At 37.6% G+C, this 288,358-nt stretch overlaps 4 protein-coding genes across 10 annotated transcripts; 2 read left to right on the top strand and 2 right to left on the bottom strand.

Moving 5' to 3' along the window:
- Positions 1-28,730: 28,730 nt before the first annotated feature.
- pdgfd (platelet derived growth factor d) lies at positions 28,731-66,106 on the top strand. Of its 3 annotated transcripts, none has more exons than XM_065280403.2 (7): positions 28,731-29,362; positions 47,223-47,427; positions 51,143-51,320; positions 57,102-57,155; positions 57,657-57,852; positions 57,929-58,143; positions 65,034-66,106. In XM_065280403.2, exons 1-7 carry the CDS (start codon positions 29,143-29,145, stop codon positions 65,160-65,162), a joined length of 1,197 nt encoding a protein of 398 aa, XP_065136475.1. In that variant the 5' UTR covers positions 28,731-29,142; the 3' UTR covers positions 65,163-66,106. The 3 variants fall into 3 exon arrangements, with proteins under 3 accessions (XP_065136475.1, XP_065136476.1, XP_065136474.1); XM_065280404.2 differs by having other exon boundaries at positions 28,734-29,362; positions 47,241-47,427; positions 65,034-66,105; XM_065280402.2 differs by having other exon boundaries at positions 28,734-29,362; positions 47,217-47,427; positions 65,034-66,105.
- A 15,020-nt stretch (positions 66,107-81,126) lies between these two features.
- dync2h1 (dynein cytoplasmic 2 heavy chain 1) lies at positions 81,127-201,322 on the bottom strand. The gene is made up of 90 exons (XM_065280400.2): positions 201,106-201,322; positions 200,360-200,548; positions 200,107-200,277; positions 199,860-199,998; positions 197,719-197,837; positions 197,432-197,576; positions 197,061-197,293; positions 196,858-196,989; positions 196,259-196,372; positions 192,785-192,896; positions 192,548-192,672; positions 192,282-192,457; positions 192,007-192,202; positions 191,750-191,845; positions 189,076-189,243; positions 188,769-188,867; positions 188,550-188,689; positions 187,351-187,579; positions 183,342-183,469; positions 183,149-183,264; positions 182,792-182,919; positions 179,771-179,920; positions 177,535-177,740; positions 177,294-177,449; positions 177,082-177,196; positions 176,673-176,843; positions 175,191-175,573; positions 174,989-175,121; positions 174,772-174,889; positions 172,464-172,576; positions 172,217-172,330; positions 171,992-172,136; positions 168,662-168,867; positions 168,398-168,580; positions 167,694-167,876; positions 167,387-167,610; positions 165,327-165,436; positions 165,030-165,229; positions 164,674-164,938; positions 164,379-164,586; positions 164,152-164,281; positions 163,924-164,079; positions 162,796-163,055; positions 162,436-162,682; positions 159,174-159,325; positions 158,833-158,977; positions 158,305-158,407; positions 156,533-156,694; positions 156,342-156,463; positions 155,998-156,246; positions 155,811-155,919; positions 155,045-155,158; positions 145,438-145,580; positions 144,821-145,045; positions 144,526-144,663; positions 140,744-140,857; positions 140,421-140,581; positions 139,999-140,122; positions 139,793-139,914; positions 139,621-139,707; positions 137,360-137,486; positions 136,988-137,129; positions 135,675-135,784; positions 135,551-135,571; positions 135,203-135,301; positions 132,568-132,691; positions 131,490-131,653; positions 126,995-127,114; positions 126,666-126,800; positions 126,425-126,568; positions 126,208-126,297; positions 120,425-120,490; positions 120,153-120,203; positions 119,981-120,058; positions 119,712-119,843; positions 119,536-119,608; positions 112,439-112,599; positions 112,226-112,351; positions 111,552-111,662; positions 106,654-106,809; positions 105,992-106,067; positions 104,949-105,160; positions 104,559-104,663; positions 100,371-100,487; positions 100,050-100,259; positions 97,637-97,726; positions 85,068-85,177; positions 81,894-81,975; positions 81,626-81,742; positions 81,127-81,543 (listed from the first exon to the last, which is right to left on the bottom strand). The coding sequence occupies exons 2-90, from the start codon at positions 200,540-200,542 to the stop codon at positions 81,385-81,387; spliced, it is 12,903 nt and encodes a 4,300-aa protein (XP_065136472.1). The 5' UTR covers positions 200,543-200,548; positions 201,106-201,322; the 3' UTR covers positions 81,127-81,384.
- A 65,576-nt stretch (positions 201,323-266,898) lies between these two features.
- On the top strand, positions 266,899-272,546 carry fzd4 (frizzled class receptor 4). The gene is made up of 2 exons (XM_065280393.1): positions 266,899-267,386; positions 270,204-272,546. The coding sequence occupies exons 1-2, from the start codon at positions 267,141-267,143 to the stop codon at positions 271,536-271,538; spliced, it is 1,581 nt and encodes a 526-aa protein (XP_065136465.1). The 5' UTR covers positions 266,899-267,140; the 3' UTR covers positions 271,539-272,546.
- Positions 272,547-274,888: 2,342 nt separating this feature from the next.
- Positions 274,889-285,165, bottom strand: LOC135770689 (T-lymphocyte activation antigen CD80). Of its 5 annotated transcripts, none has more exons than XM_065280399.2 (8): positions 284,799-285,165; positions 282,874-282,944; positions 281,046-281,083; positions 280,170-280,484; positions 279,637-279,924; positions 279,391-279,531; positions 276,132-276,159; positions 274,889-276,009 (listed from the first exon to the last, which is right to left on the bottom strand). In XM_065280399.2, exons 2-8 carry the CDS (start codon positions 282,894-282,896, stop codon positions 275,994-275,996), a joined length of 849 nt encoding a protein of 282 aa, XP_065136471.1. In that variant the 5' UTR covers positions 282,897-282,944; positions 284,799-285,165; the 3' UTR covers positions 274,889-275,993. The 5 variants fall into 5 exon arrangements, with proteins under 5 accessions (XP_065136471.1, XP_065136466.1, XP_065136467.1 ...); XM_065280394.2 differs by having other exon boundaries at positions 274,889-276,031; positions 284,799-285,163; XM_065280395.2 differs by having other exon boundaries at positions 274,889-276,031; positions 282,874-282,946; positions 284,810-285,163.
- Between the last annotated feature and the right edge of the window lie 3,193 nt (positions 285,166-288,358).

The following is a 288,358-nucleotide window of genomic DNA, read 5'->3' as shown; positions in this document are numbered from 1 at the left end:
CATCAACTTCAAGATGCTATCCTATCAATATGGGCCAACATTTCTAAAGAAAGCTTTCAGCACCTTGTTGAATCAATGCCATATGATAAAATCAGTTTAAAGGCAAAGGGGGGTCAAACACGTTGTTAGTATGGTGTTCCTAATAATCCTTTAATTGCACGATTAAATGACATGAGGATGAGTAAACAATAATGAAGTTTTTTGTTTTTTGGTGAGCTATTTCTTTAAGGATTATTCACACTGACCAACAAATGGCACCAGACACAGACAAACACCAGACCTGTTCATTATAAACCCAAAAAATCAATGCAGGTGTTATCTGATCAATGTGAATTAACCTTTAAAAGTGCAATACTGATGAGTCCACATACAGATGTGTACAGTATGAGTATACTTGACGTACCTATATATAAGGTGAAAATGTATATAACCATTAAAAAGAATTATAAGTGTAATTGCAGTTGTTTACAGAAACAGAACAGATTTATATGCATTATGAGCTATTATAAATTGGTTACTATGGTGATGATGGTGAGGAGAAAGTTTAGTCCTTTATCGCAAACTTACTGTCACGACTTTGCTCCGTAACAGCGCTAACATCCCCAACCACGCAGTCACGAATCAAGCAAACCTTTAAACAAAGTTTTATTTTCAACATATAATCAAGACTTCAAATAGCTCATGTTTTGATCACTGTCGCTGTCCAAACGGCCTTAGAAGTGACAGATTCACACTCCCTGTCATCATTGACTCGACCTCGGCTAACTACACAGGCAGCTACCTTCTCAGGCCGTATCCTAACCAAGCCGAAACCTTGTTGTAGGGAGATTTTAAACACAGCAAGTCTGTATAAATAAAACAACACACACTCTAACAATAGAGTTTATTAACTCAAGCACACACAAATATTGATGGTAATTTGCATTTTAATGAGATTTTAATCATTTATTTTCAGTATTGAGGGGAAAAAAGATCTGTCTGAATTTGACGTCAACCCACAGCTATAAATGAATGATCTGAGGCTGGAGCCAAAATATCCGTGTGTGCATTGTGTTTACTGAAGAAACTGAAGCTGATGAGACCAGACCCGAATCATGGTACATGTGTAGGTGAAGTTAATGTCAATGACAACATGTGCAGAAGTGTGCTGTGTGTGCCTGCAGTACATGAAGTCTTGTGTTCCTCAAGAGCCAAACAGTCGGGTAAGGTCAGGCTCTTTATGGTTGGTTATGCAGGGTTTCTATTGTGCATGTTTTGTTTGTTTGCAACAAGGTCATTGCGATTAAATGCGAATAATTCAAAAAGTGAGAAAAGCATGAAGTTTGCAAGCTATGCACACAGAATATATGAAGAGTTTGTTTTCAGAATGCAATAAATCCATTTTGACTAATTTGGGTAAAAACGTGTTTATTAAGAGACAAGATGAAAACAAATATTTTGTGTTACATTTGTGGATCTTAAGGTTATAATGACATAATGCATAATTCGATTTGTAAAGATTTATTATAGAAACAGATTATTTTTTCAGCATAATGCGATAAATCAAAATGGTTTTTTTTCTCAAAATGCTATAAATCTATTGAATCAATATATAAATGTGCATTCATCTTTGCCATGTTATATTCATTTAGTTGACTAGTTGTATACACTGATTAAAAAAATAAGCATTAATGGCATTAATCAAAACACTTACTTTGTCATATTAAGAACACTGTCATTGCTGCTGTCATCCTTGGAACGTCGTTGCTGAACCTTTTTGACAGCGATCAGCTGTAAAATGTTTTGGTCCTGCTCGATTTTCGTTGACTTTGAGTAAAATAATGTAAAGTTTTTCATAAGATCACCTGGGGCCTCATTTATAAAATGCTGCGTAAAAACCATCCTACATTTGATCTTACGATCATTTATCAAAAATGCGTACGTGTGATTCATAAACCGAACGTACGCGCAAAAAACGCGCGTACCCCTTTCAAATCTATAAATCGCAAATGAACTTGAACTTGTGCGCAGCCGAGCAGTTTCAGATCTCCGCCTTTAAACGATGCCTAATTAATGTCACAGACATATAAAAAAGCACTTCTCAATGTTTAAATCAAATTTCGAGCAGCAAGATTGGCTTATATTTCCAAAAAACTGAAGCAATCAGACAAGCAAAAGTGCGTACGTCTGCTCAGACCCTGACGTGGCTCTAAGCACTTTTCCACGTCAAAGACAACTTTTATAAATATGCACTTTGCCGTGGATTTTTGCGTACGCAAACTTTACGATCAAATCTGTGCGTACGCACGCTTTATAAATGAGGCCCCTGGGGTCAATGTGTTAGCATGACAGAAGCTTGATGTTGTCGGGAGAACAAGCAACAGCCGGCATTTTTCCTTCTCCCGAGTGCCTCTCACGTAAATTATTTGATGTTGATGGCTTACGTTTCTTCCCCACCACAGGTTTATCAATGCCATCAAAGTATTATCAGGAAGTACAAAGATGAAACTTGGATTCTGTGTGTATTCAAAGCAACGCCATTATTGTTTACAGTGCGTGGAATGGTGCGCTGTGATTGGTTGAGCGGATTTATTGCATTCTGCAGAGACGGATGACTGCCATTTGTCGCGTTTTTGAAAAACAGGTAGAGAAGATGACAAAATAACACAGCGGATATTGGATTTTGCATAAATTTACTTTTAATACTGACCAGATACAATACTGATTTCGATGGTAACTATTTTTTTAAAGGCATTTATCGCGTTTTGGAACCAAACTCTTCAAATACTTAGGGTTTGGCAGTAAACAAACACAGTGAAGGTTTATCATTTTATAAATCAGAACATCCTCAAATGCTCTAAATGAAAGAGTCTCTAATATTCACTCAAAAAAATGAACTTGGTTGGAGTCAGTTTTACTAATTTATTGTTCACTTTACTTAACAAACACAAGTAACTGCATATAATTACTTTAACTTAGTATTTTCAACAAAAGACTGTGTCTTGTCAGCTTTACTTCAAAATTATTTGTTCAGCCAATATAACATTGTTGCGTAAAAGTAACAGATTAAATACAGACTTGCATCTCATTGGCTGATGATGTTGCAGTGTATTATGGGAAAATAGTTGTTCTGGCACCCTCTTGCAGAAGTGTAGCACCATTAGATAGGTACATGAGTAATAAGTGGCCAAGTATCAATGAGTAGTCAATGAACTTGTTCTGATATATTTTAGTAGTCCTTTGGTCAGATGTTTTTAGACCAGAAACAGCAAGACAATTAATACAGGTTAAAAACTATACATACAAAATACAACAGATAGCTAGTGCAACAGAATAAGATGTCTCAAGTTTGCCTTACAGAGCTTCAAGAGGCAACAAAACATTAGCATATCTACAAATCGAAACAGAAACCCTAAAGATTATATCATGATTATATTTGTATGAATATCAGATAAGTGATTGTAAACGTGTGTTATTATCTATGTGATACACACGATCCAGCAGGAAGATGATGATCATGAGAGCACTTCAGTTGCGTGTATCACTTCAGTTCACACACATACACACTGTAGAAGTGCCAATGGCCTTTTAGCAGATGTGTTACTGCATGAGAGAGAGAGAGAGAGAGAGAGAGAGAGAGAGAGAGAGAGAGACCACTTCATTCAACAAAATGACAATAACAACATGAGATGGTAAATAATAAACATAGCTGAGGAGATTTGATGGAGTTCAGTTGTGTTTCATTTAAAGGGATAGTTCACCCTAAAAGAAAATTCTGTCATAATTTACTCACCCTCATGTTGTTTTTAAGGGTATAGTTTAGCCAAAAATAAAATGTTCTGGCTGCTCCAAACTTTATAAATGGTTGTAAATGGTGCTTCTGATTTTAAAGCCCAAAAAATGCCATCCACCCTTCACCTATTTTAAGCACACAAGCTAAACTGTTCACTTTAAATGCTTATATCTTCTGTATGCGAATGTTGATTCATACCAAAATGCTTTTTTGCATAGTTGTGTTTGACACATTAAAATGTCTCGTGTTACGTATGTAACTGTTGTTCCCTGAGAAGGGAACGAGACGCTGCGTCTCCCTTGCCATACTTCCTGCGTCCCTGTAACACCGTCTTTGACAATATTTCAGATAGCGATATACTTCCTGGCTCCCGCGTCACCCTGTCTTTGTCGTTAAGCCTCACCATTGGTTGAATTTGATACACACATTCAGACGCACTTACCCCTTGGAGGCGTCCCCAAAGTGTCACCGCAGTGACGCAGCGCGAGTTCCCTCACAGAGGAACTGTAACAATGTATCTTAAAAGGTAACAGATGTAACCTTGCTCTCACTTGAAATGTGTCCCCACATTTAGTTCTTGAATTTTCAAGGACCTGGAAAGTCCTTGAAAGGTCCTTGAATTTGAAGTTAACTAAGGTGTGGGAACCCTGAAATTTTTTATTCTTTTTTTGTGATTAATTTAAAAGCTGTGTATAATTTAAATTGTTTGATGTAAGCTTTAGGTACTGTGATTATTGGGGATAGGTTTGTGACAAGCCCAGGGCTTCTATCTATTCCTTTTTGAATGCAGTGAGCTTTTTGTTAATTTGATATATTTTGTGTGTGTGTTGTAATTTCCTTTTTCTCAGTTCGAAATAAAATGAAAAAGTAATACACACCGCTTAAGGTGATTAATAAAGTCTTTCTGAGGGCAGTCGGTGTGATTTAGTAATAAAATATCCATATTTAAAGTGCACCTATTTTGTTGCTAAAAACCTTTATTTCGTGTATTTGGTATAATACAATGTGTTCGCATGGTTAATGGTTCAAAAAACACTTTTTTTTCCACATACCGTATATTTTGGTAGCTCCAGATATCCTTGCCTTCCTCAAATTCTCTAATTTGTTACAAAACTCATCGATTTGAAAAGTACCTGATTGGCCAGCTAATCTGTACGTTGTGATTGCCGGAAATGTGACGCTCCTTACCATGTTTGAAAGATTCGCTCACAATGTAATGCAAACAGGAGTTAATATCGTCTTTACTAACTTAATCTTAGCCGAATCTTATCCAGAAAATGAAGATGAGCAAGCTGATCGATCAACCGTGTGTTTGTTGTAGTAAAAAAAAAGAGATTTACGTTAGAAGCGATAACTTGCATCATAGATTACTTTGGGGTTTGTACCTTTTGAATATCATTAACATGTACTAATACACACTCACACACCAAAGGAAATGTAAAAACGTGAATTGGATAATTTGTGCCCTTTAAATCTTGTCATGGTAAAGGATTTCTTTTATAGGGTTGTCTTAAAGGAACACGCCCAGATTTTGTGAATTTAGCTTATTCACCGTATCCCCCAGAGTTAGATAAGTCCATACATACCTTCCTCATCTCCGTGCGTGCTGTAACTCGGTCTGACGCTGCCCCCGCTAGCTTAGCTTAGCACAAAGACTGGAAGTGAATGGCTCCAGCTAGCATACTGCTCCCAATAAGTGTCAAAATAACGCCAACATTTTCCTATTTATGTGTTGTGGTTTGTATAGTAACACCGTGTACACGCAGCAGAGATGAGAAAGGTATGTATGGACTTATCTAACTCTGGGGGATACGTTGAATAAGCTAAATACCCAAAATGTGGGCGTGTTCCTCTAAGGAAGCATTTCTATTTCTACACTTTTCTCTGCATTACTTGTGGCTTCAAATCATGTGATTATAGAAAGGTCTAATGTTACTTTCCTTACAGATTTTTGATCAGTGGATGATAAAAAAAATTCTCACTGTAGGACCCATGTCATAATCAAAGGTTATGCTGATTAATTTACGAAAGTTATGTTTTTTTAAACTCATCCCGTTTCTTGGGAAAGTAACAACACCCACTCCTCAACAATTCACGTGATCTGAGATGTTCATAGCAATTAACCAAGCAGAACAAGTCGAGCACTGAGTTTATTATTTAGTGTCAGGGGTTAATATTAACAGGATTCGCATGAATAGTGATGTTTGCCTTAGAAAGCAGCAATAATTACACAATGAAACACAAAGCAACAGATTTCCCCATGAAGTGTCAGTTTGAATCGTCTGCAGGGGGATTATAATGATGAAATGAAATTATCCTCATGAAAATGAAACTCGCTGCTCCGTAATCCAAGTTTGAGCTCATTAGCTCATCTGTTTCTCACTGCATGAAACAACAACAACTAAAATCTGCTCATGTAAACCAACAGAGAGAGAGAAAGAGATAATGGAGGATTTGTGGGTATAATTTGTATTCATTGTGTGAAAGTAAGAATATAATCCAGCTCCATCACCCATTTCTTCAACAACACAATGTAACTAAGTTAAGCAGGTTTGTTATATTTCAGACCGGCACAGGTGTATATATCTGAATCTAACACTGACACACTAATGCATTCGGTCGCAGGAGCGAGAGACTGATACAGGAGTGCTAAAGATGAGAACACGGACAACAGGAGAAGTGACATGGATGGAAATCCATCTTTTTTAAAGTGTAATGTAGGATAAAAGCATTTGACTGGCTCTTTAAAGTGCTTTTCCACGTCCAGTGACAGTAACGCTTAGATTTTGATGGATGGCCTCGTTCAGGGTTCAGATTTTGTGAATAAAACCTACTGTATAAGCGGGCTGAAGCTGCGTGTCTTTTCTCTTTTATTCTTCTTGTTCCCAGATCAGTTTTATCCGATGGTTCAGAAGGACCTGTGACCTAAAACTGACCTAAGATTTGTGCATTGTGATGTGGTTTTGTAGATCTGAACTATAATGGGTTATTTCAACCAATTGTTGGGTTAAATGTAAACATTTTCTTGTTAATTGAACCCAACAGCTGGGTTTGTTCCTTTTTGACCCAACGGGAGTTTAAAATAACCCAACATTTTATATTGAACTCTTACCGCTATAATGCATTAAAAATCAGCTAAGTGCATTAAAAATGCTTGTAGATTTCCACGAACATAGAAAAACCATCTACCTTTTTTATCCGAAACAGCCCGATGGCCCCAAATTATATTCAACATTAGCCTTAATGTTCCTGTCTAATGGAAAACTGTCAAAGAGCTACAAACAAAGATCTAAAGATAGACAGACAGACAGACAGACAGACAGGAGAAATGTTTTGCTTTCATACCTCACCATAAAACCGTTTTTAATGTTTCATAGCCCAACATAATCCGGCTGTGAGTTACCCACTTTTTGCCAAAATAGCTTAGGGAGATCTATGATACTTCATAATTTAAGTAAAGTCAACAGTTTTTCATTTATTTATTTTATATTATTTATTTTTGGGCTATCATTTGATGTCAAATTGTCCCTGACAGCCAAATTTAGCCTTGTTTTAGCTTTGACATCTGGGCTATGTTTGGACGGCTATTCAACGAGCAAAAAATTGCTTGTTGAATTCGTTAGAGGAGTAAAATAGACTCAAATATGTGACCCTGTCATAACCCTGGACCACAAAACCATAAAAATTGAGATTTCTACATCATCTGAAAGCAGAATAAATTACCTTTCCATTGTTGTGTATGGTTTGTTAGAATGTTTTGGCTCATAAGTACCAGTGCTACTTATGGTTTTGTGATCCAGGGTCACTATAGGATAATTTTGGATAACACATCTAAAAATTTTGTTTTGATAGAAATTGCTGAGATCTAGTTTAAAACTCTAAATGAGTCACATGTGAGGTTACTGTGAGTTTTTTCTCATGAACAGAGACTCTGGATGAGCAAGAGTCTACATTTGCTCTCTATTTCATGTATGAATAGAATAGAATAGAATAGACATAGAATTAGAATTAGACATAGACATAGAATAGAATTAGACATAGACATAGAATAGAATTAGACATAGATAATATTATAGAATAGAATAGACATATAATTAGAATAGAATAGACATAGAATAAACATATAATAGACATAGAATAGAATTAGACATAGACATATAATATAATAGACATAGAATAAAATATAATTAGACATAGACATATATTATACATAGACTGTAAAAAAGATGGACGATGCCCGTTCGCGCTCTTCCATTGGTGGAAAGTGAAGCCGCCAGTGTCCTGATACAGCGCTGACATCTTGGGTCTTGAGTCTGCGCAGTAGCGAAATCAAGGCCCCGCCTTCGCTCTCGCAGAATGAGCATATCACAGTTGTCAATCATGATGTGACACCACTGTTTTTATAGCATTAAATAACTAACTAAAAACAAACACTTAAATTTACATCAGCGTGATAAAAACTGCAGTAAATGACAGATACCAGCTTCGGAAAAAAGATAATTGAAGTGTAATGGGTCTCAAGTCCCATTGAATAACATGGGGGAGCCGGGGTTTATGACCTATACTTGGACCAGCCACTGAGGGGCGATCAAGATGTTTTGGATTCACTTTTCAGGGCTTGTGAGGCATGCTTGATATTATGATAGAAAATAATAGACATAAAATAGAATAGACATAGAATAGAATTAGACATAGAATATAATAGACATAGAATAAAATACAATTGGACATAGACATATAATATAATAGAAAATATACATATTATAGAATAGACATAGACATAGAATAAACATAGAATAAGAATAGAATAGACAAATAAATAGAATATAATTAGACATAGAATAACATTAGACATAGACATAGAATGTAATAGACATTGAATAAAATAGAATTAGACATAGACATATAATATAATAGAAAAAATAAACATAAAATAGAATAGACATGGAATAGAATTAGATACAGACATAAAATAGAATTAGACATAGAATTAGACATAGACATAGAGTAGAATATAATATAATATAATATAATTAGAATACACATAGAATAGAAAATAATAAAATAGGTCTTAAAGGGACACTCCACTTTTTTGCACCCATGGTACGTCAACAAAGTCTTTGATTATAATGCCGTAATGAGAGTATAGTTCCTAGCCATATATGCCAAGAAAATCACAACTTTTAATTTTCTGTCGGTCTTAGTACACAATGTAACTACAGAAGAGTCAAGTTTTAAATAAGAAAAATATTGAAACTCTTTGGTAATTTTTGAGCGCGATGCTAATGGTCTAATCAGATTTAATTGATTATTCTAAAAGTGGTATCACCAGCCTGGAGATCGGCTGAATGGATTACAAAACGGTAAAAAAGGTGGTACATAGAGCCCACTGGTCTAAGAGTAGACTAGCTCGTATTAACCCTTGTGACAGGTGTCATTCATCAGCTACTTTAATCTGTATGTTCTGGTCCTGCCCTGTCTTCTTTTTGGCAGCAAATTTTTAATTTACTGTCAACCTTTACCTCTTTTGATATACCACTCTGCGCATTTACTGGTTTGTTTGGGAGAAAATAAGAAAATAAGGTACCCCCTTTGATAACCTTTGCCAACCCCTTCGTGAACATGTTTAAACTCTTCAGCTTGACCCTGCTCTCTGGGATTGATTCTCTGTCCCCACACTTACTTTTCTATTTGTTGTTAGACTACTATGTGTACCTGATTAACCTCCTGCAGAATTGTATTCTCTGTCTGTAGATTGCACTTCTCCCACTTTTTTCCCCATTTTTACCACTAGGTTTATTTATTTATTTTTATTATTATTATCGTTATTTATCAATTTCATTTAACTTTCCTTTCTTGGAGAAACTTACGTGTATTTGTGTACCAGCTCGAACTGATTTTGCCATGTGGTTGATGTCCTCAGGGAAACATATTGTGTTTACCCAAGTACAACATTTTTCTAAATAAAACCTAAACCCACCCGAAACCCCAACCCTAACCATAACCAAACCCTAAAATCAGAGGGACATGATAAGTGAAAAACAATGGTCTAGAAACAGCTAATCCTGGTTGTAAGCTTAAACTTAAAACAAACTGTAAACTTATTTCTGAAATCTGATGTGCCTGTTGTTTTTCCTGTTCTTGTTTTGGGGTAATTTTTGTAAGGTACTCTAAATCGAGAAATAAAACATAAAAAATAGAACAGAACAGAACAGAATAGAATAGACAGACATAGACAAGAATGGAATGGAATAGAATAGAATAGACAAAAAATATAGGATATGATAGGATAGAATAGACATAAAATAGAAATAGAATAGACATAGACATAGAATATAATAAAATAGAATAGAATAACCATAGAATAGAATAACCATAGGAATAGACATAATAGAATGAACATAGATAAGACATAGGATAGGATAGGATAGACATAGAATACAATAAAATGGAATAGAATAACCATAGAATACAATAAAATGGAATAGAATAACCATAGAATAGAATAGAATAGAATAGAATAGAATAGAATAGAATAGAATAGAATAGAATAGAATAGAATAGACAGACATAGACAAGAATGGAATGGAATGGAATAGAATAGACAGATATAGACAATAATGGAATAGAATAGAATAGAATAGAATAGAATAGACATAGGAATAGAAATAATAAAATTAACATAGAATAGACATAAAATATAGGATAGGATAGAACAGACATAAAATAGAAATAGAATAGACATGGACATAGAATATAATAAAATAGAATAACCATAGAATAGAATGGACATAGACATAGAATAAATGTATACATAAGGATAGACATAATATAATTAACATAGAATAAACACAGAATATGATAGGATAGAATAGAATAGACATAGATTAGACATAGAATAGGAATAGCATAAACATAGAATAGACATAGAATAAAATAGAATAACTATAGAATAGACATAGAATAGACATAGAATAGAATAGACATAGAATAGACATAGAATAGGAATAGCATAAACATAGAATAGACATAGAATAAAATAGAATAACTATAGAATAGACATAGAATAGACATGGAATAGAATAGACATAGAATAGACATAGGAATAGACATAATAGAACGAACATAGAAAAGGATAGGATAGGATAGACATAGAATAGAATAAAATGGAATAGAATAACCATAGAATATACATAAAATAGAATAGAATATAATAGAATGGACATACACATAGAATAGATGTATACATAAGGATATACATAATATAATTAACATAGAATAGACACAGAATATGATAGGATAGGATAGGATAGGATAGAATAGACATAGATAAGACTTAGAATAGGAATAGCATAAACATAGAATAGACATAGAATAAAATAGAATAACCATAGAATAGACATAGAATAGAATAGACATAGAATAGAATGGACATAGAATAGACATAGTAATGGACATAATAGAATAAACATAGATAAGACATAGGATAGGATAGGATAGGATAGGATAGGATAGGATAGACATAGAATATAATAAAATAGAATAACCATAGAATAACCATAGAATAGAATAGAATAGACAGATATAGACAATAATGGAATGGAATAGAATAGAATAGAATAGAATAGAATAGAATAGAATAGAATAGAATAGAATAGAATGGGATGGGATGGAATGGAATAGAATAGACAGATATAGACAATAATGGAATGGAATGGAATAGAATAGAATAGAATAGAATAGAATAGAAATAATAAAATTAACATAGAATAGACATAAAATATAGCATAGGATAGGATAGAATAGACATAAAATAGAAATAGAATAGACATAGACATAGAATATAATAAAATAGAATATAATAAAATAGAATAGAATAACCATAGAATAGAATGGACATAGACATAGAATAGATGTATACATAAGGATAGACATAATATAATTAACATAGAATAGACACAGAATATGATAGGATAGGATAGAATAGAATAGACATAGATTAGACATAGAATAGGAATAGCGTAAACATAGAATAGACATAGAATAAAATAGAATAACCATTGAATAGACATAGAATAGAAAAGAATAGAATGGACATAGACATAGAATAGACATAGTAATAGACATAATAGAATGAACATAGATAAGACATAGGATAGGATAGGATAGGATAGGATAGGATAGGATAAGATAGGGATAGACATAGACATAGACTATAATAAAATAGAATAGAATAACCATAGAATAGAATGGAATAGAATAGAATAGACAGACATAGACCAGAATGTAATGGAATGGAATGGAATAGAATAGACAGATATAGACAATAATGGAATAGAATAGAATGGAATGGAATGGAATGGAATGGAATGGAATAGAAATCATTGATTTTCATTGGGGATACAAATCAAAATGTATATATTGTATGTACTGTATAAAAAGAGAGAAAGGATTTCACTGAAACACATCATTTTATGTCTTTGTGCTTTATCTAATTAAACATTACACAACATAAAACCATCTCAGCCTGAAGGAATTATAAATGTAATCACTGTATTATAGGATTCACCAAATACTGACACACACTCACACTGTAATGTGTAACACTCAGAGACCGGCGCTGATTCTCTTAAACGCTCTTTAATGTTTTAGACTGAATGATTGTGTCTCCTGTAATTATGGTCAAACGTTTTATTACCGAACACATTAATGTCTCACACACACACTCACTCACTCACTTCTTTTGTCCTCTGAAACAGAGGATTGTGGGTAATTATGAAATAACAGACTTCAGGCGTATTCATTTGCAAAAATTAAAACATATAAATTACAGACCGTTTATAAAATGTCAGGCTGTTTATAAACAGGTGGAAGGAGGATTGTTGTTTTTAATATTGGATAACATTTGTTTGTATTAAGCATCAGCACTGATTATGTAATGATTCAAAACGTTTGACCTTAGGGATTGTCCTTCTCCTTGAATCAATAATCAGGCCTTAGTTTAAATAAATGGTCTGTGTGGACTCCAGTTTTCAATATATTTATCTACTATGTGCACTTTGTTAAAAATCAGCAACAATATGGACATACTGTGAGGTGAATCTGCCTGTTTGTCCCACCAAGGGCAGACGGAGGAGTTGTTAATATTTTTGCAATTCACTTTGGTGCTGCGGTTGACCCTTAAATACTATTAGTCACTTTTTATATAACACACATACAGCAACGCTCACAACAATAAGCCGACAGTACATGAAGGTTAATCTGTCATAAGTGCTCATAAAGCTAATAAAATACAGTAGGTGACTGTAACATACACAAGAGTCACAGAGACACTTTACTGCATCGTACATACACTGCTGTCTTTGATGTTTTCATTTCTTGGTACTTTACTGTTTAAAGCTGCATTGAAATAATTTGTAGTTAAATAAATCATTATATAAATAAAGGTGAATTATAACATAATTATTTATTCACATTCAAATCCTCTGCATCATCTGAAAAAGTGATAAGGTTTTGTTTCAGTTTAAAAGTGAAATGATCTCAGTCAGATCAGTGTGTAGGGAACATTGAACACTACATAGGGATCCTGTGAATTAGAAGACAACTTTGGTTTCTCTCTCATTTCCTTCGTCCAAGGAGAAAGACAGAAAGAGAGAAAGAAAGAGAGAGAGAGAGAGAGAATGAGGGAGGAGGGGCCGGTGGAGACTTTCTGCAGTAGGACGCTCTCTGAATAAAGAGCAGATCTACACACAAACACACACACACACACACAGATATGTGTTGTATTGTAGCGCTGTGTGTGTGTTAGTGTAAGTGCAGCGTATAGAGCGTCTCTCTCTCTCTTATCTATCACTTTATTCAGTACGAGTGAAGCACACAAATGTAGCTTTAATTAACTGGAGTAGATAAGAGAGATTTGAGAACACATGCATTGTTTTTCAGATTGTGTGATAAAGATCTTTCCATCACTGATTCCTCCGCAGGAAGGAAGATGAGTTTAAAATCCTCACATAAACACAGAGAAGATATAACAGATGTCTGTGGTCTCTGATGCTCCCGGGGCTTTTGAGGAAAGTATTTGTGACGTCGGTTGTCACAGGATTCCCTCTACTCTGTCGTCTTATGCCTTCTGTTATCTTACTGCATTGCATATTCATTGGTACCTAACTTCCTCTAAGATCTGATTCAGCTATGTTCAAAGTCAGTGTAAAATAAAGCAATGATTTTACCACGGTAAGAAATTCTCATAGGCACAATCTCATAGGACTGCCAAAAAAAAACCCAGCCAGGGTAAAATTACTGTCATGCTCTGCCTCACATGGATGCTTTATTTCTTTTAATAAATGACAGCAATGTGATTATAACACTAATGTTTGATAAATGTCACCCTAGACCACAACACCAGTCATAGGAGTTTCATCTGATGAATAAATTGATGTATGGTTTGGTAGGATAGGACAATATTTGGCCGAGATACAACTATTTAATAATCTGGAATCTGAGGGTGCAAACAAATCTCTAAATATCGCATTTAAAAATGTCCAAAATAAGTATTTATGATAAATAAATTTTTTATATATTTAAGATAAGAAATTTACAAAATATCTTCATAGAACATGACCTTTACTTCATATCATATAATGATTTCTGACATAAAAGAAAAATTGATAATTTTGGCCCATACAATATATTTTTGGCTATTGCTACAAATATATCTGTGCTACTTATGACTGTTTTTTTGTCCTGGATCACAAATAGTTTAAATGATAATAATAATAATAGTTATAACAACTAAAACAATTATTATTATAATTATTATATATATATATTAATGTTTATCTGCATTTTGCAATGTTTTTAAATATGGCCAATCCATCCGTCTGTAAGTATACACATCTGGTCAATTTTATTATGTTAATGTGCTATAGACGCTTTCAGCAGTAACAACATAAACAATCGGCATTCGTGGTCTACACTTAACTTCCGGTAAACTCCGCTAAGAATAAATAACAACAAAGTACTTTAAACATAGTTTATTTATATAACAAGCAAAATAAACAACGTGTATATTACCTAGGAAACCAAAACATTTCTTATTTTCGACGAGGTATTTGTATAAGAGTTCAGTCGGACCATCAAAAACTGAAACCGGAAGTAATGTTCAGACCAGACGCGTATCGTGCACCCCACATGCATCCGATGAAACCGTCTGTATAATAAACAATATACCACACTGACATATCAAATGGGAGTTTCCATTTGCTGCCAATATTTGACCCTGTCTGTGAAAAACAGGCTTAGTCTTAAAGAGCACCTATTTCATTTCTAAAAAACAATGTTATATTGTGTATATTGGTATAATACAATGTGTTTGCGTGGTTTATGGTTAAAAACACATTATTTTCCACATACCGTACATTTTTGTAGCTCCAGATTTCACTCTCTTCCTGAAACACGTGGATTAGAAAAACTCTGTGTCCCTAATTGGCCAGCTAATCTTTACGTTGTGATTGGTCTGAATACCTCTGAGGTCAGCAGGAAATGTGAAGCTCCTTACCATGTTTGAAAGATTTGCTCACAATGCAATGCTAATAGGAGCAGTGTTGGGAGTAACGCATTACAAAATATAATATATTACAGTAATATATTAGTTTTTGCTGTAATGCAGTAATATAACGCATTACTAATAAAATTTTGGTAATATTTTACTCGTTACAGTCTTAGTAACGAGCGCGTTACAACAATGCATTTCAAAAATAGACGTGTTATTTAATTTTTTTTATTTTTGACCAATGCGCGCAACCAGCATCCACACAGAAAAAGCTGCGGGTAAAATAGTAATGGCTGCGTTCCAAACAGCATACTTCCATACTATATAGTAAGCAAAAAGCACTACTTCTCGTACTCTTTGCCTACTATATAGTATGGAAGTAGGCGGTTTGGGGCGCAGCGTATGTCTAACATCAATAATGCCTAGTCATTCTACTGTTATTTTGATGAAAGTAACTCAAAAGTAACGCAAAAGTAGTGTAACTCATTACAGTTCAGAGTCAGTAATATTGTAATGTAACTAATTACTTTCAAATGACAGTAATTTGTAATATATAATATATTACACTTTTGAAGTAACTTGCCCAACACTGAATAGGAGTTAACTATAGGCTGTGAGTCCGAACCGGGAGGAATTATGATAATGTCGGTCTTTACTACATCACCAATCCAAGGAAGTAAACTGTTGCCTACGATCCGTGTGTTTGTTGTAGTCCAAGAAAAAAGATTTACGTTGGAGACGATAACTCGCGTCTTCCTCTACTTTGGGGTTTGTGCCTTTTGCATATCGTTAACGTGTACTAACACACACTTACACACCAAAGGAAATGTAAAAACGTGAATCGGACAATAGGTGCTCTTTAATGGTGCCATTTTTTTCTATGTTTTCAAAGCTGTGATTGTGTTTATGGTGCACAATATAAGATGTATAACATAACAATGTACTTATCTCTATAGCGCTGTTTTCACTGTCCTAAAAACGGGCTGATGTCTTTTTTGTTCTATGAAGTCCCTCCTTCAGAAACAGTGTTGGGGGTAACGCATTAGGCAAGGCAAGGTTATTTGTATAGCACATTTCATACACCGAGGTCATTCACAATGGTTTACATAGAAATGAGAGAACAATATATAAGGGGGAAAAATTGTAAAAATAAGGAACACACAATAAAATAACAAAAGAAAATAAATGTTTTTAATAAAAACAATTAATAATGTGTTACGACTTACGAGTAAAGTGCATTTACTGAAGTAACAAATAAAGTAACGCATTACTTTATAAATGTACACATTAATATTTAAGTTACTTTTTTAAAAAGTAATGTGAGTTACTTTTCATTTGAATTCATTCGATAAAAAAATAACGTAGTGAATTAAACTGAATGTAGTCACGTAGAATTACACAATCTATGCGTGCGCACCTAAACGAAAACAGTTTGAGACAGAAACAGAGATGGCAAGCGAGAGCTTGACATTTTTGTGATGAAATATGCAATTTCTGAATGCCGAACTACTCAGTCATAAAAAAAACACCTGCAAGGCCTGAAAGAGATCAAGCCTCAGCCAACTAAGAAAAAGTAATGCAAAAGTAATTTAAAATTAATGTAAGCATTACTTTCCATGAAAAGTAACTAAGTAACGCAATTAGTTACTTTTTTGGGGAGTAACTTAATATTGTAACGCATTACTTTTAAAAGTAACTTTCCCCAACACTGTTTTAGAAATCCGTAATGAGTTCTTATTGTGTAGCTGGTCCAGTGTGTTGTGATTCGACAGCAGCTTAGCGCACATTGTCCCGAAAGGTCACACCAGATTGTGGAAAGCTAAAGGCTAAACGAACGGGATTTGACTCCGAGATGAAAATAACAGCGTCTCGATAGCATGGTGACAAAAACACTGTACTAACACAACTCTTCCTCTTCTCCGTTGAAGCGTAACAAGGCAATGCCCTTTTCTGACATATTCCTGTAGGCGGAGGTTAATCAAAAATTCAAAATATTGTCGTCATATTCCTAGGAAGTAGAGGACTGTAGTCCAAACCAGCCGTTCTCTGTAATCCTTAATATATCGCCTGGCATTGAACTTTGAGCTTTATCATTTTACCAGTATTATTTATGCTCTAATAGCAACATTAAACATTAACTAAAGTTTGAAAAATGTGATCACGAAAAACGACACCTTTAAAATCAGATTCTGGGATAACACACATTTTGATTTCACATTGATTTTATTCGTTAGATATCCCAACGATATTTTCACAGAATGTTCTAGGATGATTTTATGTAGAAAACAGTAAATCACAATTAAATGACTTTAGATAGGTTTACACAGGTACTCATGACAAAACCCATAATCCATAAATAAAAGTAAGCCCTAGAGAGATAATAATGTGTTACATAATGAAGCGTTAAGAGACACAAATAGATTTATTAATGGCATTATAGAGGTGTTGGATAAAACCAGTGAAGTAAATGAATGGAGAGATTAGTGAAGGAACGTTTTTGTGTTTATACACACTGACTGAAGTTCAGCCAACAGTCTGAGTTTTGCCTGCCAAATTAAAATGAACCACCATAATACACTTCTGCTGTAAGTGCTTTACTGTAAATCAAATCTGTGTTTGTTTTTTGTTTGGCTAAATTGTACTGAACCTAACACATTCCTCATTTTATGATGGCAATACAGTATCTTTAAGAAGCTTTTAAAATATCCGCTCATTTCTGTGATCTGGTTTTGGATTTCATCGGGAAAACGTCAGAGTTCCTGACATCATTACGTTCTTTTAACTTCTGCAGTAGATGAAAATGCCAAACGCTGCAGCCGCTTGAATGATCACTTGACATTCTGCTCTTTCTTCAAAACACTGCCGAGCTGTCTCGCTGTCTACTACCTACAGATTCAACCTACATGGGAACCCAACAAGTTACTGAATTCAAATGCTTTATATAGTCAACACAAAACAGATCGATTGATTCATTAAAATGGATAAAACTGTAAACACACAACATGGATAAAGTAGTCAATTTTATTACTTGTTTACAGATGCTTTTTATTACTCATAATTAATTTACTTTATTATTAACTCATAACCTTTTTTTTTTTAAAGTGGCACACCACAAATTTTTGAAAATTTTCTTCTAAAAATAAATATACAGATATATCAAATGAAAGAACAGACCCTCTGCTTTCAAACAAACAAGCAAACAAAATGGGAGGAAACAACATTTCATCTATTATCTATTTCTCTACTTATAAACTCTTAAATATAGGTATTTTACTTCAAAAATATTATTTTTTTTAATCAAAAAGCTGAAATGAATGTATTTTTGTGAAAGAATCAGATTCAAAACATACACGGAGTGTAAAATCAGTCCTTCCAGAAAAACTTGGAAACGGTTTTTTGTGATTGTTGTGGGCAAAAATCCTTGATTTTGTGGCACGTTTTCCTAAAAATGAGATGAAATATGCAAGATATTTATGCAATTTTATGTGCTAAAATTGCGGGACCATACAAAAATTGCGGGAACTTGCAAAAACTGTTTGCAGCTTTTTAAAATCCTTGATCTTGCAGCACGTTTTCTTAATAAATGAGATGAAATATGCAAGATATTTATGCAATTTTATGCGATAAAATTGCAGGAACTTACAAAAATTGCAGAAACTTGCAAAAACTGCGGGAACTTGCAAAAACTGTTTGCAGCTTTTGCAGCTTTTTAATGATGTTAACGTCACATAATCCCGTCACTTCATAACGTTCCCATGGCAACAGTGAACATGGCTGCACTTGTGTGAAGTAAATGCAACATTTTTCAACTTTCTGCTGAGATTTATGTGATTTTGCGCATAGAAATCTGCAATTTATGCTGGAAAAGTGCGGCGTATTTGAAAAAATGCGTCCCCCGCATAAATATGCGGACTTTGGCTGATAATGCGTTGAATCATGCGATCGCATAATCGTTTTACAGATAACCATTAGTCTGGATTTCCCCATGCTGCTTTTTACCGGCGCACAGCGGGTTTTTCCCTCCACAGACGCACATCGGCAAACTAGGGAATGAACTTGCGCTTCCTGGGCGGTTCAGCGCAAAAAAGGAGGCGTGTTCCGGCGCAAACCATCCCTGATGCTATTTTGCAGTTTCAAAAAACAATTGCGCCACTGACCAGAAAAAAAAAGTTTAAAGTCAGTGGCGCGCTGCGTTGTTCATTATGCTATTTTAAGGGCGCATGCTTGACCATAATTTACTGTATAGCGTGCACAACGCGCACACACTTTGCTTATCTAATCTACACAGATGCAACAGTTATTTTTTGCAAATCATAAATTGTTACACTAAAAAATATTAACACATGAGATAAGGGAAATCATTGTGGTGAGCATTGTGGTGATAGTTTTTATTCATTGTGTGGCTGCGTTAAAAAATTCTCATGCAAATAACGATTAAAATATTTTCATAAGTTTGTTGTGTGGCTGGATTACATTTATTTTATGTAAATAATAATTAAAATGTTTTCATAAGAAAAATGTATGTGAACTTGTAAGTGTACTTTGGGGTTGGACTGCTTGCGTTTCTTGGCTTTCAGCGGTGAGGGTGGACGCAGCGATGTCCTCTGCTGGCGTCAGGTCCTGTGTAGAGGCAGATCCACCTCCCGTTACACGGCGTGGCCGATTTATGCTGGCAAGCTTGGGATTCCCCCGTCTCCTGACATCATTGTAGCGCTTGCGGCGCAACATCCTGGGGATGCCAGCTGATGAGACAATTGTGGCTATTTCCTCTCACGTCTGTTTAACCTACGCTGATTTGGGCGGGTTTCTCCCATCCCCATACAAAACAACTTCTCTGTCTTTGACTGCTCTTACAAGAACATCGGTCTCCGGCTGTGAACCGCTCCTGGTGTGCGCCTGGTAAATCCGTCATAATAATAGCAACCCGCCATGGAACTTGCGCCCTTGCGTTTAAAGGGAATGTTGCATAGCGTTCTGATTGGTTTATTTGACGTTACGCCCAAACCACACCTATGAATAATGAACCTACTTCAGACCAACCCCTTATTGATTTGCGCCTGTCGCAAGAGTTATTTCTCCCGCCGGGAAAATAGCAACAGCGCCCAAGATCCGCCCACAAAGTCACTTGCGTTTTGCGCTTCACACTTGCGTTTCAGATCGTTAAAATAGGGCCCTATATGTGATTTTTGCTATGGTAATGCAGGGATTATGAAATCAAGCAAGCCCTGCATATTTTGCCCAAAGAAATCTGCAATTTATGCTGCGAAAGTGTGGCGTATGTGAAAAAATGCGGCCCCCGCATAACTTTGGCTGAATCATGCGATCGCATATTAACGTTTTTCTGGAGGGACTGTAAAATTAATAAATATTTTTGGTTCAGTTTTTTATAAATTGGGTAATCATCTAGTGGATAATCACAGTATTACAGAAAACCATAAAAACTCATCAGGAAGACGTTTGTTTAATGCAAATGTTTTCTCTGAATTGACAAGATAACTCGTCAATGGGGAGGAAAGAGTTAATAAATGTGTCCCGAAACCACAAAATCAGTCATTAGTCACACGGGGATATTTGTGCAATAGCAAAAATACATAGTATGGATCAAAATGATCGATTTTTATGCCAAAAGTAAAGATCATCTTCCATGAAGATATTTTGTAATTTTCAATGTGTTTATCAATAGTAATATGCGTTGCTCAGGACTTCATTTGGACAAGGTGATTTTCTCAATATTTAGATTTTTTACAACCTCAGATTCTAGATTGTTAAATTGTTTTATCTCTGTCCTATCCTAACAAACCATTCATCACCGGAAAGCTTAGTTATTCAGCTTTCAGGTGATGTTTAAATCTCAATTTCAATAAATGTACCCTTATGGTCCAGGGTCACACATTTTGTATTCACTAAACTTTGCAATGCATTCTAGAAAGGTTTCCTGGTACACTATCAAAATATGTACGCTAGCCATGACAGGGGCGGTACCCTTTCAAAAAATACATCTTTGTACATAGGGAGTTCATATTGGTATCTGAAAGGTACATATTGGTACCAAATGTATACATGTAATAGGAAATTAGCCATGCACGTTTTTTGTAGTAATCATGGTTTTCTTTTTGGTATATTGATTACCGTTGGCATTGGGTTAATTTTCATAAGGGTATATCTTATTTACCTAATGGTACATATTAAGACCTTTTAAAGGGTACACATAAAAAAAAAAATTCATAACAGTGTAGCATCGTGTAGCACCTGTGATCCCCTAAACTGCTCTTTAGGTTGGCAGCTCACTAGGTTTGGGATGAAAGCTTGAGCTTGTGTGTAATGGATAAAGCGAGAGGGTTCGCACACACACACACACACACACAAACACACCCAAACACACGCACACACGCATTTCTAGAGGAGCAGCAGACGCTCAAGGTCATTGCGGCAGCATGCACACTTGAAGCCTCTTTATCCAACATCCGGTCCAAAATTTATCATTCAATTTTCAGCCAACTGCGTTCTGTCCGATCATAAAGATTTGGTTAATTATGATTCATAAATGATGGACTGATGAATTATTAAATGACAGACGGACAAAGACCACGTGTGTGTGTGTGTGTTTAAGGTACCTAGTCAGCATTTTTCTTGCCATCTGGCAGGAACACCGGTGATATCTGATTAAATAAAGCTAATGTGATAACTACACACACACACACACACACACACACATGCACACACACACACACGCACACAGCTTTAGGTCTGCTGAGAACATAGTTTTTTTTCATGTAAATCTAATTGTGTTTGGTTAGTGTTATGGGAAATACACTCGCTGACATGTATTTATCGCCCATCAGGACGTCATAAAACATAAACATCCATTCAGTGGTCTCAATCGATACCAGACACACACACACACACACACACACACACACACATAAGTGTGTCTGAGTGACTTAGGATGAGGTTCAAGTTCTCACCTTCATGCCATTTGTCAGATTTATCTAGCAAGAGATGCGACTCCATAAACGCAGAACAGCATTACGCCCATACTGCTGAAGTAAAAGACTGATATTTATCCCGCTGTTGTGTGTGTGTGTGTGTGTGTGTGTGTGTGTGTGTGTGTGTGTGTGTGTGTGTGTGTGTGTGTGTGTGTGTGTGTGTGTGTGTGTGTGTGTGTGTGTGTGTGTGTGTGTGTGTGTGTGTGTGTGCGAGTGTGTGTGTGTTGTTGCGGGTGGGCTTGGTTATCAAACCTCACATTAAGATGACATCGTACTCTGCCTGATCATATATCACAGAGAGAGAATGCTCTTGATATATCATTGATGGTAAGAGAGAGAGTCTTGGGTCTAAAAATAGCAATGCATCAGTGTTCCTCCCACCCTCAAAAACACACACACTCATCTGGGGTCTGTGTGCCTCTACACTACAATTTCCCCCAATCTCCACATTTATATCAACACAATATTTCACCGTGACACTGATGATGGCAACAAAGTTAAAAAATTCACAGAGAAAAACATTTAAGCCAGTAAACTTGTGTAACTTTGCAACTACAATACATGTCAACTTATTCTAAAGAGCACCAATGATCCGATTCACGATTTAACATTTCCCTTGGTGTGTGTAAACAATACGCAACAGGTACAAATCCCAAAGTAAATGATGACGCGAGTAATGTCCGTTTGATCATCTGCATTTTCTGGATCAGATTGGGTTCGTATTGATAAGGTATTAAAGACGAAATTAACTCCTGTCAGCAGGGTCCGGAGTGGGACTCATTTTCAGCCCTGGAGTTTGATGCCTTAGACCGGCCCACTTTAGTTCATGACAGACTATATTAAAGTAATATAATTAAATTGCTCGGTAGTATATACTGTAAGTCTGCAATAGTGCAAGGTATATTAAAGGTATAGCAGAAGATTTTCCCGAAAGAACCGGAACAAAAAATGCAATTGCGCAACACTCTACCTGCTCCCGAGAGGGAACGCCTATTATGTGTGCACGAGAGAGCATGCACGAGCCTAGTTCTTCTCATGCACGCTCTGTTTTTACAAGTTGCTGTCGGAATGGCTCATATGTTTAACTTATCTGTGCGGTTCGTGACTTAATAACTTGCCAAACTTTACCTGTCAAGTAGAAACTTCGCGTGGGAAGCCCAACCTGTGCTTTTAGCGCACACCAGTGTGTGAAATATTCTCCCCAAAACACTCTGGTCTTGTTTCTTTCTGCAAAGGCATTTCCCTTTTGTCATACAATTCGTAGACACTTTTTCTCTTGTTACCCTCAGACATTTTGAAAAAACATGGTGAGAATGCAAGCATCAATGAATGGGTGAAACCGTAGACCACCACACATACAGTGTACACCTGAAAGTGCCCATGTGCAGAAAGCAAATCTAGGGACAAGCACGAACAACGGACTTACGTTAACATATCACCAGAATGATTGACAATTAGGATGACCAATAGTCTTGATGATCCACCCGGAAAAAAAAATCCTCCGCCATACCAATTTAATATTATTAAATTCAACTTATTCAAAAACTACTGAAAGAGAACAAATGTGTTTGTTTTCCCCAATATTTATATTTTCATTAAAAATGCTGGGTCTTGTGATTACCTGTTGGGTTGAAAAAGTTTGGAAACCACTGATATACAATACACAAGTAAGATGTATCAAGGGAAAGCAGGTGGAAAAATAAAATCTTTATCTTAATTTTTTTAGTAATTCGTAATTTTAAATTATTTAGTAATTTCTATGACTTACATGTATACAATTTGTAGATAAATTTCTGTATAAAGTCGCGCTCAAGTTTATTTTAAAGGAACAGTATGTAGGATTGTGGCCAAAGCTGGTATTGCAATCACAAACCTTGTGGCTAAAACTGGTAATGCAATCACACAACTAGTGGCCAATACGCAAAATGACAACATAAACATCAGTTGAGGGCTGCAACTCCACTTTTTAAATGACAATATCCTTGCCAGCCCACTGTTGTCAGTGATAAAAATATTTGAAATGAAATAATTTCTTAATGTCTAGTGACATATCAGGGCCATTTTATGATTCATTGATATACATTTCTTACATACTGTTCCTTTAAATCTAGACGTGCAGTAAGTGCACTCAAAAAAAACGTGTCTGAAATGAAACTCGTGTTCACATGCATTGCCGCTTGAAAAGTTGAAAATGTTAAACTTCTGCCGCGAGCAAGTGACGCGGCACCGACAGATCCACAGTTCACTTCAACAACGTAAGACGTCACCCATTAAAAGTGAATGGGAAGCGTAAACGTTTACGCCCCGTGTGAATGTACCATAAAGTGCTCGCCTGTGAACACGAGTTTCGTTTCAGACGCATTTTTTTTTTTTTTTTTTAAATGCACTTGCCACGCGTCTAGATTTAAAATAAACTTGAAGTGCGACTTGATTCGAATAGCATCTAAAAGGAAAATTATCTACAAATTGTATTTTTTATCTTAGTCATAAAAATTATTAAATTATTTCAAATGACTAATTACTAAAAAATTAAGATAAAGATTGTATACGCCAATCAGATCGTCATATGCAAATAACCTAGGCAGAGCCAGCCAATTACATTTATGGAAGACCGGAGCATGTGTTGCGGCCACTGTGATTGGTTGTTGGCCACGCTTCAGACAAACTTCCCATCAAGTGTTAACTCTTCTGTCCCGTGTAGACGCGGTGTGTCCATGCCGATGTTAATGAATGCGTTCAATGTTAGCATTAGCCTAACCCCATTCATTCCTTAGGATCCAAACAGGGATAAAATAAATTAAATAAAACCTGGTGATTTTTTAAGCAGATAAAAAATGAGAACTATATTGTATGGCAGAAGAGCACTTAGCACGCAGCACCTCGAGTGCAGTAATATTGATGGAAGTTAGAGCGAAAGGGGGAGGAGTCAGAAGTGATAATATTACTGCGCCCGAGGTCAAAGTGCTACAAACTAAGTGCTCTTCCACCATACAATATAGTTCTCATTTTTTATCCGCTTAAAAAATCGCCGTCTTTAATTTTGTGTCACTATACTTACTCGTGTAACAACTCATGTAACAGTCTTTAAATAGGAAAAAACATGGAAGTGTTTGGTGGCTTCTAAATGCATCCCTGTTTGGATCCTAAGGAATGAATGGGGCTTGGCTAAATGCTTACACATTAACAATGCGCTGTACAAAGATTAAGCGCACGCATTGAAAAAAGATAGGTTTGTATTAATTTGTCTACGTTGAGGTAAGAACATAGTAAAATATTGAAAAACGGTGGTGTTTTCCTTTAAAACCATAAGTAAACAGGCTTTCCTCACAAAAGATCTGCATTTATTAAAAATAATGAATAAAATATTTAAAATCAATATTTAATGTTTACTTATGAGGTAAATAGTCGTATAAGCAGGATAATGTAACCAGCAATAACAACCTGCTGCATATCTCTGGTGTACCTGTTTGAAAGGATACTGCCCCAGTCAATGAATATTGTTTTGAATATTATAGTGTGGCTAATATTATTTTACATGTTTGAATCAATATCGGTTTCAATTTTTGTAACGCGTAGTATTGTTCTGCTTTTGTATGATTGTCTTTATTTGAATAGTCCATTTATGTAAAAGCCACTTCTAAAAGATTAATGTAAGAAAAAATAAATGTAAATTCAGAGGTGAGGAAAGATATTACATTTTGATGAAGGATTATGAAAACACTAATGCTTCATGCACAATAAGAACAGGAACATTAGGAGGGTAAACACGGTCAATTTTGATGTCCCGTCATCTAAAGTGAGCTTGATTTAATTTTCTGCAACAACGAGAAATCTTTAAAGGAATCAAATTGAATTTGGTCAGCCCATGAGTCAAACTCATTATATGATGGTTAGTGTGGTCCAGTTTGCCCCTGCTGGTGGATGTTGTAACTGCACCTATAGAGGCCTGTCTCTATTCATGACTCTTATAAGATTTTAAAGCAAAAATTATTTCATAGTAAATGCTTTACCAGTGATTTTAGATCACTTACTGTATAAAATCAAGAAATATTAAGAGTGTAAACCCTGTGTCTTTTAAACATCGCTCTCTGTGATGATGGAGACTGTTTGTCTGAACAATGGCAGATCTGTTGAGTGTCCATCACTTTTATAGTTTCAGTTGATACCAGAGTGATGCAAAGAGACACACTTTACCTTTAAATGTCTTGCTGGAGGGTATGACAGTGTCGGCTCAGTGTTGGATCAGTGTGGGCTCATGACTCGATCCTCTTAGGGACTGAGACAGAAACATTCGCCTTGAGGTTGAGAACGACAGGTGCATGAATTGATCCTGTACAGCCCCACACAACATTTTTACATGTCTGCGAATCTCAGATAAACATGTCTATTATTAATAGTTTTTATTTAATTAAATAACATTTCTTATTTCTTTATATTGAGGTGATGTAGGAGTTGGACACATTTCTGTGGGCACCACTGCTGCTCTCTCTCTCTCTCTCTCTGTCTTTCTGTGAACAATTACACTTCACAGTTGTTCAATGCCACACTGAATGTCTTTGTCATCACTCGTCTCCGATTATGACGCTGCCCTCAAAAAATCCTGTGGAATGTAATGGAATTCTCCAGGAATCAATTTGGAATATCTGAGTGTTAACCCTTTCATGCCAAACCAGGAAAGTGGAAGAAAAACTTTTAAACCTAGAGCTCAAAACCTAACAAAACCTAAATAAATCATTCCTGTGGGTTTGTATTTGCTAAAGCCCCCTAACCACTGACAAAATAATTACTCTTTTGTAAATGGACAGAAAATGTTTGACCCATCTTACACTCAAGGTTTGTCAAATATTTTAAGATCAAATCTGTGCTAAATTGTATTAAATAGACTAAAAGTTTTGTAGTACAATGATATGGTTTGTACAGGAGCTCACTTGGCTCATGAGTTCGACCCCCTGATAAAATCTTCAGCCAAATGTGTAAATGTAAATGATGATTGCTTTATTAAACACCATTAATAACCACATACAGAGTTAACACACACAACTCTCATGTCTTATCCGGTAGCGTAAGCATGCAATCATGTTCTTGGTGCAAATGGGAAATATAAACAGGCCATCTTCTGTACAAACACATTAAGATAAACAACGTGTGCGTGTGCGTGTGTGTGTGTGTGTGTGTGTGTGTGTGTGTGTGTGTGTGTGTGTGTGTGTGTGTGTGTGTGTGTGTGTTGCTCTGAAGATAAACAGCAGGATTTGCTTTGGGATTTTTGTGCCAACACTTTGAACATTGGGTCTCATTACGCACAACATCACACACACATACAGTATACATACACACAACGTTCTTGAGGAGATTGAAAATCAGGCACATTTTGGATCAGGTCAGATTTGTGATTTAGACCTGATCACTGGAGTCTGTGAATGAGATTTAAACTAAATTCTGGGTTTTCCCCACATGTCAAGTGTAAGGTTTATGTGCATGTGAGAACTTATGCATAGCCTAGAGAAGTCAATCTTTGGCTTTGTTTGACAGCACAGATAAATGCTGGGACACACCCCAAAACGGTACATTTTGCTTGCACCTATAAATGGTTTTAGCAGAAACAACATAAACAAACGGCTTTTCCACATAAAATCAATAACAACAGAATCCTTTTAGAGAAGTTTATTTTTACTATAAAATAAATAAATAAATAAATAAATGATAATCTAAGTAACGTGTATCAACTATTACACTGAGCTAATGTTACTGTGCAAAATTAATGTCTACAATGTTAGCTACAGGTCCTTGAATTCTTGCCTGGCTGCCAAACCTCTCCACACAGTTGAGATTCATGCCCATCGTCTCCACTCGTCTTTAGCAAACCAAAACATTTTATTTTTTGACAAGGTATTTGTTTCAGAGATTGGTTTAGCCACTAGCCAGACCGATAAATAAATACAGACCAGAAGGTTACTTCGGTTCAGGCGTGTTAACGTGACAACGCGCATGCGTCCGATGAAATCGAGCGGTGTTTGATTTTGTAAATAAATTATTTTAATAAAAATAATAATAATTGTATGATTACCTAAGTTTATACACTGTAAAAAACAAGTTACACTTAGAAAAAGAAGTTGAAGTTGTTAAATTTAATTGTTAATTTAAATTAACATAAAATATGTGCTGATATGATCTCATCTATCAGGGAGAGAACACGGACACTTTCTGGATCTTTTGGATTTTGTTGTTTTGTAAAATGTAAATTAATTATACATTTTATTCCTTACAGCACTCATATTTTTATAAATGACTTTTGATGTTGAAATAACATTTAATTATTAACTGATTTTCAATATAATATTAACGAAGCTCGGAGCGGAAGTGACCTTATCTGGTCATTGATTTCCGCTCAGGTGCGATTGTTCGTCTGTGAGTTTTATTAAACTACATTTATCGCGACTAAACGTTTCAACAAGTAGTTTCATGGCCTGCAAAGTGTTTTCATCGTGCCCTTCCTGATCCTCCAAACTTTCCTTGAGGCGCAACAAACAGGAAAGAGTGGCACCAAGCGCGCGCACAAACTCTCCCCGCGGCTGTTTCCTCGCCCCGAGCGGCTCTCTGAAGGACTTCAACTCTGCTGTCATTTCTCACAATCTGATCTTTCAGTAGGAGTCTGATGCGTGAGCGCGTCAGGGACGCGTCCTCCCAACAGTTTCCCACCAGGATTCCTTTAACGCGTCCTCGGGCTTCCGTCAGTGTTAAAGAAATGGAAACTATTCTGTGGGAATTTTAAGCTCAAGGATAAACGGACAGAAGCAGATAAACTCGCGCTGTTTGGATTCCTCGGGTGGGTTTATATGAAGCTCTTCTTTGGGTTACGGAGTTTGCACTGCTGTGGAAACTCAGTGTCCATGTGGGGCGTCTGGAGCGCTGAGCAGCGGTCCGTTCGGGTTCAGATCATGTGGCTGCTCGTTTGTTCGATGATCGCGGCGGCGTGCGCGGAACATTACGGCTCGCAGGCCCAGGTGATGATGATGTCCTCCAAAGCGCTGAGAGCTTCAAACACGAGGAGTAATGGTGAGTGGACTCGAAAAGTAATGGACACTTCGGCCAGGCTAACTACTTTAAAACTGTCTGCGTGTCATTGCATAACAATATCTGATTTGCTCTGCTCGTGTTTTCTGGAGCTTTAAGCTTTCCTGGTCTTTTGCATGAACTTTAAATCAACTTTGTAATTGTTAGTGGATGTATAAAGTCAAGTTCACACAGGTGTCCTGCAGAATGACAACAGGTGTAGTTTAGCAGCACAACATTAGAAAGACAAAAAGTTTCACAGTACTTTATGTGGTTTGTTTTGAAACTTGAGAAACTGCTTTTTTTAAATGTTATGCTTGAGAAGTGTGCTTGTGATAATTTTTTTAACTAAACGCCATTTGCTTTGATATTGTCATTTTAAAGGGATAGTTCACCCAAAAATAAAAATTTCTGTCGTCATTTTCTCATCCTCATGTTGTTTTAGACCTGTATGAATTAATTTTTTCAGATGAACACGAAAGAAGATATTTTTATAAATTATGGTAAGCACACAATTGATGGTACCCATTGCATTCCATCATATTTGTTTTTTCCTAAGTCAATGGTTTCAATCAGTTGTGTGTTTCCATCATTTATTAAAATATCTTTCTTTTTTTCTGATGAACACAAAATAATTCATACAGGTTTAGAACAACATATGGATGAAAAATAATGATAAATAAAATTTTACTTTTTGGTTGAACTTTCTCTTTAATGCATTGAAACTTGGATGTCTTTCAGGCTTTTTGGGGTCACTGTAACATGGTTGTTACTGGAAGGTAGTTTTGTAAAAGTGATTTGTGTTCATGCTTTAAACTCTTCAGTCGTGTTAAGACAGGTCTACACTAATGATGTCTGATCTTCTCCTTACTGATCTTACAAAGCTGTTTAAACTACACCGCTATCAATTGTTAAAGTGCCCAGACACACTACAAAAAAATCAATTTCTTTCTTAGTATTTTTGTCTTGTTTTCAGTAAAAGCATCTAAAAAATCTTAAATCAAGATGTATTTTCTTGATGAGCAAAATCACATTGGAAAATAAGTCTAGTTTTTATGCTGTGTTCCTACCAGCCGCGGTAGAGGCGTCAAGCGCGAATTATTTCAATGTTAAAGTCGCAATGAAATTGAAATGAAAAACTATATATATTTTTTTAATATTGTGGTATTATTAACAAATGACTTATCTGTGAGCTTCATTATTTTAAAAAAATTCGTGTGTTCTCATAATCTTTAATCAAAAATGCAAATCTCCTCCCCTCCTCAAAACGATATCTCTTCACTTCCGGTCAAAAGTATGGCAGGTGGGCGGGGTCCGGTAGAAGATCGCAGCGATTAGCAATTAGCAACACGACCCAACTTTAAACGATCCAATCAGATCTCGATGGACAAATTCAAATCCAGCCCTGCCTTATTTCATCACAAAAGCCGTTTCATTCGGATGTACGTCACCACGGGGAAAATAAGGCAACCGCTACTTCCGTTTCATGGCGACTTTAAATCAATGTGAAGACGGGTTGTTGAGCATCTGGAGGTCTTGTGACATGAATGAGGCATTTAGTGTGGCGCAGTAGATGCGATTCCACCTCATTCGCGAGTTGCAGTGGCAAACGCGCAAGTTGAAAAAATGTCAACTTTGGCGGCAGTACGCGCCGCGTTAACCAATCAGGAGCTTTCTCTAGTAGTGACATGATTACAGAAAGCGAGCGGAGTCTCAAAAGCCCCTTCCATGACGCAAATGTCCACTTGAATGTCTCGACGACTAGAATTTAACACGCGGCTGGCACGCAAGAATGAACACAGTTAGACAAAAATGTCTAAAAAAGTGAAATGTGTGCTTAAAACAAGCATAATAGCATTTAGTGTAACATAACATCTACAGATGATAGCGAGGGAAAGCCTTATGAGATGCTCTCAGGTCTGGTTGTTTGTTGAATGGTGCACTAAAAAAAAGATGCCACTGGGGCGATACCCTTTAAAAAAGTACACCTTCATATGAATAGGTTGCATAATAGTACTTCAAATGGGGATATTGGTAGGGGAGAGCGGGGCACAACCTTACACTTTTTGGTTTCGGCTCAGTCATTAAAAAATTATTTGAGTTTGATGAATTATATTTTTACATAAGCGACACACACATCTCTGCTACAAATGAACATTTAAAGTTTGTTTCTAGTACTTACCATTCTTGGACAATTACACCAAACGTGACAGAAGTGCAAACGTACAACTTACCCCATAGGTGGGGTTAATTGTAACAGGCAGGGGGTTAGTTGTAACACTTGATAAAAATTAAGTTTGAAGGCAAATATTTAAGGGCTGTCAATAGATTAAAATATTTAATCTAGATTAATCGCATGATTTCATGAGTTAACTTGCAATTAATCGCAAAATAATCTCACATTTTTATCTGTTCTAAATTTACCTTAATTTAACAATTTTCAGTTTTTTTATATTCTAATCAATATTCACGTCACGCATTTACGTTAGGTTATTGTGGTTTAAAAGTGTATATTTGTTATTTTTCTTGTCAAAAATGAAAATCGTTTCGCTAGATAAGACCCTTATGCCTCGTTTGGGATCGTTTAGAGTCCTTTGAAACTCCGTTGAAAAAAACTATTACGTGTTGAGTTAAGTGTTAAGTGTTGGTGTCCATTAAGTCCATTAAAATGAAAAAAAAATCTTCAAAAAACATAATTTCTTCAACATTTTGGATGGCATGGTGGTGAGTAAATTATCTGGATTTTTCTTTTAAGAAAATGGAATATTCCTTTAATAACTCTTTAAACATTAATCAGGTCCCGAACTTTATTTCTCTTAATAACCATTTTACACATCAAGCAAGTCTTGCAATTTATTTTTACATTTCTGCATGCTTTAAAAGCGAAACCAAAATATGTGGATGGAGACCCATCTTTGCATTAGATCATTTATGACGGTTCACCTCTCAGAAAACATACAAATAAATCATTTTAGATGTTTAATGACTATTTAGTGCATTGGATTTGCTAGACGAGAGCTTAAAGGAGTAGTCCACTTTATAGATGGGGCCCATTGACTTGCCATAGTTTTTTTTCCTACTATAAAACGTCAATGGACCCCATCTTTAAAGTGGACTACTCCTTTAATGTTCTTATTTTCTGACTCATTTAGACAGCACGGGTCACAGTAAGGCTGCGTCCTAATATATCCAACTATAGGCTGGACCAAGGGCATTGCGTTAATCACGTTAATAAAATGAGTGCCATTAAAATGAATTTGTGTTAACGCATTAATTTTGACAGCCTTAAAATATTTCAATACTATTTTGTCTATATACTTGAAGTGGATATTGTTTATATATCTGTCTAGAATAGACAGGTATCCACACTGAATTCATTCATCCAGCCCTTTTCTAACAATTGTTCAATTATAAATGGATACAAATGTCTAAATATGTGAGAAAAAGCAGCACAATTATGACAAAACATTTTTTATGTGACACAGTCTGTAATAATCATACTACAGTTTCAAAATCAAATTCTGAGATAATGAGCATCAAAGTCTGATTTTAGCCGTTCATTTCATTATGATTTCAATCTTTGACGTGACCTTATTCAATAAATATTAAAGATATGAACAAAAATTAATTTGACACACGATTTTTGATAAGTCAGGCACATTTATTTTGTTGGGAGCCAGCAATCATTCGTGTGTAGCCTATTTAAAACAACGGCAAGAATTACGTTAATGTTAGCAGTTTTGATATCGTAAGTGGAGAGGGGTTAGTTAAAACACAGCGTTACATTAACCCCGCTGGGTCAAAATATTTTCAAGCCCATCAAAAAAGTTGCTAATAGACGCAGACATATTTCAAAACGATGCTATGTTTTAGTCAACAAGACACTGATTAAGATGACATAACTTTGGTTTTGGTATCTTACACACCCAACCCAGAAACCGAAAAATAAAAACATATGATAAAAAATTTTACTTACATGCCACCAAAAACATGATATATTTCCATAAATTTGCAGGAGACCGTCTTTTGGCACTGGAAAAAATACTGGAAAAACAACGTATACGGTCCGTGTTACAATTAACCCCACGTTAGTCTGTGCCTCCGTAATGTAAGGGTACCGTTCCACTGACAGCTTTTGTCTCTTTATTTCTGACAGTGTACAGATATTCTGATGATATTTAACCAGTGATAGACCTGTTGAAAAGATAACTAGTATCATGGTCATTTTAGTTTTATGGGTTTTTTGTGGTTCTCTTTGAGTGTTTGACAATCATTTATATAAAGCAGAAATATCCAATGTGAGCTCTTCATTAAGTTTAGCTTCACTCTGTATGATGTCAACTAGGGATGCACCGATACTACTTGCATTTCAGTACTTGCCGATACCGATACCGAGTACTTAATAACAAAACATGATTTAAATTTACAGGTAACAGCTTTAGTCATATAATTTAACAAAAAAACAAAGGACTAGTTTTCCAGTTTGTTGTAAACTCTGCCTCTTTGGACAACACAAGAGGCATTAACCCCTTACACGCCGCTCAAACATAGACATTTCTCAGACCGTGGTATCGATTCCAGGTATCGGGAGACTTTTAACGAGTACGAGTACTTTAGAAAATGTGGTATCAAGGCCGATACCAGTATCGGTATCGGTGCATCCCTAATGTCAACTACCTGTTGTTTACAGATATGTGTGTGTGTGTGTGTGTGTGTGTGTGTGATCGGTGAAGCTGCTTCTGTTGACAGCCTTAATCATTGTAATGTTGACAGCTCTGTGTGTGTGTGTGTGTGCTGTGAAAGTGTTTGAATAGTTATTTTAGTCGAGTGAATCATAGGGTTGTCCCGACCCCACACCCCTTCATCAGTGCTGAGGAATTTGAAGTGGGAATCCCCACCACACACACACACACACACACACACACACACACACACACACACACACACACACACACACACACACACACACACACACACACATCACATAGTTTATTGCACATAGTGACATTAATGATTGTAACTGTTGCATTGGAAGCGCTTGTTTGTTTGTGTGTGTGTGCACAGGTTGAATAAAGCTGACACTATGTTAAGGCTGTATCGTTTATATTTTTTGTCAGTGTTTGTAACAGATGTGACCAATTCTATGAATTTTACATGCAGACAGGAAATTTGTCTTTACTCAGCATTTTCCCCTTATCACACGCACACACATCTGTCTGCTGACACACATTCCTTCATTGTTTCTTACAGATCAGGTTCCAGTTTTGTGTGCGTATGATAAGGCGAAAATGCTGAGTAAAGATACATCTTTGTTTCAAAGCACTCTTAAACACAATAATACCTCAAATAAATTAACTTTACCGTGCACTCCTAACAATAAAGGTTCAGAAAGGCCCTTAAAGTTATAGTTTGGCCAAAAATGAACGATTACCACATGATTTACTCACCCTGAAGCCATCCAAGCAGGATGCGATTAGCTGGGAGGGATGGGGGGGATTATCCCACCTCTGGTCTTTATATCCCTGCCTCTGATGAATTCTTTTTTATCCCCGGTGGACAAAATGTATCCCTCCGTAATTAATGGTCATCAAACGGCCATTTAAGGTGCCAAAACATAAAGACAGGCCAAAAATAAAAACGCAAAACAGTAAAATCATAAAGTATTTCTGTCAGCGCTTCCACTCCTGTGCCAATAGATGACAGTGCGTCTATGTCATGTCTTCATCCTTTTTAATCCATGCCCGGGTTTTTCCAATTGTCACCAACCACCAATAGTTCATTTCAGCGTGAAAATAGACAAATAATAAATGGATTCAAAGAAGCATGTCATCGTATTTTAGTAGCATCACAAATCCAGGAAATATTACTATTGAAAATGAGACAGCAGGTTGTAGCCGATGGTGTAGTGGACCGTGCTCCGAGCCTCCGACATATGGTGCGGACCCACTTCCGGCGACCCAATTTCGAATCCCGGCTTGAGGTCCTTTGGCGATCCCATACCCCTCTCTCCACCCTGTACTTTCCTGTTGTCTCTTAATTACTGTCTATCAAATAAAGGCAAAAATGGGCCAAAAAAATAACTTAAAAAAAAAGAGAATGAGACAGCAGAAACTACCGTCGTTAAAATCGAGGGGAACTCGCAAGATGACACAGGAAAGCAAAAAGAGATAAAAATCTGTCATCAAACAGACTGTTATGGTGTTCCTGGTTCTCAACCTGTGGATGTTTTTCATCGCTAAAAGGGAGTTTGGAAACTTATAGCAGAGCACAGATGACAACAGGTTTGCTTGAGACAGTGCAAGCTAGCACGAAGGTAAAGCTAATCTTTACATTATAGCGATGACGCTGGTAGTGACGATTCTCTCAGACCAATCAGTGATCTACAGTGTTTTCGCGTCACGTTTGGTATCAGCTCGGAGCGCTTGGAACCCCAACCGAGGTGGTACTAAAAAAAGTATCTGGTACTACGTACTGCACCCAATGGAAAAGCTCCCAAAAGTAAGCTGAGCCGACCCAAACTAAACAAAACCAAACCAAACCGTGTGGTACTATGCAATGGAAAAGCACCGTAAGTAGGCATATATAGCCCATTTATTTTTTTATTGAGAGTACATTGTGCATTGCACTTTTTTTCTAAGGATATGTGTATCTTGGATGGCTTCAGAGTGAGTAAATTTTTATTTTTAGCCGAACTCTCGCTTTAAAGAACTTTAAACATCTACCAAAGCTTTCTTATTTAGAACCTAAAGGTTTATTGTAGTGGAAAGGCTCTATATAGGCCCTGTCCCAAATGGCGCACATCATGTGGACTTTCAATCTCGTGGCCTTCAATTGCACATACTCGCCAAGTCTATGAGTCTGTAGGGTGTCCCATCTTTTTACACTCTAAAGTGTGTTCATCAGCGCCCCCTTTGCACCCTTGATGCGGTCTTTGTCAAAGCCTGCACTGCTGTAGGCTCCATGCACTTAACCAACCCAGAAGTCCTTGCGAAAGAGCAATCAGACGACAGATGGGATGATGGAAAGCTTCTCTTTCTATGTTTGGCGTTACGCTCGAGTCGGTCCCAAAATACGACTCTGCACCCTCAAGGGTCCCTAAGATCTGCACTACAATGAAGGGTTTTTATGGAACCTTTCAGCCAGAAAGGGTTCATCTATGGCATCGTGAAGCACCTTCATATTTAAGTGCATACTGTAGGTCAGTAAAGAAATGGTTAATTTAAGAACCTTTGATATAAGAAGGTTCTTTGGAGAACCAAAAACGGCTCTTCTGTGTCATCGCTGTGAAAAAACATTTTAAAACATTTTAAGACACTTTAGTTTAAAGCGTGTATAGTACAACATCTCATTTCTTGCCAATGAAGCAGTGCAGGGTATTTTCACGAACAGCTTGTGCTTAGGGGTGTAGGCTTATTCGCTTTTAGGGTAGGCTTAAATTTCAGGCCCATATGCAAGTAAATCTGGTCGTCAGACTGATGTTTGGGTTATGAAGGAAACTCTGGTTCATTGACGTCATGTTTTACTTGAAAAGCGTTTGGGCTTGTCCTGTGTGTCTTTGTTTTTAAGGTTATGAAGAACTGAAGTCAGGGTGGTCATTTCTCAGAATGAATATGTCTCCAGGTGGGTGTGTCTCTGTGTCAGGTTATTTTTAACAAGATTACTGGTGATTTGGGTCTGATTGTAGCAGCACATTTCATGAATCTGCCTTCGGCTTTAGTCTGTTAACATTGGCGTATTGAACCGGAGCTAGACACAAACACATGGCAGACTGAAGTAGAGTTGGACAGAATTACTTGTCAAAATATCATCTGCAGTGTGTCATCACATAAGCGTTAGAGTCAATCAAGATCTCCCACTGAGAGAGAAGAGTGAGCGAGCAGTACTCTCCGCAGTACCCTTATGTACCATTAAGGCACAAATATGCATACATTTGGTACTACCAATATGTTCCTCTGAAGTACTCTATCAACTCTTTAGGTGCAAAGTTGTTCTTTTTGAAAGGGTACCGCCCCAGTGACTAGGGGACCAACTAGGGAATATTTTTCAAAAAAAAAAAAAAAAATTGTAGGGCTGTGCACATAAATTGTTAGATTCTGCTTGCAATGCTTCTCAATAGGGCTGCATAATGTAGCCTGGTCCAACCAGACATTACTAAACTACAACTCAAACTGACGCACGACCTCAACGTCATCGTTCTTAGCCACTCCCTCTGTTCGCTGATTGGACCTACAGATTTTTGCAGGAGAAAACAAAACTCTACACAGCAGTCCCAGACATAGTACTGAAGCGAAATGAAAATTAAGGGGAGGCACATAGGAGGCCGGAGCCAGGCTATGCATAATGATTAATCGCGACTAATCGTTTGCAGAATAAAAGTTTTTGTTTACATCATATATGTGGGAATGCTGTGTATAATAATAATAATAATAATAATAATAATAATGACAATAATAATAATAATAATAATAATAATAATAATAATAATAATAATAATAATAATAATAATAATAAATACACACACACATGTATCATTTTAAGAAAAAAATAATAATTTAATTAAAACATTTAATTATAGATTCAATGTTTATATATAATATAAATTATATATAAATATAAAAAATTTATATATACAAGCAAGTACTTGTTAAATATCCACATGCTTTTGTATTTATTCATACATAATTATTATACACAAATAAAGTTTTGCAGCATTTCTTTTCCAAGTATTGAATGGCTTTGCAATGTATCGCGTTACACTGTTACGGTATAATTTATGTAGGCGCCACAGCTCCCCCTTGTGTTTTTTAGAGAGATGTGCAATCATTGCGGTGATCTGAAATCATCATGATAAGGTCAAACAATTTAATCATTGTGACAACCCTAGGATTGCAAATGAAGTACCATTTACACTAGGGATGCTTAATGATTAATCGCGATTAATCGATAGCAGAATAAAAGTTTTTGTTTACATCATATATATGAGTGAACTTTATATAATAACTTTGTATAAATAAATGCACACACATGCATATGTATATATTTAAGAAATGTTTACATGTGTATATACATTTGTATATTTATTTATAATTTATATTATATATAAATATAAATACCTAATATATATATATAAATATATTTTTTTCTTATAATTATACATGCATGTGTGCATATTTATATATACATAATTATTATACACAGTTCACACACATATGATGTAAACAAAAACTTTTATTCTGCTATCGATTAATCGCGGTCCCTAATTTACACATTCGCATCTCCACCGGTTGCCTATAAGCATATTTATATCGCTATTCTTCAAACCTTTTTGTAGAACATGAAAGAGCTGTGCATTTTTTTCTTTAAAAAAATCTGATTCTTAATTGATATCAGACGGGCATTATTAATATGAATCGTGATTAATTGTCCCAGCCAATTTTTCTGATAATGCAACATACATACAATGCTGTGAAGTCTTAAAACAGTACTTTTTTAATAATATAATGAATTTGTTCATATCAAAAATAAACTTTGATGAATCACCTAGTTGCTATAAGTTCAAGAACACAGGGAACGGTACAATATCAGCACATTAAAGTCTGCTGACTGATAGAAAATCTTGTTTATTAGTGTGAATAATCAAGTGCGTGTCAGACTGTGTGCTATTTTCTAGTTGTCCAGGAATAGATTCTGCTCCAGGATCCGACCGAGTAACGGTTTCTGTACGATCTCTCACTCACGCATAGAGCAACACGCTGGGTGTGAAAACCACACAGACACACATCATCTCCTCCAGGAGAAAATCTGAGCGTTTCATGGTTACTTCATGTTCGAATTCAAACCATCTGACAGCAGGGTCACATTTCTTCATAGGGTGCATCTCACACACACCCTGATGTGTCATAAATTTGACCTCTGTCAATACAAACACACTTGTATTTGCAGGGACTTCACATAGACACAATGGTTTTTATACTGTACACACTGTATATCCTATCCCCTAAACGTAACCCCTTAGAAAAAAATTTTGCCGTTTTTTTTTTAAAAAAAACCCAATTTAGTATGTTTTTAGTCAGAGGCGTCATGCACCCAATTTTTAAGGGGGCACAGTGTGCACAGCCTTCATAGTGTAATCATAATGTCAATTAAACTATTTTATACGCTATATTTTATAGACTACACACAGACAAAAAGTACAGCGTTTATGAATGATTTTATTGCTATTTTACACATTTATTAAAAACTCATGCGCTCAACAGTCACGTCTGTGATTGACAGAAATGATCAACACTGCAAAAACTGTAAATATAAAGAAACATCTGATGCAATGTTTTTTGTTGTTTTATTTATTTAATTGCATTGTAACCATATCATTTTTAAAAACAAGCCTATTATCATTTTGGTAACACTAACACTTTACAATAAGGTTGTATTAGTAAACACTGGTAAATGCATTAACTAACATGAACAAACGGTAAGCAATATAGTTTCTCAACATGTTTTAATTCTTGTATGTTAATACAGTTAGTTCATGGTGCATTAATTAATGTTAACATTTATGCATAAAATGCTCAATTTTATAAAGTTTTTAAGCCGACATTAACATGAACGCAGATTAATAAATGCTGTTGAAGTATTGATCATTACTAGTTCATTTTAGCGAATGCATTAACTAATTGTTAACACATACAACCTTATTATTTAGGGATCTTTTATACACCCAGCGCAATAAGCGACGCGAGTGTCTTTTGCTAGTTTCAACACGGCTCAATGATCATTTTCACGTTTAGCGCCCACGTTGTTTAAATAGCAAATTTGCGCTCAATTTTGCGCCCATGGGTGTTCTGGTCTGAAAACTAGGTGTGTTCAGGCGCATATTTTAGCGAATGCATTAACTAATTGTTAACACATACAACCTTATTATTTGGGAATCTTTTATACACCCAGCGCAATAAGCGACGCGAGTGTCTTTTGCTAGTTTCAACACGGCGCAATGATCATTTTCACATTTAGCGCCACGTTGTTTAAATAGCAAATTTGCGCACAATTTTGCACCCATGGGCGTTCTGGTCTGAACATGAGGTGTGTTAAGGTGCATCGTTGGCGCGTTGCTATTTCGAGGCAACTAAAATAGACTACGCCATTAACTAACTAAAACCTGGTCTAAAGTCAATGGCACAATATTGTTTTTGTTATTTAATGAGCGCGTTCGTATAATATGCACCTATAAACGAGACAACAACGCGCATTGCTTATCACATGCATGAATGCGCAGCAGCACATAAACATTTTAAAATATGAAAAATCTAAGCATTCAAAAGTTCAATTCTTATTATTAGATATAAATTCCTTTTTGAGATTACACAGATCATGTAGGATATCCATTTATAGATCCATTTATATGGCATGAGCGCAACTGGCTTTTAAAGGGAATAAGAGCTGAGACACTCATTGGTTTATTGCATGTTACACCCATTACGAGAATAGGAACAACCCCTGTCGTTAAATTAGCAAAAGTAGATTCAGGCACTCCCGTTTAGACTGTGAGCCGTGCGCTTTAGATTGTTAAAATAGGGCCCAAAGTGTTACCAACATATTTATATAAAACATTTAAATTAGGAATGCATTTTTGCATCATATTTGACCTCAGACTCTGAGCACATAGTGATTCTGTGGCCCCTGTAGTGGTAAATTTAAAAATAAACATAAAAAATTGACTTTGAACTTTAATGTTTGTGCACAGTTAATCCACGACCGTGCACAATGATGGCGCCATTGCTTCCAGAATGATGCACGTGATTAAAACTCAGAAAAGTGATCATACTTTGCCCATGAAACAAATTAACAGATGAAAAAATGCTTAAATGATTTCGAGATTGCATGCAAAATCCACTTGGTTTAAAAATCTAAGGGGGCACGTGCCGCCTCAGTTTCAAACCCCATGACGCCTCTGTTTTTAGTCTCACTTTAGTCTTAAATCAGGGGTGCCCAACCCTGTTCCTGGAGGGCTACCGTCCTGCAGATTTTAGCTCCAACCCCAATCAAACACAGCTGAAGCAGCTAATCAAGGTGTTCAGGGTTGCTTGATAATTACAGACAGGTGTGTTGGAGCTGGGTTGGAACTGAAGTCTGCAGGACGGTAGCCCTCCAGGAGCGGGGTTGGGCACCCCTGTTTTAAATGTATGTTGGTTCTTGAATGTTCTGATGGTCAGATGGGATTCAGGTTCTGCAGAGTGGACAGCAGCCAACAGACCTCATATGGAAAACTTGCATGATGTTTTAGAAAACACTGGAAAGTAAGAACAGGAGCAGTTGTAAGAGGATTAAGTTTTGGGGTAAAGTTATGCTGTAACAATTATTATTGTGTGTATTAGCTGTGTATTTGGCAACGAACACACACACACAGTGAGTGTTTTATCCTGGGATTACTGTATCATTTATTATGACCCTCTTAAAAGTCTCCTTATCTTATACTGTATAATGATCTTGCAGTATAAACACAGTCTCTCTCTCTCTCTCTCACATTGGGAAAATTAAGTGAGTTGCCCACATTTTAAGACATTATAAGTACTGCAAATACAAGTACTTCGCTTTACTTTATTTCCCAACTTTGTTAAATTGCTTTGTTTTAAGGAAAATGAAAGGAAAATAAAAACATATTTATACTACCAACCTTTGAAGCAGACTGTAGGGGGTCGCACACTGTACATGCAGCTCAGCTCAGTGGCACGCCGTTCTAAAAAAATCAAACACATTGTTTTCTATGAGTATATGCACACCGGCGCCGACATGTGGTGCCTGTCCGCAGCACCCAGCTACGACTCAGGAAGTTGCTTAAATCCCTGTCGCGCCACTCACATAGTTTAACAATAAGTAACCAGTGTTGTTTTTGTCATCGATGACGATAAAGAAATGATTTCGTTAACACACCTATTTTTTATGACGCTAACGTGACGATGACTAGCTAAAAATGTCTCTAAGGTGACGAAAACGTGACGAGACGCTTTCGAGTTTTGGTTGATGAGACGAGACGGAGCGAAAATGATTATAAGTCAGCAATGCTGCCTCTTCCTATCCTTGTTTTGGGTCAACACAGTCTCACTCACGCCCACCACCCGGCTGCCGCCATGCGCTACCTGCGGCTGTGGGGAGTTCGAAGGACCGTGGCGGTGACGCCAATAAACGGAAACGACAAGATGATTTATGGACATACTTTCAGTATAATCCATCAGACAGAAAAACAGAATGCATATTGGGAGACGACTGTAAATGTGGCAACTAACTAGGTTGGAAGAATACCACCAACCTCAAGCGGCACCTGAAGGCTCATCACGTTAATATTTTTTAAAGGTAACTAACAAGTCACGCTGTTAACATATCATATACATTCAATTTTACTCGACATTCGGCTTGTGACACATTTCATGGTAAGCTTAAGGTTTTACATGTATCTACGTGTCAAACCTAAGCCCATTTCCATACTTTTTGTGAAATAACAACGCAAGACACGTGTTTCTCAACTTTGTAAGCGAGGTCTCAGCGCAACACACAAGCTCAACATGAGGGTATATCAGGCTCAACTTTTTTGTTATGACATGCGCAGAAGTCACAACGACTAAAACAACGGCAAGCCCCCAGGGACAACCTTAATGCACATTTTAATAGTATTAAATACACCACACTTTTTAACCTAAATTAATTTGTTAAAGACTACTTTTTACTAAAATTGACTTAAACTTGACTAAAACCTTTTTGCGTTTTCATCGACTAAAACTTGACTAAAACCTTTTTGCGTTTTCTAAAAAAAACTAAAAAGCATTTTCGTCTATAAGACTAAGACTAAACCTAAAAGGGCTGCCAAAATATAACACTGTAAGTTTATTTGTCACAAATCATTTACGATTAACATTGGCTGCTAACGTATATTTTACATTTTGAAGTAGATGCTATCTGACTAAGCTTGTGCTATTTAGTCTGCACTTCCGGTGTACGATACCTCCAAGTTGTTCTTGATGCGACTCGGTGCACCAATGCACAGTGCTGAGCTGCGCGTCCGGTGTGCAACCCCCCCCCCCCCCCTTTTTGTGTTGTAAGTGAATGCTGCACCTCACGTGGCCAGTGAAAACATAATAAATAATAAAGCATAATAAACACGTCAACGTGAGCTTCATCCGCATCGCTTTTGCATCCGTGAAAGCAAAGCACAATGAACGCATCAATTCGAGTTTCATCCGTGCTTTTAACGCGTCACTTGCGCATCCATAAAAAGCAAAGCACAATAAATTCGAGCTTCATCTGCACTTTCAACATTGTTTAAACAAGTGAACCAATTATACTCGTCAACTCTCCCATTTTTCCCGGGATTCTCTCGTATTTTACCATTCTATCCTGCCATCATCACGAAAAAATAATTTCCCATATTTTTAGTCCTTATTATAAAAAATCCCACCCTCCGTATTTGATGTTTGCAAAATTCACCTCCGGTACACCGGGTGGCAGTATATCTGTATCATCTTACTTTAACGCACTTGCCAGTGAACCAAGATAAAGAAAAGCTTCCCAAGGATGGCGAGCCACGCACAAAGCTACAACCGCCATGCGCATTAGCACGAATGTCCGCCCAGATACACAAACTCGCACATTTGGATGCGCATTCTTATGCGTATAATGCAATGCAATGTCTGTGACCTATGTGTATAACCGATGCAGATGCAAGTGCGCCATACAAACAATGATACAACATACACTGAATAAAAATTATTTTTAAGAAAAACAATTCTTAGTATTTTTTTCTTGTTTTCAGTAAAAATATCTAAAAAAAATTAAATTAAGATGCTTTTTCTTGATGAGCAAAACGACCCAAGAAAATGCGTCTAGTTTATAGACAAAAAATAACAAATTTAAGTGATTTTTTTTTAATTAAACAAGCCAAAAAATCTGCCAATTGGGTAAGCTAATTTTTCTTGAATTTTTCTTGAATTTATTATATATTATATATTTTTGCTTGTTTTATGCACAAAATCACTTAAATTTGATATTTTTGGTCTAAAAACTAGACTTATTTTCTTGGCTCTTGCTCATCAAGAAAAAGCATCTTAATTTAAGAATTTTTTTTATATTTTTACTGGAAACAAGACGAAAATACTAATACATTTTTTTTTCTTGAAAATTTCTTAATTGGGATTCTTACAAATATCTGTTTTAGTACAAATGTCTAAAAATTCTTAAATCCAAATGCATTTTCTTGATGAGCAAAATGACCCAAGAAAATGCGTCTAGTTTATAGACAAAAAATAACAAATTTAAGTGATTTTTTTTTAATTAAACAAGCCAAAAAATCTGCCAATTGGGTAAGCTAATTTTTCTTGAATTTTTCTTGAATTTTTCTTGAATTTATTATATATTATATATTTTTGCTTGTTTTATGCACAAAATCACTTAAATTTGATATTTTTGGTCTAAAAACTAGACTTATTTTCTTGGCTCTTGCTCATCAAGAAAAAGCATCTTAATTTAAGAATTTTTTTATATTTTTACTGGAAACAAGACGAAAATACTAATACATTTTTTTTTTCTTGAAAATTTCTTAATTGGGATTCTTACAAATATCTGTTTTAGTACAAATGTCTAAAAATTCTTAAATCCAAATGCATTTTCTTGATGAGCAAAATGACCCAAGAAAATGCGTCTAGTTTATAGACAAAAAATAACAAATTTAAGTGATTTTTTTTTAATTAAACAAGCCAAAAAATCTGCCAATTGGGTAAGCTAATTTTTCTTGAATTTTTCTTGAATTTTTCTTGAATTTATTATATATTATATATTTTTGCTTGTTTTATGCACAAAATCACTTAAATTTGATATTTTTGGTCTAAAAACTAGACTTATTTTCTTGGCTCTTGCTCATCAAGAAAAAGCATCTTAATTTAAGAATTTTTTTATATTTTTACTGGAAACAAGACGAAAATACTAATACATTTTTTTTTTCTTGAAAATTTCTTAATTGGGATTCTTACAAATATCTGTTTTAGTACAAATGTCTAAAAATTCTTAAATCCAAATGCATTTTCTTGATGAGCAAAATGACCCAAGAAAATGCGTCTAGTTTATAGACAAAAAATAACAAATTTAAGTGATTTTTTTTTTTTTAATTAAACAAGCCAAAAAATCTGCCAATTGGGTAAGCTAATTTTTCTTGAATTTTTCTTGAATTTTTCTTGAATTTTTCTTGAATTTATTATATATTATATATTTTTGCTTGTTTTATGCACAAAATCACTTAAATTTGATATTTTTGGTCTAAAAACTAGACTTATTTTCTTGGCTCTTGCTCATCAAGAAAAAGCATCTAATTTAAGAATTTTTTTATATTTTTACTGGAAACAAGACGAAAATACTAATACATTTTTTTTTTCTTGAAAATTTCTTAATTGGGATTCTTACAAATATCTGTTTTAGTACAAATGTCTAAAAATTCTTAAATCCAAATGCATTTTCTTGATGAGCAAAATGACCTAAGAAAATTAACGAGCCCCTAAGGTGACATTGGAGTAAAAAATCTAAAGTTTAGTTTCATGTGCTCACGCGAAACCTTCATGTTCAGTTTTTTTTTCGTATGTTTAGTTTTGTGTGCTCACGTGAAACTTTTGCAGTGTACCCATCCATTTTCTTGCGTAGTACTGAAAACGGGGGTTATATCATGTGCTCCTGTATAGCTCCGTGGTAAAGCTTTACATTGTGTTTGAAGAAATGTATACCTTAGTAAGTCGCTTTGGATGAAAGCATCGGCCAAATGCATAAGTATAAACTTAAATCACTTATAAGCTTGCACTTCAATAGGATGTTTTCTCAGCTCTAATAAGAGCTGTCAGGGCTGTTTTGCACTTCACAATAACAGCTGACAGCTTTATCACAACTTTAGCATGACGCATAAACTTAAGACGCCTTTCAGAACTGAAAGACGGTTTAAGGAATGTGTGTATAAGCAAATTGGTGTTAAAGACATTAAGGTGTGTGTTTTGTGTGAGGTTGGGGACGTGAAGCCGATATAGCACAAACTGCTAGACTGTCTTGTGAGTATCACGCGTATAGAAGTGAAACGAGAGGTGTGTGTGTTAAGTTCATTTTAAAGCTCATTGGTCAGCAGGTTGTCATGGTGATGGATGATGGCGCTGCTCCTGCCGTACAGCCGTAATTACAAGTGTTTGCTGCGTGCACAGATCAGTAACCGGTGTGTATTAGTGTGATGTACAAAAACACACTGTAGTGGTCACTATAAGCTTTTGCAAATAAACACATCATTATAGATGCAACCTTTGACATCATCTTTAGCAGGGCCAATCAGATCAGACCAATCAGATCAGACCACTTAGTATACGGTCAATTCTTAACTATTTTCTTAAACGTTTCATTTAAAGGCTCGTAAGCTGTCGCATTGCCTCTTTCTTTGTTCTGGTGTTGCGTAACATTTTGTTGAATTAAAGCATGCATGTTTGTTTGTGTAGACCTGTGGCTTTTCTACTTTACCTGTCTCGTGCTTACATTTTAGTTTTGTGTTTCTGTGATCCATTTCAGTGAACTTCAGATATTAACATCAAATTTTAAAAAAGCAGTGAACTGAATTTCTTTCCCATAGTAAAAGATCACTCTAAATGTAATGGACGTAAATAGTTTATTCATCTTAAGAGAGAAATTCTGGAAGTAAATTAGATTATCAGTTTATTTACCTGAACTGAATCAATGCTATGTTCTGATGTGAAGTGAACTGAAACGGATCTGATTTGTGTGCTGTATGTGTTTATAACTGTTGGCTTGCTTGTCTCCGAGAATAAACGCACTAACCTATCCAAGTTGTGACCAGTAACAGACAGCAATCACCTCACAGACTTATACCGGAAGGAAGAGGTCATCATGGTCAAGGGTGGAGGTTACGTACAGAGCCCACGGTTCCCTAACTCTTACCCCCGCAACCTATTGTTGTCATGGAAACTGCTCTCACCCCCCCACACCCGCATTCTACTGGAGTTTGATGCTCAGTTTGGATTAGAAGAGGCGGAAAATGGAGTCTGCAGGTGAGGGCAAGGCTTTAAATAAATGTACATATGGACGGATGGATGCATTGATGGATGGATGTGTGTGTGAATGCATGGATAGATGGATTTATGGATGGATACATGGATAGATGGATATGTGAATGAATGCATGGATGGATGGATGGATGGATGGATGGATGGATATGTGAATGAATGCATGGATGGATGGATACATGGATAGATTGATACATGGATGAATGCATGGATGGATGGATGGATGGATGGATGGATGGATATGTGAATGAATGCATGGATGGATGGATGCATGGATGAATGGATAGATGGATATGTGAATGAATGCATGGATGGATGACTGGATACATGGATATGTGGATGAATGCATGGATAAATGAATGCAGGGATGAATGCATGTATAGATAAAAACATGGATCAATGCATGGATTGATGGATACGTGAATGAATGCATGGATAGATGGATGCCTGGGTAAACGCATGGATAGATCAATTTGTGGATGAATACATGGATAGATAGAAACATGGATCAATGTATGGATAGATGATGGATATGTGAATGAATGCACAGATAGATGGATGCCTGGGTAAATACATGGATAGATGGATTTGTGGATGAATACATGGATAGATTGATACATGGATGAATGCATGGATGGATGGATGGATGAATGGATAGATGGATATGTGAATGAATGCATGGATGGATGGATGCATGGATGAATGGATAGATGGATATGTGAATGAATGCATGGATGGATGAATGGATAAATGGATATGTGGATGAATGCATGGATAAATGAATGCAGGGATGAATGCATGTATAGATAAAAACATGGATCAATGCATGGACTGATGGATACGTGAATGAATGCATGGATAGATGGATGCCTGGGTAAACGCATGGATAGATGGATGCCTGGGTAAACGCATGGATAGATCAATTTGTGGATGAATACATGGATAGATAGAACAATGGATCAATGTATGGATAGATGATGGATATGTGAATGAATGCACAGATAGATGGATGCCTGGGTAAATACATGGATAGATGGATTTGTGGATGAATACATGGATAGATTGATACATGGATGAATGCATGGGTAAATGGATGCAGGGATCAATGCATAAATAGATGATGGAAACATGGTCAATGCATGGATTGATGGATGCGTGGATAGATGGATACATGGATGAATGCATGGACAGATGGATACATGAATGAATGCATGGATAGATGGATACATGGGTGAATGCATGAATAAATGGAAACATGGATCTATGCATGGATGGATGCATGGATGGATGGCTGGATGCATGGATAGATGGATGAATGCATGAATAAATGGAAACATGGATCTATGCATGGATGCATGGATGGATGCATGGATGCATGGATGGATGGATGGATGGATGGATGCATGGATGGATGGATGGATGGATGCATGGATAGATAGATGGATGCATGGATAGATGGATGGATAGATGGATGGATGCATGGATAGATGGATGGATGCATGGATACATGGATAGATGGATGCATGGATGCATGGATGGATAGATGGATGGATGCATGGATACATGGATACATGGATAGATGGATAGATGGATAGATGGATGCATGGATGCATGGATGGATGGATGGATGGATGGATGCATGGATAGATAGATGGATGCATGGATAGATGGATGGATGCATGGATAGATGGATGGATGCATGGATAGATGGATGGATGCATGGATAGATAGATGGATGCATGGATAGATGGATGCATGGATGAATGCATGAATAAATGGAAACATGGATCTATGCATGGATGGATGCGTGGATGCATGGATGGATGGATGCATGGATGGATGGATGCATGGATGGATGGATAGAAGGATGCATGGATAGATAGATAGATGGATGCATGGATAGATGGATGGATGCATGGATAGATGGATGGATGCATGGATAGATGGATGGATGCATGGATAGATGGATGGATGCATGGATAGATGGATGGATGCATGGATAGATGGATGGATGCATGGATAGATGGATGGATGCATGGATGGATGCATGGATGCATGGATAGATGGATGGATGCATGGATGGATGCATGGATGGATGCATGGATAGATGGATGGATGCATGGATAGATGGATGGATGCATGGATAGATGGATGGATGCATGGATAGATGGATGGATGGATGGATAGATGGATGCATGGATGAATGCATGAATAAATGGAAACATGGATCTATGCATGGATGGATGCATGGGTGGATGGATGCATGGATGCATGGATGGATGGATGGATGGATGGATGGATGGATGCATGGATGGATGGATGCATGGATGCATGGATGCATGGATGGATGGATGGATGGATGGATAGATAGATAGATGGATGCATGGATAGATGGATGGATGCATGCATGCATGCATGCATGGATAGATGCATGCATGCATGGATAGATGGATGGATGCATGGATAGATGGATGGATGGATGGATGCATGGATAGATGGATGGATGCATGGATAGATGGATGGATGCATGGATAGATGGATGGATGCATGGATAGATGGATGGATGCATGGATAGATGGATGGATGCATGGATAGATGGATGGATGCATGGATAGATGGATGGATGCATGGATAGATGGATGGATGCATGGATAGATGGATGGATGCATGGATAGATGGATAAATAGATGATGGAAACATGGATAAATGCATGGATAAATGGATGCAGGGATCTATGCGTAAATAGATGATGAAAACATGGATGAATGCATGAATAAATGGATGAGTGGAAGAATGCATGGATATATGGATGCCTGGGTAAATGCATGGGTAAATGGATACATGGATGAATGCATGAAGAGATGGAAACAATGATCAATGCATGGATAAATGGATGCATGGATAGAAGGATTCATAAATAGATAGATACATGGATGAATGCATAAATAGAAGGATGCATAGATGGATACATAGATGAATGCATGGACAGATGGATGTGTGGATGAATGCATGGATTAATAGATGGGTGGATAGATGAGTACATGGATGGATTAATGCATAGATGGGAAGATACATGGATGAATGCATGGATAGATGGATACATGAATGGATGCATGGATGAAAGCACGGACAGATGGATACATGGATGATTGCATGGATGGATGATTAAATAAAGATTAAGATCTGATAAGTTTCATGTGGGCTTGATTGAATGTTATGATTGTTTAATTGTCCTGCTTGGATGAATGATTTTCTGGCAGGTGTCATGATGACAGTCAGCGTTCTGAAGTTCTGCATCTCTAGATCAAAAATAAAAAGCTGCAGTCTTACAGTATTTCATAAATATTTAATGAGCAGTGAGCCAATTCAAGTGTCTGACTACAGTGTCTGTGTGTGCATCTCTCAGGTTTCAGTTATGTCCTTGAGTTCATTGGGGTTTTATTGTGAATCTGATACTTTATACAGACCCATGAGACCTTACAACTGAAAATAAAACAGGAGGAGAGAAAAGATGATTGGTGAAATTAAAGTAAGGAGAGAAAAAAGTAACGAGAGAGGTCATTTGATTCAGTGATATCTGTCTCTTTTGTGCGGGTATGATGTGATGTGATTGTTTGATCTTTTGTTGATTAGTAAAATGTTTAAATATGTCTATCTCACCTGTCCATGATATAAAATGACGCGTGTGTTTGTTTTACAGGTATGATTTTGTGGAAGTGGAGGATATATCTGAGACCAGCACCATCATTTGGGGTCGCTGGTGTGGTCAGAGAGCTCCGTCACGGATCACATCTAAAACAAACCTCATCAAAATCACCTTCAAATCAGACGATTACTTTGTAGCCAAACCTGGATTTAAAATCTGCTATTCACTGCTGGTGAGTGTCAATGTTCAACATCAGTTTTTGTTATTCATGTGCACGGCACAACTGCAGTAGGTTGATCTTTGTACTGAATTTTAGTGGTCAGGGGTTTAAATCACTAACCGTGATGTTGGATTATAGTGTACATTTAAGATGGTGTGCTCTGATTGGCTGTTATGTGGGTGTGATGTGGCCGTCTCTGATTGGTGCTGTAGATGTACAGGTGGCGGTTTTCTCACCTGAAATGCCCTTTTACCCTGGATGAACTCATTTACATGAGAGAGAGATTTGTTTTGGATTTATTCTGTACACGGTTCATCACTGTCAGAGAGAGAAGATAAAGGATACACGATGGATAATAAAATGTAGCTCGAAATGAGAATAAGCGGCGTGTTTCATTATTATTTCTGTTCAAACAAAAGGTGTTAAACTCAAGCGACACCCAGTATGTCTTTTCGTGTTGATTTGTTAATGACGCAAACACAGATTTTCAAAGCTTCATCACATCTTCCTGCAATATTTCTTATTTAGTTTATCTTTAGGGACTTGCAAACTATGGTTTTGTTTTGTTCAGAGTTATTATTTATAATTAAGAGAGTTAGGCTTTCATGTTTTTGTATTGTGTGTTTTTGTGATAATGACACTTGCGTTCAGGGGGATTATAATTTTTACTTTAACTCGCATAATGTGATGCATGTCTAAGAGTTTTGGTTGGATTTCAGATTATTTGTTACGATTTTATTGCATAAAAGTTTTTGTCCCCCATTAGGCTGGATTTGTAAGTTATGCTTTAAGTTATCAGATGTTTGATAATTCCCACTTCTGAAGTCGTGATTATGAACTTGTTGAGGTGCTTTGTTGTCAAAAAGAATGGAGGACGCCAGGTTTATACTTCCGCGTGTCTTGGTCAATTAAAACACAAAAACGTACATTATGCTTGAAATGATTATTTATAGACGTAAATTTGTACTGCTTAACTCTTTCCCCGCTTTTGCGTTATCTCGTCAATTAAGAATAAAAAACACTTATCTACAAAAGTTTTTACGGCAATCCATATTTCCGCTATTATCCAGGTGGGGCTCTTACCCAACTCATATAACACTAAGGTATCCACTGATCCAAAAACAGTAAAAACTCCATGTACGTTTTTATCATTACTCTGAATCTGATTATTAGATTTTGTGAAATCTAATCTAATATTTTGTATTTTTGAACAAACCTATCCATATTTGAGAGGTGATAAATAAATAAACAAACAAAGAAACAAAATCTTCTTTTTATTTATTTATTTTAAAGCAGATGGTCTTTTCTTTCATTTGATATATCAGTGCTGAAAATTAACTTTTTTATTTGGTAGCACTGGTGCTCCCAACTTTAAAGAGTTTGGAGCACCAGCAAAAAATTTAGGCGCATCCATCCAAAAATTAAAAAGCACCCCAACTACAATGTAAATATTAATAGATTTATTTTATTAAAAATACAACACCACCGGGCTTTACACATCCTACGGCCAGCATTTAAAATTTGGTCTTGTATTTTATACCTAAATTAATACCCAAATGCTGTTGAAATAGTATAGCAGAAATAATAAATTAACAATTACAGATAACATGATTAAGATTACAATAGAAAATCTATCAAACACGTAAAACACTGATTAATTGTGACATTACAAAAGTGACCTTAATATAGAAGATACAGTCTTGTTCAAAATAATAGCAGTACAATGTGACTAACCAGAATAATCAAGGTTTTTAGTATATTTTTTTATTGCTACGTGGCTAACTAGTTACCAGTAGGTTCAGTAGATTCTCAGAAAACAAATGAGACCCAGCATTCATGATATGCATGCTCTTAAGGCTGTGCAATTGGGCAATTAGTTGAATTAGTTGAAAGGGGTGTGTTCAAAAAAATAGCAGTGTGGCATTCAATCACTGAGGTCATCAATTTTGTGAAGAAACAGGTGTGAATCAGGTGGCCCCTATTTAAGGATGAAGCCAACACTTGTTGAACATGCATTTGAAAGCTGAGGAAAATGGGTCGTTCAAGACATTGTTCAGAAGAACAGCGTACTTTGATTGAAAAGTTGATTGGAGAGGGGAAAACCTATAAAGAGGTGCAAAAAATGATAGGCTGTTCAGCTAAAATGACCTCCAATGCCTTAAAATGGAGAGCAAAACCAGAGAGACGTGGAAGAAAACGGAAGACAACCATCAAAATGGATAGAAGAATAACCAGAATGGCAAAGGCTCAGCCAATGATCACCTCCAGGATGATCAAAGACAGTCTGGAGTTACCTGTAAGTACTGTGACAGTTAGAAGACGTCTGTGTGAAGCTAATCTATTTTCAAGAATCCCCCGCAAAGTCCCTCTGTTAAAAAAAAGGCATGTGCAGAAGAGGTTACAATTTGCCAAAGAACACATCAACTGGCCTAAAGAGAAATGGAGGAACATTTTGTGGACTGATGAGAGTAAAATTGTTCTTTTTGGGTCCAAGGGCCACAGGCAGTTTGTGAGACGACCCCCAAACTCTGAATTCAAGCCACAGTACACAGTGAAGCATGGAGCATGATATGGACATGTTTCTCCTACTATGATGTTGGGCCTATTTATCGCATACCAGGGATCATGGATCAGTTTGCATATGTTAAAATACTTGAAGAGGTCATGTTGCCCTATGCTGAAGAGGACATGCCCTTGAAATGGTTGTTTCAACAAGACAATGACCCAAAACACACTAGTAAACGGGCAAAGTCTTGGTTCCAAACCAAGAAAATTAATGTTATGGAGTGGCCAGCCCAATCTCCAGACCTTAATCCAATTGAGAACTTGTGGGGTGATATCAAAAATGCTGTTTCTGAAGCAAAACCAAGAAATGTGAATGAATTGTGGAATGTTGTTAAAGAATCATGGAGTGGAATAACAGCTGAGAGGTGCCACAAGTTGGTTGACTCCATGCCACACAGATGTCAAGCAGTTTTAAAAAACTGTGGTCATACAACTAAAAATGAGTTTAGTGATTCACAGGATTGCTAAATCCCAGAAAAAAAAATGTTTGTACAAAATAGTTTTGAGTTTGTACAGTCAAAGGTAGACACTGCTATTTTTTTGAACACACCCCTTTCAACTAATTGCCCAATTGCACAGCCTTAAGAGCGTGCATATCATGAATGCTGGGTCTCGTTTGTTTTCTGAGAATCTACTGAACCTACTGGTAACTTGTTTTCCACGTAGCAATAAAAAATATACTAAAAACCTTGATTATTCTGGTTAGTCACATTGTACTGCTATTATTTTGAACAAGACTATATATATATATACAGTTAAACCCTGCGGCTGCTGGAGGTTTATATGAGGTTGTTTGTCCGACTGGTATCCGTCATTGCGTGCTTCCCTGAATCTCTGGTATTCCTGTCATTTCCACAATTCTGTTCCTCTCCAGACGTGAGGTTTCCCTGTTCATAACCTCTGATGGGAAAACATCATCATAACAAACCGCCCGCCACCTTTGACCCCTTCCTATTGTTTGCATTTCCACGAGAGCAGATTTATGGAATGAGAGTCATTTAGCAGAGACCGCACAGGGAAGTTTGAGTCAAACCTGAAAACAGTTAAAATGTGAGAACTTTATTATTAATAAATACACTATATATCAAATCTTATGCTGGTGATAAGACAATATATTGCAGATGCCGATATATCAGCCGGTATTTTGATTTTTTTTTTTACAGTGAGGTCAGGTGTCAGATCAACATTTAATTATGTCTTATAAATATGTTTTAAATACTTAAAAAATGTATATTTATAAATGTTATGCATAACAAATTTTTTATTTAGTTTCACCAATTTTCTGTTTGTCTCTTATTTACTGGGATAACATTTGTGTTATATCGGCCATACAGCTTTCGTAATATCTGCACCGCCATAAAAAAAACCCATATCGTTGACTATCTTATACATATTTTTTGCATGCATCAGATTTCACTGATTGGTGGACGTTTCCTTAACTTTATTCAGAGATAAAGATGTCATTCCTAGATGTGTCATGATGTTAACTTTCAGTGTTTTCGAATATACTGCTGAGATGAAATGTTATGGTTGAGATATGGCTGTAGCCCCGCCTCTTATTCTGTGTCATCATGAGTGATTGCTTTAGCTCCACCCCTCAGCCAGTGACATTATGGTTGTTTCTCAATATTCGATCTTGCGTCCTTGTGTTCTCGCTTTGCCATCATTAATCATCGAAGTTCAATTCCAATCTTGAAGAACGCAAGTACAGAGGACGCAAGAAAGTACCCAGATGTGTTCTTGATATCGAGGATGCATTGAGTGCAGACTTGTGCGCTGAAATCACTTTACACCCCAGAAGTCATTGCAGCAAAACAATGGCGGAGGAAGGAAGTGCTACGTACAACTGTTTTTAACGGCTTCTTAACAACAATAACACAAATATGCTTGTGGGTGATTCTCGCGAAATTAGACTTATGAGGTGTCATGAAACATTTTGATAAAAAAGTAAATGCAAAGTAAGAGTATCAAAAAAGAAGCATACAGTTACAAACATCTCTTCATGTACTATTTTGCACATCTTTTTAAATGACATCATACAAAACAATTTTGTAGATTTTTTCGACATTTAAGGGGAACATTTTCATTACCGCAACGTGTCCATGAATGGATTTTGGTTCTTTGACATTGAAATATTTATACTTAAAAAATCTAAAAAAAATAAAAAGCTTCAGTGCATGTTATACTATAAACATTTACAGAAAAGAAACATGTGGTGTTTGGTGATCATTGGTGAATGTAGAGACAATAAAAAGGAATATAAATGTGTCCAAGACCAATTTTCTCATCCTCCGCAACAATTTTCAATCATTATTTAAGTCCTCAAGGAACTAACATTTAAAAAAAAAATTCTAGGTGTAGAAATAGTACCTAGACAACTTTTTAGTTCTCATTACCGAAACATGAGTTTGTAAATGCATATATTTAATGTAGTATCATGTTGCGGTAATGATCATTTTTGATAATGATAATCTAAAAAAGTAAATAATTCTACAGGAAATATTTTTAAAATCCTCTTTAAAAATGGTTATATATTAAGTTCAGACCTTAATCTTATATGTGCAAAAAATTGGCTTCAAGGGCTTTTTAAAAATTATGATGCTGGACACCTTCTAAATCTGGATTTCGTGAGAATCACTCTTGTACATATGTATATAAATTTAGATAAATAAATCTATTGGTTGTTGACAAGTCTATTTATTCCTCCAGTGCATGTGTTTGTATACATTTTAACTATTAAATAAATACTTTAAAAAATGCTAATTTGATATTTAAATGTATGTTTTATTGGGATAGAACAACTAATCTTAATTGAGTTTCTTATTTTAGATTATATTATTATTTCTTGACAAGGCATCTGAAATATTTACGAATTTGCCATTACAAAATTGCATTATAAAAAAATATATATTATAATAATAATGCAAATAATGGTATGTTGAATCTGGAGAGGTCAGGTGACCAACAGGAAGATCGCACAGATCTCAATTCTCACAAGTGTGTCTGTTTTCTCGCGACCTGAGTTCGTATTTCCAGGGTCGCCTGGCAAGTCCATTTTTTGTGGTGTTGAAATTGAGAAACAGCCAATGAGTGATGGCTGTAATTTAACGGTTTGTTTGCTGTTTTTTAGCTAATGGCTTTCCCGAAATTCTTTAAGGAACTGAATGCAGAGTTATTAAACACGAAAATAAAGATGTGAAACATTATTTGTCCTTTTTGTTTTTTTAGGGAAGCTTACCTCTCGCATCCATGACTAACTGGGAAGCAGTTACAGTGGTTTCAGTGAGTATTGCTCGCTCTCTCTCTCTCTCTCTCTCTCTCTCTCTCTCTCTCGCTCTCTCTCGCTCTCTCTCGCTCTCTCTCGCTCTCTCTCGCTCTCTCTCGCTCTCTCTCGCTCTCTCACAAAGATGAGAAAAAAAAATATATATTTATATATATTTATATTTTTATATTTTTATATTTATATATTTATATAAAATATATATATATATATATATATTTTTTTTATATTTTTTTTTTGTGTATTTATGTATATTATTTTATATTCTTTTAATTTGTGTTTCTTGTTCAGATTAATGGAGTGTTCTGATTTAAAGTAAATATCTGTGTGATGCAGTTACTAGAGAAAATAATTCCGACTCGTTTGTAAAATCAAAAATGCAGTGTACATAGTGCACTTAGAAATCAATAGCAAGTGCACCAGAGGGTTTAAAGATAGAAACGGCCATCTGATGGAGGTTGTGACTGTTGGACACTTTCATAATAAGACCCGTGCTCCCCCAGGACCTGAGTGAGACCTCCGGGACGGAAGCCCCGCTGTCTGCAGCCGCTCTCGATAATGACATCTCCAGTGTCAATACGGTGGAAGAGCTGATGAGACATCTGAACCCGTTTACCTGGCAGGAAGACCTGGAACAACTCTACACACAAACACAGCACTACAGACCCCGATCCTTTCACATGGACCGCAAACACAAACGTAAGTTCAGTTTGTAATTGAGACCGTCTCTCTATAAGCTGCATTTGGGTTTAACTCCTCTTCATCTCCGTCTCAGTCGATCTGGATCGTCTCTACGATGATGTAAAACAGTACAGCTGCACTCCCAGAAATTTCTCCGTCAGTCTCCGCGAGGAGCTGAAAACGACCAACGCTGTGTTTTTCCCACGATGCCTCCTGGTGCAGCGCTGCGGGGGAAACTGCGCATGCGGCACGGACGGCTGGAACTCCTGCACCTGCAGCGCTGGAAAAACTGTCAGGAAATTACACGAGGTATCCCACAATGCACTGCGGTACACCATTTACCATCTAACTATAATGTCTGCTGAAATACAGTAGTCTTGAATAGAGACACAAGTAAGACTTCATCAGGATTGATTGTGTGTGTGTGTGTGGTTTTGTTTTTCCTGTGGTGTATAACAGCATGACTGTGTGTTTTCCTTTTCTCCTTATCAGCTCCAAACACATACATACACAAACATTTTAAAGGAAAAAATATCTAAATGCATAATTTAGGAATGAATCATTTCCCCACTTGAGGACACCCAAACCGTTTGAAACTACACTTTCAAAAATAAAGCTCCCCAATTGTTTGTTTCAGTGGTTACAATAAATGCATCCCCAGATCATTTTTGTTATAGAAAGGATTTTGAGGTAAAATGTTCTGTAGACTAAAAAAAAGATAAGAGATTCTTTGGACAAACGAAGATGACATTAAGTGACATTGCTTAAAAAAGCACTCTTTAAAACCTTGGAGGTTTTGTCAGATTTAAAGGGCACCTGTTATGCAAAATTTAAAGGTGGATTGTGTAACTTTTCGGAGGATCTCTTAACAGAAATGCAATATAATATGTAAGGAATAATTGACGACGGGCCATTGAATTTTAAGAAATAATGCACACCCAAGGTGCACTGTGGCATGATGCGAAGCGGAGTGTCGTTACACGGTGGGTGTGCATTATTGTCAAATAACCACGGTTAACACAAACATTGCTCTGGTGCCTATTTTTAAGACATTTGACAAGTTAGGTGTTCGGTTATCAGAAATTAATGCAGAATACAGCATTCAACGGACCCGTGGTATAAACATAATTATATTATCAGTGGGGTATAAAGACCTTACATAATGAACTACATTGTTTTTATTACCTTAAAATGAGACTAAATATAATACTAAATATGATGCTAGAACGTCTGTATCTCAAAACTGCTTTACAGGGGGTATGGCTTATCTAAATGAGATGTAAATGAGCCCTATTGTCTCCCCCAGCTGTAAAGAAGAGTCCCTTTCATCTCGATTTTCTCGGTTTGAGTATTTCTGAGTTCCTATATTCAAATGGCCACAACTTCTCCAAATCTTATCAGATTTTCATGTGTTACACATCGTTGGAAAGCTTAGAAACTGCACTTTCAGAATCTATGAATAATTTAAAAATGGCCCAGACTTGTGTCACTACTTTCCATGACTGGTCACATATACACTGCAAGTCCCCTTAAATGGAAGTCGTTATCATGTTTCTAAAGTAGCCCTAAATGAAAAAAACTGCTCTATAGATCGTGTTTCATCACTACGTTGTGTGAGCTATTGGTTGCAGTTCGCAATCTCACCACTAGATGCCGGTAAAATTTACACACACCACCTTTAAGGTCAAAAAGTTTTTAAAAATTACTTCAATTGGTAACAACTAGTGTCTATTTACGCACAGTGCAAATAGCGTCCATTGTTGACAAACGCTATTTAGACTAGCTCTTCCCACCAAAGTCTGGTTGGAGCACTAAAGTTTAAAAAATAAAATCTGAAATCAACAGCCTCTATGGTGCAAGATGTGGAGTATATGGCTCGTAGATCTAGCTTTTAACGGTTTGAATCCACATTTTGGTGACCTTGCTGTTCTACATTTTCACATCACATTGAAAAGGCATTTATTTTCAATAAAAATTAAAGTTTAAAAAGTGGAAGTGTTTATTAACTCTTTCCCCACTATTGACAAGTTAACTCGTCATCGCCAGGGAAGTGTTTTCTCTTAATGAACGAGTTTTTCTGGCAATCCGTAATACCGCTAGTATCCACCAGATGTCTTACTCCACTTATACTAGCAGGAAGCAACCGCTTACCTCAAACAGTTCAGACGCAGTGTGTGTTTTGATGATCGCTCTGAATCAGGGGCCGGATTCATGAAAACATTCTTAAGACAAAAAATAAGAAAGTTCTTAAGATAAATTATAAGAAGTGCGTAAGAATGTTCCTAAGTGCAATTCTCAAACATTTCTTAAGAAGTTCTCAATTTTTTTCTTAAGAATAACTTAAATTTGTGTCTTAAGAATAAAATGACAAGCTTTAAATGAATTATACCCTGCTAATGAGGTAACAATAAATTGCGATCATTAACGCGATACAAACGAGTGATGCATTAAGACTACAGGATGTTATTCGCTGTTGTAACAGAGGTCAGCTAGTATTAAGGCGGTGCAGTGCGTAAATATAAATCCATAATGTCCCAATCGGTCCGTCATGCGGGCCGAGCGCTCTGAGTGTGCGTGCTTTACTCTCCGTGCCCAAGGCTTTCGTCTCCCGCGACCCGCGCTCACGCGTCAAGAGACGGACGCGGAGGGTCAAGCGTGCCCGCAGTTTCGGAGCCCTCGACTCACATGACGGAGCGATTACCGGTCCACCTCCCGCTTAGAGCGACTTTAAGCTGTTAAGTAATTTCATAATGAATGTAGGCTATTACGGAGGAAGTTACATGTTTGCTAATATTATCACTAATACTTATTTGTGTTGTATGACATATTACAGAGTAAGCTATTAAACTTCATTTGAGTGTTGAATTCCTCTTTAAACTAATCTATGTGAAGTAAACTGATAAAATTGCCATTTCAGACTACAAAATACAACATGTCACATTTTAAACAATCACATTAACTTATAAAACATCTTACATTTTGAGATTTAAGACTACTGTAAGGTTATCCTAACTTTAAGATGTTATTTAAGACAGTTTATTTTTCGAGAATTGGAATTCTTCTTAAGTTTTTTTCTTAAGAACATACTTAAGGAAAAAAATAAGAACTTTCTTAAGAAGCTTTTTTGAGAATACAAAATATTGTTAACTTTTTTCTTAAGCTTGAATTTAAGATAAAAATGGCAGTTAAGAAGATTTTTCTTCTTAAGAATGTTTTGTGAATCCGGCCCCTGATCTCTATCAGAAGTCTCTTACAAAAACTCATTTATTTCTCAAAACTTGGTATTTTTGAAGAAACCGACCCATATTTGAGAGGTTGATAAAAGAGAACAAATGAAGGTAGGATGAAAAAATGTTTTGTTTGAAAACAGTGGGTCTGTTATTTCATTTGATATTGTATGTTTATATATTTAAAGACGAACATTTTCTGTAAATCATTAAACTTTTGTGAAAATCTAAAAAATGCTGGCACTGGCTGGCAACTTAAAACAAAAAAAACCTGGCGAGTTAAGAATAAAAGTATTTTTTGGGGGTAGGGATAGGGGTCTGTCTAGGGTGAGTTTTTATTTTCTCAATAATACATTCATTTTATAAATGTAATTATTTAAACAGTATGTTAATTATTGGATCCTGTTAATCTACAAAAATATTGAGTTGCAAATAGTATCTGGCATATCAAATTACTATTTACACTTTTCAAATTTGAAATTTTATTTATTATTAAAAAATTATATAAATATTTTATAAAATATTAATAATTTTCACCTACGGTAAATGGCATACTGATAAGAAAATGCTAATATCACTTAGTGTAACTACAAATGTTTTTTACTTGGTGTAAATAGCATCTACAGCTATTTGCATTTAATGTCAAAAATTTTAGCTTTGTCAACTTAAATTTTTTCACTAAAGTGTTTTTTTTTTAAGGTTAATCCAGGATTTACTTTTTACAGTGCAGTTTGCTGTTAATTGTGTAATGATAATTCGATCAGTAGGAAATCCTTATCGATCTAAAATCACTGTTAGTTTGTGTGGTTTATAACATGCAATTAAAAAAACGAACACTCGTCAAACATAATCATTATAAATATTCTTTATTATTATGAAAATACATGAAAAGATTTGAAGAAAAGCAATAAAATTATGCTTTTTATATATGTACGCCTAAATATTTCCTGGAGCTAATGGTACTTCTTACTGTATGCAGTGCATATTGAGTTAATAAATAAAGGTTTAAAAGCATTTTAATGTTGAATCCTGACAGATGTCTGCACATGATCTCAGGTGTAGATCAGTTTGTTATTACTTGCATATTAACTCTACTAACAGAAGACACACAGAACGTAGTAAAGTTTCAACCTGTAGGTAATCTTTAATAAATCAATCACGCACATTGTAAAACTACACAAAGCACATGTGATTTATGTTTGGGATTTGTACAGTCAGTAACAAGCAATACTGTGTGTCGTAGTTTGTTTCTCTGGCGGTGCATGACTCAAAGTGATTGACAGCTGTCATATAGCTGTCAGGAAATGTTCATTGTCCCGCCATCATCGATCATGAAGAATAACAGACTGTAACTCACGACAACATCTGGCAAATGTGATCGGCTCCAGCTGACAGAGTTTGAGTAATGTGATACAAACAAACAAACACACAAAGCGTGTGAATCAATCACATGACCAGAGCAGTGATATACGAGCTGTTATATTAAAGATAAAAGCAATCTAGAGGTGAGGATCAGGGGCAGATATTGATCAAGAAACAAATCAATAAAGAACAATAAAAACTGTGAGCAATAAAACGCCTTTTTATTTCAGTTCAGCTTCAGGGTGTTAACATCGCTCTTAAAGAAACATTCGGGCTTGGACGCACAGGTTAAACTCTTATGTAATGTGGATTAGCAAAGAAACGCCATCGGTCTCAGTTATGGGAAAACAACAGGCGTAGTGTTTTACAGGAATTACAAATGTAAGAGACACAATGCAGAAGTCACAAAATACCATCATTAGGTTTGCAGAAGATTTTTGTGATATTTTCTAAATGTCGATAAAAACCTATTGTGAAATGACTGCGTTTCTATTAACCAATGTTAAGAGACCTAAACAATTTTCTTTGCCGCTGCACTAACCATTATATTTAATCGAAGGAGATGTAGGCATGTTATCAAAGCATTAAAGTCACAATTAAACAGAAGAAGCATTCGTAGCAGTAGAGATTTGATTGGATTGTTGAAAGTCGGGTCATGTTGCTATTTGCTAATCGCTGCAATCATTTTCCAGGCCCCGCCCACCATGACCGAAAGTAAAGAGAGATCGTTTCGAGGAGGGAAGGAAATTTGGGTTTTTTATTAAAGATTATGCACTGCAAAAAATGATTTTCAAGAAAACATTTTCTTAGTATTTTGTCTTGTTTTCAGTAAAAATATCTAAAAATTCTTCAAGAAAAAACGTCTAGTTTTTAGACCAAAAATATCAAATTCAAGTGGTTTTGTGCAGAAAACAAACAAAAAAAATCTGCAATTTTTTCTCGATTTTTTTTCTTGTTTTTAGTGTTTAAGAAATATGTTCAAGATTTTTCAAAACCGTTTTACATTTTTAATTTCATCATGACTAATGGCAAGGAAAGCTACTGTATGAGATGTTTGTAGGAGGTTACATTGTGAGATTTTTGCAGTATGATCACTGGCAAAAAATGACTTTTTTGCATACATCTTCATTTAAGAATTTTTAGGTATGTAAAAACAAGACAAAAATACTAAGATAAGTTTTAAACAAAAAATAAAAAATGTAAGTGAATTTGTGCTTAAAACAGGCCAACCACATCTGCCATTGGGGTAAAAAATTGAACTTTTTTCTTAAATTATTTTTTCTTAATTCAAGAACTATATATATATATATATATATATATATATATATATATATATATATATATATATATATATATATATATATATATATATATATATATATATATATATATATATATATATATATATATATATATAATATTTGGGTTGGTTTAAGCACAAATTCATTTAAATTGTACTTTGTTTTGGTCTTAACTCAAAGCTTCTTTTCTAAGGTAATTTAATTTTGCTCATTAAAAAAGTCTTGATTTATGATGTTTTCAGTACAAATATAAAAAAAATTGTGACCTATAAATGCAGGTTTCATTGCAGTTTTGTCAAATATTGCTTATTCAAATTTCCTGAAAAACCATCTCATGCGTATAAGCTTTTTCCGATATGAGATTTTTTGCAATTTTAATTTGCACAATTTAAAGGATGAGTCCATTTTCGTAAAAAAACAAATCCAGATAATTTACTCACCTCCTTGTCATCCAAAATGTTGGTGTCTTTCTTTGTTCAGTCGAGAAGAAATTGTTTTGTTTGAGGAAAACATTCCAGGATTTTTCTCATTTTAATGAACTTTAATAGAGCCCAACACTTAACAGTTTTAATGCGGTTTAAAATTGCAGTTTCAAAGGACTCTAAACGATCTTAAATGAGGCATAAGGGTCTTATTAAGCGAAACTATTGTCATTTTTGGCAAGAAAAAAAATGCACTTTTAAACCACAACTTCTCATCTATCTCTGGTCCTGTGACGCGCCAGCGCAACCTCGCGTAATACGTCATCACATCAAGAGCTCACGGATGACGTATGCGAAACTACGCATCAGTGTTTACAAGTGTGGAGAAAGAGGAGCGTTCCGACGTTGTTGTATGTGGAATGATACTAATTAATGTCTTTGTGTCAGTTTATTGTTTAAAATGGTCCGCAAATGTGCGTTTCATATATGTAACACGTGACCTTTCCACCGCATCACAGGACCGGAGATAGATGAGAAGTTGTGGTTTAAAAGTGCATATTTTTTATTTTTCTTGTCAACAATGACAATTGTTTTGCTAGATAAGACCATTATGCCTCGTTTGAGATCGATTAGAGTCCTTTGAAACTGCAATTTGACACTGCATTAAAACTGTTAAGTGTTGGGGTCCATTAAAGTCCATTAAAATGAGAAAAATCCTGGAATGTTTTTCTCAAAAAACATAATTTCTTCTCGACTGAACAAAGAAAGACATCAACATTTTGGATGACATGGTGGTGAGTAAATCTTTTACAATACATGTATGCATTTGTCAGACGCTTTTATTTAAAGTGACCTTTTATTCACTGTGTTTTTTCTCTGTGTGTCAGGTGCTGAAGTTCTCCCCAGGTCCAAATTTCTACAGAAAGCGAACTCGTGCCCGCTGGGTTCTGGAGGAGATTTACCTGGATCATCATGAGAGATGTGACTGTGTGTGTCAGTCAAGACCACCACGATGAACATCACACACGTTCAAACCATCACACACGCTCTTCAGATGTGTAACTTTCTCTGTTTCTGTTATTTGTATTGATCAGATGTTATTGTGTCAGATGAAGTCATCAATTGTATTTTGAATATTAATGAGCTGTTCGCTGTTTAAAACCAGTCTGAACCTTTAGCCAGTCTATTCCAAGTGTTATTTATTTAAAACAAAATGTCTTTGTCTTTTTATATCTGTGATCATCTGTTGTATGTCATTTCATATTTTTCATATTCTTGTGATCAGAAATGATATTAAGGTTACTGAAACATCACCAGCAGCATCAAAAGAAAATGAATCATTTTAAATTGATTTGAATAAAGCGTCTTTTAAAATGTTTTGGATTGTATTTCATGTAATCTTATTTTGTAATGTATGCATATGTTTATATGATCTTGAATCCTGATATGACCCCTAAAATATGCATAGGAAGGATTTTGTAGAATCATAACAGTTCATGTAATAGTATTGCGTATTTATTCAGATGTGTGAATGGGTAACCGTATCTCTTTCTCTCTCTTCAGTGCAGTTAAATGTTCACGGTGTGTGTGATGTAGTGAATGGATGATACGCTTCAGTAGCCGTGTGGCCTCCGACTCTTCTTTATATCCCTGTAAATCTGTGAGGGTTCTTCTGTTCTGGGTGTAATTTAGCGGCCCGTGGCCCCTGAGGGTCCATTCATTCTGCTGTAAGTCGTCTGTGAACAGAGTCCCTGAGAGCGATGTTGACAGTATGAATGTAGCCTTTAATTGTGAGGTCTTTAAGACGCTTTTATTAAACCTTCGGACAAGTGAAATTAAAGCAATGATTCTTTTTGATCTCACAGAAGAATTCACAGTGTGAGTCTCACTGAATAAATGCAGTAAATCTCTGATATCTGTAGTGATAAACTCAAACATGTATATCGCATCATAAAACAGCAAAAAAAAAAAAGTAGAAAAGAGATGGTGCTTCTATATCTTTTTAGCATTTTTATTCTATTGAAGGGCAATGTACTGTAAATTGTTTGCTTTAAAAAATAAATTTCTCTTTAAAAAGTTATCTTTCTTTCAAAAAAAAAAAGGAAAATGAACACATTTTTTAGAAAAAGTTTTTAAGAAATAAAATATTTTTGGAAGAGTAAAAAACTGAAGAAATAGGCAAAAAAAATTTCTTCCATTTTTATTCTCTTTAAAAAAATCGCTTTCCAATTTAAAAAAAGAAAAGGAACAGAGAACAAATTTGTTTTTTTAAGCTAATTTTTTTTTGAAAACTATTTTGTTCTCTGCTTTCTTTCAAAAATATTTTTTGTTCTTTAAATAAAAACTTGTTCTTTTAAAAAAAAATTGTTCTCTTTGAAAAAAATGTTTTCTCTTTCAAAAAAAAAAAGTTTGTTCTTTAAAACATGTTTTTGTTCGCTTTCAAAAAAATTATTTAAAAAAATGTGGAAAGTGAATAAAAAAAAATAACAAAAATAGCTTTTTTTGAAAGAGAAACTTTTTGAAAAAATAGTTCTCTTTAAAAAAAAAAATAGTTTGCTCTCTCAACAATTTCTTTTATTATTTAAAAGAAAAAAATTGAAAGCGACCTATATTTTTAAAGAGAACAACTTTTTTGAAAGATAAAAAATGTGTTTCCAAAAAATTTTTTTCTTTCAAAAAATTGTTCTCTTTAAAAAAAAACATTTGTTCTCTTTGACCATTTTTTCTCTTTTAAAAAAATCTTTGCTTTCAAAAAATTTTGTTCTCTTTCAAAACATGTTTTTGTTCTCTTTGGAAAAAAAATTGGAAAGCGAACAATTTATTAAGACAAGACATTTTTTCAAAGAAAACAAAATCTTTTGAAAGAGAACAAAAGTGTATGCTCTTTCAAAAAAAAATTTATCTTTCAAAAAAAATTAAATGTGTTCTCTTTAAAACAAAATGTAGTTTTCTATCAAAAAAATGTTTTTCTCTTTCAAAATTTTTTTTTTTCATATTTTTTGTTCCCTTTCGAAAAATGTTTTCTCTTTCAAAAAATTTTTTTTTCAAAAAACATTTGGCTTTCAAAACATTTGATAGCTTTCAAAAAATGTGTTCTCTTTAAAAAAAGTTTTCTTTAAAAAATGTTGCTTTCAAAAAACCTAATTTGTTCTCTTTTTTTTTAGAAAAAAAATGAAAGAAAAAAATTGCTTAAGACAAAGTCCTAAAGTTTTTTACTCTTCCAAAAAAATATTTTTTCTAAAAAACTTTCAAAAAAATTTGTTCTTTCCAAAATTCAAATTTGTTAAAAAAATTGTTCGCTTTAAAAAAAAACAAATTTGTTCTCTGCTGTCTTTAAAAATATTTTAAAAAATGGGAAGCGAACTATCACCAATACACGTGAAACTTTCAGAAAGTTTCAGGTGCGCACGTGATAATTTCACGTGAGCACGCGAAACTAAACTTTATTTAATTTTTGCTCCATGTCCCCTTAGGGGCTCTGTATTGTTCGCTTTCAAAACATAATTAGTTATAATAATAATTCGTTACATTTATATAGCGCTTTTCTGCAGCACTCAAAGTGCTTTACATATGAACGGGGGAATCTCCTCAACCACCACCAATGTGCAGCATCCACCTGGATGATGTGACGGCAGCCATATTGCACCAGAACGCCCACCACACACCAGCTTATTAGTGGAGAGGAGACAGAGTTATATAGCCAATAAGTATGAGGGGAGGATTAGTAGGCCAATGGGCAAGTTTGGCCAGGATGCCGGGGCACACCCCTGCTCTTTTTCAAATGACATCCGGGGATTTTTAACGACAACAGAGAGTCAGGACCTCGGTTTAACGTCTCATTCGAAGGACAGTGCTTTTTGACAGTATAGTGTCCCCAACTCCCCATCACTATACTGGGATGTTAGGACCCACACATACCACCGGGTGAGCACCCCCTGCTGGTCTCACTAACACCTCTACCAGCAGCAACCTGGTTTTTCCCAGGTGGTCTCCCATCCAAGTACTGACCAGGCTCAGCCATGCTTAGCTTCAGTGGGCAAGCTGTCTTGGGCTACAGGGTGATATGGCTGCTATGTTTTTTCTCTTTCAAAAAAACATTGTTCTCTTTAAAAAAAAGTCCCCTTAAAAAATGTATAGGGTGATATGGCTGCTAAGTTTTTTTACTCTTCCAAAAAAATATTTTTTCTAAAAAAAACTTTTTCATAAAAAGGTGTTATTTTTTTCAAAAAAAATTCACATTTGTTTGTTCAAAAAAATTGTGTGCTTTAAAAAATTATCTTTTAAAAAATTGTTCACTTTAAAAAAAAAAAAACTAATTTGTTCTCTGCTCTCTTTAAAAAATATTTTTCGTTCTTTCAAAAAAATTTGTTCTTTTAAAATTAATTGTTCTCTTTTAAAAAAAAAATATCTTTAAGAGAACAAATTTTTGAAAGAGAAAAAATGTGTGTGCTCTTTCAAAAAAATGATTCGCTTTCAAAATAAAACATTTGTTCAATTTTTTTAAATAACAAAATTAATTATTTTAAAAGAGAAAAACTTTTAGAAAAAAATTGTCCTCTTTAAAAAATAGTAAACTTTAAAAAAAAAAATTCAAAATTTGAAAAGCGAACTAATTTTTGAGAAAAAAAAATGAAAGGGAAAAATGTGTGTTCAATTAAAAAGATTGTTTTAAAATGAAAAATTATCTTTTAAAATAAATTGTTAGCTTTCAAAACAAATTGTACTCTTTCAAAATATATGCTTAAATATGTGATTATTTAACGCAGGTTACATATGCTTGATATTACGGAGCTTCCAGAGGACATGGTTGTGGACAATATTTGGGATAAGAAAAAAAAATTAACCAGCTTTTGCAAACCTTTTGTGTTCTTTATCAAAACTTTTGCATTCCCTGAGAACTCTGCGTTCCATTGCAAAACTTTTTGGTTCACTCGCAAAACGTTTTTGCGTTCGATCGCAAAATATTGCGTTCTCTTGCAAAACCTGTTGAACAGGTCATGTTTTAAGTTCAGACAAACATTTCTGTTTTATCTCCCATCAGCAATGGTTCAGACAACTTAATTCATTCACAATGGAGCGGTTTATAGAGTTTTAAATTTAACTTGGACTTAAATACAAAGAAAGCCGAAAATAATTATTTAATAACAATACTTATATATATATACATGAACTGCCTCAGGTGACGCTGTGAGCACTGCGTGTTCTCGCGAAAACATATTGTTGCGTTGTTGTTAAGTTTAGTTGTATGTAGATGAACCAGTTAGAAATTGATTCACATGAGTCATTTGAGATCCATGTAGCAATAAACAATATCCAATGACAAAATTTGCAACTGGAAAAACTTTTTAACTATAAACGAAAATAAAAAATAAAATCAAAAACTATCTTCTCAAAAACTGCCAGCTGAGTGTTTTTAAAGAGCAGTAGACAGATATAGAAATGAAAGAAAGGTGACCTTTGACCTCTTAAGGGAAAGCAGAGTGGGTAGAGATGTCACATCTTGACTGCACATCACCTTGAGTGACACATTAAAGATTAATCTTAAAGACTGCAGCCTTTACACTTCAGAAACACAATCCTGTGTGTAACCTTACATCTGTGAGAGTTTGTGTCTGTGTGCCATGAGTTTTTCACAGGTTTACATCATTGTGAGATTTCATCAGCGTTGCATCAACAGGGAAAATAAGCAGAGATAAAATAAAAGATGGTGAGCAAAATCAGCAGAGACCTAGCAAACGCACACACAATCTCAGCCTGACAATCTGATTATCTAATGAAACCCATTTAGTTCTTGAACAGCATTTAAACTTGACTTTAGTTATATGACAAATGAAACTAATATTCAGCAAGGCTTGAGTTTATCTGTCTGCAACTGATGGTGAAGTATCAGCCTGATCTCAGGAGAATTCAAACGAGTTGCTTATTCGTACGGTATGAATTTGCACAAAGTGAATCATACTATCAACTATAACCCCGACGTCACAGTGTGCAAAGCAACTCGTACAAAAGTGTATGAATGTGTTCGTAAGAATTAATACGAATTAGCCACCTCGTACAATAGACAGGTGTTTGGAGGGGCAAGGGTTAAAAAACAAAAGGCTTTAAGCAGTCATTTCACAGGCAGTGCACACACACACAAAGTTAATTTAACAAAACTTTCAATCTGTCTCTGTCTCACTGTGGATTTCTACATTTCATGTCTCATTTATCAGCTTCTCTCCATCTGTGAAAGTTACATAAAAATACCAGAGAGAAACTTCACCTTAAAGAAACAGCGTACCTACACATGACATGAATACTGATCCAAACCCTTCAAGATAGCTCCTACGAAATATTATAATATATAACGTAACAATGACAGACACACAAAATCTCATTTAGGTTATTAAACACACGAATTTCCTAAAACAATTCATTTCTCTGGACACAGTTTCCTGTTTTGACGTCTGTGTGAGGACAACAGACAGACAGACTGACTATAGGGTTGCCAACTTTGTCACTATGAAATACAGGATGAAAGGTGGTCTGCTGGGGGTTTGTGTAAATATATACAGCGTATTGCTTTAAGAAATTTGTCAAAACGAACGGTAATCTTCTAATTAAATATAAATTTTTAACTCTCATGCCTTGAACATATGGTAGGTTTATTAATAGTTTGTTCGTTTACAGCAGGTACTTTTAATACTGTGCTTCTCTAAAATGCCATCAACTGGTCCAATCGATCTATTCCCTTTAATAGCCTATCTGTCTAAAACACTTGTGATTCCTGCACTAAGGGTTAAAACATTATCCTCTTCATGTTAACATAGATCCTGTAAGCTGTACTTTTGCACACAACATTAAATACTTAATAATAATAATAATTAATTATTAATTAATTTAAATACATCTATGCTCTTTCAAAAAAAGTTTGCTTTAAAAAAAATTCTCTTTGAAAAAAAATTTTCTCTTTCAAAAATGGTTTGTACTCTTTCGTACGGAGCCCGCGAGGGGACATGGTGGTGGATAATATTTGGGATGAGAGGGAATTTTTTTTTTATAGCTTTTGCGTTCCCCCGAGAAGCTTTTTGCGTTCTCTCGCAAAACTTTTGCGTTCCCCCGAGAAACTTTGCGTTCTCTCGCAAAACTTTTGCGTTCCACCGAGAAACCTTTTGCGTTCCCCCGAGAAACTTTTTGCGTTCCCCCGAGAAACTTTTTGCGTTATCTCGAGAAACCTTTTGCGTTCCCCCGAGAAACTTTTTGCGTTCCCCCGAGAAACTTTTTGCGTTCGCTCGCAAAAAGAGCCTATGTTTTTGCAAGAAACTACGGCGCTTACAGCGTCACCTGAGGCAGTTCATTGATGCCAGCTGTTTAAATATGATATATAACTACTGTTATTAAAGAATTATACGATATTTCTTTGTATTTAAGTCCAAGTTCAAAATAAACAGTGGCATGTAAGTGGCTATAGTCTTGCATAGTCTTAGTTCACTCCAAAATGGTCTAGTATTGTCACTTAACTTATGCTGCTTGGCTCCTCAGCATTAGGATCATTATAGAAATTATATTAATATTTAATATTTCACATTAAGAGGTGGATATAGGCTACCCCATGCCATCTAATAAGGGTACTCCGTATAGCTGCGTGTTCCCAGCACTACACCATATGGCATCATTGATGTCCGCTGTTATAACTACTGTTATTAAATAATGATATTGTATTTCTTTGTATTTAAGTCCAAGTTCAAAATAACACTCTTTAAACCACTCCATTGTGAAACAGGTCATGTTTTTAGTTCAGATAAACACTTTATCTCCCGTCAGCAATGGTTCAGACAGCTCAATGCATTCACAATGTAGCGGTTTATAGAGTGTTATTTTGAACTTGGACTTAAATACAAAGAAATACCGTATAATTCTTTAATAACATTAGTTATATATCATATCTACAAACAGCTGGCATCAATGATGCCATTACCTTGTGAACTGTCTCAGGTGACGCTGTGAAGCGCTGTGGGTCCTCACGGAAACATAGGCTCTTTTTGCGAGCGAACGCAAAAAGTTTCTCGGGGGAACGCAAAAAGTTTCTCAGGGGAACGCAAAAGGTTTCTCGGGGAACGCAAAAGTTTTGCGAGATAACGCAAAGTTTCTCGGGGGAACGCAAAAGTTTTGCGAGAGAACGCAAAAAGCTTCTCGGGGGAACGCAAAAGCTATAAAAAAAAATTCCCTCTCATACCAAATATTATCCACCACCATGTCCCCTCGCGGTCTCCGTACTTTCGAAACATGTTTTTTCTTTAAAAAAAAATTGGAAACAATTTAAAAAAAGAAAAGAAAAAAAATGTTTGAAAAAATTATTCTTAAAAAAATAGTTCTCTTTAAAAAAAAATTTTTTAAATTTGAAAGCAAAATGTTTTTTTAAACATAACTAAATCTTGATCACTTTCAAAAAAGTTATCTTTTAATATTTTTGTTCCCTTTCAAAAAAGGTTTATTCTCTTTAAAAAAAAATAGTTTTCTTTAAAAAAAGCGTAGTTCTTTAAAAAATCGATTTTTGAAATTATTTTAAAGAGAACTAATTTCTTTTCAAAGAAAACTATTTTATGAAAGGGAACAAAAAATCTACTTTTTTTTTAAAATAAAACATTTTTTAAAGAGAAGTTCTCTTTCAAAACATATATATTTTTAAATGTATTTTTTTCAAACAAAATAACATTTTTGTTTTTTGAATTTTTTTTTCCCTTTCGAAAAAAAGGTTTGTTCACTCTTGTGACTCCTGCACTAAGGATTTCTACATTTCATGTCTCATCAGCAAGGGGTTAAAAGGGGTTAAAACATTATCCCCTTCAGGTTAACATAAATCCTGTAAGCTTTACTTTTGCACACAACATTAAATACTTAAAGAAATTATTAAAATACATTTATGCTCTTTGAAAAAAAATGTGCTTTCAAAAAAATGTTTCTCTTTGAAAAAAAAATTTCTCTTTCAAAACATGTTTTGTTTTCTTTTTAAAAAAATATTTAAAAAAAAAATTGGAAAATGAACTTTTTTTTAAAAAAAGAAAACATTTTAAAAAAAAGTTCTTAAAATAAATTTAAATTGGAAAGGGAAAAAAGTTATCTTTGAACATTTTTGTTCCCATTCAAAAAAAATTACTCTTTTAAAAAAATAGTTTTCTTTAAAAATGTGTAGTGCTTTAAAAAAAAATTCTTTCAATTGTTTGAAAAAAAATTGAAAGAGAACGAATTTCTTTTCAAAGAAAATTATTTTTTGAAAGGGAACAAAAAATCAAAGAGAACATTTTTTAAAGAACAATTTGTTTTTTAAAGAGAACATTTTTTGAAAGAGACAAATTTGTTATTATATAATTTTTTAAAAATGTATTCTTTCAAACAAAATGTAGTTTTCTTTCAAATTTTTTTTTCTCTTTCAACATTTTTTTGTTCTTTGAAATTTTTTCCCCTTTCGAAAAAAAAAGGTTTGTTCTCTTTTGTGACTCCTGCACTAAGGATTTCTCCATTTCATGTCATATCAACAAGGGGTTAAAACATTATCCCCTTCCCATCTATGTTAACATAGATCCTGTAAGCTGTACTTTTGCACACAACATTAAATACTTTAACAAATAACTAAAATACATTTACAGGCTGTGAATCAGAAGTGAGGGATTGTCCGAGCAAAATCAAAAATGCATTAACACATTTCAGATTGAGGCGTACATGCACACAGCTAAATAACCGATATATAAAAAAGAAAACCTGTACCTGCAATGTGACCGAATCTTTCAAATATGGTAAAGAGCGTCACATTTACGGCTGACATCAGAGGTATTCAGGGAAATCTGGGGCAAAATTTTTTACAATATGTGGAAAATATATATTTTTTAATCTTTAAGCACGCGAACACATTGTATTATACCAAATACATAAAATAACGTTTTTTCCGTTGTGTGCTTTTTAACATATACTGATTGTGGTTGAGGGGGTCTGTGATTGGATGACAGGTGTTGGTGATCATTTTCAAGTGTTGTGATCAGGACTGCTGCTGCTGGTTTAAATTCATGCTGCACCACAAGAACGAAACGCTGATGACATCAAAGTACCGTGATTTTGATGTCACCTGCCTCTCGGTTCTTGTGGCGCCACATGGTGTCGAACAAGCCTGCTGTATCAGTTACTGGTTAGATTAGCGTAGTAAAAACGGAATGCGGGAGGTCCTGTACGGGACAAATCAATTAAGATCAAAATACGGGATGTCCTGGCTAACACGGGACAGTTGGCAACCCTAAGACTGACAGAGAGAGAGACAGACAAGACACTGACCTTTGATGCATAGACATATAAAAATCCTCTTCATTTTAAAAGTCAGGAAGTGTGTTTGTTAAAAGCTTCTAACAAAAGAGCAATAGATCAGATGACACAGCTTAAAAAGAGATAAGACTAAAATTACTAAACTGAAAATACACAAACCTCTAAAAAACACAACAAATGAATAAACACACGACTGAAATCCATGAAAAACTCTTAAACAAGTGCAATGGTAGTATATCAGATGACAACACTGTGACATTGTTAACTACTGACAACATTTATGACTATAATGATGACATTACCATGGTAAAGGTGAAAGAAATGATCATGAGAACACATGAGTGAACATCAGTGAATCCCAGGACATTTCTTTCACTTCCTCTGTGAGGAAAAGGTGGATTAGAGAAGGGCTGGTTTACATACACAACGCCCAACATTTACAGATCTCTTACGCACACAGTGCTCAGTAGAGACGTGTGTCAGTACAGAGGTCAAGGGTCACGCTTCAGTACCTGCTGCTGTACAAATAAAAGGTCATTAACCAGACCAAAGAAAACTTTCCTAAACTCTGACAGGTGATGATGATTTTTACTCTGGATTATTCGCATACTGCATACTTTTAAAGCAAGAGTATGTGAAATAGTAGACTGTATAGTGCACTTGTTAGGAAATGTAGTAGATGATCTGAGGCATTACATGTATGCATACTGCAGAATTAGTATTATAGTGTATTATTTTAACATGCCTTGTGTGTCTGATCTGCGCCTCTTGAATCTGAGAACTCAAAATAATAATACTAATAATAACAGAGATAGAGACAAAAAATAATTTACTTTGTGAGCTTTGCTTGGATAATGTGATAAAAGTTCTAGGAAAGATATAAAGAAAATGAGAGAAAACCTTTAATGGTTTCAGACAATTTTTTTCACCCTGTGGTTCCCATGGTAACAGCAAGAGTCTGCAGCGAATGAGGAGAGACAGCGAGGTGATGCAGAAATGCTAATAGAAACCCCTATTACATCACACACCACAATACTTACAACAAACATTAATCCACATCATACAGCGAGGGCACAAGAGACTTATGATCTCTCTGCTTACACTGACAAAGGATGGCATTCGTACTGCAGGTGTTTGGAATGGAATAAAAAGACGTTCTGCTGACATACAGAACAACATCTCAGAAAACTTTTCTTAGATCAATGATTTACAAACCAACGTTTGCTTTCGCACCTTCTGTGTGTTGTTTTCACAGCAGTGTGTAGAGTGAAAGAAGGATGGGAGAGCAGTATTTAAAGTGAGACAATGGTAAGGATGGTGAGACAGAAGTGTGTAGAGTGACAGTGGCGAAGAGACAGCAGTGTGTAAACTGAGAAAGAAGAGAAGGGTGAGACTGGAGTGTGTAGAGCAGTTCTATTCAAATCTTACCCTGGAGGGCCAGAGCACTGCATAGTTTAGCTCCAACCCTGATCAAACACAAGCTAATCAAACAGCAAGCTAATCAAGGTCTTCATGATCACTAGACAATCACAGGTGGTTAAGTTTGATTAGGGTTGGAGCTAAACTCTGTAGTGCTCCGGCCCTCCAGGGTAAGATTTGAATAGCCCTGGTGTAGAGTGAGACAACAGTGTGTAGAATGAGACAGTAGAGAAGGGTGAGACTGCAATGCATAGAGTGAGACACTAGGGAAGGGTGAGACAGTATAGAAGAGTGAGACTGAAGTGTTTAGAGTGAGACAGCAGTGTGTAGACTGAGACAGTAGAGAAGAGTGAGACAATAGAGAAAAGTGAGACTGGAGTGTGTAGAGTGAGAGAAGAGTGTATCGAATGAGACAGTAGAGAATTGTGAGACTGGAGTGTGTAGAGTGAGACAGTAGAGAAGGATGAGACAACAGTGTGTAGAGTGAGACAGTAGAGAATGGTGAGACTGGAGTGTGTAGGGTGAGACAACAGTGTGTATACTGAGACAGTAGAGAAGAATGAGACAATAGAGAAAAGTGAGACTGGAGTGTGTAGAGTGAGACAAAAGTGTGTAGAATGAGACAATTGAGAAGTAGAAAAGAGTGAGACTGGAGTGTGTAGAGTGAGACAACAGTGTGTATACTGAGACAGTAGAGAAGAATGAGACAATAGAGAAAAGTGAGACTGGAGTGTGTAGAGTGAGACAAAAGTGTGTAGAATGAGACAGTTGAGAAGTAGAAAAGGGTGAGACTGGAGTGTGTAGAGTGAGACAACAGTGTGTAGACTGAGACAGTAAAGAAGAGTGAGACAATAGAAAAGAGTGAGACTGGAGTATGTAGAGTGAGACAACAATGTGTAGAATGAGACAGAAGAGAAGGGTGAATGGAGTGTGTAGAGTGTAGAGCCCTGCACGGGCTTAAATCTCCAGCCCTAACCCGGCCCTGACCCGACGTGTTCAAGCCCTACCCGACCCCAGCCCGACAATGCCTGCAATTTTTTCAGCCCGAACCCGACCTGACCCGAGACCAATATCAATTACTTTTAAGCTCTCTCTCTCTGACGCGCGCGCTCTTTGATGCGCGCTCTCTCTCTCTCTCGGACGCGTTCTCAAACATAATAAGAGGTGAAGTATAGCTTTAGCCTGCTTATTGCTTTAATGTAGAGAGTTATAATAGTTCATTGTTCACAGTTCATATTTATGATCTTATAGTCCATTTGAAAATTTTTGTACGAACTGACTGTATTCTTCAGAAAGCACTAAATAACTTCCCTTCCCTTACCTGTCGCTGTTCAGTGTGCAATTAATAAATAAAAATTAGTATGACGTTAATTTTTAAAAGTGTGCGAGGTCCGTGCACGTCCTCCGCTAACACGGAAATGGCAAAAAGCGCAATTGGCTAAACGAGCATTAAATATTAATATGACGTTGATTTTTTGTTTTATTCATTTATAGTCACAAAACTTATCAACAAAACATCAATTAAAATTAAGAGACAAATTATATGAAACGAAATTTATTTTAAAGTAGCAAGAAAAACTTAAATTAAACTCGGAAATAATGTCTGACCCATTACAATTCTACCTTCAAATTGACCTTTACGCCCTATATGGCGTTTAAAATTACGGTCTCTCTTTCGTATTAAGCTAACTAAATTTAAACAAAACATAAACAACATTACAACAATATTCAAACCCAAATACTCAAACATAAATATAAAACAGACATTCTCTATAAGGATACATAAAACAATCTGATGTAGCGTTTATAATAGCTGGTTGGTAGATGTTTACTATTTTTGGCAAAACCTCCGTTGCAAACCTCCATTTACCTGAATAATGAAAATGATGCGCTGTCACATTAACATGAGCTGTTCATTTACATAAGACTCCATCTACGTTCATTTACACTGCAGTGCAACGTCTGAGTTCTCAAACTAAAACAATGTCTGCAGCTTTTGCGAACGAATCCGTTTATGAGGGATGAAAGCGGTGGTGTGTAAATGAAAGGCATAAACGTAGCAAAAGTAACGTTTTAAAGGACAAACGCATTAATGTAAACATAGCCTCAGATGCGCGCTGTCTCTGCTACACACGCAAACACACACACACAATGAGGAGAGACGCTAAAATAAGCCCGAGCCCGACCCGAGCCCGGTCTGTAAAAAAAAAAAACGGCCCGAGCCCGGCCCAAATGGGCTTAGCCTGTAGGGCCCCGTCGGGCCCCGACGGGCTTGCAGGGCTCTAGTAGAGTGAGACACTAGAGAAGAGTAAGACTAGAGTGTGTAAAGTGAGACAGTAGTGAAGGGTGTTGTAGACAGCAGTTATGATGGTAAGACAGCAGTTATAATGGTGAGACAGCAGAGATGATTGTGAGACAGCAGAGATGATGGAAAGAAGCAGAGATGATGGTGAGACAGCAGAGATGATGGTGAGACAGCAGTTATGATGGTGAGACAGCAGTTTTAATGGTGAGACAGCAGTTATGATGGTGAGACAGCAGTTATGATGGTGAGACAGCAGTTATAATGGTGAGACAGCAGTTATGATGGTGAGACAGCAGTTATAATGGTGAGACAGCAGTTATAATGGTGACACAGCAGATATAATGGTGAGACGACAGAGATGATGGTGAGACAGCAGTTATAATGGTGAGACAGCAGAGATGATGGTGAGAGAGCAGAGATAATGGTGAGACAGCAGTTATGATGGTGAGAAGACAGAGATGATGGTGAGACAGCAGTTATAATGGTGAGACAGCAGAGATAATGGTGAGACAGCAGTTATGATGGTGAGACAGCAGTTATAATGGTGACACAGCAGAGATAATGGTGAGACAGCAGTTATGATGGTGAGACAGCAGAGATAATGGTGAGACAGCAGTTATGATGGTGAGATAGCAGTTATAATGGTGACACAGCAGAGATAATGGTGAGACAGCAGTTATGATGGTGAGACAGCAGAGATAATGGTGAGACAGCAGTTATGATGGTGAGACAGCAGAGATAATGGTGAGACAGCAGTTATGATGGTGAGATAGCAGTTATAATGGTGACACAGCAGATATAATGGTGAGACAACAGAGATGATGGTATGACAGCAGTTATAACGGTGAGACAGCAGTTATGATGGTGAGACAGCAGTTATAATGGTGAGACAGCAGTTATGATGGTGAGACAGCAGTTATAATGGTGAGACAGCAGTTATAATGGTGAGACAGCAGTTATAATGGTGAGACAGCAGTTATGATGGTGAGACAGCAGTTATAATGGTGAGACAGCAGTTATAATGGTGAGACAGCAGTTATAATGGTGAGACAGCAGTTATAATGGTGAGACAACAGAGATGATGGTATGACAGCAGTTATAACGGTGAGACAGCAGATATAATGGTGAGACGACAGAGATGATGGTGAGATAGCAGTTATAATGGTGAGACAGCAGTTATAATGGTGACACAGCAGATATAATGGTGAGACAACAGAGATGATGGTATGACAGCAGTTATAACGGTGAGACAGCAGAGATAATGGTGAGACAGCAGTTATAATGGTGAGACAGCAGTTATGATGGTGAGACAGCAGTTATAATGGTGAGACAGCAGATATAATGGTGAGACAACAGAGATGATGGTATGACAGCAGTTATAACGGTGAGACAGCAGAGATAATGGTGAGACAGCAGTTATAATGGTGACACAGCAGATATAATGGTGAGACAGCAGTTATAACGGTGAGACAGCAGATATAATGGTGAGACAGCAGAGATAATGGTGAGACAGCAGTTATGATGGTGAGACAGCAGTTATAATGGTGACACAGCAGATATAATGGTGAGACAACAGAGATGATGGTATGACAGCAGTTATAACGGTGAGACAGCAGTTATAATGGTGAGACAGCAGTTATGATGGTGAGACAGCAGTTATAATGGTGAGACAGCAGTTATAATGGTGAGACAGTAGTATTTAGAGTGAGACAGCGGGGAATGAGATAAAATGTTTAGACAGCAACCGGCCTGCAAAGCAGCGTGAAACCAAACAAAAAATTCATCACAATTATAAATAATTCAGGCATCAATTAAAGCAGAAGAGCAGAGAGCACAAACACACTTCTGTTTATTCTCCTCTACAGACTCCACGAGTCTCTGCAGAACATTCCTCAAAATAAACGGCTATACTTCAGCTAAACTCAGTCTACAGTATGCAGTCTATATAATGTGCACTGTATATTCTGTATACATTAATGCCGCAGTGACTCATTACACACAAGCCTATCAAAGATCACACAAACACAATACACTTAACATTCTGTAGCTATTGTCATGAATGAATGTCAGGGAAGAAAATAAAGTGCTAAAATCAGACAATTTTAGGAATCATTTTGATTTAAAATGCAAAACCAGCAAATTTATTTCTAAGATGAACACACAGCTAGTGATTGGGATTTGTTTGAGGCTTTATGAAAGAAGCTGTGTGTGTGTGTGTTTGTGTGTGTGTGTAGATGGGTCTGTAAGTGAAGATGTCCTTGTAAATTTGCCTTTTTCAGGAGTGAAGCCAACCCCTGATACACACACAGTCAGTGAGTGATGTCATACATTGTGTGTTTATGTTTTGGCTGCATTAGATTTAATGATAACAGTTTCCTCTCGCACACACAAGTTGTTTCATTATTGCAGAACACAACTCGTAAACGCTTATCGCAGAGCTACACAACGTCCTCACAAGTTGTTTTTGGGTGCTATATTTCATTAAACCAGTAAGGACATTTTGCACTCGCAATTATAAGAAAACCTGTACACACAAGTGCACACACGCTGTGTCTTAGTGCTATTTTTAAATGTCTTGTAAAAATCAATATGCAGAGTGACGCACAACACCAGTGTGTGTGTGTTTGTGTTGCACATAAAGAACAGTGAAGTGTATGAGATCCGAGGTGTGATGATACCTCAATCAGACTTCAGATCTGTCAATCAGATCGCAAACTTATGAAGTCTGACCAAAGACATGAAATGATTCATTAAAGAGAATCTGATATGAGATGATGTCATTGTTGAGTTTTGTGTTTTCATCAATAATGGACACACGCCTTTTAAATCATTTGATCAAAGCTGAAGTGTCATCTCTGTGTCACTATCATCATCACATTCTTCAATACTGCTTTTATAATCAATATTAATTGTTAAATCTCTTCTTTTAATGTTTCAAGCAGACAGAAAGGGAGATAATAACAGAATAAGCAATTGTTATTTTATTTGATTATATAAATATGTGCAATAAAACTACAGCCTGACAGAAGTTTAATTATGACAAACGCAACAACCACACAAAATTACAAAAACAATATTGTGTAGCATTGATATAAAGTGTATAGCAGATGTTTGGTAAGTTTATTGTGATGTGTCCCAGACAGCAGACAACTCCAGGCCGGTTCTGCACCGGAGCTACTGACTCTGGCGCGGATCCGGCCCAGAGTCATCGGCTGCTTGGGGCCCTACTGTAGTTTAAGGAAGAGCGCCGCTCCGCTCTGAATCCATGTGTCATGAGCTCCAGCGCACGGCAGCTGTACGCTTGTAACCACACGCGGTCGCTCTGAACTGCTGTAGACGGGCAGAGAAATACACTCGTCTGGAGAATAACTGCCCAAAGCAGTCTGCAAAAACACACACAGCTTTAGTATAAGATCATGAGAGAGAGAGAGAGATAAATAGAGAGAGAAAGATAGAGAGAGATACCCGTGGGATCCAAGCCATAAAACACGGAGGGACAGCAGACACACTGGGAGAGTCATGCTGACTTTCAGCAAGACGATGTCCATCAAAACTACAACCTTCCAACTGAAGACCACCGACCTACAGAGAGAGAGAGAGAGAGAGAGAGAGAGAGAGAGAGAGAGATTTTGAATGTAAAACATCATTTGTCATGGCAATAAAGCTAAATTTTATTGAACCTGAGAGGTTGGTTAACAAGAAATGTTACTGTAAAGTTTATCACAGTTTGTACCTTGACTTGAAGTTTAGCTTCAGTGATTTGACCCCTCCATGATGTCACAAATTTCAGACTGTCCATAGAGCAACTCATCAACCTGAAACACAGAGAAATAAATAACAGATCCATAACACAGCGTTTCTCAAACTATTTCACCGTGCGGACCCCCTTGTGTACGGTGCATCCCTTTCCGGCCCCCCAAAAGAAAATGTATGACATAAACACTTAACATTTTACTTTATCAAAACATATTAACTTAAACAACGTGTTTGTTATTAGCCTTATTTTTCTGAGATTTAATTACACATTATTTATGATAAATTAATGTATTTTATTAAATGTCATAAAACTGCTGCTCACTGGCACAATCTTGCGGCCCCCATTCCGAGAACCACTGCCATAACACAAGGGGCCCTATTTTAACGATCTAAGCGCATTGTCTAAACATTGTGTCCGATTCCACTTTTGCTAATTAAACCACAGGAACATGATTTTTGCGCCAAGCGCATGGTCTAAAAGGGTTGTTCCTATTCTCGTAATGAGTAATGGGTGTGTTTTGGGTGTAACGTGCAATAAACCAATGAGAGTCTCAGCTCTCATCCCCTTTAAAAGCAAGGCCGATTTTCTATTTAGATGGCGAAATTTGTCAACTGATAAACTAAGCGGAGGAAGAAGACCACCAGTTCAAGATTGATGTTAAAAAAAAAAAATATTGTATTGAAATTGTTATTTTTCTATTAAAAGTAATTTTCTTTTAATCATGGAAGTAAAATTAGCAGGCTTTTAATTGCTGTAAATGTATAGATAGCCTACAATCATCAGTGTTCATCTCAAAAAATAATTTACAAATAAGCCAGAAAAGGGTGAGGGTTTTGAAAAAAAAATACTTAAAAAAGGTTCTCGTCTCATATCTATAAAATTAATCCGTGGGGTAGCATTTAAAAAAAAATAATTTCAAAAATAGATGCAATATTTGCATTTGTTTAAAGCAAAACAAAGCAGCTCTTTATGCCTACTAATGTCTCGTAATCGATCCTCATTTGTGTCCAAGAGACTCAATAATAATCTTTTACATTTGAATCCTTTAATTTTTCATATTTAAAAATGTTTGTGTACTGCTGCACATCTATGTGTGTGATAAGCAAAAGCACATTGTCGTCACGTTTATAGGCGCATACTAACGCGCTCATTTAATAATAATGCGCTCATTTAACATTATTGCACCATTGACATTACACTTTAGACCAGGGGTTTTCAAACTTTTTGTGTGTGTGGACCACTATTTGTAATCAAGAATTTTTGTGGACCACCTTATAATACATCATATATACTCATAATAAAATATGTCTTGAATTTATCTGCACCTCTAAATAGGTTTACTAGCACTAAAACTATAACTGGTCATCACATCAGTACAACAGATTCTTAAAAAAATATATTTTTCTTACAAAATGTATTATTTTATATTTAATTTTGCCTTCACACGGACCACCTGCAGTGCCCTCACGGACCACTAGTGGTCCGCGGACCACAGTTTGGGAATGGCCGCTTTAGACCAGGTTTTAGTTGGTCAATGGTGTAGTCTATTTTAGTTGTCTCAAAATAGCAGCGCGCCAATAGTGCGTCTAAACACAGTTTTCAGACCAGAACGCCTATGTGCGCAAATTTTGGTCGCAAATGCATTTGCTATTTAACCACCGTGGCGCTTAATGTTAAAATTATAATTGCGGCTGGTTGTGTAACTAGCAAAAGACACTTGCATTGCGCCAGGAGTATGATAGAGCCCAAGGTTTCAGAAACTGGAACCCCTGGTGGTTCGTGAGGGAATTGCAGGGAGTTAATGAATTAATAAAAGCAAATAAGTACAATTATAAAATGTAAATAAATAATTAAAAAATTATCTCTTACACAAAGCATACATTTTATTTGTTTAATCTAAATGTTATGTGACCATTACACAACACTATATCAAACTGACAAGCTTATGCAAAGTGGACAGATGCATGTTGTGTACCAATAAAAAAGTAAAAGTAAAACTACTAGATAAAGGTCCAATAACAGTATATAATAACAATAAATATGTAAAATAATATTAAATAAAATTTAAAACTAATGAAAAATATAAAGTTATTGAAGTTCAACATGCAAATGTGCTATTAACTCTTTCCCCGCCATTGACGAGATATCTCATCAATCAAGAGAAAACGCTTCACCGCCCAATGACGAGTTTTTCGGTCTTTCCGCAATACCGCTATTATCCACCAGGTGGCGCCCTTCCGCAACTTTTTAAACCCGGAAGTATTGCCCTATGGCAAGCGGCTGCATGTCCGTGTCTGTTTTAAAGATCGCTCTAAATGGGATCTCTATGAAAAGTCCGTCACAAAAATGGAATTATCTCTGCTTTTTGCTCAAAATATGATGTTTTTGCAGAAACCTACCCATATTCAAAAGCTGATTACAAAAGAACCACTGAAGGTAGGATGAAACGTTTTTTTTTTTTTTGTTTGAAAGCAGAGGGTCTGTTCTTTCATTTGGTATATTGTGTGTTTATATATTTATAAGAACATTTTCTGGAAGACATTAAACTTTGGTGAAAATCATGAAAAACGCTGGCGCTGGCTGGCAACTTTTTTTAAAAACGCTGGCGGTGAAAGAGTTAAAGCGAATGTCTTATTTTCTCCGTTGTGACGTTTAACCGAGTGAAACGGCATCTGAAATGAAAAACGTAGGGCAGGACTTGAATTCATCCTTTGAAAATTTATTGGATCGTTGGACGTTGGGTCATGTTGCTATTTGCTAATCGCTGTGCCATTTTCCCAGACCCCGCCCACATGCCATACCAGTTGACTGGAAAAAAGAAAGATCGTTTCGAGGAGATTTCCTTGTTTTTTGATGAAAGATTTGTAGGGCACATTATTTTTTTTTTTAAATAATGAAGCTCACCGACAAGTCATAGTAAAAAATACCACAATATTCCAAAACAAATTAAAATTTTTCATTTTAATCTCACTACGACTTGATTGAAATATTAACTTAAAATGTCAGGTGGTACTTCAAATAAATCATTTGAGGGGTTAGGCTGACGAAAAAGTTTAAAACCCTTGGCATAACGGATATAAAACCATGTTGCTTGTGTTGAGCAGACATGTGAAACTTCACCTGTGATCAGATGTGTGTGCAGGAAGTTACCTTGCTGTTTCCTGTCTCAGGGCGTTTAGGAAAGTGTCAGGGTGAAAGAGTTCAGACAGATCCAGCATTTCTGACAGAAGTGCTCCTCTCTCGGCCCTCTCGACCCAACTCTACACACATAGAGAGAGAGAGAGAGAGAGAGAGAGAGAGAGAGAGAGAGAGAGAGAGAGAGAGATGATGAGATCTGATGACAGAAGTGATTTTAGTGTAACAATGGATCCCTGTCCACATCTGCTTCTGCCCTTCATTCTTCATAGCGTGAGATTCTTGCCATCAATCTCAAGAGCACAGATCTTAATCCTGCCGCACCATCTTCACCTTATTAATTATTTACCACAGCTGTTAGCAGAGAGATTCATGAACTGGATTGAGTGTGTTAGATAAGACTGACGTGAAATGTGCAGTGTTGTGAGTCCTCAGGATTGAGAGCAGGCGTCCCGGAGGAAACTTGTGTGCGCTTACACGTCTATCAGTAACACACAAAAGCCAGGATATTCTCGGACCAATCATGAAATTCCAAAAACATAAACGTTCTCACCAATAGGGTGACGGTTTTAAATATAATCTTATATAAAGTGTTGCTTTATGAACTGAAACAAAACACAACAATCAGATGTGAAGAAGTCAAACACTGTGGTCTGGTATTCGGTTCAGGAAATGACCCACAAAAATCCACAGCGCTTTTCCTGTTGTGAAGGAGAGTGAGTTTGTTAAGTGTTTATCTCAGACCGATGAGACTTTAGGAATCCTCGGAGTAATCCACAGGGATACATGAGGTTATATTTCACACATTGTACAGGTCAATGTAGACAGCTGCTGTTATTGAAATTGGACTCATTGGAGCAGGTGCTTTCATAATAGCACTGACTGATATGATTTAATTATCCGTTACAGGAGCTGAAATTCAGCAGATCTGAGGTCAGTGAGTTTTGGCACAATGACACATCAGGCTGTTCGCCTTCTGTAACCCTAACCTCGTTTTATATTTTTATTTATTACTCTGTACTGGGGTGGCACGGTTCACAAAGCCCACGGTTCGGTTCGTATCACGGTGTTCGGTTCTGTACGGTTCTTGTTGTTGTTTTTTCTTTTAAAGGAACAGTATGTAGGATTGTGGCCAAAACTGGTATTGCAATCACAAAACTTGTGGCTAAAACTGGTACTGCAATCACACAACTGGTGGCCAATGCACAAAATGACAACATAAACATCAGTTGAGGGCTGCAACTCCACTTTTTAAATGACAATATCCTGTCTGGACCACTGTTGTCAGTGATATAAGTATTTGAAATAAAAATGATTTCTTAATGTCTAGTAACATATCAGGGTCATTTTATGATTAATTGATATAAATTTCTTACATACTGGTCCTTTAATCGTTTACACTTCAGAAATTTACTTCAGCATATGATATATAGCTTACTTATCCATAATTTAGGATACAATATTAACAAAATTGTTATATCATGTAATCATGCACAAACTGAATTTGACTTGACTTCAAGCACAATATTATATATTATATATATATATTAGTAGAATCTATCTAAAAATGATTATATTAAGATGCCTTTTCTTGATGAGCAAAATGACCTTAGTAAATAAGTCTAGTTTTAATACAAATAATATACAATTTAAGTGAAATTGTCCTTAAAACAAGCAAAATTATCTGCCAATGGGGTGAGAAAAAAAATTGTGAAATAAGATTTCTTTTTTCTTAAACACTTAATTCAAGTACAAGTCACCCCATTGGCAGATATTTTTTCTTGTTTTAAAGAAATTCACTTAAATTGTATATTTTTTGTCTAAAAACTAGACTTATTTTCTTAGGTCATTTTGCTCATTGAGAAAATACATCTTGATTTAAGAATCTTAAGATATTTCTACTGAAAACAAGACAAAAATACTAAGTAAGAAAGTCATTTTTTGCAGTGCACATTGTCTGCGTTTCAATTACCCTTTAAATTGTGCAAATTGACATTGACAATTATGCAAAAACTTCCATATATCGCAAAAAAAAAGATTTATGCTCGCATGAGGAAGTTTTTCAGGCAATTCGGAAAGAGTGTATTTTGCAAAACTGCAATGAAAACAGTTCATTCGCATTTTTCAGATGCAAGTAAGTCACATAATTAAAGAATAATTGACGATGGGCCAGTGAATTATTCGAAAATAATGGTAATGTGGCACAAAGCGAAGCTCTGGTGCTTATTTTTAATACGTTTGACAGGCTAGGCGTGCGGTTTACAGAAAAATAATCAACACCCATGGAAAATTTCTCAGCCAATCAGAATAAAGCATTTAACAGGCCGTGGTATAAATAAAGATAATGCAGTACGTACTAAAACCTCCCAGAAACATCTCTTTTGATTTAAAATAATTTACTATTACATCCAAGAACTAACTCAAGTTGAATATTTACGATTTGCGATCGAAACGGCTCCGACAAGAAATCTTGTTGTGTGGGGGAAGCCCCAAGGACGAATGCACACACATGTTGTAGATTGCCACGTGAAACAAAATGATACACAATCAGAAAGCGTGCAGATGAAAGATAAAACTATAACAACACTGCAAAAAATGATTTTCAAGAAAAGAATCTTGCCTTGTTTTCAGCAAAAATATCAAAAAATTCTTAAATTACGATGCTTTTTCTTAATGAGCAAAACGACCCAGGAAAATAAGTCTGGGAAGATTTTTTTGCTTCTTTTATGCACAAAATCACTTAAATTTTATTTTCTTGGATCATTTTGCTCATCAAGAAAAAGCATCTTAATTTAAGAATTTTTTGATATTTTTAATGAAAACAAGACAAAAATACTAAGAATTTGTTTTCTTGAAAATATTTTTTTGCAGTGAACCACATGGCGCAGCATGCACAGTCCAAAGTGAGATGGACATCAGAGATGTAAAAAAGTGCAGTGCATTGTATCAATGACATTTCTTTATGCGTTTATTAAGTTTGGATGCGAGAAACATCTCAAGATCTTCACAAGATTTCCTGTATTCTCATGCTGAGACTCACGTTGTTTGTAAAGTTAATCTGATGGTGCGTGGTATGCTGTCATGACCACATAGCGGCGGTCTACACACTATAGCAGTGGTTTTCGGGGACGTTTAATTCATTTAATACATTTATTTATTATACATTTTGTGTAATTAAACCTAAAAAATAAGGCTACTAACCAAAAGCACTACTTTTTTGCACTGATGTATCGGCCGCCGATATTTATCGGCCGATTTTTGATGAATTTGAAACCATCGGCATATCGGCAATAGCACGAGAAAGGCCGATACCGATTGTTTATTAATGAACTGCATAAAGAAATCTATTATATGTAAAAAACGAGTTAATGTTGTTAATAAAATAAATGCTGAATAGCAAAAACCACCTTTGAAGGTTGTCATGTTGTCTTATTATATTTGTTTTAGCTTAATTTGTGCATCTCTTATTATGTTGGTCAGTTGAATGTTAATTAGATCAAATCCATGTTCAGTAAAAATAATTTGATGCAGAAATAAACTAGCTAATAGACCACCTGTATAGGATTGTATAAAAGTGTTTAATATCGGTATCGGCCAGAAGTGTCTGTTTACATCGGTATCGGTCCAAAAAAATCCTATCGTGCATCCCTACTTTTTTGTATAATTTAATGTTTTTTTTTATTAAAATGTTGAGTTTTAGAACAGTTTTTTGTCACAAATTTTCTTTGGGGGGCCGCGAAGGAATGCACCGTACACAAGAGGGGCCACACGCTGAAAAAGTTTGGGAACCACTGCACTGTAGGATCAAACGTGTTAAATCGTAAATTTTTTATTGTGTTTGTTGTCTCTCACAATTTGGAAATCTGATAAGATTTTAAAATATTATTATTTGGTGTGTACCCGGCTTTAGTATTTTTGTCTTCTCGTCTAGTTTAGTATAATTCTAGTTTTAAGATGAAAAGACAAAACATTTAAAGGGACAGTAAGTAGGATTTACCCCCATCTAGTGGTGAAATTGTATTTTGCATTCAAACGAACAGTGCTCTCGAGCGCCTCGCTTTTTCAAATGCGTGTTGCAACTACGCTATGAAATCACTGATCTCCTTGTCCGTTTCAGCTGGTTCACGTGGTCTGAAGAAAACGCGTTGTGGAAAGGCGTTGGTAGGCTGGTACTTTTTGTCCCTCTCTGCTATTATAGTTTATCAATATGGCGGAACGACATGGACTTACCCGTTCAATGTAAATAAAGAGAAGAAATTCTAAGCTTACAAAGAAAAGTAATTTCATTGGCAGATGTCATTTGACACAGATGAGGACATATTTATGAATAAAGACATTGATTTTGATTAATAAAACACTTAAATCCTACTTCAGTCCTTGAATTTGTGCATAAAACAAGCAAAAAAAATCTGCCAATGGGGTAAGAAAAAATATCTTGAACTTTTTACTTAAACACTTAATTCAAGAAAAATTCAAGAAATTTTTTCTTACCCCATTGGCAGATTTTTTCACTTAAATTTGATATTTTTGGTCTAAAAACTAGACTTATTTCCTTAGGTCATTTTGCTTATTAAGAAAATGCATCTTGTTTAAAAAAATTATATATGTACTGAAAACAAGAAGAGCACTGCTTCATCTAAATGTTCAAACATCAGTGCCTCATTCCTTTACTCATTTACTGTAGTATTTATATACACCATCTGCAATCCATTAAGATCTACTCTAAGCCCAAAGAAAGGCCAAAAATCATCTTCTTCATCATCATCATCTTCAACAGCTGCAGAATGACATTCTTCATGAGCGGTGTGTCTCTCTGCATGACTAAATACAGTCAAACTAACTCACATCAGTAACACAGTAAGATTATACACAAACATGCACTCGCACGCATGCATGCACATACACACACAAACACACACGACAGGTGTTTCACAATCTTTAGATTTGGCTTCTGTCCCCGGCTCTGATTGGTCAAATGAAAGTAGTTAACCCCACGGGTCAATCTCGTCAAAACACGTCCAGCTCTAATATTTCATCCCAAAAACCAAAACAATGAAATCATTTACATTCCACTAAATCTAAGAAAAATTAGGCCTATTTTTAGGAGCATTACAAGTTTTGCTAAATGATTTTTTAATGACAGCTGAACACATTTTCTCATTACTGTAATGTGTCTGGATGTTTTACTTTTGAGTCTCAGCTTCTAATTATTCTCAATGGTGATTCTGATAAGACTTAATTATTTTATTATACTTTTTAGGCTAAATATAATTAATTTTTTGATACGACGAACATGTTTGGTAGATTTGCTCCTGCACTGCAAAAAATGACTTTCTTACTTATTATTTTTGTCTTGTTTTCAGTAGAAATATCTAAAAATTCTTAAATCAAGATGCATTTTCTTGATGAGCAAATGACCTAAGAAAATAAGTCTAGTTTTTAGATCAAAATGTATCAAATTTAAGTGAATTTGTGCTTAAAACAAGCAAAAAAAATCTGCCAATGGGGTAAGCAAAAAATCTTGAAAATTTTTCTTAAACACTAAATTAAAGAAAAAATTGCTTACCCCTTTGGCAGATTTTTTTGTTTGTTTTATGCACAAAATCACTTAAATTTGATATTTTTGGTCTAAAAACTAGATGTATTTTCTTGGGTTGTTTTGCTCATCAAGAAAAAGCATCTTAATTTAAGAATCTTTTGATATTTTTACTTAAAAAATGAAAATCATTTTTTGCAATGTATGTTTATGTTTCAAAGCTGCTTTGCGTTGTATCAACTTCAAATACACAACACAGACATTACTGAGACACAAACACAGCTGCGTAATAAACAACAAACATTAAGACGTTCAGTGTTTACAATTCGTGAGAATTTAGTGTCTGGTCAAACCTCAACATCTAAACAAACTTTGCAATGAGCGCATCTGCAAAAATCGCATCGCAGAACATAAGAGGACCTTCTTTAAAAGGAAAACTTTAGAGTTTTACACTATATAAAAATTATTTAAACGGCTAAGAGAAATCACAGATTGAATAATAATTTACCTTGTTAAAGACATGGTGGTAACAATGGCAAAAGCCTCTAAACGCCATTTAAATGCTCTCGGCAAATATTCATCAAATACTTTCTCTTCCAACCTCTTAATCCTGGTCTGAGATCATTCAGAAATACCACTTTGTTGGGAGAATCCATCAAGAGTCTAATAAAAAATTCACATTTTCTAGAAAACATGACCGACTAAGGGACGGTTTACATTTCTCATGTTTTGCACGTTTTCGGCACGGTTTTAGACGTGAAATGTGAACCATCCCTTAAGAGGGTTTTGCATCTGAGCTCTTCAATTAAAGGTTTTAATAACATGGTCTGGTGGCTTGACAAGACTAAACCATCACACAACTTAACTATTTTCCTTAAGTTGCCATCCCAGAGCTCTCGGAGAAATTGAAGGCAAAAGTTAGTTCCTCTCAAACAGAGCTTATCTGATGAAGTCACACACGGTACCATACTGCAATGCGCACAGCAGGAAAAGCAATATACCGCAACATTAGTTTCTATCAAATACCGTGCAGCCCTTCATAATCTACACACAAACACATACGGTCTTAATGTTACATGCAGAAAATCATGTAAAAATTAAAGTGGACAATACTGTGTGTGTGTTTGTGTTTAGCTGTGATCAGTTGTCCCTTAGGTGAAGTCGGTCATGAATTATTCATGAGACTCTTATCTGATGTCTTTAATATTCACACTGCGTAACTCTTCCTTTTGGCATTCAAGGTCAGCGTGCGTGCGCGTGTGTGTGTGTGTGTGTGTGTGTGTGTGTGTGTGTGTGTGTGTGTTCACATTTTGCCTGTATCAGCAGATATCATACACATGTATTGGTGTGTTTACAGAAACATCACATAAATGGGCTTTAACATTGCTATTTAATCGTTCTAGTAATTTATCATCACACATGAGACATGATATTATCTATAACCATAACCCAGGCCTGTTCATTAAAATGATATTATGTTTACTCTAGTGCAGGGGTCTCCAACCTATTTGTGAGCAAGGGCTACCACAATAGATAAAACAATCTGAAGGGCTACTTTTTTATATCGTCTACTTGTTAATCGTATTTTATTTGACTTGTTTTATCATTGTTTAAAATGTTAACATAGATAAGAGAAGCCAAGATAATATAAAAGATATGTAATAAATAAATATTACACATTAAGACTAATAGAATGTGCTTTGGCGGGCACCTCACAGACTATGTGCACGCAACCTACGGGCACCATGTTGGAGACCACAGCTGTAATGTATATACATGACTTTCTTACTTAGTATTTTTGTCTTGTATTAAGCACAAATATCTAAAAATTCTCAAGTCGAGATGCATTTTCTTCATGAGCAAAATTACCTAAAAAAATAAGTCTAGTTTTAAGAAACAAATATCAAATTTAAGTAAATTTGAAAAAAAATCTGCCACTGGGGTAAGCAAAAAATCTAGAACTTTTTTCTTAAACACTTAATTCAAGAAAAATTTGCTTACGCCATTGGCATATAATTTTGCTTCTTTTATCCACAAATTCACTTAAGTTTGATACATTTTGTCTAAAAACTAGACTTATTTTCTAAGGTCATTTTGCTTATCAATAAAAACATCTTGATTTAAGATTTTTTTTATATTTGTACTGAAAACAAAAATACTAAAAAAGAAAGTCTTTTTTATTACACTGCAAAAAATGATTTTCAAGAAAAAAAGTAGTATTTTTGTCTTGTTTTCAGTAGAAATATCTAAAAATTCTTAAATTAAGATGTATTTTCTCGATGAGCAAAATGACCTAAGAAAATAAGTCTAGTTTATAGACCAAAAATATACAATTTAAGTAAATTTAAACTTAAAACAAGCAAAAATATCTGCCAATGGGGTGGGAAAAAAATCTAAAAATAAGATTTATTTTTTCTTAAACACTTAAAGGACAAGTTCGGTATTTTAGACTTAAATCCCTGTTTTCAGATTGTTTATGGTGAAATAGAATGGTTTTGACTGAAATGTCGACATTTGCGGCTGTCCTGAGAATTTTCGCGTGTTTGTGTTTCAGCTCAGACCTCTACAATGGGTGTATAGGTGCACTGGAACAATCCTTCCTAAAATGCATTAAACTTTTATTTACAAAGACGTGAAACTCACCGAGTGGTCAGGGGTGTTCACTGGTATGCTCACACAAAAATCGCTGCAAAAGATGCTTTCCAACAGCTGTTTTAGCATTCGTTGTTAACTTGTGGACCTATTTTTCCAAACGCCTCACACCCGTACATTCTTCCGCTTAGAGCTTGAATAATAGACACTCCAGCCCAGGTGGTGGCGCTAATCCACCATTGCCAATTGCAAGAATAGAAACAAAGTTCCCGGCGCGGAGTAATACCGTACCTCACAGGACATCTAATACAAGTCAATGGAGTTGGTAAAAACTACGATAAAACCTGTTGGAATGCGTCTTTTGCAGCGATTTTTGTGTGAGCATACCAGTGAACACCCCTGACCACTCGGTGAGTTTCACGTTTTTGTAAATGAAAGTTTAATGCATTTTAGGAAGGATTGTTCCAGTGCACCATTAAACCCATTTTAGAGGTCTGAGCTGAAACACAAACACGCGAAAATTCTCAGGGCAGCCGCAAATGTCGAAATTTCAGTCAAAACCATTCTATTTCACAATAAACAATCTGAAAACAGGGCTTTAAGTCTAAAATACCAAACTTGTCCTTTAATTTAAGCAAAAATTTCTCACCCCATTGCCAGATAATTTTGCTTGTTTTAAGCACAAATTCACTTAAATTGTATATTTTTTTGGTCTATAAACTAGACTTATTTTATAAGGTCATTTTGCTAATCGAGAAAAAACATCGTAATTTAAGAATTTTTAGATATTTCTACTAAAAACAAGACAAAAATAATAAGTAAGAAATCGTTTTTTGCAGTGTAAATTCAAGAAAAATTCAAGAAAGATTTGCAGGGGTGTGATTCTTCCGGATAAATCCGGAATTCCGGCTTTTCCGACCTGAAAATGAGGCTTTCGTGAATCATGCAAATCCAATTTTTTTTGTGTGTGTGGGGGGTGCAAGGCATCGTTATAAATGACCGCATATCACTCCGCAAATAGTCTATTTATTTGTCACGATGGAACTTCATTCAAAGCAGAGCTCACTAAAGAGCTTGCAGTCGGATCTCCGGCGTGTGGTGTTCGCTGCGAATAAAAAAAATAATGCGTTCGCCTACAAATAATATGAGACACATCTTTCACTCTCAACCAAACTAACAAACTAGCCAATAAGAAGTAGAATAGGGAGGGGTATTTGAGGTGTGGCTGAGATCCAGCTGCAGATGCCGCGCGGTCGCGGCGCGGAGAAGTCATAACAAGTTAACTTTATCAGCAGGATGAAAAGTGAAGCCTAGGTAAGACGACCTAATTGATAAAGGACTTAAATCAGTGGCGCTGGGCATGGGAAGGAATAGGCAGAGACAAACAGCATTTTAGTGGTAAGAAATTAAGAGAGCCAGCCAGGTGTTTGCTGCTTTGACAAAACTGTCCGTTTCAAATCAGACCGCTATATGCCAGTAATGTAAATATCAGATTTCTCATCGAGGTGAAATGCGGTCTCGCGATATCAATATAAAGTTGCGTTTGTGTCAAAAAGTTTGCTTGCATTATATTATACTGTTATCACATACGTTAACGCACACATCCACGCAAATCAGATCCAACGTCATCCTGACGAACACACGCATACATTTGCTTCTCTTAATGGTTTGTGAATCGGGCAGTAATGCTTGGGATTACAGAATAATATAATGATAAACACACACATTCATGGATCTGGTTTGTGAAACGGTTAGCTCTTGACTGTTAGATGCTTTACCAAAAGATCTATGCAAAATAAGACAAATGCACTTGACTGTCTTTCCAGAAAGTCACAGCATCATTTGAATTAAGTAACTTTAATGTAACAGTATCCACTTTAAATTCAGCGATCAAATGTTGTAATCAATAATTAATCTGTATTAAATTCCCCCACTAATTATTCTATAAACATTAAACATGTTTTGACCAATGGCGAATCTCATTTATCAAGTTGTGTATGTGGTTTGTGTGCCTTATTATTATTATTATTACAATATGTAACCAAAGATTTTACTAAAAGGGCACAAATTTGTTTACAAGAACAAAAAAATCCTCATAGATTTAGTCACTTATTTTTACTCTCAAAATGCACCACATTGATGTATTTACCTTTAAATGCACAAGATGATTTTGTTCAGTCTGATGCAGTGGCAAGACTACATAATGGTCAGGGTGGCACTTGCCCAAGCATATTGATGATTGGCCACTCAGATCGATACATTTTGAGCCCAAATTATATTTCAACTGTATTTCATTTTATGCGTGCATGCGTGCGTATGTATGTCGCCACGTCATGGTAGGTGTGTCGTATATTTTCCTGCTTTTTTGTCCTTTGCCAATCACACCTATGGATTTGCTTTTATGCACAATATCACTTAAATTTGATATTTTTGGTCTAAAACCTGGACTTATTTTCTTCAGTCATTTTGCTCATCAAGTAAATGCATCTTCATTTAATCATTTTTGGATATTTTTTTCTTGAAAATCATTTTTTGCAGAGTCAAAGCGGTCTCGTCTACATCACTAATCCCAGGAAGTACACTGCAAAAAATGATTTTCAAGAAAAAAATTCTTAGTATTTTTGTCTTGTTTTCTTTAAAAATATCTTACAATTCTTAAAATAAGATGCTTTTTCTTGATGAGCAAAAAATTTTTAGACCAAAAATGTAAGTGATTTTGTGCATTACACAAGTAAAAAAATTTGCCAATGGGGGAGATTCTTGAAAATAATTTTTTGCAGTGTAAACTGTTGCCTACAATTCTTGTGTTTGTTGTAGTCCTAAAAAAGAGATATACCGTAAAACTTCAAATAATAGCCCGGGCTTTTATTTTCCCAAACCTATTGTCACACCAGGCGTCTATAAGAGACAGGCGTCTATAAGAGACAGGCTTTTAATTTAATTGTTCCAGCATGAGGTTACCACATATTACGTTTTATTTATAATTTAAATGTGTTTAACAAATTAGTTTGTGTAAGAATAACAGTCTTAAATTATTGGCAGCATAAATAAAGCAAACGAGGATATGCTTTTTTATTGGTTGTTGCATGAAATCTTACCCAGATACAACAGTGCTATTTTCTGATTGGCTATTGTGTAGCCTCTTTCTTTTTTTTGGATTGGCTCGCTCGACTAGAACTCCAGGGGAGGGCTTGATAGAGAGAGAGAGCAGTGCGGCCAGATACATTTTGGGCGCTGCAGCATTTTAAATATGATAAATAGTGTTTCCGCGTGAGAAATACAATGTGTGGCGGGAGTGCATGCATGACAAAAGACTGAAAGCCCGGCTATTATCAGCGGCCTCAAAACACTACCGGCCCACAGAGAAAAGTCCCGACTCTCCCGAGTCACTTCGCTACTGTCATCATCACCTCAATCCTGACGACGAACCTTGTTGTGTTGTCATAGTGATGAGTAACGGAACGACTGCGTCTGTTACGTGACATCTACAGGTAATCAAAACTTTAGCGTGTGCAATCTGCACCATAGAACTGTCTTAAACAGACGATCCGACGGGTTTTAGAAGATTAAATACAACCCGAAACTAAAAAACAGACCAGGCCTTTATTTGAGACAGGCGTTTATTTACCCAAACCTGTCGTCACACCAGGCGTCTAAAAGAGACAGGTGTCTATTTGGGACTCCGCTATTATTTGAAGTTTTACGGTACGTTGGAGACGATAACTCGTGTCAACGTTTACTTTGGGGTTTGTACCTTTTGCATATCGTTAACATGTACCAATACACACTTACACAACAAAGAATATGTAAAATTGTGAATTGGACGATAGTTGCTCTTTAAGAGAAAAGTTCAAGATTTTTTTTCTTACCCCATCGGCAGATTTTGTTTCCTTTTTTATGTATATATTTTTGTCTAAAACCTAGACTTATTTTCTCATTTTGCTCATCAAGTAAATGCATTTTAATATAAGAATTTTTAGATATTTACTGAAAACAAGACCAAGCAAAAAGGCATATTTGTTTTGCAGTGTGTATACCACACATAAAAGCCAGAGTTATCAATAACCTCTCTGAACTTCACTATGGGGCAACTGCAATTCACTAAAAAGACAAATAACCTGCTGTAAACAGACACAAACCAGAGGAACAACCTCGTATTATCACGCTGAGTTAGCAACATTCCAATGGGTTAATGGTAAAAAAAACATTACATTCTAAACATGAATGACCTGCGGCGTCTGTGATCACAGGACGGCACGACACGACTTTATTACAGCAGAGAAATATCAGACTGATTTACAAGACCAGGTGCTTCCTGAACAAACACAACTCCTGTAATCCACATCAAACTCATCCCATACACACACATACACAACTAAACAAACTCTGTGATGAGGTCAAACACATTCCAGCACATCATTGAAACACGAGTGTCTGCATGTTTGTATGTGTTTACCTGAATGGCAAGTGCTCGGGACACGACAGATCGCAAATACTGCATCGGCTCTTCGGGGCCTTCCCATTTATTCTGCCAACTTAATGGACACTGAGCGAGAGAAAAAGAGAAAGACAGAGAATTAACTAGCATGTTTGCAATTTTATCGAACTTTTTCTTGACTTTCTGGTGCCTATTTCGGAAGTCGTATTTGTCGACCACATACAGTACGTCATCAAGGTTCTCACATTTTAGTTAAAAACATAATCAATCTTTGAAGTTTCATTCTTACCTTAAAATGCTTAAAATGTAATGGTTGCTTTTCTGAAATAATAAACCTCAATGACGTACCGTGAGGAAAGAAGTATTTGAACACCCTGCTATTTTGCAAGTTCTCCCACTTAGAAATCATGGAGGGGTCTGAAATTGTCATCGTAGGTGCATGTCGCTGAGAAACACAGAGTTTGAGCTCCCTCCAGAGATTCTCTATTGGGTTTAGGTCTGGAGACTGGCTAGGCCACGCCAGAACCTTGATATGCTTCTTACAGAGCCACTCCTTGGTTATCCTGGCTGTTTGCTTCGGGTCATTGTCATGTTGGAAGACCCAGCCTCGACCCATCTTCAATGCTTTAACTGAGGAAAGGAGGTTGTTCCCCAAAATCTTGCAATACATGGCCCCGGTCATCCTCTCCTTAATACATTGCAGCCGCCCTGTCCCATGTGCAGAAAAACACCCCACTCCACAGTAGGGATGTTGTTATTGGGATGGTACTCATTATTCTTCTTCCTCCAAATACGTTTAGTGGAATTATGACCAAAAGTTCTATTTTGGTCTCATCTGACCACATGACTTTCTCCCATGACTCCTCTGGATCATCCAAATGGTCATTGGCAAACTTAAGACGGGCCTGGACATGTGCTGGTTTAAGCAGGGGAACCTTCCGTGCCATGCATGATTTCAAACCATGACGTCTTAGTGTATTACCAACAGTAACCTTGGAAACAGTGGTCCAAGCTCTTTCCATGTCATTGAGCTCCTCCCGTGTAGTTTTGGGCTGATTTCTCACCTTTCTTAGAATCACTGAGACCCCACGAGGTGAGATCTTGCATGGAGCCCCAGTCCGAGGGAGATTGACAGTCATGTTTAGCTTCTTCCATTTTCTAATGATTGCTCCAACAGTGGATCTTGTTTCACCAAGCTGCTTGGCAATTTCCCCGTAGCCCTTTCCAGCCTTGTAGAGGGGTAAAATTTTGTCTCTGTTGTCTTTGGTTAGCTCTTTGGTCTTGGCCATGATAGTAGTTGAATTCTTACTGATTGTATGGAGTTGACAGGTGTCTTTATGCAGCTAATGACCTCAAATAGGTGCATCTATTTTAGGATAATAAATGGAGTGGAGGTGGACATTTCAAAGGCGGTCTAACAGGTCTTTGAGGGTCAGCATTCTAGCTGATAGACATGTGTTCAAATACTTATTCACAGCTGTATTATACAAATAAATAGTAAAAAAATTATACATTGTGATTTCTGGATTTTTTTTTGATTATGTCTCTTACAGTGGACATCCACATACGATGACAATTTCAGACCCCTCCATGATTTCTAAGTGGGAGAACTTGCAAAATAACAGGGTGTTCAAATACTTATTTTCCTCACTGTATGTGTTAGAACAAATACGACATTCGGAAAACGCACACGAAAGTCATGCCAGGAGCATCCCGCGAAAATGGCACGTATGGTCACTCTATTTTACCCTATTTAAGTGTAGTTTTGCCACAGTAGCTGTGTTTGAATTAAAAACCTACAGAAAACATTAGCGCTATTATCTAAATGTCGTCAAAAAACGATTGCGAAAGGACTGCGTTCCCATTAAACGATGTTAAATGTAATTTTGTTGTCTCGCGATATGTAAATCCAGAAACCGTGGTGACGTGTGTACGACTTCATACGGTGCCACTCAGACCAACATGCAGACATCAAAATACCACATGAGCGACTCGAAAGCAGTCGACTCCTGAATCGCTCTCGCTGTATTTTGATGTCATGCACTTGCTGGATATCATAAAGTCGAACACACCTCTTCTGTCTTGTCCTCCAACCAACCACACCACTCTTTATTTAAATTATAATCATGTAACCTTCACGCACGTCAGGTTAATGCGGAAAAAAGTTTTGCGTTATATTCCTTTTTTGGATTGCCTGAAAAACCACATCACCCAAAACCTTTTTCTCATATATAGGAGTTCATGCAAAATCTGCATGTTTCCATTGGGCGCATTTCAATTCGCTATTTTAATTTGTGCAATTTAAAGGATAATTAAAACTCAGTTACTGTGACCAAACTAAAGATTATTCGATGTCCTTACTTACAATCTAATAGAAATACGTTTGGTGCACCTTTACTACTGTTTTTTTAACACAAACACACACTTTTACCTCCTGATTCAACAGTGCAGTGGCCAGTTTGTGTACATCGGCCGTCAGGAGTGAAGTGCCTCTGATGACCTTACTGAGCGAGGCCAGCGATTGGTGAATGTTCTGGACCAATCGTACGGCGTTAAACTGCTCCAGCTGGATGAACGAGAGAACGGGAGAGCCGACACCCTCGCTGGGCGCAGCCACCTTCTGATGGATCATTGAGGAACCCTGAGACAAAATGAGAAGCACAGCCAATAAGAAGGTGTTTAAAACTGGCCTGGCCAATCACAGTTAAACAAAAAAGTATGATTGCAATAAAATGATTGTACGGTACGTTACCTGGTTAAGTCGCTTCCACAGGTTGAGCACAGGTGAGAGAGCGTTAGACCACAGCTCTCTGTCGAATTTGGACCCGGCGGCTACCGGCCTGCTCAGAATCCTCAGCTGAGAGATCACCTGCGCACACACACACACACACACACACACACACACACACACACCTGAGCCAATGCTGTAGATCCAACACACATTTTCTGACTGTGGTAAACTGCAGCAGAGGTACTGGTGACACCCATGTCTGATAAATTGGTCTCATTACAGGAGCAGAACTCACACACACACACACACACACACACACACACACACACACACACACACACATGCACACACACAAACGCACACAGCCTTTTACAGTTGTGTGTGTGCTTGGGTGGCAAACATCAGTCCAAACCTGACAGTGACAAATAAGAGTGCAGTGTAGAAGTCTGCGCACACACAGAGTGAGTGTGTCGTTGTGTTTGTTTGTGTATGTGTGCGTGTGTGTGACAGTAAGCTGAATGGGGTTGATTGTCTGTTTGATACACTAAACAGCAGGACATTCATACTCTGACATTTATATCTGAACAAATACGGTTTGTGCTGCAGGCGTGAGTGATCCTCAATCATGCTGCTTGTTAAGGAGCGATGTGATGTTACAGCGATGTGATCTTAACCACATCTGGAGAGCAGCAGGTTCCACCCAAAACATCACAGCATTGCAATTAATACCCATCAAGTGTGTGTATCAATGTAACAGTATGTACTTGGGGGGGAAACATACTGTGCTGCTGACAAAAATCGCAAACACTCTCACACACACGCACACAAACCCACATTTAGGGCGCACTCACAATATCCAAACCAAACCATACCCCAATGGGATTGTCCCACCTCCCTACTCTCCCAAGACGCACACACCAAGCGTGCCGCACAAGCCCTGAAACGTGAAGCCAAAACATCTTGATCGCCCCCGAGTGACTGGTCCCAGTACAGGTCATAAACCCCGCCTCCCCATGTTATACAATGGGACTTGAGACCAACTAAACAATTTATTTACACTTCAATTATCTTTTTCCCAATTCTGGTTTTTGTCATTAATTGTAGTTTTTATCACGCTGATGTAAATTCAAGTGATAAATTCAAACTTTAAAATAAGTTTGTTTTTAGTTAGTTATTTAATGCTATAAAAACGATGGTGTCACGTCATGATTGACAGCTGTGATATGCGCATTCTGCTAAAGCGAGGGCGGGGCCGTGATTTCGCGGCTTTACTTCCTGTTCACTACTGCGCAGGACTGGTCCCGAAATCGCTAATGCGCAGACTCAAGATCCAAGATGTCAGCGCCGTATCGGGACACTGACGGCTTCACTTTTCACCAATGGAAGGGAGCGAACGGACGTTTTTTACAGTCTATGGCACACACTCACACTGTACTTTTATTGATCCGAGCTTTCATCATTAAGATGTGATTGTTTTGAAGAAAGCAGGAAGTAAAGCGTTCTCTTAACACTGGAGCCCATCGTAATGTTAAGTCTGTGTTTTTTATTCGGAGTCGTTTGGTGCACAACGACACACAGCCCTTTCGCATGCCATAGTATTGCTTAGATCAGGGGTGTCAAACATACGGCCCGCGGGCCGCATACGGCCCACAAAGGTGTCCAATCCGGCCCGCATGATGATTTATACTGTTTTATTAAATATGAAATACATATTTTAAAAACCCTTTCAGGCGGGCATCTAGTTAGTTTTTAATATGAGAGACTTGCGGAAAGCAGCAAAACGCGGAACATAGACTAAACACGGTGCCCAAGCAAACAACATCAAAATAGCCTCATTCTAAGTATTAACGTTATAATACTTGTCTAATCGATTTAATCTTCCCGATCAGATCTTAATTAATATAAACACTAAATTTGCTGTTGTTGGCACACTTTTTAGACAAAAACACCAATGCCTTGATAAAATAAAGCAATACAGTCTCCTGAAAATGGTAAAAAATAGCAAAAAAATTGAGAGACCAATAAATAAAACGACAACAAAAGATGCACCGTTTAAGTGAATGGGCAGGACTGGCGTATCATATGCACGCCAAAGTGGAATTTGGCGTATGTATTGCACGAGTTTTACACTTCGTGCTATTTATACGCATCTTCGGAAAGGGAGGCTCCTAAAGGCAGTTCGACATTGCAAACATGGATTCAAAGCTCCATCAAGCCAGCAGGTAAATCAAATTGAATATTTAGCAGATTGTCACACTTTATTCTTGTTATTATATTTCCCATTATAATCACATGCTAGTAATATAACACATCATATTAATAATATTTAATAAAACCATAATAATAGTATCACCCCCCTTGGTGCCCTTTTTGGTTTGGGCCACTGCCCAATCTAGCATTTTCATTTTCTAAATGACTGTTCTCATTACAAATATATTCCAAAGAAAAGTGAATGGTTTAAGGAATAATGCAAAATAAGTTAAATTAAGGCTTTTCAACCTAAGGCCAGTGCATTTTGTACAGATGTAAATTTGTGTGTATAATATGTACAGTATGAGTTAGGGCTGCACGATTTGGGTAATTTTTCCAATTGCGGTTATTGATGCTAATATTGCGATGTGCGATTGCGATTATATTGAATGGTATCATGAGTCAACTTGATGGGTTTAAAGGAAAATCCACACACAGTTTAGCTAAAATGTGTATTTCTAAAACTAGAAATGTTTTCGTATTGCCACGTGATGTAGCAACTGCTCAGTGTCAGTAATCCTAAATCCAAAATACCGCCATACAACAGACATAGAGGTTTTTTTTTAGCTACCAGATCACTGTCAACCTCCTCTGCATCCATCTTCGCTCTGGTATAAGTGACGACGCACACCACACACGTGCACTGCCTTTTTTCTTCGTTTTTCTTTCTTTTTTTAAACAGCAAGGAAAATCATCAAACTGTTATCAGAAAGTTTGTGTTAACAAGTCCACACATTTATTTATTTAATATAATTGCAACATTTTGCTGTCATATAATCGCACAGGCTGACATTGCGATTGCGATTGCGATGCGATTAATTGTGCAGCACTAGTATGAGTGTGACCTTATGAAATGTAGTTTTCACAGAGCTGTGTGTTTCTCTAGTTTTCTTGCTGAACAAACTAATTAATTGGTTTGTTTAGTTAATATTAACACAATTATCAGCACACTAAGGTTTAAAAAAATTATCCGGCCCTCACATCATGCCGTTATTTACAATCCGGCCCTCAGCCTAAAATGAGTTTGACACCCCTGGCTTAGATGGTCTGTCATGTGTGCAGCACCTAGCAGTAGCGACGGGATCTCATTGATTTCAATAAAAGCTTGCCGACATCCGGCACGCGAGCAACAGTGACCGTTGGCGACTAGATGGGCCGTGTTTTCGCACGACAAAATTAAGAAATGTTTAACTTCATGCAAATTATGAGCAACTTTCGGGATTGACTACCAATGAGAACGAAGCAGTGGAGTTCACGTCATCCGCCTCTCATCAGTTATTGGCAGTGCCGCTGCTAGCCATTTTGGTGCCTAAGCATAATTCCTTTATGATGCCCCCCACCTGGACCCCAAGAAAAAAAAAGTTTGTTTTTGCCAGCTTAACTTTTTACTAAATATATAACTCAATACAAATAACACAATAGCAGCATCGCAGTAGCCTATAAAACTTAAAGGGGAAAGAGAATGGAAAACCATTTTTACCTTGTCTTTGTTGAATAATGGTAGTCTACCAACATTCACGAACATACAAAAAGTGCTAGACATGCTAAACATCTCAGTCTCATAGAAATTCCTCTTTTAGAAATGTCAGCCAGAAAACGGCCCAATCTGAAAAACTGATGCTTATGACATCACAGGCATCTCACTGCCCCTCCACTTTAAAATAATTACAACCAGATTTAGAAACGCCTCTGTTGAAAGAGACGAGCGACACACACCAACAAAGTCGCTTATAATGGCAATATACCTTTTTACACACACACTCTCGCACACAAAAACACACTCTCAATCTCTATCACACACACACACTCCCGCACACATTTTTGATGTAGAGGAATGTCCTGCTCAGCACAATGACTCAAAACACCCTGACCCTTAATGACCTCTGTACAACAAAACACACACACACACACACACACACACACACACACACACACACACACACACACACACACACACACCTGTGAGCTGATTATTCTCTGTGCAGATCTCTCTATGTTTGCAGGAAGGCCAAAGAAACTGGGTTTGTCATCCTCAGGAAGACCATCCACCAGCACACGATAATCCTACACACACACAAAACAGGACAACAAAAGAAAACTTAAAACACCATTTCTATTCCAGACACGTCCTAACACTCATACTTCAACACACTTACAGTCAGCCTTATATCTCTATACTGTAGCTTTCGTAACATCTTCGTAGTGCCGGGGATTGTGGCTAATATTAGTTAGTAAAACAGTACTGACTCAACACTTCTAATATATACTGAAAACAGCACACTAGACACATTTAAGGAATATTGAACAGTCTCAGGATGGATCAGGATTGGGTTGGAGCTGGTAACGCACCGCTATACTGCAGGAGTTGGGCAGATGTATTTGTGCAGGGAAGGTGTGGGTTTTCTTCATGCGCGAGTGAGTTTGCGTTAGGAGTTGTGTGTTGAAGAACTGCTGCAGGTACGATCGGAGAACTCGCAGGTCACACGTGTTATCAATGCGCCCGCCGTAGATCGCGTTTTCCAGGAGACCGTGAGCGTATTCCCACTGACACACCTTTCCACCTGAAACACAAATAAAACATTTAGAGACTTTGAACACACTTAAACATGCACACACACTGATTTTCTGACACTAAGGGGGTGTGCACACCAAAGCTTTCATGCCCGCGGCCGGCGTATGTTTTCAATTGTTTCTAATGGAAGTGCTGCGCTATTTCAAAAAAGCCATTGCTTGGCGATTTTTCCATGTTCAGCACTGAGTGCCGAGATTTGAAAAATATTCAACTTTGGGTGAAAAGCTCAGCTCGTCAGTTCTCACATGGCCGTCCAATCACAGTGGATGAGGAGCAGGACAAATATCACAACAACCAACCGGCACATCTTACAACGACTGATTAATAAAGCAGAACCAAAGCGATCAGCTGAAGAAAGCTGCCAGTCGGCGTCTGCCAGGCATTTTTAGCCGTGAAAAAAAGCTGTGGTGTGTCCCGCCCCTAAGGGAGCATGCACACCAAAGCTTTTACGCCAGCGGCCGGCGTATGTTTTCAATTGTTTCCAATGAAAGCTCTGCGTTTTTCAAAAAAGCCAGCAGCTGGTGTTTTTTTATCTAGGCTGAAAGCAGTAGAAAACACAAAGAGCAGAGAGTTGAAAAATATTCAACTTTGAGTGAAAAGATCAGCTCGTCAATGTCAGTTCTCACACAACCGTCCAATCATAGTGGAAGAGGGGCGGGATAAACATCACAACAACCAACTGGCGCATCGTTTAATGACTGATAAACAAAGCAGAAGTATCACAGCAACCAAGCTTAAAAAAGTTGGCAGTCGGCATCAACCTGTCGTTTTGAGCCACGTTTAAAAGCTTTGGTGTGCACACCCCCTAAAGCTTGCATACCTTCAAAAAGTCTGTCGATAATCTCAAAGCCGGCCCTTAGGTCTGACAGAGAAAACTCATAGAATTTGGTCCAGCCCTGTGAAACACAAACACACATTCGTCATCATCTGTTAAACTAAAATAGATTTAGCTGGTGAAATAATAAAACCTGGTTAAAAACACTTAAATCATGATTTAATATTTAAATATTTAGTCAAATGGATCATTTTATCTAAGCTATTAAAGAGAAAAGTACTTTAATCTAATCACCCTACTAAAAACACCATACCAGCTAAAGATGGTTACCTGGTTTAAACTGGTCTCCCAGTCTGGTTTAGAAGGCTAATTTTAGAGTGGTTTTGGAAGACCAGCTGACCCACCAGCTTAAACCAGCTACTTCCATTATGAACCAGCTAAGATCATCCATCTTCATTCAGAGAAAGGTCACACCGTGACATATCAGTTTTCTACTGGTCACATGTCTCCAAATGATACAAATTCGTGGGACAGAGTTTGTGAACTTTGGTACGCAGCAAAATATCTTGCATTTGCATGCATATAAATGGAAGTCAATGGAATAAAATGTGTGTTTGAGACTTCACGTGAACCTCACTCCATAGTTGCGTGACCTTTTGTTACGGTCTGTAGTCGTGATCTGCAGCAGTGTGTTTGATGTACTGTACCTGTGGTATGTAGTTGCGTCTCTCCTGACACACGGCGTGGAACCAGGCCAGACAGAAGAGAGACTGAGCACGTGCCAGCTGACCACCTTTACTGATCTGCTCAGGGCTCCACGATTCATACGTCCTCTTCAGATTCTTCTTGAGCCCTGGAGGAGCCTGAACACACACACATACACTTTATCTGTGATGGGACGTACTGTCGGTCTGTCTGAAGAGGGTTTATCTATAGAGGAGCTTCCCTGCAGCTCACAACACTGAGGTCATTAGCACATACTGATAAACCGTACAGCCTAAATGCACTTTAAATTACTTTGGATTTAAAGAAATATTCCACTTTCATAAAAAGTGCTATTTTACTCATCACCATGTCATTCAAGATGTTTATGTCTTTCTTTGTTCAGTCGAGAAAAAAATAAGTTTTTTGAAGAAAACAATCCAGGATTTTTCAACAGTTGCCAGCCAGCGCCAGCATTTTTCATGATTTTCACAAAAGTTGATTGCTTTGCTGAAAATGTTCTTCTTTAAATATATAAACATACAATATATATTAACTGAAATTACAGACCAATTAAAAAAAAAACATGATTTTATCCTACCTTCATTAGTTCTCTTTTTTATCACCTCTCAAATATGGGTAGGTTTCTTCAAAAACACAAAATTTTGAGCAAAATGCTGAGATAATTACATTTTTGTGAAGAACTTTTGATAGAGATCAGATTCAGAGCGAACCTTAAAACATACACGGACATACAGCTGTTTGCCCTAGGGCGATACTTCCAGGTTTTATAACATAAACGCCACCTGGTGGATAATAGCGGTATTACGGATTGCCGGAAATACTCGTCATTGGCAGGGAAGCGTTTTCTCTTTTTGGCGGGGAAAGAGTTAAAAGTGCAGTTTCAATGCAGCTTTAAAGTCGCCATGAAACGGAAGTAGCGATTGCCTTATTTTCCCCGTGGTGACGTATATCCGAATGAAACGGCTTTTGAGATGAAATAAGGCAGGGCTGGATTTGAATTTGTCCATCGAGATCTGATTGGATCGTTTGAAGTTGGGTCGTGTTGCTAATTGCTAATCACTGCGATCTTCTCCCGGACCCCGCCCACCTGCCATACTTTTGACCGGAAGTGAAGAGAGATCGTTTTGAGGAGGGGAGGAGATTTGCATTTTTGATTAAAGATTATGAGCACACACGAATTTTTAAAAAATAATGAAGCTCACAGATAAGTCATTTGTTAAAGGAACAGTATGTAAGAAATTTATATCAATTAATCATTAAATGGCCCTGAAATGTCACTAGACATTAAGAAATCATTTTCATTTCAAATACTTCTATCACTCACAACAGCGGTCCGGCCAGGATATTGTCATTTAAAAAGTGGAGTTGCAGCCCTCAACTGATGTTTATGTTGTCGTTTGGTATATTGGCCACCAGCTGTGTGATTGCAGTACCAGTTTTAGCCACACGTTTTGTGATTGCAATACCAGTTTTGGCCACAATCCTACATACTGTTCCTTTAATAATACCACACTATTAAAAATACATATATAGTTTTTCATTTCAATTTCATTGCGACTTTAAAAGAGGCATAAACTGAGGCATAAGGGTCTTATCTAGCAAAAAAAATTAATTTTCGCAAAAAAAAGAAGTACTTTTTAACCACAACTTCTTGTCTTGCACTAGCTGTGTGATGCGCCAGCGTGACCTTACATATTACGTTATCACGTTGAAAGGCATGACGTATGCGAAACTACCGCTCTATTGTTTACAAGTGTGGAGAAAGAGGAGCGTTCAGAGGTTGTTGTATGTGGAATGATACTAATTAATGTCTTTGTGTCAGTTTATTGTTTAAAATGGTTCGCAAGTGTGCGTTTCACATATGTAACGCGTGACCTTGCATATGTAACTTGCGTAATAATCAAGGACTTTGCTGATGTAACATGGCTGCAGCAGGCGTAGTGGTATTACGCACTGTTATTGAAAGTAACCAAGGGGACTATTTTCTGGCAGTGCGTAATATCACTACGCATGCTGCAGCCATGTTACAGCAGCAATGTCACTGATTGTTAAGGCAGTTTGAGAGTATAGTTTCTAGTCATATCTGCCTAGAAAATCGCAGCTTTTAATTTTCTGTTGGCCTTAGTACACGATGTAACTACAGAAGAGTCAAGTTTTAAATAGGAACAATATCGAAACTCTTTGGTTATTTTTTAGCACGATGCTAATGGTCCAATCAGATTCAATGGATTATGCTAAGCTATGCTAAAAGTGCTAGCGCCAGCCCCGGAGATCAGCTGAATCGATTCCAAAATGGTAAAAATCAAATGTTTAACTCTAGGGGAGCTGGAAAATGAGCATATTTTCAAAAAAAGTGGAATGTACCTTTAAAGCTGCATTAAAAACTGTAAACTAAAGTCCACTATATGGAGAAAAATCCTAGAATGTTTTCCTCAAAAAACGTAATTTCTTCTCGACTGAACAAAAAAAGACATAAACATCTTGGATGACATGGGGGTGAGTAAATTCTCTGGATCCACACCCAAGTAAGTTTGACCCCCAGAGTACGGTTCGTTTGGTTAGTGTGATCGCTCTGTACTGTACTAGGGTGCTGTACGCTTTGCAGATTTGGTCTCTGGCACAGTTTGCTTTAATTTGGAGGTGAAACGACACATAAACCCCACATAATGCGGGCTGAGTGGATCGCTATATGACATTAAATAACAGCAAAAGAGATTTAAAGGGATAGTTCGGCCAAAAATGATATTAAACCCATGATTTACTCACCCCCCAAGCTGTCCGAGTTGCATATGTCCATCGTTTTTCAGACAAACACATTTTCGGATATTTTAGAAAATGTTTTAGATCTTTCAGTTGATTAAATGTAATGTTATGGGGTCCAGGGATAGTTCACCCAAAAATGAAAATTCTGTCATCATTTACTCACTGAAGAATCAAAAAATACAAAAATGGTGTGCACATCACATATACCCAAATATGTGCCAGGTGCAGGACAACTAAATATATAAATGAATAATGAAATGTGAAGTCTCCACACTGAAAGTTACTGTTCCAAAAAAGTTCGATGAAGACCTGAGGGTCGAAACGTTGCTTTTACAAATAAAAACTTTTTTGGAGCAGTAACTTTCAGTGTGCGGACTTCACATTTCATGAATTATTTACTCACTCTCATGTTTGTTCAAAACCCGCATAATTTTCTTAATTCTGATAAACATGAAGGGAGATATTTTGAGAAATGTTTGTAACCAAACCGTTCGTGGACCCCATTCGCTTTCATAGTAGGAACAAGAATACTATGGAAGTGTCTGAGCCGATGGTGTAGTGGACGGTGCTCCGACACATAGTGCAGACGCACTTCTGGCGACCCGAGTTCGAATCCCGGCTCGAGGTCCTTTGCCAATCCCATACCCCTCTCTTCACCCTATACTTTCCTGTCGTCTCCTTAATTACTATCCAATAAAGGCAAAAATGGCCCAAAAAATATCTTAAAAAAAAAAAAAAAAAAAGAATACTATGGAAGTAAATGGGGTCCACGAACAGTTTGGTTGGGTGATTCTCACGAAACCATTGAAACACCACGGCACTAATGATTTTAGCTATAAAATGTGTAATATAGTAATATTAAAAAGCATCAGAATTAACACAATACTGTCTTCTACCTTGCACAATGTGTGATTTCAACATAAGAATTTATCATTTGTCAATTTTATCTCATTTTCTGCTGAAATTCTCATTACCGCAACGTGTCCGGCTGTGTTTGAACATGCATTATGTTGTAATTTAATCAAATTAACACAAAAATATTTAGAAAAAAAATAAATAAATGGATGTTTTGCTAGACTACTTTAGATGACAGAAAAAATATTTACTGAACATTCATGTATAATAATAATGAAGAAAAATTATGAAAATGATGTGTCCGTGCCTGATGTTCTCATCCTCTGCAACACTTTTTGAGAACAGTTTAAGCACACATACAGAATTTTAATAAAGTTTGATTTTGAGTGTCCAAGCACATGGACCAGTTACTTCAAGATGGCTACCAGGTAAGATAAATTTTTTTACAGTTAATTTGAAATATTGTCTTGTCAGAATGCTTACACGACATTTTGATTATCATTACCGCAACAGATGCTTATTAAATGTTAATTTAATTAATAGAAGCATAATACTTTGATTTTAAATGCATGTGCAGAATCTCCAAATTATGTTCTTTCAGGTTTGTCATGTCATTTTGAAAATATGTCAGTGTTAATGTTTTCTGACTGTTGCGGTAATGAGATTTTTTAGGACTAATTATTTAAATTATATTACAAAAAGTGTTAAATGATAAGTAAAAGTGTTTAAATTAATGTTCCCATTTACTCCAGACTTTGTTTTTCAATGTCTGGTGGGAAAAAAAGTAAATTAAAGCAATTTTTACATTTTCATGCTTGACATTTTTAAAACCAAGTTTTCGTGAGAACCACCCGGTTACATTTCTCAAAATATCTTTTTTTTGTGTTTATCAGAACAAAGAAATTTATGCAGGTTCTTAACAACATAAGAGTGAGTAAATGATGACAGAATTTTCTATGAACTATCCCTTTAAAAGCATATTAGTAGCAGCTTTATACTCATACGCCATTCGATCTGTGCACCTTGCATGATTTCAAACACACCTAATAAGCCATAAACACAGAATTACGATGAACTCCATCGCACATATCTTCCATGATGTTAGCATACTCTGGTATGAATCATAAAGACCAGTGAGGTAGTGGGGTGGGGACAATCACACTCAGGTATGAACACGGTTCGGTCCAGTTAAGGATAATATGAGTGCACCCCCTAATTGTCTACCAAATGTTCAAATATAAAATTTAAAGAGCACACAAACCTCGTAAGTGACTTTGAGACTTGACTGCAGCAGTATTGGTGTAAACTTCACATGGACCTCAGCAGTCAACCAGATCCTAAAACCTGCCTTGGGTTTTATACTGTTCAACTCCTGTACACACACACACACACACACACACACACACACACACACACACACACACACACACACACACACACACACACACACACACACACACACACACACACACACACACACACACACACACACACACACACACGCGCACACACACACATCAGATATCTGACCACAATTAATTAAATTCAATAAATGCAAACCAATCTCCTGTATTCGTGTTTTTTCAAGAGATTAATACTCTCACAGTATCATTTCATTCACTCCAAGCCAATTACAATTACACACGTTACAAACACACACACGCACACACATGAACACAAAAAGCAATTAAAGTATCTGCACAGCAATCTCTCTCTGTGTAACACACAATCAGCAGGAGATCACTCTAGCTTTTACTGCAACAAAATAGTTTCAACTATAATTTACTGCAAACCTCGGATAAAAACAGCTGAAGTAAGAGAAGACGGAAAGAAACAGTGACAGACCAACAGAAGATTTTAAGAGTTTGAGTAACAAAAAGACAGACAGACACATGTAAAAGTAAACATAGAGAGAAATAGAAAGACAGATTTCACCTTCTCCAATAGAGGGAGCCATGCGGTGACCAGGTGCAGGTTCTTCAAACACAGCCATTCACCGGACCGTGCACACTCTCTGAGCATCTGTAAAGCCACATCAGCCTGTCCCTGACCCATCGCCACCTGAACACAAACACACACACACGTCTCTAACTGTACGGCTTCACATACACGAACCGTCTGTGTTTGAGAGTGTCAGGTGTGTTTGACCTCGTGGTAGTTTTCTCGCCCCACAATCTGACCGGCGAGCTCCAGGAGCTCTTGAGATGGATCTGCACCTGCGGAGATGATCAGTAAGATGGGCTCCGTCTCCAGCGTCTCTTCATAAAGACGCTTCAGATTGAGAGGAGGAGGAGAGAGCTCCTTCATTCCTATACACACAGACAGACAGAGAGGTAATGATCTCATTTCTGTCATTGTTTTTCAGTACAGACATAGACACATACAGACAGTAGCAGATTGGCATGCACAGATGGACAGACAAATATGCATGAGTGAGTCAGACAGACACTTTATTCAATAAATATTGTTTTAGATTGTGTATCACTATTATTAATTATTTGTACATTCATATAATTTTTATAAAGATGAATTATTTAGGTGAACAGCAGGTTATAAACTACGTATTTGGACAGCAGTGAAGCGAGTCGATCTGTTAGAGATAGACAGACAGACACACACACTGTACAATACTGAAGAATATACTAGGATACATCAGGATGTACTGAATCATGACATATTGTATCAGAACCCAGTGAAACACACACAAATGCATTTCTTCACATGACCTGCATGTTTCTGCTGGACTTTAATTACACAATTATTAACCAACCCAGTGTGAGGAAAACCACAGCAAATTGAAAATGCGTGCACACAAACAAACAAACAAACAAACAAACACACACACATTCAGTTGCCCCCCCCTCTCTATCTCTCTACACACACACACACACACACACACACACACACACACACACACACACACACACAAACAAACACTCACTCTTACTGGCTAGCCTACTAACTTACTTCCTAGAGTAGCTTGCTCACTCACTCACTCACTCACTCACTCACTCACTCACTCACTCACTCACTCACTCCTACTAGCTAGCCTACTCACACTTACTAGCTTGCCCACTAACTTACTTACTACAGTAGGTTGCTCACTCACTATTATATCACTCTTACTAGATTGCTCACTCATTCCTACTAGCTCGCTCGCTCGCTCACTCACTCACTCTCACTCCTAAAGCTAGCTTACTCACTCTTACTAGCTAGCCTATTTACACTTACTAGCTTGCCCACTTACTCTCTCTCTCTCTCTCTCTCTCTCTCTCTCTCTCACTCACTCACTCACTCACTCACTCACTCACTCACACTTACCAGCTTGCTCACTCTTACTAGCTTGCCCACTCATTTCCTCTTACTACACTAGCTTGCTCACTCACTCACCCTAACAGTCTCACTCACACTCCTACTAGTTAGCCTACTCACACTTACTAGCTTGCCCAATCACTCACTCACACTTACCAGCTTGCTCACTCACTCTTACTAGCTTGCTAACTCACTCCCTACTAGCCTGCGCACTAACTCACTTACTACAGTAGCTTGCTCACTCACTCACTCAGCTTACTCATTTTTTACTAGCTAGCCTACTCACACTTACTAGCTTGCTTGCTCACTCACTCACACTTACCAGCTTGCTCACTCACTCCCTACTAGCCTGCACACTAACTCACTTACTACAGTAGCTTGCTCACTCACTCTTATAAGCTTACTCATTCCTACAGTACTAGCTAGCCTACTCACACTTACTAGCTTGCTTGCTCACTCACTCTTACCAGCTTGCTAACTCACTCCCTACTAGCCTGCGCACTAACTCACTTACTACAGTAGCTTGCTCACTCACTCTTATAAGCTTACTCATTCCTACAGTACTAGCTAGCCTACTCACACTTACTAGCTTGCTTGCTCACTCACTCTTACTAGCTTGCTAACTCACTCCCTACTAGCTTGCTCACTCACTCTTATAAGCTCACTCATTCCTACTAGTTAGCCTACTCACAGTTACTAGCTTGACCACTCACTCACTCTTACTGGCTAGCCTACTTACTTACTACAGTAGCTTGCTCCCTCACTCACTCACTCACTCACTCACTCACTCACTCACTCACTCACTCACTCACTCACTCACTCACTCACTCTCAGTAGCTAGCCTACTCACACTTACTAGCTTGCCTACTCACTTACTACAGTAGCTTGCTCATTCACTCTTATAATCACTATTACAAGTTTGCACACTCACTCACTCTTATTAGATTACTAAAGGGCGATTTATAGTCGTGCGTAGGTCCTGCGCCGTAGCAGACCTACAGTCTGCGTAGCCTGACGCGCACCTCACAAAATTTCTAACAGCGCGTCGGCTCTACATGGACCGCAAGCGCTGTGATTGGTCCACCAGAACCCCTCCCGTCAAGTAAAAAAACTGCGTCATAGGTATTTCCGTTTGAGACGGGGAAAACAAAGATGAGCCAAGTTGAGGAGTGATTTAACTCAAATTGCAACATAGGTCGCTGTTTATTTACTTCCATCATTGCTGGTCTTCTCAAATTATACACAACAAGTTGCTATTTCTTCTTCGCTTGTGGGTTAACTTGTTTATCTTCTTCTTCTGTGACAACTTCTGCTGCTACTGTGGTTACACGCGTGTGTTTGCACGTCGACGCGGATGGCGACGCAAAAGTATAAATGAAAACCGATGCGGTACCTACGCCGTCGCGGCTACGCCATAGGACCTACGCACGTCTATAAATCGCCCTTAACTCATTCCTACTAGCTCGCTCGCTCGCTCGCTCACTCACTCTCACTCCTAAAGCTAGCTTACTCACTCTTACTAGCTAGCATATTTACACTTACTAGCTTGCCCACTTACTCACTCACTCACTCACACTAGCTTCCTCACTCACACTTACCAACTTGCTCACTCACTCTTACTAGCTTGCTCCCTAATTTCCTCTTACTACAGTAGCTTGCTCACTCACTCACACTTGCACTTACTAGCTTGCCCACTCACTCACTCACTCACTCACTCACTCACTCACTCACTCACTCACTCACTCTCTCTCTCTCTCTCTCTCTCTCTCAAAGCTAGCTTACTCACTCTTACTAGCTAACTCACTCACACTCCTAAAGCTAGCTTACTCACTCTTACTAGCTAGCCTACTTACATTTATTAGCTTTCCCACTCACTCACACTAGCTTCCTTACTCACACCAGCTTGCTCACTCAATCTTACTAGCTCACTCATTCCTACTAGTTCGCTCACTCACTCAAACTCCTAAAGCTAGCTTACTCACTCTTACTAGCTTACACACTCACACCAGCTTGCTCATTCACTCACTCTTACTAGCTCACACACTCACTGACACAGATACACATACACACACTCACTCACTCACATTTACAGTCATTCACTTATTCTCTCTCTCTCTCTCTCTCTCTCTCTCTCTCTCTCTCTCTCTCTCTCTCTCTCTTTCTCTCTCTCTCTCTCCCTTTCTCTCACATGGGTGATCTGCTCTGTAAGACGTTGATATTCCTGCACGCACAGTTCATTGAAGTGCATGTGCTGCAATGTACAAAGTAAACACTACACAATCAAGACGTCTATGCAGTACCACACACATCTTTACATATCAATCTAAATAAAGACCTACAACAAACATCTGTTTTAATATAAAAAGCGAATTATAAAGACTAAACCCTCAGTCTGATTTTAGAAACATTTACTGTATTTAGAAATCTTTTTACTTTTGGGCGCCTCCAAACAGAGTTTTAGTCAGACCCCCCCCCCCATACACACACACACTCAATGCAGCACATCTTTATCATTCCAGTCGTGTCCTGAACTCTTGAGAGGGGACGAAATATCTTCAAGCGACCTTACATTACCATTTCCATAGCAACCACAAGAACAGGCCAGCGTAAAGCTATTCTACTCTGCATAGCGGCTTTAACCTGGACACACAGATCTATCTCTATCATGTCTCAGTTAGTCGGTCGGGGCGTAACAGTGCTTAAATGACTGTGAAGCTTAGTGCCGCTTGTAAGAGGATTAGAAACAAAGATCTATTAGCGTCTGGAGTTAGCGTACACACAGTGACTCAGGGTTAGACATCAAACTCCACGCTAACCGTCACAAATTCATTCACAATTGACAAATGTTTCCAGGGTTTCCATTACGAGATGCAGTTTACGAAAGCCGCCGTGACTCATATATTCAAACTCGGTGCAAGACGCGACTCACATTAATTCTTTGCGACATGATGGTGGTGAGGGAGAAGGTCTAATTTCATGAGTCCGAGCTCAGGGGTATTTAAAGATTTACCACGGTAAGACCAAGTTCCTTCTGTAATTCGCAATGACACATCATTCGAGTGACATTGCATTTCAAAGGGCGCGTTATTATTTACATTACTGTAGGATTCAGCGCCGACAGTAACCAGATTGCCCTTCAAATCATTACCATCTAGGGTCAAAGCGGCGGCACAGCTAATCAGAGCGAGCAGAGTGATGCAGTCAAGGTGCCATCCCATTTCCAGCTCATTTACCACCGGTTTAACACGAGAAACCAGAAGAAGATATGATGGAGGTTATGTTCAGAAAAGACCTCTGTGTGCTGCGTGAAGGGTAATTGACACCGTAAGGTCTTATGAGCTGAAACAAGGGATCGTCTTGAGCCTCAGGGGAGATGAACTCAGTTTGGGTGTCCTCCATCTCCGTCAGACCTGGGCATTCCGAGCTCTCCGATTGGTTGAAAGCTCTTTCATAAAGACGGTTTGTGTGTGTGCGTTGCTCACAGGTGAGTCTGCAGTTTTCATTATCTCCAGAGAAGCGAGACGGTGGCCAATGAAAAGCCATCAGAGGTTTTGCCGCTCCCCATCAGCTTCCTGAACCCTAATCTCACACACACCTGTTTGTGTGAATTTTTAAACACACCTGTGATGAACAACACACACATATAAACCTTCCTTATAAAAGATCAGACCCATTAGACAGCTCGACGTGTCAAAGACGAACCCAGTTCATGCATTTCTGATTTCTAATGAATACAATATATTTTAGTCTCTCTTCACTGTTTATTTACCCCTCACATCTCTCTTCCTGAATCACAAGTGTTTAAAAACATGAACGATACAGTACGCCGAAAACGCTAATCACAGGCTAACCGATGGTCCGCCCTCAGACTGAATGTCTTGCATACTAAACTACAGTCAAGCCATTTATTTGTTAATTAGGCAATTAATTGTACTGAAAGTGGTTGGGGAATCACTGGTGATGGTTAAAGTGCTGTATTATCAGTAATGAGACCCTTGAGAGAGAGAGGGGGGGGGAGAGCGAGAGAGACAGACAGTATGATAGCGAATATTCACACGCTCTCATTGTGTTTTGTCAGGAGTCTAAGGTTATGCTTAACCCATCAGAGATTTGTAATGCCAGCTGGCTGTGGGTTCTGTGAACATAATATTAGAACCAATAAATGAAAAGGTTAAAGGCGGAGTCCACGATGTTTGAAAAACGGTTTGGAGAAGGAAACGGGCCGACTACCAAAACACACTTATAGCCAATCAAATCAAATCAAATGCCGGGTTGCGTATGTGTGGGGCAGGTCTATCAACAGAAGGTCCAGATTCTATTGGGGTAGGGGCGTGTTTTGTTTGGGTGATTTCAAATATCAACATTGGCTTTCAAACATCATGGACTCCGCCTTTAAGACATCACTAACTTCATTTCCACAGTCTCTGAAAAAAGGTAAGGTGTTTAGCTGTGTGCAACGCTCCAGCTGACTGGTTTCTAATGCTGCGTTTACACCAACCGCGGTAGAGGCGCGAAGCGCGAGTGATTGCAATGTTAACGAACGTCAGTAGGTCCCGCGGCGCGGAAGAGGCGTTCGACGTGGCGCGGAAGATGCGTTTCCGCCTCTTTCGCGCGTGAAGCTTGCGCGAAAGGCGCGAATTGAGCGTTGTGCGCGGTATGCGCGGTAAGCACGAATGGTGCTTTTTGTGCATCTTGCGGTTCACGTGAATTTGCGGCTGACGCCCGGGTTGAAAATTTTGAACTTTGGCGGAATTTCGCGCCACGTTAACCAATCAGGAGCCTGCTTGCATATATATACATATATATATATATACGTAAATTACAATATATATACATACATACATACATACATACATACATACATATATTGTAATTTTCGTTTTTTGGCCATTCAGCTGGCTTTCCGTAATTTTTTCCGTAATTTTTAATTCGGTGCATCACTATAAATGACTTTAAAGCATTACACAACAGCCAGCTTGTGATACTGTGATAATGTTATTGTTTGTTCCTAGCAGTACCACCAACATGAAACATTAGTAAAATGTTGAAGAGAGGCAACAGCAGAGCCCCCTACAGGCCATCACCTGAACACAACGCCAAACAAGCTGAACTACACAGGGCTCAACATAAAGGACTGCCCGGTGGCCCAGGGCAGGCGTGAGAGACGTTCGGCCCAGCAAAAAGTCACTGAAATATATATCATCAATGTATATTATTAACCATCTTGGAAGCAGATATTTATTTGGGTAAAACACGACGAAAGAAACAATGCAATATTTTGCACAATTTGCTGTCAGTTTACAGGTAAAGCAGAAAAGTTGAGAACCTTTTTTTGCGTTGGAACTGTTGTATATGTATACAATTATATTTGACTTTCAAATTATTTTTTTTATTATGTGACATTATTGGGGCCAGTGAAAATTCTAGCAGGGCAAGAGTGAGAGAAAATGAAAGAAAGTGTGTGTATATTGAGGTTTATCATTATAATAAAGCTGCTGGTGTGTGTTTGTGTGTTGACTGTCAGGTTTATTAGCACCTGTTGTGTGTGTGTGTGTGTGTGTGTGTGTGTGTGTGTGTGTGTGTGTGTGTGCGTGTGTGTGTGTAGAAGAGATGAATGTTGTGTTTATGGAGGTTTTAATTGAGGCTCATTATAAGCGGCCCTAGAGAGCATCAATCAGCACTAATTGTGTGTGTGTGTTGTGTGTGTGCATGTGTGTGTGGTTAAGAGTGTGTGTCGGCCGGTGTGTGCGTTTTCACATGTGGGTGATCTGAATTTATAATAAGCTGCTGAATAAAACTGAATCAATAGTCCTGTATTGACTGGGAGTCAGGTCTCATGTCTTTACATCTATGACTGTACATGTTTGACTTGAGCTGTGTGTGTCTTAATTGTTTGTGTATAGATGTATGTGTGCGTCTCTCAATGTAATTACCCAAAGTGTGAGATGCAAATGATGCCATAGCACTCTGCAATCTGTCCGGTCTTAAAGCCTGGACGACCAACACCTGAGAGGGAGAGAGAGAGATTCAGCCATGATGTGCCCTGGTGATTTTACGATGGCCTTTATGGGCTGTTTGATTGGTGTGAGGCTAATGATTGACAGCTCACCTGCTGAAAGAGAGAGATCTTCTTGGCAACAGAAGGCGGGACTTCCTGTTCGCAGCAGGAACTGCGTGAAAACGGCAGCCATAGGTCGGTGTCATTGAGACACAGAGTCTGATATAACACTGGAAACGTGGTCTGGAGAAATGAAGATCAGACTATAAAACTATCAGACATCAAATCTTTGGAAGATGTTCAGAGTTTGGTTTGTCTGATAAAAACACAAGCCTGTAATGTGTTTTTTAATCATTGTAATGCTGACGTGAGAGACTCACTTTGAGCAGGGCGACAGCCGTGAGCCTCTCCTGATCAATCCAGGACGGAAACTGTTCTCGCAAAGACTTCTGGGAGTCCTAAAAAAACAGAGTTTATAGCACCGGGTGAGAGGAGACGGAAATTATTCAGAGAGAAAAACAGCAGGAGGGTAAAGCGTAGAGAGATTTATACCGTCTTACGAACTACGTCTCCAACGACGAGCCCGGTGAAAACATCCCATTCCTGTACCAAACACGAAACGCAGTCATCAGAGCATCACAAACACACAACATTGTTTCTCTTCCATCGTGCCGTACCGCTGTGACAAATAACCCTACATTTGTCAAAGCGGCACCACAAATAGAAACGCCATCATTCATTCGTAATGCATTATCAGCTCGAGTTTATTAACACGAGTGAGAGATTACGTTTATGCGCATTCGTCTATGTGTGTGCGCCCTTACGTTCTCCTGGAACAGTTCTGGATTCATTCCCTTCACAAAGTGCAGAGCGAACATCAGCTGATCTGCCTGAAAACAAACACAAATTACTTTCAAATTGCGAGTCTTGTAAAGGAAAGCGGCAATGCAGCATGTTTGCACAGCTTACACAGCGATATAATCAGTTAGAATATAAAGTCAGTGTAAATACAAGATAAATCTCTGAGAGATTCACAGATCCGCCGCTTATGCACCATGTTCAATGTAATGGATTAAAGCACGGAATTAAATTTTAAACTATGTCCTTAAAACTCTTGAGAAGTTAAGACTCATTTATGGGCAAAATATGTCACAACATCAATCAATTACAATCATATTTTAACACTCAAATCAGTGAAAATGTGCCTGCTCTGATTGGTGCTGTTGGAGTTAGGCGGGAGGAGCTATATCTATAAACCCAGCAAAGGGCTGTGATTGGTGCTGAAGGTTTTAAGCGGGAGGAGTCATCTCTATTAAGCCAGCGAAGGGCTTTGATTGGTGCTAAATGTTTAAAGTGGGAGGAGTCATCTTAAGGAACACAACGAAGGGCTGTGATTGGTGCTAAATGTTGTATGTGGGAGGAGTCATCTCTATTAACCCAGCGAAGGCTTTTGATTGGTGTTAAAAAGACTTTAGTGGGAGGAGTCATCTCTATTAACACAGCGAAGGGCTGTGATTGGTGCTAAATGTTTTAAGTGGGAGAAGTCATCTCTATTAACCCAGCGAAGGGCTGTGATTGGTGTTAAAAGTTTTAAGTGGGAGGAGTCATCTCTATCAACCCAGCGAAGGCTTTTGATTGGTGTTAAAATATTTGGATGGGAGGAGTCATCTCTATTAACCCAGCGAAGGGCTGTGATTTGTGTTAAAAGTTTTAAGTGGGAGGAGTCATCTCTATTAACCCAGCGAAGGCTTTTGATTGGTGTTAAAATATTTGGATGGGAGGAGTCATCTCTATTAACCCAGCGAAGGGCTGTGATTTGTGTTAAAAGTTTTAAGTGGGAGGAGTCATCTCTATTAACCCAGCGAAGGCTTTTGATTGGTGTTAAAATATTTGGATGGGAGGAGTCATCTCTATTAACCCAGCGAAGGGCTGTGATTGGTGCTGAAGGTTTTAAATGGGAGGAGTCATCTCTATTTACCCAGCGAAGGGCTGTGATTGGTGCTAAATGTTTTAAGTGGGAGGGGTCATCTTAAGGAACACAGCGAATGGCTGTGATTGGTGCTAAATGTTTTAAGTGGGAGGAGACATCTCCAGGAACACAATGAAGGGCTGTGATTGGTGCTAAATATTTTAAATGGGAGGAGTCATCTTTAGTAACACAACAAAGGGCTGTGATTGGTGCTGAAGTTTTTAAGTGGGAGGAGTCATCTCTTTTAACCCAGCGAAGGCTTTTGATTGGTGTTAAAAGATTTTAATGGGAGGAGTCATCTCTATTAACACAGCGAAGGGCTGTGATTGGTGCGGAAGGTTTTAAGTGGGAGGAGTCATCTCTATTAACCCAGCGAAGGGCTGTGATTGGTGCTGAAGGTTTTAAATGGGAGGAGTCATCTCTATTTACCCAGCGAAGGGCTGTGATTGGTGCTAAATGTTTTAAGTGGGAGGGGTCATCTTAAGGAACACAGCGAATGGCTGTGATTGGTGCTAAATGTTTTAAGTGGGAGGAGACATCTCCAGGAACACAATGAAGGGCTGTGATTGGTGCTAAATATTTTAAATGGGAGGAGTCATCTTTAGTAACACAACAAAGGGCTGTGATTGGTGCTGAAGTTTTTAAGTGGGAGGAGTCATCTCTTTTAACCCAGCGAAGGCTTTTGATTGGTGTTAAAAGATTTTAATGGGAGGAGTCATCTCTATTAACACAGCGAAGGGCTGTGATTGGTGCTGAAGGTTTTAAGTGGGAGGAGTCATCTCTATTAACCCAGCGAAGGGCTGCAATTGGTGCTAAATGTTTTAAGTGGGAGAAGTCATCTCTATTAACCCATCGAAGGGCTGTGATTGGTGCTGAAGGTTTTAAGTGGGAGGAGTCATCTCTATTAACCCAGCGAAGGGCTGCAATTGGTGCTGAAGGTTTTAAATGGGAGGAGTCATCTCTATTAACCCAGCGAAGTGCTGTGATTGGAGCTAAATGTTGTATGTGGGAGGAGTCATCTTAAGGAACACAGCGAAGGGCTGTGATTGGTGCTAAATGTTTTATGTGGGAGGAGACATCTCTATTAACCCATCGAAGGGCTGTGATTGGTGCTGAAGGTTTTAAGTGGGAGGAGTCATCTCTATTAACCCAGCGAAGGGCTGCAATTGGTGCTGAAGGTTTTAAATGGGAGGAGTCATCTCTATTAACCCAGCGAAGTGCTGTGATTGGAGCTAAATGTTGTATGTGGGAGGAGTCATCTTAAGGAACACAGCGAAGGGCTGTGATTGGTGCTAAATGTTTTATGTGGGAGAAGTCATCTCTATTAACCCATCGAAGGGCTGTGATTGGTGCTGAAGGTTTTAAGTGGGAGGAGTCATCTCTATTAACCCTTAAACAGGCAAGAGTGGAAAACGTTGAGCAAAAAATCATTTCATGACATTTTTTGTATCATCTGGACTTATGTAAAAGATATTCATTGGAATTTTTTAAATATTTGATATATTCAGGATTTTATGAGTTGTATCTCCCAGGATACATTGCCCTATTAAGGTATAAAAAAAGGATTAAGTCATCAAAATTTATTTTTTATTTGCAGCAAAAATTATGTGATTCTGACTTCCTCTCTTGCTCTAAAACATGCCATACATATTTTTTCATCCATTTTAAAAAGTGTAAACAACAGGTTTATTAGTAACAATGCATGTAAATAACACAACTAAATGTAAGTAGGCCTAACTAAGAATGAGCAGTTTTTGAATGTCTTCATTGGCTTCGTTGGTGCTTTTTCTGCTCCATCTGCAAAAAATTTATATTTTTTAGATAATAATAGTTTGGTAAATTATTTAAGAATTGATTAATTTTGCATACTACCTGACCTACCCCTCAATGTAAACTATATGTGTCTATATGTGTTTCATGCAGAGGCCTCTTATTGGCTGCAATGCATGCCTGGTATGAGGAAAATTACCAAAATTTCTTGGTTCTAATACACCACTGCACTGTCACAAAAAAATTCATCTTCATCACTTTTCTCAAAATCTGAAGAATTCATTGGTATCAGCTCTATAACTCATATTCCCTATTATTCCTTATACCATAAAATTAGCTGTTGTGAAGCCGTGAAAGAAAATATCCAGTTAAAATGCTAAAATGCAGTCACCTAAATATACGAATATCAGTTTAACCTGCAAATTTGATCATGTATTACATTTTTCAACTCAAAATACAAAGATAGCCAATATTGTGGTTAATCCCTTTTTTATACCCTAATCAGGCAATGTATCTCAGGGGATACGTATATTTCAAAATGCGCTAAATAACAAAATAAACAACATATAACCAAATTTTCTTCTTTAGCACCTCAAGACAATGTTCACAATTAATATTAGCAGTATTAATATTTTTTTTAAAGAAGAAAAGTAAGATTAATATTCATTTACTTACCACAAAATCTGACTGTCCTGCAAAACCGGTGGCCATGTTGGATTTAGGTCAGGCTGACCAATTGATAAAAAAAAACTTGAAGCAAATAATGTTACCCACATATTCAAGACAGACCAAGGTTTGATAAGTGATATAAGGATTTGATTGAAAAATCTTTTTTATGCCCCAAACAAGACACTGAAGAGAGCGTATCCCGTGGTGCACATTGCCTGTTTAAGGGTTAACCCATCGAAGGGCTGTGATTGGTGCTGAAGGTTTTAAGTGGGAGGAGTCATCTCTATTAACCCAGCGAAGGGCTGCAATTGGTGCTGAAGGTTTTAAATGGGAGGAGTCATCTCTATTAACCCAGCGAAGTGCTGTGATTGGAGCTAAATGTTGTATGTGGGAGGAGTCATCTTAAGGAACACAGCGAAGGGCTGTGATTGGTGCTAAATGTTGTATGTGGGAGGAGTCATCTCTATTAACCCATCCAAGGGCTGTGATTGGTGCTGAAGGTTTTTAGCGGGAGGAGTCATCTCTTTTAACCCAGCGAAGGCTTTTGATTGGTGTTAAAAGATTTTAGTGGGAGGAGTCATCTCTATTAACACAGCGAAGGGCTGTGATTGGTGCTAAATGTTTTAAGTGGGAGCAGTCATCTCTATTAACCCAGCGAAGGGCTGTGATTGGTGTTAAAAGTTTTAAGTGGGAGGAGTCATCTCTATTAACCCAGCGAAGGGCTGTGATTGGTGCTGAAGGTTTTAAGTGGGAGGAGTCATCTCTATTTACCCAACGAAGGGCTGTGATTGGTGCTGAAGGTTTTAAATGGGAGGAGTCATCTCTATTTACCCAGCGAAGGGCTGTGATTGGTGCTAAATGTTTTAAGTGGGAGGGGTCATCTTAAGGAACACAATGAAGGGCTGTGATTGGTGCTAAATATTTTAAATGGGAGGAGTCATCTTTAGTAACACAACAAAGGGCTGTGATTGGTGCTGAGGTTTTTAAGTGGGAGGAGTCATCTCTATTAACCCATCGAAGGGCTGTGATTGGTGCTGAAGGTTTTAAATGGGAGGAGTCATCTCTATTTACCCAGCGAAGGGCTGTGATTGGTGCTAAATGTTTTAAGTGGGAGGGGTCATCTTAAGGAACACAGCGAAGGGCTGTGATTGGTGCTAAATGTTTTATGTGGGAGAAGTCATCTCTATTAACCCAGCGAATGGCTGTGATTGGTGCTAAATGTTTTATGTGGGAGGAGACATCTCTAGGAACACAATTAAGGGCTGTGATTGGTGCTAAAGGCTTTTGATTGGTGTTTAAAAGATTTTAATGGGAGGAGTCATCTCTATTAACACAGCGAAGGGCTGTGATTGGTGCTAAATGTTCTAAGTGGGAGAAGTCATCTCTATTAACCCATCGAAGGGCTGTGATTGGTGCTGAAGGTTTTAAATGGGAGGAGTCATCTCTATTTACCCAGCGAAGGGCTGTGATTGGTGCTAAATGTTTTAAGTGGGAGGGGTCATCTTAAGGAACACAGCGAATGGCTGTGATTGGTGCTAAATGTTTTATGTGGGAGGAGACATCTCTAGGAACACAATTAAGGGCTGTGATTGGTGCTAAATGTTTTAAATGGGAGCAGTCATCTTTATTAACATAACAAAGGGCTGTGATTGGTGCTAACGTTTTTAAGTGGGAGGAGTCATCTTTAGGAACACAACAAAGGGCTGTGATTGGTGCTAAATGTTTTAAGTGGGAGGAGTCATCTCTATTAATCCAGCAAAAGGCTGTGATTGGTGCTTAAGTTTTAAGTGGGAGGAGTCATCTCTAGGAACACAATGAAGAGCTGTGATTGGTGGTGGGAGGAGTCATCTTTAGGAACACAACAAAGGGCTGTGATTGGTGTTAAAAGTTTTAAGTGGGAGGAGTCATCTCTATTAACCCAGCGAAGGGCTGTGATTGGTGCTGATGGTTTTAAGTGGGAGGAGTTATCTCTATTAACCCAGCAAAGGGCTGTGATTGGTGCTGAAGGTTTTAAGTGGGAGAATTCATATCTATTAACCCAGCGAAGGGTTGTGATTGGTGATAAATGTTTTATGTGGGAGGAGTCGTCTCTAGGAACATAACGAAGGGCTGTGATTGGTGCTAAAGGTTTTAGGTGGGGGCCGTCACCTTTTTTGGTAATTTTCTGAATGGTGCTGTAGTTTTTAGCATGCATGTTACCTTGAAGAGGGAGCGGCAGATGTACTCATACACCATATTCTTCAGACTGATCTCCAGAGTGCTGATTCGTGCATCTGTACTTTCACTTTCCTGAATCACACACACAGATACTTCCTCACAAACTTCTCAAAAACATGTCTGGATCACATCCACGTCATATTTAAATAAACCGGCTTCAGATTCTCATGACTATGATGTACTCTGTGTGATGTGTCACCTGTTTGTTCTGCAGCGCTCGGTGGAAGAGACGCAGGAACGATGCCAAACTGAATCTGTACATGTTATTAATCTTGGATAGATCCACGATCACAAAATACATCTTACTGGCCGTCTCAGTCAATGGCAGGTAGGCGTCCCTTTCCTAGAAAGAGAGAGAGTCAGATGTTACACTGGTGCCATCTGGTGTCTCTTCACCCCTCATATCTTGTGTACAATCACAAACTCGTTCTCATTGTCACCTGGTCGAGTGACGTCTGTAATCGGTGAGATTCAGTCAGTGATTGGTGGATCAGAGCACTGCTGGCTTTAGTCTGGTTCAGTGACTCTATCAACTCCTTGTTCTCCAGAATATTCCCTTGAGCTGTGGCCAAAGTCTGCACACACACACAAGCAAAGAGTTACCAATGCCAAACACCGGTGGGTTTGTTGTGAGCACTGGACACAGCATGCATTCCTGCTCCTAAAAGTCCTGTGTCAGCACAAAGCATTCTGGGACGTTTTTCACAGGGCTACAGATTATTCAGAGAGAAAGGAGACAGAGGGCATGCTGGGATTGATTCTTCAGTACCTCTAACAGTGACTCCTCCAGTTGAGCAAGCTGGATCTTCTTTTCCTCCTCCTGTTGCAAGACTTTCGTTTTTTGACTTTCTAGCTCAGGTTTCTCCTGCTGAATGGTCAATGCTAGCAGCTAGACACACAAATACAGATGAGCAGATATTAAATCATACTGATTCATCAGCTGCTATTTGATTATACTGCTATACTGTACAATAAATTTTAGGTATACTGTATCTATTTATCATAATTAGCTTGTATGTCCACCAAAATGACAAACACGTTATTTCATAGCTTAGGAAATATGAATAGGTCATGGACATGGCTGTTTAATTTAAATGTCAATTTATCTCTTTATATTTTCTAAAATTCCTCAAGAGAAACATAAATAGATAAATTCAATATTATTCAAATGCATAGAAGTAAGGAGCTATGAAATTAAAGTAAGATAAGTTGGATACATTTGATAAGAAATTAAGCAAATTTGAGCTAAGTCTATACTGCAAAAAAATAAATGTCTTAGTATTTTTGTCTTGTTTTTATTATAAATATCTGAAAATTCTTAAATTGAGAGACATTTACTTGATAAGCAAATTGGCTTAAGATATTACAAGTAAAAATATCTGCCAGTTTGGTAAAAAAAAAAAAACTTTATTCTAGTTTTATTAACCCTTGTGCATTGTTCAAATGTACTACTCTTTCATATTGTTCGTGGATGAAAACATCCATAAAATTAAACAGCTGTTAAAAATGTATCAGATGATTTTTTTTGCACAAATCTGTTCATCAACCTCAGTACTGATCAAAACTACAAAATCTTTACAAAATTTCCATGATTTTAAATCTTAAATTGACAAGTTTATAAGTGATGTCACCGATTTGGGGGGAAAAACACTAAAATGACCGATTTTCAATATAAAATGTGATTGTGGACTGGATTTTTTTACCTTTTTCACAGTCTTGGGCATGCCAAAGATTAGTAAAAAAAAAACTTGGTTTTGATGCATTTTTAGTTTTTGTGCAGCATCATATTTTTTCCCCCCTTATTTATTGTTTGTGGCTTTTTTGCCCCATTGACTTCAATTATGACAACATGTTTTGATTGCAGAGCCATGGCACATCTTTTACATGCATTCTTCATTGTTGGTGGTTTTTCATTTCATTTGTCATTTTTACTGTTGATCACCATGTGGCACCATTAACCCTTAAGTAAGCCTGTGCAAAAAGAAAAGCTTAATTTCTGGCTTGTACATTGAGTTATATGGAGTATAACTCCATAATAAAAGCATATTAGTGTGTGTGTGTGTGTGTGTGTGTGTGTGTCCAATGATTTTACTAATCTTTGACATGCCCAAGATTGTGAAAAAGGTAAAAGAAAATCCAGTCCACAATCACTTTATATATTGTAAATCTGTCATTTTGTGTGTTTTCCCCCAAATCAGTGACACCACTTATGAACTTGGCAATTAAAGAGTTAAAATCATGGAAATTTTGTAGAGATTTTGTAGATTTGATAAGTACTGAGGTTGATTAACAGATTTATGCAAAATAATTTGAATTTTTTTACAGCAGTTTAATTTAGTGTATGTTTTCATCCACAAACAATACGAAAAAGTATTAAATTTGCCATTGTTGTGTTTTTTATTATTTTTTAGATATTTTTACATGTTTTAAGTATAAACCTCTTGATTTGAAAAATTTAGACTTAAAATCTTAAGCCACTTTGCTTATCAAGTAAATGTTTCGCAATTTAAGAATTCTTAGTATTTTTGTCTTTTTTTTAAGAAAAATATCTGAAAATTCTTAAATTGAGATACATTTACTTGATAAGCAAAGTGGCTTAAGATATTACAAGTAAAAATATCTGCCAGTTTGGTAAAAAAAAACTTAATTTCAGTTTTATTAACCCTGGTGCATTGTTCAAATTTACTACACTTTCATATTGTTCGTGGATGAAAACATCGAATAAATTAAACAGCTGTAAAAATGTATCAGATGATTTTTTTTTTGTTGATTTTTTTGCATAAATCTGTTAATCAACTTCAGTACTGATCAAAACTAAAAAATCTTTACAAAAAATCCATGATTTCAAAATATTTAATTGCCAAGTTCATAAGTGATGTCACTGATTTGGGGAAAAAACACACACACACACACACACACACACACACACACACACAAAAAAAATTCGGTCATAAAAAGTGATTGTGGACTGAATTTTTTTCCCTTTATCACAGTCTTGGGCTTGTCAAAGATTAGTAAAAACATTGGCTTTGATGCATTTTTGTTTTTTTGTGCAGCATCAGATTTTATTTATTTCTCCCTCATTTATGGTTTGTGGCCATTTTTGTCCCATTGACTTCAATTATGAAAAAAAATTTTTATTGCAGAGCCATGACACTTTTTATCTTGCATTCTTGATTGAGATGGTGGTTTTTCCTTTTGCAAAGAGGTAAGATTTGTCATCTTTACTGTTGATCACCATGTGGCACCATTAACCCTTTAGTAAGCATGTGCAAAAACAAAGCTTAATTTCTGTCTTGTACATTAAGTTATATGGAGTAAAACTCAATAATAAAAGCATATTAGTGTGTGTGTGTGTGTGTGTGTGTGTGTGTGTGTGTGTGTGTGTGTGTGTGTGTGTGTGTCCAATGTTTTTACTAATCTTTGACATGCCCAAAAATCCAGTCCACAATCACTTTTTATATTGAAAATCTGTCATTTTGTGTGTGTGTTTTCACCAAATCAGTGACATCACTTATAAACTTGGCAATTAAAGGGTTAAAATCATAGAATTTTTGTAAAGATTTTGTAGTTTTGATCAGGACTGAGGTTGATTAACAGATTTATGCAAAAAAGTGAAAAAAAAATTAATCTGATACATTTTTACAGCAGTTTAATTTAGTGTATGTTTTCATCCACTAACAACATGAAAGGGTACACTGCAAAAAAAGATTTTCTTAGTATTTTTGTCTTGTTTTCAGTAAAAATATCAAAAAATTCTTAAATTAAGATGCTTTTTCTTGATGAGCAAAACAACCCAAGAAAATAAGTCTAGTTTTTAGACCAAAAATATCAAATTTAAGTGATTTTGTGCATAAAAGAAAAGTCGTTCAATGGGGTAAGCAAAAAATCTTTGAACATTTTTCTTAAACACTAAATAATAAAAAATTCAAGAAAAATTTGCTTACCTCATTGGCAGATTTTTTTGCTTGTTTTATGCACAACATCACTTAAATTTGATATTTTTGGTCTAAAAACTAGACTTATTTTCTTGGGTCGTTTTTGCTCATCAAGAAAAAGCATCTTAATTTAAGAATTTTTAGATATTTTTACTGAAAACAAGACAAAAATACTAAGATTTTTTTCATGAAATTTTTTTTTTGCAGTGTTGATAAGCAAAGTGGCTTAAGATTTTAAGTCCAAATTATAAAAATCAAGAGGTTTATACTTAAAACAAGTAAAAATATCTCAAAAACTCAAAAATACAACGTGGGCGAATTTACTACCCATTTTGTGTTGTTCGTGGATGAAAACATCCACTAAATTAAACTGCAGTAAAAATGTATCAGATTAATAATTACAAAAATTCCATGATTTTAACTCTTTAATTGTCAAGTTCAAAAGTGATGTAACTGATTTTGGGGGAAACGCACAAAAAATGACCAATTTTCAATATAAAAAGTAATTGTGGACTGATTTTTTTTTTCTTTTTCACAGTCTTGGGCATGCCAAAGATTAGTAAAAACATTGGCTTTGATGCATTTTTATTTTTTGTGCAGCATCAGATTTTATTTTTTCTCCCTCATTTATTGTTCGTGGCTGTTTTTGCCCCATTGACTTCAATTATGAAAAAATGTTTTGATTGCAGAGCCATGACACCATATAATCATGGATTCTTGATTGATATAGTGGTTTTTCCTTTTGCAAAGAGGTAAAATTTGTCATTTTTACTGTTGATCACCTTGTGGCACCATTAACCCTTTAGTAAGCTTGTGCAAAAACAAAGCTTAATTTTTGGCTTGTTCATTGAGTTATATATGGAGTATAACTCAATAATAAAAGAATATTATTGTGTGTGCGTCCCTAATGTTTTTACTAATTTGTGACATGCCCAAAAATCCAGTCCACAATCACTTTTTATATTGAAAATTATTTTTTCCCCAAATCAGTGACATCACTTATAAACTTGGCAATTAAAGAGTTAAAATCATGGAAAATTTGTAAAGATTTTGTAGTTTTGATCAGTACTGAGGTTGATGAACAGATTTATGCAAAAAAATAAAAATATTCATCTAAAACATTTTTACAGCAGTTTAAATAAGTGGATGTTTTCTGGGTCTTAGGAGACTTTAGCAAAAGTTTTCATTTGCCCACCATTAAATTAAACTTCCACTTACTATAAGAGAAGCAATTAAGATATTAAAATGATATCATCAGTGTTTTTAATGGGCAACTTGATATCTATTTGTTCATTAAAAACCCATAGCACCAGTAGTTTATGTCACCTGTCCTCTTAAGCCTGCTCTCGTGGTGGTAAAGTTGACTTTGGTGATCACAGACGCTGCGTCAGGTGGAATGAATGGGCTGGGGTTACGGGTCGCCAGAAAGAGACGGAAATCCTCGTTATAGTCGATGACTTTGTCTCCGATTTGCACCACATATCGTGGCCCTGACATTTACAAACAGAGAAAGATTATATAGTCAATGCTTAAAAATAAAATACTACTCTATTTCTGCATACTGCACAGTACACACTACTGTAGTATGCTGCTAACTTGTTAGTATAATAAAGTTGGCAAACTAGCCACATACTGACTATGTACTGCAGGCATACAGCAAAACTAAGGCTAGCATGGTAGTACACATTTCTAAAAAGATTCCACAGAATGAGATTGGGCCAGATTGATGTGGAATCCCTCCTTGATGGAGGGCTTGGGGTTGCCAGATTGTGAGTGAGAAGGTAGACTGCTACAACATTTTTCTGTGTGTGTGTGTGTGTGTGTGTGTGTGTGTGTGTGTGTGTGTGTGTGTGTGTGTGTGTGTGTGTGTGTGTGTGTGTGTGTGTGTGTGCTCTCTTCGGTGTGTCTGCAATGCAGCAGTGTGTACAGGCACACACTTTAATTTCCTTCCCCTCATTCAACCACAGAAAAACACTCCCGTTTATCTTCCTCCCTCCGGCACCCAATACTCTCAAGCATATCTGTGCCTCCACACACACACACACACACACACACACACACACACACACACACACACACACACACACACACACACACACACACACACACACACACACACACACACACACACACACACACATTTATCAGCATATGGAGTCGGCTTCAGTGATGCCCATGGGTCTTATTTTCTACAAACAGCTGGGACACGGGGGTAAACACGCTGAAAGCAGTGAACTGAGCATTTGTTTGTGTGTGTCATAGGAAAGCACCAGTAACCAGCTGTAATGTTAAGTTTTAAGCATCAGGTTATATTTTCTTCCCACTGATTTTAAAAGATATCCGATGTTCAGTGGGTTGATCTACTCAATACTTAGCCCTCGCCAAATTCTTTTAATTCGCTCACCCTGTGCAATGAGGTCTCGGCGCAGCAGCGGGTACAGAACAGGTTCCACCCCGTCCATCTCCTGAATGATCAGAGTTTTCCCAAAACGTACGGCTAACTCCAACACCGTCATGAAGTTAGCATCCTGAAAGACAGCAAATCAACATCTGCATGTGCGGTTTAAAGGGAACATTTTTAAGACGTCAAATAAATCTTTGGTGTCCCCAGAGTACGTACACTGCAAAAAATGATTTTCAAGAAAAAATTATTTTTTATTTTTTTCAGTAAAAATATCTAAAAAAAATTCTTAAATTAAGATGCTTTTTCATAATAAGCAAAATGACGCAAGAAAATAAGTCTAGTTTTTAGACCAAAAATATCACATTTAAGTGATTTTGTGCATAAAAAAAGCAAAAAAATCTGCCAATGGTTAATCAAATTGATTTTTTCTTGAATTTAGTGTTTAAGAAAAATGTTCCAGATTTGTTTGCTTGTTTTATGCACAAAATCACTTAAATTTGATATTTTTGGTTTAAAAACTAGACTTATTTTCTTATGTCATTTTGCTCATCAAGAAAAAGCATCTTAATTTAAGAATTTTTAGATATTTTTACTGAAAACAAGACAAAAATACTAAGAATTTTTTTACTTGAAAATCAATTTTGTGTACACTGGAAAAAATGACTTTCTTACTTAGTATTTTTGTCTTGTTTTCAGTAAAAATATCTAAAAGTTCTTAAAATTGTTAAAATATAAAAGTTATTAATCGAATTTATGCTTAAAACAAGAAAAAAATCTGCCAATGGAATAAGAAAATTTGAAATTTCTTGAAATAAGTTTACTTTTTTTCATAAACACTTGATTAAAGAAAAATTTTCTGATTCCATTGGCAGATTTTTTTGCTTTTTTTAAGCACAAATTGTATATTTTTTGTCTATTAACTAGACTTATTTTTCTAGGTCATTTTGCTCATCACGATAATACTATTTTATAATAATTTTATAAATAATTATTAATAAAAATTAATAATTAAAATTATTAATAATTAATTTAAGAACTTTTAGATATTTTTACTGAAAACAAGACAAAAATACTAAGAACATTTTTTTCTTGAAAATATTTTTTTGCAGTGTTGAAAATCACTTTTGCAGTGTACACTGGAAAAAATGACTTTCTTACTTAGTATTTTTGTCTTGTTTTCAGTAAAAATATCTAAAAATTCTTAAAACTTTTAAAATATAAAATTTAAGCGAATTTGTGCTTAAAACAAGCAAAAAAAAATCTGCCAATGGAATAAGAAAATTTTTCTTGAAATAAGTTTAATTTTATCCTAAACTTTTATCCTTCTGTTTCCATTTGCAGATTTTTTTGCTTGTTTTAAGCACAAATTTTATATTTTTTGTCTAAAAACTAAACTAATTTTCCTAGGTTATTTTGCTCATAAAGATCATACTAATTTTATAATAATTCTATAAATAATAATTATTAATTAAATGATTAATTTAAGAATTGTTAGATATTTTTACTGAAAAGAAGACAAAAATACTAAGAAATTTTTTTCTTGAAAATCATTTTTGCAGTGTACACTGGTAAAAATGACTTTCTTACTTAGTATTTTTGTCTTGTTTTCAGTAAAAATATCGAAAAATTCTTAAAACTTTTAAAATATAAAAGTTATTAATCAAATTTATGCTTAAAACAAGAAAAAAAATCTGCCAATGGAATAAGAAAATTTTTCTTGAAATAAGTTTACTTTTTTTCATAAACACTTAATTCAAGAAAAAATTTCTGATTCCAGTGGCAGATTTTTTTGCTTGTTTTAAGCACAAATTTTATATTTTTTGTCTAAAAACTAGACTAATTTTCCTAGGTTATTTTGCTCATCACGATAATACAAATTTTATAAATAATAATTAATAATAATGAATGATTAATTTTAGAATTTTTAGATATTTTTACAGAAAACAAGACAAAAATACTAAGAATTATTTTTCTTGAAAATCATTTTTTTTGCAGTGTAGCTGAAAAATGACATATATAATTTATAATAACATGTTAAAATTGCCCCTTTATAGGTGTCCCATTTTAGGTGTGTCCTGTTAAATGCATATAACTCTCTGCACTAAATGGCAGTGCCGTGGTTGGATAGTGCAGATTAAGGGGCGGTATTATCCCCTTCTGACATCACAAGGGGAGCCAAATTTCAATTACCTAATTTTTCACATGCTTACAGAGAATGGTTTCCAAAACTAAGTTACTGGGTTGATTTTTTTCACATTTTCTAGGTTGATAAAGCACTGGGGACCAATTATAGCACTTAAACATTGAAAAAGTCAGATTTTCATAATATGTTCCCTTTAAAATGTGTGACTGCTTGCTAAGATCACAATAACATACAGTACTACCCAACTATAGTGCACTATTTCCTGCATGAATCTAATACCTAAACAACCTGTAACGTTCAATTGAAACCATAGCCCGTGTGTACATTTACATTTATGCATTTAGCCGACACTTCTATCCAAAGCAAATGACTCTACAGGGTATACATTTTTATCAGTATGGGTGTACGATCCAATGACCTTTTGTGCTGCTAATGCAATGCTTCACCACTGAGCTACAGGGACACATCATGTTAACGTGAGCATGTATTCACCTGTTGGTTAATAATCTCCAGGCGATGTTCTTTAAGGTGAGTCCTCAACCATTCTGTCGCACGAGAGGACGGATCGATCAAAAACGGACAGGAAACACTCTAGAAAAGAGGAAATTCGGTCAAAGTTTGCAATGAATGTCAGGACTTAATTTCACCCATCAGGATTTGATTGGAACCGAAAAGGAGATGTGAAAGCCATCATGTTTTTGCCACTCATCCGTTCTATCATTTCTCTATGAATGTCAGATTGTGTATGGGAAGTTATGGGAAACTAGGTGAAGAAGACAACTGAGTAAACACAGCTAAGTAAAGACGGACGGGTAGATAGATATGTCTGTGTGATCTTACCTGTGATCTTAGTTCATTAAGCTAATGAAAGCATGAGAGAGGCAGACATAAGAATGAGTAAGTGAATGAGGGAATGAATGCTGGGCATTATGGGACACACATATGAACGGTGTTTGTGTGTTACCTGCAAGATGACGAGAGCGTTCTCCATAGACAGATCATCAGACGGCAACCCTTCACTTTTCCAGATCAACTGCTCACTCTCAGAACACAGGAAGTGACGCAGATCAAACTCTGCCATTCAGAGGACAAAGCCAAACTTCAGTCATTCAGGCCTGAGTTAACTTCACTTTTAAGGTCAGCATACAGTGCAAATTTTGTCATCAGAAAAGTATGTGCCAGATGTTTGTAACCAAACATGCTTTATATGTGCAAGTGCATAGTATGTAGGCCTGGAGAGGAATTTGCTGCAATGCATGTGCATTAAACGCGTTATTTATTTTTTATTTTACCTTTATTTTTAATTGTCACGTTGTATAATTGTATAACTTTGCAGATTTTTTTCCTTTTTATTATGATTATTTAATAATTAATTCATAAAAACAGAAAAGAGAAGTGGTCCCAGTAAAGAACCTTGAGGAACACCCTTATTGACTGTTAACACGGATGAAATATAATTATCTAAAGCAACACATTGCGTTCGATCAAATAAATATTTTTGAAACCAACTCAAAGCCGAATTACAGAGACCTATACTTTTAAGTCTCTGTAACAGTAAGTCATGATCCACTAAGTCAAACACTTTTGTCAAATCAACAAACAAGGCCACACAATACTGTCTTTCATTGAAAGCAGTTATTAAATAATTTTTAATATGTGTAGTAGCTGTTATCATACTATGACCTGGTCTAAAACCTGACTGAAATGAGTTTAAAATATTATGACTAACTAGGTATTCTTTCATTTGGTCATTTACTATAGATTCAAAAACTTTTGCTAAAACCGGTAGTTTAGAAATAGGGCGATAATAATTCAAATCACAGGGATCTCCTCCTTTTAATAATGGCATAACCTTAGTTGATTTTCAAGATGTTGGAATTACATTAGTGGATAGACTTAAATTAAATTAAAAATTGATTTAATGGGTTCAGCAATAATATCTGGAGAAAAACAGGTTAAATTTTGTAAGATCCACCTGATTTCTTACAGTCTAAATTTGAGAGTAGCTTATAAACTTGAGTGGGCAATATAGGGGTAAAGGAAAATAAATCTGAGTCATTATAATTTGTCGGCTCATCAATTTTCTTGAGTCAAGTGTATTATACTTTGCAAGGCTATCAGTTCGACTGCGCAGATAACTTTAGATATCAGTTAATTCATTAATAGTTAATTCAGTTTACAAATATTTTTGTGTCTGTTGAAATTACAATTACTTTACAAAAAACTGTCTGTGGCAGCCATCATTTTAACGGCCATGTAAACATGAATTTGTGTTACTCTCTAGTCCTGAAGTGTTGATCCAGTTGTCCAGATTGATGCGTCGCTGATCCTCAGGAGCTGCCGGCAGGTACGTGATGAAAGCGGCAGAGAGTTGAGCTCTCTTAGGAAGAGTGTCCAACTGCTCACTGATTTCATCCACCTACATACACACACACACACAATGATTTCACATACACTGCTGGTATTACATAGATGTAGATACAGATACGAATCAAAACACACAACTTATGCACACATTCAAACACACAGGATTAGAAAAACATGCATACAGACAAACACAAAAATATACTTAAACACACACACACATGCGTGAACGCTAACATACTTCATGCATATAAACAATTCAAACATCAATATGCACACACACACCTGTGCGGTCCAACGTGTGTGTTCTCCATCCAGCTGCTGTAGGAGTTTCTCGGCAGCACTGATGGTCTCCTGAGCTCTGTTGACCTCTGACTCCAACTGAGCCGCTTCGGTGGTACGACACTGAAATCTGGACACCATAGACACCAATCAACAATCTTTTTCTGGACAAAATCTACAGCAGTATATTAAAAAGGCAACTAGGAGTCTAGAATAAACCACCCTTTCATTCTAGCCGGCTATTGTACACGGCATTCAGACATGACTGTCTGAGGTCGCCCCCTATTGGCAGTCATAAGTTTAATCATAAATCCATGCCAACATTGAAGGGAAGCTCACTTCCGTGCAAGCAGTGTTCGAATTGGGGGGGTCCTGGACCCCGGTACCCTGGTTTCTATTAAAATTAAAATACTACTTGAATGATTTAAAATTCTCATGCTGCGCTGCCACAAAGTGATACTGTCCTTTTTTTGACCCAAATTCACAAAAAAACTAATCAAAAATATTATATTTAGTTATTATCTTTAGGGTAAGAGGCTTTTAAAAAGTTCTTCTTACACTATTATTTCATACTAATTTGAGGTGAAAAAAGGATTTCAGTTATGGGTAATTTAGAGTTTCTTTGACAAAATTTTTTGATCCAGGATCATATCTTAATGTGAAAACACGACGACCCTTTAATGACAGGAAGGGGGGCTTAGCTATTTTCTTGAAAAAAGGGGCTCATTTTCCAGCTCCCCTAGAGTTAAACAATTGATTTTTACCGTTTTGAAATTCATTCAGCTGATCTCTGGCTCTGGCGGTACCACTTTTAGCATAGCTTAGCATAATCCATTGAATCTGATTAGACCATTAGCATCACGCTTAAAAATGACCAAAGAATTATTTAAAACTTGACTCTTCTGTAGTTACATTGTGAACTAAGACTTACGGAAAATTAAAAGTAACAATTTTCTAGCCCGATATGGCTAGGAACTATACTCTCATTCTGGCTTAATAGCAGAAGAGTCAAGTTTTTGGTTATTTTTAGCACGATGCTAATGGTCTAATCAGATTCAATGGATTATGCTAAGCTATGCTAAAAGTGATACCGCCAGACCCGGAGATCAGCTGAATGGATTCCAAAACGGTAAAAATCAAATGTTTAACTCTAGGGGAGCTGAAAAATGAGCATATTTTAAAAAAAGTGGAGTGTCCCTTTAAACTTTAAGGATTCAAGTGATTACTGATAAAGAAAAAAAGGATTACTAATTTTCACCTTGCACACAGTGTTTTGATTGGTATACACTGAAATACATCACATCCGGTTGGCGTGTTGCACGCAGCATAGTTGCACAAGTAAAAAAATTTAAACGCATCTAAGGGGCTGTTTACACTTGGTATTAAGATGTGTTTTCATCGATCGGATCACAAGTGGACGAGAGAGACACATTACGTTTACACCTGGTATTTAAATCTGTCTCTTTTGTCCACTTTCGACCACTACTGTCCTGAATACTGTGAGGGGACGGTCCGTGAGACGATGTGCGAGTCTCTCTGCTGTCATTCAAACGCGAGCGGGAGTAATTATGAGTTTATATGGACGCAAACTAATATTATGTCGGAGTCCACTGCTTGTTTAGCAAGTAAACATGCTGCACAGAGTTTTGTACATGCATTTGTTAGAGCTTTCTCAGAATTTTCAGCGCAATTGATGAAATCGCGCAACTTTCACGCTTTCAAAAGGAAACTACGGAGAACACCTGCAGTAGTTTTATCAATGAAAGGCTAAAAATAGCGCTGTTCACCGTATGTTCACGCCAGAAGTAAAAAAAAGACGTAAAATTTGTGTTTAATACCTCAGATTAGATAAATGGGCAGAGAGAAGGCGGTCGCGTGTGGCTGTTCGAACGCATTCAACCACATTGCGTTCCGCAACTCCAAAGCGATCCGATCGAAAGTGGTTTCGACTACCTCTGGATGTGGTTGAAAGTGGTCGAAAGTGGACGCGTTCAAAAGTTTTGAACACCGTTTACACCTGGCATTAACGTCGTCCACTTGTGATCCGATCGACGGAAACGCATGTTAATGCCAAGTGTAAACAGCCTCTAAAGCTTAAATTGGATCCGAAAATGATGCATCCACAGATGGTCGGCACCCCAAACACAGACCCTTTATAACTCCCCGTAGGGCCATCGTTTTTCATGTACAGTGGAAAGGCGGCTTAAGCGGTGAACAGAAAGCCAGATCACTAGGTTACTGAAACAGCGAAGAGAGAGACATACTTCTCCTTCAGCTCCAGAACTTTCTCTCCAACAGAGTTTAGCTCCTTTTCCAATTTGTTCTTACGGTTCTCCGTCTTACGTAGGTTTCTAGAAGTAAACAATGAAACCAGTTAATCATGACAATTCCTTAATAATCCACATCTTAAATGACAACATGTGTGTGTGTACTGACTCCATGAGTCCTGCGTGCTCGCTCTCCAGTGGTTGAATCCTCTCAAGTACATGTGAATACTGTACGTTAGCTTTCACCCAGGCGGCAAGAGGAGCCGCGGCCGCACTCGCACGCTTAGCGTTCTGTAACATAAGAAACGCGTTTAGCTGAAGATTAACCACTAGGGGTGAACATTATTCATCTCTGTGTTTAATCAGGTTTCTGACCTTGGGATCAAATGATGCTCTGTTTCTGTGCAGCAGCTCTTCGACGCTCTGTCTGATCTCATGAGTGATGTTTCGTGCATCGAACGTGACGATATCTTCCCGCACTCCTCGCTTGGCTAAAAAACTGCCGTTTATAAACACTCCATTAGCTCTTCAATTAGCTGATTTTAACTGAAAGCAAATGACTCTACGCGCCTATTTGCGATGAAAATGTGCTGAATTAAAATCCTCAATTAGTCCGTAAAAGAGATTAGATTCATTTAGCCTGAAAAGTGTGAAGGTGTATTAAACAAGACGGCAGTTTAATTTCCCAGCCAAGAGATAAACACCGTAAATACAGACAGAATTCATTCCGTTAGGCCGTTAAAATGTAATATAAAGCAAGAGTAATGAGAGATCGGCTCTCTCGTTCTCTCTCTCACCTCTTCATGCTGACCCAGGAAGTGTCAAATATTCCCATGAGTCTCAGCACTCCCTCCAGGATATCTCGGATGACATCGGGTGGCATACGCAGGGAGCGGATCTCGGACAAGGACTCGGATTTGATGTTGCCTACCGCTTGCTTTGCCTCATCAACCAGGGGCTGAGCACGAATACATAAAACAAACAACAGCACAAATGAGAATTGACAAACAAAGGAAACATAACTAGGCTTGGCGTGTCATATCTGAGTTTGAAATTGGTAAAGACCACAGCATACAGGTGTGTTCACGTATGCTCATGTGATTTGGACAGGTGTGCTGACCTGGACCTCCCTGAGCTCCTCGTCAATGTTCTTCTTCCGCTCTTCGATCTTGGTGACCTCCTTTGCCATTCTCTCTTTGATCTTCTCCATCTCTGTCTTCTGATCGCTGGCGTTCTAAAACAAACACATGGACACACTTACTGTGCGTTCATACCAGACGTGAATTATGTGAATAAATTGTGCTATACACACAAGCTTTTTTGACAAAGCTTGGTTGAAAGTTGCGTCATTCGGGTGTGAAATTCGTGTCATGTGTGCGTGAAATTCGCGCGTGAGTTTCAGACATGAATACGCTCAATTTGCCAGCTGTAGCTACCTTGTAGTCTCAAGAAGCTTGTAGTCCCGCTGCATTCGCGCTTGTAGACTTGCGGCATTCACGCTTGAAATTTGCATGTGAGATTCAGACAAGAATACGCTCAATTTGCCAGCTGTAGCTACCTTGTAGTCTCAAGAAGCTTGTAGTCCCGCGGCATTCGCGCTTGTAGATTTGCGGCATTCACGCTTGAAATTTGCATGTGAGATTCAGACAAGAATACGCTCAATTTGCCAGCTGTAGCTACCTTGTAGTCTCAAGAAGCTTGTAGTCTTGCGGCATTCGCACTTGTAGATTTGCGGCATTCGCGCTTGTAGATTCCCGCGTGAGATTTACGCATGAGATTCAAACACGAATATGCTCAATTTGCCAGCTGTAGCTAGCTTGTAGTCTCAAGAAGCTTGTAGTCTCGCGGCATTGGCACTTGTAGATTTGCGGCATTCGCGCTTGTAGATTCGCGCGTGAGATTTGCGCATGAGATTCAAACACGAATATGCTCAATTTGCATTTGCCAGCTGTAGCTAGCTTGTAGTCTCAAGAAGATTGTAGTCTCGCGGCATTCGTGCTTGTAGATTTGCGGCATTTGCGCTTGTAGATTCGCAGCATTCGCGCGTGAGATTTGCGCATGAGATTCAAACATGAATACGCTCAATCTGCCAGCTGTAGCTAGCTTGTAGTCTCAATAAGCTTATAGTCTCGCGGCATTCGCGCTTGTAGATTTGCGGCATTCGTGCTTGTAGATTTGCGCTTGTAGATTTGTGGCATTCGCGCTTGTAGATTCGCAGCATTCACGCGTGAGATTTGCGCATGAGATTCAAACACGAATACGCTCAATTTGCCAGCTGAAGCTAGCTTGTAGTCTCAAGAAGCTTGTAGTCTCGCGGCATTGGCACTTGTAGATTTGCGGCATTCGCGCTTGTAGATTCGCAGCATTCGCGCGTGAGATTTGCGCATGAGATTCAAACACGAATATGCTCAATTTGCATTTGCCAGCTGTAGCTAGCTTGTAGTCTCAAGAAGATTGTAGTCTCGCGGCATTCGTGCTTGTAGATTTGCGGCATTCACGCTTGTAGATTCGCGGCATTCGCGCTTGTAGATTTGCGCTTGTAGATTTGTGGCATTCACGCTTGTAGATTAGCAGCATTCGCGCGTGAGATTTACGCATGAGATTCAAACACGAATACGCTCAATTTGACAGCTGTAGCTAGCTTGTAGTCTCAAGAAGCTTGTAGTCTCGCGGCATTCACGCTTGTAGATTAGCAGCATTCGCGCGTGAGATTTGCGCATGAGATTCAAACATGAATACGCTCAATCTGCCAGCTGTAGCTAGCTTGTAGTCTCAATAAGCTTATAGTCTCGCGGCATTCGCGCTTGTAGATTTGCGGCATTCGTGCTTGTAGATTCGTGGCATTCGCACTTGAAATTTGCGTGTGAGATTCAGACAAGAATATGCTCAATTTGACAGCTGTAGCTACCTTGTAGTCTCAAGAAGCTTGTAGTCTCGTGGCATTCGCGTTTGTAGATTTGTGGCATTCGCGCTTGTAGATTCGCAGCATTCACGCGTGAGATTTGCGCATGAGATTCAAACACGAATACGCTCAATTTGCCAGCTGTAGCTAGCTTGTAGTCTCAAGAAGCTTGTAGTCTCGCGGCATTGGCACTTGTAGATTTGCGGCATTCGCGCTTGTAGATTCGCAGCATTCGCGCGTGAGATTTGCGCATGAGATTCAAACACGAATATGCTCAATTTGCATTTGCCAGCTGTAGCTAGCTTGTAGTCTCAATAAGCTTATAGTCTCGCGGCATTCGCGCTTGTAGATTTGCAGCATTCGTGCTTGTAGATTCGCAGCATTTGCGCGTGAGATTTGCGCATGAGATTCAAACACGAATATGCTCAATTTGCCAGCTGTAGCTAGCTTGTAGTCTCAAGAAGCTTGTAGTCTTGCGGCATTGGCACTTGTAGATTTGCGGCATTCGCGCTTGTAGATTCGCAGCATTCGCGCGTGAGATTTGCGCATGAGATTCAAACACGAATATGCTCAATTTGCATTTGCCAGCTGTAGCTAGCTTGTAGTCTCAAGAAGATTGTAGTCTCGCGGCATTCGTGCTTGTAGATTTGCGGCATTCACGCTTGTAGATTCGCGGCATTCGCGCTTGTAGATTTGCGCTTGTAGATTTGTGGCATTCACGCTTGTAGATTAGCAGCATTCGCGCGTGAGATTTACGCATGAGATTCAAACACGAATACGCTCAATTTGACAGCTGTAGCTAGCTTGTAGTCTCAAGAAGCTTGTAGTCTCGTGGCATTCGCGTTTGTAGATTTGTGGCATTCGCGCTTGTAGATTTGCAGCATTCGTGCGTGAGATTTACGCATGAGATTCAAACACAAATACGCTCATTTTGCCAGCTGTAGCTACCTTGTAGTCTCAAGAAGCTTGTAGTCTCGCGGCATTCGTGCTTGTAGATTCGCTGCATTCGCGCTTATAGATTTGCGGAATTCGCGCTTGAAATTTGCGTGTGAGATTCAGACAAGAATACGCTCAATTTGACAGCTGTAGCTAGCTTGTAGTCTCAAGAAGCTTGTAGTCTTGCGGCATTCGCGCTTGTAGATTTGTGGCATTCGTGCTTATAGATTAGCAGCATTCGCGCGTGAGATTTGCGCAGTAGATTCAAACGGGAATACGCTCAATTTGCCAGCTGTAGCTAGCTTGTAGTCTCAAGAAGCTTGTAGTCTCGCGGCATTCGCGCTTGTAGATTCGCGGCATTCGCGCTTGTAGATTCACGCTTGTAGATTCGCGCTTGTAGATTTGCATCATTCGCGTTTGTAGATTCGCGCCATTCGCGCTTGTAGATTCGCGCTTGTTGATTCGCGCCATTCGCGCTTGTTGATCGCGCCATTTGCGCTTGTTGATTCACGGCATTCACGCTTGTTGATTCGCGCCATTCGCGCTTGTAGATTCGCGGCATTCACGTTTGAAGATTTGCGGCATTCGCGCTTGTAGATCGCGGCATTCGTGCTTGAAGATTCGCGCCATTTGCGCTTGTAGATTCGCGCTTGTAGATTTGCGGCATTCGCACTTGTAGATTCGAGGCATTCGCACTTGTAGATTCGCGCCATTCGCGCTTGTAGATTCGCGGCATTCACGTTTGAAGATTTGCGGCATTCGCGCTTGTAGATCGCGGCATTCGTGCTTGAAGATTCGCGCCATTTGCGCTTGTAGATTCGCGCTTGTAGATTCGCGGCATTCGCACTTGTAGATTCGCGGCATTCGCACTTGTTGATTCCCGCCATTCGCGCTTTTTGATTCGCGGCATTCACGTTTGTTGATTTGCGGCATTCGCGCTTGTAGATTCGCGGCATTAGTGCTTGTAGATTCGTGCTTGTAGATTCGCGGCATTCACGCTTGTAGATTCGAGGCATTCGCACAACATGTATGCTTACACATACACACACATCCCAAACACAGACCTGCATTGACAGGGTGATTTCCTGCAGGGCTGCGTCGGCCTCGGCCTGTTTGGTCTTCAGTAAGCTGCTCTGTTCAGCCGCCCGCCTCTTCAGCTCATCCACCAATGCTTTCGCTTCATTTAGCTTGGCCACGCCTGCCTGTGGTTACATGATCAAATTAGATACACTTGACAAACAACTGTGAAGATTTATCCCTCTGTATATTTCCTAGGATTTTGAATCAGGAGATTGCTTTACCTATTGAACACTTTAACACAACTTGATAAGCTGTAAATAGAGCAATGAAGATGTTTACCTGTAAATGTTGTTGTTTCTTGGTCAGCTCTTTGCGTTTCGAGCTATAGATGGATTGGTAGACCTGTAGAAAGCTCAGATATTGACTGGGTGTCGCTCCGAATTCCCGACATGACTCGTGGATCATCAGGAAGGAGCGATAGAGGTCTGCGTGCAAAGTTTTCTTCTTCTTTCTTTCTCCATTCTTCTCATCTTCTCCTATCCTCGACAACAACATCTCTGGGATCTACAGAAAAGTCACATGACCAATGAGATTAGGTGTGTTTGACTTCATGCAGCGCTACACAGACTAATCAGTGACTGGCTGGTGCATGCGCTGACAGCATGTGACTGTGACGTATGGCATTAAAGTACTGCAAGAGCAATTCGAATTCGAATTCGAACAGCTCGAATATACTTTTCCCAAAGTATAAACAGCAACTAAAATATTCAATATAAAGGGTTTCTGGTTGCTAAATTTCTACGGCAAGCAGCAGGTGTCCAACTTGGCGGCTCCATCTTCAACTCCTCCCTCGACTGTAAGCGGCAAACCTCCGCATAAATATTCGATTAACTTTCTGTTTGAGAAATGGGTCACAGGCAGAGCAGGAAATGACATCACTTTAAAACTTTCTTTACCTTTCTCATGCTGCTGTCTGACCAGCCCTCCATCCACTGGACAGAGCACTTCCTATAGACGGCGGGGTTACTTTCACAGTTAATGGTGAAGTGTTCATTTGTGCAGTCCATGATCAACACCACATGAAGGTTCTGCTGAACGCCTGCACACAAAGAGAAATCACACAGTATCTTTAACACTCATTACCACAGAAGTTCATACTGTCCCCAAAAATTTGCTGTGTGTGTACTAGAGGTCTTCACAGGTACACTAAGATCCGAAAACCCGAGGTCTGAGAAAAGTTTCACGTGTGGCTCGGATACAGGTCGGGTATTATAATAGCGGCATCGGCTCTCTGTAATTTAAAATGAATGTGTTTTTGCCAAACGAACCCCTAAAAGATTTGAACTATCTTGCTTGTGTGCATCAAATCCTTTTCAACCCCTCCTCTGTGTGGCTGCCAGTAGGTAAATTTTTTATTGAGCCAGATCTGTCAATCAATTTTAGATGCACATTTTAGTGGTAACCTTGGTGTCGTCTTCAGATAACAAAGTTAAATAAATGGAGCAGTGGGCCAAAATTGGTTGCGAGGCCACTGGGGTTCTTTCTGTCTGACTGATGTGTGCGGGACTGCAGATTGCACACACGTCAGTGCCGTGTACATTTGGGTCGTAAGGTTAAAAAAATTGCCACTGGGTCGGATCGAATTTTAATAAGGGTCTAATTTTCTCGGGTTTATTATTTTCAAAAGAAAGAAATCGATTCAGCAAACTATCGCGATTCGTTTTAAACTATTTTTATATATAATTTAAATTTAATTATTTTACTTTTCCAAAGAGGTGTTGGGGAGACTTTAGGGCAAAACGCATTTGTTGTTGTCTGTAATAGATAACGTTAATGTTATGTCATAACGTTATCCGTTTCAAGCTGGAGTGAGAAAAAGAAAACCACGGCAGAGACAGCGGAGAAAACCTCTTCCAGATTTATTTCGGCACTTTCACATGATAAAGACAGTATTAAAAATTTAGAAAGATGCATCTTTGAAAAACCAGAGAATGAAAAACCATTTTTACCTTGTCTTTGTTGAATAATGGTAGTCTACCCGCATTCACGAACATACAAAAAGTGCTAAACATCTCAGTCTCATAGAAATTCCTCTTTTAGAAACGTCAGCCAGAAAACGACCCAATCTGAAAAACTGATGCTTATGACATCACAGGCATCTCACTGCCCCTCAACTTTAAAATAATTGGCTACATTTTTTGAGTGGCAGCAAAGTCAGCCAATCATTAATGAGATTGCAAGTTAAGCCAGTAGGGGGAGCCAAATAGGTGCAAAACCACTTGTTTAAAATCCCCCACCCTAATAGAGCTATCTGAGAGAGGTTTTTAGGAAGCTTCTAAGGCATTACAGACCCAAACAAAACAAAAATTGTCTACATGTCACATCACAGAACAAGGATAAATACCCCGTACAATCATTCTACAGATGTGGCCTTTAAAAACGCGCGTTTTCTCCCGCGGCATTCGCCAAATCGTCTCGCGGAGTCACGCAGAATTCTGCAAGTGTTTTCGGGGGGGCTACTTTCCCTTTTCCCTTAATGTGTTTCGCTTCACAGAAAATCCACCAGGTGGCGCATAAAAAACTACATTTTTATATGCGTTGTCATTGCGGTTGTTTCCAGAAGTTAATAAGGGCATTGCTGAATATTTAATATTTCTATTAAAACAGCAAAGTGACGTCAACCCCTTCTTGCCAGCATAACAGCGCATACATATATTAAGATGACTGTACGTGCAATGGGCATTTATACTAAGTGCAACAAAGAATTTAGTGTGAGCCTAATACCCTTAACTCTATTTACAATGAATATCTTAATTATTTGTGTTGTCGAATTTTGACACCGTTTCATTGTTTGTTTATAATATTAATAATTATGTCCGTTTTTCTAAAAGTATTAATATTTTAAAGAGATTCATGTGGTATAAAAATACATGTTTTAAAGTTAAAAATGTTGTAAAAATATATTAGTATTATTGTTCTTAATATATTAAGAACAATAATATGACACATGTATATTGCGCTAAAATGATATACATATGGACAGAGGAATTCTTCTCAACCACCACCAATAAAGTTAAAAAAATATTCTTTAGAAAAATAGCGTTTAAACCCACGCAGAGCGAACAAGAAAACATGGGCCTATGCTTACATACTGTACAGTGGGCATATGATATCTTTATTTAGTTTTACATATTTAAAACTTTAATAATACCTTTCTTGCGCATATAGGCAGTCAGTGTTATGATTTTTTTTAATCCTTTCAGCCGTTATTCATAACAATAAACAGATTTCCTTATTGAAAGAAAAACGTAGAAAATGTTATTATGGGTATAGTTGATGCAAATAAAGTGTGCAGTATACAAAAAATGCAAACAAATTATTTCTAAAAGTGGCAAGATTTTAAAAAGATAAAGGTGGTATAAAGAAAGACATGAGAAAAGTAGAGGTATGCAAAAGAGCACAGTTTAGTTATTGTTAATTAAAGCGGTTTTATACACCTTTGTTTGAATTGACAAGCATTTTATTCGCCACTTTCAACACATTTTGTGATTCATTTACTGATTTATTACAGAAAATTGTTGTCAGAAGCAACGCTATTGTACAAAGCATATTTATATGTATGTTTTAAAGTTAAAAATGTTGTAAAAAATATATTAGTATTCTTTAATTTAAGAATAACAATATGATACATTTATATTGCGCTAAAATGCAATATACATTATTCTGCAATATCAATTATTCTCAACCACCACCAATAAAGTTTAAACATTATTCTTTAGAAAAAAACGGCGTTTAAACCCGTGTTGCGTGGAGCGAACAAGAAAACATATGCTTACATGCTTATTATTCGGCATATGATATCTTTTTTATTTAGTTTTAAAAGTGGCAAAAAAGTTCTTAAAATCTAATGAATACTGGTTTTGTAAAATGTAGCTATATAACTGCAGATGCGTGCGTGGGATCCGGGCAGGTATCATTTTCCTCCAGACCTTGACGCATGGTCGCGGGAAGGCGAGAAATATATATTTTTTTTAGGTTAAAATACTTTGCACAATTGATATATTACTTATGAATATTTTAGGAAATTATTTTTGACACACGTAGGTTATTACGTGTATTTTGGATTTTAATTTCATTACTGTGCCTATCCGTGGCCTCATCCGAGCGCACTTTCTCCGCCTTGCATCTTTTGAAGACATTGGTATGCAGCACCATGACCCAGAAAAGACTCACACACCTTTCCCTGATGCATGCCCACACAGAAATACTGAACTCCCTGGATATTAGTCCTCTAGCTCATGAGAGACTTTGGAATCTCTATTATACAACCGGCGCAATTCGCGAGGCGAGTTTTTTCTGTTCGAGTAAAGAGCGCGTTGATAATATGCGTATTAACGGAATGACAACGCGGGTTTGTTTATTACATGGATGCGCAGCAGCACAAAAACGCTTTTTAATATGAAAAATTAAAGGATTAAAATGTAACAGATTATTATTGAGTCTCTTGGACATAAATGATGACCAATTATGAGACGTTAGAAGGCGCAAAGAGCTGCTTCATCTGTAGCTAAGTAAATAAATGCTTTGCTTTAAACAAATGCATCTACTTTTAAATGTTTTTTTTTAAATGCTACCCAACGGATTTATTGTATATAATGACTCTGCACCTGTAGATATGGTGAGATGAGAAAACATTTTAAGTAATGCTTTAAAAAAAAACATTTCGCTGTCCAAGTGCTGAAATGGCTCTCCACACGTTTGTAAATTCTTTATCTTTTGTTTGTAACAAATAAAGTATTTTTACAGTACAAACCTTATATAAAGCCTATTCTAAAAATGTAATTATACACCATGTTTTTCTTTATAAAAGTATACAATATCAGAACTAAACCCATTATTATTTTTGTTCAAATTATGAATTATTTATATGTTTAAAAAAGACAGTAATAGTACTATTTAGTAAAAAAAGATCTATATAAAAATATACTAGGTATGTTAATGTGAGAATATTTTACATCTGTTAATCGACGTGTGATCTTAACTTAAAAACGAAAGTAAAATATGTTCGTCCGCATGGACATTGAAAACTGTGAAGTTTAATTAATATTATATGTTGTTATAATATTATATGTTGTATGTAAATTGTAACGAAAGTAATTCCCCCTGGGATAAGTATTTTTGCTTCTGGTTAATAGCGCATATTCATCTGAGAACTGATGATGTCTGTGTGTTTCAGACCCTGGCTGTGTGCCCTGAAGTGTATATGACAATAAAGTAGTAAATCTCAATGTATTTATTTTTAAAATGTATTTTAAATAGGCCTATAGGCTCATAGGTTTTTTGGTTAAAAAAATTCACAGCACCCCCTGTTCAAAATGACTTCCAGCGGCCCTGCCTTGACGCTTTGTGTGTTCGACTTTAAATGGTGCGGCGCTGACTGGTCGGCGTATGACATCAGAGTACCGCGAGAGCAAAGGTAAAGTCGGACCATTTGTAACATTTCGACTTGCTCTCGCGGTACTTTGATGTCTTAGTTGCCGAACTGTCTGCGCAGCGCCACATAGAAACGCCCTTTGACTCTTTAAGGCAAAGTACCAGCAACATGAGAAGTGGTGGCACGCAAAAGAAAGTGAAGGTACGCAGTACGCTAAAATATAAAGTGTCTGTACTGCGAGCACTGGTTTAGTTATTTACATCGTGTGTTGCTCTTTCACCATTGTGCACCCGCGCACTCGCTCTGTAGTTTGTAGCTCGCGCTCCGGCTTCGATAAACAATGCCCGTTTCTCAATACCAAGTAGGGGAGAGTGGGGCAAAGTGAGCCAGTGGGTAAGTTGACCCACCCCCTTTATCTAGGCAACCATACAGATTTGTAGCCGTGTGACCACAAATACAGGTAGCAACCATAATTTATATTTGGCTATGTTAAAGAGAAGGACAAATTAAAGAGTTATGATTAAAGTATGATTTAAAAAAAAAAAAAAAAAAACAGTTTTTATCCTATCAAAGTAAAATGTATACATACCAGGTATAATGGCTGTTATGTCAAAGTAGATTTATCCAGGTCTAAATATTTATACCATACATATTGGTGATAGGCTAATGTATAAAACCATGTGAATGATTTAGCTAAAGATTAGCCTGAATTACTAAGCTAGGCAGTTTTCCAAAACGGTGGCTGTGGGGCAAAGTGAACCAGATGGGGTAAACTGAACCAGGGGTTCAACCCCACCATGAGGCACTGTAACCATTGAACATGTTTCATAACAAAAAGAGCCTAGGTTATATCAACATATGTCAAATTAAGTTACCTGATATCCACTTAATTTTATAAGTTATAAACATTCATTTAAAATAACATACAGCGTATGTATTAGGCCTATTTGCTTAAATTGCATTTTAACAAAGAAACTGCAAGGGTTGAAATTAAAACCAACGCGATGGTGAAAACTGGATAAACCGGTTTTCTTTTGATTCCCTGATGATGAGGTGATCGATTAGCATTGGGGGTTGGCAAAGAATTGGCAGACCTAGGGGTGGGTGGTTTTTAATTTCTTGACTCTGTGTCACTGGTAGCTGCTAAAACAAGCAGCTAAACCATGTACAATTAATTACATTTTGGAATTAACTTCCTTCATGTCTTTTTATTTATACACTGTAAAAAATATTTTCTGAATTTTTAAGTAGTTAGCATTAAATATGTTTACAAACAATTGGTTTTTTCAAACTCTGGGATGTTTGTGATTATCATCATTCAGAAAAGTGGTGCTTGTGTTTAGACTTGTGTTTTACGTGATTAAATCATGAAGATTACATTAGTTTCTTTTCAGTGTAGAACAGTTTGTAATCAAAATGCAAAAATATAGTATATTTATAAACATCGCTGAAACAAAGAGTGAATTAAAATTAAAAAAGTAATAAAGTTAAAGCTGCTGATAATTTTGTTTATATTTACTAGCCTTTTCTGAGTGAAAAATGTTTAGATTTTGTTAAGTAGCCTAAATCCTACTCCAATTTATTTCAGTGTGGGTTTCTCATTTTTATCAGCTTTCTTTTGCTTTTCAAAGGGCCGTCTACCTTTGCTACCGCCAGTGCTTTAATGTGGGCCGGTAGGCGCCAGTACTCAGTACCGCCACTTCCAAATATAGCTCTTGCGTACCACCACCTCTCCCTGCGCCCAGAACGTACTTCTAGCGTACCAGAACGCTCATTTGCACATCTGTTTAAATCAGAGGCTTAATTTAATCCTTTGGCTGCGCTGCCGCTTTTCAAAGCGCCCTTCACAATGCAAGCTACCTAATTCGTCCCACCGAGAGCAGAGACTACATTACCCATACACCTTTGAGTTTTACAAGTTAAAAGCGCATGCGTAGCTTTTGCTGCTGTCAATAGGCTTGTTCGACTTCATGCGGCGCCCCGAGAATCGACAGCCGGAAGACGTCACAGTATCGCGAGAGCGAGGCGAAATATGATTTCTTGAATCATTCTCGCGGTACTCTGACGTCATCCGGCTGTCGGTTCTTGTGGCGCCGCATGAAGTCGAACAAGCATAGTGTTAACAACGTGGTTTGGAGAGGTGTGTGAAACGCGCAACCATTGCTGCTCTGTTAAAATGAAAATACAATGAATACTTAATATGCCCTCCTGGTTTTAGACTCTGAGGAGTAAAAGAACAAGGCCAGAATCAGAGGACTCTCGCTGGCTGACATCCCACCAAGCCAGAATGATATCGCTGCAGGTACCCTTTTGTAGGTACTACGTGACAATCTCTGCTGTCGCGGCTGTCAGCTTGGTTCCCCTCGACGCAACTTCGGATTTCCTCAGACGATGTGCAGTGTAAAAATACACATACTTGCGTATTATACATACTTGCTAAACTACAAGTGAACAAAATTTCAATGAATTTGAACGACGTGCACAGGAGTTTTATCACCCGCAAAATGGAAAACAATGGGACAAAATAAAGTGATGACTTTCGAGTTTCAAATGGCCAATATTTTGTTATTCTTGAACCCATAGACATGGTCTTGGTGTCCAGAGAGTATCTTTGCCCGACAGCGACAATATGTTATTAAAAAATAAATTACATCATTATGGATAAATGAGTGCTTGCAGAATATACATATTTGAGAATGCTTATCAGTACTTTTTTGTTTCTTTAACTTTAAAGATGAATATTCTTCTTTAGAGATGGGCAATTTTCAGCAATAGCACATTATATTCAACATTTTGAGCTCATAAAAAAGATTTTTCGCTTATTTAAATGATTTTTTTTTATGTTTTTATGCACGTTTAGTTTTGGTGCAATTTCATCAAAAGCTTATAATTAGGAAATACACACAACACGCTTAACGTATATTTTCTATATGTTAAAAATGTTGTTAAAATTGCGTATTCTTATATAATAAGAATAACAATATGATACATTTATATTGCGCTCAAAATGATTTAGAAATGGAAAAAGGAATTCTTCTCAACTGAGTGCTTGCAGAATATATAGGCTATATTTGAGAATGCTTGTCAGTACTTTTTTGTTTCTTCAACTTTAAAGATGAATATTCTCCTTTAGAGATGGGCAATTTTCAGCATGCACATTATATTCAACTTTTTGAGCTCATAAAAAAGATTTTTCGCTTATTTAAATTACTTTTTTATGTTTTTATGCACGTTTAGTTTTGGTGCAATTTCATCAAAAGCTTGTAATTAGGAAATTCACACAACATGCTTAACGTATATTTTCCATATGTTAAAAATGTTGTAAAAATTGCGTATTCTTATATAATAAGAATAAAAATATGATATATTTATATTGCGCTCAAAATGATTTAGAAATGGAAAAAGGAATTCTTCTCAACTACCACCAATAAAGTTTTAAAATTCTTCTTTAGAAAAACGGCATTTAAACCCGCGTGCACCGAACAAGAAAACGTATGCTTACATACAGTCCGTGTATGATATATTTTTTATTTAGTTTTACATATTTTTATTTATATGCATTTAATAATAGTCTACCGTAAGGTCATAATGTACACACTGTTAAAAATGATTCAGTGGCTTTGTAAATATCTCTAAAATAAATGATTAAAGTAACTTAATAAAATCTCTTAATGCAGTTATGCGATTTTTTTAGTTGGAAAATAAATTACTTAAAATAGAACAGATATTTTGTGTAAAATGTACATATATTATTTGATGTATACGCCTTAATAATATAAGTATTACATTTACAGATTATTTTAGTCAATATATTTAAAAAGGTCAGAGTAATATATTTAAGTTTTTTAAACTGTAATAATTGCATATTTCAAATTATTATTATTTCTATTTGACATCAAAAATGTGTAAGTTTTACGCCTAACTTGAAGTATGAATTATTTATATTTTCACATTGATATTATTTGAGTAAATGTAGGCAAAAAATAAATTAATAATAAGTAGAAAAAATGTCAATTTTAAACAATCACATAGCCAACGGTTTTTAATCAGCAACAAAGAAACTGCACATTTTGCCGATGACAAACACCTCAGAAACTCCTCCAATTTATGAATATTTACACTCACAATATGATTTTATTTCCTTAGTACAAAAGTATAACATATTATACAAATTCTCAGTGAAATGTATTAAACACCATTGCATACTTTTTATCGTGTTTCATACCATGTAAAGGGAAACATGATAATATAAAAAGTAGCCTACTGTTCAGTAATGCAGAAAGGTGCAACACAACCATGTTAAAGCTATTAAAACGTTCAGATGCAAAAATGAACTAAATGTAAAATTAGATAAACTAGTTAATGATATTGCGTAAATGCGCTCGGTCTCTTCAAAGGTCTTCGCGAATTATTTTGTCATAAGACTCGATTATCATACATCACGTCTCTTCTACTGTAAGTACACGGAAAAAATAAGACAAATGATGCGCGTTAGAGTCGGATTTTTATGAAGAATATGTGACTGTTTATGTAACTGGCAAAAGAAAACTTCGCCAACAAAATGTTTGCCAAAAAGCATGCATTTGTATGACATCAAAGTCTATCGCCTAAACATTGATAATCCGTGTCATGTTACTTCAATATCATACAGTATACGCTAAGCATGAAGTCGAGCACACACATTGTCGTCAGTATGGCCTACATGAAACACGCCTGCCCTCTACAGGTTTTTATATTTCCTGCGTCCCCCACCGAACTCCCCTTCTGCGGGATCTCGCAGAATTTCGGAAGTCTCCGCGGCATTCTGCTCTCAGAAACGCGCGTTTTTAAAGGCCACATCTGTATGTCACCTTTAATATGAGTCTCTTATTTTGATCAAGTATTTTCAATTGTCTAGTCTTTATTAGGCAAACAAAAATCACAAAAATTGAAACAACGAATTACAATAGCCACAGAATTGTAATATTAAATCGGCAGATTAGTGAATCGTCCCAGCCCTATTGTCTATCATATTTCTTTTAAAAATAATATATTATTTAAGCACCTTGAGTTTGGGTAAAAAGTTATTCGGGTCAATTCGTGTCGGGTAAATTTCTATGAACCCAAGAAGACCTGTAGTGTGTACTTACGATGAGAGAAATAGTTCAAAATAGGAGCTGTGAAGCTGTCCTGTGACGCCTGATCTTTCAGCGATGACAGAAGAGGTTCCAGTTCTTCTGTGGAGTACAAACCTGGAACTTCACCTACAACACACAAACACACGAATACATGTTTATCAAAGACTTTTTTTTAAGATGTAAAATAAATCTTTAGTTTCCCCAAGGTATGTATGTAAAATTTAGCTCAAAATACCATATAGATAATTTATTATAGCATGTTAAAATTGCCTCTTTGTAGGTGTAAGCAAAACTTTAATGTTTCTGGGTGTGTCCCTTTAAATGCAAATGAGCTGATGAAATGCAAACACTGATCACCATAATGGTAATTTATTGAAATTAAAACTCAATTGAGCTGTTAATTTCTCTCTCTCTTTCTCTCTCTCTGCACTAAATGTCAGTGCTGTGGTTGGATAGTGCAGATTAAAGGGCGGTATTATTATAATAAGATCCCCTTCTGACATCACAAGGGGAGCCAGATTTCAATTACCTATTATTTTGCAAGCTTGCAGAGAATGGTTCACAAAAACTAATTTACTGGGTTGATCTTTTCACATTTTATAGGATGATAAAAGCACTGGGGACTCAATTATAGCACTTTAACATGGAAAAAGTCAAAGTGAGATTTTCACACTATATCCCCTTTAAACAGGACTGTGATATAACCCTGATTGAATATCCTACTTTCTTATTCTGAGAAAACTTGTTGTACTGTTTTTGTTGATCGTTTTGAACTGACCTGAGGACAACAGACTGTTGACCATTTCCAGGAAGGAGGGATGAACGAACTGATGATCTTCCAACAACAAAACAACCTGCTGTCCATCCACTGCAGCCAACTGCATCACCTATACACATGCAGAGAAAGATTTACTGAAAGCCTGGTTTAAAAAGCACTTACTGATTATAATCAGACAGCTACTCACAGTTTTGAGATCAGATTTGAAGTGTTTCAGTGAGTAAGAGCGAGAGATTTTGGGAGTAAAGAGAGTCGCTCCATGCATGTGGCTGACTACAGATGTGGCCGTGCGCCGCCCGACACCACTACGACCTGCCAACAGCAGCGAGCCGCCCGGAGAGCTCAGAACACGATTAATACGAGACATGTAGTCGAGGACCTCAGGAAACAGCAGAATGTCCAACTCCCGGTTCTCACGACCGTACAGAACGATTCCCTGACCAGACATAACATAACACAGCGTTGACATTCTGCCTTTATATTATAACTACATAGCGTGCAAACTGTGATTTTAGCACTTTTCTGTCTGACCTTGTGTATGATCTCACTGAGGTCATTGGCGTTGAGACATCCGAGCGGTTTGCCGTGAGGTGGGAGGGATTGACCAGGGGCGCGCCCCTCATGAGATGTGGCCCACGTAACAAAGTACGTATCTGTAATACATCAACAATCATAAGCAACCTAAGTAACACAAAGTAACAAAAAGTGCCTGTGGGTGTTACCTGTCATGTTGTCAAGGGCATCAGAGCTCCAATCGCCCCTGATGACAGATGACAGGATGTTATCAAACACGTTCTGGTCCTTAGACGTCACCAGTCGGTCCCTGAACAGACGACGAGCTTCATATGCGACCACCTCTAAAACTGAATCAACTGCTGATTTACCTGTACAGATAAACACACACAAAGAGAGAAAACATGAATCTTATAAGATCCTCATTTTAAACAAAATCTAAGGCATGCATCCTTTATGAATTAGTGTTGCCTCACAATTGGTCGCGACTAATCGTTTGCAGAATAAAAGTTTTTGTTTACATAATATATGTGTGTGTGCTGTGTTATGCATATATATAAATACACACACATACATGTATAATTTTAAGAAAAAAAATATTTATATATTAAGTATTTATATATAATGTAAATTGTATATAAATATAAACATGTATATACATATGCAAATGTTTCTTAATTGTATGTGTGTGTGTATGTGTGTGTATTTATACATAATTATTATACACAGCACACCCACATATACTATGTAAACAAAAACTAAATGATTTGTAGCGCAATTATAAATGTATCAATCCCAGAATGCAATGTGCCAAGTTTAGTGAAAATCTCAGTTTAACTCATTCCACGCCAGCAATTTTTGAAAAGTTGCACGCCAACATTGTGATTTTCGCACAAAAAAATTCACAAAATGCCTTTCAGGAAAATTTTCTTCAAAAAATATGTAAACATACAAATTTATCAAATGAAAGAACAAACCCTCTGCTTTCAAACAAACAATAAACAAACAAGCAAAACGGGAAAAACGTTTCATTATGTCTAATATTTTTTCTCTGCTTAAAAACTCTTAAATATGGGTATTTTTCTTTAAAAATATTTGCATTTTTGTGAAGGAATTTTGTCAGAGATCAGATTCAGAACGATTATCAAAACATGCACAGAGTTTAAAATTAGTCAATAACGTTTTGGCTTCAGGTTTTTCATAGATAAGAGTGCCATCTAGTGGATAATCGCGGTATTGCAGATTAATATAAAAACAAATCACACTGCTAAAAATGACTTTCTTCCTTAGTATTTTTGTCTTGTTTTCAGTAAAAATATCAAAAAAGTCTTAAATTAAGATTTATTTTAATTGATGAGCAAAATGACCCAAGAAAATAAATCTAGTTTTTAGACAAAAAATATAAACTTTAAGTAAATTAGTGCTTAAAACAAGCAAAAATATCTGCCAATGGAATAAAACAAATCTTGAATTTTTTTTTACTTTGTAAGCAAATTTGTTCTTAAAACAAGCAAAAAATCTGCTAATGGAATAAGAAATTACCTTGAATTAAGTGTTTATGAAAAAAGTAAACTTTTTTTAAGAAAATTTTTCTTATTCCATTGGCAGATTTTTTTGCTTGTTTTATGTACAAATTCGCTTAAATTTTATATTTTTTGTCTAAAAACTAGACTTATTTTTCTAGGTCATTTTGCTCATCAAGACATCTTAATTTAAAAATATTTAGATATTTTTTACTGAAAACAAGAAAATACTAAGTAAGAAAGTTATTTCTTGCAGTGCAGGAACAAGTGTTTTTATCCAATTGACAAGATAACTCATCAATGGAGGGGAAAGAGTTAAAACTTTTTCAATTAAATATTGAACAGCAAGACTTGGAGCTATTAGTAAAATATCTCACAATGAGTAACTTCACTTGAGAAAAGATGAACAATCACAGAACTGCTGCTCATTACTGACAGTATTAATGTGTTGAGCTCACCTGTGCTCAGGTCGTATCGAAGCAGATTCAGGACCCACTGTGTGAGCAAACACGGGGTGAACAGATAATGACTGTGATCGTCCACTGAGAATTTAGCCTTCACCTGAAATCACATAAACGCATCAAATCAAGTGTGCATGATGACATCAGCGCAGACATGGTGGCTGCATCCCAATTCACACACTTCTACTGCACACTGAAAGTATGTACTTGATGGGAAATTCAATGTGAATATTTAAATTTATGCATTTGGCACTATTTTATCCAAAGCAACTTACGGTGCATTCAATCTATACATTTTTTATCAGTATGTATGATGTGTGCTCTCTGGGAACTGAACCTACGACCTTTTGCGCTGGTTACACAGTGGTCTGCTTTTAATAAATACTCAAAGACCCTGAACAGGGTATGACAATGAATTTAGGTTTAATACAAAAAATGTGACTTGAAATTTCTCATACTGTCAGATAGATAGCATGTGATTTGGGATACAGCTTTACAGAATTAACTCTTAAAATGAGATCAGACCTGCTCGTAGATCTGCACCAGTGAGCTGGCGAGTTGATGAATCTTCCCTGCGGAGCTCCAGGTTGGATCATTACCCAGAGTGCTTTGCAGCACAGGCCTGAGGTACGCACTGTAGATAGTCTGTAGTTGTTCTCGGTCTGGATAACTACAGAAATAAAGAAACAAGTGTTTGAATTTGCATTAGTAATGCCAAGGCCCCACGAAATCTGTGCCTGGAGATTTCCCTGGAAAACTCTTTTAGTTTTATTTGTGCCCGTCATTAAAAAGTCTTCATTAAATACACAAATTAAACTGCACTAATTGAACACTATTAAAATGGTGTGTGTGCATGTGGTACTCACTCGATAGTACAGATTCGAACGATGGAGGTGAAGCGTGACGTGAGGGGATGTCTGCCCACAGCGCCCCCTGCTGACATGGAGGCCACAATCTGAATATTCTCCAGCCCCACCCACTCCAGATGCTCATCATAGAACCCCTGATACGTCAAGACCTGAGAAAGACAACAGAAGATGAGTGCTATATACAGAAGTCTAATGGGGCAGTCATACCAGACGCGAATGAAGCGTTAAACACGAGTGATTTACATGGTAAGTCAATGCAAAGACACAATAGACATCCTGCATCACGATTTGTTTAGTGCAAATGACCTGATTCACGCGTATGACACGCCGTGAATTGAGCGTTTTGGGTGTTTGACGCATGTAACTTTGGCAGATATTCGAGCCACGTTAACCAATCAGGAGCTTGCTCTAGTAGTGACGTGATTATGACGTAGCGAGCAGAGACTGAAATACTAAACAAGAATAGGGCTGGGTATCGATTCAGATTTTCCAGATCGATTCAATTTCGATTCACAAGCTGTCAAATTGATTCGATTCTCGATTCAATTTTCGATTCCGGTTCTCGGGGCAGTTTTTATACTCGATTCTCGATTCAACTCAATAAATATAGATTTAATACAAATACTATACTAATAAAAAGAACAGTGAACAGCAGGTTTCAAGTGGGTAATTAATTATTAAAATCGATGAAGCACCTGAAACCGCCATTTTAAGCACTGAATTAATGAATGACAGGCTTGCCTCTCGCTTCTTGGTAACCTCGCGCAAAGCAAAAAATAGGGTGACATCTAGTGAAGAAGACTAGTAATTTGATTAACGTTAATCTTTCGTTCAATGTTTGCAGAAATAAATATGAAAGAAAAAAATCGATTCTGCTCTTTGAGAATCGATTCTGAATCGACCACATTTTAAAAAACGATTAATCGAAAAATCGATTTTTTTTTTGCCCAGCCCTAAACAAGAATGGAAGAGAAAATCATTGTTGCTGTATGTGGACACCCTGAGCTGTACGACACATCTACAGATTTTTAAAGAAACAGGAAGAAAGTGAGTGAGGAGGTCGTACAATCTGGAAAATTGTAAAAAATGATCTTTACTCAATTTGAGCTATATATATATATATATACATATTGAGAAAACAAGCTAGCTTAAGCTGGCAAATTGAGTGTATTTGTGTCAGAATTTTATGAGCGAATGATGAGAATTTCACGCGCAAATGATAATGCGAATTTCACACGCGAATGACGCAAATTGCACGCGCCGAATGACACGCTTTCACATGCCGAATGATGAGTTTTTCATCCGGCGAATGATGCATTTATCACACAGCGAGTGAAGCATTTATCACACAACGATTGACGCGTGAATCACTCGACAAATGATGCATTTTTCACGCTGCGAATGACGCGTTTATCACACGGCAACTGATGCATTTATCACACAGCGAGTAAAGCATTATCAAGCAACAAATAACGCGTTTTTCATGCGGCGAATTACGTGTTATTCAAGCAGTGAATGACGCGTTTTTCAGACGGTGAATGACACGTGAATCACGTGGCAAATGACGCGGTTATCACGCGGCAAATGACGCGGTTATCACGCGGTGAATGACGCGGTTATCACGCGGTGAATGACATGATTTTCTCACGCCGAATGACGCGTTTATCATGCAGCGAGTAACACATTTATCATGCCACGAATGACGCGTTTTCCACGCGCCAAATGATGCATTTATCACACAGCGAGTAAAGCATTTATCAAGCAACAAGTAACGCGTTTTTCATGCGGCGAATTACGCGTGAATCACGCGGCAAATGACACGGTTATCACGCGGCAAATGACGCGGTTATCATGCAGCGAGTAACACATTTATCATGCCACGAATGACGCGTTTTCCACGCGCCGAATTATGCATTTATCACACAGCGAGTAAAGCATTTATCAAGCAACAAATATTGCGATTATCATGCAGCGAATTACATGTTATTCAAGCGGCGAATGACACGTTTTTCACACGGCGAATGACGCGTGAATCACGCAACAAATGATGCGGTTATCACGCGGCAAATGACGCGGTTATCACGCGGCAAATGATGCGGTTATCACGCGGTGAATGACACGATTTTCTCGCGGCGAATGACGCTTTATCATGCAAAACACATTTGTCATGCCACGAATGACGCGTTTTCTACGTACCGAATGACGCGGTTTTCACGGACAAATGACAACATTTTCACGCACTGAATGATGCGGTTATCACGGTTAAAGTCCACAATTTTCACACGCCGAATGATGCGTTTTTATGTGGCGAATGATGCGTTTATCACGCGACAAATAATGCGTTTTTCACGCTGCGAATGACGCGTTTACCACACAGCGAATGGTGCATTTATCACACAGCGAGTGAAGCATTTATCACGCAACGAATAACGCGTTTATCAAACAACAAATGGCGGGGAATCACTCGACAAAGGATGCATTTTTCACACGGCGAGTGAAGCATTTATCACGCAACGAATGACGTTTATCACACAACAAATGACGTGAGAATCAGGTGACAAATTATGCATTTTTCACACTGCGAATGACGCGTTTATCACGCGGCGAATGATGCATTTATCACACAGAGAGTAAAGCATTTATCAAGCAACAAATAACGTGTTTTCATGCGGCGAATTACGTGTTATTCAACCGGCGAATGACGCGTTTTTCACACGGCGAATGGCGCGTGAATCACGCAACAAATGACGCGGTTATCACGTGGTGAATGACACGATTTTCTCGCGGCGAATGACGGGTTTATCATGCAGCGAGTAACACATTTATCATGCCACGAATGACGCGTTTTCCACGCGCCGAATGACGTGGTTTTCACAGACGAATGACAACATTTTCACGCACTGAATGACCCGGTTATCACGGCCAAATGCCGCGATTTTCACACGCACTGAATGATGCGTTTTTCATGCGGCGAATGATGCGTTTATCACGCGACAAATGACGCGTTTATCACGTGCCAATTTACGCGTTTTTAACGCTGCGAATGGCGCATTTATCACACGGCGAATGATGCATTTATCAAGGCCAAATGACGTGAGTTTCACACACTAAATGCCGTGATTTTCCTTAGATTGTTCAAGAGTGCAACTACTCGCGAATAACGCGATTAATCTGATTCATTCGCGTTTGGTATGAAAGCACAGTTAAAAGTATAGTAGTAAAAAAGTTTAGTGCATGAAACAAGGGAACTAAATCAAACCTGCTGTAGAAAGGCGATGAGGTTGCTGGTGCCCCACTTGTCGGGTTTGGGCAGGTTGATGTCTTTGAGGTAAAGCACCAGTCTCTCACAGTCTTTGGGTCGGTACACACGACCCGTGTTTGAGCTGATGATCAGACACGTGTGAGAGAGTTTCTGCAGCACGTGACGGGACGACGTCTGAGCGCTGCAGTGGACGACCGCCACCTGCGTGGAGCGCAACTGAGAGAACGCACAGCGCAGGAGCATTCTGAAACACACATGTACGACTCATCAGATCATCTGTCTGTGTGACTAAATGGGTGTTAGCATGTGTTTATGAGCGTTTGTGTATGTTCCAGTGTTTATGTGTGTGTTTCATACCCCTTTCCACATCCCTCCGGTCCCACTAGCAGGAATGGCTGCCTGTGATTGGACGAGAGCCACGGCGTGAAGAGGTCGAGTCCTCGCTGCATGTCTGTTGTATGTATGACGGGAAGATTCTGTGGGTTATTAAGATCCTCAACACACACACCATCCCCTCGCTGCAGCTCATACACACACAGACGACCAGAAGTGGGGTCGTAATACGTGTCTAGAGGCTTCCGGGGATCTGGAGGAGTTTCTCTAGCCCAACTCAGTACCTACACACATACACAAAATATAAAACACACAATAAGGGTAAAAAAAGTCTTTTAAAAACGTATAAAGAGAAATTTGCATACTTTTTCTGGCATCACTTCACCATACCACCACAAAACTAAACACCCTATAACATATATGAACAATAAACTACAATAATAACCTGTACGTAATTATGACATCACTAATTACAATATTACAATTTACATTAAAGAATAAGTCAATATTCTTAAAAAAAAATATCCAGATAATTTACTCACCACCATATATGTAACACGTGACCTTTCCACAGCATTACGCAATTACGTGAGGTCGTGCCGGCACGTCACAGGACCGGAGAAAGACGAGTAGTTGTGGTTTAAAAGTGAATATTTTTTATTTTTCTTGCCAAAAATGACAATCAATTTGCTAGATAAGACCCTTATGCCTCGTTTGGGATCGGTTAGAGTCCTTTGAAACTGAAATTTTAAACTGCATTAAAACTGTTAAGTGTTGGGGTCCATTAGAGTGCATTAAAATGAGAAAAATCCTGGAATGTTTTCTTCAAAAAACATAATTTCTTCTCGACTGAACAAAAAAAGACATCAACATTTTGGATGACATGGTGGCGAGTAAATTATCTGGATTTTTTAAAATCCTTTAACACCTGTTGTGTGTCCTTTTCTTAGCCCAGAAAAGAGAAAGTAGAAACATCAAGGAGATAAATTACCACCGTTTTTTAAGTTTCACAGCATGCTAAGATGCTGCTGTTTCTTTAAATCACGCCTGCTCATAATCATTCATCTGAGAAGTGGCTCTTAAATTTAATGACGGGAGTTAAAGCTGAGCAGGCGTGAAATTACATTTCCCATAAACCCGTGCGACTCTGACCTCCTTGGCAAACTCCTGGCGGCATTTGAAGGCGAGATTTCCCCCCAAACCGCGGATGAGTCCGACGACGAACTGTCCTCTTTCCGTCACCCCTCGCAGATGGGACAAACCGTTCAGCACTGTGCCAACCAGACTGGTGTCCACCACAAAATCACTCTAGAGAGAGAAAGAAAGAGATTTTATTACACTGTGACAGTATTGGATCAAAGTTATGTAAGGGGTCGGTACCTGTTTGAGAACCCAGTCCAGAGCTTTTTGGAAATAATCATTAAGCCAGTTCTCCAGATTCATTCGGTTCTCCTCATTTTCTCTCTTCAGCCATGACTTGACCAGAGAGCCCACATCAGTGTCTTCATCACTGCAAACACAAATTGTTCGATATTGGCTGCTTTAGATTTAATGAAGATGTGCTGATAACATTATTTGATTGGCTGTGTCACATGGACCAACGTTACCTAAGAAAGATCATGCCCATGCGTGAGATGGTGGCAGGTGATGCACAACTCAGATCGTGCGTCTCAAACAGGAAGTTGACATTGGGCCCGAACTGAATTCTCTCACCGCTGGGCATCGTGAGCAAACGATTATCATCCAGCACAGAGTTTAATGATTCAATCCATTCTGGATCAATATCTCCATCACATATGATCCATGAGTTCACCTCTGAAACATAAATGCAGATAAGGAAAGTAAGAGATGTATTTGGTGCTTGCTGTGTGTGTGTTTGGTTGTCAAGTAATACTTTCTCACCCTGTGGCTCTCTCACCACCTGTCGGGCAGAGGACGTCAATACGCCGTCCGACCACTCTCGTGTGTCCATGTCGATGTGACCGAGGAGCTGCTGCCGTGGCATGGCTTTGGGGTTCATAGTGTATTGCTTCACAACACGGCCCATCTTTCCCAGCGCCGCCCGCAGCATTCTCCACAGTGTCGATTTGCCCGCTCCACTGGGTCCTACTATCACCACACCCATACGCTGTCTGAGCTGCTCGTATAGCTCCAAAGCCTTCTTTATCTATACACACATTAAAGAAGAAGAACACAGCGTATGATGTAGTGTAGTATAGATTGTATATAGGCTATATGGTTTAGTGTGTAGGGCTCACCTGACTGGGTATGATTTCAAGCCGCGCCTCCTCATAAACAGCCACCAGGGCGGATCGGAGCGTCTCATATTCGACATCCTTAAAGTCGACCCCAGGAAAGACGTCACTGACCAAAGCGTCAAACCGCGAGCTATCGGCAAACGTCAGCTTTGACATGGTGTTCAACCTCAGAGCCTGAACCACTAAGCCGCTTTCCTTTACTAGAGACACGGAGAGAGAATAATCAATCTAAAATCATCAGTTTATTGATCCACCTGCGTGATTATTAACACTAAAGTTTATAAGAGAGTCTCTCACTAGGATTGTTGTTTTGTTTCTGTGACTGCAGTAAACTCCCACAGCCACTCAATACCGTCTTCAGTGCCCGTAAACCCCAGTCATAATGCTGCTGGGGCATCAACAGCTCCCTGCACATACAAACACACATATATATAAACTCATGCACAGATACACACTAAAGGGTCTGAAGCGTTTAAACAGTGAAGCATTTAATTATTCAATTGTTTCCAAGCGTTTACAAGTGTGGAGAAAGAGGACCGTTCAGACGTTGTCGTATGTGGAATGATACTAATTAATGTCTTTGTGTCAGTTTATTGTTTAAAATGGTCCGCAAATGTGTGTTTCATATATGTAACACGTGCTACATCATTACGCAATTACGTGAGGTCGCGCTGGAGATAGATGAGAAGTTGTGGTTTAAAAGTGCATATATTTTATTTTTCTTGCCAAAAATGACAATCGTTTTGCTAGATAAGACCCTTATGCCTCGTTTGGGATCATTAAGAGTCCTTTGAAACTGAAATTTTAAACTGCATTAAAACTGTTAAGTGTTGGGGTCCATTAAAGTCCATTAAAATGAGAAAAATCCTGGAATGTTTTCCTCAAAAACATAATTTCTTCTCAACTAAACAAAGAAAGACATCAACATTTTGGATGACATGGTGGGGAGTAAATTATCTGGATTTTTTTTTTTTTTTAAATGGACTAATCCTTTAAGTGACAAACACTTTTTCGTGCAAAGAAAACAAAACGAACGATTTTATTCAACAATTTGTTCTCCTCCTTCAGTCCACGTTCACGAGCAGACTACGGTGCATGCTGCTGACATGACCTGCTGACGTAGTTGCCAAAGTTTTTTTGTTATTCCCTTTTTTATTTAACCCTTATGCAAACAACAGCCCGACCGATATATCGGCAGGCCGATATTATCGGCCGATACTAGACATTTTCCAAACTATCGGTATCGGCATTCATAATGGCCGATAAATTAATATTTAATAAAAAAAACCCGGACGAAACAGCCTTCATTAGATTTCCTCACTGTTGATGTTTTTGACAGAGTGCTCTGAACCAGTAGCTGCTGGTGAGGTCCATATTTAGGCGTCTAGCCACTGCCTGAATCAAGTGATCAGCAATTTATATTTTGCTATTGTTGTTATTTATCAAAACTTAACAGAATTTGTCTCCAGTCCTATTCAAAGTTATATTTATGAACCAAGTCTTTTAAAACTGGTAACTTTGATTTGGTTGTTGTTGTTTTTGTGTTTTTGTTCAAAGGCGTTTATGTTTCATATCTTAAGTTTGTATTTTACACATTTTATTTATCAGAACTTTAATATATTTTGATGTTCCTCTGTTCTGTTGTGACAATAAAAGAAACAAGTTTGTTTTTAAAATGCATTATCATATTATTTTAGTTAAAAACTCATAAATAAGTACAAATAACTAATTTAAGGGAAATCTGTGAATGTTTTGTTGCGCGTTTCTGGGAAAAAAAATCGGCCGATATATCGGAATATCGGATTTTAAAAGCAACAAACATTTGTATCGGTATCGGCCTTCAAAATCCTTTATCGGTAGGGCTCTAATGCAAACATTGTAAATGATACTTAAACAGCCTATATAAATACACAATTAATTGCCAGCATATTTTGTGTCAGCAGCATCTGCCGTAGTCTGCTCAGACCAAAAAGGAGAACAAATTGTTGAAAAAACTTTTTTTTGTTTTCTTTGCAAACAAAAGTGTGTTCTCGTCACTTCATAAAATTATTATTAAACGACTGATGGCACATGGACCTTTTTGGCAATGTCTTTCATATGTTTCAGAGCTTGATTGTGAAAAACAAACTGCAAGGTATGGGACAGACAGAAGCCTCCTGGTATTCATTAAAAATAACTAAAAATGTGTTTTGAAGTTAATCGAAGGAATTGGTGCTTTAGAACACAGTAATAAGTGATTTATGATAAAAATGTAATTTTGGGGTGAACAAACCCTTTAATGCACATTTAAATTTAATTTCTTGCTGTATATGCAGGATATAAACACACACACACACACAAACACATGCTTTATCTACCTGGCAAGATTAAATATAGCGACGAGTTTTCTTCCGAGCATCTTTCCTTCTTTGAATCCCTCTGAATACAGAATCACCTCCGCGATCAGCTCATTATCAGGACTCGTCATGGCAACCGGTCGAAAGAGCTGTTTGAGATTATCTGGCAACTTCTGTCGCCCTCCGTATCCTTTACCAGCCGGGTTCATGGTTATAAAGATGCCCGAGTTTGGGTCCAACTCCACCTGAACACAAACAAAAGCCAATAATCTGTCAGAATATTTGTCCAGTGACATCATCCGACTCTCGAAACCTCTGTGTGTTTCACCTCTTTATTGAGCAGCTGGCAGGTGGTTCGATGGTTCTTCAGTGAGTTCTGAATGTCTTGTATCTGCATCGAGACAGCGGAGAGAACGGCCTCCTCCAAACGATTAAACTCATCGAAACAACCCCACGCTCCACACTTCACAAGACCAACAAATATCCGTCCCATAGACTTTACATCTATGCCCTAAACACAAATATAATCCACATTCAATTCACTTCAGCTGCTGTAACACTGATAACTGCTCCGGTTAAATCACCTCTGTTCTTTACACAAAAGATTAAACCTGAATAAAATTATGAATAAAATAAAATTTTGGACAAGCTGTGAAAAATATAGTCAGCTCCTGCTATGTTTTCTTAGGAGCTAACGGCACATTGGTTTTTGCCAGCTAAATAGATTCGTCGACACACAGGAGGGCCTTCATATAAACAACGTAAATGAATTGTGTCAGCAGCACCTTCACATCTGTTTGGCTCAACCTCTTTGTCTTAACCTTGTACATGACTGAAATCAATAATGTTACACTTAGTTTACCTTCGGCATTAAACAGAAACCTTTAGATCAATAACACGTTCTGTCATTCAGACATTATGACCGTATACATGAAACCTGACCAAGACCAACATCTAGATTTTTCATTTTACGCCTCTATATCCAACAGTAATGGTAATCGATAACCAATCCACGTGTCCACGTGTGTGTACCTCGTCACAGTTGAAGACCAGCACCTGTCTACCGAACAGTCCGCCCAAGGCTTTGACGGACTCTGTCTTGCCGGTTCCCGCGGGACCGTAGGGATTCCCACCCAAACCCATCTTCATGGCCTGAGTTAGTGTCAGATAGCACTTATCTGTCAGTGGCGTGTGAACCAGTTTAGAAGTATTTCCCTAAAAGAGAGAGAGATGGAGAGCGAGAGATTGTAATTGACTACTACAGCTATTGACGGCTCATATGTACCTGATCTTCACCTGATACTCGTACGTGTAGTTGAACTCAGCGTCCACCATCTGTATAGAGCAGCACTGATCTGAATTCAGGTAAAAGCGAAGCTGTTTTCTCCAGGCCCAATCGTCAACACTGAGCACCTGAGCCTCTTTCAGACACTGGACCACAGAGATGTTGTGGATCACGTCAAGAATCAAAGCCTTCAGCTTCAAACGCACAACTTTCGTTTCTGAAACACAAACAGAAACTGAGTGCTTAGACTGAACACAAGCGTGATGTCCGTCTCTGTAAATCTCACTTTTTTTTATCTATTTTACAGGTCACCGTAGATACAATAGGGGGAGCAGTTTTTAACGCATACGCAAGTGCACAAGCAGAGTCGAACCCGCAGACGTGCAAAGTATACTTTATGTGACTTGTACATGTACGAGTTTGATGCACGCAGATTGCGACAAACTGCAATATCTCTCCTGGCCTATTACACACTCCTGTAGGTGCATACACGACCTGCAAAAATCCGGTGGTGCGTGTACAATACACACTTACTATTCTGATGACGAAAAAGTATACAAAAGTTTTTTTAAGTAGGTCACGGCACAGCACCGCCATGTTTGAACAGCTTTCAATCCGGTACTGGTTATGCGCAAAGTTTAATGTTGTGAAGTACTATGACTACTTCCTCAGAGAATGTCATTCTTTAACGGCTGACGATGGGCTCTTTTTACTAAAGGTGAGGCTAGAGCGGCCAAATTGACCGTTGCGATCACCCCCATTTATAGCAATAGCAGTGACACATCTTGTTAACTCTTTCCCCGCCAGTGTTTCTTAAAAAAAGTGGCGAGACAGCGTTTTCGGATCAGTGGATGCTTCAGTGTTTTATAATTTGAGAAGAGCACCACCTAGTGTATAATAGCAGAAATATGGATTGCCATAAAAACTCGTCATAGGCAGAGAAGCGTTTCCTCTTAAGTGACGAGTTAATAATAAATATAGTTTATAAAGTTTAAAATATGGATATTTCTACAACAAAATGGCACAGATTACCCTCAGAAGGCCTTTGTTTATCATCGTGGAGATGTTTGGATTTCTTTTGTAAAGGATGGATGCACATTTTTTGCACTTGAAGGAGTGTACCCTGTAACTTTACATTAGATTAACTGAAAGATCAAAGACATTTTCTAAAATAACTGAAAATGTGTTTGTCTGAAAAATGATGGATATGTGCATCTTGGACGGCTTGGGGGTTGAGTAAATCATGGGTTTAATATCATTTTTGGCCGAACTATCCCTTTAATGACTTACCCTCATGTTGTTTCAAACTCGTAAGACCTTCGTTCATCTTTGGAAACAGTTTAAGATGTTTTATATTTAGTCTGAGAGCTTGCTGACCCTCCATTGAAAATCTATGTACGGTATAATGTCCATGTCCAGAAAGTTAATGAAAACATCATCAAAGTAGTCCATGTGACATCAGTGGGACAGTTAGAATTAGTTGATGCATCGAAAATACATTTTGGTCCAAAAATTAAAAAAATTCAACTTTCTTCAACATTGTCTTCTCTTCCGCATCTGTTGTGAATGCGCATGCACAGTGACGCTGCTGACATGTTATCCTCAGACATGTTTGCAAAGATTTTTTTTCAAACTTACAGCGTGTGTCTCCCTTAGACTGTAAACGAAGCTTGGGCGCAAAAAAAGCTGGGGCGCACCAGATAACACGTCAGCAGCGTCACTGCAGTGTCGTGCACATGGTTCACAACAGACCCGGAAGAGAAGACAATAGCCTCTTTCACACAGTAATACTGGTAAATTACCATGAATTTACCAGAATGAATTTACCAGTAAATACAAAAATGTGCTGTTCACACACGCAGTGACATTCCGTCTTTTTACCAGTAAGACATCATTCACACATCAGTATCAAAATACCGGTAAATTCGTTGAGAAAGCGGAAGTACCTGTGGCGCGCGGCGAGCTCAGTGTTGTATTTGTAAACAATCCACGTCGTTCATATCCACGGTCCGTATTTTGTTGTTTTCACGTCTGTGGTAAACTCTGACAGTCGCGAAGTTGCTCATGACCAAACAACATTGCATGAGGCGACGTCAAACCGATGGCGTTTTAAACAACAGTACTTTTTGCACAATAGGCTTCACATAGGGCGTGCTAAGGACGTCGGCAATTCGACAAGTAGGTGGTAAGATGTTTTAAACAACTTTGGTGAAGAAATGTGGACGTAAACTTCAGGTGTGCTCGACTTTCAAGCACCGCATGTGTGGAAACGTCCGTAAACAATCTGGGCGTAAACGCGTCATCTGTTTTAAATCATTATGATTGGCCCGAAGCTGTCAGCGCGGTCTGACGTCGTCCGTTCTAAATGCCGGTAATCCTATATTTTTCGTTCACACATAGCGCTTACCGGTAAATTACTGGTAATCTTACAACCTGTCTTACTGGTAAATTGGGAGCACTGATTTACCGGAAAGGTTCTGTTCACACATGATCTGTTAACTGCAATTTACCAGTAAATTACCACTAAAGACTGTATGTGTGAAAGGGACTAATGCTGAATAAAGTTAATAATTTTTTTATTTTTGGACCAAAATGTATTTTCGATGCTTCAACACATTCCAACTGACCCAATGATGTCACATGGACTACTTTGATGATGTTTTTATTACCTTTCTGGACATGAACAGTATACCGTACATAGATTTTCAATGCAGGGTCAACAAGCTCTCGGACTAAACATCTTAAACTGTGTTCTGAAGATGAACGAAGGTCTCACGAGTTTGGAAGTCATTAATGACATTATTGTCATTTTTGGGTGAACTATCCCTTTAATCCTAATATAAATAGTGACACTTTCACAATGAAATCAAATATAATAAACATGCTTCACTATAAGCCGTGCGATTGGCTGTAATGTGATATCACACAGAAACAAGTGTGTTCATAATTGATCGTTTATAACCTTAAGCAGAAGTTTTGCAAGAGCGACTTATATGCAAATTTCATTGTAATCGCTTTTAATAGCACGGCTCATCAGATCCTCAATATGCCTGAATTTATTGTGAAAATTACTGGAGCTTCAGGGAATAAAGATGTGAGCTCATAAATGGACTAAAGAGCTTTATGGATGCTCTATTCCTTATTCATTCGCCTTAAACTGACAATTAGCAACTGTTGTAAATAAGCAGAAAATTAGAGGCTTTTTTCATTAAAAAAAACATATTCAAGTCTCTATAAGAACAAAGAAGACTTTTATTTAAAATAATAAGATGTCATGCGAGTATAAAACTATATTTGTACTGGCTATAGCACATCTCAGTATGTAAATATTGAATAAATACCTGTAGTGTCATCCGTGCTGGTGTTCACACTGGTGTAATTTTCCAGTTTGGCCATGAGCTCCTGCTCCAGCTGATGAAGGCTCTGATGTCGTATGGCGTTCTCCACATCGGCTGTGAACTGAATCTGCTCTGCCAGACACAGAATCTGAAACCAGAGTCGCTCCACATTCATTTCATCTGAATCACAGAGTCATTTCTATAGAGATGTGTATGTGTGTATATTACCTGTGAGGGGAAGCGTGTGGGATCTACATTTCCTCTTTGTCCTGCTTTCACACACTCACACAGAAGATACTTCAGGGTGTTTTTCATCTCTTCCGAAAGAGCACTCAGCCAAACCTTACAACCAAAGATATACACAGTTAATGAAATAATCCAAGTTGCAATGTTTATAGACAGACATGCTATCATCACAACAAAACGTAGTAATGACTTTTACATGAATGTACAACAAACAGAAGGTAGATCTCACCTCAACATCGTTTGAGATGCTGATGTTACTCTGAAGAAGAACCGTCTCACCCTCCAGAGATTTCATGGCTGTGATGCTCTGAAAATTTTCATCAAACTCCACACTGCTGATTCCTTTAACACACACAAACCAAACACAAACACACAGTCAATGCAATAATCATATATTAATAGACTATCGCAGGGATGACGTATTTTTGTAGGCCAAACCAGAAGTTAGCAGGACACTGGTTCTCTCGCCAGAAAGCCCAGTTATTTATCCCAAAGACATTTGCATTATCACATAAAATATGGGCTGGACACACCAAAGTTTTTACGCCCGCGGCCGGCGCATGTTTTCAATCGTTTCCAATGGAAGCTCAGCGTTTTTCAAATAAGGCGGTTTTTCCGCGCTCAGTGCTGAGCACCGAGAGTTGAAAAATGTTCAACTTTGGATGAAAAGCTCCGCTCGTCAATGTCAGTTCTCACACGGCCGTCCAATCACAGTGGAGGAGGGGCGGGACAAGTAGCACAGCAACCAACCGTCTCACAGCTGACGTATCAGAGCTACCAAAGCGCTTAGCTGAAGAAAGCTGGCACTCAGCTCAAAAACAGCTGGCATTCAGCGTTGTCCAGCCGTTTTCAGCCGCGTTTAAAAGTTTTGGTGTACCCAACCACTATGTTTAACAAAAGCTGACATGTTTTGTCCAACAAGTTAGTCTTAAAGGATTAGTCCATTTTCTCAAAAAAATCCAGATAATTTCCTCACCACCATGTCATCCAAAATGTTGATGTCTTTCTTTGTTTAGTTGAGAAGAAATTGTGTTTTTTGAGGAAAACATTCCAGGATTTTTCTCATTTTAATGGACTCTAATGGACCCCAACACTTAACAGTTTTAATGCAGTTTAAAATTGCAGTCTCTAAACGATCCCAAACGAGGCATAAGGGTCTTATCTAGCGAAACCATTGACATTTTTGGCAAGAAAAATAAAAAAATGCACTTTCAAACCACAACTTCTCATCTTCCTCCGTTCGTGTGACGCGCCAGCGTGACTTCACGTAATAGGTCATCACGTCAAGAGGTCACGGATGACACAGGCAAAACTATGCCCCAGTGTGGAGAAAGAGGACCGTTCAGACGTTTTTGTATGTGTAATGATACTAATTAATGTCTTTGTGTCAGTTTATTGTTTAAAATGATCTGCAAATGTGTGTTTTATATATGTAACACGTGACCTTTCCATGTCATTACGCAATTATGTGAGGTCATCCTGGCGCGTCACAGGACCAGAGGAAGACGAGAATTTGTGGTATTAAAGTGCATATTTTTTAATTTCTTGCCAAAAATCACAATCGTTTCACTAGATAAGACCCTTATGCCTCGTTTGGGATCATTTAGAGTCCTTTGAAACTGTAATTTGAAACTGCATTAAAACTGTTAAGTGTTGGGGTCCATTAAAATGAGAAAAATCCTGGAATGATTTCCTCAAAAAACATAATTTCTTCTCGACTGAACAAAGAAAGACATCAACATTTTGGATGACAGGGTGGTGAGGAAATTATCTGGATTTATCTGGAAAATGGACTAATCTTTTAACAGATGAACACAACTTTTATGACTTTTGAAGTCAAAATTCTGCGTTTTTTATTTTTAGTAAACACATTTAAAGAGTAACTAAACCCTAAACCAACTTTTTTAGTTAATGATCTGTAAGAATGGGGCTTTATTAGTGCTGTTCATTGATTTAAGTAACTTTTTTGACATTTGGATATAAAGTGTTTCAATGCTACATGGTATAAAAAGTCTGAGTGCTGCCCTTTTTAGGTTGAACGGTGGCTACTGCAGTTGAATTTTTCTATTGGATGTTGCGGTATCACATGACGTAAGCGGTACAACCCTACAAAAGCAGGTTCAAGCTCACCATGCCCTTGGTACAAGCTCAGTTCGTCCCCTCTATCTCCGTTGGGGTCTGCCCACTTTTATTGCATTTTTCAAATATTGCCAGTGGGTGGAGTCAGGCTCTGAACAGGGGTTTAGTTATGCCTTAAACATTTTTAAACAAATTTATACATTTTGTATTAATCTGTGAAGATTAAATTGTTGGACAAAACGTATAAGTGTGTTTAACTTTTGTTAAACACAGCGCTTATTTTTATGTGATAATCCAAAAGTCTACGGGAAAAATGAATGGCTGTAGGAACCAGTGTCCTGCTTAATGTCCTAAAAAATACGTCATCCCTGCGGCACTCTATAGTTAGAAGTTTATACGATAAAAAAATAAAACATTGGTTTCATCAGGTGTGTGCACATGATGTGTGCGTTTGTTACCTGCAAAGAGTTTCTTTAGGTGTGTGTGTATAACAGTGGGATTTGTGGCCTGCCCAAGAATCTCCAGGAGATCATCGTCTCCGATGAAGTAAAACCGTGGAAATGCAGAACGCTTTTCCTGCAGGGGTCACACAGGAGTCAATGTTTCCAAACCATTAAATTAGCAAAAAAATAGATGTATGTTTGAGTGTTTGTGTTGGTTAGATGTTGTCGGTACCTCCAGGAATTCATTAAGGGATTTCTGGCAGCGTTGCAACTGATCCAGGATGGTGACGAGAGAGTTTCTGATCCCAGCTCGAGTCGTAAGAGACGCAACTCTGCTGTCTCTCTGAACATCTGACATTATTGCCCTACACACAGACATACACACGTGAGTTTTCTACACATCATCCCTCTCTCACACCTGTCTCAAAACTCGCCTCAAGTCCTGGTCAACTCTCTGGAAGCGTGCCTGTTCTCGTGGCAACGCCCCACGTCCAAATATGGGCTCGAGGTAGACCCACTTCCTCTGGATGGTGTTGAGGTTCTGAAGGTATTCGTCCAGGTCGGCCAGTCGGGTTTCCCACAGCGAGACTTTATCCTGAAAACGCACGTAATATGGCGAGTCTTTGAGCGACTGCAGCAGACAGCGATTATCTCCCACCTGGTTGACCACATCTCTCCAGTCCCTGATGACACGCAGGGATCCGCCCTGACTGTCCGTGTAATCCGTGAGGCTAAAACACGCTCCGGCGGCCCACAGTTCCAGCTCCCGCAGGGCTTCACGGATGGTGACCTCAGCCTGGGCGCGGCTGTTCAGATCCTACTTGTGCATAGAAAGGAGTTTTTATAATGTGAATATCAGGATTGTAAGAAAACCTGTGAATATTATTGGTTATAGTATTTCAACACAGGGTTCCCAGACCTTAGTTAACTTCAAGTACCTTTCAAGGACTTTCCAGGTCAAATACCCTCAAATTCAAGGACTAAATGTGGGGACACATTTCAAGTGAGAGCAAGGTTACATTGTGTCACCTTTTAAAATACATTGTTACAATTCCCTTTTGAGGGAACTCGCGCTGTGTCACTTTGTGGGACGCCTCCAAGGGTAAGTGTGACTAAATGTGTATATCAAATTCAACCAATGGTGAGGCTTAATGACAAAGACAGGGTGACGCAGAAGCCAGGAAGTATATTGCTAAATGAAAAATTGCCAAAGGCGGCGTTACAGGGACGCACAAAGTATGGAAAGGGAGACGCAGCGTCTCGTTCCCTTCTCAGAGAACAACATTACATACGTAACCCAAAACGATGTGTCAAACCGACTATGCAAAAAAAGCATTTTGGTATGAATCAACATTCGCATACAGAAGATATAAACATTTATAGCGAACAGTTTAGCACGTGTGCTTAAAAACTCTAAAATTGTATGATTTTATCCTACACTACACAGGGAATAATTTTTTTTTTTTTCAGAAAACGTCTTGCATAAAATAGATTCAAGCACTTTAATGACCTGTATCTATGTATGTATATTGTCAAAAACTTCCCAGGGCCTTGAATTTTTCCCCCCAGATTCACAAACTTTCAAGGATTTCAAGGACCCTTGGCAACAGTACTGGACATTATAAGTGGCCGTGTGATCCACAAATTCACACGGGTATTTTCAAAACCTGACCTTTTCTATGTGGTTTGACCATTTGTCCACACGCAAACTAAAAGGTCACTAAAAGTGAACTTTTATAAAAACTCCAGCCAGAAGAAATTTGTTGCCGCGTTGCCGGTGAAACCGGAGTTTTGGGTGTTTGTGTAGATTCTATTTTTTGACAATGAAGGGAAAACTTCATTTATAAAAATACCCATGTACGTGTGGACTAGGCCTTAGTGTATTTTTGTGAATGATTGTTTGATTATATTTGGACCTTGAGCTCCAGGGACTTTTCTACGATGTTGTCGGCCACTGCCAGCAGGTCTCTGAAGCGCAGTCTCTCCAATGTGGTTCCCCTGGGCAGAGAGATCAGTCTGAAGAGATCAAGCCAGTGTTCCTGAGAGAGATGCTCACCGCGAACATACTTCAATACTGGAACCACCGCCTAAAACAAACACAAAGTGAAACACCAGATAGGTAAAATAGTATAAAAACAGTCCAGCTGTTGATAAAACATGATGTGGCATTGAAGCAGTGTGAACCTATCAGGTGTTACTCCCCAATACTCAAAAAATTTAAAACATTTTGTATTATTCACATGACCCATAATAAAACAACATCAGCACAAAACTCCCACAGCAAAATAACGGAGCCGTCAGCAGAGAAAGGCCCATAGCCAAAACCTTGAATCTGTCCACTTCCTTCTGCAGTTTGACAGACATGCTGTTGTGTTCCTCCAGCTTCCTCAATCTGTCCTGCCACCCAAACAGAAACTCCTCAAACATGTGAGTCTTACTCCTGTAGGGAAAAAAAACACAGATATAACATTGTTTCACAACTTACAAACAATCATTAAATCATTAAAAAACATTTGTGTCACAACTTCGGTTCTGACCTGAATGAAATCCAATCCTGCTCAGCATTTTCACTGAGTCCCTTTTGAAACTCCTCATAAAGTTCCCACATCACTGAACATTCCTCAAGATTCCTCAATGTGTCGATGGCGAGAGATACATCAGGAGAAATCAAACTGAAGTGCTCACAATCTTCCCTAAAACAAACACACAAACACACACATAAAGTTTAACAATGGTCAACACTTTGCTGTGTAGACTCATTTTTTAAAATTCACACACATGAGTTTTATCCGGGTCTTTTCCAGCTCATCAAACTCGGCCCGTCTGTCTCTGATGTTTTGGGCGCACGTCTGCAGCGTCTCGGGGTCACCTGACTCGATGATGTCATAGCTGGGTTTAAGCTGGTCCCAGCGAGCTCTGAACTTCTGCAGGTCCTGGAGGTAAACCTGAACCTGCGATTCAACGTTTCCCTTCATCACCTCCACCTGAAAACAACACACACCTGATATTGTATACCGCATATGTGCGTACTTACACCCACACTCAGATTTGAAATAGTGCTGGGCAAAGATTAATCGCGATTAATCGCATACAAAATAAAAGTGCTTTTTTGCATAATATATGCGTATGTAATTATTATGTATATTTATCCACACACACATACATATATTCATTTTAGATTTGTTTTATATATAAATTTTTAATTTATATATAATATAGAATAAATAAATAAAAAAAATATATATATACTAGGGCTGGGAAAAGATTAATCGCGATTAATCGCATACAAAATAAAAGTGCTTTTTTGCATAATATATGTGTATGTAATTATTATGTATATTTAACCACACACACATACATATATATATATTCATTTAAGGTTTTTTTTATTTATATATACATTTTTAATTTATATATAATTAGAATAAATAAATAAAAAAAAAAATATATATATATATATATACTAGGGCTGGGGAAAGATTAATCGCGATTAATCGCATACAAAATAAAAGTGCTTTTTTGCATAATATATGAGTGTAATTATTATGTATATTTAACCACACACATACATATATTCATTTTAGATTTTTTTTATATATACATTTTTAATTTATATATGATATAGAATAAATACATAAAAAAAATATATATATACTAGGGCTGGGAAAAGATTAATCGCGATTAATCGCATACAAAATAAAAGTGCTTTTTTGCATAATATATGTGTATGTAATTATTATGTATATTTAACCACACACATACATATATTCATTTAAGATTTTTTTTTTAATTTATAAATACATTTTTAATTTATATATAATATAGAATAAAAAAATATATATATATATACTAGGGCTGGGGAAAGATTAATCGCGATTAATCGCATACAAAATAAAAGTGCTTTTTTGCATAATATATGCGTATGTAATTATTATGTATATTTATCCACACACACATACATATATTCATTTTAGATTTTTTTTATATATACATTTTTAATTTATATATGATATAGAATAAATACATAAAAAAAAAATATATATACTAGGGCTGGGAAAAGATTAATCGCGATTAATCGCATACAAAATAAAAGTGCTTTTTTGCATAATATATGTGTATGTAATTATTATGTATATTTAACCACACACATACATATATTCATTTAAGATTTTTTTTTTAATTTATATATACATTTTTAATTTATATATAATATAGAATAAAAAATATATATATATATATACTAGGGCTGGGGAAAGATTAATCGCGATTAATCGCATACAAAATAAAAGTGCTTTTTTGCATAATATATGCGAATGCAATTATTGTGTATATTTAACCACACACACATACATATATTCATTTTAGATTTGTTTTATTTATAGGGCTGGGAAAAGATTAATCGCGATTAATCACATACAAAATAAAAGTGATTTTTTTGCATAATATATGTATGTGTGTACTGTGTGTAATTATTGTGTATATTTAACCACACACGCATATATTCATGTCAGATTTTTTAAATTTATATATTTTGTTGTTTTATTTATATATAATATAGAGTATATAAAAATATCAATAAATATATATATACACGTAAATGCTTCTTAAATACATACATGAATGTGTGTGTATTTATATGTTCACAATAATTACACACAGTACACACTCATATAATATGCTAAAAATCACTTTTATTTTGTATGCAATTAATCTTGATTAATCTTTTCCCAGCCCTAACATATACATATGTAAATGTTTCTTAAATACATACATGAATGTGTGTGTACTTATATATACACATAATAATTACACTCATATATTATGCAAAAAAATCACTTTAATTTTGTATGCGATTAATCGCGATTAATCTTTGCCCAGCACTAATTTAAAACTATAATTTATTGTATACAATAATATTAATATATACGTTTCATAATAGTAAAGTGATTGTTGTGTAGGTGTGTATTCATTGTGTGTCTTTGGTGTGTGTTAGTATGTGTTTGTAAGTGTTAACCTGTTCTTTAATCATGAGTTGGTGACTCTCCATCATAAGCTCAAATTTGTCCCATTTGGCTCTCAGGGCACTGATGGAGTCCAGACCTCCACCCGCCACAGACCGCAAGAGTTTGTTCTTCTCCTCCGCCTGCTGGAACTGAGGCAAAATCTAAACACAATGTCAACACAACAATCATCCCTTCAGACCTTTAACAGAGCAAAAGATAAACTCAAATGCACTGCAAAAAATGACTTTCTTACTTAGTATTATTGTGTTATTGTTTTCAGTATAAATATCTAGAAATTCTTATATCAAGATGTATTTTCTTGATGACCAAAATGACCTAAGAAAATGTGTGTAGTTTTTAGACAAAAAAAAACATACAATTTAAGTGAATTTGGGCTTAAAACAAGCCAAATAAATCTTCCAATGGAAGAAAAAACATGTTACGAGAAAACATTTCACTGCCAATGACGCTTTCCTGACTAGTTTTTACGGTTATCTATAATTCTGCTATTATCCACTAGAAGGCGCTGCCAATTTATAAAAAAAACTGAAGCAAAAACTACTTTTTCAGCATTTAAACTCTGTGTATTAGGGATGCTAAACAATTAATCGCGATTAATCGTTAGCAGAATAAAAGTTTTTGTTTACATCACATATGTGTGTAAACTGTGTATAATAAATATGTATATATATAAATATGAACACATTCATGTATAATTTTAAGAAAAAAAAATTATATATTAAGTATTTATATTTATATATTATATAAATTATACATAAATATACAAATGTATATACACATGTAAACATTTCTAAAACATATACATGCATGTGTGTACATTTATTTATACAAAGTTATTATACACAGTTCACACACATATATGATGTAAACAAAAACTTTTATTCTGCTAACGATTAATCGCGATTAATCGTTAAGCATCCCTACTGTGTATGTTTTGATAATTCTGAATCTGATCTCTAACAAAAGTTATTTACAAAAATGCAATTATTTCAGATTTTTGATCAAAATTTTGTATTTTTGAAGAAACCTACCCATATTTAAAGGTAGGGTAACAGATTTGATCCTGAAACATTTTTAGTTATGCTGGTTAAAAGTCTCCTCACATCCTGATAGCAATCACTGTGTTAAGTTGTTTAAATGTATTTGTAAAAATTTATGTCATCTGTGAAAGGCGTAGGACCAAAAAATGTTCAACAAATCATAGATTTCGGTCCGAACGGACGTTTCCTTTTATGTCCCTCATACGTAAGCGTAATTTGAATTCCCACCGCGCAGCGAGTCCACGCAGATACCATACGTCATCGGCGCGTTCACGTGCGCTCTGTCTGTAAACAGCGAGAACACCAAACTTTTCTGCTGAATTGACAACCTACACAGGAGCAACAAAACTAAATGCATCTTTTATAACAACAACAGCAAAAACTGCCTGGATCAGCAAGAACAAAAACCCAAATTAACATCTGTAACTTTAGTGCTTTACCACGAGATGAAACAGCTACAGGAGGCAAAGGGTCTGAAAGGGTCGTTGCACTGTTTATTTTGGTAAGGTAGGTACGCGATATGTTTGTATTGAGATGGATTCAGATATTCTACTTTGATGAAACGTTGTGTTGCTTATGAAATTTGTGTTCGTTTGCGGATTAGCATAACGATATAGTTACTACGTCTACACAACCGAACGTGTGCTTAAACTAATTCTGATGTAAACCAGTTGTTTATGTTGGTTATTTTGGAAGTGTTATTCACTTTGTACTGCAAAGTTTTCTCACTGGTGAATGAAACATGAGACGTGACCGTCTGATCTGTGCGTGTTCATGTGTTTGGAAAGAGGCGTGACTTTGGAGAGCGATTTGACTTGAGGGTGGGATCGGGATTTCATTGCTAGGCGGCTACCGTTAGCATTTTTCAACGCCATTGATGAGTTATCTCGTCAATTAAGAGAAAACATTTGCATAAAAAAGTGTTCCTATTAAATAATTTTTATGTTAATGTGCAATACCGTGATTATCCACTAGATTGCGCACTTACCCAATTTATGAAAAACTGAAGCCAAAACATTACTTACTAATTTTTAAATTCTGTTCTCTAACAAAATTCCTGCACAAAAATTCAATTATTTCAGCTTTTTGCTAAAATAACTGTATTTTTAAAGAAAAATACCCATATTTATGAGTTTATAAGCAGGGAAAAAAATATAGATAGGGTGAAACGTTTTCCCCTGTTTTGTTTGTTTGAAAGCAGAGGGTCTGTTCTTTCATTTGATATATTTGTATGTTTATATATTTATAGAAGAAAAATTTCCTGGAAGGCATTTTGTAAAACTTTTGTGAAAATCTCATCACTAAATTCAAGAAAAATTCTAGATAAATTTGCTTACCCCATTATTATTAATAGATTATTATTATTATTTTTTGCTTGTTTTATGCACAAAATCACTTACATTTGATATTTTTGGTCTAAAAACTAGACTTATTTTCTTGGGTTGTTTTGCTCATCAAGAAAAAGCATCTTAATTTAAGAATTTTTAGATATTTTTACTGAAAACAAGACAAAAATATTAAGAAAATGTTTTCTTGAAAATCATTTTTTGCAGTGTATTTGTATGTTTATGTATTTATAGAAGAAAAATTTCCTGGAAGGCATTTTGTGAAACTTTTGTGAAAATCACAAAAAATGCTGGCGGGGCAATAAGTAGTTCAAGATTTTTTTTACCCTATTGGCAGATTTTTTTTTGCTTGTTTGTTTGTTTTTGTCTAAAAACTAAACTTATTTTTATTAGGTGATTTTGTTCATCAAGAAAAAACATCTTAATTTAAGATTTTTTAGATATTTAGACTGAAAAAAAGACACAAATATTAAGCAAGAAAGTCATTATTTGCAGTGTAATGTCAAAATAATGTGAGCCAGGCCATCTGCACAGACAGTTTTTGGTCTAAATAAGTTGTGCTGTGATCAAAGCTGATACTCAAATAAATAGAGGGCAGAAAAAAGGTTTGCTGGTGGTGATGTACCTCTGGTTTCTGGGTCTGCAGATGACCGTGTTTGGCATTGGCTTCACCAATCTCATCAATGCTTTCAGGACGTGAGGACAAGATCTCCATCGCACCGCTCAAAAAGGAATCTATCACCTGAATGTGACCTGCTCACGCACATACACAAAGCAGAACAGCAGATGTCAGTGTTGCACCATATTTAGCATTCATGAGAAACATTCATTACCGAGAGACTTTCACATCCTCATTTTACCCACAAGACAAGAACTGTCTCCAAACATACACTGCATTTTTGGGCCTGGTCCTAACTGCGGTCTGTGTTTGTTGCCATCACAAAAATAAGACATTTAAGGGTTAGTGTATGTCTGATCTCACCCTGGATGGATCTCCTTAGAAATGACAGGAGAGCATCAAACAGCCCTTGGATGAGATCGTCCACAGCTACTTTGACGGGTTCACAGTTCACTGTGATACAGTCCACCTTCTCTGTGCTGCACACACACAAACACACACACAGGTGAATACATCACAGACACACGGTACATCAAACACTCACACAAAAAGTCACCTTGGCAGACGTTCTACTTCTTTTCCTTTTGCTTTGAGAGCTTTGAAGTTTCTCTCCCAGTCCTGAACGCTGTAAAGATGTTTCTCCACCAGAGCATCCACATCCACCTGCCCCAGCACCACCCAGTCCTGTACACAGACATAAAATCAAATCAACTATTTAAAAATATTTTAACTTCATTGTTTATTTTTGCCGTCTTTCACTGCAATGCATTTTATTGTTTTACTCTCCTCATACTTCAAATTATAAAACATTTTAATATTACATATTTAATCTACTCTTATTAAAGAGCAGAATAAAAAGTCTATTTAAATAAATATGTTCACGATTCATTATTCAAGATTGAGAGAATTCTCATGGGGTATTCAAAGAGTGGGTTGCACAAACAAGTATTAGGCTTAAATCAGTTTGAATCAAGGCTCATTTAATAATTATGAAAATAATTCTTTTCTTTCACAAGCTAGGGACTATTTTCAGGCACGGTGTAATATCATTGGGCCTCCTGCAGCCATGTTACGGAAGGAAAGTCCTTGATTATTACGCCAGAATGAGATTTAAGTTTTAATTTTTCGTCAGTCTTAGTACACGATGTAACTATAGAAGAGTCAAGTTTTAAATAGGGAAAATATCAAAACTCTTTGGTTATTTTTTAGCGCGATGCTAATGGTCTAATCAGATTCAATGGATTATGCTAAGCTATGCTAAAAGTGCTCCCGTCAGACCCGGATATCAGCTGATGGATTGCAAAACAGTAAAACTCAAAAGTTTAAATGTAGGGGAGCTGGAAAATAAGACTATTTTCAAAAAAGTCCCTTTAAAAAACGTGTTCCTGATGAATTTTTATGTGTTAATCTGCAATACCACACTTACCCAATTTATGAAAAAACTGAAGCCAAAACGTTATTTTCTAATTTTAAATTCTTTGTATGTATTGATAATTGTTCTAAATCTGATCTCTAACAAAATTCTTTCACAAAAATGCAATTATTTGTAGCTTTTTTCTAAAAAAAAAAAATTATGTTTTAAGAAAAATACCCATATTTAAGAGTTTATAAGCAAAGATAGATAGGATGAAACATTTTTTCCCGTTTTGTTTGTTTGTTTGAAAGCAGAGGGTCTGTTCTTTCATTTGATATATGTGTATGTTTATATATTTTTAGAAGAACATTTTCCTGGAAGGCATTTTTGAAACTTTTGTGAAAATCACAAAAAATGCTGGTGGGCAACTTTTCAAAAAATGGCTGGTGGCGAATGAGTTAAAAATAATTTGGGTTACATTTAAGCCATCATTTTTAACCAGGTTTAAATTTGACAGTAAACCTAGAATATCTTTAACTCTTTCCCTGCCAGCATTTTTAAAACATATTGCCAGAAAGCAGCAGTATTCTTTATAATTTTAACAAAAGTTTTTAAAAATATGACATACATTTGACATATATCAAATAAAAGACCATCTGCTTTAAAAAAAAAAAAAAACGTTTAATCCTATCTTCATTTGTTCTCTTTTTATCACCTCTCAAATATGGGTAGGTTTCTTAAAAAATACCAAATTTTGAGCAAAAAGCTGAGATAAATAAAAATATTATTAGATATCAGATTTAGAACGATAAATAAAACATACACTGAGTTTTTACTGTTTTTGGATCAGTGGATGCGCTTAAGTGTTTTATAAGTTAGGTAAGAGCATCACCTAGTGGATAATAGCGGAAATATGGATTGCCGTAAAAACTCGTCATTGGCTGCTCCATTACTTTAAACTCGTGTTTTAAATCTCAGTAAGGGATTAACTTTAAACTTGCAACTGAGGAGGTTTAAATAAAAAATATACAATTAAATGTGTGGCTAAATGATCAAAAACAGACACTGTGAGTGTAGTGGGATGATTCAAAGATGCATTTATTATAACGTCTCTGAGGTTGGTGGCTCAGATACATATGTTGTCGGCTTTGAGCGTCAAGTCTGGGATACACTATACAGTACGCACAGACAGCTTTTTTTGACAGCTACCAGTGCTCATATACTACACATCTCCTCTGTCACACGGGCTCCAGCTTCCCAGGAACTGAAGGGCAGTGAATGAACAAAAACATCGTCAAATGTTTTTATTTGAATCAGCCCTTAGGTTACCGATGTATGTAGGTATGTTGGAAATGCCCGAATAAACGGTTCATTTCCTTTTTGAATGACAATGTCAACATTGTTGCTGTTTAATTACACCGGCAAATTCAACATGGCGGACAAAATAAATCGCAGATAAAGGTTTTAATACAGGTTAAAGTTTTAATTCAAGATTTGTTCTTCTGTGTTTAAATTAAATTTAAGCAGTAACATCTTCACTCCTTACTCCTTCCCCCTCCCGCTCAAACTTACATCAATATTGCTGCGCCCGAGGTCGAAGTGCTGCAAACTAAGTGCTCTTCCGCCATACAATATAGTTCTCATTTTTATACGCTTAAAAAAATGCCACGTTTTATTTTGTGCCACCATACTTATTCATGTAACTACTCATGTAACAGTCTTTAAATAGGGAAAACATGGAAGTGTTTGGTGGCTTCTAAATTCATCCCTGTTTGGATCCTAAGGAATGAATGGGGATAGGCTAAATGCTAACACAGTCACAATGCGCTGTACAAAGATTAAGCGCATGCATTGAAAAAATATAGGTATGTATTAATTAATCTAAGTTGAGGAAAGAACATAGTAAAATATAAAAAAAACGGTGGTGTTTTCCTTTAAATACTTGTTGGTGCAACCCACCCATAACAGTGTGTAAAATTTCCAAAAGGTCCACTGGGCTCTTAATGCGACCAGAAACTCCAGTTTATATAAATACCAGTACAAAGGTTGCGTTCCGATAATGTGTCCCTGTTTGGGGTTTATTTAAAATCCTCATTTATTTAGCAACACTTGAATTATAACACTTTCGATATCAGCCTCATTAAAAATTCCAATTGTTTGAAAATAAAATAAAAACGCAGAAGAGCATTACGGAGAAGCTCTATCTATAGAAATGCTAACTCATTACAGATCTATACAGGACTCATTCAATAAGAAAACGCCTGTGGTGTAGTTTGCATTCGACTTTCGACGTGTGTCAAATCAGACGAGGAGGAGAGCACTGATCAGCAAACAGCGACTTCACATACAAACACCTGCAAAATCTGATTCTTAACAAACATCTGAAATCGAGGTTCCCCGCGCGCTGCTAAAGAGGAAGTGTCCTCCTGTTTCCCCTCCGTGTGGGCGTCAGAAATCAGAAGTGAGTTTGTGTATGAGAGCCGGGATTCCCCGGTATGATATTTGAAACTCATACAGACAGCGACCTTTAACTGGGTGTATTCAAAACCACAATTGAAAGCGAACAGCCTTTGAAGAAAGGAAGTTAGAAAGAGTGAAAACGCAACAGGGAGAGTAGCGCGCTGGTCGTGTCAAAAAAACCAAGTGAGCTGCCTACCTAGACAGCATTGCCTTGTACTCATGTATATGGCCAAACGTGTCATCTAGAGAGGTGGCTAGCTAGATTTCAAGACACAGCCTGTGTAATAAACTCTCGGGAAGCTGATTTGATGTGCGTGACGGACGTGTGGGTTTAAGGTGTTTTCGAGAATACTGTATATACAGACAAGAGAGTCAATTTTAAGTTCACAAAGGTCATGTACAGAAAACCCCTTTTGGTGGGATGTGTGGGAATTCACCCGTGAGAATTCTTCTTACAAATCAAGACCAAAATAAATCTAAATGTGTACTATCTGCATGGACAGAAGCCTTTAAAAACTATTTAAAGCATAATGCTAGGTTAACAACTTTATACAAAATCTAAATATTGAATAAAATACACTTGCATTTAAAAATCAATAATCATCAGCTTGAGCTGAGCTTCTGCAATGCATTCTGGGAAGTATAAATGCAAAGAGGGTCTTGATTCTTATAGACATGTAATATGTATATCATACAGATACGTGTGTGTCTACGATGCCTACAAATGCAGTCTCATGTTTGCGGTCTTCACCTTGAATTTTTCCAGCACATGTGTGAGTCGACTGAAGAGATGTTCGGCTTTGCTGAAGATAGTCAGGAAACCGCTGGCGTTGCGTTCAATCATGCGGTTGAAGATGGGCTCCTCGCCCGCCTCGCTCACACCTTTAAACTGGTTCGGGATGCAGATGAACCTCTTCATCTCGCGGTAATACTTCGCTCTGACCTCCTCGAACGCAGGTCGAAACTGCAGCCGCCCCTGCCTATAGAAGCATAATAAATATAGGGACAGTTTCCCGGACAGGGTTTAGATTGATCCAGGACTAGGCCTTAGTAAAATTAGGACATTTAAGTAGTTTTTACACAATACTGGTGTGCATATTGAATGAGATATGAGACTTCAAATTCAAGGACCTTTCAAGGACTTTCCAGGTCCAATACCCTCAAATTCAAGGACTAAATGTGGGGACACATTTCAAGTGAGAGCAAGGTTACATCGTGTTACCTTTTAAGATACATTGTTACAGTTTCCTTTCGAGGGAACTCGCGCTGCGTCACTGTGGTGACACTTTGGGGACGCCTCCAGGGGTTAGTGCGTCTGAATGCGTATATCAAATTCAACCAATGGTGAGGCTTAACGACAAAGACAGGGTGATGCGAGAGTCAGGAAGTATATCGCTATCTGAAATATTGCCCAAGATGGCGTTACAGGGACGCAGGAAGTATGGCAAGAGAGACGCAGCGTCTCGTTCCCTTCTCAGGGAACAACAGTTACATACATAACCCGAGACGTTTTCATGTGTCAAACACAAGTATGCAAAAAAGCATTTTGGTATGAATCAACATTCCCATACAGAAGATAAAAGCATTTAAAATGAACAGTTCAGCACGTGTGCTTAAAAAGTCTTGAATTTGTATGATATTATCCTACACTATACAGGGAATAATATGCATTTTTTTTCCAGAAAACTTGCATAAAATAGATTCAAGCACTTTCAATGCCCTGTATCTATGTATGTATATTGTCAAAAACTGCATAATGAATAATCCTGAATGTACTTTGATGACACCACCTTAATATTTAATGTGGCCTGGTGTCATTAATGCCAAACGTTGGTGGCTTCTCATATAGTTTTTTTTTATTTGAAGATGAATGAGATATGAGAGCATGTCAGCAACATGAGAGTAAGTAAGAAATTATTATTTTGTTTGAGTTAAGAGAGGAGCTCTCACTTAAAGACGAGATCGATGTTAATCTCAGGCAGGTTCTTGTTGAGGGCCTCCAGGCCCACCTGATACTGATGCTCCAGAGCTTTATACAGCTGATGGTTCCAGTGTTGACGCCAGGCCTTCATGTCCCCTGAGCGAAAGCCCTGAACACAAGAACACGACTGTAAATGCTTACAGAAACACTGGATATGCTCCAAACCATCAGAGAGGAACCATCCTCACCTGAGACTCCAGACTGGCAAATCCAGTCCTGAGATCTTGTAGACCATCTTTCCATCTCTGCTGCTGACGCAGGAGATCCACCCCCATGAGAAGGACCACCTGTACAAAACACACACACACACAGGAAGTCATTTTAATTGCTGCCTGGATTCGATTTCTGTCGCAACGTGAAATCTCATTGGCATAAGTTCATGCTCCACAGAAATGTATATTAAACCTATTATGAATGTGATTTTGTTTGGATTTAATTGTTTGGCACCAGGGTTGGTTAGGTTAAAGTGTGAGAAAACGAAAAGAGGAAGATCACCTTATCAGTGAAGTCTGTGTGCCACTTTCTGAGTTTGCGGTTCTCTGTAGAGAGTCGCTCGGCCGCGCTCTGCAGTTTACTGATGTACTGCTCCAGGTCTTTAGGATTCTCCCATGTTATCTGGAGTTTCCCGCCTTCATTATGAGACTGTGACCTCGGGTTCTGCTGCTAAACATACATCACATATAAACATTAAACGAGATGTTCCAGCACATAATGCTCATTAAGAAAAAATTAGGGATTGCAGCTTTAAGATGCCGTATTTAAGATACATCAAAATCATAATAATTATGCATATTTCGCTTGTGGTTAATTTTCTGAAGATTGTAAAAATGCAAAACTTTATCATACTTTCACTTTCCTACGACATTTACAACTTCGATCCCACAACCATTCAGTTTTCAGCTCAGATCTCAATCACTAAGGGGCTGTTTATATGTGGTATTAAGATGTCATGATTGTTTTTGTCAATCGGTTCACAAGTGAACAAAAGAGACACATTCAACTTTACATCTGGTATTTTAATCTGACCCTTTTGTGCACTTTCGACCGCTTCTGTCCTGATTTTCTGAGGGCGAGTCCCTCTGCTGTCATTTAAACACGAGAAATGAGGGCTTAAAATGACGTAAACTAATATTAGGTCAAAGTCCACTGCTTGTGTTGTTAACTCATTTCCCTCCAGCCATTTTTTGAAAAGTTGCCTGCTAGCATTTTTTTGTGATTTTCACAAAAGTTTCACAAAATGCCTTCCAGGAAAATTTTCTTTTAAAAATATATAAACATACAAATATATCAAATGAAAGAACAGACCCTCGGCTTTCCAACACACAATAAACAAACAAACAAAACAGGGAAAAAACTTTCATCCTATCAATATTATTTCTCTGCTTATAAACTCTTAAATATGGGTATTTTTCTTTAAATATACACATGTTTTTGCAAAAAGCTGAAATAATTGCATTTTTGTGAAGGAATTTTGTTAGAGATCAGATTCAGAACGATTATCAAAACATACACAGAGTTTAAAATTAGTAAATAGCATTTTGGCGTCAGTTTTTTCATAAATTGGGTAAGTGCACAATCTAGTGGATAATCTCGGTATTGTAAATTAACATAACATTTCTGTAGAAAGACTTTTTTAATGTTTTTTTATTGACGAGAAACTTGTCAATGGCGGGAAAGAGTTAAAGGCGGAGTGCACGATTTCTAAAAAAATGCTTTGGAAAAGTGATTAGGGCTGACTTCCACAACACACATGTAGCCAATCAGCAGTAAGGGGCATGTCTACTAACCGACATCGTTGCTTGGGTTGCATATGTGTGGGTTGGGTCTATCAAAAGAAGGTCCAGATTGGGATGGGGCGTGTTTGTTTAGGTGATTTCAAATCAGTGATGATCGGGTCAATGTATAAACAACCCGCGCCCGACCGACGTTTCAATGAACCTGCCCGCAAAAAAATAAAAAAATTGTACCCAACATGCTTCCTGGCCCACATTTTTTTAAAGTAGTAATTGTTTAAAATAGTTAATTGGCATCTTTATTTTAAACGACTGACTGCCCGCGACCCGAATATCATTAAAAAAAATTTTAATGACTCGCTCATTTTGGATCAACCCGCGCATCACTGTTTCAAATGCCGACATAGCCTTTCAGAGATCATGCACCCTGCCTTTAATAAATATGCTGCACATATTTGTTTTGTCTGATATTTTAGAGCAATTGATGAATTAAGCTTTCGCAATTTCAAACGTTTGCAAAATAAAAAAAAATCTGAAAGAGGCGGAGAGCAGCCGCTTCAGTTCAGTATCAATAAAAGCCCAAAGACCACGCTGAACACTGTGGGTTCGCGCTAGAAGTCATGTCCAATGGAAAAACATCGTTTCATTAGATCAGTAGGCGGAAAGTAGGCGGCCTTTTGTGGCTGCTCAAACATGCGCGTCAAAAGCAATCGTGTTTTTCTGAATGTGGTCGAAAGTGGACGAGCTGAAAATTATTTACACCTGTATTTCCCACACCTTTCCAGGTCCAATACCCTCAAATTCAAGGAATAAATGTGGGGAAACATTTCAAGTGAGAGCAAGGTTACATTGTGTTACCTTTAAAGATACATTGTTACAGTTCCCTTTCGAGGGAACTCGCGCTGCGTCACTGCGGTGACACTTTGGGGACGCCTCCAGGGGTAAGTGCGTCTGAATGTGTATATCAAATTCAACCAATGGTGAGGCTTAACAACAAAGACAGGGTGACACGAGAGCCAGGAAGTATATCACTATCTGAAATATTGCCAAAGACAGCGTTACAGGGACGCAGGAAGTATGGCAAGGGAGACGCAGCGTCTCGTTCCCTTCTCAGAGAACAACAGTTACATACGTAACCCAAAACGATGGGTCAAACACAACTATGCAAAAAAGCATTTTGGTATGGATCAACATTCACATACAGAAGATACAGTATGTATGTGTGCTTAAAAAGTCTAGATTTTTTATGATATTATCCTACACTACACAGGGATTAATAAGGATTTTTTTTCCAGAAAACGTCTTGCATAAAATAGATTCAAACACTTTCAATGACCTGTATCTATGTATATATATTTTCAAAAACTTGATTTTCAAGGACCCGTGGGAATCTTAGGTGTAAATCTAAGTTACCAAAGAGGTTTGTCTTGCGATACCTTGATGACCTGCTCGAAGGCCAGAGCACAGCTGAGCATCATGGGTCTTTGAGAAGGAATCATCTGCTGATCAATAGTGTTGTAGAAATGAGCCACCTGTCAAAAACATTTAGACATGCATATAACGTTGGGCTTTACACAAAGATATACACACACAAAAATAGAAAGTGAAGAATATCAGCAACTGTATAGTAAAAGATTTACAACACTACACAATACAGTCACAACACTTTTCTAGCCTGTGTGTGTTTACAGACCTGCTTGAGGACGATTGCCTGTCGGTAAAACTTCTCAGCTGTGTTTGCGGCCTGTTGAATCTTAGCAGGGATGCTGAAGCCCAGAGCAGAAAGCTGCCGCACCTCTCGGAGTAAACTCACCAGCCGGTCGGAGTACTGGATCTTCAACGTACCGTCTGCATGATCTAACTCCATCACCCGACTGCTTGCCTGTAAACTACACACACAAAATTTTTTAAAATAGTGTAAAATAATAAGAACCATTTAACACTAGAATAGGTATGTGTGTTGGTCACCTGATTCCAGATTTAGGATCTGAAAGTCCAGACAGCAGATCTCTGGTCCAATCTTCAAACTGCTCCTGCTCATAAGATCTCAGTTGATCTTGGAGCTCACTGGAGAAACGGACCAGCGATTGAAACCCAGACAGGTCAGACAGCAGAACCTCCGACATCTTCAGAGAGTCCTCCACCTACACACACGCAGAGACCCTCCATTTAATATCAATAAACCAAATACGTCCAAAACACATCTTTAGTGAGATCAATCTGTGTGCATGTACCTTCAGTAACAGCTGTCTGACCCACACAATATTGTTGACCACCTCAGGGAGGTTTCGGCCCACCAGAGGACCCATCTTCTCTCCTGGTGCACCATGACATCGGCTCTCAAAGTCAGCCCGCAGTCCTGAAAAACAAAACACATGCAGTGTGAGATACAATCTGTGGTCTTTCTCTCTCCTGTCAATTCATATTATTAGTTAACTGTGTTTGCTCGGTGTGTTTGTGTGTTATCTGACCCTTGTTGTAGTCCAGCAGTCGTGTGAGGAGCGTCTCTCTCTCGGGCTGAAGCTCTCTACTGATCGTGGCTCTTCTGATCAGATCTCTGTGTTTCTGAAAAACCTGCAGCAACTAAGACAAGACCAGGAGAACAGGACTGTGAATCTCTGAGTAAGAGGTCTCGGGTCCAAAGAAAACATACCAACCTTAAATTACCCAAACCTGAGGTGCATAAATAATTTTTCCTAAAAGAAAGACAAGTCCCGAGACAACCCCGAAAAAATAAGACCCAAATCCATCCAGACCTGACCCTTGGCAAACACGTCTGGACCCGAATGTAAACGGCACTGATGTGTGTGCGGTCTGCGGTGCGCACCAATCAGACAGAAAGAAACCCCTCGCAACTAATTTTGTGGTTTGAAAAGGATTTGATGCACACATGCAATATAGTTTGGTTCGTCTCGGGTCCGTTCGACAAAAACACATTCATTTTAAATTACCCGATGCCGCTAACATTATAAATGACCCGTGTCCGAGGCACACATGAAACTTTTAGACCCGAACCCGCTCGGTAGGGCTGTCACAGTTATGAAATTTGTCTGACGGTTAATTGACTAATAAATTGAGCTGATTGTGACGATTAATTGGATGTTTTAGTGCTTTGACGATTATGATGATTAATTGTCTGTTTTATTGCTTTGAGGTTTAATTTTCATATTTTTTGTTTGTTTATGAAATAATTTTCACACATTGTTGTGATTATTTAAATTAAATCTTTTGCAAGGTTTGCCTGGCAGTAAATATTAAAACGCATAACACATATTTAAACGTAATCTGATAACGTAATCTGAATCTTTGATACAGGCGCTGCAGCTCCCCCTTGTGTTTTTTAAAGAGATGTGCAATCATTGCGGTGATCTGAAATCATCGCGATGAGGTCAAACAATCGCGATGAGACGATTATTAATCATTGTAACAGCCCTACCGCTCGGGTCTCAGGTCGGACCTCGGGTTTTTGTGTCTAATTGGACTCTTGAAGATCTCTACTCTGAGTATGTAATTTTTTTGTTATGTTATTTATGCTTTGCAGGAGAATGACCAACAGCACTCTACACATTGTTTTCTTCACATTTATTTGATTTTGTCTGTACAATCATTTGTGGCGATCACTGTGTCATTATCTTTTCATACTTTTCCTAAAGGGGATCGCACACCGGCCGCGCCGCTCAGCGCCGCGCCGTTCTAAATCAACTGAATACATTGTTTTCTATGAGTATACGCACACTGGCGCCGCCAGGTGGCGCCTGTCCGCGCCGCCCCGCTGTGACTCAGGAAGTTGTTCAAATCCCTGTTGCGCCACACAGCGCCACTCGCATAGTTTAACATTAAATAACATCATATTTGTCCCAAATCATTAAGGATTAACATTGGCTGCTAACGTATATTTTGCATTTTGAAGTAGACGCTATCTGACGAAGCTTGCGTTTTTTAATGTGCACTTCCTGTTTACAATACCTCCGAGTTCTGCTAGGCGCGACGCGGCGCTGCGCGGCCCCTGAAGTGTGCAGTGCTAAACCAGAATAAGCTGCGAACCAGACTGTGGATACACTGATGGCGTGGATAAAACAAGATTAATATATAAAGAGTTTGGTTCCAAAACGCAATAAATGGAATAATAAAAAAAAAAGATTAGTTAACACCAAAATCAGTATTGTATCAGGTCATTATTAAAAATCCAATATCCGTCGTGTTATTCTGTCATCTTTTCTCTTTTTTTTCCAAACCGCAACAAATGCTAGTCCTCCTTTTCTGCAGAATGCAATAAATCCGCTTAACCAATCACAGCGCACCATTACACGCACTGTAAACAATAATGGCGGCTCTTTGAATACACACAGAATCCTAGTTTTCCTCATCTACTTTGAACTTCGAGATCAACAAACAAACAAAAACAAAATAATACTTTCGATGGAATTGATAAAAAAGTATTACGGTTTTCTGTGACGGGGAAAAACGTAACCCATAAAAATCTAATAATTTATGTGAGGGGCACTTTATTTTCCATTATTTAACACAAAGTCAACGAAAATCGAGCAGGACCAAAACATTTGACAGCTGATCACTGTTGAAAAAGTTCAGGGACGACGTCCCAAGTATAACAGCAGTGATGACAGTGTTCTTAATAGGACAAAGTAAGTGTTTTGTACATGGCAAAGATGAATGCACATTTATATATTAATTCAATACATTTATAGCAATTTGAACAAAAAAACGTCATGGATTTATTGCATTTTGCTGAAAAAATTATCAGTTTTTTATAATACATTTTTAAAAATATAATTATGGATGTTTTAATGTTATTATAACCTAAAGATGCTATGTGAAAGTTTATAACAGAAAATAGTGGTTTTCATCTTGTGACTTTCTTAGTATAGAAAACAGGTTTTTACCAAAATTTGTCAAAATGGATTTATTGCGTTTTAGAACCAAACTCTTCATAAAAAGAGTTTGGTTACAAAACGCGATAAATGGAATTTAAAAAAAGGATTAGTTACCACAAAAATCAGTATTGGATCTGGTCACTATTATAAAGTAAATTCTTAATTTTACACAAAATCCAATATCTGCCGTGTTATTCTGTCATCTTTTCTCCCTTTTACCAAACCGCAACAAACACCAGTCCTTCTTCTCTGCAGAATGCAATAAATCCGCTTAACCAATCACAGCGCACCATTCTACGCATTGTAAACAATAGTAGAGCGTCGCTTTGAATACACACAAAATCCTAGTTTTCCTCATCTACTTTGAACTTCGAGATCAACAAACAAACAAAAACAAAATAATACTTTTGATGCCATTGATAAACCTGTGGTGGTTTTCTGTGGTTGGGAAGAAACATAAGCCATCAACATCAATTAATAAAAAGCGAGAGGCACTCGGGCGAAGGAAAAATGCCGGCTGTTGCTTGTTCTGCCGACAGCATTAAGCTTCTGTCATGCTAACACATTGATTCCAGGGCATCTTACGAAAAACTTTCCATTATTTTACTCAAAGCCAACAAAAATCGAGCAGGACCAAAACATTTTACAGCTGATCGCTGACAAAAAAAGTGTTTTGATTTAATGCCATTAATGTTTATTTTTTATCAGTGTATACCACTAGTCAACTAAATTAATATAAAATGACAAAGATGAATGCACATTTATAAATTGATTCAATAGATTTATAGCATTTTAAAAAAAAAACTTTGTCATGGATTTATTGAATTTTGCACGTTTTTATAATAAATCTTTGAAAATTAAATAATGGATTTGAATTTTTTATGTTATTATAACCTAAAGATGCTATTTGAACGTTTGTATCAGAAAATATTTGTTTTCATCTTGTCACTTTCTTGGTATAGAAAACACAATTTTACCCCAATTAGTCAAAATGGATATATTGCGTTTTGAAACCAAACTCTTCATTTGTATTGTAGATGTTTAAGTTTGAACCTGTTGTGGACTGTCCTGTGCGTCTCTTATAAGGGTCTTCAGTTTCCCCGCAGCTTCTTGTTCAGCCGGAGTGATGAGACGATCAAACTGAGAAACTGCAGCTCTCCATAAGGGCTAAAAACACAGACACATACAACACTTAAACTTTTGAACATCACACTGATTTTATCACCCTCATGATAACCTTCACTGATATCACCATTTTAGAGCTAAAATCATAGACTGTGAAAAATATGGACGTAGTGACCATGACGTCACCCGTAGGTTTGGGAAGAGCTTTTTTGAAGCCAGTAGTTGGCAGGGCCTGCCGTCACCGCGCATCATAGACCAAAAACACTTTTTGTACCAGGCTGTAAACATATTATTTTCTACTGTAAAGTTGGCCATTTTAACATGAGGGTCTATGGCAATTGACTTTTTAAAGACAGTCTTTAGTGGCCCCATCGATGAATTGCAATTTAAGTCACTTCTATATTGGCTTATCAGAGAGATCTGAAGGTTGCTCCTTGGCTAAAACTAACATTTTGAGTCATCTCTATACACACATACTATCTAACTCACATCTGCACTATGTATATGTAAACAATGTATGTGTGTACCTCAGTATAAGGATTGTAGTGTATTGGGTTGAGTCCGGTGAAAGGTTGATACACGCGCGTGCCTGAAACCTGCTGTGTTCCTCCAGATACCAGCCGCTGGAGTTTCTCACACACAGTTCTCACCTGTAACACCTGAAACACACACAAACCATGAGACGACGCATAATAACACACTGTGATGATTGATAGGTGTGTGATCTCACCTCTTCCAATCGCTGGGCCAGGCTCTGTAACCCCTGCGGGCGATGCTTCTCGCTGCTCCACGGATGAGGCGAGTAACGTTTCCATACCTGACCGGTGAGGTGTTCACAGGCCGCCACCCACTGCTCACACACGGCCACGCCTCCTTTAAGCCCCTCCCTTACAGTGAAATACTGATCCTCCCACAGGTGCAGGGAACTCAACTTCCTCTGTACTAATCTGGCCAGAGCCCCACCTGTTACAAACACGAGAATAAGGAATGCCACATCACATTAGTACTTTATCATAAATAATATAAAGCAGATATCTTCATGATCTGAACATAAATCAACACAGTCATCTAAAACAAATCATGATGATCCAGCAGAGGAACCTATGACGTCCATCAGTCTGATCATGCGTGTCTCGGGATAGGGTCCGTGCTCGTTCTGTTTCCACACATCATCTACTGTCTCTCGTGTGCTTTCAATCAAGTCCGGTACCTCCACCAAACTGAAACTGTCCAGATTACTGTAATCCTGCAGGAAAACATATATTTCACAATCTGTGTGAAAGAATGAAATGAGTCCTGGATGTGCCTAGTTTTTAAGCATACATTTGTAACCAAAGGCTTATAGTTGTTTAGAGTAAATGTGTGTTTGCGTATGTGTGCGTTTTAACCTTCTCAATGGTTCTGAAGAGTTCAGAGAAATGCGCAGCTCTGTCTCTCTCTTTGCTGTGCCGCCCAGATCGACTGACATCAGTCCAGTACTGAAACTCATCCAGAGGAGTTATGATACCTGTGCACATACACACGGACATGCATAAGCACACGTACACTTCAGCAAGATGCTGTTTACACCTGATATTAAGATGCATTTTGGTCGATTGAATCACAAGTAGACGGCGCTAAATACAGGGTTCCCACACCTTAGTTAACTTCAAATTCAAGGACCTTTCAAGGACTTTCCAGGTCCAATACCTTCAAATTCAAGGACTAAATGTGGGGATACATTTCAAGTGAGAGCAAGGTTACATTGTGTTACCTTTAAAGATACATTGTTACAGTTCCCTTTCGAGGGAACTCGTGCTGCGTCACTGTGGTGACACTTTGGGGACGCCTCCAGGGGTAAGTGCGTCTGAATGTGTATATCAAATTCAACCAATGGTGAGTCTTAACAACAAAGACAGGGTGACGCCGGAGCCAGGAAATTTATCGCTATCTGAGATATTACCAAAGACGGCGTTACAGGGACACAGGAAGTATGGCAAGGGAGACCTAGCGTCTCGTTCCCTTCTCAGGGAACAACAGTTACGTACGTAACCCGAGACGTTTTCATGTGTCAAACACAACTATGCAAAAAAGCATTTTGGTATGAATCAACATTCGCATACAGAAGATATAAGCATTTAAAACGAACAGTTTAGCACGTGTGCTTAAAAAGTCTAGAAGTTTTATAATATTATCCTAAACTACACAGGGAATAATATGGATTTTTTTTTTCAAAAAACTTCTTGCATAAAATAGATTCAAGCACTTTCTATGACCTGTATCTATTTATGTATATTTTCAAAAACATCCCAGGGCCTTGATTTTTTTTCCTTGATTCACAAACTTTCAAGGATTTCAAGGACCCGTGGGAACCCTGCACAAGAGATCGCCTACTCTCTGCCTATTGATCTAATCTGAGGTACTGAGCACAATGTTTTAACATTTGACGTGACTTCTAGCACGAACCAACAGGGTTGAGCGTGAACTTTCGGCTTTCATTGACAAAACTGAAGCGTCTATTCCGCATTTTTCGTCTTTGTTTCATTTTGCACCGTGTGAAAGTTGTGTGAGCTTATTCTATCGATTGCTCCGAAATATCAAAGAAAGCTTTTACATATACATGTAGAAAACATAGTGCAGCATGTTTACTAGCAACAAAAGCAGCGGACTTAAAGGCGGGGTACATGATCTCTGAAATCCAATGTTGATATTTGAAATCACCTAAACAAACACACCCCTAAACTGGGCCTTCTTTCGATAGACCCGCCCCAACCATAAGCAACCCAGTCAATAGCCCTGTCCCAAATAAAACACTCCGGACTTGTGGTCCACCCCAGAGTCCACACTTGGATGACATCATGTAGGGCAGACTTTAGGGACCCTTGATGCGAGTCCACGTGGGTGCACCAGAGTCGTATTTTGGGACAGACTCGAGCGTCAAACCGGAAATCGGTAGAGAGGTCAGTGTGAACTCCTCCCTTCCGTCATCTGATTGGTCTGATTGCTCTTTCGCAAGGAGCGGTAAAGTGCAGGCTTTGCTGAAGACCGCATCAAGGGGGCATAGGAGGCGCCGATGAGCACACTTCAAAGCACAAAAATTTCAGATGGGACACGTAGACTAAGCGAGCATGCGCAATTTAAGGCCACGAGACCGAAAGGCCACATGAAGTGCGTAATTTGGGACAGGGTCAATGATGTCGTTTAGTAGACGTGCCCTTACTGCTGATTGGCTACAAGGGTTATTTTTGGTGCCCCGCCCGACACCTTTTTCCAAAGTGTTTTTCAAAAATCATGCACCCCGCCTTTAATGTTAGTTTGCGTCATTTTAGTAACCCCCTCAAAGTAATCAGGACAGAAGTGGTCAAAAGTGGAAAAAGAGACGGATTTAAATACCAGGTGTAAACGTGAATGTGTCTCTCTTGTCCACTTGTGATCCAATTGACGAAATCTTAATACCAGGTATAAACAGCCCTAAGTGTCATTCAAGTACATTTACATAAATCTTAAACTGAGAAAAGCAGGATAAAATGATGCGTGTGTCAGAACTCACCCAGCACGTCGGTCTCTGTAGGACGGTGTTTCCCAGAATCCTCTGCATGTGAATGTCTTAGCACAGAGCCCAATCCGACCTCAAGATCAGTCAGCAGAGACTGAAGCTTTGAATCAAATGATTCACTCCATTTATCGTCCTGTGCACACACAGCATAGATTAATAATTCAGCAGGGTAAAACATTTATTTTACATCTTGTGCAAAGCTATGCCATTACCACAGTACCAAACCGTGTGTGTGTCTGACCTGCAGCAGAACCGGGCCGTAGACCTGTCTCAGTGCCTGGTACAGCGTGCTGATCGGTGACTCCAGCATAGATGAGACCAGGACAGATCTGTGCAGGTTCTCCTCAGATATCACACACGGACGAGGTTTAAAAAACACAAGAACTCCTTCACCGCCGTCCATACTCTCCAGCTAAAGTGAATGATAGCTGTTATTTATTTGTTTCTTCATTTGTTCAGTTACAAGTTAACTAAACAAGTTCACACACTATCACCTTGTTTGAGAACTGCAGCTTGTCTTCATGTCTGCTGACAGTGAGCAGAAATTCATTTCCATCATCTAAGAAGTTATCCAGTGGAGTTCTGGTGGATGGAGATGCTGGTGTGTCCAGACTGAAGTAGTTTCCTGCCGTGGTCAGTATGAAGACTTTACGAGGGTCATCTCTACCAGGCGGCATCTCTCCCTGTTTAAAAACATCGATGACATCACTATAATAAATCTAAACACAGGAAAAGCAAAAACAAAGATACAATACAGAAAAGTTTTTATCTGGTCAAACATCATCCCTTGCTTTTACAGAACCACCTGTTGAACAATTTATGCAGTTAATCTGGATTAACAACTTCTTCACATGGTTTGAATCACCTTATTTATGCATTTGCAAAGTTTATTTTCAATTGCTTTATCCCAGATATATCAGTCTGAGAAATTTCACGCATGGTAGAGAAGATCAAATCTGTCTGATGGCAGCAAACTATCTTTATGAGTTTAAACTAGTTTGAGTGTCTTGCTTATTAATGCATATAAAGACCTGATCCTACACCACTGTCATGCTTACGTGTTTTTATTACACTGGGATATGACACACATGATTCTAACCAGACACAAATCATTTAGTTTGTTTAAATATTGATGTTTCCTCACAAAGCAACAACATGACCACCAAACACAAAGCAAAGTACTTATACAATGCATTGTTAAGCAAATAAAGCGCTTCATAAATAAAGAAACGTGTCTTACTGTACAAATGAAGCAGGATCAGAGTTTCTGCAGGATTAGCCGGCTAGGCTAATCTAACCGCCATCTCTCCCAAATGAAGCGTATGTATTTATCTAAAATAAAATAAAGATCTGTCGTTAAACGAAAAGCCGACTTTTATTAGAAACACAGATTTTTATTTGTGTTTGAGAGCAGTGTCGAAATGAAATCCGTGTCATTTGTTGTGTAGTTGCGCTGAACGTCACTGCACTGTACGGTCAAGCGGTCGTGGTTCCCAAGGCAACTACGCACTCGGCGTGACGTAAGACACTTTGTGAATGCCAAGAACGTACGTATATACGAGTAAATTAATTTTTTTATTTTTGTGCGGATTCTTACATTTTTCTGTATGTCTTTTCTTGCATATCTGTCTTTCTGTCTTATAGAATACATTACAGTAAGTAACCAGAGTTTTCATTTAAATAAAATAGTATACACATACAGTTACTAAGATTAAAGTGATCTAAACAAAATTAAACATGTAAACATTTATTTAGAGGGTTGCTTCACATCGAGTGGTTAGACCGGGTCGGGGAGTGTTTGTAAGATGTAAGGGGTAAGTTGTAACATTTTTATTTCTTTTCCCGTTTTTTTTTTTTTTTTTTTAGTTTTTATGCCACTTTTTTGTTCAATGCCACAAGAACTAGATATATCATCACATTTGTTGCCAAAGAAAAAATAAATGTACATAAAATTAGGTGTTTTTAAGATATTGCATGTTTTCAGAGCATTTTTTGCTTTTTACTTGTTCCAAAGCGTAATGTATAATTTGAAATCATTCAAAAATACGAAAATTTTTGGTTTACACAGTGCTCATTTTATTGAATGTATATGGTACCTTCCTAATAGAATAAATAACTGTATAATATATTGTTTATTTTTTTCGTAACATTGTCCAAATAGTAAAGTTGTCTGTCTTTCTATCTACAGTATGTCTTATCTTCCTGTCAGTCTGTCTATGTCTTATCTGTCTGTCTGTACACGTCTTGTCTATCTATCTGTCTGTCTATCCAAGTCTTATTTACCCGTCTGTCTGTGTATGACTTGTCTATCTATCTTTCTGTCTGTCTGTCTAATCTGTTTGTCTATTTATCTGTCTGTCTCTGTCTTATCTGTCTGTCTATCCACATCTTATGTACCTGTCTGTCTGTATATGTCTTATCTATATATCTATCTGTCTGTCTATCCATGTCTTATCTACCTATCTGTCTGTGTATGACTTACCTATCTATCTGTCTTTCTGTCTAATCTGTCTGTCTATCTATCTGTCTGTCTGTGTATGTCTTATCTACCTGTCTGTCTGTGTATGTCTTATCTATCTGTATGTATTATATGTATGTCTGTCTATCTATCTATCTGTCTGTCTGTCTATCCAAATCTTATCTACCTGCCTGTCTGTTGATTCAGTTTGTATGTCTTATCTATCTGTCTGTCTAATCTGCCTGCCTGCCTGCCTATCTATTTTTCTGTCTGTCTGTCCACGTCTTAAGTACCTGTCTGTCCGTGTATGTCTAATCTATCTGTCTGTGTCTGTCTTATCTATCTATCTGTCTGTCTATCTATCCACGTCTTATCTACCTGTCTGTCTGTGTATGTCTTATCTATCTGTATGTCTAATTTGTAAGACAAATTATCCAAATCTTATCTACCTGCCTGTCTGTTTATTCTGTTTGTATGTCTAATCTGCCTGCCTGCCTGCCTATCTATCTGTCTGTCTGTCTATCTATCTATCTTTCTGTCTGTCTGTCCACGTCTTAAGTACCTGTATGTCCGTGTATGTCTAATCTATCTGTCTGTGTATGTCTTACGTATCTATTTATCTGTCTGTCTGTCTATCCACGTCTTATCTACCTGTCTGTCTGTCTATCTATCTATCTTTCTGTCTGTCTGTCCACGTCTTAAGTACCTGTATGTCCGTGTATGTCTAATCTATCTGTCTGTGTATGTCTTACGTATCTATCTATCTGTCTGTCTGTCTATCCACGTCTTATCTACCTGTCTGTCTGTGTATGTCATATCTATCTGTATGTCTAGTTTGTAAGTCTGTCTATCTATCTGTCTGTCTATCCATATCGTATCTACCTGCCTGTCTGTTTATTCTGTTTGTATGTCTTATCTATCTGTATGTCTAATCTGCCTGCCTGCCTATCTATCTGTCTGTCTGTCCACGTCTTAACTACCTGTCAGTCCATGTATGTCTAATCTATCTGTCTGTCTGTCTAATCTGTCTATTCACTTTTTACCTACCTGTCTGTCTGTGTCTGTCTTATCTATCTGTCTGTCTGTCTGTCTGTCCATGTCTTATCTACCTGTCTGTCTGTGTACGTCTTATCTATCTGTATGTCTAATCTGTATGTCTGTCTATCTATTTCTGTCTGTCTATCCAAATCTTATCTACCTGCTTGTCTGTCTAATCCGTCTGTCTGTCTCTGTCTGTCTATCTGTCTGTCTCCATTTGTCTATCTATCTATCTATCTGTCTATCCACATCTTATCTACATGTCTGTCTGTGTATGTCTAATCTATCTATCTGTCTTTCTGTTTAATCTGTCTATCCACATCTTATCTGTCTAACCTATCTGTCTTATCTATTTGTCTATCCAAGTCTTATCTACCTGCTTGTCTGTTTATTCTGTTTGTTTGTCTGTCTAATCTGTCTGTCTTTCTATTCTGCCTGCCTGCCTATCTATTTGTCTGTCTGTCTATCCACATATCTACCTGTCTGTCTGTGTATGTCTTATCTATCTATCTGCCTGTCTAATTTGTCGATCTATCTGTCTGTCTCTGTCTTATCTGTCTGTCTATCCAAGTCTTATCTACCTGCCTGTCTGTGTATTCTGTCTTATCTGTCCGTCTGTCTGTGAATTGCTTTATTTGATCGTATATGACATAGCTGCCATTTAAAAATGTTGCAGAAGTCTCAGCACACCTCTGTCAGCTCCACACACACCCCTGAGCATTTGTGTACACGAATGCTTTGACAACATTGTAATCTGTTACAGTCACGCTAGTAGTTTTCATGTGTCCCTGAGAGAGAGACAGACAGAGAGAGTGAGAAAGTAAAACAGCGGTGGGGCGATAGAGAGAGAGTGATGGAGGGGAAAGCTGTCTTAATGGGCTTATTGTAATATGGGAAAATACCTCAGAGACATACAAACCCACCGAACAGCTGCAAGATACTGGAAATGTGTGTGTGAGGGAGAGAGAGAGAGAGAGAGAGAGAGAGAGAGAGAGAGAGAGAGAGAGAGAGAGAGAGAGAGAGAGAGAGAGAGAGAGAGAGAGAGAGAGAGAGAGAGAGAGAGAGAGAGAGAGAGAGAGAGAGAGAGAGAGAGAGAGAGAGAGAGAGAGAGAGAGAGAGAGAGAGAGAGAGAGAGAGAGAAAGCAGTAATTCCCAGTATAACAGTCTTGATCTCAGACAAGTCTTTCCTAATAATGTGAGCATGTTGAACAGTGTGTGTGTGTGTGTGTGTGTGTGTGTGTGTGTGTGTGTGTGTGTGTGTGTGTGTGTGTCTACACAGCTGCAGGGCTCATAACCTCCAGTCTGAGCGCACAGGAATTAAACTCTAGCCAAATGGACATAAAATAAAAGCACAATCACCACACTGGGGAAAACACACACACACACATTCACCGCTGCACATTCCACGAATCCGGACAAGCGCAGCCAAGGACTTGGCTGGGAGTTTTTACCGTTGTAGAAAGGGAGGGGGGACATCAGCCATGTTAATGTTAACGGTTCCTGTATGTGAGAGTCATTGGCCGCAGGGATAGTGAACGCACTCCAGAATACACACACAACCTACACAACCACAACCACAGCCTGTCAACTAACAACCTGAAGTCACTTTACAAACCGTTTCCAGGTGAGGAGACTACATACAGAGCGCTTATAAGAAAACATTTCATTGTCAAGAGTACTGTGATGACAAAAAATTGTGATGGTGTCAAATGGTAAATCTCAATAATGTGAAGCAAGTCAAACCATTTATAATTCAATTGCATTTTTAAATGCAGTATTAAAGAGAGTATTTTTGACCCATACTTGAAGAAATTAGAGTAACAGTAGATGGCACTGTTGTATTAAACCACAGCAGGGCACCACAGCACAGTTTAGGGTTTCCCAAACACTTCATTACGTGATCTATAGTTAAATTAGTATAATCTATCCCGGGAACCACCTACATATTCTTAAATGGAAAAATGAGGAAACACGTTTTGAGCACTTTTCCATTTCCTCATCATTTTATTAATGAAATGTAAGTGCAATATCAATAACTACCACATCATAATCATCACCATTGCTAGTCATTTGTTGGACCAAACTGTTTGTGTCATTCACCACAACATCCAAGCAACATTGCGTGACTCACCTTATTCCCATGTGTGAACCCACAAGTAGTTTAGATGACATTATTCATCTTGTGTACAGATCACACACCAGAAAATACAAACAACAAGTTAAATGTGGACTAAAACAAAGCAAAACCAAAGAGCAGAACAATGAGGGTTAACTGAAATTCACAACAGTGTTTTGGGTTCAGTCACCTAAATTTGTGTCCTTCAGTTTATAACAGCAAGCAAAAATCATTTACTGTACTCATTTTTATTAATGCATTTTACAATGAAACATCTCAAGTTGTCACAGTGCCAAAACGTCAATTAAAGACTACACGTTAAACAGAAGTAACTCAAATAACACACATTTTTCATGCATATTACTATATACACTTTAACAAGACCTGCTTTTATAGTGTTTAATGTGGACTACACACCCATTTGTAGTTTGTTGAGGGACCTACAGTAAAAAATTGTCTGTACAATGAAAAGCACAGCACAAACACAGTCAACAAACATGAATTGTGTTGTGAAAGCAGAAGAAAGAATGAGTCTTTACAGATTGTTTCATACAGAAGCATAAAGAAGTATTTTCACTATACTCAAGTACATTTTTAAAGTATACATACTTTGTACATTGTCATATGTTTGTCTTTGGCAAACTTTTACTTCACTATATTGCATAACACTGTACTTTTTACTAAAGTTTTCAAGTTGTTTTTACCTTTAAAGGGGCCGTAGTTGAAAATCGGACTTTTTCATGTTTAAGTGCTATAATTGGGTCTCCGGTGATTCTATCAACCTGGAAAATGTGTAAAAGTAAAACCCATTAACTTTGTTTTGGTAAACCAAAACAAATTCTCTGCAAGCATGTAAAAAATGAGGTCATTGAAATTTGGCATCATAAGGGGATCTTATTATAATAATACCGCCCCTTAATCTGCACTACCCAACCACGGCACTGCCATTTAGTGCAAAAATAATTGACAGCACAATTAAGTTTCAATTTCAACAAACCATTATCATTGTGATCAGTGTTTGCATTTCATCAACTCAGTTGCATTTTAAAGGAATCACCCAAAAAAAATTTGCAAAAAACAAATTTGCACCAACAAAGTGGCAATTTTAATGTTAAAATAAATTATTTATATAGTATTTTCAGCTAAACTTCACATATGTACTCTGGGGACACCAAAGATTTATTTGACATCTTAAAAAAGTCTTATACAATGGCCCCTTTAATACTTAAAGGAATAGTTCACCCACAAATGAAAATTCTGTCAATATTTACTCACCCTTAAAGGAGTAGTCCACTTTATAGATGGGGCCCATTGACTTACCATAGTATTTTTTTTCCTACTATAAAAAGTCAATGGACCCCATCTCTAAAGTGGACTACTCCTTTAAGTTGTTCTGAACCTGTATAAATGTATTTGTTCTGATCAACACAAAGGAAGATACTTTGAAGGATGTTTGTAACAAAGCAGATCTAGGGCACCATTGACTTCCATAGTTGGAAAAAATAATACTAGTGAATGGTGCCCCAGATCTGTTATTGTAATGTACAAAATATTTTTGCAGTTATATATTAACAAGGTCATAGTCAGCTATATTTAATAAAAACAAGAGTAACACACAAAATCTAGCTTGTATTGTTGTGTTACATTTGTCTCAACTGATGGGGTTGAAAGTAACAATGTGCAACTTATGTTTAAAGAGCACCTATTTCATTGCTAAAAACAACGTTATTTTGTGTATTTGGTATGATACAATGTGTTCGCGTGGTTTATGGTTAAAAAACACATTATTTTATACATTTTTGTACCTCCAGATTTCACTTTCTTCCTGAAATGGACGGATTTGAAAAGTGCTGTGTCCCTGATTGGCCAGCTAATCTTTACGTTGTAATTGGTCTGAATACCTTTGACATCAGCCGGAAATGTAACGCTCCTTACCATGTTTGAAAGATTCGCTCACAATGCAATGCTAACCTCCGAAGTGGGAGGAATTATGATAATGACAGTCGTGTCCACGTCAACAGACACAGGAAGTAAACTGTTGTCTACAATCCGTGTGTTTGTTGCAGTCCAAGAAAAGAGATTTACATTGGAGACGATAACTCGTGTCATCGTTTACTTTGGAGTTGTATCTTTTGCATATCGTTAACGTACTAATACACACTTACACATCAAAGGAAATGTAAAACCGTGAATCGGACAATAGGTGCTCTTTTTTTAAGTTAAAGTCGTTCTACATTCATACAAAAATAATACCTGGTACTCAGTGGCGGCCGGTGCACAATGCAAAGTTCGTCATGTATGTAGACCGTCATGTGTGTGGTTTGTAATTTTTAAATATGTGTTCGGCGCGTCGAGTGATCCTATGTGCATCACATGTCTTGTCAAAATAAGTGCCTGCTGGAGACGCTTCTAAAGGGTTTATGATAAAAGAGACGCCCGCGTTTGCCAGATACTCGCATAATCTCATGCATAATCAAAGTTTAGTGTTAAGGGAGTGTCTTGCATGTATTTTGTGAACGTGAGCGTCTCTTTTATCATAAAAGGTTTTGATGCGTGTGCAGCAGGCACTTATTTTGACAAAACACGTGATGCACATGGTTCACATGACGCAACAAACACATATTTTGAAAACACGAGCAACACACATGAAACTCTGAACACATATTTTGAATTTGCGCCCCTAGGAAAAGCAGTCACCAGTGCTGGTACACTGTTGGACTTAACTGTAATTTCTACAGTTACTTACCACAAAATGCAAAGTAAAATACCATCATTTTCTTTTCCAGTTCATTACTGTAACATGCATTGCATTATGGGTTTTAACATTTAATTTACAGTGATTTACTGTATGTTTTGAATATGCAGTAGACTGCTGTAAAACAACAGCAGTAGTGCTACTGTAGTTGAATAAAACAGTGTTACAAAAGCATATAAAATGAAAAAATAAAATATATCTATGAAATGAAATACATTTATTTGTGCTTTTAGGAAAGAAAATTTCAAAATGTGAATTGTTTTTCAGCAGTGTAAATAATTTATTGAGAATTGTAGATAGAAACAAGATAAATGCTTGACCGTCAGATTTGAATTTGACCTCAAGACTTCAAAACACTACTAGTGACGCCAAGATTTCGCTCCTCGGAGTTACCGCATATATACAATATATACAGTGTACTGATAGACCACACTTGTGAGTGACATCAGAATCTAAAACATTATTTTTTTAAATGCATTTTTCTGAAAATGGCACTTTCGCCCGCGCTCTCCCCTACTTCTCTTTAAACATTTAGGGGTGGTTTCCCAGAAAGGATTTATATTAATCCATGGCTACGCCTGAATGTAAGTCATTTTTACAAACAAACCAAACAAAAAACAATACTGGTGTGCACAAAACAACGGCACTGATGTTAAGATACGTCAGTAAAAAGTGTTTTTAAATGAATTTATTTTTGTCTGGGAGTATAGGATAAGCCCTATAGGAAACTGCCCCATTGTTACTTTAATCTGAGTTGAAGTAAAAGTACTTGACTTTGAATGTAATAATTCATAATTTGTTGAGAAACAACAAACATTTCCTGTGAAATTCGACTTGACAATTCAGTTTGTAAATCATTATAAGCTTACCATTGAATTGTGCTAAAGGAGACTGTTTATGTACCTGCTCAATTACTTATTTTTACCCACAAAATGTTACAAATTGCAGCTTTAAGCATTAAATGAAATTTATTAGGAAATGTAGTATATTAGAGTAAATATGTGATCTAGTAAAAATACTACTTGTAGTGTATAATCATGTAATAGATTCATTAATGCCTCTGCAAATCCACCAAATTTCTCATATATTTCTATTAAACACATTTCTCCCAGAAAACATCTCTCTCTCTCTCTCTCTCTCTCTCTCTCTCTCTCTCTCTCTCTGACTGATGAATGCTGGTGTGTATTTCAGTTTTAAAGATCTGATGTCTATGTTTACGATACCTGACTGTGTGTGTTTCACATGCTTTAATGTTTAAATAAACTCTCTCACACACAGATTGTAATTCACTATATAACACCGCTTGTCTTTCGTCCGTTTCATGTGATGTATAACCTTTTCTCCCTCTGTTCCACATCACATTTTTTCGACTCCCTCTCGTGTCATTAATCATTCTGTCGTTTGTGTCTTTCTCTGTGTTTACATTAAACAGAACCATCGCGCTAGACCAACGAGAGAAGCGAGGAATTTAACCCTTTACACACACGCACAGGCACAATTAGGCACACATTATATATGGTTCATTCAACCACAGTCATCTTTGCATTAGTATGTCTATCTAGTAAATTCATCTCTTACGATGATCATAACAAAAATACATGGGTACTAGGGGTGTGATGGATCAAATTACGGTTCTTGAGGCACGGATTGGATCAACTGCGATCCGGTACATCACTAATGGCTACTATAGTAAAACCATGGTTTTGTTAATAGTACACCAAAAAACATGGTTAACTATCACAACTGATAGTGATCATAATTCAGTTTTCATTATTAATGTTTACTGTAGATTGTCCTTTTTGTTGTGTAATCACCTAATGCAGTGTCTTTTTTCTGTGTCATAATGTGTGTCTGTCTTGAAATACGCAGGTGTATTTATAGAAGTGCTTAAGACTCGACCTTTCTCCGGAGAAGACACTTTAAACTGGTAGGGTTAACTTGAGACGCCGCCTGGCATAGCTGAGAAGCTTCGCTCTGCGTGGTCTTTAACTCTGAGACGTCCATATTACAGATCCGGTAATAGTGTTAGCTTTGATCTCTCTGCCAGGTCCGCATGGCACTCCATCTGATCACTGCAGAAGGAGATCTCAGTGTAATGAGAAACACACAAACACATACATATCCACTGCAACAGGAGAGTAAACATGGAGACATTTATTTAAAGGGGACATATCATGAAAATGTTTCCATGTTTAAGTGCTATAATTGGGTCCCCAGTGCTTGTAGCAACCTAGAAAATGTGAATAAGATCAACCCAATAACTTTCCATTATCTGCAAGCATGGGAAAAAGCTCATTGAAATTTTGCTCCCCCTGTGAGGTCAGAAGGGGATAATACCGCCCCTTAATCTGCACTATCCAACCACGGCACTGCCATTAAGTGCAACCTAGAAAATGTGAATAAGATCAACCCAGTAACTTAGTTTTGGTAAACCACTCTCTGCAAACGTGAAAAAATAGGTAATTGAAATTTTGCTCCCCTTGTGATGTCAGAAGGTGATAATATCGCCCCTTAATCTGCATCAAACAACAGCACTGCCAGATATCAGCTCATTTGCATTTAAAAGGACACACCCAAAAACGGCACCCAAAAATTTAAAAATGCTATTATAGACGGTTTCATCGGACACACGTGCGATACGCGTCTGGTCCGAACTTTACTTCCGGTTTGAGTTTGTTTAATGGTTTGACTAGTCTTGAACAAATACTTCGAGTCGAAAATAACAAATGTTTTGGTTTCCTAGGTAATCTACGTGTTGTTTATTTTCCTTGTTATATAAATAAACTAAAGTTTAAAGTACTTTGTTGTTATTTATTCTTAGCGGGACCACAAAAGCCGCTTGTTTATGTTGTTACTGCTGAAACCGTCTATAAATTATCTATATAATATGTTGAGCTAGAACTTAACATATATACTCTGGGGACATTAAAGATTTATTTGACATCTTAAGAAAGTCTTGTGAAATGTCCCCTTTAAAGCATTTTAATGCTCAATAACGCTCTTTCATCTGAAGATCTAAAATTATGTTTCATTCAACATCTATGTTATCTCAGAAATTTTTGTAAAATTAGAAAATAGAAGTGATAAATGAAGACACAATTAAATCAAATTGGTCTATTTTATTTTCACGTCAACTTCAAGTAAAGAAAACAGAAGAAAACATCCAGATGAACCGCAAAACATTTGTGGCTCTGGAAACACAGATGTGTAAATTGAGTCCACCCCGTGGAGTGGTTATGCAGTGGATTACCGACAGACCCTTAACTCTCATGGGTTTATGTTAAATGTTTGATTTTGTTATTTTCAGTGGTGTGCTGCCCCTGAAGGGAAACTTAAATCTTCCCATGTGTGTTTATGCTCTTTATTGCCCATGGCAACATGATAACAGGTCCCTCGCCTTTTCTTTCAGATACCAACCAGCTGCCCCGAACCCTGCAGGGACAGAGTTACCCCTCCACGGGGCGTTTAGGGGGGCATTTAGCACCATGGCGGGGGTGAGAGGAAGGGAGAATCTCTGACCCTGTAACTGTATCGGGGGAGAAGTGATAAAGACCAAACCACACACATTAAATTAAACACACACACACGGGAGTTTGATGAGTCAACACCAGCATACATTTGTCTGCTAGATTGTGAGATGTCAAAACAGTAAGTTTATAAAGTTTACAATACACAGACGCACACACAAAACAATATGAATGTGGGGTGTGTGAACCCTAATGGTTTATCGCACGTTTCTAAGGATAATGTTTCAACAACACACTGCTGGTGTATGTGAAACTACACGTAAAACACATAAACACACGATTCCTCTTGAACTTTCGGACTGTTAAAGTCATTTTGGAACTTAATGGCTCGAGGACAAAGAGAGTCACCTGGGGAAAAATAAACTCTCTGGGTTTCAGGACATTAAAGATGAAGTTTCGTCCTGCATGAAGCACACACGCTGAAGGTATTTCACATTTGTAACTCAGTATCCTCTGTGGTGATTTCTCCAGACTAAACGTAGAGAAGTTAAGCCGCCCTGCCCCTCTCGCGAGGAAATCTTGGCTGTCTGAGAGTTTCAATATTTCCTGTGCTGTCAGAAGATGTTTATGCTCTTTGAATACCTTCGGCTCATTGTTCATGCGTTGTTTGGTGTCGTTGTGTCGATATGTACAACTTTCTTACTGCTGTGGAACACAAAAGATGAAAACATTTACATAGTTCTTTAGATAAATGGGAACTTTTCAGCGCTTTAATGCTACGTGCACACCACCAGTGACAATAGTAACGCGCGCATTACGTAATAATATTACTTTTCTGAAGTAACGAGTAAAGTACCGCATTACTTTATAAATGTACACATTAATATTTGAGTTATTTTTAAAAAAGTAAGGTGAGTTACTTTTTAGTTTAATTAATTCAATTTAAAAATAAAATAATTTACTGAATTAAACTGAACATATTAACGTAAAATTACGCACTTTGTGCGCCTGAGCGAGAACAGTTTAAGTCAGAAACGGAGATGGCAGGCCAGAGCTTGACATTTTTGCAATCATAAAAAACATCTACAAGGCCTGAAAGAGATCCAAGTAGCCTCCGCCAAGTAAGAAAAAGTAACGCAAAAGTAACGTAAGCATTACTTTCCATGAAAAGTAACTAAGTAACGTAATTAGTTACTTTTTTTGGGAAGTAACTTAATATTGTAATGCATTACTTTTAAAAGTAACTTTCCCCAACTGGTCTTTACTGGTAAATACATTTATTGGTGCTGCCAATTTACCAGTATGATAGGTTGTAAGATTACCAGTAATTTACCGGTAAGTGCTATGTGTGAACAAAAAATATAAATTACCGGTATTGTGAACGGATGACGTCAAACCGCGCTGACAGCTTCGGGCCAATCATAACGTTTTGATACAGATGACGCATTTACCCCTGCACTGTTTACGGATGTTTCCACACACACACACGCTGCTTGAAAGTCTTTCGCACCTGAAGTTAACATCCACATTTCTTCACCAAAGTTGTTTAAAACAGCTAACCATCTATTGTTGACGTCCTTAGCACCCCCTTTGTGAAGCCTAATGTGCAAACAGTACTGTTGTTTAAGACACAATTTTTGTTTTACTTCCCCTAACGCAATGTTGTTTGGTCACGAGCAACTTTGCGACTGTCAGCGTTTGCCACAGATGTGAAAACGACTAAATACGAACCGTGGATTGTTTACAAATGCAACACTGAGCTTGCCGCGCACCACAGGTAACTTCCGCTTTCTCTCCGAGTTTACCGGTATTTTGATACTGATGTGTGAATGATGTCTTACTGGTAAAAAGTAGGGCTGGGCAAAAAAATAGATTTTTCGATTAATCGTTTTTTAAAACGTGGTCGATTCAGAATCGATTCTCAAAGACCAGAATAAATTTTTTCTTTCATATTTATTTCTGCAAACATTGAACAAAAGATTAACATTAATCGAATTACTAGTCTTCTTCACTAGATGTCACCCTCTTTTTTGTCTAGCGCATGTTACCAAGGAGCAAGAGGCAAGCCTGGTTTCAGGTGCTTCGTCGATTTTATTAATTACCTACTTGTAACCTGCAGTTCACTGTTCTTTTTATTAATATAGTATTTGTATTAAATCTATATTCATTGAGTTGAATAGAGTATAAAAACTGGTCCGAGAACCAGAATCGAAAATTGAATCGAGAATCGAAATCGAATCGACTTGGTAGCTTGTGAATCGAAATTGAATCGATCTGGAAAATCTGAATCGATACCCAGCCCTAGTAAAAAGACGGAACATCACTGCGTGTGTGAACAGCACATTTTTGTATTTGTGTGTCGCACGTCTCTTTCAATGAGGTTGTTAGGAGCACTTCTAATTATTGTTGTCTTAGTAAGAATTATAAAAAAATAAGTAACCATTATCTTAGTAATGGCAAGCTCACATTACATGATTTTGCTGTCTCAGACAGATTTTTAAGATCTGCGACAAAACCCCCGAATTCCGACCAAATCTGTGTTTGTTGCGGTCGCTGAACCTTGTTAAAGCTCACATAACACACGCTGTCTCTGCTCATCTCACGTTAATCTTGAGTACCTATAGAGTAGTATTACATCCATCATATCTCCGAAGAGTCTTTAGTTTTATCAGATTTAAACCCTTTTCACACAGACATTACGGAAAACGGATTTGTCCGGGATCATTTCATTTTTGGTTCATTCACACTGCCAAGGATTTTCTGGAATCTGTGCTGGCGTTTACACAGATGTTGTAAAGATCCCATAAAGACACGTGACGTGTTTAAGTCCTGCACTTGGTAGATTTTTTATGCAGTGTCTGAAGTTTCCTTATTATCCGTTATTTCTCTGTCCAGAAACCACTCGCGTGGAGGGTGTGACGCATTGTACTAGTATGCTGGTGAATGATATTAGCTTCAGTGTGGATATTTGATGAGCTCCCTGATATCTGCTTCATTCCAGTTGGCAGACATTTCTTATCATGAATGTAAGTGTGCGATTAAACCCCTGTTTTAAAGAGCTGAACGATATATCTTTTTGCAATGACGCACGCACGTTCATTTTGTTTATCATAAGCTCATATGAGTGCGTGACGCACTATTCTTATATGTTGCTGAATGATCTCCGCTTCAGTGTGGAATGGATAGTGACGAGCTCCCTGATCTCTTCTTCAGTCCAATTTGCTGACATTTCTTGTTGTGAAGGTTAATCTGCATGTAAACCCCTCATTTTAAAGAGCTGAACCATAACTTTATTGTTGCGATGACATGTACGTCCTCACTATGGCACACCCCTTACGGCTTTGTTTCTGCGTCTTGTTCACACAGAGGGCTTTCCGAGAATGTTATGGGAATGTTACCAGGTCCTCCTTACTGGAGCAATCCCAGAACATTTACGGGACGTGTTTGCGTTCACACAGAAAATTGTCTGCTAATTTAACACATATTTTCTGGGGTCAAAGTGCTGTGTGAATGAGGATAACTTGATTCACTACATGTTAGTGTCGTTTACATTATATGCACTTACGTGTCGATTGCAAACAAAACACAGACATTTAATGCAGTTTTACTTACTGCCTTCAACTCATGTCCCGGTTGGGACCGCCCCATTTTAACAAAATCCAATGTAAATCAAACACACGCAAAACTTCGCTGCTAGCCCGGATAAACAAACTATATCCATTGTTTCCATAAGGCTGCTTACTTAAAACGCTGAACAAGGCTTTCACCTCCTTACATCCAAAAACACACTTCTTCTTTTGTGCCATTGTTGAGTCTTGATATAAAACAAAGCTGTTGCGTAAAGTAATGCCTGTGACTTCTACTCAAAGGAACAATGCTAATGAGCATCCTCATCATTCTTGCGCTCACTTTAATTCACGTGTGGATGTGCTTTTCCAGGGGAAGTGCCCATAAAAGGAATATGGGGTCAATGATATGTAACGGGTACCCATGTTCGAAAAAACTTTACGAAACTTTTTTCACACTTTGCATTTGTTTAGCATGACGATTATAACTCTTATAGGCGGGGTTTATGATTTTTGAAAATCACTTTGGAAAAGGGAGTCGGGCCGACTACCAAAACACACTTGTAGCCAATAAGCAGTAAGGGGCGTGTCTACTAACTGACATCGTTGCCTGGGTTGCGTATGTGTGGGCTGGGTCTATCAAATGAAGGTCCAGATTCTACTGGGGTAGGGATGTGTATGTTAAGGTGATGTCAACATTGGCTTTCAGAGATCATTCACCCCACCTTTAATTGTGTTAATAAGTCAGAATGCATGAAATAGCTTTAACCCCCCCTTTAAGTATGAGCAGGTCAGTAACGTGATCCAAACCTGTGTCAAGCGATCACAGATGTTACGATCTTTTTGAAATGCAAGAATGGTCAAGAACGCCTCTTTATCTAATGTTTTGTAGTGTGTGCGTAGTATGCGCGCAGCGATGACAAGATGGCGAAAGATGAGAAGAAATCTCGTTGTGTAGTGTGAGCAACATCGTGATTCTGGTAGTTTTCCAATCCAGTAGAATGAGCTTGCCATAACTGATGATGAGTTATTGGTAGTTGCTCTCATCACTTGCATAAAGTTGAACTTTTCTCAACTTTTTCTCAACACGCCCACTTCTTATCACTCTGCAGTTGCTTGTATCACTGGAAGTTTCTAGTTAAATGAGTGAGATCTCATAACTCTGTGGTTGCTAGTTGCTGGCAGTGTGAACGCAAAAATGCATACTGTATTCCAAGCCTTATGATTTTAAGCCACAACAATGGAAAAGTATTAATTTGCTTTCATCCATTTGGCAGAAAAGTGACTTAAAATGCATTTAGAGTTTGTGTTAGAGTTTTTATTTGTATGTCATTATGTGGGTTACCTGGAAATCAAACTTTTGACCTTTGCTTGCAAACGCAATGCTCCCCCAAGCTACAAGAACACTAGGGGAAAAGGGACTGAAATTTGTGTCTGTTTTCCACACAAAGCTGTCATCTTTTATTACTTTAATAGTGCTTTTTTGTCACACAAAATGCTTTACAGTGCTTTCTATAAAAAGTCAGTCATATATGTCTGCCTTATTTAGTTTGATACTCCCTGCACGAGTGTGTGCGCGTTCTTTATTTCTGGGAATCTGGCAGAGAACAGAATTCCGTGTGTCTCACCGGAGAGATGGTCCGAGTAATTTTTGTTGGCAATAAACCTCACACACACTATGTACTGTACAGTGTGTAGTATGCATGTTTGAAAGCGTTTTGTTAACTCGTTTATATGCTTATATTACTTTAACAGAACGTTTTATAAGAAAAGTCTGCCATGAAGTTTGGGGTTGGAGGGTTTGTTAAAAGAGTTATAGGATTTGGTATACTGTACAATGAAGCAATAAGAAAAGAGACAAGGCTGTGCTGTATTGTGAATAGTGACAGTATTGTTCGATATGACACGCAGTACAGATGTTCAGCTATGACTGTGTGACTGTGTATGTGAGAAACTTCTCAAACCAATTCACTCATAAATGATTTATATTTCCTCTCCCCTGTCTCTTTCTCAGTCGCTCTGCATTCGACTGTAGCATCTTTATAGAGATTTTAAACGACCTACTATTAGATGGACTGTTTTGCTGAGTTTGCAATGCATTATGGGATGCCTTTCTACATAAAGGATACATGCAACACTGTCGTAGATTTTCGTTATGTTGGATGTTTCAGTATGTTGTCTATGTCAGCAGTTTTCAGGAAAGAGCTTTTGCGTTTCATTTGCCATTATCATTTAATATCTATACGGTATATTCTGATCTCTGCACACTTTGTATGAATAAAAACACACACACAGAGAGAGAGAGAGAGAGAGATGTGATCTCTCTTTTCTGATGTGTGTTAAATGTTGTTCTAACTGGTCAGATGTTCGAGAAGCACATTAAACCCAGATTGTGCATTGACACTTATGTTTCTTACATGAACTCTGTGCTATTCGCTCATGGTCTGTCTGTTGTCTACACAATGCATTGACAATCTGAGGGAAAATCGAACTGTAATAATGTCTGATATCACCTCCTCTCATAGCATAAACACACATTGTTATTATTATATAGACTACAGTGTTGAGTAAAATACAAGCAGGGGCGTCATGCACCAGCTTTTTAAGGCATTAAAAGATATATTATAGAGCTTTCACAGCATTTCCTTAGCACTCCCACTTACATTTCTATTTTCTGAGCCCCCCTGCCTTCATGTAAAAAAAGTTTTGGAAATGTTGTGAGCGTTTTTGACGAAGTTTTAATATTTCAGATAGCAAAATGCATCAGGAGGAGCGTTTCCACACCTCAAGGACCTTTCAAGGACTTTCCAGGTTCAATACCCTCAAATTCAAGGACTTAATGTGGGGACACATTTCAAGTGAGAGCAAGGTTACTTCTTGTTACTTTTTAAGATACATTGTTAAAGTTCCCTTTCTAGGGAACTCGCGCTGCGTCACTGTGGTGACACTTTGGGGACGCCTCCAGGGGTAAGTGCGTCTGAATGTGTATATCAAATTCAACCAATGGTGAGGCTTAACGACAAAGACAGGGTGACATGGGAGCCAGGAAGTATATGGCTATCTGAAATATTGCCAAATACGGCGTTACAGGGACGCAGGAAGCATAGCAAGGGAGACGCAGCGTCTCGTTCCCTTCTCAGGGAACAACAGTTAAACACATAACACGAGACGTTTTCATGTGTCAAACACAATAATGCAAAAAAGCATTTTGGTATGAATCAACATTCGCATACAGAAGATATAATCATTTAAAGTGAACAGTTTAGCACGTGTGCTTAAAAAGTCTAGAATTTTTATGATATGGATTTTTTTTTTCAGAAAACTTCTTGCATAAAATAGATTCAAACAATTTAAGTGACCTGTATCTATGTATGTATATTTTCAAAAACTTCCCAGGGCCTTGAATTTTTTTCCCCAGATTCACAAACTTTCAAGGATTTCAAGGACCCGTGGGAACCCTGAGCCTGCAACCAAGCTCAGATGCTGATGACGTCTGTGACTGAGCTATTGCGTCTGTAGCGCCTGTCGCCTGAATAAAGTTATGCTGTGTTCAGACCAGCGGCAGTAGAGGCGTCAAGCGCGAGTGATTTCAATGTTAAGTCAATGTAAAGACGCATTGACACGCGTCTGGAGGTCTTGCAGCGCGAATGAGGCGTGTAGCACGGCGCAATAGATGCGATTCCGTCTCATTCGCGTGTCTAATTCACGCAAATGGTGTGAATTGAGCGTTTCCGTGGCAAACACGCAAGTTTAAAGGGGACAGAGAATGAAAAACCATTTTTACCTTGTCTTTGTTGAATAATGGTAGTCTACCAACATTCACAAACATACAAAAGTGTTAGACATGCTAAACATCTCAGTCTCATAGAAATTCCTCTTTTAGAAATGTCAGCCAGAAAACGGCCCAATCTGAAAAACTGATGCTTATGACATCACAGGCATCTAACTGCCCCTCCACTTTAAAATAATTGGCTACATTTTTTGAGTGGCAGCAAAGTCAGCCAATCAGTAATGAGATTGCAAGTTAAGCCAGTAGGGGGAGCCAAATAGGTGCAAAACCACTTGTTTAAAATCCCCCACCCTAATAGAGCTATCTGAGAGAGGTTTTTAGGAAGCTTCTAAGGCATTACAGACCCAAACAAAAAAATGTGTCTACATGTCTACATGTCACATCACAGAACAAGGATAAATACTGTATCATTCAATCATTCTATGTCACCTTTAACAATTTGAACTTTGGCGGAAAAACGCGCCGCGTTAACCAATCAGGAGCTTGCTCTAGTAGTGACGTGATTACAGGAAGCGAGCGGAGTCGCAGAAGCCCCTCCCATGACACGAATTTCCGTGTGAATGTCTCGATGAATAGAATTTCACGTGCGGCTTTCACGCGCAAATGAAACGCGTAAACTCAAAATGTTCAAGCGGCAAACTAGAGGCGATAGACGCAAATTTGACACCTCAAACGTTACATGTAACACAATCAAACATTATCAAAACGGAGGAAATCTCTGAAAAGTGATGCATCACAGAATTCATAATATTGTGAATATTAAACGGATAAAAGACAAGTATTGTCATAATACAGATTAAAGGCAAGGTGCGTGATTTTTAAAAAACGCTTGCGAAAAGAGAGTCGGGCTGACTACCAAAACACACTTTATAGCCAATCAGCAATAAGGGGCGTGTCTACTAACTGACATCATTGCCTGGATTAGGTATGTGTGGGGTGGGTCTATCAAAAGAATGAAGCGTGTTTGTTTAGGTGACTTCAAATGTCATCACTGGCTTTCAGAGATCATGCACCCCGCCTTAAATGGCCGCTTATTTGATTTGGAGGTTGCATGCAAAATCCATTTGCCTCAAAAAACTGAGGGGGCACGTGAATGGGCACAATGCCTCTGATTATAACACACAGTAAACTGCAAAGTATTAATTCTCTTAAAATGGTATGTTGACTTTATTTTTTCCTAATGACATTTTTAAAAGCTGCCAAACTTAACTTCTGGAAGTGTGTACGTGAGGATTAACTGCACTTTGCGAAATCGCATCAATTTCACGCTCTGATTGACTTTCTAAACCATTAAAATCAGTAAGTTGCTTTGTGTGTTTGCTACATATGCTTGGTGGTCTGTCCTTCATTTCGGACTAAAGAGGCCATGACAACATACATGCCTGAAACTCACTAAATCATATAATCTCACATATGGTCTAAACACAGACAATGAATCATAACAGAGTCTGTTGGTTGAGCCTAAATCATCTTGACTTGTTTATATTCGGTGGAGCTCAGCCTTTTGGACTTCAAGGCCCCACAATTGTTCAATTTGTCCACAACATTTGAAGCCCCACACCCTTGGTTTCCCTCAGAGCTTGGTTTGACTAAAAATGCATATTTGTTAGAAATAAGCAATAGGTAAAAATGTGCTTAATTTTATGCCATCTTAAAACCCTTGGAGGTTTGTTGACCCTCAGATCTTTGTTTGAGAAACACTGCGCTGTACAGTAGTTGTCATTCATTAAACTGTTTGATAGATTTGCCCAAGTATCAGTGAAAAGCTTTGGTTACAAGCACAGATGTTAAACAATGGGTGGGGCTTGCAAGGAGGCGGGGTTTAGATGGCATTTCTCAGCAGTTATGATCAGAATCTGTTATTGGATGTATTCCCCGCAGTATTTTGGAATCAAGCGTCCCGTATGTGTATGTGTGTGTGTTTTGGGTTATACAGTAACAGCTGGTGGTGAAATAAACGTGTAGAAAGAAAGAGTCACATTTACATTAACAAGAGACAGTTACATTTACTGTCGGTGTGTAAGTAAATCTCACCAAACTTGTTAGGAACGGGATCAGGTTTACTCCAAAATGAAAACAAAATAAATAATAAATATTTTGCGTTAAACATGAAAACCGTTTACAGTATGGCATTATTCGGGTATGTCACAGTATCATGTTGCCATTAGTATCATGCTGTGATGTGAATGAAAAATCTCACTATCATACAAAAATGCCAAAAATATACATTATTAAATAATGTATTAATTTTAATAATTAATAAATAATAAATAATATTATTGATAAAGTATGTTTAAATAAAAGGAATATGTCATTATAGTATTGGTCCTACGGTGTAGCCTCAACGTGTCACTTTTGAAATGGCGCTTTTTCATTGCGTAGTACCCCACGGTTTAGTTTGGGTCAGGTCGGGTCAGCTTACTTTTCCACTGGGTGCAGTACCCGGTACTTTTTTAGTACCACTTCGGTCGGGGTTCCAAGCGACCCGAGCTGAAACCAAAACGTGACGCGAACACTGTAGATCATCACTACTAGCGTCATCGCTATAATGTAAAAGATTAGCTTTACCTTCATGCTAGCTTGCGCTGCCTCGAGTAAACCTGTTGTCATCTGTGCTTTGCTATAAGTTCCCAAACTCCCTTTTAGCGATGAAAAACATCCAGTGGTTGAGAATCAGTGATACCATAACAGTTTATTCCAGACTTTCAGTTTGTGGCGGCACATTCGCGACGCACACGTCCGCATTTATGCGTAAATGCAAATTAAATGCGGCTTAGCGGAGCAAGTCGACCGACCCCACGGGTGTTTGTGCAGAAACTGTCCTGTGACACAGAGGTAGTGATAAACGCGATGTGCAAACATCTATTTGTGGTGATCAATTTAGATTTTGTTGGCGGACTGAGAAATAAATGAATGTATGGGAATATATAACGACGCTCTCACTTGTATAATGTCAAAGCGTAGGCAGCGCAAATATAACGACACGCTTATAATCCCTCCCACTCCGAAGTGTTACTAAACTCGATGGAAAAGCTAACCAAGCCAAAGTGAGGTGAGCTGAGCCGACCTGACCCAAACCAAACCATTGGGGTACTAGGAAATGGAAAAGCGCCAAAATTGTGCTTTGTTGTTCGTGGTGACATGCAATTACACATGCAGACCACTAGTAGGCAGTATCCACGTGTGTAACCCACAGTAGCAGCGCAGCAGCTGAAGAAGAAGCAGCTTGGCCAGTAAAACCATAGATATGTATAAAGGCTAGATGTCTCGCCTGCGCTGCTGGCCAATTGAGTGGAACGTCTGCATTTGGCGGCCATCTTACCACAGGCAGCTCGCTCACTCGTAGCATTGAGTTTTAATGGCGCAGGTACTTTTATATGAACAAAACTTGCTTAATTTTTTACTGATTTTCAAACAGTTTGGTTTGTTATAAACGTCAAAGATGTACCTATGACACTACATAATTATACAAAAAAATAATTGAATGAAACATGTTGAAGAATTATAGCCACGTTAATAACGTTTGTAAGAAACCAACCCATTTGAAAATTGGTAGAAAATTGAGCAAGTTATGGTTATTTAAAAGTACATGCACCATTAAAACTCAATGCTACGAGTGAGCGAGCTGCCTGTGGTAAGATGGCCGCCAGGTGTTGACGTTAGAGACTCCGCCGTAACACATCTAGCCTTTATACATATCTATGAGTAAAACCACAAAGAAGAAGAAGCAGAAGTAGCTTGTGTATGATTTGAGAAGACTAGCAGTGATGGAGATAACTAGACAGCGACTTTTGTTGCAGTTTGTGTTATCACTCCGGTTGTTCTTACCGTCGCAAGCAAAAATGCCTATGAAGAAATGTGACGCACATTTGTTTTACTTGATGGGAGGGATTCTAGTGGACCAATCACAGCGCTCGCGGTCTGCACAGAACGGACGCGTTGTTAAAATGTTGGCAAATGCGCGCGTCAGACTACGTACAGCCTACGCATAACCTACGCCATAAAACCTACACACAACTATAAATTGCACTTGAGAATTTATGTGGCAATACTTAATCGTTGTGTCACAAACCAGTAAACAGAGACACTAAAATAGGCCAATTTTCTTTAATCCTAATCATAATATCTTGTGTTCTTTACATGCTTTTGACATTTAAAAAATTCCTGGTAATTAATTGTGTACAAATGGGTTTTTATCTACGTTAGCAAATGTGTGCGTGTGTGTTACAGAAACTTGATGCTCATGAAACTCATCTGAAGGAAAGATGCAACAGTATTAATGTCTCTGAAGAGATGCCAAACTAAACAGCTGCAAATGCACACACACACACGCACACACATACACAAGCATGTGTTAAAATTCTGCAGTGGCAACTCTGTCCCAACACTTTCATCACACACATTTCTTCTTAATTAGAATCGACTGCACTGTTTATTAAACACAATCATGAACACACCGAGCAACAGAAGCTGATGAATGATTGATCGATTTTTTTATGAATGAAAATAATGCCGCTGGGAATGAAGTAAGTCCAGTTGACTGTTCTGCTGATGTAATATTAAAAACATGTCTCTCCATAAAAGCTCCTGGTGACCAAACATGTTGAGAATGTTGGTAGTGAGACAGAAGTTAAAACAGTAACTTACCGTATAATACTCCTCCATCACAGCCTCACTTTCATTTGTGCAGGATTAAACATCTGTCTGCCCTAACTACAGAGGTGGGTAGAGTACACAAAATCTGTACTCAAGTAAAAGTACTTATACAAAAATGTACTCAATTTTTGTATAAGTACTTTTACTTGAGTACAGATTTTGGGTAGTAAGAGTAAAAAAGTATTTGATGAAAAAACTACTCAAGTAGTTAGTTACTCGTTACTTCCGATCTGATAGAGAAATAGCGCAAAAGCACTGAATTTCAGACTACTTCGAGGGTTTTCACAAACCACTCCTTAAAAGTCTCATTGTTCTGCTTATATACACTTATGTACTTATATAGACCGTTTCAGCAGTAACAACATAAACAAGCGGCTGTCGCGGTCCGCACGTAACTTCCGGTAAGCTCCGCTAAGAATAAACAACAACAAAGTACTTTAAACGTAGTTTATTTATATAACAAGCAAAAAAACAACACATAGATTACCTAGGAAACCAAAATATTTGTTATTTTCGAGGAGGCATTTGTTCAAGATATCAGTTTAACAACTAGTCAGACCATTAAAAAACGAAACCGGAAGTAAAGTTCGGATCCAGACGTGTATCACGTGCGTCCGATGAAAACGTTTATAAGTAAAGCAGCCTATCTCAGTCCTGCAATGGGTACATTAACATCACATAACGTGTCATTTGAGAAAAAATCTCAAACACACACACAGATGTTTTTCTGACGGTTAACTCTGTATTTATTTTCATGTTCACAACACAAACTTGTCAGCATCTGCCTTTAAACATGCAAACAGTTAACAAAAAAGAACGTGTGTGTCTGTTTGTTATCATGTTTTTATATGAATAGGTTATTTTCATTGCCATTAAAGTGCAATTACTGAACATAAACAGCTTAATAAAAATTATCATCTTAGAATTTCATATGGAACTTATCTGTTTGTGCAAATCAACTCTACATTTACTATAATATATAATATACATGTTTCTTTAAAATCAAACTTTATTATTTTATTTTTATTAATTAATTCTTTAGGAAGGATTTAAATGAAACACAATCCCGTTTTTATTTATATGTATTTTCTACACATTAGTGAGGTGTCCGGATTTGTGTATAAATGCAAGACTTCCTTACATTTTGCTGTTCAGTTTGTTTAGTTGTGGGGAAATTATACGGAAATGTGCAGATGTGAACGTGCTGTTTGTATGGTTTAACTTACACTAGGTTTTGTCATCGCTTGCACAAGAGTGCATATGGCAAAAAAACTCGGACAGTGTGTGAAATGACCATTAAGTGTGTTCAAACAGACATTACTGTGACAGCTAAAACTTCAGGTTGGATCTTGAATTCCTGTACGCTGAGATGTTTTTGGACCCAGCATGCATCGCATTATGAAACTATTCTTTTTTACCTCTTGGGAGTGAAAACATAGACCGAACTTGAAGCAATGCATGATCTGCCTCCGATATCTCGCACAACGCGCCCTCATCTGCCGCTATCATCTACGTGCGGTCGCACGCGCTAAAGGGTGAGGCAGCCTGTCTCTCGAAACTTTCGAACACGCCCTAGAAACTTTTTAAAATATATATATTCATAAATTATTACCATTTGACAGTAGCGCAGTAACGCCGCCGAATGTAGCGAAGTAAAAGTACAGTTTTTTCACTAGAAATGTACTTGAGTAAGAGTAAAAAAGTACCCATCCTTAAATTTACTCTACAAGTACTAGTTACCCAAAAAATGTACTCAAGTAAATGTAATTTGTTACTACCCACCTCTGCCTAACTATAATCTATAGTACAAAGTGGTATTTTAGATTCCAGTTTCATTTATACATATTTGTACATATTTTTGATTACTATTCAAATAAAAAAAGATTTAAAACATTATTGAGAACAGTGTTGGGGAAAGTTACTTTTAAAAGTAATGCGTTACAATATTAAGTTACTTCCCTAAAAAAGTAACTAATTGCGTTACTTAGTTACTTTTCATGGAAAGTAATGCTTACGTTACTTTTAAGTTACTTTTGCGTTACTCTTTCTTACTTGGCTGAGGCTTGATCTCTTTCAGGCCTTGCAGGTGTTTTTTATGACTGAGAAGTTCTGTATATAAAATTGCATATTTCTATCCTGATGTTTAAGTATCTATTTTCTATGATATCTATACAGTAAATAGCATAGTAAATGTCTTCTGACACAACTTCACTGCTGTCATCTGAATTTAACTTCCGTCCATCCCTCCTTCATCACCCTCTTATCCGTCCGTCTGCTTTAAAGAGATAAAAGGAAGCAGTCGATGTCTCTCTCTATTTTTCTGCTTGGTTACCGCAGTAACCGGAAACTTTAAAAGCCTCTCTAGTTTCACCCGGTAGACACACCTTTCACCCAAATCTTCCATTCACTCACCTGCAGATGATGGTGATGATATCATGACATTGGCATTACTTTCTCCGTCTCTCTCTCTCTCTCTCTCTCTCTCTCTCTCAGGTTCATGTTTCAGGTAAATGTTATGTTAAGTACAGTACATTCAGATAACATCTCAAGGCTCCTGGTTTGTAAGTGGTTGACTACAGGTGTGCGTTTGTGTTTGTGTGTGTGTGTGTGTGTGTGTGTGTGTGTGTGTGTGTGTGTGTGTGTGTGTGTGTGTGTGTGTGTGTGTGTGTGTGTGTGTATTTGACTCAGGATACAAGTACACACCAAACAATAATACAGTCATATCCAAACTTTAATCAAATTTAATATTGTAATTGCATGTTCATATAATATTCAAATTAGACATCCGTAATGGTCAGTACTATTGTAGTTTCCTTTCAAACTTCTTTAGATTCAGCTGTTGCGTCTGTTTTAAAGGTGCAGTGTGTAAATTTTTGCGGCATCTAGCGGTGAGGTTGCGAATTGCAACCAACGGCCCAACCCTCGCTTTTGAAATGCATAAAGAAGCTAAGATAGCCATCACCGGACAAACATTTCATCGTAGGGGACAACTTAGTAAAAAAGTTTGTCCGTTAAGGGTTTCTGTAGAAACATGGCGGCACAATATGGCGACTTCCATGTAAGGGGACCCTCAGCGTATGTAGATAATGTCTCATTCTAAGTTTGAAACGGTTCATTTTAAAAGGTCTTTATACACCCCTGATAATATATTTTTGTATATTATTTTGCATTTCTTTCAAGAGATCCTTCTAAAAATTACACACTGCACCTTAAAGCGATTTAAACTTTTTCTTTTCGTCAAAACTCGAGCATAGAACAACACTTGAAGCCTTCATATCTAAAAATGATGTTATCGCTATCTTACTGACTGGATTCGGCAAAAGACTGATATACCAGCTTGCAACTTTGGTGGCTAAACGAATGGGTCTTAGCGAGAGCGGCGAGCCCTCTGGTAGAGATGCATACGTTATCCCCTATATCTCCCTGGTTTTAGGTCTATCCAATTGCGCCAAGAGTGTATTAGTACATGTTACGATATGCAAAAGGTACAAACCCCAAAGTAAACGATGACGCGAGTTATAGTCTCCAGCGTACAACAAACACACAGATTGTAGGCAATAGTTTACTTTCCTGGTATTGGTGATGTATTAAAGATCGACATTATCGTAATTCCACCCGCTTTGACTCACAGCCTGTAAGTTAACTCCTGTTAGCATTGCATTGTGAGCGAATCTTTCAAACATGTTAAGGAGCGTCACATTTCCTGCTGACGTCAGAGGTATTCAGGCCAATCACAATGTACAGATTAGCTGGCCAATCAGGGACACAGAGCTTTTCAGATAACAAAATCAATGCGTTTGAGGAAAGCAGTATATCTGGAGCTACAATAATGTACGATATGTGGGAAATAATGCATAAATCACACGAACACATTGTATTATACCAAATATCCAAAATAAAGTTGTTTTTAGCAATGAAATAGGTGCACTTTAAACTACAATGGATCATTCAAACACATTTCAACTACAGTGTTTGCTTTAGCAACCGTCTCTGCAGGTCCAACAAAACCTTGTGAATCTTTCCCCCACTTTTCCCTTACACAGAAGTGACTGTGCGAACGGATGGTTCGCGTTATTTCATAAAGCGAAATTACGAAACTACAATTTTCCTAATGTTACTCTTGTACCTCATAAGAGCCGCTGCCAGCGCTCAGGGCCTGCTTTCATTACTCGGTTTTAAAGTCTCACATGGGACAGAGTTTTAGGCCAAAAAATCCCTCGGGCTTTAAAAAAGCTACACAACAGTGGGCGATGACATCACTGTGGGGGCACACACGCACCTCAGGCTACATGTGTGTGTGTGTGTGTGTGTGTTTTCCGGCCGTCTTGAGTTTCCTTAACAGTGAAGTTTTCATGCTGTCGTGACTGCATGTGTGTATTTTTGTGAAAGTGTGTTTCCCTGGCTGTCGTGACTTTATGTGTGTACGTATGTTTCTCTGGCTTTTTTGATCGTACGTGTGTGTACGTGTGCGTTTTTCTGGCTGTTGTGAGCTCGCGGCGCTGGAACATGTTTCCAGGCTTCTAACAAGCGATCGTGTTTATCAACCAGCTAATGCAATATTTAAGATGTTACTAAGAGAATAATAAAAATAGTATCTAAAAATATGTCTTGCTAAACACACGTGACTTCATTTTTCACTCTTGGCAGTCGTATACATAAAATGAGATGTTTGGAAGAATCTGACTGCTTGTTTCTGAACAATAAAACACAGGGGCTGGCAAGATCGAAAGGACAAAAACTCCAATAAAAACGATTAAAGTCAACATAACTGCATTCAGGGAAGGTACATTTGACTCGAGCTTTAGCATGGCATGACTTCAGATAATAAAAATGCAGGAATGCATCGCACAAATGTAATGTTTTTTGTTACATGACACTATAATGATGTGTTTATGTCATTACTGGGGCTCAACAGCGAACAGTTTTCTGCACAAAGAATTTTAGTGTTCAGTGGAAAAAAGCAAATGATGATTGAAGTTTGAAGAGGAGGTTTAAGAAATTCAGTGGAGCGTTTAAAGACATGCGCGTGTAGATATAAACACACTATAGTTCGTAAACATACGAGCGGACCAGAGACCTCATCTACTGTTAACCACCAGACACAGAGATGACATGAAAGAAGGACTTAAGGTGATGACATCACATGAATAAAAAGACAGAGAAAGGAAAGAAAGGAAATGTAATGACATAATCAGACACAGAGTCACGCTACTGAAGAGTGTGTGGCCCGCAGCAGTGCTTTGATGTGTGTTAGTATCATGTTAAATGATGAGCTTCAGGAGATTAGATGCATTTAAACACACACACACACATCAGTGGTTTACACAGATCGCACACCACACGACTCTTTTCCTTCGGTCACCGGGAGACTCTCGGATATTACGCTTTACAAATAAAGACAAGCTCGCCCCTGAACACATACACGCGGCTCCAGCTGTCCCAGTCCCATTGTGGGTTTCCACGGTGACCGAAAGGGATTAGCCACCATGACAACCAGCACACTCCGGTCCCAGGAAACTTTTTTCCTTTATGATGGAGGTGGAAACTTCCATGGAGGTTGTGGAAAAACTGTGTGTACACACGCACACACATAGCTGCTGGCAAACATGCACAAATTACAGTATTGGTACAGTGATGGTATCAGTGATAATTTGGGACATGGCATTGTGGTAGTCCATATTTTTAGAGATGTTTGTATTGCATATTGATTTGATCTAAACAAACCCCCCGTCCCTAACTGCCAAACTTTGGTGCGTAACATGACCGGCATGAGTAATAATACTCTTATAATTACAAAATGTGACTTGCTCAGTCGGTGACCTTTGGGTTACGAGCCCAACTCTCTGACTGCTAGGCTACCGCAGCCCCTCCTTTAAACTGAATGGCTTTCTTGTAACCGAACCCAGAATATCATATAGACTCATGGACGGCTCCTAGAAACAGACCTAGAAACCACCCAAAACATCTCAGCATTGTAATGGTGACCTTTTCTTCAGAAAACCTAAAAACATAGTTTCTGAAATGCCATGGTGCTCTTTGGTGACACACATTTTGACTTTTGACCTTTGACCCCCTGCTACCCACTGAAAGAATGACAGGAAGACAAAGAGAGGTCATGACACGCACACAAACACACACATAGAGTAAACACTCTCACCAAATCCTGAGTGACGGGTAGAGAGACAGCTATGCAATAATGAATCACCTATCCAACCACAGGAAACACGTCGACAGATATTCTTGAACTTATGTAAGTTATTCAAATTGGCAAATTTTAATACAAATTTAAACAAGAGAAAACCATAACAGTGCGCTGCTTGTATCATCTGATATATATCTTGCTATAATAGATAGACCAATAACAGGGTTCATTTGGTGGCCACAAAACCAAACTCTTCTTCAATGGTCAATATCAGCTCAACTACTGTAGATGAACAATACAATCTTGTCGAGCATAATGCTAGCCTACCCACCTAACCTAAACTTATCCGGTTTGCTGTCATAAACAAAAGTTTGATGTTGTATTACAGTACATTTCATTTAAAGGGGATCGCACACCGGCCGCGCAGCTCAGCGTCGCGTCGAGTCGGGTCTAGGAGGTATTGTAAACCGGAAGTGCACATTAAATAGCGCGAGCTTCGTCAGATAACGTCTACTTAAAAATGCTAAATATACGTTAGCAGCCAATGTTAATCATTAATGATTTGGGACAAATAGGATGTTATTTAATGTTAAACTATGTGAGTGGCGCTGTGTGGCGCGACAGGGATTTGAGCAACTTCCTGAGTCACAGCTGGGCGGCGCGGCCGGTGTGCGTATACTCATAGAAAACAATGTGTTCGATTTTTTTAGAATGGCGCTGCGCGACGCTGAGCGGCGCGGCCGGTGTGCAATCCACTTAAGGGGCGGTTCACATTTCGCGTCTAAATCCGCACGGAAAACATATGACCGGTGTTGCGCTTGCGGCATTGTAGAAAGTTTAAATGTTTTCAACTCGATGCATTGTGGACGCATCTGGAAAAAACAAGCGTGTCGCTTCCATGCATACTGCACGCCTACATTTGACATAACAAATTTGAGCGCGCAAGACACGAAATGTGAATCAACCCTAAAGGGGTCCTTGATTATGATTTTACTTTTTTAATTAATGTGTAATTTCGCGATTTTAGCATAAACAACATCTGCAAAGTTATAACGCTCAAAGTTCAGGGGAGATATTTTAAACTACAAACGAAAGGCTGGATAGACTATAAATGGACTTCTTCCTGGGTTAGTGACATCACAAACCCCAAAACACACAACAAAGGGTTGTAGCAAGGATGTAAACAAAGGTCAACACGGTTTGGGTGGCCATTCGCGCCAGTTCCGCCAGACACATCTCGAACATGTTTTCGGGTGCGTTCTCCGGAAGTCGCGTTGCTCAACCGCATACGTCATCGAGGTTCTCACAATTCAGTTAAAATACATTCGAAAATTTCAGATTTATTTCTTTTAAGACATACAATCATTGTAGTTTCATTCTTCCCTTGAAATGTAACGGTTGCTTTTCTGAAATTGAACCCGAAATATTAAACATTGATGACGTATGCGGTCGACCAACGCGACTTCTGGAGAACGCACCAGAAAACATGTTCGGGACCTGTCCGGTGGAACCGGCACTCCGCTAGCCAGTTGGCTAAATGCTAATACATACTTATCTGACAAATGCCTACAAGCACTTGCAAAGTTCTTTTAATCCCATTTCAGATGTTGGTGTATGTTGGCGTTTGTGTGATCCTTGTATCCTTGAATTATTCTTTGATTTTCATGTAGTGTTTACTCATATGCTCCAATAATAATAATAATACCTTTTATTTATAAGGCACTTTACATGTTTAGTCAAACTTCTCAAACTGCAAAAATTTTAAAACAAATCAACAAAGAGAAAATTAAAAGGTATATAGTTCATTTAAAAAATTACACCCTCCAAAATTACATTCCTACCCTCCACCGCCACTTTCAGAGTGTGCTTGTAGCAGCTAGGAGGCTGCTTAGGTTGCAGCAACAGTACAATTTGTCCAGTTAAAAGTTGTTCTATCACTGAAATAATTTTAGTGACATTATTTAAAGGTAAAAAAACTACATAGTGTTGCTTTAATAAACAATGTTTAAAGTACTTTGTTGTTATTTATTCTTAGCGGAGTTTACTGGAAGTTACGCGTTGACCACGAAAGCCGCTTGTTTATGTTTTTACTGCTGATCCGTCTATATGCATAATACAATTTTAATCAAAGGCCCTTTTAAAAGGTTTTATAGGCCACTTTTGAAAGCATTCAGCTTGAAAGTTTACCATAGGTACAAGCATGCTAAACACGGTTTTGTGTTTATTTGGCCACTGAAGTAAAGCCATGGTTTGTTTCCGTAGTGAGCTCATAGTTCTGGCAACAGATATTTGGCTACACTCGCTTAAAATTAATGGTGCTATACAGTCAGCATTGCGATCACTATAGATTCGCAGTCTGTAATCAAATAATACCTACTAATAACTGCGCATCTTAAAACGTACAAACAAAAAACATACGGCTCTGAAAAGTCCTGCAAGATCTGTGCTTGCACAGGTTCAGCTCAATCATCTTCACTTATATCTGAATTGGGTTCAAATTGATACTTTTCGATACACCGGAGCACATGCAACTACTCGTAAAGGTAATTGGCGTGACGTTTCCGGACAATGTGGGCTAGGTGGTTAGCAAATCGCAACACACTGGGCCAGCTAACCAATCAGAGCATATTGCGTATTTCTAAGGGAGGGGCTTCATAGAACGAGGAACTCAACTGCGTTTTTATGAGGAATGAAAACAGTGGTGTAGAATAAAGGAAAAAATCTTTAACATTTTTTAACGAAGCATAAACATGTTACAGTGCAACCCATAAACACAATCAAACCTTCAAAAACAGACGGTTTACCACCCCTTTAACGATTCCTTAAATACTTCACTATTTCTTTAAACCAGCCTTCTTAAAGTCGAAAGGTTAAAACTTCACATGATTCAGAATTTGTCTGTTTCATCTTGAGAAATCTGTCTAGTATTTTAGGGCTGAAATCACAATGTTTCAAAAAGATTCAGATGTCGTGACCCAGACGACTCGCATGCTTTGGCCAAGCAGCAGTTCTGTGTCTCAACATTTATAAAATGCTACGTAGAATGCATCCTTCATTTGATCATTTATCAAAAATGCGTATGTGTGATTCATAAACCGAACGTATGCTTCTTTCTTTCAGATGTAAAATCTATAAATTGCAAATTATCTTGAACTTTTGCGCAGCTGAGCAGTTTCAGATCTCCACCTTTAAACAATGCCTAATTAATGTCATAGACATATAAAAGAGCGCTTGTCAATGTTTAAACCCTTTTCCAAAAACCTGAAGCAATCAGACAAGCAAAAGTGCTCAGACCCTGACGTGGCGCTAAGCACTTTTCCACAAGTTTTTAAAAATATGGATTTTTGCGTATGCACACTTTACGATCAAATCTGTGCGTACCCACGCTTTATAAATGAGGCCCCAGTGCCGCTGCTGGCCAAATGGGTGCCATAAGCGGACTTGTCCATAAAGTCATTGCATAACTGTCTAAAGGTTAAAACTTCTCAACTGTTCACACGATTCAGAATCTGTCAGTTTTTTCTTGAGAAATCTGTCTGGTATTTCAGGGCTAAAATCACAGTGACCCAGACGGCTCATTGGCCAAGCAGCAGTTCAGTGTCTCAACATCTCTAAAGCTTAAACTTCATCAGGTCTCTTTAGGCAAATGTTGAGTTTCATAAGCCGTTCGTTACAAATTGACCCACTTTTTCTCATCCTGCACCAGGAACGTTTTCCCAGCATGCCGCAATGCATTTGGGATTGCCATATGTTCTTCCTTCACATCTAAGTATCTAAGGCAGCATAATTTCTCTGTATTTAAACTCAATAAAGCATCTCATTTGAATTTGAGAGTTAATCTGCAATCAGTGGTCCGTCTCTCTGCGTATTAAGATGATGGTGGGTTCAGATGTCAGTGGAGTTATAGGTGTAATGGACTGTGATGTCAGCAGACAGCGTGGACGCACAAAGAAACACAGCCAGATGAGATCGCACTTACCTGGAGCCACAATAATACACCACTGACACACACTGTCATCATACACTACAGAGTGAACAAGACTGAGACGACACACACACACACACACACACACACACACACACAATCACACATCATTCACACACATTCAGATCCAGGCATCTAAGTCATGTTAATCATCCATTTAGTAGCTGTGGGGTTTTTTCCCAAGCTTTTATGCCGGCTCGGATTTCTGCCGGCAAAGAACTTCTCACAGACAGCGAGGGGACCACTGTGTGTGTGTGTGTGTGTGTGTGTGTGTGTGTGTGTGTATACACACATTACTGTATAATACAGCAACCCTTTCTTAAAGTTTACTTTAACTTTAAACAAGTGCAACAATGTTTAAAAAAGCATATTTGATTCTAGTTCTGACATTCTCCTTTCTAGATGCATTTTTTTCTTTTGTTTCGTGCTTTTTTACAATGTTTCTTTGCAAAAAATAAATAAATAAAAACAGGGAAATTATTTTATATAGTTATTACTGCAAATTTTATGTTCCTTATAAATAGAAATGAACACATTTAAATTATATTAACAGAAATATTATATAATATTAAAATCAATATATTAATATTATATTAAAAGTTTCTTTAAGCGATTTGTGTTAAACAAAAAACATTCACAGGAGAATATTTTTGTGTTATTTCAGTGTTTGACCTGATTCTTAAATCTTGTGGTCTGATTTAAGTATTTTTTGGCTGAGTTTTCGATTCTCTCTCTTTTTATCCGGCACGGGAAGTCAAGCTCTTTTTCCACACAATCACAGTAAGGGCTCGACTTCCTGCCACTGTGACCTCATTTCCTGTTCACTCACACACACATTCCAGCAGTGTCTACTGGGAAAATAAAGTGGACAGACAGACAGAAGAGGAAAAGAGAGAGACAGTTTGACAGACAGACACACCAAATATCCTGTGCTCCTGCTGTGCGATGCATTTGTATTTTGCTGACAGATTTTACACTTGGCAGCACAACTGTACAGAGGTCTACAACAGACAAACTTAAATATGTCACGATTCAATGAATTTTTTGAAAAACAATGAAATGCATTTACTTATGTAAATATGAAAATGAGGGAAATAAATACTAAAATGTTAAAATGTATAATTGAATGTTTAATGTATTTATGCATGCTCGCATTTCAACATATCTTTTGCATTTTATTAATTTTGTGGGTAATTATTGTGTGCATGTGTGTTTGTGTGTGTGTTTTTCTGCAGGGACAGGTGTGTCATTGTGTGTCACCACCTGCTAACAGGTGGGCTACACACTGGCCTCAGACTGACCCCTAGAGACAGACAGACAGAGACAGACAGACAGAAAGAGAGAGAGAGAGAGAGAGAGAGAGAGAGAGAGAGAGAGAGAAAGACAGAGAGATAAAAGAGAGAGAGAATAAGAGAGAGAGCAACAGCTGCTGTCAATAAAACAATGAGAGAAATTCTAGAAGTCTTTCCCTAATACACACTCTTCTACACACATAAACAACTACACTCACAGTACACACACACATTTATATTTCCTGGACTGATAAGCATCAGTCAAGCTTCATATAGCTAGTAAATGACTAACAACAAATCCTTTACTTTATCTGGACTATCTAACTACACAAACACGTACACGTGCAGTCCATAAATCAGTTCAAAATATTTGAAAGCGATTTCCACTGAAACAGCAAATATTTCATGGCTTCACCTGCCCATCCAGTCTTAGGTGCCATTTACACAACAATGTTTTCAACCGAAAACTAAAAAGTTTGCTATTGTATTCTTTATAGCTTGAGTCACTTCATTTTGCTCTTAAAATGCACCAGATTGCATCATTTACCTTTTTTAAATATGCTAAATGTTCTTATGGTGGGGGGTTATGCCCCCCGGACCCCCTAAAGTAAAAGTACATTTAGCCCCCATTGTCTCACAAATTTCTGTGGGTAACACTGCATAATTAAACTTTGTCAGTCGTTTTTGGGGATCTGTGTAAAAATGTGAATCTTTTTGACAACAATCTTTTTGTGTACACAACAATTTTCAACCGAAAACTTGAAAGTTTGCTATTGTATTCTTTATAGGTTGAGTCACTTCATTTTGCTATTAAAATGCACCAAATTGCATCATTTACCTTTAAAATATGCTAAATGTTCTTATGGTGGGGGGTTATGCCCCCCGGACCCCCTAAAGTAAAAGTACATTGAGGCCCCCATTGTCTCACAAATTCTGTGAGAAACACTGCATAATAGAACTTTATCAGTCGTTTTTGCGGATCTGTGTACATGTGCATTTTTTTGACAACAATCTTTTTGTGTACACAACAATGTTTTCAACCGAAAACTAGAAAGTTTGCTACTGTATTCTTTATAGGTATAGTCACTCATTTTGCTCTTACAAATGCAACAGATTGCAGCATTTACCTTTAAAATATGCTAAATTTTCTTACGGTTGGGGTTATGCCCCCCGGACCCCCTAAAGTAAAGGTACATTGAGCCCCCATTGTCTCACAAAATTCTGTGAAAACACTGCATAATCAAACTTTGTCAGTCGTTTTCGTGGATCTGTGTAAATGTGAATCTTGGTGACAACAATCTTTTTGTGAACAAAACAATGTTTTTTAACCGAAAACTAGAACGTTTCCTATTGTATTCTTTATAGGTTCAGTCACTTCATTTTGCTTTAAAAAAAAATGCACCAGATTGCAGCATTTACCTTTAAAATATGCAAAGCTTTCTTTATAGGTTGAGTCACTTCATTTTGCTTTTTTAAAAAAAATGCACCAGATTGCAGAATTTACCTTTAAAATATGCAGAGTTTTCTTATGGTGGGGGTTATACCCCCCGGGCCCCCCTGAAGTAAAAGTATCTTGAGCACCACTGTCTCACTGAATTCTGTGGGAAACACTGCATAATCAAACTTTGTCAGTCGTTTTCGCGGATCTGTGTAAATGTGAATCTTGGTGACAACAATCTTTTTGTGAACAAAACAATGTTTTTTAACCGAAAACTAGAACGTTTCCTATTGTATTCTTTATAGGTTCAGTCACTTCATTTTGCTTTAAAAAAAATGCACCAGATTGCAGCATTTACCTTTAAAATATGCAAAGTTTTTTTTATAGGTTCAGTCACTTCATTTTGCTTTTTTTTAAAAATGCACCAGATTGCAGCATTTACCTTTAAAATATGCAAAGTTTTCTTTATAGGTTCAGTCACTTCATTTTGCTTTTTAAAAAAAATGCACCAGATTGCAGCATTTACCTTTAAAATATGCAGAGTTTTCTTATGGTGGGGGTTATGCCCCCCGGGCCCCCCTGAAGTAAAAGTATCTTGAGCACCACTGTCTCACTAAATTCTGTGGGAAACACTGCATAATAAAACTTTGTCTGTTGTTTTCGCGGATCTGTGTAAATGTGAATCTTTTTGACAAAAAATCTTTTTGTGTGTAAAAAAAATGTAATGTTGTCATGTAAATTTAGCCTTAATGTAAATAATGGTAGATAAATTACTTCACCTGACCCCAAGACTTAAAAAACATGATTATTGTTCTTGAAGGACTCCTAAAAGCACTGACTTACTGAAGTTACACAACCATCAGATTTCAGCTCGGCAGACTGAGAAATCGCTCGTGGTTGTTGTATGCTTTATGCATTATATGGTCAGTGAACAGCAGGCGGTCCACATACTATGAGATTATTGGAGTGTCAAGCTAGAGAAGACCAGCTTTAGGGTTTACTGTTATGCATTTACTCTCTATTTGGTACTGGCAGCAGAAACATCTCGATCTTCCAGAAAGAAAGTGGGAATGGGAGCGTGTGTGTGACACTACTCAACCGCTACATCTGGGCTCAATTTGTACCGGATTAAATGGTCAGATGTGTTGTGTTTATTCTGTCGATCAACTCCGAAATGGACATTTCGTCCACACACATGCACAGATTACATTTCATCTATGTCATAAGCAGACACTTTCTTACCTAGATGACCTAAGATATCAAACTTAAACCGCGTTAATGAACAACACAAGCAGCCGAAAGCACATGGCGCGCACCGCGACCTCAGGAGCCAAGACGAATTTCACAGAAACTACAGTGGACAACTTTTAATCATCAAACAGATCTAAATGCTAACAAAAAGAGACGGTGCAGATTGAGTTACAAACAAAATTTAATTTTAAGGGGTTAGCAAACCTGAGCAGTGTTAGGCAATTGCAGAAAGAGTAATTCAATTCTGTCATCATTTACTTGTTGGGAAGAGATGTTTGTAACAAAGCAGTTCAGGGCACCATTCACTTCCATAGTAGGAAATAATATCACCATGGAAGTTAATAGTGCCCCTGATCTGCTAAAACGTGAGTTAAATGAGTCATTTAAAGAGATAAAGATGAACAACAACAGCAATACTGAAGCAGTGTATTGTGACAGAAACACAGGCGGACTTTCTGTCTCAGGTGGGGTGTGGGAAGGGAAAGATGGATCAGTTTCCACATTAAACTCAGACAATACAGAAGCCCTCGAGAGCAGACCATTGTCCACACATCCTGCTCTCAATGTGTGTGTGTGTGTGTGTGTGTGTGTGTGTATGTGTGTGAGAGAGAGACTGATGGTGTAGATTAGACAGATTAGAGGAGTATTTGATTTCTCTTTCATTGTTGACCTGAGCTCTCAGTTAAACACGATAAATGCAGTGAATTGTCATCACTTCCGAGACGGCGTCACGATTCACATAATATCCATCATAAATAGTGTTCGTGCTTCTCAAATCATAGGAGGCTGAAAATATTTATGTCAAAGGTGACTGGAGTTTTTTTTACTCATCTGTCAGTAAAACAATGGACAAAAACATATGTACTACATATATTTTATCGTTTTTTACACTATTAATTTCTTAAAATTGTGGTATAACCAATTTAAGATGAATCAAACTTCTAACTTTTATTTCTAGTTTGTGCTTGATAGTTTAACATGTCAGTCATTCGGGTTGTTTCCAATGGCGGTTCTGCACTGTGGACAAGACTTCACGTCCGGTTATATGAGACGAGGGCAGCCAGTGCCAAAAAGGAAATGATTATTTTTGCCACAGGATGTGGAGTGAGAGAGGAAAGGGTGGGGACAGAGTCAGAGGTCAAGGGTCATGATTATGTTTATTAGGATGGGATCGATTAATAGGTGTATGTGTGCACAAGTGTAAAGAATTATCTCTATAATTAATAAAAATACTAACTTACTTTACACACACAGTATAGGATACAAAAATAATAAAGAGGTTAAATAACCCACCATTATTTCACGGGTTGTAAGTTAAATAAATTAATTTATGAAGAAATGAAACAAAATATAACTTTCCAAATAAGGGATGTTTAAGGATTACATGATGTATCTTTGTGATTTTATTTCTCGTATTTTAACTTTTTTTCTCTTATATATTGTTTTCTCTTTTTTTATGTAAAGCACTTTGAATGACCTCTGTGTATGAAATGTGCTATACAAATAAACTTGCCTTGCATTGGTGCAGTTATTCAACGTACTGGGGACAGAATAAATCACTGCTATAAATAAAGTGTTAATGGTACAGAAAGGCAACAAAATTCACAAACTCAAATAGGTATTGCTGTATACTTTCAGCAAAGACAGCTACAAAACAATATAAAAGCTATGAATGTCATGTAGGACAGTGGTTTTCAAACTGGGGGGCCGCGAGATGGTGCCAGGGGGCCCCAGTTTTATGACATTTTATGAAATACATTAATTTATCATGAATTCTGTGTAATTAAACCTTAAAAAAAAATAAAGCTACTAACCAAAAGCACTACTTTTTTGTATAATTTAATGTTTTTTTATTAAAATGTTGAGTTTTAGAACAGTTTTTTGTCATACATTTTCTTTGGGGGGCCACCAAGGAATGCACCGTACAAAAGGGGGCCACACGCTAAAAAGGTTTGGGAACCACTGATGTAGGACATTCTGTGTTGGTCAAGAAATGGTCCCAAGCTGTCACTGGGGCGGTGCCCTTTCAAAAAAAAAAACACCTTTGCACCTGAAGGGGATTTAGATAGGTCAAATGTGACACAGGACCACAAAACTAGTCAGAGGTCAATTTAAAAAAAAAATGTAGAGCCCTGGGAAGTTTTTGAAAATATACATACATAGATACAGGTCATTGAAAGTGCTTGAATGCATTTTATTTGGGGGGGAAAAATCCATATTATTCCCTGTGTAGTGTAGGATAATATCATAAAAATTCTAGACTTTTTAAGCACACGTGCTAAACTGTTTGCTTTAAATGTTTATATCTTCTGTATGCGAATGTTGATTCATACCAAAATGCTTTTTTGCATAGTTGCGTTTGCTACATGAAAACGTCTCTGGTTACGTATGTAACTGTTGTTCCCTGAGAAGGGAACAAGACGCTGCGTCTCCCTTGCCATACTTCCTGCGTCCCTGTAACGCCGTCTTTGGCAATATTTTAGATAGCGATATACTTCCTGATTCCCGCGTCACCCTGTCTTTGTCGTTAAGCCTCACCATTGGTTGAGTTTGATATACCCATTCAGACGCACTTACCCTTGGAGGCGTCCCCAAAGTGTCACCGCAGTGACGCAGCACGAGTTCCCTCGAAAGGGAACTGTAACAATGTATCTTTGTAACTAAAGGTAACACAATGTAACCTTGCTCTCACTTGAAATGTGTTCCCACATTTAGTCCTTGAATTTGAGGGTATTTAACCTGGAAAGTCCTTGAAAGGTCCTTGAATTTGAAGTTAACTAAGGTTTGGGAACCCTGTATATATCATTTAAAAGTTGAATAAATAAGATTTCCATCGATGTTAGGATAGGACAATTTTTGGCAGAGAAATTAGGGTTCAAATGAAGTCTTAAGCAACTGCATCCACTCACAAAAAAAGTTTGATATATTTACAGCAGAAAATTTACAAAATATCTTCATGGAACAAAATATTACAGTGTTTCCGCTATATACATTCAACCGTGGCGGCCCGCCACTCATAAAACATCCCCGCCACGCCTGCGGTTGTGGATAGAAGGGATACAGCAAACGAAATCTCGTTGGATGAGCACTGTTTTATCCTAATCCTTTAACCAAACCCAACTCTAAACACAAAATTTCACACGATTGTAGGATGTATTTGTATCTAATTTAGCCAGAACCGCTGTTTTCATCCTAATAATCCTACCGCCAAATCTAATCCGTAACTTTTCGGCATTTGCTGTATCCCTTCTAGACAAAACCCACAGCGGGAGCTCGCAAAAAAGCTACTGCGAGACTGGCTGTCTTGAAATAAATTCCTTTCTGGATTTGCGTTGTTCACTCATTTATAAATAAATCTCCTAAAATATCATAATTTCCTCCATGGGTTTAGTTTCATGCACAAATAGATTTAAATCAACAGAGGATTATTAAGCTACGTTTCTGTTTTGAGAAATAATAATAAAATAAATAAGCCTATACGAAATATGTTGCACTTAAATAATTATTAAATTGACAAAACGAATAAAAAAGTATTTGAGTTTCTGTTCTTTTTTTGTGACGCGCTCTAAAACCAAACCAGCAGAAAGCACGTCATGTTTTTAATGATTATAAATAAGCACAAGGTTTTCTCCTTATTGTGAGTTTACACAAATAAAAATACATCATTTGAAGTTGCGAATGTTGTTTTACTTTTATCTTTATGACTATAAATTTAGGGTGATTTAAGCTGCAAGGTCATCACGCATATGATGTTCACCGGCGCATATCTACACCAACACAGCGCAGGGCTGCGAGAAAAGACATAATTAAACTTTTGATTTAACATATTACGAGTTTTTGGACATTCATTTGGAATCACTGTACTCATATTATCAACTTATCTGGCCATTAGTTATTCAGTATAGGCTATAAGCGCAGCGCACTGCTGAGCGCTCAGCTGTCAGTCAATCGTCTGTGCTTTAGATCGACACTCACAAAGTTTCACATTAAATGATAAGATATTTGTCCAAAAACAAAAGGCTAAATACTGAATACTACTTATATGCGACTGCAAGACATTAATAGTCGAATCTGTTTGTAAGTAAACTTACATTATTCCCGTGGAAGAGAAGAACGTTGGTAATAGAAACTTGAGGCAGACGGTGAGACTGTTTTATCTGTTTTCAGACGAAACAGCAGGGTCGGGGTACCCGCGGGTGAACCGCATAATATTTGATCTAACGGGTGTAATAGGCTATTCGCGTGTCATTTGTGTTGTAGATGCAGGTCGGGACTCAATAGACAAGATTAAATGCGGGTCTAACATCCAAGACCAAAATTCGACTCGTTTTTAAATGACCCGTGCTTATTTGTGTTTAAGATCTGTCTGAAGACCGGTAAAGGTTTATATTTAACTGCGCGATTTGCGGTGTGACCGGCTCGGGGTCACAGTCTTTATGTCAAATGGTACGGGTGTGAAATAAAATTGCTGCTGATGTCGGATAACTGGTCGGTTGTTCTGTCAATCACAGCGGTGCGGATTATCAAACAGGACTGCATGACTTTGTAACAGCTCTGTACGCTAAACACGAGGACGAACTTGCAATGCACACTACATTAAAACTACAATGAAATATCCAAACTACTTACGCAGCTGTGTAACGTTTTTTTAAGAAAATACAGTTTAGATCAAACATAGAAAAGCAATATGCTATAAATATAAGGAAAAGTAAATGACAGCGTGAAAATTATAAAAAAATACATGTTAGTTTACTGTAGCCTATATTCTACATTGATTTTTTTTACATTTATAATCATCATGGGCGCCCCCTGCCGCCACAGCTGAAAAAAATCCTAGAGGAAACACTGATATTTACTTAATATCCTAATGAACAATAATCTGACCAACACAATGTATTGTTGGCTATTGCTACAAATATACCCGTGTGACTGGTTTTGTGGTCCAGGGTCACATATTAGTACCTTAAATGTACATACTGGTACCAAATAGTGCATATATTAGTAGGGCCCTATGATTTCCGTGGATGGAATCACGGAATCCAAGCATAAAAATGGATTTTGCTGTATAACGTGGAATTCAAAGGAGTTCTGCAAATCTTGCATTGAGTTATTTTTAAAACCAATTATAACTAATTTTCAAATGCTGTTTTATGTTTCATTAATCGTAAAGGTACATCTGTTTCTCGTCATGCATTGCAAACAATGAAAAGCGTTGCTTCATTAGTGCGCATGCAGGTTTGAATACATTTTATTACATCATATTCATTTAAAGTTTTCAGTTGAGAAGATATGCTTTTTGATAACTGAAATTTTTATTTAATTAAAACCAGAATCCAGAAAAAGTAAAACGGAAAACATGGAATTTGAGAATAAATAAAACGGAATTTGTGAAAAAAAAACGGATTTCACAAGGCCCTATATTAGTACGTAGAAGGTACATATTGGTACCAAATATAAACATATTTGTTGCTCAATGGGTCATATTTGGCAGTATTGCCCCAGTGACCACTTAGGACCGTTTTGACAGTAAAGAAAAATGTTATATTGCTTTATACGTCAGAAGCCTGCCGCAGATGTCTTAAAATACTGTCATGGTAGATGGCTCCTGTCACTTATTTACTTCCCAACATCTTTTCTGGCCAATTACATTCCATCAATTTCTGAAAACACGCAAGCGCGACCATTAAGAGCTTCCTTAAAGCTCAGTTGTGTTTTTCTCATGGTGCATTATGGGACAGATTCCACAGCGATCCCACTGGACTGTGTTTGTGTAAATACTGAGACTCTGAATGAGATGACTGACAAACGAAACATCACGTCAAATATCTCTGACCGGTTTATGTGTGTCTCAAACTCACTATGTACAGGTTTAGATACATTTGTGAATGCCATTGTGAAATATAATGCTCTGTACCCATTTTTTAGACAGGTTAGCAATGGAGGTTAGAAATTTGTTAAAGCTGGTTTTATGTGTCTGTTTACATACAAATTTGTGATGTGATTGACAAGTTTGAAGGAACAGACTCATCCCAAATCTATAAAACCGGTTTTAGAACCAGTTCACACCTGTATGTAGTGCTGGGATCAGACACCTGAGACAGATGTTAATATCAGATTTGAACGATGTCTTTGTGTGCTATAGTTTTTGTTGTTTACAGTAACAATCTGAAATAACCCGTGGTGATGTACACAAAGCATAACCTGTGTGTCTATAAATCATTTGTTCAACACAAACACACACAAACAGACGTTTTATCAGTTATACAAACAAATACAAGTGACTCATAGACAGATGAGAAAGAATGTGTGTGTGTTTCTTACCTGTCAAAGAGATTTAAAACAGAGGAGTACAATGTGAGACGAATCTGTTAGGAATGACTATCAACACAGACGCGGAGGGTTAAAGGTTATGTACAAGTGATGTTTTTCAGACAGTCATGACATGGTGTGATCTGGTACAGACTAAAGAGAAAAAGAGAGAGTGTGTTAGATGAATAAAGAGATATTTCATTTATGAAAATCCTGTTTATGATTCTTCTCACACACCGACAGACAGACAGACAGCTGCGATTCATCTGTGTTGAATTAACTTCACTGTAGGCTGATTAAGAAATGGCTTCATTACAACATAACAAAACTTCTGACCGACAACTGAAAAACTAAATTTTTACTTCAAAAACAGCATTCAAAGAAAAGACAGCATGCTAATCTAATAGACAGCACTAACAAATGTTGGGTGAAACAGCAGATATTCATTAGACAGGATTGTTTAATCAATACCTCAACATTGGTTGTTGATGCAATAAAAGTTTTTATTGACTTAGCAGCACCTTATTTTTTATCATGCTTGCTACAGTGCATTCTGGGATTGCTTTCTCCACAAAGCATACACGCAATGTTATCTTGTAAATAAAGTTAGAAAATCGTTTCTGTCTATAATGCAAAAGTTTAAAAACACTAAAAGCTAGCATGATGCTAACATGATTTAGCACAAAGCTAGCATGATTTAACATGATTTAGCATGAAGAGCTAACATGATTTAACACAAAGCTAACATTATTCCAACATGATTTGGAATGAAGCTAACATGATTTAGCATAAAGCTAGCATGATGTTAACATGAAGCTAACATGATTTAACAAAGAAAACTAAATTTTCACTTCAAAACCCGCATTCACAGAAAAGAGAGAATGACAATAAAAATACACAGCGCAAACAAATGTTGGTTGAAACAGCAGATATTCATTAAACAGGATTGTTTCATCAATACGTTAACATCGAATGTAGATAAAATAAAGTTTTTCTTGACATAACAGCACCTTATTTTTTATCATGCTTGCCACAGTGCATTCTGGGATTGCCTGCTCCACAAAGCAAACACGCAATGCTGTGGCCGAGTTATCTTGTAAACAAAGTTAGAAAAGCCTTTGTGTCTATAATGTAAAATTTGAAAAACACTTGCATGATGTTAGCATGATGCTAACATGATTTAGCACAAAGCTAGCATGATTTAACATGATTTAGCATGAAGAGCTAACATGATTTAACACAAAGCTAACATTATTCCAACATGATTTGGAATGAAGCTAACATGATTTAGCATAAAGCTAGCATGATGTTAACATGAAGCTAACATGATTTAACAAAGAAAACTAAATTTTCACTTCAAAACCCGCATTCACAGAAAAGAGAGAATGCCAATAAAAATACACAGCGCAAACAAATGTTGGTTGAAACAGCAGATATTCATTAAACAGGATTGTTTCATCAATACGTTAACATCGAATGTAGATAAAATAAAGTTTTTCTTGACATAACAGCACCTTATTTTTTATCATGCTTGCCACAGTGCATTCTGGGATTGCCTGCTCCACAAAGCAAACACGCAATGCTGTGGCCGAGTTATCTTGTAAACAAAGTTAGAAAAGCCTTTGTGTCTATAATGTAACATTTGAAAAACACTTGCATGATGTTAGCATGATGCTAACTTGATTTAACAAAGCTAGCATGATTTAGCGTGATTTAGCATGATGTTAGCATAAAGCTAGCATGATTTAACACCGAGGGGCAACCTTCCAATCTCTAGATGAAGCCAATACGGAATAGATTTAAACTGCAATTCATCGACTAGCCACTTGAGGCTGGCTCCAAAAGGGAGTCAATTCCCATAAACCATCATGTTAAAATGCCCAACTTTACAATAGAAAATAATATGTTTACAGCGTGTTACAAAAATAGTTTTTGGTCTGTATAGCTAAGTTTGGTGGGTGACATTTTTTGTAACTCATCAGTTTAAATTATATTAAGCCTTAAAGTTCTGCATAATTAAGGGTGTGGCCACTTGAGTGACGGTTGAGCTGACACTGCTGTCACTAGAGTCGAGCTAGGAGGGCGTGGTTTCAGCAACCAGTCACCTTAGCTTTGCCCACGTCCCACTTTTTTACGAATTTTCAAGATATCTGCGAGTGATGCAGGGTGACGCTTCAGACACTTATGGGTGATGTCACGAACACTACGTCCATCTTTTTTTACAGTCTATGTTTAAAGGACAAGTTCGGTATTTTACACTTAAAGCCCTGTTTTCATAGCCTGGTTAGCCAGACCTACATCAAGATGTAAGGTCTGGCAACTCGTCACACAGACGTCTCAATCCGAGGGGCGGGATAAAAGTCCCTCAAAATGCCTCTGCACGCAATAGGATAGTGCTACGACCAATCAGAGCAACGAATTCACCGATTCAAAAGACAGCTTTTCGCCAGCAGCAGCCATTCAAGTGCCAGGGAACTCATTCGTCATTATGTTAAGCCCGCCCCGCATACGCTATACACGATGTGATTGGCCTGACACAATTTTGGTTTTTGGAGCTCTTAAGTCTATGGAGAGTGCCTAGACTAAACCCTGGCTTCAAATATATTTTGCGGCCGCTAGGGTGCGTCTAGATTTCTAGGCTACTGTTTTCAGATTGTTTATGATGAAATAGAACGGGTTTGACTGAAATTTGGACATATGATGCTGGGCCGAGAATTTTCAGGTGTTTGTTGTATCAGCCCCCACCTCTTCAATGGCTGTATAGGTGCACTGGAACAATCCTTCCTAAAATGCATTAAACTTTCATTTACACAGACATAAAACTCACAGAGTGGTCAGGGGTGTTCACTGATACAGTATGCTCACACAAAAATCGCTTCCCAACAGGTTTATCGTAGTTTTTGTACAACTCCATTGACTAGTATTAGATGTCCTGTGAGGTACGGTATTTCTCAGCGCCGGGAATGTTGTTCGTATTCTTGCAATTGGCAAAGGCGGATTATCGCCACCAACTGGGCTGGAGTGTCTTATATTCAAGCTATCAACGGAAGAATATACGGGTGTGAGCCGTTTGAAAAAATAGGTCCACAAGTTTACAACGAATGCTAAAACACCTGTTGGAAAGCATCTTTTGCAGCGATTTTTGTGTGAGCATATCAGTGAACACCCCTGACCACTCGGTGAGTTTCACGTCTTTGTAAACGAAAGTTAAAGCATTTTAGGAAGGATTGTTCCAGTGCACCTTTGCAGCCATTGTAGAGGTGGGGGCTGATACAACAGAAACCGAAAATTCTCAGGCCAGCATCATATGTCCAAATTTCAGTCAAAACCTTTCTATTTCATCATAAACAATCTGAAAACAGGGCTTTAAGTGTAAAATCCCAAACTTGTCCTTTTACACAAAGATAACACTATGCTAGAATGATTTAACACGAAGCTAGCACGATTTAGCATAAAGCTAGCTAATTGCCATGATTTAACATGAAGAAAACTTAGGGCGCACTCACATTATCCAAACCAAACCAAACCATGCCCCAGCGCGATTGTCACCCCTCCCTACTCCCCCAGGTGCACGCACTCACACTGTACTTCTTATCGATCCGAGTCCGGGCGCGCTTTCGTCATTAAGATGCGATTGTTTTGAAAAAGCAGGAAGTAAAGCGCTCTCTTAACACTGGAACCCACCGTAATGATAAGTCTGTGTTTTTTATTCGGAGTCGTTTGGTGCGCGATTACAGACAGCCCTCTCACATGTACTCATATTGCTTAGTTGATCTGTCACGTGTGCAGCTCGGACATTCAGGTAACCCCGCTGCGTGCATCAAAAGGTTTTTACGGAGGCAGATGAAGGTGAGTGGTCGCGCAACTGACGTCTTCACCTTTTGAATCGCGCTCAGGCGCGATTGCGCTCACACCACAGCCTTCCGCGCCTGAGCCCAAGTGAACCGCGCTCCGGCCCACCTCTGCAACCCGGCCGTGGCGCGATTAAACAATCCGCGCCCGGGCGCGGAACGAAGCGATCACACTAGTCAAACAAACCAGGCTTTGGGGGTCAAATGCGCCCGAGCGCGGTTTGGTTTGGATAATGTGAGTGCGCCCTTAATTTTTACTTCAAAAACAGCATTCAAAGAAAAGACAGCATTCTAATCTAATACACACCACTAACAAATGTTGGTTGAAACAGCAGATATTCATTAGACAGGATTGTTTAATCAATACGTCAACATTGAATGTAGATGCAATAAAGGTTTTTATTGACTTTACAGCACCTTATTTTTTATTGTGCTTGCCACAGTGCATTCTGGGATTGCTTTCTCTACAAAGCATACACGCAATGCTGAGATCCAGTTATCTTGTAAACTGAGCTGGCAAGCCTTTGTGTCTATAATGCAAAAGTTGAAGAATACTAAAAACTAATTTAATCTACACCAGATTAATACAGAAATAAAAAAAGAAGTGCCCTTACTTAAAAGAGCCCAGCCTGACCAGTTAAAAAGTGGCCAAAACCAAATTGTTTAACCAGCTTAGGCTGGTTTTAGCTGGCTAAGCAAGCTGGTTCTGGCCACTTTTATAGCTGGTCATGCTGGGAGACCAGCTGACCCACCAGTTTTGCCAGACTGGGAGGATCATCTTAAACTAGCTACTTCAATCTTAAACCATTTAACCAGCCTGACCAGCTAAAAACCCCTCTAAAACTAGCCTATTACACCAAATTAACCAGCTAAGACCAGACTGGGAGACTAGCTAAAACCAGACCAGTAGAGGTTTTACAAACAAGACATAAACCAAACTGACTGTATATCAATATGCGAATAAAACTTAGATATGGAACATAAGTAATGGAAAAGAGACGATCACAATATAGGCTATGCAAAGATTCCAGAGTGAGAGAGAAAGTTTGAATGCTTTGGGATTTCTTCCCAAAAGTGATTAGCCAGAGGAAATGGGTCAGACAGAGTAGATCAGTACCAGGAGAAAACCTTAAGCCCTGTTTGTGAGCTGAGATTTCATTGCTTAAATCAAAGTCTTCCTTCATATACACGAATGACTAAACACCAAGTTAAAATGAGACAAGAGTGAGAGAAGACAGAGAAGAGACGGAAGAATATGATTGATTTTCTATCAGCTTGTCCTCCAGATAAAATAAGTGAATAAACATGTTTGTTTAAAGCCAGCGGTCTGTGAACGGTCAGCATGATTAGACCAAGACTGAATTAACTGAGAGTAAATTAATGACATGAGTAAAGTTACCACTGCCAAAATCTGACATTAAATGAGTCCGGCTTGGATAAACTCCCAACAAAAATCGTATAATAAAAACCAGAGTGACCGATCACTACATAATGGAGAGTATGTAGTAAACACTGCCTACTAAAATATAAATATAGCAAGTAAACAGTATAAATAAGGCACAATAAACCTGTGTCCGAAATTGCATACTGTGACAGTACGTAACATGCCCTTTACTTTTCAACAGCCCATTATATAGCATTTGTGTGTGCAGTATGAATACATTTCAGACATACTAGGTGTTTCTCAATGTCAAGGAAGGATTCTCGGGAAGCCAGAATTTCGAGGATGATACGTCATCGACATCCGTCGGAGGACTGTTCCAATGTCGAGGATCCTCGGAATTTCAATCAAGGACTGAGTCCTTTGTTCGAGAATTATCCCATATACAGGAAAGGATGCAAATGTGTAGCCTTTGTGCTCTCAAATCACCCACAATCCAATGCGTGCAGCGCCAGAAGCACACCTTTTCACTGACGTAATAACGCAATGACGTGCACTTGCTAGCCTGTTCCATTTACGTGTTCTCCGAATGCTAAAGAGGAGTGTCGCCTTACATTTGTATTTTTATTTTATTCACTTTTTTAAATTGTGGCTTCACGTTATAGTAAAAGTGTTCATCAAATGCACACTAAAAATCTAGCTGGAAGTATTAGATCATCCCGGTACTTATTTTTCACTTAAAGTTACTGTTTTTCAAATACTACGAATTTGGACATACTCACCTTGCATACTGATTTTCACCTACATAGTAAGTTAGGGAAGTAGATTTTGGATGCAGCTTAGTGATTTACAGCAACAATCCTTCTGTATTTCCTCTGTGGATTTTTTGTACAAATTAAAACATTTTTCCAATAGGTGATTTCACAAAAATACAATTATTTTGAACAAAATACTCACTTTTGGCGTGCAATGTTTGTTTGTATTTGATAGTATTTGCGTTGTTTTCTACTCTTAAGTTACACACAGTCTGTCTGTAACTATTCTTCAATTATTTGTCACTGCTAGGTGACGCTTTGTTTTGAGCGAAAGTGCGCGAGCGTTTTCAAATAACGTTAATTTCTACAGAAGCCCTGCCGAGCGTCGGACTCTCGTGTTGGCTTTTTTGATAGACGGTCGCGTGCTCTTATCCCTGTGACTGAAATCGCTTGCTGTGACCGTCCGTACTGAATTAAATAAAGTACGTACTACTTCTTGAACGTTAAAAAGTACATTATGTTATTTGTGGGTATGCAAAGATGCCGGACAAACTACACCAGCCGTGTTTTCATCAGGATTTTTCGACGTCGTGTTGCGTGACACAGACCGGATGAGCGTCAAAGTACCGCGAGCTCGTTTTGAAATCGCAGCAAAAAGATCAAACTTTCACTCGTTCTCGCGGTATCGTGATGTCATACACAGCGCAGGCGCACATGATGAAGTCGAAAAACGCTATCGTCACGTGACCCGTATGTTCATTCACATACTACGTTGTAGTAACAGCAGCAAGCGCGAATATAAATTAATCAAGGTGTTGTTAAACAAATACAATTTTCCCACAAGGAATACATATTTTGTGCCTTTTTTAATTTATTAACTTTGATTATGGCGGCTCAGCTCCCGTGACCTCTTACCTCACCCTGGTATTTCTCTGAGGTATTTCACGACTGAAAACAGGCGATCAAGGTAAACTGTGGTATTGACAGATAGTTATTAGATAGCTATTCGTTAGTCCAGTTTAATATAGATTATAGGCATTGGTTTGACCTCATTGATTAAGTTAGACTTCATAGTTTTTACAAATGGCTACGACAAATTTTCCCCCTTAATAAAAATACTCTTATGACACAGATTGTATACAAGTCTGGTAACACTATTTACACTACCTACGTTTTTATATAGTCAAATATTGATGTCAAAAACGATTTTTGTATATTAGAAATAAATAATTAAAACTAATGTCACACTACTATTAGTTATATAGAGAAAAAACTGTGTGCTTGAGTGTGTGTGGTTCTGTAGGTCTGTGTGTACATTTGTGTAGGGATAAGGGTGTGTTCGGGTGTGTGTGATCCAGTGGTGGCCTGCACAGCTGTTCCAAATGACTGTGTTTACATTTTACTTCAACATTTGCAGATATAAAAAGGTCAAAGGTGAAACCTGTGTGAGCAGAACACAAAGACTCTGACAAGTATGTGTACGTGTGTGTTCATGTGTACGTGCATGTGTGTTTTCACAGTTCTCAGGTGACCTGACCAAACAGTTGCACAGTTTGGATCGGTTTGCTCTTATGGCTGAACGAGGCAGACAGAAGTTTCTTGAGGAATTATGGGTAATCTGTTCTCAGCGAATTCCTGCAGTCAGTTTCTCTCTATCTCTCCTAAAACATGAATGATATGCGCACACACACACACACACCCCTAAAACCTATTAAGCTGCTTTACTTTTAAGTTACGTAACATTGAAACACATTTGGCAGGTGGTTTTATCACATATCACATTTAGAAGTGCATGGAAGATACATTTTGTACATTTGATTATTTCCTTAATCCATTTGTTTTTATCGAATCAAACCCATGACCATAGAATTGGCAGAAGATGTACTAAAGTAATCCCAGAAAATATGGCATGATTTGGGAATGTTTCTGTGAAAAGAAATCAGACCTTCTGTACAAAGAACAAATTGTTCACATTTGTGATCTAGAAAAGTAGCGTAAAGAGTCTTAAATATTTCTTGTCGTTTAACAAAATAACTCATTCAGATCTATTTCTAACACATGCACACATTTCCAGCAGCCAGCTGTTCTGCGTGACTTTTCCGCTGTGAGTACAGCGATCTGTTAGCCTTTAGCTGCTAACACAACAGCTGCGGCGTGAAACCGTAGACAACGATTAGCGGTTCTTAGGTCAGAGATGCTGCAGTGAACGCAACAATTTGTCTTCCTTTCCTCTCGCCTGTTTGTATCATCCATCACTCGGCCTCTCTCCTCCGCGTGCTGGAATGTTTCTACACTCCCTCCGTTCAGAGGAATTCCCCAGGAGCCAATCGGCTCACAGCGGGAAAGACATGCTCTTCTGTGACCTTTGCGGGAGAAGCGAATGGGCCGTCAGGGGTTGAAGGTCTTTGACCTGTGAACTCTTTCATATCCAGAGTTTCAGGCCTATTACTGGCTCAAGTCATTATAATTAGTTAGCTGTATGTGTTCGTGTGTGCGTAGGGTGAAGTTGAATGAACAGCTCAGTTTCACACACACTCGACTCCGAGACGTAAAACCGTGACCTTGATAGATGACCAAAGTATCGCACAATTCTTGAAACATTTTACAGAATGTTTCACGGTTCTTGTGTGTGTGTGTGTCGGTCTATTAATGCAAGTATGTGTTTGTTTGAAAGTTGTAGACAAAAGTGTCACAAAGTAGGAGTACAGTTGATATCATTGTCCAAGTACTGTATAAAAACATTGTGTCCTCACTAATGTAGCTTTAAAAATGTGGGTGTTTGTCTGGCAGTGCATTCAATTCAGCTTATATTTCTAATCAGTCCTTCCAGAAAAAGTTTTTTTTTTGTGATTGTTGCGGGAAAAAATCTTTGATCTTGTAGCACGTTTTCTTTAAAAATGCGATGGAATATGCAGGATATTTATACAATTTTATGCAATGAAATTGTGGGAATGCAACATTTTTTAACTTTCTGCTAAGATATATGTGACTTTTGCTTAAATGCGGGGTTATGAAATCTTGCAAGCCCCGCTGCGCATATTTTGTGCACAGAAATCTGCAATTTATGCTGCGAAAGTGTGGCATATTTAAAAAATAAATATGCGGACTTTTGCTGATTATCCGTTTAATCATGCAATCGCATAATCGCGTTTTTCTGGAGGGACTGTCTAATGGTGCGTTTACACCAGACGCGAAAGAAGACATGTTAAGTCAATGAAAAGACACGATAGACATCCTGCGTCGTAAATTGACCATTACGGATATTTGAGACTCGTAATTTGCGCGAATAACGCAAGATGAAAAATCTGAACTTTGGCGAATATTCGCGCCATTTTAACCCATCAGGAACTTGCTCTAGTAGTGACGTGATCATGACGTAGCGAGCTGAGGCAGAAATACGAAACAAGAAAGGAGGAAAAAACCATGTCACTGTATGTGGACACAGTCTACGACACATCTTCGTACTTTTATAGAAACAGGAATAAAAAAGGATCTTGCTTAAAAAAAAGTGAGTGAGGAGGTCGGACAATCTGGTAAATTGTAAAAAACGCTATTTACTCAGTTTGAGCTTTCGATATACATATTGAGACAACAATCTAGCGAAAGCTGGCAAATTGAGTCTATTCGAATCTGAATTTAATGCGTGAATTTCACGCGAGGTAACTCGGATGTTTCAAGTGTTCAACTACTAGGGCTTGGCAAAAAAGAAATTGATTAATCTTTTTTCGTGGTCGATTCAAAATTGATTCTCAAAGGCCACAAATCGATTTTCTTTTTCATATTTATTTCCGCAAACATTGAATGTAAGATTAACGTTAATCTAATTACTAGTCTTCTCCACTAGACTGTTCTGACTTTTTTAAGCATACATTTTTCATCTTGTATCAACATTTTAGTGTATTTAACATAATTGTATGCATTTGAAAATTAGAGATGGGTTGTGTTTGAATGTACCCAAGTGTACCTTAAATAAAAGAGTTTCAAGGGGGTCGCACACAGGACGCGCAGCGCCGTTCTAAAAAACTCGAACATATTGCTTTCTATGAGTATACGCACACCGGCGCCGATAGGTGGCGCCTGTCCGCGCCGCCCAGCTACGACTCAGGAATTTGCTCAAATCCCTGTCGCGCCACATAGTTTAACATTAAATAACATCATATTTTTCCCAAATCATTAATGATTAACATTGGCTGCTAACGTATATTTTGCATTTTAAAGTAGACGCTATCTGACGAAGCCCGCACTATTTAATGTGCACTTCTGGTTTATGATACCTCCATGTTGTCCTAAATGTGATGTGTGCAACCCCCTTAATTTATTTTTATTAATTACCCTTGTAAACTTATGTTCACTGTTCTTTTTTATAAATATAGTATTTGTATTAAATTCATACTAATTAAGTTGAATCGAGAATCGAGTATAAAAATCGTCCCGAGAATCGGTATAAAAAAAAAATTTGAATCGACCTGATAGCTTGTGAATCGAAATCGAATCGATCTGGAACATCAGAATCGATACCCAGCCCTAACAACTACACACGATTTATTCACTTCATTTACATCTGGTGTGAACGTACAGTTAGACACTTTTCACAATTTTACATTGTAGCAAAGCAGCTGTACAGGAAATACGTAGTAATACAAGCAAATATTAAACAAGAAGATATATGGTATTATTAGAAAATATCAACTGCAAAAAAAAAAAAAAAACATTTATCATGGTTATATTCAGTTATTTTGTGTGTATTTGGTGTATTGTATGTACAAATGTGTGCATGTTCAGGCTAATATTTTTAAATGTGTGTGTGTGTTTGTGTGCATGTACGTGTGGGGTGTGTTTGTGTATTCATGCGGTGCATGCATGTCTGTGTGTGTTCAGGTCAGGGTCTCTATACTGAGACCTTTAATGCTGTACCTCTGACCGCTGACACACAATCACTGAAGCTCCACTGACTCCTCTCATAGGGGGAGACCCACGAGGAGAAACAATACAGACGTTTGCCCTCGGGCCCCTTTACTTCCCCTGTTGGACTCCCGGAGGCGGGTGGGCGGGTCACACCGTCATTAAACTGCACTAATGAGCCTGTGATTGACGAGCCGATCAGCCTATGACCTTATAATGAGCGCCGGGCCTGAGAACACAGTGACGGAGAAAAAGTAGCAGAAACAAAGACACAGAGTTTTATGGGAAATATCTGTTAGTGATTAAAATCTGTTCCACACACACTATAAAACAAGCTGTAATGCAGTGTGCGCGCACACACAGTAATTCCTTATTAGTTCAACAAGTGGACCGCGATAGGAACTGATTCCCACAGAGCAATAAAATCCACCTGGACCTGTCACTGTGTGTGTGTGTGAATGTATGCGTGTGTGTGCGTGTGTTTGTGGGTGTTAACAGCTGTGTAAGAATCCGTCCCTACATGCTTAAATACAGAAGTCGGCAAACGTTACAAATCAGGACCAGATGATAGCTTTCTGTCCGTGGCTGCATCCCAGATCTCATACTGTCTGTATTATGATCGTGTGCCGTTCAGAGCTGAATTCAAACTGAATTGTCGTTTTAAATTCAGAAATTTACCAAGGTAGCAAACAGGATACAGAATTGTCATTTGAATTTTTGGGGGGCTTTAAATCTGGGACACGATCCAATGACACATAGAATGAAAATTACCTTATTAAAATTAACCATGGTTTTACTGTAGTAAAAGTGTAGTCATCAAGGTTTTTTGCGAAATTGATTACCATTTGTAAAATCATGAGCCGTCTTCACACATAGATTATGGAAAATAGACGGAAAATGAGATTGTTGGTTCATTCACACTGCCGATGAATTTCCAGAATCTGTGCGTGCATTCACACACATACCGTAAAGATCCTGTTAAGACATGTGGCGTGTTTAAAGTCCTGTTTTTTCCACAGCATCTAAAGTTGCTAATTTCCTCTCGAGAAACCACACACATGCATTTTTGTTAACATCAAGATCATAAGGAGCGTGTGATTCAATGTTCTTTTTATGCTAATGAATGATCTCAGTTTCGGCATGGATAGTGACAAGCTGTCTTCAGTACAGTTTGCAGACATTTCTCAACATGAATTTTAATATGTATGTTAATCCGTCGTTTTAAAGAGCTGAACCATAACTTCTTGTTGCGATGACATGCGCGTCCTCACTACGGCACGCCCCTTACGGCATTGTTTCACACAAAGGGCTTTCCAGGTATCTTACGGCAATGTTATAGGTCCTCTTTCTGATAGCGATCCCAGAACATTTACGTGATGTGTTTGCGTTCACACTGAAGCTTGTCTGCCATTTTTATGGGTATTTTCTGGGACCAAAGTGTTGTGTGAATGAGTTTTTGATTTGCATAGGGATGGGACGGTATGTGATATGTGATATGATTATAGTGACCAAAGTTATTACGGTTATCAATATTATCATGGTTTTGTTAAAATGAGTTGGAAATGTTCAAAAAGAACTTATACACACTTAAAACATAAAAAAAGTTTTATTTTTGAAAATCACAATTTAATATTTCATGTCCCTGAAATTATTTCTGTGGTAAAAAAAATAAAAAAATAATTCTGTCTAATAAGGGAATGAATACAATACATTATGCCTTAAATGCCTTCTTGTGCAAAAAACTATGTTGCATGTGCGCGCCTGCGTCAAACTGATTCTGGCTGCACAGGATTTACCGCGAGTTTTCAAAATCACGGTAATCAAACACGGTTGTAATGATAATTAAATTTTAAACGATAATACTAGCCGTCAGGACATTTTATCGTGGTTAATCGTGAAACCTGTAATCGTCCCATCCCTAGATTTGCGTTTAAATCCCTGTTTCAAAGAGCTGAACCATAACTTCTTGTTGGGACGGCATTGTTTCTGCATCTTGTTCACACAGAATGCTTTCCATAAATGTTTCTAGGTCTCCTTTACGGAAGCGATCCCATTTACGGGACATTTTTGTGTTCACACAGAAGCCTCTCTGCAAATTTAACGGAATTTTTCTGGGACCAAAGTGCTATGTGAATTGGGTAATGGTTAAACGATGGTTACTTTAGCAACACCATGGTTTAACTATAATGTAACTATAGTATGTATTTTTGTTTATATATGTAGTTAAATCATGGTTAAAGGGTTAGTTCGCTTCAAAATGAAAATGAGGCCATATTTTGTCTGAGCCGATGGTGTAGTGGGCAGCGCTCCGACATATGGTGCAAATGCACTTCCGGTTACCCGAGTTCGAATCCTGGCTCAAGGTCCTTTGCCGATCCCATACCCCTCCCTCCACCCTCTACTTTCCTGTCGTCTCTCAAACTGCTATCTATCAATAAGGGCAAAAATGCCTCCCCCCCAAAAAAAAAATATATATATATATATATCCATATTTTACTCAGCCCTAAGCAATAGGTGTATATAACTTTCTTCTTTCTGCTAGACTCTTTTAGTTTTATAATTGCATTGCCCCAATTGTTAAAGCTCAAAAAAGCGCATCCATCCATTAAAAAACAAATCAATACAGTTATTAAATGTCTTCTGCACTTTAAAAAAATGTTGTAATGGTACATGCAAGTTTAACCAAATGGTTATGCAAGTGAAATCTACTATTTTAAATTTTTGACTAGTGAGTTGACATAACTTTACAAAAATTGCATTACTTTTTATTCCACATTTATACGTGCATTTTGGGGGTAAATCTGTGTGCATATGGTGACAAAAAAGTATGTGATATTCGATGTAGTTTGCACTCCAGGTGGCTAGGTGGCAACGTGAAGCACTGACACACAACAACACCAAGTCCACGCGCCTGCGTACAACCTTCTTCCTTGTTCTCCCAGGTCTCGTCCAAAGCCGTCTGGTTTGCCTCTGACGAATTGGCCATCAACAATTTGATAGAGGTAATTAAAGCAACACTATGTAGTTTTTTACCTTTAAATAATGTCTCTAAAATTATTTCAGTGATAGAACAACTTTTAACCGGACAAATTGTACTGTTGCTGCAACCTGATCAACCTCCTAGCTGCTACAAGCACACTCTGAAAGTGGCGGTGGAGGGTAGGAAACACAGCCCCGCCCCTCCCCCTGCCTGCAGAAGAGTGTCTGATACCAGGCACCATTGCGCTATTCAACCACATGGGGGAGCTGTAAGTCATTTTTACTTGGAAACTACATAGTGTTGCTTTAATGCACCGTCTCAGTAATACTAGCTGTGAATATTTCGTACAACTGCTGAAAAGACTATTGTATATTTATCAGAGCTGCTATGGCAAGGTTCAATGTATGGAAATAATCCGACATCTTTGTTGTTATTTTCTTGAACTGGCATATACCTGTAACGTAAACGCCTATGTGACGAGAGCAACCATGAGCAGACTTTTGCGTTTTTACCCGGGAACTAGCAGACGGTAGATTGTTTTTAAGATTTCCACTCTGGAGGGTGGTTTCACTTTTTTGTGTTTTTAAGCCCCAAATACGCTGTCTCTGTGTAAACGAAAGGCATATCCGATAAAATATTTTTACGTTTTCACCCTCAAGCGTTCTCGTGTAAACAAGGCCTAAGTGCGTCGGGCATGATTTCTTGTTAATTTTAATGGATTCTGCCTAAAAACCGGTATTTCTCAATAACCTGAGGGTGGGATTTAGCATATTTGACAAAAAGTATTTGATGAATGAACGTTTTATATGCACAAAATATGCAATATATGCATAATGTTGTTTATATCTTCGTTCAACAGCTTTTGTTTTGGAACTCTTTTAATGTTTCCTTACAAAAACCCATCGCTTCACCTCAGGAAACATTTAATAACTGTAGGGGCTATCCAGTGCCATAATAAAACTAAAAAGAGTCACCATCTGTGTTAATTTTGTGTTATGCTATTTAACACATTATGTGTCGTTTTGTGTTAAAAATAACACAAAATGTGTTGTTCCAATAATAACACAGGGATGTGTGTATTCTGGGAGAACGCAGATAATGTTTTGTCCCAAAACTAACACTGATTGTGTTGTTTTTAACACATCCGTTTTAAGAGTGCAGGATATTATTTTCATATACCGTACATCTGACTGTGTTTGACTGACAAAAGATAAAAGTCACGTACACTTAGGTGGCTTAAGGGTGAGTAAAATATGGGCTAAATTAAATTTTTGGGTGAACTATCCCATTATTTTTTACAAAGGTTCTGTTAAAGTGACGTTCTAAATTTTGTCCCACAAGCATTGCCAAACAAAACGACAAAAAAAAAGGTTTCCTTTTGAGTATATACGCAACGTTTCTCTTAAACCCCAGATGTCGGTGTGCTGTGTTTGTGATTCAGCATGATTATGAAATTGCCCGTTTTGATGACACGACAGATTTGTGTAATGTTACAGATTCATGACGTGTTGACGGAAAGGTGGGGTTGTGACAAAATAAAACACACTTTCGGTTATTTCAATATAACACATAATACATTTATAACAGAAGAAATATATTTGGGCAGAAACAAAGATAATATTCATTTTTTGATAACTATACTGATGCACAATTGCACAAAAACTCATTATTTTTACTGATCTGTCTAAATGGATTTTAATTGTTTTTCAAACAAGCTCAAACTCTTTAACTACATCTAAGTAAAGTGGGATTAACTCACTACTGGGGGCAAAAACTAAAGTCACAAACCCTCACATAACTAGCAGGGGGGCAGTTTTCCCTGTAATTTAAGCCTATACTGTGTGTGTGTGTGTGTGTGTGTGTGTGTGTCTTTGTAATGTAACCCTAGAAGTTCTGCATTGTGTATGTGTATGGGAGGAGGGGTTAGTTTGTGATGCCTTCAGGGTTGGACACACAAAAACGACACACACACACACACATACTATATTTACAGCTTCTATTAGTAATTTTGTGTAATCATCATAATCGGGGTAAATTGTATTTGCCTCTGAGCAACAAACCGCGCGTGTTGTGTATCGGGGATAAATCTGACAGTGAATTAATGGTCCGGTGTGACCTCATTAATGTGTAAAGCACTTCCTGTACATGGACACATGCACACATTTACAAATGTTAAAACTACACAGAGATGCATTGGTTTGTGTGTACGCGCGTGTGTGTTGGGGATCCTGGGTGGTAATGTAGTGTATCAGTGAGGAAACTGATGTTATTTCTGGACGAGCGAGCAAAGTTTTTGGCAGTGCGCGTGTGTGTAATTAGTTTATTATGCTGTTCTCCAGCGTTTTGCTGTATGATGGCTCATGGTCAAAACAAACACAACCGCAGCCGCCGCCACACGCAACTCTTACACGCTATTGTATTTAAAAGATAAATACTCTCAAGAGTTTATCATTTCACGGCGTAACGCTTAAATTGACCAAACCTTACGTACAGTGGGACTTTTCATACATTGCTTGTGATTTTAGGTGCATGTGATTTAAATATGTTTGTATCTTCTAGAGAAAAAAATATTAATTCAATGATCTCATAAAATTTTATATTCTATTATAATCAGAACATCAGTATAGAGAAACAGACAGAGATGATTTTAAAGTGCACATTCAAATGAATTCAATGAAAATATATCAAACAGTTTATTCTGATATGTTGTCTTACTGTGCGTTCACAACAGACGTGGAAGAGGCAGCAAAAACGCTATATGTGCACGTAGTTGCAAATTGAGTAAACTTACCAGATTTTTTCGACCTCCTCACCCACTTTCCTACAAACAAGATCCTTTTAATTCCTGTAAAAGTATGAAGATGTCTCATGTAGCGATGATGATTGTCCCCCATTCTTGTTTTGTTTTTCTGCCTCCGCTTGCTTACTGTAATCACGTTACTGCTAGAGCAAGCTCCTGATTGGTTAACGCTTGGCGAAAATCCACCAAAATTCTGATTTTTTTCTGCAGCAATCACGCCGCGCTGTTCGCGCCACAGGATGCCTATTAGCATCTTTGCATTGACTTAACATATAATCACTCACGATTGCCGCCTATTCCGCATCTGGTGTGAACGTCTCATTAGACATTGATATGTTGGTCCTATAGTCCTAGTTTCATCTAAAGCATGTGCGTTGGCTAGGGGTGTAATTGTTCAAATTACTCACGGTTCGGTGCACGGTTTTAGGGTCACGGTTTCAGTACACTTTGGTAACAACGGGCTTCTTTACAAAAATAAAAACCTAAGCCGTTTTTAACCTCTGACAAAATCAACATTTTCACTTAAGAGCACTTGTATTATTATACTACATGTACCAACTTTACTGTGCACTTCAAAATGAACATAAAATAGCTTAGAACACTGGGTTACTTTTTATATTCTATGCCACCATCTTCAAGTTTTTTCGCAAAGAAGATCGGTTTGTTGCGTTGTTTTTTTTCACCAAACTATATTAGACATGCGTAGTCAAATCAAACACGGTGCACCGTAGTGCACATGTGTCCCGAACCGTGGGAGGATAATGGGAAAATTCGATTCTTTACCGAGGACTGTTACACCCCTAGCGTTGGCACTGTTATGCTAGTCTAGGGGCTAGGGATGTAAATTAGCCCTGTGGCTATAATCGGGCATGTATGTTTACGTCTGTTGTTGTTGCTTCAATGCAGATGTTCACCAATGTGCATTGTCTCTATCAAATAAATGAATAAATATAAAAATGTGTCTGGACCGAACTTTACTTCCGTTATTTGGTTACACTTTATTTTGATAGTCCACTTTAGACATTTTACTAACTATAAATAACTTTGCAACTGCATGCCAACTACCTTTCAATAATTTGCAACTATACGTCAACTATCTGTCATTAGAGTATTAGTAGACTGTAAGGGTTGGGGTTAGGGAAGAGGTTTGGGTTAGTGGAATAAGTTGACATGCACCTGAAAAGATACTTATAGTCAGTTAAATGTCTGTTGAGATATCATCACAATAAAGTTTAAGTATATATTAAGCAGACAGTCTACTAATTCTCTAAAGATTGGTAGTTGATATGTAGTTGCAAAGTTACTTATAATTAGTAAAATGTCTAAAGTGGACTATCGAAATAAAGTGTTACCCGTTATTTATATTATTGTTATTCATTCTTTGACAAAATTTACTGTAAGTTACGCTTGTTCCACAAAAGCCGTGTGTTTATGTTGTTACTGCTGAAACCGTCTATAATGGCTACCGTAGCTTCTCTATGCGTTTTGAAAGGGAGGGGTGAGCTGTGGGCTGAGCCAATGGCTGCAATTTTCAATCTCACCACTATATGTCGCTAAAATCTACACACTGCACCTTTAATTTACCCAAAAATGAATTTACTCATTTACTCACTCTCATGTTGTTTTAAACCTGTATGAGTTTCTTTATTATGATAAACACAAAAGAAGATATGTTGATAAATTATTGTAAACACACAGTTGACGGTACCCATTGACTTTCATATTATTTGTTATTCCTACTATGGACATAAATTTTGACAAAATGTTTTGGTGAACTATACCTTTAATTGCTTAGACAGTCTGGTGTAGTCTTCACACAAAGACCGGGAGAGAGAGAGATGTGTGGGAGAGCCTGGCAGACTGAACTACATGAATAAGTCAATTATATCAGCAAACCATCCACACACACATAAACTGCGTGTTCACTTGGACTTCCTGTCAGTGAAAAGATATTGTAGCTCACAGTAAGTGTGCATTATTGTGTGAATGAATACAGTTTTGTAAAAAGACTGAAAGCTGCTATAAGGTTTTTGTTAACAACCAAAGAATTGAAAAATACTTGAATAATATAAAAATATGTTACTTTTAACGTTTTCAATTGATTTGATTAATCACAAGCATGAGGGAACCGGAGAAACAATGTGAGAAGATCCATAAGTGCCATTTTTGCCGGACACGTCCTGGCCAGGATTTGGGGTGCGTTCTCCAGAAGTCGCATTGGTTGACTGCATTAACCTGAAATATTAAACGGGGTCCAACACAGCTTCTGGAAGACGCACCCAAAATCCTGGCCAGGACGTGTCCGGGGAAAGTGGCACAAATGGCCACCCTAGATGTTTCTTAAGCGTGGCCTTTAGTGATGTCCACATGCACACATTAATCTGATTTTGAGACAAATTGTGTATTGCCTACTAAAAACTACTGTACAAAGTACATGATGCAAAAATAATTCTGAAAGTATGTGAAATAATGTGCTGCAAGTGTGTGTATGTGTTAAGCCACTCTTGTTACCTGACCCGGGATCAGTACACCCCTCTGGTTTTCATATCAAGTCTGTGAGCAGCACCAGCTGCATCTGTTTACACCTGTACCTCACCCCAAACCACCTGTTTAAGCAGATGTGGGGTTGAAAAACTGCGTTTACCGTCCTAACAAACCAAATTCTCATGTCAAGCGCCTGTTGATGCATCTTTAGGCAAATATGTTTTAAATCAATACAGAATATAACATACTGTATACATAAACTTGATGACCTCCGTATATGAATTGTGCATCGTTCAAGTAACGCGTGAGTCGTAACGAAATCGTAGTTTAAAGAGAAATAACAGTATTTACACTGATAAACAAACAAAACAACCAGGACAAAAAATAAACATTAAACTGGGCTTGCAGACCATAGTGGCGGATTTCCTATTGATAGCATCAGGGACCGCACACATACGCACAAGTACACACAAAACTGTATCGCAACTCCCTTCCCATCGCCACAGAGACATTTCCTGTCCCCATTGTCCAGCTAGAGAACATACTGACCAGAACACACACAGACATAAATACAAAATAATACTTATCCATGAGGACACACGCACGCGCACACACATAATAGCATTAATGCACATGGTAGCACACAAAAGTGTGTGTATTTGGAGATATGACAGTGTGTGTGTGCGTGCATGTGTGTGTGTGTGTAGCGTCAACTCACTCAGCAAAAGTGTAACCTGTAAAAGACCAGAGAGAGTTAGTCGCGTGAATACACACCGGTCATGGGGGCGACACACTGACTAGCTACTAAAATAACTTCGTTTTTCAGTAGCTCAGCAGTTCCTAAAACTTTTAAATACTTCTGTACACCTCTAATCAGATAACTAAACTACCAAGATAACTTTACCCTAAACTAAAATTTTGCATCTATAGTGCTAGTTTAAATAAAAAACAGGTTGACTGCCGTTCAGCAATTTTATGTTATGAGTAGCTCGAATGTAGTTTGGCAAGCAACAATTACAAAGTAACTTCCCAAACACTGATACACACAAACTACACAACAAACCAAAATCAAAGCGGTGGCCAAGTTTCAAATATAACAAAAAATTCCACTGATGTTATTTAAACACACACACACACACAGACACACACACACAATGCATCTTTATGAATTTCATTCGGTCAGATTTCAGCCACTGCATGATTCTTAAAGAAAGTAGAAACCGAGAGAAAGATAAAGAGAGAGACAGATATGTTGTGGTTTTGTTGCGCCGAGACGCTTGAACCCACAAGCAACCCGGCAGCTTTCCCAGAAAACAACTATATTTCTGACAAGCGCACTAATGCAACCACAAAACACACACACACAAACAGACGCACACATACACACTCGAAGCTTATGAGTCTAAAGATATCTGTGAGTCGGGGGTTAAACTCGCCAACAAGCTCAGATTTACGAACTGTGTTTGGAAACATATGTCAAACATATAGCTACCGACACACACTTTTCACATATACACACACACATCACGTACACAACACTAAAGCCTGGCATATACACACACACACATCTTCCTCCGCCCCTCACATGCTGCAGACGTGTGTGCTGTGGTCAGTTTGTACCATGTTAGCAACTGTTGGAGTCAACAAACAAACACGCGTGTCTGGGGTTTTGCTTATTTAATAATATTGTGTTATTTATAGTGGTCGTGTAGCTCAATTAGTTAGCAATGCAAAGGTCATGGGTTTGAATCCAGGGGACATGTGTACTGCTAAACATGTAAAGATTGAATGCAGTATAAGTTAAAGAAAAAGTTCACTGAAAAACGAAGATGTTTGTAGACACAGATCTGGGGCACCATTTACTTCCATAGTATTTTTTCCTATGGAAACCAATGGTGCCCCAGATCTGCTTGGTTAGAAACAGTTTTCAAAATATGTTCAGAGCAGACATTTATACAGGTTTTAAACAATTTAAAGGAAATGACAGAATTTTCATTTTTGGGGTGAACTACCCCTTTAAGTGTATACTTGGTCTGATAGAGTGCCGAACGGATGACGTATTTTTGTAGTGAGTTAGCATTTTAGCACTTCCGAAATGAATAGGCTTTTTGGAGAGAGAACCAGCGTCCTGCTAACTTCCAAGTTGGCCTACAAAAATATTGGTTTGTTTTGATTGGTTTGCTAGTGAAGTACGGTTATATAAATACTCAAACACATCTTATCAACTAGGACACCATGTTGTATTTACAAATGTTTTGCATTGCTACAGCTTGTACACATAATGTGCATTGCATCACATGCACAGTACACGCACTTCGGTTTTATTTGGGCTCCTGCAAACTTTCCTTCTGTTTTAAATCCGAGGCAGCTGCTTGCATTTACACACACACACTTACCTAACCAACTTTATATGTGAGGAGGACAAACCGGGTGTCCACCCCTGATGTGGTGACGTGAAAAAGTTATTTGGATTCAATAAGAGTGGAGAACAGTCTCTTAATCTGAGAATATTCACAGATGAATGAGTCTAATAGAAATCAAGTGACTGTGAGCTGCTGGGATAGCTTTCCCGACAGCACTTGAGTACAATCCATCGGCTCATTACCATTTTAATAGCTTCTCCACGGATACCAGTCTGCAAGTCTCCTCTTTCCCAGTTCATCGTTTAAAATCTGCTAATTACCGCTGACCTCCGCCCGTCCGGGTCACGGGAGGGGGCTGGGAGCAGGCCGGGTGTCGGGCAGGGGGCTGAGGAGGGAATTTATTCTGATAGTTAGTGACCACTGAGGCGAAACAGAGGGAGGGAATGCATCAATCTAACGCTTGTAATCTGGGTTCAGACCCCCAAATCTCTGTCCTATAGAGAAATGCTTCTTCACACGGATCCGTTTAATGAGAGTTTGGTGTCCTGCTGCTGAACAGAAAAATTGGGACTTATTAATATAAAGAGAAGAAGTGGATTTGCTATCTACATGAATGAGAAACATTGCAATTCACCGTGCATTTTATTTTATCTTCTGAAGGATGACAGTAACAGACCAATTGGAATAAAGGAGGATTAACAAATAAATTTATATTAAAAAAAAAATATTTTATTTGTTAATCCTCCAACTTTTGGTCTAAAATGTGCTATATAATTAAATATATATATAAAAAAAAAAAAATTAATTATATAGCACATTTTACACAAAACATTATTTAATTCATGTAGTAAATTTGGTCCCTTATTGTAGGCCCTTTTAATGTTTTTGTAATATATTTTTTGTCTTTCTCGTGAAGAAAAAACTAAAGATTTTTGTTATACCAAAGTTGATGACAATAAATTATGCTTGAATCTCATACATGATAGTACTTCAGACAGATTTACATATGAAGAAAAAGTCAAATGTAAACTTTATAAACAAAATTAAAAAACACAAAAGATTTATACGTTAAAAAAATCAGTAAAATGTGAAATATGTACTTAACACGTGATAAAGTTAAGAAAGAAAAGTTGAAATGTATCTTATGTTATTGTAGCCATGACAAGCCCCGCCCATTCTCGCTCTAGCGTTCTGATTGGCTGACGCGTGTCCCAAGGCAGCTGTCCCATCTCAGTCTAGAGCTCCACCGGGCAGAACCCGCGCGACTGCGCTACGGACACATATGATCGCGCAGAATTCACGGACGAGCCTGCGTGTGGATACGGATATTTCATAAGGTTTATTTGAATAAACGGGTGCCGGACGCGTTAACGGATTGGGTCAGGTGAAGCACCCGAACTTTCCTCTCGGTTCTGGACTCTTAGAAAGTTTGGGACTGTTGCGTCTCTGAAGCTTTTGTGGAGTGATTCGGATTTTACGCAGCGGATTTTTTTGGTATGATGATGATGATGGGTCGGCTCGGGCTCGCGCTGCTCTTTGCGGTTGTATTTGGGGTCGCGCACGCGTTCGAAAACGAGGAGGAAATGACCTGCGACCCGATCCGCATCTCAATGTGTCAGGATCTGGGATACAATGTGACCAAGATGCCGAACCTGGTGGGAAACGTGCTGCAGTCTGACGCCGAACTTCAGCTCACCACATTCACACCGCTGATCCAGTACGGCTGCTCGAACCAACTGAAGGTATAAACACACACACGCACCCATTTATATACACACTTATGCAGAAAGATTCATACATATACACACACAGATATTCTTAGATTATACACACACACACACATTTATATATACACTTATACAAATTAAATTATGCATACAGATCCATACATATGCGGGCGCACACCCACCCAAACACACATTCTTAGATTATACACACTCACAGTGTGACACACACACACACACACACACACACATTTTTATACATATTAAATTATGCATACAGATTCATGCATATGCACACATAGAGACATTCTTGGATTACACACACTCACAGCCTGACACTCACACACACACACTTAGACTGTACACACCCACTCATACACACATTCTTAGATTACACAAACATTTATACACACACAAACAGATTTATATATACACTTATACACATGAAATTATGTATAGAGATTCATACACACACGCACACATTCTTAGATTATACACACACACACACACACACACACATTTATATATACACTTATACACATTAAATTTTGTATAGAGATTCATACAGACACACACACACACACGCAAACATTCTTAGATTATACACACTCACGCAAACACACATTCTTAGATTATATACACACACACACACACATTTATATATACACTTATACACATGAAATTTTGTATAGAGATTCATACACACACACATTCTTAGATTTTACACACTCACAGACACACATTCATATATACACTTATACACATGAAATTCATACACACACACACACATTCTTAGATTATACACACTCAAAATCTGACACACACACGCAAACACACATTCTTAAATTAAACACACACACGCATCCAGACTCATATAAACACACATATATAGACTTACACATACCAGCGATGCATGCACTCATTCATACACACACACAATCTTAAAAATAAACCTAGACTCACACACACACACACAGTTTAACAAATCTATATTAGTGTATTAGTTTTCATACCCAGACAATACTATACAAAACTGTTACACAGACCTGTTGACATGGTTGTGTCTTTAGCCTAGACACACAAACACACACACAAGCACACAAAGACTGTAGCCAGGATGTACATCATACACAAACAACTTAAGATTTACGCACTGATACAGCCTCAACACACAAAAATACACACAGAGTCTCTATACCACTACAAAAATTAACCATGGTTTTGACTAAAGCATAGTTAGTGTAGTAAAACCATGGTTTTGCGATAGTAATCAATATACAAAAAAATATGTTTACTACACTTTTACTACAACAAACATGGTTAATTTTCGTAAGGGGTTTCGAAATTTGATGGCAGGGACCCCCATATATGATGAGTCTGTAGCAAGGGACCCCTTACCTAAAATATACATAAATGTTATTTTTTTATTTAAAAAAAACATTTATATAGTAATTTTGATGTTATAAAGACAGCAAATTCTCTACACATAAACTTTTGACAATTTTTGCTTTGCCTTTTTTTCTTAAAATTTTCTGGGGACCCCATGGAGACTTTTGGGGAACCTCGGACCTTTGTTTAGATTAGACTTATACAGTTCTCTACATAGTCTTTGTGAAAACAGTAAACACTTAAATCTGATTTGTGGGGATCGTCCTCTTCAGTGTAATAAATCTGCCCCAAAAAGTACTTAATGATAATTTAATATCATCACAGGGTTTCTATAGAGGTTTGAGTAAATTGTCCATTAAATATAATGTTGAGAACAGTAGCAGCCTATGAGAGACTCTTGTGTATGTGCGTGTTTGTTTGTGTGTGAGAGCTGTGAAGACAGAGGCAGTTGTTGTTTTATTGATTCGATGCGTAGAAAAAAACGTCCCACTCAGATTCCCGTCTGCGTTTGCCGGAGGATCTCGTGATTAAATATCACAAACATCTCAAACCAGCAGCACTTCTTTCTCGGACTTCAGTTCAATCATAAATGCCACACAATGATATATAATCGTATGTTTTTAGAGCGGTTTACAGTTCCAAGTAGACAAAAAATCCACAGTTTCCTCCCAAGAGTACCAGTCACATTCTCCAAAACTTCCCGCATGTAGACGGATGTGCACACGCAGCGGGAAAACACTCAATGCAGCACTACCTGTTTCTAAAGCTGGTACATTATCTTTACAATACTACTTACACACATAACATAATGAGATTTACTGTAGGCACACCCACATACACTCTTAGACCGTATTTGCATTGCATGATTGAGGTGACACGATTCCGGATATTTTCAGAAAATCGGATATTACTCATGAACGTGTAAGCAGCAGGAAAAAGCAAATAGATTCGGATAGTTCTCTGATATCAGTTTTAGGCCGATTATTTTTATGTGGAAATGAATTAGATATGAATCTGATACATGCGTTGTAAACAAACAGATTGGATATTCCCAATTCCCATCTCAAGGCGCGCTGTACGTCATTGATAATAAAATCGGATACAAAACAAATAAAGATTCTTTGTCAGGCATTATGATTGCACAAACAGTTTTTAGTGGAAAAAGTTATTTAGACTGAAAGTCTTTTTATTTTTTGGGGAACTGAAACGTTCTTTGAAATACCAAAGAATGTTCTTCTGTTGCATCCTTTTTAGCAACCTTTATTTTTAAAAACAGGAGTGCCCAAAGTCAGTCCTGGAGGGCTGGTGTCATGCAGAGTTTAGACCTAATCAACCCTAATCACCTAAAGCTAAACTCTGCAGGACATCGTCCCTCCAGGATACCTAAAATGTTAAGATTTAGTCATTCAAAACATCTAATTGTTGTCTCTCTCTGATTTCCTCTAGTTCTTCTTGTGCTCCGTCTACGTCCCCATGTGCACAGAGAAGGTTCCCATCGCGATCGGGCCTTGCGGAAGCATGTGCATGTCCGTGAAGAGGAAATGCCTTCCGGTCCTGCAGGAGTTTGGGTTCGTGTGGCCCGACGTACTCAACTGCAGCCTGTTTCCACCCACGAACGATCAGAATCACATGTGTATGGAGGGTCCGGGCGACGAGGATCCGCCATTTCACGCCGTCCGGCCTCTGGCGCCGCAGGAGGAGGAGTGCATCGCGCTGGGAGCGGGCGTGGAGCAGTACGCGTGGGTCAAGCGGAGCGGCAGTTGTTCGTTGCAGTGCGGGTACGACACGGGACTCTACCGGCGACAGGCCAAAGTCTTCACGGACGTTTGGATGGCGGTGTGGGCGGTTCTCTGCTTCGTTTCCACCACTTTCACCGTGCTGACCTTTTTGGTGGACTCTTCCCGGTTCTCATATCCGGAGCGGCCTATTATTTTCCTCAGCATGTGCTACAACATCTACAGCGTGGCCTTTATTGTGCGACTGACTGTTGGACGCGAACGCATTTCTTGTGACCTGGAAGAGGCAGCCGTGCCGGTTCTTGTGCAGGAGGGATTGAAGAACACTGGGTGTGCGATCGTCTTCCTCCTGTCGTATTTCTTCGGCATGGCGAGTTCGATCTGGTGGGTGATCCTGACGCTGACGTGGTTCCTGGCGGCGGGGCTGAAATGGGGTCACGAGGCTATCGAGAAGCACAGTTCGTATTTCCATATCGCTGCGTGGGCGATTCCCGCCGTCAAGACCATCGTCATCCTCATCATGCGGCTGGTGGACGCTGACGACCTGACGGGTATGTGCTTCGTGGGGAACCAGAACCTGGACGCGCTCACCGGGTTCGTCGTGGCGCCGCTCTTCACGTACTTGGTGATCGGGACGCTGTTCATCGCTGCCGGTTTGGTCGCGCTTTTTAAGATCCGCTCCAACCTGCAAAAGGACGGAACGAAGACGGACAAGCTGGAGCAACTGATGGTGAAGATCGGCGTGTTCTCCGTACTCTACACGGTCCCGGCCACCTGCGTCATCGCCTGCTATTTCTACGAGATCTCGAACTGGACGGATTTTCGCCAGTCTGCGCGCGATTCGTACATGGCGGCGGAGATGCTACGGATGTTTATGTCTCTGCTAGTGGGCATCACTTCGGGTATGTGGGTCTGGTCGGCCAAAACCCTTCACACGTGGCATCGATGTTCTCATCGGCTCGTTCACACCGGACGAAACAACCGCGTCAAACGGACGACCAACGGTTGGGTGAAACCGGGCAAAGGCAACGAGACTGTTGTGTGAAACAAAGAGGGAGAAAGTGCAAGAGACTGAATGCCTCAGGGATCGATGCAGGCTGGAGAAAACTGAGACGAGCTCGCCACCATGTGGACACTTGTTGTAACTGCGCCGCGGTTTTTCTCTCCCTCTCTCTCTCCCTCTGATAGAGTTGTAGCACTATTTGAAGTCGTCTTTATACATTTGACACACAAAATGTTCTTAAGTTTTAATTTTACACTGGACAGCCCTCGCATTTTGTATTTTCTGTGCAAATACAACGTTCAGTGATTTATGCACTACGGCTAATGTCAAATATTCACTGAAGTGCCTTAGTTTCAGATGGAACGTGCTAGCTACTCAACCAAACCTATGTGTGTATGTGTGAGCTATACCGCGGTAAAGTACCTCAGCCATCAGAGTCGTTTACCTCACGGCTGCCTGCTCCGCTTCTCCGGTCACTTACAATACTGGCTGTACTAGACTCCAAAGAGCTTTAAATCCTGCGTTCACCCCCAACAAACGAAAATACCTTTATTTCGGTTGATGTCACCCATCTTGAGTTCCTAACAATTGAAAGTTAACATTGACTTAAATTATTACGGTATTTTCAGCATTTCTGCATAAATTATTGCGTAGAGATCCCAGAAACCACTTTCACAGTAGTTAGTGACAAAGCTATGGTGTTGTCCATGTAAGGACACTTCTGTATTTTACTGTGACAATATAAGTATCTGTTGAGCCACATAGCATGGATGTGACAATCACTGACTGTGTCCTATATAGAGGAGCGCTGAATGTATGAACGTGGATTTTAAAGTGCCTCAGACTCACGCGGGTGGTACACACACACAGTCCTGGATTTCATGAAGAATCTTTACATCCATTTGTACATAAACTGGTGTTTGTAATATCTGTATTTTTGTGTTATGAAATGCTAATTTATCTTTGTAAAAACTACAAAAATGTAAAAACAATAAGAAATTTATTTAAGGAGGCTTTTGTATCGGGATGAGAAATTAAATTTTTGAAAATTATCTCGGAGTCTACGTTTTTGTTCACCATCCAAAATCTTTTAAGGTTTAACTTCGAACGTCTTGTGACCTTTGAAAATCCGCTTTGTGCGGTGTGGAATTAAAACATTGTTTCGGGAATTATACGCTAAATCTCCCTATTAGAGGCAAATCCCTCATTTTTCATAATGTCTGGCTTAATGTTTAAAATTCCTCCACCTAGAAATCATTCAGACAGATTTAACCAGCAATCTAACTTCTAAAGTTAATAAATGGTCTGAAAAAATAAAAGGTTAAAAAAGGTCAAGCAGTCTAAGGTCAATAAACTTTCAGCTCAGGGTTTAATAGGAGACAATTGCATCAGATGGTTTTAACTTTCTGACATTTTTACGCAACACATTGTCACGAACACATTGTGTTAAATATATTGACTCTTACGACTGTGAGTTATGATTCATCAGAAGATGTGAGGGATAAAACTAACCACAATTTACATCTCATGACCCCATATTTTTTATAAATATCTCTTCTGAATAAGGGAAGAAAGGCGTTTCTACACTGTAACAAAATCATATTAACACAAACACAACAAATTAGTTACATCTTTTTAACTTGTTTACAACTTATCTCAACTAAATATTGGTCAAAAACTTTAATTGACTTGCATAACTAATTTGATTAAACTTGCACTGCAGCATTTTTTTATTATCTAATTTCTCAAAGGAAGATTTTAACACCTTTTTTTTATGTGCCAGACAGTGTTTTGTCCTATAAAAAAATGCTGGTGATAACAAAAAAAACTTATATTAGTATAAAAAGTAGTTAAAAACAACATAAACAAAAAATCTAAAACCTGTTTTATTGCCACAATACACTTAAAAATGCTGGGTTATTTTTGGTCAAAAAGGAACAAACTTTAACGATTAATTGCAACTAATCATTAATAAGTTTAATACGTTTTTGTTCACATCATATATGTATGTGTGCTGTTTAATAATATGTGTATATAAATACACACACACATGTATATAGTTAAGAAAAACTTTTTATGTGACAATGTAATTTGATTATTTTGTATTTTTATTATTGTTCTACATTTTATGTTTTACTTTTGTAAGTTGTTCTTAAGTGCCATGAAAGGTGCCTTTAAATAAAAATGATTATTATATTTTTCTTAAAATAATACATGCATTTGTGTGTATTTTTATATTTACATATTTTTTATACACATGACACATATATGATTTAAACAAAAACTTTTATTTTGTAAACGATTAGTTGCGATAATTCGTTATTCAGCCCTACTTCCCAAAAAAAAGGGTTGTAATTTAACCCATCCTGTGTTGTTTAAACCCATCGTTGGGTCAAATATAAAAATTTTCATGGGTTTTTCCCCTTTTGACCCAACGCTGGGTTGAAAATAACCCAGCATTTTTTCAGCTATTTTTTGAAAGAAACTGAATATTCAACAAGAAAATAATAGCCTAGCATGATATGATTTTAACCATAGGTAATTGTTTGTATCTAGCAATCATACCAAAAGCATGTTTGAAAGGTATTGCGGAGGATTTTCTTTTTCTGGGTGGATCATCAAGACTATTGGTCCTCCTAGTTGTCAATCTGGAGTGTTGCGCAATTGCATTTTTTTTAAAAGTGGAGAAGGCGGTTCTTTTCTAAAATTCGAGAAAATCCTCCGCTATACCTTTAATAAATAACGTCTGCAACACAATATAGAAACCATCACAGTATTTCTATAGGATTTAATGTAATGAGAACTTTATTGTTTGTAAAGGAAACTATAATGGCCTCTGTGGGTCTCTACTGGTATGTGTTGGGTTCTATTGGTGGGTGCATTAAAATCCTACTGGAATATGTCCCAAAACACACTATAAAATGGAAATTTTGAAGTGGTTTAAATGGTAAAAGCTAATGGTTCCTAATGGTCATTTAATGGAAACCATTAGAATGTGTGTGATGGTTTCTATTGTTTTTTTCAGCAGTGCTACACAGCTACACTAAATAAATGTCACTCACATTTCACAATCAATCACATTCTTCAAATACAAGAAAGTTAAATAGTGTACTTACAGTATATCATGAACACAAAGGGCACATAAAATCTTTTAGTAATCTTATAAAACTCAAACTACACAAACTGAACAGATGCTGTCATTTAACAACTGATTGACTTCTGCTGTTTTTTAAGAAGTCTCTTGATGCCACCTGCTGGTCTAAACTTGCAACTGCACAACATTACACTGACACATCAGTTACATTACATATAATAAAGACACATCATGAAACCAAAGTAGACATTAAGTCCTTAAACTTTATAGTATAAAAATAATGAAATCACAGTCGAGATGCATTTGAATTAGTTTTTTATTTCAGCTAAAAACACAGAAATAAGTTATTTTTTAATAAATTACAAAGTCAGAGGTCAGAAAGCAAAGTGCATTAAGATATTTCCAGTAGGAAATGGTTTTCTTTTGAATAGAAATTGACACTTTCTATTACGCTCAACCTGAGAACAGATAGTCGCAGACTAAAATGCATGTCTTAACTGAGAACAACTTACCCTGACATATCTGTAAATATATCTGCGCCATTGCTTTGTCTCAACATGCACAACAGTAAGTCATATTTATAAAAGCTACTTAAATATCCTAACTTAACTAAGACCTAATCCTGGCTAATCTGTGAAACCAGGTCAAAATAATCTAAAATGCTAGAAGAGTTCATGTCAGTAATGGTTTAAAAGAGAGACACATTTAGGCTTTAATCTATAGCGATAAAAGTAAACGTACAGAAGAAAACAACACAGTAGCAATCGCTGTATGTCCTCATATTTCTATGGTATAAAAATAAACTTCTTTGAGAACTAGAGCTTTTAAAAAAAAAGCAAATGAAATGTCCCTTCAGCATGAACAACATTCGCCAATTCAATCGAGTTAGAGAAAAGTCTGAGTTATTTTAACATAAAACATTTTAATATGCACTGCATCAGACATATTGATCCAGAATGATCAGGCTATTTATTTCCGTTAGCCCTTAGGAAAGGGTTAAAGCTTTTTCTGGACATTTTAAATACTGCAATTGTTTCACAAGATCTATACATTTGTGTTTTATAGGATTTATCTGGGTTACATTCAATACAATTAAACATTCAGTGCACCGCTATAAATCCTTTTTTTATTTAACAAAAATAAACCCTGAGCTGCTCCTTAATGATCGGCTATGCCACATAAATAACGGTGTTATAAAAGGTAACATGCGTTCAGCGTTATTCTGTTCAAGTGACCTGTGGTCAAACAGCTCTTAAAGCAGCCTGTTGTAAAGTCACTTTAAATACATAGCGTTCAGTCGGACGAGCTTCCTTCACGATGACCGTCAAGGGTCAAAGGTCCGTCCGATGCTGCAGGCCCGTCTGCGTACGCAGATGATCCTCAGAAACGTCTCAATGTGAATCTCACCCCTCAGCTCTCCTGTGGTTGCGAATGGCAGTCACTAGTTAGAAATACAGGCATTTTATCAGTCACACTGTACTCGTGTGTTTTAATGAAATCAAGTCTTCGGTGATACGAGAGCAGAGTAAGAAGATACTCACTCTAATGGAAGTCCAAGATCGGGATCATCTGTGGAGAAAAGACAGAGATTAACACACACGGTCTGAAGATAAATATACCTAGCAAGACGTTACAAAGACATCTAAATTGAAACAAGGCTAAATTTGGGCTAGCAGTGAAAATTTTGATGTCTAACCGTAAATTTATTTATTAACCGTAAATAAATAAATAAGTGAAAACACCTTGCAATCACGGTTTAATCCGGTTACACGATAGACAAACACGAAGTTATTTCAACAAAACCAAATGTAAATAAATTCAAGTTTATTTTGGCTAGAAGTGGGTTACTCATAGCCCGATTATCGGGTTTAATCTATTGTAGATGGTGAAATTACGGCTATTGCTTGCTGGATATCATTAACTAAAACTATTTAACTCTTTACTGTCACCTGGCCCGTATATGGGACACCTACATTTACTTCAATATTTTGAACGTAAATGTTTATCGAATCATGACAAACTGTATATCTTGGGAAGGTCTAAAGGGGGTCGCACACCGGACGCGCTACGTCAAGTCGTGTCTAGGACAACTCGGAGGTATCGTACACCGGAAGTGCACATAAAATAGTGTGAGCTTAGTACGATAGTGTCTACTTCAAAATGCAAAATATACGACATATGTGACAGGGATTTGAGCAACTTCCTCAGTCATAGCTGGGGTGCCGCGGACAGGGGCCACCTGTCGGCGCTGGTGTGCGTATACTCATAGAAAACGATGTGTTCGATTTTTTTTTTACGGCGCGGTGCTGAGCTGCGCGTCCGGTGTGCGACCCCCTTAAGACTCTAGAAAACATATTTCAACAGTGTTTTTATAAAATAAATTATGTAGGGAGAGTAAGCGATTCATTTATGAAAAAAAGTGTTTCTCAAAACATTAATAATCCTGCTAAATGTCAATTTTACTTCAGTGTTTTGCATGTGAATTCTGATCTAATCATGACAAACTATATATTGCTGGAAAGCTCTAAAAGTGTAGTTTTCATTTGTCATCATCATTTTGGGAAATTATTGTCATAGTAAGAGTCATTTTCTAAAATATCATGGGCCCACAGGCGGGCCCACATTGTTTTTACATATTTATAACACTAATACCATATCTAAACCTAAAACTCTCGACAAACTATATATCTTTCGAAAGCTCTGAGAGTGTTGTTTTAATTTGTCATCGTCATTTTTGGAAAATATTGTCATAGTAAGAGTAATTTTCTAAACTATCATGGGCCCACATTGTTTTACTTATTTATAACACTATACCCTATTTAAACCTAAAATCTCGAGAAACTATATATCTTTGAAAAGCCCTGAGAGTGTTGTTTTCATTTGTCATCATAATTTCGGGGAAATTTTGTCATAGTGGGTGTTGCGAATTATTTATGGTTTATCTATTAGTGTATGTAATTTATCTCGTTAATGTGTTGGGTTACGGGAAATGCGCAGTGCATAGTTTAAAGCAGATACGTTTCTAGCGTAAGTGTGGTATTCTCTGTTACGAAAGCATACTAGCTGGAGTTTTCGTAGAGTTCGCAGACTTTCCACTCGTGTGCAACATCCTTGAGTGCAAGTTAAAGTTTATGGCACAGTAAGTTCATATCATTATACTATGTTTAATGATTAATGTTTGTGTGCACTGTAACTATTTCTGGCATTATGCCAGTTTTGCCGCTGTTTCGTGATGTGTATAATTATCAGTGTAATCGCGCTAACACTCGCGCTAGCACAGGTGCTTATAACACTAATACCTGCAATATATGTTTAGTTATTCTCCTTATGGGCATAATCCTGTAGCAATCAGTGGGGCAATTCCCAACAGTGAGAGTCATTTTCTAAACCATCATGGGCCCACGGGCTGGCCCACATTGTTTTTACTTATTTATAACACTAATTCCATATTTAAACCTAAAAATCTTGACAAACTATATATTTTGGAAAGCTCGAAGAGCGTAGATTTCATTTGTCATCATCTTTTCCGGAAAAGATTGACATAGTAAGAGTCATTTTCTAAAATATCATGGGCCCACAGGCGGGCCCACACTGTTTTATTATTTGTAACACTAAGGCTATATCCACACGAAGCCGGTGCATTCCCTATCCGATCATTTTTTTTCCTTGCTCTAAAAAAATAATCCGTAAACACGAAACCACTGAAACCGACTGAAAGCGGTGTAGTATATATGCCGGACCAGTAGGAGGCGCTGTAATTCTGCCACAGATATACACTATACACGGAGAATAAGACTTTGAGCATGCGCATAGCCAACGTATGGTGTTGTCTATTATCGCTTGTTGGTCACCACAATTGCATAGAAGCAATAGATTTTGCTGTAATAAAGCTAGTAGGCTTTAGTAGCTTCTGTAGCACGAACACAATCACGTAATCCGCCGTTATTGTTGTTGCTGTTAGGTGTGACGCTTCCGACACGTGATGTGATGACGTTTTCGCTCACAAAATATACGGATTGGCTGTACAGACGAAACCGCAAGGGTGTCGGTTTCAGATTTATCCACTTTAGGACCCGTTTCAAAAAATAGCGGATTCAGTCTCCCAAAACGCCGGATCCGTGTGGATGATACGCCAATACGATAACAAATTTATACGTATGCAGTGATACGCGTCTCCGTGTGGACAGCCCCTAATACCCTATCTAAACCTAAAAATCTCGACCAACTATATATCTTTGAAAAGCTCTACGAGTGTAATTTTCATATTTCCTAATAATTCAGTGACAGTCCTTTTTTTATTTGTGACAAGAGTATGCAGAAACCAATGACACCTAGTGGCTTTTGTTGGTAAAACACTCAAAAGTGACACACACCTTATTTTTTTGTAATTTTAACTTGAAATTTTGATCACGCTTTTTGAGACTTATGGCTTCATAAATTAAAATTAGGATTTATGATTATAACATTGTTGTGATGGACATTATATGTGTTTTCAATTCTAATGCATTCATTAAAAATGAGCAAATTGTGAACTGTGTTAAATTTTAATGTAGGCTTATGTTTCTGTCAGTCTTTCCAGTGCTTTCTCATGGCAATTCGTACGTATTTTACAAGGTGGCTAATTTGTATGACCACATTTGCACATATTTGTACGATTTGCTTTTGCCCCTGTGGCATTGGGGTTAGGGGTGGGATCTTATTATTGGTTTTTTATGTTTTTTACGATTCAATTCGTACAATTAGCCAATTCATAAAATACGTATGAATTCTCATGCGATCAGGCTGATTTTTCTCATGTACCTGGTGGGAGACGTCTCCTGGCTCGCCATCTTTTTATAATGTAAACAGCTAATAAAATAAAAATAATCAGCAACACGACAACGATTGCTGAAATCACAGCTGCATCCAGAGGAAACTTTTCATCATCGGGTCCATTTACACCTGCAAAACAAAAACAAACACGATCATAAAGTAACAAAGATAAAGCGATGAACTGGAAGTCTAATGGATCAACCGGAAAGATGGATCATCATCTTTCATACTTACAGATGCTGACAATGTTGGAAACAGATGTGTCTACTGAACAGCTGATGTTTGTTGGTTTGTTGCAGGGGTATGAGATGGTTTGAATAATGGTCCATGTTTTGGAAGTTGGATCCTGAAAACTGTTGTTGTGGACGTAACTTATCAAGCTTAAATTAAGCTCCGGCCACGTCACTTTACTCTGAGGGTAACCACCTGTTGACGAACAGGTCAAGGTACATCTCTTCTCGCCGGTCACAGGGTTGTGTTCGTCGCACTTTTCGACCGTCAGATTGGGAACGTTGTACTCGGCTGTAAACGGAGGGAACAGAGTGACATTTTAGAGATCTGGAGAAGCACCCCACCCACGACGTTTCAGTTCCCTATAAACTATTAGAAACCACGTCAATAAAGATATCCCGGGCCCTTAGTCAGCATTGAGTTTCCAACACGAATGCACATTCGCCCACATATAGACACACAAATACGCATGTACATAAAACCGACAGACGGTATGAGTTATTCCCAAACGTGTAATTATAAATGATGTGTCAAACCTGTGACTTTGAGAAGCAATTTGAATTCTTCTCTATCTTGTGAGGTGTAAAAAACAATGCATTTGTACAATCCTTCATCAGAAAATGAGAGGTTTGTCATTTCCATGCTGAGGTCCTTTCGGTTGACGAAGGTCCTGTATTTGTACTTTAGTTCCACTGGTAGCTCTCTCCCTGTATAAAAACCATTGATGAATACTGGATTGGCTCCATCCCCTTTCTGTATGTACAATCGTGTGACATCAGTGGTCTTGGTTCTAGGACATTGTAATGTGATGTTTTGACCCAAAACACCCGTGAAGTTTTTAACTGCGTTTCCTGGACAAACACACAATCACAATACAAACAGATTAAATTTAAGTCTATATGAAACTTAAAACACAAGTAAAAACTCTCATTTACTTAAACTCAAGTTGTTCCTGCTGAACACAAATGAAGATCATTTGTAACCCAGCAGATGTGGGGCACCATTGACTTTCATAATAAAATAATACTATGGAAGTCAAAGGTGCCCCAGATCTGTTTGCATAAAAACATTTCTCAAATTATCTTCGTTTGTGTTTAGCAGGAACAACTTGAGGTTGAGTAAATGATGACAGATTTTTGGGTGAACTGTCCCTTTAAGACTGATTTACAGCCCAGCTTAAATCGTATCATATGCAGTACTGTGCAAAAGTCATTAGCATGTTAAAAAAAATCATAGTTTATTTGTGTTTTTGGCTTTAGTTAAACTCTAGCTTAACTCTAATGACATTCCTATCTGTTTAGATTTTGACGTTATATACACCAACTGTAATTGATCTCTTATGTGGGTAAATAAATGCACACCTGATCTTACAAGGAATTAAAAAGTCGGAAGTTTTGTGATGTCATTCTTACCGTTCCTGGCTGCAAGCAGCACTAAGATCCCAAGAAGCCTGAAAGAAACACACAACCAAAAAAAGTAAGAACTAGACATCCCACACACACAAAGACATGTGATCGTTTACTTATCTATATAAATGAGGACATTCCCTAGACTTTTATTGTTTTATAAACCACTAGTTATAAATACTATAACCTAATCCTAACCTATAATATTTATGCATTTTACAACACTGTAAAAAAATGCAGCATGAACTGGTTATGCACTGCAACAAATGAATGTCTTACTTATTTTTTTTTGTCTTGTTTTCTGATATAAATATCTATTTTTTTTTTTTATTGAGATACATTTACTTGGTAAGCAAGTGGCTTAAGATAACAAGTCTTGTTCACTTTTTTACTTAAATAAAGTCCAAATAGCTGCCAGTGCAGTAAGCAAAATAAACTTAATTCCAGTTTAAACTTAATTCAGTAGTCTTAATTTAAGTTTATTTTGCTTACTGCACTGACAGATATTTGGACATGTTTTAAGTAAAAACTCTTGATTTTCATCATTTATTTCAATAAACAAGACTTAATATCTTAAGCCACTTGCTCAATTTAAGAATTTTCAGATATTTATATTAAAAAACAAGAGAAAAAAACCTAAATAAGACATTCATTTTTTGAAGTGTGCAAGTCAATTCAACCTACTTTTTAAAATTTTGGCTTGTGAAAAAAAGGTGTAACTTATAAAAAGTTGAAATGATTTACCTTTATTTAAAAATATATTTTGATTTGACAAACAAATGCTGCATATTTTTTAAAGTGAATAAAAACGTATTTACTAACGTATCTTTATGGCATTTTTACAAATAAGGACTTCCCCAAAAAGAGGTTTTGCTCACTTTTGGGTACAAATTTGTTCCCAAAATATATTTAAGTTGGCACACACACAATCATGTCACATTAGCATACCGCTCTACGCTAAAACACAATAAATAACTGTCTAAATTTCCCATGACTCATTACTTCAACAAACAACAGTGCTTATAGTTATTCCTTGACTTATCATAATGCAACTAAGAAGCCTTAATATTCTTTAAGCTTACTGTAACTGAGCAAAAAGTACAAAATTTCACTTCCTCATGGATAAACACTATAAAGTATTAATATTTAAAGGGTAAAGATGTCTATGCCAGTGGACATCATGTGCCGTATTGCTTTAATGCAAAATTGTGAAAGCACTGTCTGAGTTGAATGGTTGCACACATAGTTTAGGTTTTGATTTTTATTTTTGTCCTGATGAGTTTAGCTCAAACACACCTTACAGATCAAACCCTGCAGGAGTTTGGCTCTTCAGCAGCAGATATCAGAGGATAGAAACCACATTAAACCCAAATCTAGCAACATTGACATGAGAAATGCTGAAGTGAAACAAAAGATGTGTTTTTCTGCCTTTTGATTTGCGTCATTAGTCTGATCAAGTTATTTCCATATGCATAGTGCTTTACACAATACACATTGTTTCAGGAAATCATGATATAATGTCTCAAACACACTATATTGTTGCTTAGAAAAACTCTTTGTCACCATAGCAGAGCAGGAAAAAAACAAATGCAAATTGATTTCCTCTTACTCTTTCTAATGCTAGATCAAAACATTCAAATGCAGACATCTGAGAACTGATAAGACTGAGGTGAACTTCCCTATTCTTAGTAGAGATTCATAAATGACTGACACGCACACACATTTTCTCTCTTACACACATTAACTTTTCAATCTCTCACACAAACTCATTGTATCAGTAAGTGTTTATAAATTGTTACAGTATTAAAGCCGTGCTGACTGCAGAAATACTTACAGAAAACAGACAGAGGTCCTCATGGTGCCTGCCGTATGAATCCAGACTGATTTAAAACAGGAACTTCATCCCTTCAAGAGCGAAACAAAATGATGATGTCACCCGATACTGTCACATGGGAATTCCCTTGGAACACACCTTCATGCACCATTAGCTCACGTTTAACTCGACTTAAACTTAGGTGTGCACAGTCTAAACTTAATGAGATTTTTTAAATGGAATCATAAAACATGAAACAGATTTTACTAGAGACATACACTTTACTTAATGAACTGTAACTGGACTTAAAGCATGCATGCAACTTTACATTTTATGAAAGATAGACACCACTCAACCAAACTAAATGAGCTGTTTAACTGGGATTTAAAACAGGCATGAAACTTGAAACTAGAGACTTTTAGAGATTTTACTAATATGGACAGCATTGAACTAAACTACATTAAACATAATGAGCTCTTTAACTGGAATTATAAAACAGCTTGTTTAAAACAGATGTTACTAGAGACAGACAGCACTCAACTTAATTACCCTAAAATATATTTAGCTACCTCCAACTAAACTAAATGACCTATAACTCAAGTGGAATTAAAATAAGCATGCAACTTGGATTTTCCTAAATAAAGACAGCACTAAACTAAACTAAACAAAATTAAACTAAACTAAACTAAACTAAACTAAACTAAACTAAACTAAACTAAACTAAACTAAACTAAACGAAACTAAACTAAACTAAACTAAACTAAACTAAACTAATCAAGCTCTTTAACTGGATGATTGGAGCATCCACTGGATGGTGGGAGCATCCACACTACTTTACACTGACTTAAACTAAACTAAAATAAACAAGCTCTTTAACTGGATGATTGGAGCATCCACTGGATGGTGGGAGGAGAGCCAACTAAACTAAACTAAACTCAACTCTAAAAACTAAACTAAACCAATCAAGCTCTTTAACCGGATGATGGGAGCATCCACGCTACTTTACACTGACTTAAACTAAACTAAACTAAACTAAACGAGCTGTTTAACTGGACAAGCGTTACTTTACACTGACTTTGATGGGAGCATTCACGCTACTTTACACTGACTTAAACTAAACTAAACTAAACCAAAACTAAACCAAAACTAAACTAAACGAGCTGTTTAACTGGACAAGCGCTACTTTACACTGGCTTATAGTGAATGAGATGTTAAATGGATTAAAAAATGAGAACTATGCTAAACTGAATTTACTAGAGACAGACAGCATTGAACTAAACTACACTCAACTAAATTGAATAAGATGCTTTAATTAATCTATATATTTCAAATTACGCTCTTAAAAATGCAGTTTTTTTTTCAACCCGCATTGGGTAAAAAAGGGACAAACCCAAACCGATGAGTTGTAGTTTAACCCATTCTGGGTTGTTTTAACCCATTGTTGGGTCAAATCAGACATTTTCGGGGGGGATTTAACCCAATGGCGGGGTTTGTCCATTTTTGACTCAACGGTGGGTTGAAATTAACTCAGAATTTTTTAGGGTGCATAAGAAATGAGCCACAGTATAACTGGAACTAGCACGAAACTTAATTGATACCACTGACCTAAACTAAACTGAGTGAAATGTTTAACTGATTCCAAAACGAGAACTTAACTAAATGAAACCGACTGTAAAAATGCTGGGTTATTTTTAACCCAGTGTTGGGTCAAATAAGTACAAGATCAGCCCCTAGGTTGTAATTTCACCTATGCTGGGTTGTTTTAACCCATTTTTGGGTTAAAATGGGTTAAAGCACATCCCTCGTCCATTTTGACCCAAATGCTTGTTTGAAAATAACCCATACAGCTTTTTTACATTGTACTAAGCTGAATTACACTGGAATAAAACACAAGCACTTAACTATAAGATGATTTGAATGAAGACAGTATCGAAGACTTAACTTACCTGATCTGAATGATCTGTAGGAGCTTACTGCATGCAGTCGACATTAAATGTCGCAAACATTAAACTACACTGAGTTCAGACGCACTCACAGGGAAAACAAAAGCCTTTTCTATTCTCCTACAGTAAACCGAAACTCAAATGAAAGTGAATAAAATCCCCTACTGGCCAATCAAATACAAAACAGAAAAACAAACAAAGCTATTTGTATCTAACCTGTTCACTGCATGAGCGATCAAAAGTCCTGACACAGACAGATTAAACTGATCTGATAACAGTTTATCGATAAAAGCCTCAAAGCAGAATGAATAAACTTAAGAGAGAGTCCTCACCACAAGTGTTTCCTCTTTAGCACTGTCTGTCAGCAATAAAACGGACACAAGGGGAGGAGACAAGAGAGAGAGAGAGAGAGAGAGACACAGAGAGATGTACAGACTACACTGCAGAGGCATGCAGACAGTCAAAAAGTCAGATTTTTATAAGATATATCAAATTGCTATACATTTATATATTAAAACAGTTATATTTATATGTAAATGTACTATTAAACAATGTAAATATTTCTTTAATCATGCTAATGAAGCTATTGAGAGAGAGAGAGTTCAAAATAAGGAAGTGTTTGTCACATGACACATCTGTAACACAATCAGTCTGGCTGTTTGTTTGTCTCTGTTTATTATGACGTATGGTTTAACACCCTGCGTTAAAGTTTCTGCTACACTTATTTAAATCACTTAAAAGGAATCTGATAAATATCTAAATACATGTGTGTGTTTCGCTATCTTAATAACACTGGGAAATCTGTTTCGGTTTACAAACATTACGTCACATAGACAGAAACATCCCACAACATTCCTGAATGATTACCTTTACAGTATCCAACCGAAAGCTTCGGATCATCATAAAAGCATTCTTGTTTGCTTCGGCTCAATGATCTCTTTGGCTCAGTTCTTTGTAAATCCACCTCAACAAAACTATCACACCTGTAGTATCACACCTGTACATCCACACAGTTTCAGGACAACAGCTCCGGCAAAATCCCCCCCCCCAACATTATAATGGCTTTTGTCAAATCGCTCTCGACATGTGTTTCAGCAGATCCCACAAGATCCTATATTGCATTATGGATCATCTCATCATAGTGTGAAATGCATCACATCTACAGGTAAATGACTCAATTATAAAGAAATACAAAAATGTATCATTTAGCAGTAAAAGCAGCCCACCCATGTTTTTCTGGTATGATTCTGCTCTTTGAAGTATTTTTATCACTCTACAAAAAAGTTGCATTTGTTAACATTAGTAAATGCATTAGCTAAAATAAATTAACAATAATAAATATTGATTAAATCCCATACAGCAAAAAAAATATATATATATATATATATATTTCTCTGGGCAATAATATGTTTTTTAAATATATGCTATATGCAATTTGTAGAAAGTAAAGCTTAATTAAATATATTTGTGATTTTTAAATATATTATTTAGTTTTAACAATCATATTTTAAAGAGCACCTATTATGTTGCAAAAAGTGTATTTGGTGTAATACAATGTGTTTGCATAGTTTCTAGAATTATTTTCCACATACCGTACATTATTATTGCTCCTCTATGCCCAGCTTTCCTTAAACGCAATGATTTTTACAAAACTCATCAATATGAAAAGCACTTTGACTCTGATTGGCCTGCTCTTCTGTACATTGTGATTGGTCTGAAAACCTCAGGCATCACCCAGAAATGTGACGCTCCTTACCATGTTTGAAAGATTTGCTTACAATGCAATACTGACAGGAGTTAATATCGTCTTTACTACCAGTGGCAGCTCGTGACTTCTCTATCGAGGGGCACGAATTCAAAATATGTGTTTGTTGCGTCATGTGAACCATGTGCATCAAGTGCCTGTTGCTGCACACACGTCGAAACCGTTTATGACAAAAGAGATTTTTACGTTCACAAAATACTCGCAAGACACTCACTTAAAGAGCACCTATCGTCCGATTCGTGATATTACATTTCCTTTGGTGTGTAAGTGTTTATTATTACATGTAAATGATATGCAAAATGTACAAACCCCAAAGTAAACAATGAGTGCGTTTACATGCACAGTCTTACGCCGATTATGCTTAATAAACTGATAACACGTGGGGTCATGTAAACGCGTAAAACTGTTTTCTTTAATCGGTGAAAGCTCATAAACGGTGTAAGCAAAAACCGATCGGCACAGGTAGTTTTTTGCTCATTACGCCGATTTCGCGTGGCATGTAAACAACTTAACCGGCTTTCTCACGGTTTTGTCCATGTGCGCATGTCTCCACGTATGAAAGATAAACGTCACACGCAGAAGTAAGTGCAAAGTAACGCATAAAAGTCTCCGCTCGACTAAAGCAGTTGGCAGAGAAACTGTGAAAATAAAAGCTCATGTTACATTTACAGGTTCTGCAGACACGAGAAGAGATACAACAGTACAGCTTAAGACAGATATGCCGTTGACTTTTTGAACGACTATTGTGTACTATAGGTGGTGACGTCACTGCCTGCGAGAAAACTGATAATTCTTCAAGTCCCATGTAAACGCATTTGTCTGCATAGCCGGCTTATTGATTTGATGAAATCAATGAAAACGTTTTCTGTAATAAGCAGATTTTTGATAGTTAACCGCTTATTCTGTGCATGTAAACGCACTCATTGACGTCAGCCGGAATTGTGGCGCTCCTTACCATGTTTGAAAGATTCGGTTGCTAACAGGAGTTAACTTACGGGATGTGATGGCAGCGGGAGGAACTCTGATAATGTCGGTCTTCTCTACGTCACCAATACCAGGAAGTAAACTGTTGCTTACAATCCTTGTGTTTGTTGTAGTCCAAGAAAAAAGATTTATGTTGGAGATGATAACTCAGAAAAAATAGGGGAAACATATTTTCTATGAATAAATTCCTAATTTAAAAATTTTTTGGGGCCAAAATATAAATGTTTGTAAAGTTTGTATGACATTTTTTTTTTAAGTTTTTGAAGTTAAAAATATACTTAATTTTAACCTTTTCAAACCCGTTATGTTTACAGGTTTGAAAAATACAAAGTTTTTCCTACAAATTCCAATGCGACGTGACTAAAAATACTTCAAAATATATTTCAAAATATCCAGAAATGTATTAAAGAGAAAGTCTGCACACTGTTCTTCTCTCTTTATTTATAAAAAATAAAAGTGGCAAAGCAGCACCATTTCGATCAAGAGGCCTGTCAAAAATGGCCTCAAAAATATACTGGCGAAACATTTATTTCTGTAAACTTTTTTTTAAAATAAATTTCAGCAAATATATATTTTTGGCCATTTTTGTATAGTTTAAAATATATTTTTCGCTGTATTTTTACATGTTAGTTTATGGTGCATTTCCTTATGTTAAAGATACCACTAGGGGGCGCACGATCAAAACAATAATAATGACAATGATGTAGATTAATAACGCTCTGAAGCAGTCAACTTTTATAAATGTTGCGTTTGATGACATCGCTTTATTTTATTATGTAAGGTTTCATGTAATGTTCAAAACTAAATTGTTAGT

The sequence above is a fragment of the Paramisgurnus dabryanus genome, chromosome 8 (assembly GCF_030506205.2).
Source record: "Paramisgurnus dabryanus chromosome 8, PD_genome_1.1, whole genome shotgun sequence".
Taxonomy (NCBI): Eukaryota; Metazoa; Chordata; class Actinopteri; order Cypriniformes; family Cobitidae; genus Paramisgurnus; species Paramisgurnus dabryanus.
This window is presented reverse-complemented; position numbering and strand designations above follow the sequence as displayed.

Bases quoted from the DNA above. Each gene is read 5' to 3' on its own strand.
- dync2h1 (XM_065280400.2), bottom strand. From the start codon at position 200,542: ATGCCGCCTGGTAGAGATGACCCTCGTAAAGTCTTCATACTGACCACG. The intron at 191,846-192,006 runs GTCTGTAAACAC...TGTTTTTGACAG, and splicing joins AGGCAATCGTCCTCAAGCAG to GTGGCTCATTTCTACAACAC. The intron at 158,978-159,173 runs GTGAGTACCACA...TTATTTCTGTAG, and splicing joins GTTCGAATCTGTACTATCGA to TTATCCAGACCGAGAACAAC.
- fzd4 (XM_065280393.1), top strand. From the start codon at position 267,141: ATGATGATGATGATGGGTCGGCTCGGGCTCGCGCTGCTCTTTGCGGTT. The intron at 267,387-270,203 runs GTATAAACACAC...GATTTCCTCTAG, and splicing joins GCTGCTCGAACCAACTGAAG to TTCTTCTTGTGCTCCGTCTA.
- pdgfd (XM_065280402.2), top strand. From the start codon at position 29,143: ATGAAGCTCTTCTTTGGGTTACGGAGTTTGCACTGCTGTGGAAACTCA. The intron at 29,363-47,216 runs GTGAGTGGACTC...AGTTGTGACCAG, and splicing joins TTCAAACACGAGGAGTAATG to TAACAGACAGCAATCACCTC. The intron at 57,853-57,928 runs GTAAGTTCAGTT...TCTCCGTCTCAG, and splicing joins CATGGACCGCAAACACAAAC to TCGATCTGGATCGTCTCTAC.
- LOC135770689 (XM_065280394.2), bottom strand. From the start codon at position 282,896: ATGAGGACCTCTGTCTGTTTTCT. The intron at 281,084-282,873 runs GTAAGTATTTCT...TGTTTCTTTCAG, and splicing joins AGGACCTCTGTCTGTTTTCT to GCTTCTTGGGATCTTAGTGC. The intron at 279,532-279,636 runs GTAAGTATGAAA...TTTGTTTTGCAG, and splicing joins TTCCAACATTGTCAGCATCT to GTGTAAATGGACCCGATGAT.